Raw genomic sequence first — 288,358 nt, 5'->3', positions numbered from 1 at the left:
ATAAGAAAGAGAAATAAAAATGAAATCTGTTCGGTAAAAACATTTGGCTCAAGAGAGGCCCATTGGAGGCATCGTCGAGCAAACGTTAAACGTCTCAAAGCGGTCTTTCGAATATCTTTATCGAGCGAGTGGCCGAAAAAAAAATGTCACGTTCGGCCTAGTTCTCGCTTGGTCTCCGTGGCGCGCGAGAAAGTCACCTGCGATGCGAGTTCGGGAAGCAACCGCGTGACTCGGTATATATAAATTTGATCGATCTTATATGTACCACGAAACGGCTCACGACAACTTACAGCGTCCTAGAAAATAAAACCGATCCGATCTTGCGGCAGTGTCTCTCCTCTCTCTCGCTTTTCTCCCGCGCACACGTGCGACTATTAAAAAGGCTCGAGCTCGCGGAGCTTTTGCTTATGCAATTATGCGCTTATACATACGCATTCGATCTGTTAGGATTCAGAGGCCAAGTTTGAGTAGTTTATCTCTCTTTTTCTCTCTCTGCAGGCGAATAAAAATTGTTACTCGCGGAATCGCGGCTACTCGCTGTATAACAGTAATGGATGCATTATTTATAGGGTGCGCAAGCCTTGGCCGCACGTCTCGTTAGCCGAGAAATATGTATCTCGCTTGAGCAAATAAATGACTGTAAATACCAATTAATATTTAAATCCCACATAAAACAACAACAAAAAAAAAAAAAAAAAAGAACGAGCGAGACGAAGGAACGGGCCAGATGGATATCGCTTTATAAGCACATGAATCCTAATCGTGGCATTTGTCACGCGTCGCACCTAACATATGTGCGTCTGCGTATTCCCTGAACATTTTTGGCCTGAAACAGGAGATTTCTTTTGCCTCGAGGCGTACCGCGTGGAAATTAATTTCATTGGCCGTCCTGCTTTGACATAATATACGGAAACGCGACGACGCGCTTCTCCTTTTTCGCCGAGGAATCTGTCCAACGACCTTTTATTGGGACCGATCGCATAATTTTTAAGTCGGACTCTTGTCTCCGAAAGCTGATACGTGCGCGTATAAGGTGAATGACACACGTCGCTTTCCCACATGCACGCACGCACGAGACTACTATTGCTGCCTCACAGCTTGAACGACTGTGTTCGTGCGATGACGATATATACACGCTCTATATACAAAGGAGTCGATAGTACCAACTTTTGATCTAGTTCGCCTAATTGGACATCTATTCTCGTAGGTGCGTGTATACGTTATTATTATGCAAGGTGAGCTGTCATACGCCGCACGCCAACAGGCAGTAGCTTTTAATTGATGGAACTTCAGAGAGGTTTTGTAACGCAACGGAACGTCGATAGACTCGCAAGTTTCGAGAGATGGAAACTTATAAATATTCCTGTCGGATGCTACGAAAACTTGCTAACTTGATGTTGAACTTGCCTTAATAGCTTTAAGACAAGACGGTATTATCGAGTATGATGAAACTGGATTTTGACAAAAATCATCAAATATACGTCTCAATCGGATATAACTAAAATACATGAAATAGTACTATGCAATTTTTTTTCAATCTTGCTGTGAATTTCACGTCAAGCTGTCGTTCATGAAATTGAAGTCAATGGACGATCAAAACAATCGATAGCCATTGGCAACAGTCGTCACAAGGCAAACGAAAATTCCATTGGCGGCGGCATCGTGTGAAGATCGACTCTTTGAACTTTCGTTTCTCGACAGCAGCTCTTTTCTGTGCTTGTGCGTTGTCTGTGTGAGCAATCTCATTCGGTCACGACGTCAAGCAGCATAGCAGCTCAGCGATATACTTTTTCCCTTCTGGGCTCCTCTCTCTCTCTCTCTCTCTCTCTCTCTCTCTCTCTCTCTCTCTCTCTCTACTCCTCGGGAACTGGAACACAACAACAACACTTTCACTGCATTTGCAAGTGCGCATGTCGTCGTGTTACGTGGCTATCTCGCAAGATTGGATTTCTAATCGCACGAGGGACGATGACGAGAGTAAAAAGCTCCGCTCGTCTTGAAAAATAATTTCCCTCTCGCCAGCAAATTTGCCAGGGTGAAAGTGTAATGCGCAATCTACATTTTTCACGTTAATTTTCGGACCGTAAAAGAGAGCTAGATTTTTCCGTTATTTTTCATTGGATGAATTATATAAAGAATCAAAGAGAGAAGCCCTTTTCGTACTAGCAGCTTTTATTTTCGTCGCAAATGGAATTTCGAATGACTTTGATTTTATTTTCTCCCCTCCCTCTCTTTCCGCGGTCGCCCAACAGTTTATTTTTTATTTTAGTCGTCACCAGTGAATGTAAACGCTTTTAAAAGCAATCGAATCGCATGCGTAGGTCTATTGTACTCTAAGCGGCTTCCGAACTCGGACGGGAAAATTGAAAAAGAAATTTCCTTTTTCCCTTTTTTCCGTCCGCTGCAGAAGTGACGCGTTGTATCGAAATTATCCGAAGAAGAGTTGGAGATGTCAAGGGGGTCCCCTCTTTATGATCGCGAGGTAGTATTTTTGGTGAGAAAGAGTCAGACAAAATCCTGGGGTAGAGAGCAACTTATAACTGCGAGGCAGATAACTGCAATTGAATTAATACAATGGGCCTTTATGTACTCGCCTCTCTCTCTCTCTCTCTCTCTCTCTCTCACTGCCGATATTCGGTGGACTCGTTCGCTTATACTTCTGGCGTGGAGCTTTTATCTGCTTGTACTTTTCTCTCGGCCAGCAATGCATATATGTATTGAACGAAGAAGAGCGAGGGCCCAACAGCAGAAGCAGCAGCGGCGGCAGCAGCACGCGTGTGTATGAGATGGAGCGTTCTCTCTTGAGTGTTACACACAAAACTCACGGCAGTTTGCGAAATCCTTGCAAAGGACGCGACTCATCGATGAAATATTCATGAGGCCGAAGCATACGCCACCGAGATTCTCCAACCTTGATCCTCCTCCTCCTCGTATATATACTACTGCACACGCGCCCGCGAGACAGACTTTAATTCTTTATCGCGTACCTGCACTTGCCGTCCCTCTCTCTGTTTGCCGTTTCTTTCTCTCTCTCTCTCTCCCTCTCACTCAGTAAATGCACTCGCGCGTAAGGCAAATTAATATGACGAAGAGCACGCGAATTTTCGGGGGTCTCTTTTTCACCGGTCGATTGGGTTTTATTTACCCCTCTGCTGCTGTACTGATTAGCATTCAGCTGCAAAAGTCAAGCGCCTACTTGGTGGCTTGTTAAAGCGAGGTTGATTGACGGACGAACACTTTATGTAATAACTTGGCTTTGCTTTGCTAATGACTTTTTGACTGACTGCCCCTCGTTTCAATGGATTTCAAAATGCTTTCGAAAATGTTTAAATATAGCTACTGTGCGCGTCTATGAGAAAATTCGATCTACGTCCGTTTGGTATTTAATTTAAAAAAAAGACTACGTTTGCTTACAAATGAACTTTGCATCAGTCGAACGAATGTTTGCTCGCTTCTTTTAATTTTGTTCGTTATTCCTAATCCCATACGCTACTATTCATACGAGCAAAGGACAAGTACGTGTCTGCATATGTGTAGCTTTCAAAGCATTTTCGTTAAATTTAGAACTCGCTATTTTCCCTATCACAAAGACTCTTGTTAGAGACCGCCAGAAAACGGGCAAAAAGCGATTGACGAAAAACGAGGAAGCGGAAAATAAGTAAAACAAGTCTTCAGCCAAACACATGCGCATACACCACCCCGACAAGAAAAAAGTAAGCTAAACTTTCGGACGCTTTGCTTCCTTTTTTTCCAATTGGAACGGCAAACCATGTAACGCCTTGACCATACTCGTTTAATGAAAAGGCTCCGAGTAGCGACAAAGCCGCGAATTGGAAAACCGTACGTCCAATGTAAGCAAATAAACGACACTCGGCCGTTGCGCTCTACGGCAAACTGAATTTTATCGCTTTTTTTCCTTTTCGCAAAACTCTATTTGAATGCAGTTGGTCGCTCCATAGAAAAATTTTACAACTTTTCGAAAACGTCGTGAAAGCGTATTTTTGCGGCTGAGCCGGAACGAAGAAAAAACATTCATTACAGTTGAAAGAGGATCGCCCTAGCTAAATCATTTGTCATTCGTGCGATTTGATTTGTCCGAGCAAAGTTATTCCCGTAGCGCGGCACATGTAGCAGCGATAGAGATGGAAAAGCTGGGGCGCGCGTTAATTTGCGAGCGAGCGCGATATTTAAACTTCGACGAGGTGATTTTCCGCCAGCAGCAGCAGGTTAAAACGAAAAATAAAAGGACAAATCGGACCGCTGCCGATATATAAAAGCGTACGCGCGTGCTTTTAAACGCTCCTTTCTCTCTCTCTCTCTCTCTCTCTCTCTCTCTCTCTCTCTCCTCAACGGCGATGCGCCAAAATTACAATTGAGTTTTTCTCCTTTTTTTGCTCTCGCTCGTTTCGTTTTGTATTGTTCGCGTTTTTATTTGCTCTGTTTCTCTTTCTCTCGAATGCGAAAAATCAACGGCGCGTGAAGAAATAACGTTTGCGAACGGGAGAGAGAGAGAGAGAGAGAGCAAGCGAGATTTTTTTGCCTCGTAGATTCGCCGAGTTTAAAATCAAAGGCGAGAGAAGTTTATTAAGAAAAATTATATGTTTGTGATAGATAAGTGCAGAACGTTCAATGTGCACGGCGATATGAAGCAGATAACATTGTATTGGAAAATCTGTCAGATGTCTCACGCCTGTAATACGCTCATGACATGAAGGTTTACTTCATTTCGCGGAAACAATTCCCATGCCGCTAGCTCTCTTTTCTCATTTTCAAGCGCACTCTCGGCAACCGGCCGGGAGATGTTAACAATGAAATCAGGTTGCGTTACTTTCAGTATAATAAAAAATCTTTAAAAACTGCGCTTCACGGTTATACTGTTTATTTTACTTTTTACATCGAGCGATAAAATCGAATCCCAACTTCGCATAACTTTGGCTTCAATCTCGATTACTCAGTGCCAAAAATATTTGGAAAATGTTCAAATTAAAGCTGGCCATCTTCGGAGGGGTTCAGCCTCCGTCACTTGTTTTCAAAAAATAGCTCAGTTTGTGGCTGGCATTAACTTGGACAAAAATGTCTCTACGAACAGGTCCATTCGACTTTGACAAAAAACTTTATTGACCAAGTCTCGCTCGTAAGAAGTAGCACGCGATTTTCTCAAAGTCGCCGTAAAAATTTTCCGGGGCGCGCTTTCTATCTCTTTCTTCAGCTTACGAGTACAGCCCAGCAAGCTACACCAACACCCACACACACACGCGTACGCGCGCGCGCGCGCACACACACAGAGCCATGCACAGTGGAAGAAGTGGCAGCCTCCGAGATTAGTTTTTCGCTCGAACGAGCTCGGTCCAATTTCGAGGTTTTCGCGAAAGAGAGCAAAGATCAACGGTGCACTGCGACCGAGTTAATCTTCATTGCTCTCCTCTCTCGTATAGCTAAAGAAAAAGCCTCCTTTGCTGAGCGATTAAACTCGCTACTCGATCTCGCTTCCTCGCTCGCGTACAGCACACGCGCGCGCGCAAAAAAAATGGCGCCGTTCGCCCGGCGAAACGAGGCCCTTTTTCGCGTGAGACACTCTCGCGTGCGCGCGTACAGATCTCTCTCGCTGCGGATAATCTGCGAATTATTACCTGTAAATAGTCTCGTTTGCAAAACTGAGCTGCGCTTAATGCGTACGTGGGACACGTGCCGATCGGCTGACCGGCTCGCTCTCTTCTTACGAAGCCAACATTACCTTGGATTCTCTTCTTATTTCATGAGTAGCAATCAATACGCCAGCGACGTCGATGCTACGCGGGAATGATCGACGAAACGAGAGACGTAGAACACTGAAACTATAAGTAACAGAACACCTCGACCGACCTCAATTCGCTAAATGCACCCTGATGTCTGGACTTTATGAATTTTCCAACGCGATTTATCGACTTTCTGATCGAGTTATTTTCATTGGTTTGCAGTCCGCGGTACGCGTGACGCGCTAATGCTCTGTTATTCCAATCGTATTCGCGGGCAGATCGTTTTACGAGAAAACTTTCAAGAAGTAAATAAATAAATAAAATCAAATAAGAACCCTCTGCACGAAAATAAAATATAATCGGGAATAGCTCACCGGAAAGCTTTACGCACGGAGTACTCTACTTTTAAAAATAACCATTAAAGCTGAAGGATGCGGGCCTCATTAGTCATGTTCCTCGGGCGCCTGCGAAGCACGTGCAATAACAAACGCGCACGAAAGGGAAGAAGAGAAAGTACAAGGCCAGTGAATCCTTCTCATTTGCTCTCTCTCTCTCTCTCTCTCTCTCTCTCTCTCTCTCTCTCTCTCTCTCTCTCTTTCTCTTCGGGGCTGATACGATGCACTCCTCCGACTTTGTATGTCGTCCGTCCGCGCCCGGTTATTCCCTCCCCCCCTTCTTTTTTACTCGCGCGCACAATTTCTGATGCGCCTCATCAATCTTGGTCGGCTACCGAAAAAACAAGACTTGGCATAATACGGATACGCGTGTCCTTTATTCCGTTCAGCTGTGTAATCACTTGCGGACGATATTCGAAATCTAATTATAAGGAATGAAGCCTCATTGATTCGCCGCCGCGGCGCGAAATGATAATTCGTTCTGACTTTCCATCATTTGCATTCCAAAAGCGCGAAGCTATCTTCCTCTTCTTCAACGTTCGCTGAATGGATCTCTGATGAAAATTAAACAGTCCACGTTTTCTTTGCTGCCGTCGTGAGACTTTTCGCGCGCTCGTGATTAAAAGAGAATGTAATTCGGTACGCCGCGAAGCTTGATTAAGCAGTCCACAGAAAGAAAGGAAAGAGCAGAGCTCTCCCGTGGTAGAGTAAAACGAAGTGTAGGGCACACTTTACTTCCACTCGGACACTTAGATTTTTTCCCTTTTATACCTTCATCGCAACTCGTTAATTACTTTATGCAATTTTCTTGCGTCACTTCTTTAAAAAGAAATGTGACAGTTTAATAAATTCAGTTGCCGCGCGGTCAGCAAACAAATAATCGTAACGCAGCTCGTAATAAGCAACACCGAAGAAAAAAAAAAAAACGATTCGATGAAAATGCTCTGGAAGGCACACCTGCGTAACCTCATCGTTGCTCGAGAATTATTGGCTCCTTGAAAAAATAAGTTATGCACGATGCGGCCGCCCGTTTTATATTATCCCCTTGCATCAGAGAAAAGCTCCGTATATTCCATAAAAAAGGAAGAAGGTGCGATAGTCAAGTCAGTGCCGATCTTTTATTCAAAAATCGCCCGGAGATCAATCTTGCAAATAGAATTGGTTGCCAGCGCGCGCCGGAAGAAGGCAAAAGTAATATCCCCGCTAGAGAGATCCAATTGCACTGCATGAGAGTACATAGTGTGTATCGAGACTTTTTATATGTGCCCGAGGAGTATAGAGTGAATTCGATTGATTCGTCCACGATACGTATGTACTGAAGTATATTCCTGATCGCGTAAGGCACGACGCATTTCTTTTCTGCCTTCATCGGATTAATTTTTTTCCTTTCCCGTCGCGCTATATGGCTTTTTTTCATTCGAATGCTTATGCAGTCGCGAGTCACTTAAATCAACTGCTTCATTTCGTCACCTTGTTCACTTTTCATTCGAATGTTGCAATGAATATCAATTCGCCGAGCTAATTAGGAAAAGGCTTGCGTAATTGAGAGTGTTGCTCTACTTTTCACCCGACGATCGTCGAATGCCTTTCCTCGACGACAAGCAAGAAAACCCAAGAAACAGAGAAAAAATACAATGCATTTTTATGTTAAGTGTTATACCACGCTTGTTACGCAAAATACATGGCATGCCCTGTACGCTTTTCGCGCTGAAATAACATACAAGTTCATTTTCTTCCCCCAGACTTTCCCACATTCCAACATCGTCTTACGCTGGCACCACGAGTTCTCTCACTCTTATCTACAACCGCCAAACCCGTCGATGTAAATGTTCTCTTCGTAAACTGCAATATTATCGAGCTCGCACGCCTAAAAAGAAAAAAAGATAAGAAGGTTACGAACTAGGACGTCACGCGCGAATCATCGCGCGAAATTCCGCGAATGTGTAATTTCCTCTTGCGCGCGCTCGTCGCGAGACGATAAAGATAAGCACCGCGTGTGTTTCTCTCGAATAAACAGCCACGACGGCGGCTTTTTGCGACTGTCCAAACAGTCCAAAGCACGCGCGCGTATTTACAGCCAAAGATAATCTGGATTAACGTGTGCGAGAGAGAGAGAGAGCGAGAGAGAGAGAGAGAGAGAGGTCGTCAACGTCGCCGCTCTCCGTGCGAGGTTTTTCAGGGAAAGAGAAACCAACATGATTTCCGCGCGCAGACTCATTTGGCCACGGAATGTTTGCGTGGATTTTTTTTAATTCGGACATACCTCCGTGCGCAACACTTTCATTTTACGACACGTCCGTATCCGCGTAATTTTCACGCGGGCTTTTCACTCCTCCTCTCCCTCTTGATACTGTTAGGGCGCGGGCGCTATGTTTATTCACGCGAATGAGTTCAGACGCGTGTGTACAGGCTGTCTGTAAGTGACGAGGTAAATAAGTAAGCGTACTCTCGGTTTTCTAGCAATGCCTTCGCACAAGCATCGCGAGCGCTCTGCTTCACTCTCAAATAACATTTTAAAGCTCGAATGCCTAATCAAACACGCAAATGCTCTGAAAAAAAAGCAGAGGCGTCGAAACTATGAAGCGTCATCGAGTTGTTGGCGTGTACGTAGCGAGGACACCGGAAGGATGAGTATTTGCGAACGGGCAGAGTATATCTGGATGTTTGTCCTTGGAATAAGGCTTGGCTTGTTGGTTTGCCACGCTTGCTCCATATATAATTAAAGTCGCAGCGAATGTGGCGGCAAGATCTTCGGTCTGCCGGACGTGGGACAGAGAGAGAGAGAGAGAGAGAGAGAGAGATAGTGCTGCTGCTGCTGTCGCTTAGGTAGGTAATCGCCGATGGCTATGGAATTCCAAACGAGCCCTGGACGTTCGATTAACATCGTCTCCCTCGCTTGCGCTCGCATAGCCCTCGGGCTGCCGATCGTACTTAACGCATGTTTAATACATCCGCGACCGCCAAAGAGAGAGAGAGAGAGAGAGAGAGAGAGAGAGAGAGAGAGAGAGAGAGAGAGAGAGAAAGAGAGAGGGAGAGAGCGTTAATTAATTAGCCCAAGCGCTTCAAAGCCGCGATTGAACCATTCATCGAGTTTTCGCTCGCTCATCTCGTCTTCTTGTTTTCTCAGCTACCTAACTTTGTTATTTTCTCTTCAAATAACGCATACGTATATACTTGGCGTTAGCCAATCGTCGAGAGCATAAAAACTACTCGACACACGCGTGTTAGAACCCACAGGGTGCTACGCAAAACCTCGCCGCTTTCTATGTAATTGTCGATGTTTTATGCAGATAGGCTTTAATAACACAGCCTTGGGGGGACTTTGAAGTAAACCTTCATCACAGATAGCTTCGGGTTTACGAATTGAATGTTAATAATCGTTCGCAGAACTTTGTCGGGGCTAATAAACTAAACGCTCTACGAGCCTCGGGGCTGATTCGTTACTCATACTTATTTGTTTCACGACTTGCTGCTGCTGGCAACGCCGATACCAATAATCTCGCAAAAGTGCTTGTAATCGCGCAAAGTCGAGGGCAATACGTTATTTAATGTCCCACGTCGTCAAATCGTGATTGACAGTAATGTTCGACGGCACACGGTCGCACACTGCCGATGCTTGTGTCGCGCGTTGTGAGTCTCGCGATGGAAATGCAGGTGCGAATATTTCTTTCTTTTCCAGCGTGTGCATGCGTGTATGATTACACAGTTCGCGATGAAAAAGACAAGAAAGACAGGGGAAAAAGCTGTGGAGAAGGTCGGTAGAGGAACTTGAAGCGGCTGCGACGAGTGAGCCGAAAGGCAAGGAAACCAAAACAGCTCGATCGGAAGACACGCAACCCAACGTCCTACGCACAATTCGGAGCAGGAAAGAGAAAGACCCTAATCTGGCTGCAGCGAGCGCGGAGCTTGTCCTCGGTACTGTTCCTCGAAATCCAATACGCACGGCTAGAGCTCTTGCCATCGGGATAAAAGGAGACGAGGCCATGTAGCAAAGCAGGAGAAGAAGCAGCAGCAACAGCAGCAAATGAAAGACACGTAACGACGTGCGCGCGCGCGCGCCAGTGCGCGGTTTCGCGACACACAAAGGGCCGCGCGCGACGCGACATAAGTTATGGGACCGGCCAGTATACTGCTGCCGCCACGCCACGCCACGCCATGCGTTTATATATGCAAAGCCACAGACAAAGAGACACGAGCAGCCACCGCCAGCGCCGCCACGTTTCCTCGACTCAAGCTTAATTAGACAACAACGACGACGACGACGACGACGACTACGACGACGACTACGCGCCACCGATACGTGCTCCAGTTTCGATTAGCGAACGGGCGAAAGGACGAAAAAAATTCCAGGTCGATTGTCTTGAGCGCCGAGCAAGTTTACCGAGAGGGCTCTGCGTGAGCGCATGTGGGAATGAGAACGAGAATTAGTCGGAGCTTGCGCGATTGTTTCGAGCGGCGTGTCAAGTGAAAGGTGCGAGCGTCTCTTTTTTTTGCCTGTATGCTAACGAATCTGCAGCAGCGCCGCTGCAGCGAAATTCTAAAGCGAGGTGCGCACAATTAGCCTACCGTGGCATAAAAGTCAATGATACGACGACGATGATGATGATTTGCGGGCTCTCTCCCGTACCGGTAATACAAGTATATCGCGTCCGCGAAGAAGGAAGCTCGCTGCACGCACGTATAGCGTCATTAATCGCGCGAATGATTTGTGGGATACGACGCGACGAGCTTGATTGGCGGACCGGTTATGCGTGACGCGCAGATTTGCTCGGCGCGCGAAATTTCCACGAGTGTCATCGAATGATTTCCGCGGGGTCTGTGGGACCGATCATGCAAAACGCATCCAACAGTCCAGTTTAGCAGGTGCCTCGACTCTTTCTTCTCTTCGCGAGTGGAAGGGGTAATGATGGATAGGGGCAATTAAGCCGAACCACCTCGCAAATCACCCTTTTCCCTATGCAACGCAGCAAACCAGTCCCTTTAAGGCTCCAACTTCTGCGCGGAGAGAGAGAGAGAGAGAGAGGCGACGGTACAGACTTCACTTTGGTAGGGACTTCGTAATGGGCGGCTGTTACACCTAATGCAGATATACAAACCACCAGTCTGCGTATATAGCCAAATTGCTGTTGCGGATTTGTTTTAATATGTGCCTTAGTGTGTGTATGTGTATGTGTGAATGTGAACGTTCTTACTGCTGAAAAAAATTTTAATAGTTAATTCATTTTTCCTGTGTATTCTATTTATTTTATTTTTAATACTATTGCCGAAACCACGTTATGAATCGCTTTACAGTAAAATAAAATTTACCTTCAACGTTAGATGGAAAATTAAATTTTGGTTTATAAAAACGTGCGAAGCGAATTGTGTTGCCTGTTAGCACCTTCTGCAAAAATTATAAGCCACGTATTGTATTGTCGAATTAGAAAATCGAACTTGAGAATTGGTTTTCGTGCCTTTATTCAAGGAATTTATTCGTAATAACGTTATTCTAGATCCAAATTAATTTGATTCCAGAAAAGTTGATGAAAAGGTAATTTTAATGAAATTTCATCTTTTTTTTTCACTCATCTATAAAAGAGAAATAAGAGATTCGCGTTTCCTTTCGGCTGTATTTCAATCAAAAAATATCTCGGAAACAATGGATCTGGACTCTACGAAAAGGGTGGAAAGGAAGGAAAACAATAGAAATGCTTATTCCAGAAATAAATAAATTTTAATTTCTGATTCACGGGTAGAGCACACAAACGCCTACCCGTCCGTATAAAACAATCAGCAACATCTCCATGTCTTAGTAATGGGAAAGTAGCATCGCGGATACGCAAGGAGTCGCAACTTTTCCGAGCGATTCAAGTCTAATTAAAAAGGGCCCAGCTAATCGGGCAAGTCGCGAAGAATCACCAAGTAGAATCTTTAAGCGAAACGTCGGGGGCCGAAGGTGGGCGTAGTATAGGCGGGAGAGAGATACGTCCGCGAGCGCACGAACATATCCGTTGGCCGGCTAGATTAGATCGTGCTCGCTCGCTCGCGATGCTCCTTCTTCGAGAAAGCAATCTCCTGAAATTCAAGTCTAAACAGTAACACTCGGACACACAACGGGGGAGCATCAATTTGATTAGAGATTTCTTATGTACAGACACGTGGACAATCGTCCACTCCATCACCTTAATTCCCAGGCAATGTGACTTTCTTTTAACAATGTTCCATCAGCTGCTGCTCCTGCTAGCTTGTCTTTCCTTTTCTCCTCTGAAGAGCTCATATACCCTTCTTAATTAGCTACGTTTGTCTTTTATTGTCTCGGTGGAATTGAATCGTTTTCGGAGCCACCACCAAGATGAGGTACATCGTCATTTTTGATTATACGTTTGCGAAGGGATATGAGCAAGAGATTACGTTTGTCGAGGTAGTCATTTTTCTGTCTTATCTGATTTTCGGATGAGAAAAGGCCGGGTTCACCGAATAAATCAGCTTTTGAAAGGATTTTTGAATTATCTAATGCTTCGACACTGCGTAACTACGCACTTGGCGATCCACCGTTGGCTAGTGTGTATTTCGAAATTTTTCCGTTTGATCGCATCACGCTTTGAATTATTGCTCGTTTCAAACATTCAGTTACGTGAATTTATTTTTCTTTTCTTTTAAGGAAAATGTAATTTTTGTCCCCAGAACTAGTGGTTCTTCGAATTCGATACCTACTAAAATCCTACGTGATTTATATTATGAAATAATTCAGTAACTGATAGCCGAGTGCAAGCACAATGAAACAGTTGTTTGAACAAAATGAGTGGAAGAAAAGGAACGATTGCAGGAGTCGTGGTATAGCCAATCCATCAATAAATACGTTAAATAATTTACGGTCTAGCGAGAAGTAAGCGAACGTAGCAAAGCGAGCTCTCTGTCTCGCCCCTCTAAATTATTCAAGTCTTACGCACACGGGTACATATTCCTTTCTCTCTTCTCTGGAAACACGCCGAGCGGCCGGCTCCGGCAATATCCTGTTTACCAATTTTATTACGTATTACTCACCAAAAATCCTAGAAAATCGGCTCTTTGCCCTCCATAAATCGCCAAAAGTCGCACACACTGTAACAGATAAAATGTTAATTTTTGTTAATAGCCGAGCCGAACAATTTATGGCCGCTCACCTCGTAAAGCAATCGAGGACGTAATAGATCACGAGATCTTTTCGTTTCTCATAAATAATTGGCGCGCGGATTCCGCGAAATCGGCGAAAAAGAAGCGCCAGCAGAGAGCTCGTAAATATCCTCTTCTTTCGTCTCGACACGCAGTATTGAAGAGCTGCTTCATGGCATTTCCGGATTTTCTGATTTACGTACTGATAATGCCCATTAAGCTTTGACTCACGAATATGAGGTGGTACGACGGCGGGCTGCGCGACATTAAAACCGAGAATGCCAAGACTTCGACTGCCCGTAAAAATAGCCAGCGCGAGCCGTCATCGCGGCACCGATCTTTTATATGCGACCGCAGATAAGTTTTATGCTCGCGCTCGCTGTCATTGTCTGGCCCGAAGACGACGTTAAACCTGTAGGTATTCGCGTTCGCGCGCCTCACAGTCGCCGACGATTGCTATTGCCCGAATTTTCATTATTTTGTCTTTTGTTTTTTTTTCTGTTCATCACTGTTGTTGGCCCGTTGTATCAGCCAGCCGTAAAAGTTAAATTGGATCCAGACATGCGACGGGGGCGCGACATCACGAGCACTCGCAATACGTATATACTGTTTTAAATAAGGTTAAGCGCCCTTGCTCGAGCGCTCCACTTTTCTTAATTGATCGTTTTATTCAATCGCCATGTAACAGGGGCTAACTTAGCTATGATTTGCGTGCAATTTCATATGTGATCCTCAAACAGGTATGAACAATCAAGACAAACAGGCTACGGTCGCGGTAACGAATGTCGCATGCAAAGTTCCGCATAATACGAGTATGTGTTGTGCGCGGCGCGCGTTTTTCTTCCTCTTTCTCATTTCTCGATTCTCGATGCAAGCTACGGTTGTCCAAACATACGTTTATTTGATCGCGTGCGGGGAGATACTTCTTGAGACTGCCGCACGACAACGAGAAAGAAACAGACGAATGTCACACGCGAGAGTCCCTCCAAAATTATATCAATTGGCGTGTTGTTGATGCGGGCAACGCCTAACGCTGACGCGCATACGTTAAACGATATAAGAGAGTACATCACTTCTATTATTTAGATTGACCTGAGAACACTGCGGGACCATGCTTCCTCGTGACTTTTCATTTCTTTTTGACTTTTTGTAGTTAGGCCTCCTCTGCTCCTCTCTCAAGACGAACTATTAAAAAAAGGGTGGCAGCTGCTCGAACGTTCGACAATAAAATATTAGTGGCAATAAACGCTTGAAAGGTTTTTCAAGCCGCGAGCTCGTACGTTGATGCGAAATCTCAATAAACGATGTCGGAATTTCGGTATTTCGTTATTTCGGCGCGGTATTTTTACTGCTGATGGAGTGATTAATTTGCTCGTTCAACGAATTCCAAATAAGTTGATGGCCAATGGATGTAATTATTCGAATGAGAAACTATAAAGGATATCTTTTAAAAACTTAAAATTTTTATTCAAAGTACACGATTTCAACGCCTCTTCGTTTCTTTCGTGGAAACACTTTGAGTGCGTTAAATGTGAACTCGAAAGAACGTATTATGCTTTCGTATTCTCCATTCTTTACGTCGGATACTCATTCTGATCGTCCGGCTTTTCCCAGGTGCTGCGTTTTTTTCAAAGCCCTTTTTGTTCAACCGATCGCTCTACGCGCGTACTACTCGTAAATCACATTAGGCGCGCTAATCGGCGAAAAATACGCGAGTTTCACCCTCTTATAACTCCACCAGCAGTTGGTAAGGCGCAATAACAACCGGAAAAAGGCGTACGCAAAAGCTCGCTTCTCTGGTTGAGCCATTATGTTGCGGTAGCAGCGAGCGCGCAGCTGCGGTTTCCGCGCGCGATATTCGCACGCGCGATATTCAATAAAACCGAGAGAGAGAAAGACTCATGAGCTGTGCCGATCGCGCTTTTCTACCATTGGCTAGTTCTGTGCTTTAATGGCTTTTCCCAGCGGCAGAGCAGCAATCGTGATCGTGCAATCCCGTGTTTTTTTTTCATCGCTTCGATATTGAAACTTTATTGAAAAGTAACATCGACTTACAACAGAGGAATAGAACATAAAAAAAGAAAAAGTACTGCTCGTTGACTCGGCTATTATCCTATTAGGCGAGCGGATTTAAGATTTCCTCGGTGGATCGAGCGCGAGCGAGCTTCGAATGCACCGAGAGGAGAGAGGGAGAAAAGCCGTTTACCCTTTATTTCTCCTTCTTACGTCTGTCTGTATTGTGGCGCTTAAGGGCTTATATAATTCATCATTTAAGTGTGCGCGAGAGCAGCTGAGCCTCTCAGTTGTATCTCAATAGCAAGTCGCGACGCTGCTGCTGCTCTCAATTCATCTCATTACAAATGAACTGTTAGGTAACAGTGATAAAGCGCTGTACGCTTCTGACATAATGCTATTTATACCATTACAATTCTACCGAGCATTCTATTTTCGCACGACGCGGAATTGAAATACGCTTTCGAGCTTTTGCACGCCCGGCTGCGATGTATGCAATTAGTTACGTTCGTTTGTTCGAATTGAATAATTGCATGCTAAGCTCTGTCGCCGTTCCCCGCGTGCTTTGTCTTCTTGCTAATGTCAATTCAATGTTATCGTGTAATATCCGAGTTCTACGTAAAAATTCATGTTTTTATTAACGAACAGCACGATCGAAAGCGAATTAATCGAAGCAGCCTTGAGAACAGGTCAAAAATACGAGCGAAGTGCAAGGGGGTATAAAAATAAATAAGTAATTCTTTTTCGCTTCTCCCAAGTGCAAATGCAATCTGCATATCAAAGATATACCCACGAAAACAAATACATTCCCTTATTGTCCTGGACCGTTATACCCGCAACCGTAATCAGTAACGCACCGCGAACAATGCACTCGCTCGCTTCGCGCGCACCACCTTCTCGTCGCAGATAAGAGTTAAAAAATAAAAATCTTATGCATGTATGCATGCATGAATATGTAGCCGCTATATAATTGATTCGGTTTAATATCTAAGCGACAAGACTCATGAATCAATAAAGACAATGCTCGCGAGCGAATCGTTTAATAATCTTCCTCTTTCTCTGGAGCGCGCGAAAAACTCACCCATTAAATTTCACGCTTGAGTGTCATGCGGGCAGCGAGGGCTCTCTCTCTCTCTCTCTCTCCTTCTCGATCGCAATCACAATAGGGCCTCTTCCCCATTAAACGCCGATCGGCCGCAGCGAATCTCTTTTATCGCGCTCCGTTGTTTCGCTTTGCGCGCGCGAGGCCCCTTCCATTTTTTTTAGTTCTTCCTTATTTCTTATATATGCCCTACGGGAGAGTTTCGCGTGCGAGATAAGAACTTATACTGCCTTGACATTTACGTTTTCTGCGCTGAGATTGCCACGGCCTGGAATACGAGTCCCAGCGTTCGTTGACGAACAAAATGTTCGATTTATTTCCGTTGGCTGATTATTTTTTAATTTTAAAACTTGTCCTGTGAGCGTTTCCTATACGAGAGGCGCAGTCTTGCACACCTAAGACTTGGTCGCGGAAATAGGGTGGGAGGCTGACGTAGAGAGATTTATTGTGCCCTGGTCATAGCCGTACAAATACGCGTAATTCGCGAGTATTATTCATTGGAATGAAGATACGTATAAAATAATGGGCATAGAGCGACAGCGAGGACTTTGATTAATTGTCGTTTATTGTTTTATCGTCGCGCTCGTGTCGAAGCCAAAATGAAAAAGCGAGATGATTAAGAGCGCGCTCGCGATTCGACGAAAGCGAAATATATATTTTCGACCGAAAATTTCAGAATGTTATTTCGAATGCGGGACGATATTTCGAGAGAAGACAAGCTCGTGCGGACGTCAAAGACAATTACCCTTATATATAAAACAAGTAGCCCCTCGCTACGGATAATCCGCGCTGAAGGAAGTAGGGAGAAATAAAGCTTAAGGCGAACAATGAGCCCGAGGTTTGCAGACAGTAGCCTACGCCAAAGGAAAAAATAAGAGCGAAGAAGAAGCAGCAGCAGCGGCAGAGGCGGTGGAAGGAATTAATATCGGTATATACACGCGCGCGCTCGCACGGCTGAGTGGAGGTGCGCCGGGATTTATTAAGGCCAGTCGCGTGATGGACGCAGCCGCGGCGACTCAAGGACTCGATCGAATTTTTCGCGAACCACCAGCATCACGTCCCTCCCTCTCTCTCTCTCATTGTCCGTCGCCAGGTTGATTCATTCGCAGTGGTCTCCGCAGGTGATTGCTTTATTTGTCCTCGCTCGCACTCATTCGCACCGAATGGAATGACCTAGTTTTTGACTGATGATCTCTCAAACCTCCCTATTCAAGACTTCCGTATAAAGCCAAGATTGCCTATTCTAATAGGATTGTTTGTTATCTGGCAGGAATGTCATTCGCATTTGGGACGTAAATACTAAAATATTGGCGAATATAATTGGTAAACCTATTGTCGAACTTTCCAGTTGACTTGTTTTTCACGGCGCGGCGTAGGCAACCATTAGGTAGCTCTCGAAGGGACCAAGCCCACTCGTTGAAAGAGAATAGTAGGTAGTTTTTGGATTGAATCCGTGCTGCACTGTACATCTCGTTCTACCTTCGTTTTCTTGTTTTTTTTTCGTATTTTTCACGATACAGCCTGATGAGTTTATCGGAAAGGAGTAGTTTGGTAATTGGCAAAGTTTTTGAATTATCGATTTTCAAGGGCTACTCGCATACACGTACATTCTATTCAGCGGGCAAGTATTCGCTTGTTAACTTTTAACGAGGCGCGCGTGCCGATATGTATTTTAAATTGCATTTTGGCAAAATGATCGGAGGAACGCTATACAATAGCGATTTATCTTCGCATCGCGACTTTTCCAATGCATACACTGAATATTTCGCGTGTATGGAAAATCCATTTGAATTCTAGGTACTGAGATACTGCGCAAAATATATTCTGTTTAAACATGTATATAAAATAGAAATGCCTCGGCTCAGTGTACACACTGTCGCGCGGATGTGCGCGTAACGAGCAATTTATAGTATTGGCGAAAGCCCGTAGTATGCGGATAGAAGTTGACCTGTTAAAGTCCTGCTAGAGCATTGGTTCGTGTACATTGGCAAAGAAAACAATCGTGGCATTGAAAGCGGTTTCTCGACAATACCCTAATGACGTCGCGAATTTGTACGTCCATTACCGATGGAAGGAGAGAAAGAGAGAGAGAGAGAGAGCAGAGATTAGTCGTATCGAGCCGTAGGCAGTAGGAGCTAGGTGAAACTGTACAACTATAGCCCCGCGCGGACGCTGCTGAATGGCAGTGAACGAGGCATAGAAAAGGACCACACAGATGCAGCAAGATCAAGGCAAGAGAGAGAGAGAGAGAGAGGAGCGACTTGGGCTGCTGCTATGGAGTGAGCGACTATCGTACGTATCGGCAATCAGTGACAAGTTGGCGTAATGAGGGCTTCCCCTTTTCCTTTCCTCTAGTGGAGGCCAATTATCGGTGCGCCGCCGAGCAACTCTCTCTGTCGTTTGTTCCTTCCTTCATCTAAGAGAGAGACAGCCTGGAAAACTTTATCGCCGTTCGATCGAGCGTTAATTTATATAGGGGCGTATCATGTGGGCTGCTGCTGCCGTTGCCGCTGCTGCTACCACTGTCGAAGCTTCAAATTCTTCGCTCGTTTTGTTATTCCCTTTCTCTCTCTCTCTCTCTCTCTCTCTCTCTCTCCTCTCTCTCTCTCTCTCTCTCTCTCTCTCTTCATTCTAAGATCCCCAAATGAAGCGATCGATCACGAGCGATCGATCGATCAGTCGAGCCGAAAATTCTCCAAGGCGCAGTTCCGGCATCCTTGGAGTTTGTCAGCCACGATGCACGTTTCTTTTTTACATTGTGTCGTACAACAACTGATTGATGCATGAATTTTGTCGTTGGTATAAAAATAACGAAATTAAATTAACACGCGGCATGCGCGCGCTTGATCGCAAAGGCGAACGCGGGCATCAACAAAACGATAAATTAAGGCTTCGACCTTGAGTCAACTGCTCGCGAGCCACGCGTGCACATACATTTCAAGTCATGGGAATAACGAGGGTACAAGAGCATATACGCACATAATAAAACGAACTGCAAGAATAACGAACGTAAAGACACGAAGAAAACTAAGTTGAGATGGCGATTAAGGGAAGAGAGAGAGAGAGAGAGAGAGAGAGAGAGAGAGAGACAAGTACGAGTTTCGAGGCCGAAGGCTTGATCGCCTTCGATGGGGCGAGCTCGCGCTCTCTCTCTCTCTCTCTCTCTCTCTCTCTCTCTCTCTCTCTCTCTTGCAGGGACGCGGAACACCTGTAATTAAGATATGTTAATCGCCATAGAAAACATATACCAGCATACATATGCGACATGGGGGCCATTAACTTTTACTGCAGAGCGACATCTCCCCACTTATACAATTTCTTCATCCCTCCCCCTCCTCCTTTGAACTTCTCTATATATCGTTGTTTCTCGGTACTATTGAAGTACGTACCGCGAGAAACAAAAAAAATTGCTCTTAGTCACCACTACGCCGACGAAATGCTTTCGGCGCGCAAAGCCATCTAAATTTACATCCTGGATTTATAAGAAAAGATTTGCGGAATTCTTTTGTAAAGCTCGCTGAGGCAAGTAAGTGAAGTCCCGCGGATAAAGAATCCCGCGCTGCGTGCACTTTTTTTTTCTTCTTCCTCTCACTTTAACCCCTCAACGGATACGGGGAATCTGCTTTTCGGAATCGACTTTAAAAAGTTCCGAGTGTTTTTAAAGTCGATCGCCCACATAAACACAGGAGACCTTCCCTAACGAAACTCATTTCCGGGCGAAGTCGACGAAAAAAAAAGAAGAGTTGCAGGGCTTTTATCGAGCGTCTCGTCGTCGTCCCTGTTTTTTTCGTTAGACGATGTTTCGCCCTAGGAATTTTCGTAGTTACCGAGAGAGCTGGTAAAATTGATGATTATGCGAGGAGAGACGATTATTGACTTTTGCACTTTCCGTATAAGCCTTTAGATGAGAGAGAAGCGCGTGGAATGCTGCAAGCGATTTTAGCGAAGGAAAAAGGGAGACTCAAGGAGGTCAATCGCGAGGCTGCTGCAGCATTTTGTCACGCGCGCGCACTCCGATTTCTAAGTTGCAGCGCGTGGACCGAAACTTCACAGTCGACGGTATGTTCGTAGCTCAGATCCGATTAATGCAGCGTAAAAGCTCGATGATGCAAGGCGTTGGCATGCGGCAAAGGCGAAAGAAAGCTTGGGAAAAATGGTGGCTCGAGAAATCAGAGGTGACGCAAAAGTCGCAACCTCGAGGCCGAGGATTTGACCTTCTTGTGGTGTCCCAGTGTAGGTTGCGGCCGGTTGGCCGTCTAATTGAAATATACCCCCGCGAGGTTCGTTACCGAAACTCATCTCTCGTCCGCAAGCGATCACTCTCGCTCTCGCCGAGACAAAGGACAATTTGTCAGTGTGTGCGCGAGAGCGAATCTTGAGGCTTTGTCCCTGCCACAGAGGGAGAGCAAGGCCGACTCCGGCCGCTGGATATATATTATACGACGACGGCGGACCTCGCAAATCGATGCACCACCGCGTTACATGCACCGCGTCTTATTATATATGCGGGCCTCCGACAAACAGACGGCCCAGCTCTGCGAACCGGAGATAAGCTCCACGAGCAAAGTGCAAGCTCATCCTACTGCTTCGTTTTTTACTCTCTTTCTCGTGCTGCTTATTGGAGACAATCTGTCGGTTCGAGCTTGCGAGCGATTTCAGATTTCCGCTCGCTCCGCCGGATGTTATACTAAACCAATACCGTAATACTAAATTCAATTGGCATTATATTCCAATCTACTTTCGATATTGCAATAAGTTTATTTTATCAATTTCCATGCCACGTAGTCGCTTCTATCTGAGTTAACTAGACCAGCTTCATTAATAATTTACCGCTTAGAAATAGTAAGACAACGCTGAAAACCATGCTCTGCAAGAATGGATCTCCGGTCTTTCTTCAAAATCAAAGACGATCCTAAGAAGATAGCCGAAGAAGCGACTTATGAAGCTGATATGGCCGCATGTATCATCGTTAATTCACGGATGCTCGTCATAAAACACGAAGCTGGATGTATGTTAGATACATAAGTGCGCGCGCAAAGCGGAGTATAATTGAAAGGCCGCGCGCGAATCGAAAAGCGAAGCAGTGAGCCAGTGATATAAACTAGCATCATCGATAGCGCTTGATGTATGGACTCTAGAGTCTACTCCATTCGGGCGTCGAGTACGTGCAGTGCGCGCGACTTCATGCAAAATTTGCGCGACGTAGGTATGTAATCTCTCTCGGTATAACGTTCGCCTCTCGCGCACAATTATGCCACTTAGCAATTGCGCGCGGCGTTTGTTTTACAAGTGAGTTACTAATTAGCGCCCGAGCGATGAATGTTTAAAGCGATCCTGACGCCCGCAACGACACAGAGAGAAAATTTATATCGGCAAGAGAGAGAGAGAGAGAGAGTGCCACAAGGGCTATAAGACACTTATCGATCTGTTGAAATAATAATGGGCTTCTCGTCGTTTATTTACGAGCATTACTCGCGCCCTCTCTCTCTCTCTCTCTCTCTCTCTCTCTCTCTCTCTCTATGTCCATTGTCTCACACGATCATCGCGGGTATAATTTATCCTCGGCATTTTTCAACACCGATCGTCCGTATATATACATATATTCTTCCGGCAGGTTCGAGACAATCAAAAGAAAGAAGCATGTAAAGATAAAAATCGGTTATATACGATGCTGATCAAAGGTGTATAAGTTGATGTCGTCCTCCTACGGATAGAAAGGAGCGAGAGAGTCTGCGAAAGCGCTTGGCAAAAGCGCGCTTGATGGATTGCCACGCGATCTGCGAGAGCAAAGTGATTGCATATCTGGGCGCTCATCTCGACTCCGATGAAGATCGATCGACGCCCATTAAAGCCACTACAAATCTATATGCGCGCCTCAAGACCAGAGGAGATTTGCATGGGATTCGCCACCGACGCGTAATTAGATCAGTCGATACCTCATTCGCGACCGACAATGGAATTAATACGAACGTCCGTCCGTCCAACCTCCTTCTCCTCCTTACACTGATGCTGCTGCTGCTGCTGCTGTTGCTTCTCTCCCACCGTTTTATCTCTCCTTGCGAACGCGCGCGGCTCCCTTCGTCTCTTACCTTGCGCGCTTCTTATTTTCGAGACGCTCGTGAGATGCACTTGCGGTCGACGACGCTAATGGCCAGACGCTTTACGCAGATTAATTTTTTTTATTTTCATTTTACTCTCTTATTATTCGTTTCGTCGGCGTAGATGATTGTTGTGGTTTTGTAAGTGCTACGGTATATACTGCAACTCGTATGCTACGATCAACGCCCTTTTCCACAGTTGCTGTTAATTAGTTTATGCGGTGCCAACGTGGTTTTTCACTTACTCTCGCTACCTACGCTACTTTTCACTTTCAATAATTCTGCAATTCGTACAATTGAATTGCTATTCTGCAGCACGTTCATCAAATTTGTCAATTTTTATAGTCGCTAGAATAATTGTTCGAGTTCGTACACACTTTTACAAGGTGCACTCTTGTGAAATTTAATTATCAATAGAGTAACTCAATAATCAAACCTATTCTAGATTGTACATTGCGATTCTGTACTCAAAGCTGCTATTTTTCTAAATTCAAAAAATAAAATTAGAAAGAAAGCATCGTTATCGTTATCGCAATCATGAGTATTGATTTTCAACGTAAACATCGCTGGCACGAAATTTTTATCACACGTTCTACACATTGTTGACTATCGTGTCCAATTGGGGCTTACATAAAAACGGTATCAAATTCTGTTGTGCTACATCTCGGCACAATGAAAGATGAATTACTTTCCCGTCAAAGTCTATGTTACATCGATGAAAACTTGACCGCTTTCATAAAGCGAAACAAAAAAAAAATATATATATATATATGTATATATATATATATATATATGTATATATATATATATATATACACGTCAAAAGAAAAAGAAGATTGGTGCAGCCTCACTAAAATCCCACTTCTCACACCACAGTTTCTTCTTGCGGTCGCACTCGGAGCGAGTTTTACTAGCCGAGTCATTAGTCTGGCCGGTACGCAATACACCTTTAGCTGAGCCGTTGGCGGCGCGGGACAGGTTGCTCTGTTGCTACTACCCAGATAACATTCTATTCCAATGAAAAAAACGAGCTTTCTTTTCTTTTTTGCAGCTGAGGTCTCTGCGAAAATGCGTGGTAATAACACACGTGCGCTAACTAGCACGGCAGTGCTTAATTTTGGTAATATTTTAGCGAAGTGAAAATGAGAGCAGGCAACGCGCAAAAAAAAAAAAAAAATAACTAGACGCGTCTCTGAGCAACATTTCAGCCGAACAACCCGATGAGTGGCAGCACGTAGCGAAGTACTATAGAAGGCCGAAATATACCGGTGATCGCGGGATCTTTGTTTGGAAATATCGGATGAATTATTCCACGAGTTATCCTTGGACGACACGTGACAGCACCCTGAGATATTTGTCGAGTGGCGAAATAACTTTTATTTCGAATGTTTTGCTGAATTCGATTGGCTTCAATTGCTTTCCGCGACGCAGGGAATATAAGAAGTGGAAAATCCCGTTGCGAGAGCGGATTATTCAATTTGACGACAAAACTATTTCAATCCGCAGCTGCGTTTTCTCTCGAGAGCGCGGAGCACTTCAATATACAATATTATACGCAAAAAGTCGTTACCCCCTCGACGCACGCGCACGACGGTGCCTTATTGGCTTTTCAGTTGGTTCCTCTCTCCCTCTCTCTCGAGAGAGCCACTGCGCGCGCGCGACGCGACGCGACGCGACGCTCGTTCACTTTTTCCTCGCGAGCGAGGGGGAGAGAGGGAGAGAGAGAGCAGTCGATGGCAAATATTTAAAATCCCACTCACGCCACATATTGGCATCTTTAGAGCTGGAAATCAAATTATCATATTACGACTTAATAAGCGGAATTCCTTTGACGAGCTCTTTCTCAGCCTGTTGAGTGTCCGTCGAAACTCTTTTTCCTTTCTCCAATTTTTTATCTCTTGGCAGAGCGATGCGATACGCACGGGGATAACGCGGACAATCTTACGACCCTCGACACAAGATTAGCACTTTGTTTACTGCGCACCACGCAGAGAAAACTGTTGCACCTTCGGCAATCAGTGTATACTTTGATATTTTATCGGCGCGTCTTACCTCAAATTAACGATATGTTAATAGAATGTTAATGACTCTATATAGCGAATGGATGAATAATGGGAATATGAATTAATGAGCGCGCACACTTTATAACGCATCAATATTCATTTTAAATGAGACAGTGGCGATGAGGAAAGTTTTGACAATTCTAAAGCCACGCCCTGTGCCATAAATTTACGATGTACAAATAGGTATTGGGGTTGCCCTAGAATTAGCATTCGCCGCTTATTATCTACCCGCAGGACCATATGCTACACGAACGCGGGCTGCAAGCGCTCGGCTTTAAGATTCGCGCTATATATTCGTGTATTTTGCCCACCTTAATTTATAATGCTCGGCGTGCTGGCAATTTGTCATATTTCTCACTCTGCTTATCCATTTAAATGAGTATCATTCCAAAATAATGCTCATCTTCTATTGTTGTCCTTCTGAATGGCAAAATAATAGTCTCATAGTCGGTATTCGAGCTGATATCTGAAAGAAAAAAATATCAGGTATTTGTTTGCCCAGCGATAAATGTATCGCACGGTAATCGGCGTACGCTTAACTTGGCGTAAATGTAAAAAAGACAAATTGTAAATAGCGCTGATTATCATATCGCTTGACTCACGTGCCTCCGACAATACGAAAGAGAAAGAGAGGAAAAGGAAAAAAAATTAAGGATCGCTATAGTACTTAATCCGTACGCGCGTACAAGAAGAAAAAGAAGAAAAAAAAGAAAAAAAAAGAGAACCTTCATCCGGCCAATTGCCATTCTATGCAGATATCCGCGCAGATGCAATAGCGTTGGGTTATTCACAGCGTACAAACAAGCATTAGGGAACCAACCGCGAGCCTTTCCTCCGAGATAAAATTAAATTCAGCGCTCATTATCCTAAAACCGGCGCGTACGCAGATATCCTTCGATCGAGAGTGAAAAGACTTCTTAGATCGGCGCTATAATTTCCATGCAGTTACCTTTCTTCTCCGTCACACCCACGGCCAAAAGTGCGTCGTCGAGCTTTTACGACTGGTTGTTCCCTTTCTCGCCCGAACGATCGTTCAAGGATGCACGCGAGCAGCGCCTTTACCGCCGCTACTTTGCATTCTGGTTCCTCGTTTTTGCACAGGCGCAGAATTTCCACTTCTGGTTATTTTCATGCTAATTCGAGAGGCGCTTTTGGATTTTTGCGCGCACCGATCGCGCGAATAGTGCCGCCCCCCCCCCCCCCCCCCCCGCCAAGCCCGTACGCACGCCGCAGCCAGTAAATTGACGTTCTAATGAAAGTTCCGATTTGCTCCGCTCACGGCTTAACTATAATCTCGATTTGATACCTGTCCTTTCAATAAACAGACCACTTCATTATTGCCACTAATCGATTTTCGCAATTTAGCTATCGTGCTCGATATTAAGCAAACTTGTTATAATCACTGGCTTGATTGACTCGAGACGATTGCGCGCGCGCTTGAAACTTGATGGTTTGGCAGAAATCTTGTAGGGAACAGCGATCTCTTTATCTGTTTATGAGCTGGCACGAATGGGCTTGACCTAATAACAACTGCTACGTAACGCGTTTGGTTACTTCGGAAAAAAAGCGATTTCCAGGAACGTCATCGAAACGTCAGGGTGGCAGGTGGCACAACGTAAAAGCCTGTTATTTCTTCGTAGAGAAATGTTATTTTTAATATTCCTGAGAGTACAAACGGATATAATTCCGCGAGCGCGAAACGAGAGAAAGAAAAAAGCCTCGTGTCGAAAGAAATACTTACCGTAATACCGCAAAAATGTTAATCCAGCCGCGTGACAACAGCAAAAGGAAAAAAAAAAAAAAAAAACACAAGCTGCTCATTACGCCAAATATGCAAAACTCTCAGCGTGACGGGGAGGCAAAACATTTCCCTCTCATTCCGGCCACCGCGCTGAATAGAATAAAAGCCGGAGCAATCCCGACAAAGTGTCATCAATTTCAAAAGCCTAACATTATCTGAGAGCGCGCGACACCTGCAGCCCCACCCATCGAATTCCACAATTTTCTCATGAGTTCCGCTCCACTTGTCCAGGGCGTGAATAAGGTGGCGCAACTTTACTCTTGAGCGTATACCGGCGACTCGCTGTTTTTTTCATTCTAGTTTCTGATTATAAACGCGCCAACAGCAACAGCAGCAGGCCCCACTTCCCGTTTTTTTCCCCTTTTTTTCATGAGCGAGACAAGTTTCAGTGTAACGGCAAACGCGTGTAATTATATGCGCGAGCGAGATTAGCAAGCGCGATTGCCACTTTGACTTAGTGGTTCTTTCTTCTTTCTTTTTTTCTCTTTCACGACGATGCTATACGGTTTTTCGGAGACGTGAATACGTAGAGCACTTGTGTTTTTTCATACACGTAGCGACACCGCGAATGAGAAAGCAAGATCGGCGATCGATATAGAACTCGCTGATTATATATGAGCTTGCTTGGGCTATTAATTTCGTGGCTGTTTCTTTCCCGAATGCGAATGTGCGTGCTAGATATTTCCATGGGAGAGTGTCTAGTACATGGCTGCTGTAATGAAAAACGTCGTAAATCTGGCTATTTTTTCCAATGCGATTGGAAAATTTGCTGAGTCATTGGTAAAAATTATTGAATGAGTGGAAACTCGATGTAACGCGAGATCAATTGGTTTTGTAAAACCTGCTTATAATGGAATGAAATTAGCGTAGCGCTTTTTGTTTTTCAGGGCTTCGTGAAAATTACATTATGAAAATTTTCAATGGAAACGCTGATCTCTTCTTTGTGGCCTATTTCGAAAAGGACAAATCTGAAATTAATTCAAACTTTAAGATACCTTGTACATTCTAAGTATTTTATTATAAATCATTACTATTTTGCAACTTCTTTCTCAAAAAATTTTTCTTTATTTAATGGATTGTTCTACGGTACATATTCTTTTCAACGACAATAACATGCTTTGAATGAGATTAAAAATAAGTAAATTCAACTCACAATACTTCGTTCACACGAAGGCATTTTCAGTAAGCAGATGGGAAAAATAAAAACAATTTTTAGAAAAGAAATTTTGTGGTATGCTGTGAATTTTCGCATATTGTGGATAATAGACTCTGCGCATTTGAATACGAGTTTTGTATCATATTCAGGCTGCACAATAACCGGACTGGTAAAGCTCGGAAGTATATACGTACGTGGTTCTCTCTATTTCACTCGTATGTATGTATGTGTGTATGTGTGTGCACACACAGTTTTGCAAATGGTTATGCTGCAGGTTGCAATCGATGCAATTGCATGTTGACATCATTGCACACAAAACTCCCGTTGCTGCTATTTGCCTTTGTATTTTTGCGCGAAAATGAAGCGCTTTTTCATCCAAACAGCCGAGTGTTTATGAAAAAAAAGCCTAGTCACATTAGATTCATTGTTTCTTTTTTCTGATTTAACATAAACATGGTTTTTGGTATTTAGATAGCAATTTTGGATTAATGAACCGTTAGTCAACTACGTAGTAATTTATTTTTACTTTTTCCCTTCTAATTATACCCAGATTGTATAAATAAATAGCTTAGAAGTCATTAAATGTGATTATAACAAGTCGCAGTATCTTAATCAGAAAAGGCCGAGATTAGATGTCATTTTTCAGCACAGGATATTACACTGCAACAAATCTTCATATGAATTACAAGGCATGCATTACCGAGCATGCGGTACAACAAAATTAAATAATTTGATTTTGTCATTCATTACACGAGACCTTAATCTTTTAATAAATGAATTTCATCTGCACAACACATGAGAAAGATCTGCTTGGATTTCAATTAAGGCAACCGAATTCTGTTGGGCGTGGACGAGCTATAAGGTTTTCGTTTCGGCTCCTTTTTCATGCGCCGCGTTTTTTAATGAAAACAAGCAGCAAGCATTTCGTCGATCAGATTCATCATTGAAAAGTATCATTATGAAGAATATCTCACTCTCCATAGTCGTACCCATATAGAATATTTCGCAAAAATAGGCAAAAAAATAGCGATAGTACACGGGCGAAGCGTTAATTTATTGTGTTCGATTTCGTCGATAGCTCTCGTAATGCAACAGTTGAAAATGAAAAACAATGGAGAACGAGCGAATGAATCGCACTTATACTTTTTGCCGGCGATTCATTTAACGCGTCGTAAAAATTTACGTTTTCATTCGAGGCGTCGGCTGCAGCTTCGAAATTAAATACTCGTATTACAGTTCGAAACGCATCGGCTGTGCACACACGCACACTTACATACACGCGTGCGTGGTCAGCACATACACGCGCCGACCACACATGCTATGGAATGAAAAAGAAAGAAGAGTACATCGATTCGCCCCCTTGTACCTTGCGCGCGCATACAAACGCCAATAACTGCAATCTATTATGTAATTTTCTTTTTATTTCCTTTTTCAAACAAAAATTCCTCTTTTCCCAGCGAAATCAGTTATAACCACACTTCCACAACTTTGCCGCGCGCATTGTTTTACTCACGCAGTATTGAATTATTGACTTTACAAAACAACTGTAACTGCCGCTCACATTAACGAAATAACATCAATTATCACTTGTCGAATAATGATTTATTATTGTCTATTTCGTTATCCAGTCTTACGCCGATGATTTATCGTTACTCGTTCGCAATCAATTAAGCACTATCAGCTCGACAAATTCTTGATCTCAAGCACTCGAGCAATATCAATCTCATCGGGGACACGGAGAAGAAGCCCCTCTCTCTCTCTCTCTCTCTCTCGCGCCCATTGTAATTATTTTTCTCGCTTCCTTTATTCGCGCGCGTTATCTCTCTGCGCGCTAATATAATGCACGCGAAAGGCCGATAAGGCCGAAAATTCACGCTGCATTGCGGAGCAGCGTTATCTCTGGGCGCAATGGCTTGCTTGAACGTTACAAGGTAGCGTAGGGTCCGCGAAGGATTGTGTGTAGTATATGCTCGGCAAGCGAGCCTTATAATTTGCTCGAGCTACACGTATACGCACGCGTCCGAGATACATCATTTGCGAGAGAGAGAGAGAGAGAGAGAGAGCGAGAGAGGGAGCGCGCGTGTACGATTAAAATTCGCGGCTTCGAGAGAAGAGAAGGAGAGGAATAAAAGTGAAGAAGGGAGAACGGAAACGTTGCAAGGTGCCGTGCTGCTCGCTGCTCGTTTGCGTATACGAAATATTACGGTGCAAAATAAATTCGGGACGCATCGAAGCCGCGCCGGTCCCGATATAAACGAGAGAGCACGAGGACGGAGGAAGACAAAAACGAGCACGCGAACGTCAAAGCAGATAAGCCTGACGAGAGAGCCGCGAGATCTCCAGGGTAGCCAGAGCAGGGATAACATTATACCGCGAAAGGGAAAGGGCGCAAAAAGAAGCATGGACGGTTCTTTTAATTAGTCGAAGGTGTGAAGAAGTCCGCCGCACTCGTGTGTGTGTGTGTGTGTGTGTGTGTGTGCGTGTGCACGTCGAGCGTGCGTGTGTACGTATGCGAGAGACGAGATAAAACCGGGCGCGCCTTTGCGAACCGGTTTCTTGCCTCTCCGCTCGCGCGCTCTCTATTGAAATTCCGAGGGCGCGCTACCTGGAGAAAAAGAGGCGCCTACACGCGAGAGAGGGAGAGAGCGAGGAGTTCGCGTGTCGATGCGCGAGAGACGCAAAACTTCCTGTGTGGATGTAGGAAATGCCAGTGGGCAATGCTCTGCGCGCGCGTCTGTATGTTTGTGCCTGATACGGCTAATTAGAGGATAAAACGCGCCCGATAAACGCGTAGCTCTCCCGACTAACTGGACTCGACTACGCGAGGCTGAGATATTGCTGTGTCAACTGGCATGCTCCGACGGTGCTAAATTTATATGGATCTACAATCACTTTACCCTAGACGCCAGCTTCTATTTGCTTCGTTCGGCAAACGTCCTCTTACGTATTACCGACTGGATCTTTCCTCTGGGACCTCTATCAATTGTACATTCGATGATCATTGCCCATTGTATCGAAATGTAAGATTTACCAAGGTATTTAGTTATTAATTCGAAGCCTATCAACAAGTACATTCTGCGAAATTCAATAGCAAGCTCCATTAGTCGATAGTCATTGATTAGCTCGAATGCCGAGCAAGGAAAGAATTGAATATCTGGTTTCAATGAATGCGTAGATGTATCGCGAGGAGGAGAGTATTTCATTAAAAAGGAAAAAGTGAAGCGCGAGCTCGCGTCGTACATTCAGCAGATTCATTCGATGGATAAGTCTACGTCCTCTTCTCGGAGAGAAAAAAAATAAGCCCCGAGGAAACGAAATGTTGGAAATATTCGATTCCTCAATGACTCGGCTATTCTAAAGGTCTCTCCCGATTATTAGCTTGCCAGCCTCCCGATCCTCGATAGTGCTCCCCACCCACTATACACTAGCTTTTGTTCGGCTTTCTTTCTAGTGCACACCAGTGAATGCGCGCGAAATGCAGGCTACCGGGCAACGCAGATTTTTCTTTCGTCCTCTACTCATTCGTCGCGGCTCTTTTAAGCACCTACGCCTGCGTGCATCATCGAGCCCGCGCAACTTGCTTTAATGCAAATGGCAAGAGCTTCCTTATAGGTAAAGTATTGTGCGCGCGGACTTTTAGTGCGAATGCCAAAGGACTGCACATATACGATTCAGCGACTGTCAAGAGTGAGCGCTCGGAGAAAGAAGACTTTGCGAACATGTAGGTCGCAAGCTAGCGAGGCATGCAATTTCGTAAACATTTTTCGCTGTCGATGTAGTGCACTTCCACGCGTGCGTGTGTGTGTGCAGTAGTACGACGACGATTTTTCAGAGCGTATGTGGGCTATCGGTTTCCGCTTGAAAATTCAATTCCAGAGTATTATTGAGTGAGTCGCCGATCCAGCGTGCGGGCCTCTTGTGCCTCCCTACCTCTGCATCGCTAACTTCGCACTTTACCAATAAAGCAATGAAAAAGGCATGCTAATTTTATAGTCCCATGGAATCTTGCCCAAAAACTTACCAATTCCTTATATAATTGAAAATTCTTATTCTAAGCATGCAACTATAATTCCACGACTCGTCGGTATTTTTATAGCTAGTTATTTTATCTTTCCGCTCGCAATAAAAAAAAGGATCATTATTCATTCTAGGTGATGCCGCGGGAATACGTTGGCAGGTACAACCGGACGTTGAGTACAGCATAAGCGATGGATGCACCGGTTATTGCCAACAAGGCTATTAGTAACCTTCGTGCATTAAAAATTCAGCCGAAACACAAAAGCAATGCAATATACTGGGTAATACAAATCGAATATCCGTTCTAGATCGCGCTACATTTCGAAAAGTGCGCATTGCAAAATAAGACGAGAGGGGAAAAGCGACGCGCACGATATAGATCTTACAAGTCAAGCGCGAAGGGGACGCGTTTGCATCAGGTCTCAATCAAATAAATCACAGCAATTTTTATCGGATAGCACGCGCACGTATAGATCGCGCGCGCGAACCCCCATTATCACACGGCGGCGCCTCGTGAGAAATGAGCAATGAACAACTAGCCTTGCAGCGATTACCGGAGGAGTTAAGTAACCGGCTGTCCTCGATCGCAATAACAAAAGTGGCGCGCGTGCGTGTGCTGCGCGTAGGTGAGCAAACAATCGATAAATAAAGTGACACTTGCGTAGATCGGTCTGCGCTGTCTCCGCTTAGCCTACGCCTCGCGTACTCCCTGATCTCTCTCTATATCGGCCATCTCGTTCCGCGTTACGCTTATCCCTCACCGGTCAGTTTATTTCTCAACCTGCCTATTTGTAACATCGCTGCTCGATAATAAAAGCCAAAAATTTATCGCGTTCTATGCGACACCTCGTTCATCTCGCTGCTGTATATTCCCATGATTGTGAGCTTTTGTTTTGCTCCTGCACGCGCGCGCAAAACAAAAGCTCGTAAAGCTGCTGTTGCGTTTCCCATCCTCGCGTATATATCTGCAGTGCGCGCTCTCTGCAATTATACGCGAAGGAGGACGAACTCGTCCCTCTAACGAACGCGTAATCGCACAGTTCGCCCGGACGAATATCTGGGCCGTGCCCCCTGAGGATATCCACACGTACACGCGCATACCTGCGCAGCGGCCAGCAGGATAAAGCGCCAGCTTGATTCCTTTGTGCAAATAGTTATTGCCTTTATATCCAATGGCGATGGCGATTTCGATGATAATACGCCACGGCACGCGATTATTTAGTGCACAGGCGCAATGACTGTGTTTTCTCTGAATGAGCACCAAGTCGGCGAGATCGTTTTTCACGCGCTGTCATTCACACGAGCGAGAAAAAGTTATGACCGCCTCGAACAAACGGGTTAATTAGTTTTGCCGGGTAAGAAGCCACGGAATACGGATAGTTTTCAAGGATAAGCGCGAGAAGAAAAAAAGCTGAACAAGTGCCGAGACACTATATCTAATTCGCGATAAAAAGAAGACGAGCACAGCGTATTAATCCATGCGGATATAAACAAAAGTCCCATTGTATCGCGCCGCAAGCGCGCAGAAGAGAAACAGCTGGCAAATAAGTCGACGGAATGAAACAATCCTCGCGCCTCCGCATAATTTTTCTAGCCGCGCGCGCGCCTGAGAGGGGGGGGGGGAGAAAGAAGAAAGACGAGATGATGGGAATATTTTCCACGCTTTAGTTTTGTCCCGTGGTCATTATGCGCGCGATGAAAAGAAAGCGCATCTTCCTTTCTCCGACCTCGCTCTCTGGGCTGTTTTTTTTTTATGAAATTACCCGGGTCGGTGGGGGGGGGGGGGGGGGGGGGGGGCACGGCCGACCTTTCTCCCCGCGGAATAAAATCGTCGGTTTGCCAAATAAATCTGCCGGCCCTTACGTATGCATTGTGCCGCGCAAGCCAAAGTAGACGCGTGTATCTTGCCGACCAAATTGACTGCGCAAACTTTTCTCCGCGCGTTCGCGTGCGGCCAAATCCGCAATGCCGGCCCCGCGCCGCCAAAATGAAATTTCCTTCGGCGAGCGAATTCCGCAACTATTTCAATTTGTCGCGCATGTGCATCGCAAACCTACGCCCGAGTGTGCAGTGAAGAAGGAGCGTAGCACTTGTGAAGTGATTAAGGGGCTTTCGTCGTAATCAATTTAGCCACGTAGAATTTCAAGTCGGAATAGATTTCTGCCTGGGTGTTTGCCGAATGCACGAGTTGCGATGTTGGCGTCTCGCCCTAATCCGGCAGCGCCAGTCCTGAATTTAAATTCAGCATAATAACTACAAGCCTCTCTCGTTCGTTGCAAATGCCAACCTCGTTCTTCACACCGTAGCTTCGCGCTCCATTTTTCCTCGAGTGCCCTTTTAACCCACGAGTACTCTACTTTTCCACCAGTTGCAAGCTCTGCACCGTGCAATTCTTACCTTTTTTATCATTATTGATCCGTGTCTAATAATCTTTACGCACATACATACACACTGCATCAGAGTCAAGAACGATGATTTGTTGGGTAAATATTTGAAGAGAGTACGGTGTTTAATTTGGAAATATTTCTTGTTTGAGCAACTTGTATGCAGCTCATTTTATCTAACCATTGTGAATAAATACAATGAGAGATTGGTTTGATGTATACACTCGATCTGTTCACTATTCGTATTTATCGTTATCTCAACATGCTCTAATGTGAAAATTGCGCTGTGTAAAGGACAAGCTCAACTCTTTCAGACAACGAAGATTATAATATGGAAAATAGCATTCTAGAGTAGAGCGATAAGTAATGGATCGAAAAAAATAACTACAGATAATGCTTTTTCTTCTTCTCTTTCTAGGCTGTTCACAAAGGCAAGCGCCACATTTTCGAGCGACATTCCCGGAAACCAGAAAACACATCAGTTTGAGGCTAAAGCATCTGTTTTTATCAGTCGAAGCAAAGAAAAGCTTCCATCAAAGCGTAGATGTTTTCGACAGGCGTGAGCATCGGCTGCGAGACGAGAGGCGACGAAGAAGGTAAAAAATAGCAGCACCTGGCGCTCACGTCGCTTATCTGCCCATTATCCATCGCGCACAAAAGAAGAATCCTCGTCTTGTCTGAGCGTGAAAAAAGAGAGCCGAAAGCCTGCCAGCAGCGCTCCAAATGAAATATAATCTGGAATTGCCCGACGCCGCCACCTTTATCTCGGCCCCCCTAATCCGTCTACGTCTCCTCGCCAATGCAAATCTTCCGACTCCGTTTGTCAGGATCATTTGCCCGCGTACATAACAAACAAATAAATTTGGCGTCTTATTCCCTTGCTCGAGGACTTTTCGCCCTTTGCAGCTCGGAAAAATAATGAAAGGGTAGATAGAGCAGCGAGGCGCACGAGAGGTGAAAGACCGGCATAATGCGCTGTGCAGCGCGGCGCTGCCGTGAAAATGGCATTAGAATTTCATTGTATATACGTCAGCCGAGAGAGAATGTACTAACTATACGGTTAACATTGAAATTCAACGTTGCTTGGATTTTTACATCTAAAGCGAACGCCAATGAAACGTGCGTTTCCTTGTTATCGATCGACAGCCAGAGATTATAATTTATCGCCAGCACGGCGACATTAACATTTAAAAACCATAGACATTATCGTTCGATCGGCCTGGTTATTTTGATGCGTGTCGTGCGTGACACGTAAATAAGAAACAAACGCATTATCCGTATCCATATAAATCATTGAGTCGGAGCGTAGAAGAGAAAAAGAAGGGTTGGATTGGTTGGGCCAATTGGAGAAGCTGTGATGACACTTTGTCCATTAAAATTCGCGTCATTAAACGACTCAACGACGCTTGATTATACAAAATGACCCAGGGTTGGGTGCTATCAAAGTGATTTTCGGCGAAAGGACAATTCGCCTCTTTATGCCGTCGATGAATATGTATGAGACTGGGGCGATCAATTTTTTCTACTTTTTTTTGCTTTCGTTTCGCGAGTCAATTGGAAATTTCATTGTCGTAAAAGACATTCGACAAAGTCGGTCGTCTTTGTTGTTGACGAGTTCGTTGCTCGTAAAACTCTTTTGCGAGCGACACGCACGGCCGCGTATGGTTATGAATTTTCGACAGCACAGCGACCACAAGCGAAAGGCTCGAATTACTGAAAGTTTTGCCGCGTCGCTTTATAGTATGGCCGCGCGCGCACAAAAGCAGGTCGCCGAAAGCGAGAGCAACTCTTGCAGGTGCCGATGAGAGATTGTAATCGGGACCCAGGGTAACAACGATAAATCGTTTTGGGCCAGCTCATCAGCAACGATCGATCGTTAAAAAATCGACAACGAGAGGCGTGTGTAGTACGATAGCAGTTGCACGTATAAATCTGTCAACGCTCGTCGTCGTCGTCTCTCTCTCTCTCTCTCTCTTTTGCGCCCGAGACGGCTTCACACGTTGATAGTAATAAAAACAATTAAGGGGACAGGTCGGCCTTGGACGACACCTTCGCTTGTCTGCTGGCGCGCCTTTCGTTTTTTTAGCTGCACGGCTCGCGGGCGCGCGCCCAACGTGTACTCGTTATCTCGCGCCCCGTGCACAGAAAGCGAGACAGAGAGGGAGAGACAAGTTTTATCTTCGACAACGGAAACATTCATTAAAGTACGTTTCTGAATGGTAATACGCTGCGCGCGCGCGCGCACACACACACACACACACACATACACACATACATACCGAAGGATATACGTTCCGGAATCGCCGAGATCATCGCCCAGATGCAATTGTAGTTTTCTTCGCGCGCTTTTTTCTCTCTCTCTCTCTCTCTCTCTCTCTCTCATCTCTTTTTTGCTTTATGCTAACGATGCCGAACCAAACGAACTACCGAAGAGATGCGCGCTGCCGCGTTATCTCTCTTTCTCGAGATTTAATGAAGAGATAAAAAAGCTTTTTCGGAGAACGTGTTTTTGCTTAAATTGGCTGCGGATACACACTCAGCCAGATTTTTTTCTCTTTCTTTGATGATCATTTCTCGGATAAACTATACTCGAAAGAGAGAGAGAGAGAGAAAACGTCGCGTCCCAGATTTCCCGACCCCATGATGCCAAATTACACGTTACAGATAACGACCGCGTGTGCACCGCACCGCGCACCAACCGACTTTATTGAGTCGACATCGCGCAGAGATCGGGGTTATTCAATTATACATCCACGCGGGAGAGCTACGAGGTAGTCTCGAATCTTGATGAGGAAGGAAAAGTCACCTTCAGCGCACTGCTATTCAAGTTAATGTGAGAAACAAACACAAATCATACAATCTATAGCGGAGTGCATACGTTGCCCTCGGAATCACAGCAATAACGCAGCCGCAAGCTCCAAGCTTGTTAATAACGAAGATTTAGCGAGGCGAAGCTTATAGGTGCGCACGTGTTGTGCTCGTCAATCGAGCAGTCGTGTGAAAATAGCTCTCTTAGCCGCTATGAGCCTTCAACTAACTTGATATCGAGCGCTGTCACCTTTAACAACTCATAAGCGGGCAAGCACTGCGCAAGTGTCTATATGTGTGGGTACTTCGTGTGCCATCGGTTTTGTAATTTCGAACAGAAGAGAGGCTGCCTTCTTGAACATTTCGGTTTGAAGGGCTCTCTCTTTCACTGGAAGCTACTCTGAAGAAAATTAGTTTTTTTTTATATACATGAAAAATTATGAAACTCAAGTTTCAGTTTCATTTCATACAGAGAAATTGGATAATTTTTTATGTAAAATCTTCAGCGTTAAAAATCAATCATGCAACTAATCGCACAACCGATTTCAAAAAAATAAGCCATAAAAAAATTCCGCAATACACACTGATGTCGGCGCGTGCAAAAATAAGCATAAACCCCGTCGACATTTAACGATGCGTAAGGATAATAAGAGCACGCGGAAGAAGAAAAAAAATGAGCGAGGAATATAGGGCTATTAAATCGACGTTGGGAGTACATAAAAAAAAGGGCACGGACGCCGCACACGTAAGGAAAAGCCCAGCCGTAAAATTTGACGCCGTTTAACAGGCCGTTCGCCATGGCGTTAACATCGTATGTGTGCCGTAGGCGAACTAGATTATCACCTCTCACCCAACGAATTTCACACACTGTATGCATCGGAATCGGTAAGGTTAATGCGCGCGCGCACATGCACACGCGCACACACACAAGCAAGGGGAGCCGATGGATCGAAGTTTTGGAAACTAGATTTTGCGCGAGGTAGATAGCTGAAAAATGCGCCAATCAACACAGAGATACCACGTCGGCACTTTTTAATTGAATAGAACTCACCGGCTATAACGCAGATTCGGCCACAGTATGCATGAGCGTCAATATTACTTCGTTATCTTAGTTTTCACGCCTGTAGGCAATGCCTCTTAATGGAGTGAGTTACGCCTGTTGGTAAGCTTATTTATTAATTTTTTCAAACATTCCATTTCCGTTTCGGATGCCATTGATGTTCTATAATAACGGATCGATGCACGGGTGCTTGGCGTTTAAATCACAACTTGAAAACAATCAACAAAAACGTTTATAAAATTAAAGTTTCTTTTCCAGCCTTTCGTCGATCGAGTATAACCGCAAAATATATTCGCTATACTACTGGAAACTGAACATGAAAGCTCATATCCCAACGCACGAACAAAGTAATGCCGCGCGACACGTGGATAAACTATATCTGTTAAAGCCATTAGGTATCTCTTGGCGAGTGCTCTTGAGGCGCGCGCGCGCACGTCTGAGTAACGAGCGTCGAGAATAAAAAAGAGAGAGAGAGAGAGAGAGAGAGAGAGAGAGAGAGAGAGAGAGAAAAGAGGAAGGGAAACGAGAATCTCTGAAGAGCATCGCGAAGACTTTTTCGCTGCTATGCAGCGTGCAAAAAACTGTAATGCAGAGTTATCGCTCGACTGCTGCCAAGGCTTCTGCCCGTGCAGCTGATAACAGCAAATTTCCAAGCAATAACTCGCTCGCTCTCTCGTAGAAAGAAGAAGAAGCCGAATCAGGGGCGATAATAAAATTAACCTACTCAAGCGGTGTATTTTTTTTCAAAGTCCCAGCTCACGCAGTGGATTAGATTAAGCGATGACACATATGTGAGTGTTATCGTTGGGGACTGACACGTATGCATTTTTTTTTCATGCTTGATCGAAATATATGCTCTCGTAAAGATGGGAGCAACAAGAAGTTTTTTATTTCTTTACGAAACAACCCTTATAGCTCCGAGATACGAAATCAAAGTTGGTGTTTATTAGTGTTCCGATGGATTCATCATATTGCAAGTTGCTATAACTTTTACTGAGTGGGTGATTAATCGACTCCTTTTTTAATCGTCTTGTAATTTTAATTAACAGCGCCACGCATACGCTCGTTACACCAGTTAATAAGAATTCGTTCATGAGAAAATAACTCGCGTGATTTATTGTCAATTACACGAACAGCTAATACATTTCGCACGTATGCAACTTTGGATGTATCTAACCCTGCCTTTGGAAATTTCGGTCGCTTAAATGTGTCTCAACGCCCTTGCTCGGCAAATTTAATCTCGCTAAAATTCTTGATTTACGAAGTCATATTATTAAAAGAGCTTATATAGAATTTAATATGACGCGATATCTGGCACACATGTACGAGCTCCGATCGATATAATCTCTCTCATGGCGCGTTCAACGCACGCGTGCAAAATGTGGCATGTACACTCTAATCTAGAATTTTTTATCGCATCAAAAATAAAAAAAAAAAAATAAAAGAAAGAAAAGCGTAAAAAGAAAGAAATCTGAATCGATTGTGCATAGAGAGAAAGAGAGAGAGACAGAGAACACTTTCGTTTGCGGCGAAACCGCATCTTTCGGGCATCGATGCGAAAACATCACAAGGTGTGTCCCATCTGGCGCGAGGACACAGCATCCTCGCTCTCTCTCTCTCTCTCCCTCATTCTCTCTCTTGCTGGCGATATTTTCACCCTGCCGCATGCAAGCGAACAGGCAAGCAAGCAGATGCCGAGGGCGACATGTGGCGAGGCAAGCGCACGTCAGATGCAACGAAGGATGCCACCAAGTCGCCTGTCACTGTCTCTCTCTCTCTCTCTCTCACTCTCTCTCACTCTGTTTCTACGTTGTCGTCGTAGTCACCGTCGCATGGCTTTATTGCTAAATGGAAGTGTCTGCACCACAACACACGGAATTTCACACTCATATATGTAGGCGCAACGTATATCGATTATCAACTTAATGTGCCTGTTCGCGATTATGCGATTATTATTTGCAATGCGTGTGCACGCTTGGTTAACGGATTGGAATCGACGAATTGTTGTTGTCGTTGGAAGCAGCTGCTCTCTCTCTCTCTCTCTCTCTCTCTCTCTCTCTCCCTTAAAGAAAAGTACATTTCACGAGCGGAAAAGGGTTGAGAGCTCAAAGAAATGCGTACAATGGGAGCATTATGACGGAAAATTATCTCTCATTAAGCGAATGTCAGAGAACGAGTTGATGTAGGAAAAGGCTCCTTTAAAGTCAGTCGGAACTGAATGCCAAACGCTCTTATGCGCTGTATTGCGCCAGCGAGGCCAGCGATGTACGTAACACTTCGGGAATAGCTCTGGCTGTATAACTATGACGGAGCATACACGTGCGACTTGATGCAAGGAAGCAAACTATTTCGCCCCATATCAAAGTATTAAGTTTCCGTTCGCGATATTCACAACCGTTTTCACCTTTACGTTTACATAATGCCCCGGAGCATTCGACGAGCAATGGAATTGCAAATTCGCTTTCTGTCGCGTGTCGAGCTCGTGCTCGCTACTCTTGAAATTGAGAATCTGGAAAAAGAAGAATAAAAGCACAAGACATACACGTTTCGTATAAAGCAGCGACGTATCACCGTTGCGGCCGATATACATCGAAGACTCAATTCTTAGCGCAAGATTTTGCTTGAAAGCTGCTTCTCTCTCTCTCTCTCTCTCTCTCTCTCTCTCTCTCTCTCTCACCCTCTCTATGCTAGCATACAAAGTAGCCTAGGGAACTGGTGCGAGCAAGTTAGCCCAGTTTACGGTGTCTCTCAAGTTTAAAGCCTGAATATGTCGCGCGCATACGGCAGCCGTTATATCAGCGCGCCAAGTGGAGTAGAATTTTACGGCCAGCAAAGTGCAAGCTTGCCGTCAAAGCTGTATTCAGGATCGTTATAGTCGTAGCTTTCTCTGCGGCTGTACGTTGCCTTCCTTCGACTCGCACTTCGCTAGCGGAAATGTTTTGCAGCAATCGTCCTTGAGCTTTATACGCATCTCTCTTTCTCTCTCTCTCTATTTTTCGTCAATGAATTGAGATCATCGAACGAGTGCACTCCATTTTTGGAGTGGAGAGTGACGTAATTTACACAAGAGATTAATATTTTTGTTACACAACCGACGCACATTTCTCTTCCAAGACTGACACTGATAAACGACCCTTCCGTGCTGTCGCACAATTTTTAACACTTTTGCATACGCTGCGCAACTATAGATTTTTCAAATATCAGACGTCTTAACCCTCTCGCACCCTCCCTCCGATGACACTGCAAAATGTTGGCGGCGTTTGATTGAATTTTCATACCTGTCGATATTATAGAAATTTTCCGAGTTAGAAAAATGTCGATGAAACATAAAGGAAGATGTGCGTGATCAGGTAAATTCATATTGTCATGATGCCGAGAATGAAATGAAAATGCTAATGCGCTCACTTATGCATATAAGTAATACCCTCGGTGCGTTATCACTCGTAGAGAGCTGGAAAGCACATAAGGAAATAAAAAGGTCGCACGAGCCAGAAAAGAGGCCGCATCATGCAGGTAATCTCATGGACTATGCAAGATTGTGTTTGCCAAAATATTTTTCAATCTCGCGACTGCCATCAATCTCTCGGCTTTTTCCACGCTGCCTCTCCCTCTTCTTTCTCTCAAGACTTAAAGAGGCTCCTCATCGTGCTAACATATTCTTATGTAGGCGCAAGCTCTTCTTAATTCTCTTCTCTTTGCGCTGTAAGGAAAAAAGAAGAGAGAGAGAGAGAGAGAGAGAGAGATGACGATGACGGGCCGACGTGGTAAACAGCTTGTCACCATCGGCAATACAATATTTCACACAGACTACCGGGGAGCGAGGAGGAGCAGAAGCAGCAAAGGAGGATGCGCGAGCGGTGGCGAAAGTGATGGCAGGCTAATTAAAGCAACGACGTGACTCAGACGAAAATTTCGTTTGCGAACAAAACGGATCGTGCGCCGCTGCCCTGGTGTTGCTGTATGCGTATGCTGCCTTGGTTAATTATCCGCGTGAATTTCACTTGGTGCGTAGCGGCCGATTGAATGTTCTTTAAGCGTGAGATGCTTGCTCGAGACAAAACTGACTTCAAGTTGCCTCCTTCAATTTCGCTTGAGCCGCGCGGAGAGGAGGCCCGAAGCCGCTCTCTACTTGACTCTTTTGCCGCTGCTGTACTCTAATGCGAGCTTGCGCAAGATGAAAGCGAAATAATGCGCGTGCTAGCCCGAGCTCGCGCGCCCGAATATAGCCCTTCGCCTTCTCTCCCCGGCGCATTTGTTTTTCCGCGCGCTGCCGACGGCCAAAGGAGCATCTTTCCTCGGCTCTTGTTTTTCTTTCGTTTTCTTCTTGCAGGGCTATAATAAGCGGACGCGACGCTGCAAATCCTCAAAGCGCCTCTCGGCCTTTGACACTCGACTCTGTCTGTCAGGGGCGCGGCTAATCAATTCTATAGCTCTTTCGATGACGATGTCCAAAAGTAGAGGCAAGGCGAGCTCGGACGATCCGCCATAGTGGTATCAAGTGCGACAGATCGAGTGCCATTGTCGATAAACTTTCTCAGCGGCCGAGAGGGAGAGAGCAGAGCGATTTGTGCTTTTGTGCATGCGATAATTGCTTTTCTCGTCCGGTGCAATATCGCGCACTTCATCTCGGTCTCGTTACGTGCCGCCGCCGCCGCCGCCACGCGGAGATGAATTTCGCCAGATACCTGCAGAAAATATCGCTCATAACGATCCCCTTCACTTTTCGCCGGCGTGTATACACCGCGAGCTAGCGGAAAAAAAGAATTTGGCCGCGAGAGCAAATGCGCACGAGAGCGAGGCAGAACGTGATTCCTCGACGACGACGAGTGACGAAAAGAAAAGTCCCCCGGGAGAACTCGGCTTTTTGCTGGTTGCGCAATGTCGTTATAAATCCGTTGCTGCGCGCTCCCGTCTCTCGTGATTTGGCTGAATGCGCCTATCGGCTCTAATGTTACATGCCCATTAAATAAACATCCAATCCATCAGAGTACCAGTAGTGCAGTAGTAGCGCACGATAAAGTTTTTTTGTTGCCGCGGGTTACGTCTCTCGTTGTGTGTCCGTGCTTGCTTACTTGCTCGCAGTCGGTGAAATTGTTTGGATCGGTAACGAGATTATTTTCAGAACACGAGCTCTCCGAGCATATCTGATGTTTTTACCTAACAGTTAGCCTCTCCACCTCGCCACGGCCACTGCCTTCGTAATTTCATTTCGTTCCCCAAAGAAAAATAACTTTCTAGCAAAGTATGCCGTGGTCCCATCTCCGTTTGACAATCGAATTTATCCACTTTATTTTGCACTCAATGCGAGCATCTCTCCGAAACTCCTCGCAGTTACTTGGCCCAAAAAAACTTTTACTTTCGCGATGCTCCTGCTTGCAAGGGAGAAACCCGTTTCAATTAGTATGCTAATGTCAATGAAACAATTATAGCCGTCGAATGGAAAGAGAATGTCCACATTCACACGGCTAAATAGCGATTCTCAACTGAAGCCACGACACAGCCCCGCGAACTGAAAAATAATTACGGCTCAAAACAAGAATCTTCATTAAGCGCGGCATCGCACCTTGCTCTCGGTCTCCACCTCTCTCTCGTTTGCGCACACCCCAACCGTGAAAAATTCCGTGGCACCACTGCAGCGACACTGGAGCGCGCGTGACGAGTCCTCCAGAACGAGCGAGCGCAGAAATCCCAATTAGACGTCTCGCCGACTCTCGCCTGAGCTTCTGTATGCAGCCAAGGCCTGCGGCGGGATCCAGGTGGTGTTGGCGTGCGCCTATTGCGCGCGCCTGTGTGAGCTACTATTGTCCTACTGCCGATGACAAGATGATCGCTAACGTTTGTTTGGCTATTGCTAGCGACAAATTGACCCACCGGCTATTGTCGATAGCTGCCAATTTCTGTTGCGAATTTATGCTTTTGTACTATATGGAATATGGCTTTTGCGTGAGTAGGTTTGGCATTGTGACGGAAATTGCTTTTTTTCTCGCGAGTCTCGTGGATCGCATTGAGTGTTTCGAGGTAGAACTCAATAGAGAAATTGGTACCGCACGGTTTGAAAGAGTCGGCGCTCGTGAAAGAGACATAATATATAGGATACCCACGACCCTCTTCTTTTTCAATTTTTTTTTTACCTTAATTTACCTATCTGCATTTTCGGTGGATAGCTCGCTTGGCTTTTGTTGCAAAGCAGTTGAAAACAGGCACTTCACCAGCTGTACCACCCGAAACGAAATCTCTTCCTCTTTTTATACGCAACATTGCGAGTGAGCGTGCGATCGAGGGCACATTGCAAAATGCGCCCGGTCGATCGGGTCTATTTGCGCGACGCAAACCGCGAGTGGCATATTAAACAAGGAAACCGGAAATCGCGGAATTCAAGCCGTAAATGAAGATTACAAATTGTCAGCAGCGGTGACAAAAGTTTTTGCGCGCACTCATGCGAACGTTCGCGTCGATCGTTTAAGTCGAAACATCATATATGTTTATACATATAAATTCCATCATCGTACCTGGCAGAGAAATTCGAGTAAAATGGCGTCCGTTTGAAAATTGACGAAAAAAGCCAGAAAAAACAAAGAAAAAAAGAGGCGCGCGACAGCGCGCGTTGGATTGTACGCGGTGGAACAATGAGCGGTGCGGGAATGGGCAGATCCGAGTGAGGCGATAATCGAGAGTAGGCTGTTTGTCTCGGATGATTTTTAACATGGGCGCGTGTGCCCGCTCGCTCGCTCGTGAGAGTCTCTTCGATGATTTCGCAATTAATTAGCGGCTCTTGCTCTCTCTCTCTCTCTCTCTCTCTCTCCCTCACCCTCTCCCTAGCCACATGTATTGTTACAGATCGCAAAGGGATAATTGATACGGCTCTCTGCTGTGTATGTGTGTGTAGTGGTGACGGGGCTGCTATTGTGGAGAGAGTGCGAAAATTGTAAAATTACTCCTGATGAATTAGGTGCGCTGGCGCCGTGTACCGGCTTCGGATTTCACACCGGGTCGAATTGCGTAATTTATCGGCGAGATTTTCCGTGCTGGATGTATTTGCGATTGGCCTCTGTATGCGCATGTGTACACTGCAAACGAATGGATTTAATTAAAATTAATTAGAGGCTGTTACATCGCATACATATACACCAGCTACGGTTGCATCGCTTATCGATTGATATAACTATGCTGCAACACAGGCAGCGCCAGCTATAGTTGCTTGACCTAGACCTATAATAACTCGCTGTCGCTTCGTCTGCTTACCTATCTCGCTATTTTAAACCTGACGAAGGAGGCAGCGATATAATTGCCATTCTTGTTAAAATTTGCACCATGGAATATTTTATCGCAGCTTATTATCAAACGAGTCGACATTTTAATTTACGCATACATTTCTGAGTTATTTTATAATAGCCTTCATACGAAACTACGGATAGAATACAGAAGAGCAACAAAGCATGTTTCAAATTACCTGTATTATGTAAACGATACAGCTTTACTCCATATAATACATAAGCACTCTATCCGGGCTACATGTTTAATATTTCGAGTGGATCTGAATCTGTGATACCATTGCAGAATTGATAGATTGTCATGGGCGATGCATTAACAAATTTACAACAATTGTATAGACAAAAGATAGTTTAACGAGCCAAGAATAAAGGTGAGAACGAGGAAGTCACAGTCGAAAATGAAATTTTCTTTGACCAAAATTGTTAAATGTCAGAAACGGCAGCGAAGCAAGCGTTGAAATACACACAGAACATGGTACAGAGCGCGAAAAAGATCTACAGCAGAGAAAAGAGCGTTGAGCAACAAACCAATCCATACAGTTTGGGTGGCTGTAGGAGCAGTCAGACTGCACTCTCAGACGCATATATATACTTACGCATTTCTCTCTCTCTCTCTCTCTCTCTCTCTCTCTCTCTCGCAAGATACTACGTGCATGCGCGTGAACTTTGGCGAGGCTGTTATAAGTCGCCAGGGAGAGAGAGCCGCAAATACAGAGAGAGACGAAGACAAACACGCCGACATCCCGTTCTAAGGGGGCGTGTGCCTCCCTCTCACTCGCTCCCTTTCACTCGTTCTCTCTCTCTCTCTCTCTCTCTCTCTCTCTCTCTCTCTTCTACGTATGTGTGCTGTGCCCAGGTCGTCGAAGCAGAAGAAGAAGTTGTGCCCTCCGCACGACGGAAGTGCCACCACCGTGCCTGTGGTCAGTTGTCTTCCCTTCAGGAGGTAGTTTGCCAAACCTACGAGGGACTTCCATTCTGTTGACGTCAAAAAGTTCGTAACATAGACGATCGTCCAACAGGATTATACTTTTAATGTTTTATAAAGTGAAAAATTGATGATGAAATACGATATCTGCTGTAATCTGGATATATGTATAATAGAATTTTCAATTATGCCAAATGTTATTATATATGGTATTCGCATTTGCTTTCAAAATTTTTCTTGATAGACAGTTTGCGATATACGTTATTATCCACTTAGAAAAAATGTCCTAACTAAACCAAGCTCTTTGGCTTAGTGACCAACATTCGTGATACTTGCTCAAGACGCTATATTAATTAAAGTTACAACATTTCTCAAAAAGTATCCGGTTGAATGATTTAGCTGTTCTGCAGCTAAAAGTAAAAAAAGTAGTAAAAGAAATTTAATTAAATTAAGCGTGAATAACAGGCATAACAGTTATGTATGTGCTCTGCTTACGTAATATATAATAAAATTTGTTTTTTTTAAACGTAACGGAAGAAAATGCGAAATATTATGAATATTTTTTGTGACATGTGTCGTTTGAGTGCCAATATGAGTGAGTAAATAAGTTACGTAAAACTCGATGTTAATAAACTATTTTTTTTTCTCTCAAATCTATATTTACTGCCTATAAAATCGAAATTAGAACATCAGTTCTTTTCATGTTAAAATATGTAACAAGAAAAATATAAAATGTTATATAATCTCAATGTCACTCACATGTAAACAAAAAAAAATGGATGTATTTTCGCCACTACTGAGAGTAAAGAGCAGAATAATAATAATATCAAAAATAATAAACAAAAAACAATAAAAGTTAAAATTATGTATACACGAACCGTTATTCAGTCCGTATGTATCAGCCGTTGGTGTCGCCGCAGGTGGAGCCCGCCAGAAACGTCATGTGGCGAGAAATAGAACTACATTCCAATTACAAAATAATAGATTTCTCACAATTAAATGTCAGCAGGAGCGTAGCGCTCGACACCCGCGCATGCACGCAGCAGAGCTTTCCGCACAGTTTCCCGTTACACGCGGATCAATTGCCGCCGGCGGAGAGAAGAGATTAGAACGATGGTCTAAAAATAGAGCAGGGAAATGGAATTGGCGACAAAGAAAGAGAGAAGTGAGCGTAAGTCGCGGCGCAAAATATAAGGGGCTTTGAAGTGAGAGAGAGAAAGAGAGAGAGTGCGATGACTCTGCGAGAGAACTAGCAGCAGCAACTTGGGTGCCCCGCCCGGTTATGCACCTTTCTCGCGAGAGTGTACGCGAACGAGAGAGAGAGGAAACCCGCTGCATAAACTCGCGACTTTCTCAGCTTCGCGATGCAAGGGATATATAGAGTCAGGGGGGGCCTCCGGCAGAAAATGACTACCTTTCCTGCTGCTTCGCGAGCACGCTCGCGCGCGCACACGCGGCCCAACGTTATACTATCCTATACCAGTTTGACGTGTCTTTTTGCTCCGATCGCTCGCTCGCTCTAGTTTCTTTTTTTACCTACTGCTTCTGCCTGGCTATCTCTGTTTATGCCCGCGCCGTTTCTCGCTATCCCTCTCTCTCACTCTAGGATCGCCGCGAGAGCTTTTGCGCCCCTTTTACACTAACCATCAGGCCGAAAGATTGGAGAATAAAAAAAGAAAAAAAAAAACAGGAAACTCTTCACATTAGGAAATTCATGTCCAATGAAATAACGACGACTGGAAGAGAGTGCCAGAGAGTCCGTTTCGGTCCGGAAAGAGACACTAAAGTCGCACTAAAGCTCCCGGATGTGGGTATTCCGGCGCAGAACATCGCAATAATGCGACCTCTGAATAACGAGCATTGATTAATTGATTTTTGTTGTTAAAAACGAATTGTCAACTGAACCCGTTAACTTTATTTTTACACATATCTCACGCACTAACCTTCGATCCTTGTATTATAAATTCTACGTTAAAAATTATCGAGCAATCACTTATCAACGTTTCCTTTCGGCCCGCACCTTGTATTTTCTTCGTACCGCTATTATATTTCAAAAAGGAAAGTTAAGAGGTTATTTCCCACTCTTCATTCGTCCTTCAAACGAATGCGGCGTTTGGCAGACTAGCCGTAAAAGCTATGGGATGGCGGTAGTATCAGAGAAGTTGCTGTCCTCAAGATGTCCCTCAGTTGCAGTACAGTACGAACGAGCCGGTATTCGAAGCATCCATTTTTAGTAGTGCTCTTACCCTCAGAACTTTCTTTTTAATGAAATTAACGTTTCTTACAAATTCAATCATAATTAATAAACTTTTTTCATAATTATACGATATAATGTGTTTTGTTTTAAGAAAGTACTGCACGATATTTATTATTGTACGACTTTTTTTATGAATAATAAATATTTCTGTTATAAAATAGTTGATTATTCAAAGCACTTAACTGAGCGAGAAAGATAGAAATAAATGTATTTATTTATTGGTATTTAATACTCAAAATAACAATATTTACCTGACATCTAGTCAAGTTTTTATTCGTTTAAAAATAATGTTGGTGAATTTTATACAACTGAAGAGAGCATAGTTAATAATGAAATAAAAACTACATTTATTCTCTGAATATCCAATTCCCACAAGTAAATAAACATTTGAAATGATTTAAATAGTAAAGTTTGAACATAAAAATCATAAAATAATTAGCAAACAAGAGCAAGTTTAGTATGTATTACGGTTTTCTTTATAAAATCTTCTCATAGACTTGTATCATTATATTTCAAGCAGTTTGCTCCTTTTTACAATTGCGCGCCAAAGGGCGAAAACCACCGGGAACAATCAGCGCGCGCCAAGGTTATTAGGCATTGCGTGGCCGCACCACCGAGAAAGATCAGTAATGAACATTTTGTTGATAGATCCTCTCCTTTTTTAATCTAATTGAATCCCGAATGAGGGCTTTATCTGCTGATGAGCTCGTTCTGATCGGAAATTAGTTGCACGAACCGACAGATGCTAATTTCCTTCGCATTGTTTCGCTTCTAGAAATGCGCGTTACATTTCAGATGGGATCCGATAACGAGTCACTTATAATGCATTGAGATTGATAAAAAAAAACAAACTAAAGTATCTGGATCAATAGCAAAGCTGTCGTTCGAAAGAAAGTTCAGAAAATCGTAACGGCAGACTGACAGAGTGCACGTAGTTGTACGGAAAATTGGACCGATATATTCAGAAAGAGAAAGAGAATTATCCTCACGTGGGATACCGCTTCCACGAGAAAGTCCAAAAAAAAAGTAGAGACGCGATGGGAAAATCAAGGTGACGCAGACTGACACGCGGATAGCGCCCGGGCAGAGAGTGCTACGCGTGCGAAAATGAAATTCGACCGAAAAACCGAGTTTTCCAATTTTCACGAGCAATTAACTTTAATTGACATCACGAAAGCGCCGCGTGCGGGCACAACAAAGTTGAGCGTTAAATTTCGCAAATCTAGTTAGCACGGAAATCCACTGGCTAGTGATAAAAAAAGAAGTCGAATAAGAGGGTCAAAGTGACATAGAAAAATTGACATTTCGCGATAGAAAAAGTAGCATGCAACTGAGAATTGCCTCTTTATGAGAGTTAGTTTTACATCATGGATCTTAATCAATGTGTCTGTTGCGTGTTCCAAATTAAAGTATGAATTGTCATCTTATTTCCTCCCTTGTAATTGACTCCACTCAGTCGTAACTATCAGTTGCGCGCGCGCGCCAAAGCGAGAGAGAGAGGAAGAGAGAATGCCACTCGCTACAATGAGGAGAAAAAAAGGATGAGAAAAGAAGAGAGAAAAGGAAAATAAAAAGAACGACGCAAATGATGAGCGAGCAAGGAAAGGGAGCAGTGCAGTATTATGCTGCCTCGGAGTTCTCGCCAAGAGTATAATGCAGCTACGTACGTACGTTTATTCATGCGTCCATACGTATCTGCCGTGGAGTGCAGTTAAAGAGTCAAGAAGTTGCAGTTCGTGCTCTCGAGAATTGCGCAAAAATGACGCGACAGCAGCGCTCAAGTGACAATCTTGCCGAGGCAATTTTCTGCCGTTTGTGGAACTGCCCTCGCTCCGTCTTATTACCAACGAGAATGACACTGCCGAAGAAATCAATTCACGAAGTTTTTCATTACTCCTCGGTCCCTCAATTGATTGTCAACGTGTGTAATGCTAATGTCAGTGTCGAGGATCCAATTTGAGAGAAAATAAAAATTCCAATTGACACGCAAGTACGACAGCGACTAAGATTATTAAAAATAACGATTCGAGATTGCACTGACGCTCCATTGAAAGTGACCACCGAGTTACCTTTTACTCAAGCCATTTTGGTCAAGCGCCATGCTTATGGAAAACCAGAATAACATTAGAGGAGAGATGCTCGAATGCACATTGGAATAAGTCGTGGGATAATTACGCAGGACGAAAAGGAACGTCATAATTCGCGCATGGAAGTTTCTCGCTTGACGTTGCCAGCCAGAAAAAGATTTCGATATCTCATTATTCAAGCCTGCGATACAGAGGAAGCTCTGCGACGCTCGTAAGAGATAAAATGGAAAAGGAGAGACCGTGCGCAAGGAAGCAGGATCTCCTGAATGTGTCGTCGAGTATAAAATAAGAAAAATCTCGCGCTCGGTCACGCATGAGCGGCCGACTTGCTCTATTCATACAATTTTCTCTCGGTCTCGTGGGCTGAGAACGGGCGAGGGTCAAGAGAAAGAAAAAAAGGGGGGTGGAGAAAAAGAAAATCGCGCGCGTATACGCCTTGAATATTCATTCGAGGATCGGGAGGAGTTGGGAGAGGCTTGTAGTTGCGCGCGCGAGCAATAAATTATGATAATTATGAAATCAAAACCATTGACTCGATTGCTACCGATGTGTGCGTGGTTGCATTCATGAAATAATTAATCGCTTGCACAATAAATTGAAACGCCTGGCCGTACGTGCGAGCGAGGTTCTGAAGGCTTGTTGCGCTGTCACCTACTCGCGCCACGATTACAAGCAACAAAAGGAACAAGACATTAACAGAGATAACAGAGTCTGGCCGTACATTGGCGAGTGCGCACGAGCGTTTAACTTGGGCACGCAGCGATACACGTACACAGCTCTCTCACGTGCGCTGCTCGCAGCGGCACTCAAGAGAAAGGGACAAAATCGATACACATATTTTTCACCGATCGCGCTCTGCGACACTTTCATATTCTGTCCTTTTGTATTCGCTTGATTTTTATGTGATAAATAAAACTTTTGTCTTTCCCTCGCTCTGGCGTGCGCCGCCTCCCGGTTACGACGCGCCAGCGCGAGCGTTTGCAACACTCATTACACACGCTCTGTTTGCCCCATTGAATGCTCGACCGCCGGCGTCGGCTGCGCTTAATATTTATCAGCCACGAATAAAATATTTCTCGCTGCACACAAATGCGAGTAGTGCGTTTTCGGCCGAACGGCCATTGTAACGACAAGCGCCGACTACTAATAGCAATCAGCAATCAGTGCTGTGAAGTGCAACTAAGATTCCCTTCCATTGTTGATATAGAAGCCCGGAAATATCAAGGTCCGCGCCATGAGAATGCACTATTTAAAATTAAATCCATCGCATGTTTAGTGCCAGTAAGGTACGTTTAATGAACGTACTTCGGATGCATTGTGCAACGCGTTGTCCGCATTTTTTCCCGGAAAGCGACAAAAAACTACGCCACGGCTTGTGCACTAAAAACCAGAAGGTTCAATTTGAAGATTGTAGCCGCGGCAGGATCAGCGACGTAGGCTGGACGTTCTCTCTCGCTGTACACCCCCGAAAAAAAAGCCAGGAGCGAGAGAGTTGCTGCTGCTGCTGCTGCTGCTGCTGCTGCAAAGAGAACGGTTCTCTCTCTCTCTCTCTCTCTCTCTCTCTCTCTCTCTCTAGCCCAGGAAATTGCAGCGGCAGACAGTGGCGAAGGAAATTAACGCTGCCGCCGCCGCCCTCCTTTCGCGAGAAGAACGAGCTGCGGCGGCGGCGAGGCCATAGGCGTGTGCTGCTCTCGCGAACAACAGTTATATCCCTAGAACGCGGCCGCCGAGGAAGTGAATATCTCGCCGTTGCAATTCTATGCAAAACGCTGTTTATGTATATATATACGTGTGTGCGCGCCGACCAAAAACAGTCACGGCCGTGCGGTTTTGCATATTTTTTTTGCGCTCGCGAGAACCTTCTTTTTTTACGATTGACGGCTCGATTAGCCCCCGTCGAAAGACAGAGCGAGCCTATCTTCACGCTCGGCTGGCCGATGGAAATTTTCGTTTAGCGCACTTGCACACTCGCTTGTTCGTGCCTTTTTTTTCGTTCAACCGGAGCAGAGAGAGTCTATTGTTAGAAATATCAGGCTGTTCAATGCGTCGCGCGCGACTTTATGCCCGTTGATAGTGTTATTATTAGATGAAAGGATAGTGTTATACGTCGCAATTAATCAATACAAAGCGCGGCGCGTGTACACCTAACTGCACACGCAAAACGTCGGATTCGTGAAAATCAATCGTAGTATGTAGATGCGTGCGATAACAGGACAATAGAATAAACAAGAACCAAGATAAACATATAAATTAGCCTTCGGTGTACGAAGGTAGACTTTTGACCGGCGCTGCAAAAGGCGTGTTATACCGGTTATGCCGAGGCTTACACATAATACAAGAGTAAGAATCCTATGGCCGCGCACACCTACACACCCACAACTAGTGTAACTCGCGCCGCAGCAGCAACACATGCTCATTCAGCTTGGCCCACTTATGGTGAAAATTGCGTAAAAGGCTTGCGGCTGCACGAGTATACATAGGCTTTTTCCACTCTCTCTCTCTCTCTTTCTCTCTCTCTGCCGGTGCGGTGGAGCTGTGCTGCAAAGCGTCGCGCGGAGAAAAAAAAGTAACGGCCATTTTGAGCCGGCTGTCCGTTTTGATTTGTTTCGCTCGTCGCCCTTATACCGCGGAGAACACACGCGCGCACGATAGATGGATGGGCGGATGGCTCTTGCTGTATGTGGTGCGAGCAACGGTTTCGCGCCGATTGCCAAGCTCTCTCCTCTCTTAGAGAACCATTCCCGCGCGCTCGCTCGCTGCAACTCGGAGATAGGCGTTGCGTGCTAAAAGCACGCGTGCGCGCAGACACGAGGCGGCGCAAAGGCCGCTGCCGGCAAAAACCGACAGGCCAGTTGAGAATTCATTACTGGATTGATTTTAATGGGCGATCGATCGATGAATTTTTCGAGGAAGCACATAGGTCGAGCGCCGTCTCTCTAGCGCGCAGTTTACGTGCTCGCCTACGTCGGGCGTCCAGGTGGCTCTTATAAATGAAATAATTACATTTTTCGTGGTACGCTTCAAGCGCCAATTTCCACGGTCACATTGGCTCTTGCACGCGAGATAGATGGTCGGCTGGGAAAATATCAAAACTAATATACACGGCCACAATTCAGGAGAAACGCCAGTAGCAGGCGCGAGACGCTTTCTCATTTTTAATATACTTACCCCATAGAGCGTCAGCAGCTGCCGGGGATGACACACATTAACGGAAATTTATGCACACCTACTTGCTGGCCCCCGAAGATGCAGCGCGCAGAAGAACGGAGAAAACATTCACACAGCCAGCTATCCAGATGCAAGCGAAATGCATGCGGCTTTTTTTGCGTCACTCCGAAGCGAAGAGAAAAGGGCTGGGAGTGAGAGAGAGAGAGAAAGAGAGAGAACGATAAATCCTCGACTTGCGGCTCTCCCACATTAAACTGAAATATCGAGCGGAGCGCGGTTTCGAGCTAAATCAGGTGACGACGATTTTGCAGGACGCTGGAGAGTGAGAGGCCCGCGCACGTGCAAATGAAGCATTATATTTCACACGCACGCCGGCGGCTGCTAAATGGAAATTACACGCGTGTCGGTAAATCGAACGACAACGGCTTGGCATTATGCGTATATTGCAATGTCGCCACGCCGCGAGAACATTTTCTAGGCCACGCGTCTATAGGCCATTGCGCAAAAAGCAGCAGCTAAGCGGACTCGATTTGACGTCCAATTGAACCAGCGAGCGGGCAAGCCAATCAGCCGTGTAAGTGGTCATTTTCGAGGTGCGCTCGTGCAAGCGTTAATGAGTATTTTTTCGCCGATTGTCTTTCGTCCCCCCCCCCCCCCCCCCTATCGTTATCCGCCCAACCGGCGACTATTCGGCCGCGGATCAGAGTTTGCTGATGAAGTGCGAGGTGCAACGACGCATGGATTTCATACGAGCTCGATAAACCGGAACAGTGTTAATAAACTTGGCAATGTCCCTTGAATCGCAACCACTGCTTCGTTGGTTATGCATATTAGCCACGAATATAATGTATAGGCGACCGATAAGGGCGCCATTAAGCAATCAAGCATAGGTACAAGAGAAAAAAAATCTGTCGACATAAATGCCGCGTGAGGGAGAGACAAAGAGCGCTTGCAGTATCGCAAGCGAGCACAATTAATTAAGGCACCGCTACGTCTTTTGCTGCATGTGCGAAAAAAAAACCGTCCGCACGCGCTCTCGGGATTCTCTTGGCGCCTTCTCTTCTCGCATTTCCCACGCTGCAAACCAGTTTCTAAGCTCGAGCGACTTCCTTTCTATATATACTCGTGCGATATGAAATGCTTTCTCTCTGTCCGTCGCCCGGAAAATTGATTTTTCCAGATGTCGATTGTATCCTTTCTGCCTTTTTCCATTCCCCCCTCCTCGCCCCTCTTGTTCTCATCGAGAAATCCGCAGTAGTGTAATGAGAACGGTTTCTTCGCTTGCTCCAGTTTCTGCACGCGCTGACCCCTCCCCCCTCCCAAACAACGTGCACGTAAATATGCTCCCTCCGGAAAATTGTTAGGCAGAATACCCGAAGCACGAGCGCTTTGTATGTAGGTGACGTAATTACACCATCGTATCGCGCGTGCTGGCAAACATACACATACATGTATGAGATGCCGAGGTTGAGAATCTCCATGTTTAGTAGAATTTTATTGAAATGAAAAATGTACAACATGCAGAATTACAAAATCTTGCGCAGGGAAAGAAAATAAGTAAACGAAGCGCCTAGCAGTTTCACTTTTAACGAACATAATCTTTAAGCAACAAGTTTTAATTACTCGCGGTGAACTTTAATTGTATCATGCATAATTAAAACAACTCTTGCATCCTCATCATCTACCTCGGCGGTGTAATTTACAAAGTCCATAGGGAAGTCGATCCAAAAACGTATTTGCATAACTTTATTGGAGAGCAAAAAATGAATATTCACGCGAATATACATTGGAAAAAATCTATATTGGAACGCATCCTTTGACGCGTGTACACGGTCTACGTACACACAGACACAAGGGAATAAAAAAACAGAAAGCGATATATAGAAGAAGATTCCACGAAGGTTTACATATTCAGGCCGAATCTTTTCTCAAGTTACCTGAGGCTCGCTCGCTCGCTCGCTCTTGGAGCAGGAAATCAGACGTTCTCGCGTGTGCGACGTGTTCCGGAAATTTGGTTTTCTGACTTGTTGGCTCGTAAAACGTGACGATTTTCCGAAATCTCCGTAGCAAGGCAGCCGCGTATATATCACGAAGGCATGAACTGTCAGCACCTTTATTCTTGTATTTCAACTGTGCCCCCAGAAATAAAGTTGTTTAGAGAGACCGAGAAAGTCCTGTATGCACAGTTCGTATCGAGCGACACATGTCTTTCCGGGAGCGTCGTAGAAAAACTTGGTCATTTTCAAAAAATTTTAGAATATGCTGGCCTGCACACAACCGATCGAAATGTCTCAAAAGTAGGTCCTCTCTCGAGTAGTTGTTGCAAAGAGAGAGAGAGAGAGAGAGAGAGAGATTGAGGGAGAGACCACACAGAAGGGTTTTTGTGTCGAAGGGTCTGTGTGCACTAACGACTGAATTTAAGCTTGTTGGCCGCGCGCGAGCGAACGTCGTGCATGCAAAGCCGAGAGAGAGAGAGAATTTCCGTTGGCCTGCTAATGCATGTAAGTCGTCGAATTGAATTCTGGCGCTGGAAAACGATAGAAATCCTTTGGCGAGGTAATGTATGCAAGCGGATCGACGGGCGCAGATAGGGACGTCACGAAAGGAGAGCGCGAGCCGAGTCAAGCGAGGAGAGAAGGCCCGAGACAAACCTTGGATTTACTGCAATTGCAACTCGCGGACCACGCCCCGTATATGCGCAGCCTAAGGCAACACATAGACTGACCGTGTGGGCAGTTTAACGGTGCACCGGCCTTTTGTGCGTGAGAGAGAAACAGCATGTATACAGCTTCGTCGCGCTATTAATATAGTATACTTGCAACACGTACATACACAGTCAAGTTCACGAACGGCCAAAACATTTCGCTATGTGTGTATGTGTGCGTGCGTGCACGCCAATGAAAATTTTCAATGCTCTCTTAATGATCTTTTGAATGATCTTGGCAATGGTTAATGTGCTATTCTCAATGTTACAGGCTGCTTAAGTATCTTGCGTGTACTGCTCAATTCAACGAGATACAATTCAAAATGTAGGAGAGAACTGGAGACTAAATACACATGAAGATCGGAATGCTGCAGCAGTGAAAGCCAAAACGTATATTCCACGTGCATGTGGCAATAGAGAAATAAAAAATATGATGAAAGCGCCTATATATGTATCAACTTTCTAATCTTTCCAGTCATAAAGTCGATCACGACAATTTCCTTTTTACTCTGTCAGATAGCACTGCTCGAGCGCCAGTCAGCCAGCCAGGCCGTCAGCCCGAACTTTATCATGAAAACTATTAGTGTCATAATTATGGAAAGCTATGGAGAATTTACATTCGCGAGACTTTGCATGGAGTCGAGAACGCAATTCAACAAGTCGGGTATTTTACGTGACAATGGATCGCACGAAAGGCTCTTACGTAAGAGAAAAACTAATTCTAAGCGGTGTTCGATCGAGGTTTAATGTAAGTTAGCATCGATCTAATCAGTAATTTTTGCAATTACATCACGCGGCAGAGTTGGAGAGATAGAGACCGTTAATGATTCGTGCAATATGTAAGTGGCTGTGCCCACCCCGTGATAATGCATATTCGCATAGAGGCACGTGTAAACACACGACTATAACTCGTTAATCTAGAATGGGAAAGCTAATCTGGAGGATCTCTCGATTCTCGTTTCCTCGTACTCTCGAGCTTATCATTGTGCCTGTCCCTGAGAGACTTGCGTCCTGTGAAATTGCTCATTATCACCGATCTATATATACCTCGCGACAGCTACGGAATTCCGGTTGACAATCCCGCGCGATTCAATTGTGTCTGAATGAACTTGGCGAATGCTTGCATTTAGATTTCCATAAACTGCGAGGCAGAGATGGAAAATCACAGCTGACAATTTGCAGTTTTTTCCTCTCCGCCGTACATGCAGCCAAGCTTCAATTTCGAAACTCTGGGCTGTGCGTTAATCACACGATTCCGAAGGCAGTTTCGTGCACAGCTCAGCAAGATCGTCAAATTGAGTGCGCACAAGCGAACGCGAGCTTCCCTCCTTATACCTCCTTGTCCTTTGCTCTCCCTCTAATCGTATAATTCAGCGGATTAATGCAACTCGCAAGGGCCAAAGGCACAACTTTCCAGACGCTGAGCTCATTATAAAAGGAACGACAAGACTCCACCACTACTACTACATTCCTTTTCCAAGTCAGCACCTTCGCTCACTCGTTAAACTTTCAAACTGGCCATGGGCTTTCTTTGAGAGGTGCCGTCTTTCGCTGCTCAATTTTGTCAGCATCTCTCTACTTTCTTTCTTTTCACCGCTAATTTTTACGCCATCTGTTCCACCAGCAGTCTAGACTCTTATTATGAAAATAAGATCCATTCAACAAACATATGAATGCCACCTTGCCGCATAGGGTTATCCAAGTAATTACGTCGGTCAGTCACATTCAATTTACTTTCGATGAGTCACCTGTTCTCAAATTCAAAAATTTGAAAATTGTCAAAAAATAATAAGAATTAGTTTCTTGATCCGCCTCGATGATTTAGTCTAGATAAAAGTTTCGCTGCAGCGGCGATCAGTAAAAGAAAGGTACGCCAACAGGTCGTATCGGCGCATGAAAAATTAAACCGCCCGATCGACACCTAATGCAAATCGCACCAGAGCTTAAAGCAGCCGAATAATGAAGTAGTACAAGCCTTATCCTAGACACGTGCATACGATAGTCCACTCGAATTTGTTCATTTATTTAGCCGCGTAGCCCCGATACCAAGTGCAAACAGAGAAAACCGAGTGCCCCTCATAAAAATTGGATGCCTCTAATCCTTCACCTGCAGCAGCCTGCGGAATAGGTAATTGACTCGCGACAAAGCAGGGCTGCGTGCGCAAGCCCCCTCGTGGGGCTGAAAAATGTTCGGCCGTTAACTCTGCGAAATCGGCGAGTGCGCGCCTTCTGCTCTGGGATATTCTTTTTCCGGCGCGCGCACCGCGCATACGCTGGCCCCGTCCTCATTACAATTGCAAATCCGAACTTGGCGCTGTTGCTGCAGCTAAGTGACGATTGAAATTGGGTTTATGAGGCGTGCGCTCGGCCGCTTAATGGCTGTGGGCTTTTTGTTTGATAAATACCGCTCGCTAATACGCCCAGCGTTGATCGACCTTCGCAAGCATTTGTTTGCCTTCGTACGAGAGCCGAGGAGACTGCCTAGTCGACTGTTCGTTGTCGGGCGCAATTTGCTCGAACGACGAATTGCGTTATCACTGCGAGCGAACAAAAGAGAGGAACGCGGGCGGACGAGCGACGCTTCGAGGATATTTACTTTATAGCTGCTTTCCGAAGGGATAAAACTGTTTTCTAGTTGTCGTATAGTAGACATAAAATTTCACAACGACGCGAAACCCTTGCATTCCCTTTGCTATCGCTGGGCTTTAAAATTCAATAAACTATTTATCAGAAACAATACGAGCGCGCGGCTCCAAGAGTGAGAGAGAGAGAGAGAGAGAGAGAGCCTCGTTTATGAGACGAATAAAACGCGCGTGCTCCTTCAAGCCGTCCATTGAGCGAGCGCACAGGTCCGCATAAACACGAAGCGCGTAACGTTTTCATTTAATGGAACATTAGAAGCCCATAAATCCATGGCTCGCGACTGCCGATTAGCAGCTCCTTTTCTCACGAGTGCAATGCGTGCGCAGACCAAAAGCCCCGTAAATGACAAAATTCTCGCTTGCGCGCGAAGGAGGGGACGTATACGAGTATTATACCGAAGCAGCGATGAATCTAGCGGGCGTGCGTAATCGACAGGCATTGGAGAAGCGGCTACGAGACTATGAGAACTAGTGCCTTCTCCACTGACAATTGCAGATGGATAACTCTGGGTTGTGCCGCGCATTGCACATTTTCTACCTGATACTCCGCGGTAACTAATTGAATTACGGGTTTTCTGGAAAGGCAGTTGCATATTTCAATTGACAAGGCGCCGATCTAGGTCAAAGCACACTGCTGACAACGAGAAAATGCGACGCAAAGAAATACAAGTGGATATTGGTACACGACACACATGCCAACTACCAAACTGAAGAAGCAGCGCGAGTCGGCGGACCGGATTACGTAAACATGTATTCAAAAGAGACAAATAAAAATGCTAGCAGCACGCATATATACCGAGCACGAGGCTCTCTTCTGCACATGTCGCGCACGCACACACTGACAGGCCCGAATCGAAGCCAATAGCCGCTCGCGCGGAACGTTTGAAGCGCGCGCACCCCGATATCGCACACGTCGCCGCGTGCGCCGACGGCATAAAGATGCTAATAATCCCGCGCGGCGCTCGCGCAAGGCGAAGGGGCCGGCTGCCGCCCAAGAACACCCAAAATGCAGCGCTCGTGCGATTTGTCCAGGGGATTATTTCGCCTTTCTCTCGCTGCTTGTCCTCCTTTTTTTTCTTCATCGTTTTTCATGTATTATCGGCCGCGCAGCCCTTCTTTATTGCGGCCGCACGAGGGTTTTTGATTGATGAAACGGAAAAAAGGGAAATTGGTCAGGATCCGAGCGAGAGCAAAGCCTTTTGCTTGCATGCCTCCCCGAAGGGATCTCGTGCTGAAGCGCTCGGTAAACGTTTGTTTAAGGAGATTATTACGTTCGATTTCAGCAGGTTATGAATTACGCGGTATCTGTGCACCGTTCGTTTCGCTCTGCTTATTAATGTTATTCTTATTAAAGTGATTTTTCTTCGCTCCGCGCGGATTAAGACGCCTCTCGCTCCCCTCTCGTTTGCGCATCGCAAAAAGAGGAACCGAGTCCTCCTTGGATGATACGTATACGCCGCAATAAGTTATTTATTAGACGCATGCACGCTAATAATCCACACAAAATCGCCGGAAAGTTTTCAAATTAATCGAGCACGTTTTCAAGTACGCGAAGGCTCAAAACTTTCGGAAAATTCAGTGCCGAGTTGTGCAAGCAAATCATTAAAAAGTTTTAATTGATGCTCTGAGAAAATTCATGAATTGCAGGGGATGAGAAGAAGAAAAAAAGTATACAGTTCCAGATCAATAGCGGAAATTACGCAAGTGGAAAAAGAGCGAAAAAGGAGAGGCTGGATAATAAATCGAGATAACATCGCGGTGCACGCGAATCAAAGCGATCCTTTCCACAGTACGCTCGCTTGCGCGCGCACACACACACGACCCACGGGGCTCTGGCTTTTCGTCGCGCGAAAGCCAATAATTATCATTTAATAATATTCATAGATGCGCGATGCCGATATGTTAATGCGTGATTTATATTATAGCGGGGCGTACTGCTGGCTTGCGCTCAGGGATGTGATCTAACGTAAAAAAAGCCGACCTCAATAGCGAGAGCAATCGCACGATTGTGCTCGAGAGAAAGAGACAGACGGACGGGCACAGGCGCGCGCACGCACACACAGAGAGAAGGTTTCTAGGTCGCGCGCGCACGATCGCCGTGAATTATTTATAATCGAGAAAGGCAAAGATTAGGTCTTTGAATAATCGAGGCAAATTGCGGGATTTATTAAGCTTCACCTGCTAATGAGTCAATTATTCAGCTGAAAATCGCCCCAGCTATTTTAATACGTAGTCATTACGACGTTCGGTGGCGATCGTTTCGCGACGTTATTTTTATTCTCCTTTTTTGCGATCAGCCATTTCCTGTTTCGCGATCGGCAATGAGAAAAAGAAGCGAAGAAACGGAGGCACGAAGCAGCGCACCGCGGCAAAGTCGTGAGAAGAGCCAAGCAACCAGCAACGATTCACACGTGGGCGTTGCGTGGATGACGATTCCATTGAAGTATATCTCTTAGGCTGCACACTTGCGTACACTCGCTCGGGGCGCTGCGGTTTTAATATCGAGTTCAATGCCGTGTGATATTCCTGCCGCGCCGTGACGACGGCAAAGGCGTTTTCATTAGTTCAACTCTCCCCCCACGGCCGCCGGCGAATTTCGTGCAGATGTGGGTCGAGTATGTGTGCACCCAGCTCGCGACTCTTATAGAAATATCGTGGTTATAGCAACATTTTTATGCTCATCTTCGATGGCAACGATGTTGTAGATCTGTGCAATGTAGCTTTGATTGCCCATCCATACAATTATTGCGTTGAGAGAGATAGAGAGAGAGAAACCCTTGCACGATTTTATCTTCGTAGGCAAAACATGAGCTTAATGAACAATTTCCAATTCAGAGCCCTGTGAATCAGCGCATGTGAGTCACGGTAGCTAGCTTTTTTCCTGCACCCCCTTCTGCGAGCTTCGAGATATACTGGGCGCGTTTACTTTCTGATGAAGCTGTCGGCAAATTTACATTTTTAATGCAGATAATGCTCACGGTGACGCATGGCGCGCACAAAATATACGTCAACGAATTTTACCTTGGAAAAACAATCTAATGGCTACGAAGACGCCGCACAACAATAACGGATATACCCCTCATGCATATTTAGCGTTGGAATGAGGATTTTGGTAGATGAATTCGTGAAAGTTAGCAACATTTGGAAGGTAGTAGAAAGTTAGGACTGTGTACCTTCTGTCGAGCACATGTGGCTGTGCAGGACCGGGCTTATTTCGAGTAATATTTCGGAGACCACAGGCTTCAGAAATCGACAGCCAATTTCAAAAACACAAAAGTTTGTATTGGTAGCCGATCATCGTAACTATATATATGAGACAGTTCTTAAATTCTGAATATATCCATCAAGTTGGAATTATTGGATCGATCAAGTAATAAAATTCGAGTGAGGGAATAAAAGTCTAAGTGTATTATAATCTGCTCTCGAGATATAAACACACACCTTCCACATTAGAGTCTAACAAAATAAATGGCTTATATATATATATATACATTCTCCGTTTGCGCGGTCGAGTGTCGCACAATTAGCAGTGGCAGTAGCAGCAGCAGCAGTAGTGTCCGAACAAGACAAACTGGGACGTTGTGCGCTACGAGGCGTGCGCGTGTGCGCGAGTGTGCATGTGTACATGCACCGGTTCTCGCGTTCGAGCGATTTGCATGAAAAATTGGAATGGAGTCTCTCGTGTGCCAAACATAACGAGCCTCGGCCTCCCAATCAATCAGGCTTCGCGTGAGCGCGCGCGAAAATTAATTCTCACTCGCGTCTCGCAGCAGTGCATGTACATGCTTGGTACAAGTTGAATTCGTTTTCGTAAACGCTCAAAGCACGGCCTTGGCGAGCATGGCCAGCCCTCCCCGAAAATAGAAGCCGAGGAAAAGGCTTCGTTAAGTGAAAGTCGATCGCGCACCCCGTCATTCGGCCGGCGCTTTTGACGCGCGGCTGTAACGCCTCGGAAACCAAAAATCCCCGCAAGCTGTGCCGAGCAAGACCATTTTACGCCTGTTCTAGATCCGCCCGCGTATGCGATTTACTCGATGAAGAACGTGGCTTTTTGAATCGAATTTCAGATTGTTAAAAGAAAGTAGAGGACGGGTATACGTATACTCGCGGCGAAACAACGAGCGCTGCTACTGTCGCTGCCGGTGCTGTTGAAGTTTCGCTCATTATGAAAAAAGAGATTGAATAACTTTTTTTCAGACAGGAGGAAGAATAACCGTCAGAGGGAAAGAGATAAAACAAGGAGGATAGAGAAGAGGAAGCAGCGACGGCGTTCTCTTCATTTTTTTTAAGGTCTGCCATCTTCACCCAGTTTCCGCGAGCTACGCCGCGCACTTATAAAATTCTATCAGACGGTAATCTCGAGAGCTGTACGAACAAAACCTTGCGCGCGCTTTTCAACCGACTCAATAATATAATAATAACAATCTTACGGGCGAAACGCTACGGCGGCGCGCAAGCAAGAAAAGACGACGCGGCCTCTCTTTTCTAAGACGCTTTGCTTTTATCGCTTTATTCCGCGATAAATTCCGCGTGTTCCTTTTTCCACTTCTTCTTTCAACCGTTGAAATATTCAATCGATTATTAGCGAGGCACTTGAGCTGCTTGTGCAAAGGTTACTGTATCCGTTGCTATTTATTCCAGAGTTATTATACAAATAAACCGCCGGTGATACTTTGTAGATCGTGTCAATCGCTTTCCAATATTTTTCCTTAAATAAATTTTTCCTTTAATAACCAATTGAATGAGTATTCAGCATCGCTTGATTTATTTTTAATAATAATAATCGCCGCATATGGCTTCTCAATCGTTTTCGATCGCCAAGGAGAAGTGAGGGGTTCGATCGCGAGCCGCACGCCCGTCATTAGCGTACAACGTTCAAAGCGGAAATCTCGCAACGTCAGCTTGCACCGGCTGACAAAAAAGGAAATTAAAAGTTTTCGAGAAAAAACTTGACTAATCGATCAACTCAACCTGAAAGACTTTGAGCCAGCAGCGCGAGGTAGGGGCAGGGGGTTTGAGCAGCAACGCCGGCAGTAACGGCAGCTCTCTCGACCTACTTCATTGTTGACTTTTAATGGCGTTCGTATACGTAAGTGCGAAGAACAAACGCGGACACGCGCGACTTACACCCTCGCCTCTGCATTATCGATCATAGCGTGTGCGGCGAGATTTTTCATCATCGCGCGCGGAAGCCATTGCCAACCGCAGATGCGAATAGTACGTCATAATGGCGCAGTCGACGATTTCGACGGCATACTACGAGGCGCTACCTACAGCAGCTTTAGCGGGCTACGATGCGCGATTTTTAAATTCAGCTGTCTGTTGAATCTCCCACCTATCATCCGCCATTATCTTTTATACTCTCAATCTCCGACAGTTTTGCGCCAGTTTATATACGTAAGTATATCGTATCCTACAATAGCTTCACTCAAATGCATGCAACATTTTCGGTCAGATTATCAAAATATCTATTCCGAAAGAGTACTTTATTTTCAGCCGTTGTTAAACCAAGTCGCAGCTACGCCAAACATTCCCACAACTCTAGTCTGCCACACTAAAGCCGTGAAAGGGACGCGAATTTTTTTCCTTTTAGAGGGCATCGTTATTTGTGGCTTTAATTCGCCAGTCGAGACGGTTGTTGTTAGCGAGTTTTTCCCAGCAATAAAGAATAATCGGCAGCGCTCGCCGGTGACTTATTGTGATATCGGCAATATAGTAAATCATTTTGTCGATGATATCGCGAGCTTAACAGCACATAAGGCCCCACTCCCTTTTTTTCTACATCGGATCGCGACGTCGAAGCAACTTTGGACGCTTTACCAAAGTGATAGTAAGCGTATAACCGACCCAGCTCTCTCTCTCTATCCATAAAAAGCATTTTATAATAACTGCATTAATACCTGATTCAGTGACAGATTCGGCATTCGATTTTGCTCCTGAGAATAAGTCAAGATTGATCGAATATAACAAAATAAACTTAGCGATAACTATTTTATCGTTCAAGATTCTGATGTTTATTAATTTTTGTCAATCCATTTTGAAGCTGAAAGTTATCACGGAACTGATTTTAATCAACTTACCGTCGGTGACGTCTCATTCTAATAAAAAAATTTTCTCCAATGCAAAATTGATTTCCTATTAAAAAATCAAGGACATTAATCATTCTGTCGCGAATATTCAATTGATAATTCTAGAAAATCTCAAACATTCAGCCGCAGCGAGCGCAAAAAATAGGATATCTGCAATCGTTGTCGCGCATTATCATTACTCGCTCTCTAACTCTGTCTCACTCTTTTTCTCATGCATACACGCGTTATATCTCGCGTAAAATATCAGCCTCATTTCTCGGGGAGCTTGCTCTCGATATGTATCGCGCATATATATATATATATATATATATATATATATATATATATATATATATATATATATATATATATATATATACGCACATAATACGACGGATAGATCGCGCTCGCAGCGCCGGTACCTATACGTGCCACACGGTGAAATATGTCACGAAACGCATATAAGAAATTCCGTGAAGCCGCTAATGCGAGCGAACGTCCGAGGCCGTTTCGTGTGCAGCTGTCGTGTGTGAGTACGCGTGCTGTATGCGGTGCGGACATGTACGAAGTGCACATATGGCCATTGATTTTTCGACGCCCGACTAACGGGAAATTGCGTTAAAATGTTAAAGAGCCCCATTGTCGAACGAGCCGCGTATACTTTTCACTATACGTGTGGATTTTCTCCTTCTCTCTCTCGTTTCTATGCGCGTGTGAGTGATTTTATTACGAGTCGAGAGCATTGTGTAGTCCGTTGCTCGGCCCTCCGAGAGAATCGGGGAATATAATGAAAACGTAATTCTCGCTGCTGCTAAGTTGAGAGAATTTTACGCCACGCGGGGGGTTTGAATGTCACTGACTGCGACCGTTGATTGTCGGGTGGGGATTTCGTATTTCACGTATGTCCTCCGACAGATTGCTTTTGATTGGCAGCTATTTATTACATTATTCACTTTTCACTTCAGCGGAAAATAGTAATTATAAAAAGCGACATGGCTGTATACGCAGATCGAATGGGAGGTGTAATTAAAACGTCCGGCGTCTCAGCGATCTGATTAGTAACCACTCGACTGCGCTGCTTTGTACTTATACATAATTTTAAGTCGCGCAATAATCCGGATACAAGTCATCCAAAGCTCCGCGGTAATCGCCGTGGAAAAAAGCGAAAAATGGAACGACGCCGTAATTAAACGTCTGATTGCAGAAAAGAGAGCGAGAGAAAGAGTAAGGTGACAGGGGAAGAGCAAAAATTGGATGTTCTGGCGCAAGATATACAATAATCATCCCATGACTCGTTTGTCGGAACTGAATAACAAGGCGAAAAACGACCTTTTGCTGCCCTTGTTCGAATCATAAATTACGCACCGACGTTCCGAAGCTTACATTTCCATGGCAAACCGAAATGTGTCCCATTGAGATTCAAATAAACGAGATTTCGAAAGTTGCGTCGCCCTTAATAAATGCCTCATTGTGCGGAATACGTATACGCTCGAAGGGGAGAGATTCCACAGGTCTAAACGACTTGCAAGGGGATCTTCGTTAGATGCTATATACGAAGCCGCAATCGCGTGTACGATTTTTTTTTTGCTTGCACGGCGCACTCTGCTCTCCCCTCTTTGACGCGCGCAAGTCTTTTTCTCGCCTATTAAACCGCCGTAGGTAACGTGCGCGCGCGCACGGCGCAGATGAGTGTTTACGGTGCGTCGTCCTTTCTCTCTCTCTCTCTCTCTCTCTATTGGTTTCAAAGAGGCACTGCGAACGAGCTGTGATTTATCGCGACTTGATTCACGAAATGTTTGTGATGGTGTGCTTGCGCGACTCGCTTTTGGGATAAACCGACACTTTGCTCTTTTGCTTCATGCCAAATAAAATGTAAATCATTCAGAGGCTAGATTAATTCATTGGAATGGAAAAGCGCTCCAATGAAGTACCTAGTTATGAAACAATCACTTTGTCGATTTAAATTGCTCACAACAGGTGATGTCGGAAGGATCGATCGAATGACTGAAATAAACGGCGTCGTTGAAAATTCGTATGATTCTCTTTTAGCTAGATATATAAGCGGATCAGAAATAGCTTTCAGGTGAAAAATTTTCCACATCAAAACATTCTTATATATATATCTAGCCGTGAAATGGCCTTTAAATTGTAAACGCCGTCGATTCAAGATGCAATCCTTCCTTTTTATATAATAAACGACAGCCCTCCCGCATTGATTTATACGCGCTTTATAGGCACTCCTTCGGCTGTAGTCGAAGAAGAAAAAGAAATTTTCTTTCCCGAGGACGCACATTAGGGAGAATCTTAGGGCCAAGGAAAGAATCCTTGGAGCGTGTGGGAAAAAGGTGGCAACGCACTAAATAAGGCTCTGTGCATTGTGCGACGCGCGCGCGACTTTGAGATGTCTCCCATTTCCAGGTATGTATAGTAGTTAGGTATACACATGGGAAACAGATCGGAGGCGCGTCCGTGTGTGTGCGCGTGGATTTTTAACTCCCGCGGGTGACGAGATTCGAGCCTACTTTCTGTGCTCTCTCGGCGGGAAGCGCGCAATCGTTCATTCGCCCGTGAACTTTTTGTGCGTCTCTCGACTCTTTCTTTTTCCTTTCGCTCATTCCGCAGTAGAGTGATCCAGCTCTAGCACGTGAATGAGAGTTGAGGGCTCGATCTCTTCCTCTCTCTCTCTCTCTCGCTCCGTCACACGAGTGCGAGAGAGAAAGAACATGTAGCTGACACCTGCGAGCTCCTATATAAACAGAAAGGTTTTAAGTTTCATATGCTAGAGCCGTCACCTCTCTGTCCCTCACTCGTTCGCAGGCTTTTTAGTTTTTAATTTTTTTTCCTTTTCGACGCTCCCAGTCGTTTTATTTCCAACTTTTTTTGGTGCGACTGCGGAATAGATTTCTTTTATTGTGCCATGCTTGGCAGTCAGAGAACGCTTCTGATCGTTCGCTTGGGCTCGTTCCTCATAGTGCGAATTCTCGAAAAACCGCGAATGAATGAAATGGCTCTGGCGCGCACGTTTGATCGAGCGTTGCACTTGTCCACCGAGAATTCTCAAAAACTTTTCTAAAATTGAAAGTCGTAAATCTGAGAGGTATGCTAGAAGTGACGAAAAATCCGGAAAGGCTACAGTTTGTTTTCATTTCATCCGAAAATAAAATATCACGCAGACTTCCATAAATTTGTTGGCCCCTCCACTGCCGCGATATAAAGATTTTTTTCAAGTCTCGGAGAAGGCGGAATTGGGCTAGAGATTTTCACCGGCGAGGCGACCGTTAAATCGACCGTAAAGAAACTCGTGTATATACATTCGTAATTAAATATCCTCCGGGGAGCCTGGTTATAACTGACCACTCGTTCGGCGTCGTAGGGCTCTCTATATCTAATACAAAAGCCGTCGACAATGTGCCTTTTTGGTATAGCTAGTTTCTTCAGGCCTGTTTCATCGACATTATGCATTCTTCCGAGGCCATGAATAATTTATAAATTTAACGAGACGTCTTCTTGCAATCGCGACCGCGCGCGGCGTATTTAACGATTTTTCCTCTTTCTTCGTTGCTTTCGGGCGGTTCGCGCGCAAACCTTTTATAAATCATGAAAAATACGCGAGAGATCCTTTTGCCGGCGCGCGCGCTCCCATCTCTCAAATTAAATCATCATTCATCGACGGGGAGAATACACCGTGAAGAATTTCATCTCTGACGTGCATTTTTTCGGCTTAAAATCTTGCGAATAAAAACGATGGCGCAGCGCGATTTATGCTTCGGCATCGAGAAAAGCGAGAAAAAAAGGAATCCGAGCAAGTGCTCGAGAGAGAGAGAGAGAGAGCAGGTAGATCGGCGCGATCGCGCGACCGAATCTCGGCTCGATCGGGCTTGCCTTTCGACCCAGAGTGGCGCAGCAGCAGATCCGTGCACGCGCGCGCGCGCGCGCGGCTTTGGGCGAGTTGGGTCATGCGCTTATTAGTGCTCGTTAACGAATTCATTCCTTTGTCGTGAGCCCAGTCGACCGCAGCGGGAGCAGCAGTCTCGACGACGACAATTAAGATCATGCGCGAGTTTAGATGCTTATCGCCGGAATTACGGGTCGACGACACTGCTGTAAGGCCACGGTGATGCGCTCTTTCTCCCAAACATCGATGTCAATTGTTCCATTTATAGTTTCGCTGCCAAGAGCATTGCTAGATGAAATTGTCGTGATTGTCAATGGGAGATAGACACGCTAAGTGGCTCTAGACATTTGCGTTTTATTGGAGAATCAAGAGTAAGAGAGACGCTGGGCGATAAGCGATCTTAATTGATCGATGCTTCGAAGCTACTGTGACTGCCCCCCCCCCCCCCCCTCGATCCTTTCGTATCCTTTGATTAGAATCTAACTAGTTTTACTGCGCCCAAGCTACATTTAGACTGTACAATTTTCAAACGCGTTTCTCCAATTTAAATACTAGTTCTTCTCTTCTCACCGCACGCGAGCATATACAAATTGTTTTTACTAATTAAATCGTGTATATAGCATGTAGCGCTGACAGGTGGCCGAAACTACATCAAACCGATGTCTTTAGAACTTCACTTGCATCCGTAAATGCCGGACGCCTGTGACGTCACCTCGACAAAATTTATAAAGGACACTGTACTTTTGTCCTCTACGGATAATACATCGTTACGGTCACAAACGATTATTATCAGATGGAATCACACAGATAAGCGGGAAAATTCGTTACATTATAGATCGAAAAAGGGTGTGATGCAACCGATTCCAATGGAAAAACACAAAATTGATATTATCTAAATGAAAAAATCGCTGACTCACCTAAAAATAACATTCGGGTTAAAATAATAACAAGCAACTTAGCATAGTATATTTTCGTCCATTGTACTCTTGACTGATTCAAGTCTCTCTCTCTCTCTCTCTCTCTCTCTCTCTCTCTCTACTATCTATCTATCTGTCCGTCAATGATTGCTCTTAAGTGGAGCACCGACATCAAGACAATTAAAAAATACTCGGCCGAAATGCAAGAGATGGATTCCCATCGGTCGTACGAAAACTGATTCGATTGAAATTTATAACGCCAGCAATAAGCAATTGTACGTGTTTGTCTCTGACTGAGTCATAAAAAAAATGTCATCCTATTTTTGACCGCTGAATTTACCGGCTGAGTCATTTTTTTCCCCAAAGTTTCGCTATTATGATGATTATTATGAGTGACGGCCTCTCGCGCGCGTGGCGTGAGAGAAAGAAAGTTGCGCGAGCCGGTAAATATTGTCGTGGAACACTACGTCAAGCAGCTTTTATTACGTATAGAGTCATAAAAGTATCATCAAGTCGATTAAAAGTGCTCTTTTTTCAGAATTGCTGTTGTTTTTCGTACCTATCTAACGCGAATTTTGAATCAATTTGAAAGGGCCACGTTCAAAAAGGACACTTATCCCATAAAACTCGAATTTATAGAGTTAAAGAGCGGGTGTAGTTAACGGGAGAATAAAAAGTACTCTGTACGCGCTTTCAAATGAAAAAATAAACAGGAGCCGTCTCATTTTCCGAGGGGTCATAATTCACCCCCTCAAAAATTTCAAAAGCTCGCGCTCGCGCGCTCTCAGTCATATAAAACTTTATTGCGCCGAGGCATTACAGATTTCCTCGAAAATGCAATAAACCACGCGTGAGGCGTTATCTTTTACTGGTCTGCGGTAGCCTATGAGCGAGAAGAAAAGTGACGTACATGTGTATGTATGCGAAGGAACGAGCAGCTCCTTTTTTCTTTTCAAGAACCTCGGAACCACATGACGGTGATAACGTGACACCCCTCCGAACTGTCATTAGTATCGGCTTTCTTGAGAACAGAAAAACGATTTGTACTCGACAAATTCATTCGGCGACGGCGGCGGCTGACAAAAGTTACGAAGATAGCGCTTTTTTCTGCCTCAAGGGAGAGCGAAAAGATAAAAATAGTTAGCCAGAAGCGATGGGCGGCATTCGCTTTCTTTCTCTCTAACTTGAGCAGACAGTTTTGCCGCTCAAACTATAGGTATACCGCCTTGGCATACGATTGATAAAGAGTTTGTTTTGTCTGAGAGTTTCGTGATTTCTTACTGATATCTTATGATTTCTTGTCGCTCGGCCCCGCCCGACCAGCGCACAGTCAGCAATCGAAACTTTCTCACGCACCTAGCATAAATCTAGAAATCATTCATCCTGCACGATGCGTCTTTGCGGGGCGGAATTCAATTGTTTGTCAAACCATTTTCATCAAGCTCTCGATATTTATTTAAACTATACGCGTCCGGTTGCTGTCTAGCATGAATATTTTGTTTCATTCGACAATTTCTCATCACTAACAGATGCAATATGAACTTTTATTGAATTATTATTTACAAAACGAAAATTCGATCCCCTCAGTAAACGTAATAGCGTATAAAAAAATAGTCACAAAGTGTGTTGACGCCACACGTGGGCGAACAAATAAAGAGAGAAGAGAGAGAGAGAGAGAAAACTAACAAGTCTTTTGTGCAAGAGCGAAAGAGATGATGGGGTTGGGTTGGGAGAGTTTCATCCACTCGTTCGAGGCAGCAACGCAACATACGTTGCGTCTGTCTCTCAGGGGACGAAGCTTCAGCTTTCTTTCTATGTTCACGCAGCGACGATTTTCAATGAGGGCTGTTGACCCACATCGGAAATAACGCCTAGAAAGAAAGAGACCGAGTTGCTTGCCTCCGCTCGCGCGCTTGCGATAGATGGGCTTTACGCGCACATTTGTCAGAATTGGATTTGAGAGAAAGAGAGAGAGAGCCTCCTCTATATCGTGTCTTCGTTCTTCCGAGGGATTTCACGAACATACGAGCAATGATCGATTGACTTTGTTGCGTCATTATTTTCCCCGGCTGAATTCTTGTGACTTGTCGACAACGTGGCACATATATACCAACCAACAAGCAACCAAGCAACGACAACAGACAGTTTGTCAAACTCTAACGATGAATATGTTTTAAAATTAGCGCGCGCTTTAGAAAAATCATGGAAAAGCGCCAGCATTATTTTGATTTTGAGACACGCTTGGCTAGTAGAACAATACAAAATTGGACTTTTTGGAAAGTTATTGTTGCCGCGATTGAAAGTAAATTAAATCCCTGCTCGGTTTTATTTTCCGCCACAGATTATTCATCGTTTTCCGCTCGAAAATCATAAAACTTTTCATTAGGTCTGACTCTTGCTCTGAAGCTGGAATATAAACTCCAAGACTGTTTTAAAATTTAGCATGAGCGCCGGTGCTTTTAAAATAAACTTTTGGAACGGTTCTGCGAGTGGCACTACTCTAGAAAGAGGCAAAGAAAAAGTTAGCAGACGTCGTTGCGCGTCTGAAAATGTCGTCATGACCATGGCGCGACGCAGCTGATAGAGAAGTGCACTCCCACGAAAGTGGAGCCATTTGCCCTTTAATTTCTCGTAATGAAAAGACGAGTTCTATTGTAGAGAGCTCGGCAAAACTTACAGCGTGACCCAAGCTAAAAGTCTCCAATTGAATATCGATGTTTCGATCGATACTCGAAAATTCGCTATACATGACGAACAACAAATCAGATTTTAATTAAGTTATGTCCACACACTTTCTCGCGCCAATTACCTAACGAAAACCCGTATAAAGCCGAGGTATTTTACAGCGAGCATCGCACGCACTCAATTAAATGTTCGTGTCGTAGTGGCCAAAATCACCAATTTTCATTAGTTAACTTTCTGATTCTCTCTCTCTCTCTCGTTCCACGCTCATTAGAGCGCGTCAGAGTGCAAAATATACGTACGCATGCGCGCGTGTGTGTGCGTATGTGCGCTCGAAACATCAACAACAAAGAGAGAAAAGAAAAGACCACCTGCGAAGCACGAAGCAAGAAATCAACGTCCCCTTCAGTTTCATCGGGGCAATTACGACTTATCGATAGAGACGACTCTTCAGCTCAGCTCATTTGACCGCGTCCACAGACGGTTAATTGACCGTGTTACATTGCATTAAGAGGCTGCTGTGCGTATGATGGCTGAATTCAAGCTGCGACGACAAGCAGCAGTCGACTTTTATGTATGGGGATCCAAGGACGAGCTGCGAGCGAACGCGCCTGTGATGATTAAAAAAGCGCGCTGTATACGTTTGAAGAATCAACGTTTTCTCCCGCCACTTGCGATTGCTGGCCGCCTTTTTTGCGCAACGTTCCCACTGTGTTCCTTTTTTTTCCACCAATAAAATGTTTCAGCGAGAACGTGCTTTTCATACTTTGTGCCTGGATGAGCTTCACAACCAATGGACTTGTTATTGAGAAATCGACATTGCGATTGGATGATTTGAACAAGCCAGCAACGTTTTTATTTCACGTTTTCAATCAGAACAGAAAATCGTCAGTTGATGGATTTCTAATTTATCTTTGTAAATAAAATGTTTAAAAATAGTTTTTCAACATGATATGTGAATATCGTATATGTGCTCTGAGTTTTTTCATGTATGAGCGAATGATAAAGAAAAATAATTGGCAATTCTCGTATTTTTCCTACATTTTTTTTTTTTTTTTTTTTTTTTTTTTTTTTTTTTATTTAGGCAAACTCAACCCTATAAAGGGTTATTTTGCAATAGAGAAAAATATACATTAGTTTTTATGGGTGAAGAGTTACAGAGAAGATAACAATAATATGGCTAATGTAGTTTGACATCGAGTGAGGATATTATCGCTGAGTTTTAATATTAAATAATAATTTTACAATCATTGAAGAACGAACATAGATGTCGAGCAATTTTGGCGTTAATATTATTTAGTATCACAATACTGGAGGAAGGAAGGAACATTCTAGAGAGCTTAAGGTTGTCGATTAAAATGTTTCTTTCTTTGTCGTACTTGGGGCATTGCCACAGGATATGGTCAAGATCTTGAACTTCAGAGTTACAATCGCAAGTTGTATCCTGACATAGTCCTATTTTGTAAAGTGACGCTTTTAGATTATAATGCCCTGATCTGCAACGGTTGATAGTAGTTATAGCGCTTCTCGGGAGTTTGAGTTTGTGGAACCAAGGCTTGATTTTGTCGTTGTGAAAGTTTTGAAAGAAATTTTTACCTTTGATCGTTCCTTCCTCGCAAATGATATTAAGTGTATTGAGACGAGCATTATTTTTGAGGTACATTTTGAGGTCAGTAAAAGGAATTTTCAGATCGGAGTCGGAAGCTAGTAAGGTTGCTTCTTTGGCAAGGCGGTCGGCGCTTTCATTGCCCTGAATTCCTGAGTGCGCTGGAATCCAGATGAGTTGAATGAAACTATTATTAGAGCTTTTTTGCTGAAATTTGTGAATATTATGCCGGATTTCAAAGATATAAGGGTTGGTTTTGATATTAATAAAAAGATTGGCAGATTTGAGAGATAACAGCGCACTCAGAGAGTCAGTGAAAATGATTACATTCTGATTAGTATGATTGAGAGCAATTTTAACAGCTTCGTTAATAGCAACGCATTCCGCCGTAAAGACGGATGCTCTGTTGTCGAGTTTTGTAATGATTGAGAGATTAAGTCTGTCACATACAGTTGCAGCGCCAACTGAAGTACATCTTATACGTCTTCGCCATTGCCTTTGTAAATCATCAACTATTCACATTGCGACCGTTCAATTATCGCATTTCTGTGAATAATCACGTAACATTTGCCGAGTGACAATTCCCCATTGTGAAACCTCTGGTCGGCTATCCAATAAAAAAGCAATATAAACGGCAATTTAAAACAATCGACGCCCCATTCATCTCAATCGAGCTCGAAACGAGGAACGAACGAGCGTCGATGGCGCGTCGTCGCAAAGAAAAAAGCCGTAGAGAGAGAGAGAGAGAGAGAGAGAGAGAGAGAGAGAGAGAGAGAGACACCCTCCAATCGAGTTTCTGCCACCGCATCATCGGCTGCACACAAGGGGTCAAAATTAATCGGACGCTGACTGGTGTGCGCGCACTTGAAGAAACGCGCGACGGGGTGCCACAGCGCCGTTCCCCCTTCACGTACTGTATTGCGTGTACGTGTCACGTGCTTGGTAACTCGAGGCAATGGTCGCCATCAAGGTGATACTGAGTAACGAGCGACTTTTTCACGAAGAGGAAAATTCGCCTATTCGTGTAACGGACGCAAACGCGCAGCTCTAGATAAGTTGAACTTACAGCCGACGCCCGTTGCGCTCAAGATTTCATTTTAAAATTGAACTGCTGGTCAACGAGTTGCAGATATTTCGCATTAAAAATTTCTACGAGGACAACTCAATATTTCGCGACGAGAGTTTAAAACAACAAAAAAGAAAGTGATTCGCAGTACCAATTGCGAAATATTCGTTGCAGTGGCAGGAGGGCATTTGCAAGTTCCTGCACAATGTATCGATATCAAACAGTTGAACGGGGAGAGACAGAGAGTAAAAAATTTAACTGTCGAGTGAGCGAAGCGGAATAACAGTAAATTGCCACTTTCGATTAAATCTCCGTGTCTCCATCGAATACCACTTGACCGACGTATAAAGAAAAACATGTCTCTACCCACCGAAAACCCGTCTATTCAGTCAAATAAAAGAATGACTAGCAGCCGAGTATATAATTTTCTCGAGTTGGAATTATTAATTATACACGATGCAAGCTTTATGCTATCAAAACCCAAGGGGACATTCATAAATTTAAAAAAACAGTCACCAGAGAAGTGCGACTAGAAAAATAAGGTGGACTTTTAATTAATAGTCGACTATTTTCAGCCTGAGACATTTATGAATAAGAATCAGGAAGACACACAGATAAAACCAGTCGAAGCTTGAGTATAACTGTACATATAGGTAGGAGGATTTTAATCGACGAACGTTATTGTACGATTTTAATCAAACGTTTCAATTACAGCTGTTTCGTTTGCGTATTAGAAATTCCTATAGCGGGTGATAGGCGAACAAAACAAAAAGATATTCAAATTTCCACCTTGACGAAGAAATTCACGAGCCGTATAAGTATATATAAGAAGCTTTATGAGTTTTAAAGTAAAGATTAATTGAGGCTGTTATAAGGTGCGAAAAAATGCATGCCGGCTGTCTGCGTCAAAGTGAGCTTCGATAAAGACTGAATCGAAAAATTTAAAATACCATATCAAGCCCATTAATCGCAATTTTTATGTTAATTTCATTGGCTCGCACATACATATATAGGTATGCATAGGACTATCCGTATGCACAAAAAGAAAAATGTTGCATTTAAGCTTCAAAGTATCTTTTTTATCGGTACGCAGTAACACTTGATCCACATTTACGCACTGCATGTGTGTATTCGCATGAACGCTCTAGAATAAAAATCCAGTCAGTAAAAAAAACATAAATAAAATAAAACAAATGCCTACATTTATAAATCCGATACCATTAAGACGAATAACTTAAGTAAACAAGGTTATTTTTTCAACATAATATATTGATTATTGAAGCGATAATTTAAATAATCAGAGACTGCAGAAAAAAGAATTTTTGAGTAGGGAAATATTAACAGGCGGAACTCGATAAATCAGTCGATCATTAACATGCCTTGGCAAGATCTAAAAAAGAAGGAGGGCGTGTATGCAGAAAGAGAAAAAAATACATGTATGTGTGTATACAACAGGTGGAGTGCTTAATTGTTATTAGATCAAAAGAAACAAGAATTGCATTGGACAATGATGCTGACTTGGCGACTTTTCGAAAAAGACCGAGCAGAGAAAAAGAGCAACTCTTTTTAATTTCACGCATTGCCCTCCCACCTTTATGGCCACATCAGTAACGGATGCGCTCTCGATCTTCTTATGTACGCGTGAAGCACGCCCTCAAATTCTTTTTTTAGTGCTGAGGATTTCCGAGCCTTGCTCGCGCTAGCGAGATCGTAAAAAACTTACTGAAAGAATTTTTCAATGGTATTTTTTTTATGATGTAACCTTTTTCCTTCCTTCGCCATTATCGGCAATCTGTTTGGTCGTGTTTCCAGTAAATCTGTGAAACACACTTCGGAAATCCTATCGTTTATTCTTACTTTCAAATTTTATTTTTCAAATGTATTTTTATATTTAGTTTTTTCTTTAATTTTTATTCAATCTTTCAACGGCTCTATTTCAATCTTCTTCGTATCGACATTCCATAACGACCTCCATTAAATTATCGTAAATAAGTCGTTCACTTCGTACGCAACACGAAAAATCTCCAGCGAAATCTCCGACAAGTATGAGCGTTAGCTAAAGAAGAAGGAGAAGCAGAAAAAGAAGAAGAAGAAAAAGAAATATAAGAAAACGAAATGTCGGCATTATCTGGAGCCGAGACGAGGAACACGTTTGGGTCAGGCTCGTTCATCAGCCTCCTTTTTTATTCAAGGTAGAATAAAAAAATATAAGAACACGGCATAATTCGCGCAGCCAGCGCTGCGGTCCGAAAATATATCCGTACTTATCGGCGCGACAAGTCCTCGTGCGTAGTTTCGCGCGATAATCCTATCGAAAATTTCTCCCTTTCCATATCGAAGATTGGTCGCCTTGTAAATTGTTACCAACGAGATTTCGTTTCGTCGTCGACTTATTTCATTGGTCGATGATCACGCCGTCGTGCCTGCTATTGTTTACGGCCGTGGGAGGACGCAGTCTTACTTCTTTTGGAAGACCTTATACGTATCTTATATATTCAACGTGAATCCTCGCTTACACGACCGACTTATTCCGATATTTATTTATTACTTAATTAAGTTGTGGAACCCATTGAGTGTGCACAAGAAACAGGTGTAGACTGCTTTTTCAATGACTACGTATTTTGCGAGAATGTAATTTCGTATGCGTATACATTGCAATTGCAAACTTATATATGTATCCGAGCGCTGATTGATGTGTATTTATAAAATAAATCGTTACAATTCTCTCTTGCAGGAGGCAAATTGAAGTCGACAATAAAAAACTTATATGCTGCAATTTGAATGAAATATGGTTTTTTTTGTTTAATTGGCTCTGATGGACTGCGATTCTCTTCGTCTCGTAAAAAAAGAAATGTACAGCGAACGACCGGGAAAATGAATATTTGTAAGGCGACAAAGTATGCATTCGACCGCGCGCATTGTTTGATTGGGCACGGCTGGTTTATTTACTCGGATAAAGCGAGCGTACTATTTTTTTATGTGCAATTTCATATATACGAAGAAAGTTCGTTTTAAGCCGATTCGCTAGCGATTATACGATAAAAATGAAAGCTTATACATACATTCGTGAGTCAGCTCGTCAAGAGCTTTTCTACGTGTATATATAATACGAAGCGTATATTTTGCCTGATAAAATGATCTGTGTATAGGTCAGTAAATGTGTATACGGCAATCAATCGTTTTAAATCTGTACAATTGGCGTATGATATCTCAAAGCGAAACCAAAATATCAGTTCAAATCACTTCATATTGCATTTCTTTATACCAAAGCGATTTTTGAAAAAAAGTAAACCGATAGCACAAACAATCTTAAAAGAAAAAAACAACGTCAAGGACTTCAAACATCCTAGCCGAAATTCTATCCTTTTAAAGCCCTAAAAACTAAAGTACGTTGGTTTTCTTTTAACCTGTTGAGGAGATGATCGAATACACGCTTCGGCGGAACAAGAACAAAGTCGACTCATCGTGGCAGAAGTGCACCTTGCACAAGGACAAATTGTAAGATCAGCGTCCCCTTCTTTTTTCTGACATCGAGCGTAAAATGAAAAAGTTAAACGCGTCGCAAAAGCAATTTGAAGGCTTAACTGCAGGGTGCTCTAGAAACGCACGGGCAGGGGGTCGAAAAAAAGGTCACAGGCGAAAATGAAGCTTGGGAAAAAACCAAAGAGAGAGAGAAGCTTATACAGCGAACGCGAGATGATCGTGGGTCTCTTTTAGTCACTGCGTGGCATTGTTTCTCTGAAAATCCGGCCTAGGCTCATTCTATACTTGGGGACATCTTCCTCCATACATCTCAATCCCGTATTAAGGCGAATTAGGACGGTTAACGTGGCAGAGTATATAGGTATGTATGTGTCGAAATTCCGTGCACTACAATGGGTATATAGGGCTGCCGTTCGCGCGCGAGATAAATGACGAATCGAGCAAGATGAGGAAGTACTTCATTTAAGCAATTACGCGTGCCCTCTCTACTTGCTCACTCGCTCGCGCGCTAAGGTATATACCCTTCCTATACGCGTGCAAGCACCTCGGATGTAGACGTGAATGTGTGCAAGAAAAGCCATTAAAATCAGATGTTCACTGCTCTGCTGCTGCCTCGAGGCCAAAGCTCCAGGGGACACGACCCGACACATTTTCGCTTTCGAATTTTGGGACGTCGAGATGGCCCTACTGCTGCCTGGCGTAGTTCTTTCTTCTTTTTTCGCGCCTGCACACTGGGCTAAAATGCAAGTTTCGCGAGAGCTTAAAATAAAACAATGGAAAAGTCTTTTTTCGTTGCTACAGTACGAGGAGTAAAGTAAGTATTGTGATAATAAACAAAAAATGTTTTCATTTATTGTCGGCATAAATTTGAAAAAGTTTGAGAGTTGTATGTCAAAGATAAAAAAAATATACATAGCCTTCTTGGCTTAAAGTTAAGCTGAGTAGGATACTTTGAAAAGTTTCTTGTTTACCGGTGAATAACACTTTAATAAACTGTAATTTATCTTCATAATCTTGGGGATGTATTCGGTTTAATCCCAGCCAGTCGCAATAAGAGTTGATAATTAAAATTGGACCCTCTGTCATTTATTTTACTTTTATTGATTTATTTTTTTATTACCTCTTCTTTTTCCATCTCCAGCTTAAACTCTGAAACGTCAAGATTAACTGTGCATTTGCATATACGTAGCTTTTGCCAATTATGCTTCAAAGTTACTCATTAGTCTCATGGAGTGCGTACAAACCAACTTTTAACATGTCAAATTTCACTTTTAGTATGTCTGTTATCCTGAACCTTCCAAATTTAGCTACAAATGTCTGGAAAGTGGATAATTCGACAACGTATGTACTAATTTTAAAACTGATATTAAAATTTGTGTGTTTTGGGCAATTAAATAAGTATAAAAATAATAGAATCCACTGTGACACAAGTAGTGTATTATTTTTTAATTCTAATTTACCAACAAGGCTAAAATTAAATTCTATACAAGTGTAAATGCTAATGAAAACAATTTGAAAAATTGTATTTTATCCTGGATTAACGGGAAAATAGCGCATATTTGACTTGTTATTAGTCAGCGTAATTTCAGGCTGTTAAGATTCTAATGACAAGAGATAGAGCAATTTTTTCATCCCGCGCTTTGCTATTTCACGAGAAATCAGCTTTCGAAACATTTCCCGTAAATCTTATAAAATACAACGGACACGGCAAATGGAACAATAACCTTGATGCGTAGAGGAGAAAGAAAGAAGGCATCATAAAGCAAACCGAATCCTGCATTGTCGGACAATTATATAAAGGCTAAAAGTAGCACTCTCTTTCTCTATCTGTCCTAGCAAGAACGATCCGCTCGAGAAAACATCTCCATTCCCCTTTTTTAATCTCGCGGTTATATGCACGCAATTGAGAACGGATAATGACAAGCTGGCGCGCGCGGCAGCCGCACTGCCACGACAAATAGCGTGCAATGAGCGCGGCTGCTGTTGCTGCTGCACGAGTACACAAGAAATGAGCGAGAGAGAGAGAGAGAGAGAGAGAGAGAGAGAGAGAGAGAGGAAAAAACTCTCTCTCTCTCTCTCGGAAGGCGTTTATGTCTTTCCGTGGCGGTAGTCCCTTTCCAGGTAAAATACTGTGGCTCGTCCGCGAAAGTGAACCGCTTGAAATTATACACCGCGCGCATTATGCTTTGTGCCTTGCGATGCGAGACACACGACTGTACGTTTTGTCTTTATATTTTTTCCCTCGTCTTTTTCTTACCGCCGAAAAAAACGACATGAGCGCGCTGCCCGCCTTTGAGTGAGCGCGCGCGAGAGCCCAGTCTTTCTCCAACGAAACTGAGTAGAGCGATGCAAAGCTGTGCAGATTTTAACCTTCGTTTCAGTTGCAAATATAAAATGACATGCGTAGACAGACAGAAAAGAGCGAGCAAAATGCCACGTGCTTCTGGAGTCCGGGAGAAAAATGGATAGAAACTGACAGTGAAATTTCGGACGAATGAGCAGTACACGATGGACTGCACCTCTTTCGCTATCCATACTGCTATGTTCACATGTAGGCTGTAGCATTATATTCAAGAAGAATATTGTAGGTACAGGCATCAATCCAAGAATATACAGAGTAACATACAGAAAAACATTCTCACTTATTAGAAATAATCGTTACATTGTGAATTATATCGAAAAAAAGAGTCTTAAATTGTACTAACAAGAAACTCGGTTTGTCAAAAACTCTTGGGAAAAATAGTTTTAACAGTTTAATTGAAGGGCTTACAAAGTGCGAGATGTACACTCACAGGTATAGAAGAAAGGAATGCGTTGCAGGTGGAGATAACGTACTTTGAAAATGAAAGTAAAAACCGGAGGGAGAGCAGAAAGGTGTACGAAAAATTAGTAAAGAAGCGAATTATACAGTCATGAGGAATTTCAAGTCCACAGCAAAAAAGGAAAGCAAAATATATTAAAATATGCATAATAAAAATTGGCACGCGGGAACGCTTGTTTTCTTTTTAGCGTTGTTTTAAGCCACTAATAATGGCGAGAAAAACTTTTACGAGTAAAATTCAGCATTGCGGAACGTATTCTTTGGATAAGCACGGTAATTAAGGGGAGAAAACTGTCAAAAATGAATGACACATATGTTATCTTCGTACGGTGTTCGATGAGTACGAGCATTTCCGGTGACGGTTAACAACACATCATCCTTTGCCTTCCCTCAAAAAGAACTCTACTTACTATGTTTTTCGGCGTAATCATGTGCATTACAATCAATAACATTGAAAAAACGACGACCCTAATTACACGAGTAATAAATACCAGAGGACGAGAGCATATAAATTATTATTCATAACCGAAGCTTAATAAATATTCAAAAAGGCCGCACGATCAGGTTGTCGAGAGTGCAAATATTCGTGGCTCGATCAATGGTCGCGTTCGTTCGGAGAAGGGCATATATTCTCAATCGCGATTAATACAGATATCCATCTTTTTACGAGCGGGGATCTACGGAAATCGGTTAACTGTATACACATCCTCTCTCGCTCCCGTGCAAGAAGACCGCCACATCAATTTGAACAATTTATTCGTGTAGGTCGCCTCGTCCTCCGTGATATATCTGACGATATAATTATAAATTATCCGCGATTAAATCACCATATCATTGCGCGTCGGAGGGACGACGGACGGGAATGGCATATGTACATTAGAAAAGAAACTTTGGGGGTTGGGAGGCTACGTGACCACCGGATAAATTTACGACACGTCCGAGAAAAGTCCGCGCGCAGTTTCTCCTGGCGTATAAACACATGTTAATCCTCGCGCGCGGGCCGGCCAATCGAGCGAGGATGCGTAGCCAAAGGCAGCGACTGCGCAATATATCAGGTAATTTTCGTACATAAAACACCGCCGCGCGCTCTCGAACAACAAAATGCAGAAAACAAAGCTACCGAGCGAGGAAACGCATTAGAGCATATTTTAACGACTTTGCTCGTAAAGTACGCCAGCGCGCTTCCACGTTTATAAATAAAAATTCACGCGTTGCCGCGCACACGCAGCCTTTACGAGCGCGCGTAGTGTAATGATATCCGCCGCTATAGTTCTCTCGTCGAATCAACCTACCATAATTATTCTCTCTCTTTCTGCTTTCTCATAGTTTTTCGCGCTAAGAAACGCGTTGGTCAGGTGCTGCTCTTGCGCGAGTATACAGTCTATCCAGCCGTGGAAGTTCGATACAGCTATCATTTACAAAGCTGTATACTTGCGACATTATTAAAGACCGGCTTGACGCTATCAATTCACCTTGGTTACTTATTATTTATTATTTTCAATCAAGGAGTTTGAGTGTGACTCGCTGGGCAGGCACACCACCGAATGCGGCCGACGGAAGGAAAAATAATGGAAATCCTAATGTGCCGTAAGACGAGTTTCGTGTTACGAAAACGCGGTGAAGTACAGTTTGATAAGTTGGGCATGCACTCATGACGAATGAGACAGGCAATATTGGCCGACGGCTTATATAGCGACACCTGATAATAAGTATTGAAACAGCATATGATTAATGTTGCTAACCAGTTATCGCTTGGAAAAATTCCCTCTCTAAACTAGTGAACTTTGCATGTTACGGCTTGTTGTTTTTCTTTTTGTTCGTTTGTCGGGGAAATTAGCTGGATTCTACGAGCTTGTAAGTTCTCGAGGTTGGAATTCTCTACTTGGCGACTTTTATTTTCTCCTTGCAGCTGGGATTTTTGTCAGACACCGCAAAATACCGTATGTGTGTCGTGGAATCTCGATAGTCTTGTTAAGCACGCCCCGCGCGTTCATGATCAACTGGCGTTCGTTACGGTTTGTTTAATTGCAAACACAGACAGACTCTTGTGACAATGTCAGACTCACGTCTTGTATACGTGTGACAAATCAATGTAATTTGGTTGCCAACGCATTTCAGTGTCCACGACGTCAATTCCCTATCGCTTTTAAATGGTCTTTTAACGATCGTCGAAACACTTACATTGCGCTTACTTTTCTCAACGGTTCAACAGACGATTCATAAGATCTTTCCCGCGTTGCACGAGAAGAAAAAAATATGTCAGAATTCCAATTAGCACAAAAGCCTATAAAATTTCGCAAAGACGCTCCGCTGAATGACGCAAAAGGTAGAAGAAAAAAACTCGTTACACTGAACTGACCTTAACCCGATTCACCTATATACTGCTTGACTAATAACGTCAAGCGGGCGCACGCGCGAAATTGCATTCCGGTCCAGTAGATTCATGCGCAGCAGCAGGCAGCGCGCGTGCGGCGAAAACTTGTGGGGCATCTCATCGTCATATCGTCCACGCGCGCTTTCGAGAGCTAAACGCGTGTATGCGCGACGACGACAGCTGTCCTCCCAAAAGTTGGCGATGCTATCTTTGCATTGTAGTCAGCGAGCCAGCTGCGTCGTTCGGGTTTTTCGGGGGACCATTGTACGATATAAATTGCACAGAGAGCCAAGTGCACTCTCTTCTTGCACTCTCTTTTCTTCGCTGGTCAAGCCAACACAATTCGACGTCGACATGGACTTGGCTGTTTTTCTGCTCGTTTTGCTGCGGGTTCGGTGGACTTTCTTGGCGCAAGGCTTGCGCCGCGCTGAGCTCTTGCTCGCTCTCTGCGCCGCACTGTGTTCTCGTTTGGGACGATAAGGGATACTTTGCGGTGAATTGCTGGTCAATTGGATACACTCGAGAGAAAGTCATTTCATTATTGATCTTTGAGAGCTACGTCGGACAATCTGTGCTCTCGTATCCAAGCATCTTTTTCCTGTATTTTTCTTATTATAAGAGCACACATTTCGATGATTGAATTTTATTGAAAAAATGTCGCCGTCACGTCAAACTCTATGTATATTGTCGCGAAAGAAAAAAAATTTACGGCTGCTGCATCTACGGATAAAAATTAATTAATACGACCCGAAAATTCTCAGGCATCCGATGTGAAAAGTAGTTAGTGACGTTATTAATCCTGGACCGATAATTACTATCGAAATCTCGTGAAGCCTAATTCACAACATTAACCGCGTAAACGTGCATCTTATCGATAACCAGCTTGGCTCGAGTCATCAATCACTCGTACAGCAGCAGCCGATAGACGAAAAAATCAAAAAAGCGAAATAAGCCACCCCTCCCCCCCCCCTCACCCTATCTATCTTTTTCTCTCCCTTGCAAGCTAATTAAAAACTCGCCAAAGTAATTTATCTCTCTTTCGACGTGACGCTTATAAACACAGCTCGCACGCGTGTCGAACTCTCGTCTCTCTCTCTCTCTCTCTCTCTCTCTCTGGCGCGAAATTCCACGCGCCTTATAATTGCGTTTATGCCCCTCTAGCAACGCCCGGCTGTTCTCGAGTTTTGCCGTGCAGCGTTGCCTTGAGACGCCGCGCGCGCGCGAAAAAAAGAGATAAAAAAAGGAGAGTGTAGGCAAGGTAAAAAGGGGAAAAAAGTGCACGGCAGAGATCCAGCAGCTGGTGGTCGTGTTGCATCTGCGCCACCGCTGATCGTTTCGAATGTCCGAGACGAAGAGCGAAGGAGAGAGGCTGGACGCTGGCAACCCGCGCGCGCGCGCGCCCCGTAGCAGCTCACTCTTTTACGATAGGGACGCAAGGCGAGAAGAAGAGGAGAGGCTCATGGTTACGAGGAGGAAAAAAAGCACGACCGTAATTAGGGGCTTGCTTTTATTTTATTTTATTTTATTTTATTTTTTTTTTTCAAGCGAGACAAAACACCGCGCTTGCCCAATACTGCTCGAGCTTATTTTTCACAACGCTCCGCGCTCAAATTCACAAATTATCTGCAAAATTAAAAGAAATTGACGACTCGTCAATGTTTTTATGTACCTGAATTACTACTAATATTAAGTTAACGCACAAGATTTCACGATTTTTATAGAACAACGGTGTTAAATAAATTTTTTTTTAATGCGTTTTTTTCCAGAATACTTTTCTGTTTTGCAAATTAGAACGGGAATATGGAAGCAGGCTGGTTTTTTAAATCTTTGGAATTTAGCTAACAAGAGTAAAGAAAATTGAAAAGGAGATAAAAAGCCAAGTTGAAAAAAAAAATAAAAAAGGAAGAAGGAAGCAGCGTTCAATTATACGGGACTTGGTCTTGGTTGCGTACGAGGGGAAGCAATGCAGACGCGTTGGAGAGGCGCACATCCTCGGCATTATACGAAGTGTCAAAAGTCCGCGTGCGAGCGCGCACAGCGAAGGAGAGTCGAGGATATCCTCGAGAGCAGCACGTTCAGACCGAGAGAGTTAGAGAGAAAGCGCATGTGCTGGTTGAAGAGGGGAAGGAAGTGCGCGCAAGAAGACGAACAAGACGAACGACGAAGGAGGAGCGTACAGGAGAAGAAGACTGCACCATCGCTCTGCCATCGCACGACTGTTAACTCGCACGCGAGCCACACGGTTGACCTTCATGGGCATTATTCGTAATTGTTCCTCGCGCGCAAGGGCAACAAGATACTAGGCTCTGTTAAGCCCTTGCGCGGAAAAGTCACGAGCGAATATTATGAATACCAAATGCATTTCCAAGCGCGCTCACACGTACAAACGCACGCTCGCTCTATTAGCATTGAATTTACTCGCAAACACGCGTTCACTTACGGGAACCGCTTCGATCGACAAACCTTTCAAATACTATATGGCACTGAGGCTACCTCCCACGGGGAGTACAGAAAGCCATCCCTTATTTATTACAGTCCTTTCGGCAAAATTGTTTATACATCTAGATACTCTCTCTCTCTCTCTCTCTTCTAGACTTATTAACGACGGTTATGTAGGCTCATTAGGTACTTCCGCTTATCTAAATGAGTTATCTGTTATGCCCGCGCGCCTGTGTGGCGAAGGCTTATTAGGCGATACGTTTTTTAAGACTCTCCTGTAAGTATACATACGTAAGTGTGTTTATACGGGGTTAAAAAAAAGCAGCGAAGAACACGCGGAAGACCCGTTAGGTGTACCTATGATTCGATGATATTTTTATATATAAGCGAGCGAACATTATCTTTTGCCAGCTTAACATCGCGTAAATCCAACAGAGAACCCATTAACGCAGAGACGCGCGCACGACATTTGTTTACATGATTGACGCGTACACGCGCAAAGTGCTTGTAGCGCGCGCGCGCGCGCGGAGAGCGAGCGCCCAGCTTGTCTGCTATGCGCGCGCGTTTGTGTGTAACCGACGATGTCGTTACTCGCTCGTTAAAACTGCTGATTGTACAACTTTGAGATTCGCGGTGGTCGCGCCGGTCGCGGCGACGGGAAAAAAAGAAATTATTAACCAATAAAATCCACGCGCTCGCATCGTGTAATCCTCTGCTAATGATAATCCACCAACGCTCGAGCCTCTTGCTTGAGCTCGCATTATGGTGCGCGCGCAGCGTGCAGAGAGAAAGAGATTTTTTGATCGAGTCGGCTGAGGTGATTCGGCCTGCGGTAAGAATTGAAATATCGATTGTAGAGCTTGGATTAACCTGGTTTTCCTCTGCTCGAGGAAAGCTCATTGCCGCTATTTGCTCGAATCGACCGACAGCAGGCAGTGCCAAATAAACCAGCAGCAGAGCAACAGTCGTACGATACTTTGCCTTCGTACGCAGCGAATGATACGATTATTATTAGCTAAGGAACAACTTTGTCCTGCTCTCGACTATCTGACCCCTCCGAACGTCGCGCACGTACATAAAGCATACATCCATCGACAATAAAGCCGTAAATAATAGATTGATGTTGGCTGTCTCGCGAGTGCGCGCGTGCAATCGAACGCACGCAGACTGGCCGCGCCAAAAAGGACGAAAAAAGCGACCGAGTATTATATATACTGGTGCACATAAAACTCGCCCCTTGCGCGCTGTCGTCCTGCTACAGCTGTTTTACAACGACGCGCATCAATAATTTTTGTTTATCACCGCGCGGCATTAAATGGAGAAATCAATTTGGCTCGGCGCTGAAGAGGCGCGCGCAAATAATTCATCGCGCGCTACCAACGCACCGCCGCCACCGCCGCCGACGCTGCTGAGAGAGTAGCGGCAATAAAAGCTTAGGTGTATTAGGACGCACGGCAGGTATATACCAGCCGATTTTACGCTATACACTGATGGCCGTAGATATACAGGTAAGACCTCGAGTTTGCTGGCTGTCTCGTAAATGGTCTCTCTCGGCAGCTAAGTTTTACTTTTAGAGCTTTCTCTCTCTCTCTCTCTCTCTCTCTCTCTCTCTCTCTCTCTCTCTCTCTCTCTCTCTCCGATGCTTCCTAGCTGCTCTCTCTCACTCTCCCCCCTCTCCCTGAACACATAAAAGCGCTTTTTTAAGTTCAGTGCTGCACGTTTTTAGCCGATTGATCTTAACTGTGCGAGTACTACTACGCTACGAGAGATCTTTCAATTACCTATTACGTAATGAGAAAATAACACCTTCGGCCCATTGCATACACCTTATGTAAATTGTCAAGATAATTATACCTGCTGTTTGTAAACAGTCTTAGCTAACAATTATCATTGTGTACTACGTTTCGAAAGAAATACATATGACAAATAACAATATAATTATCAGTGAAAATCAATAATTATGCCTAGTGATTAACTCGTACAAATATGGCAGTTAATACGATCGAGCTGTCTGAAATAATATGCAACTAATAGATTTTGCTATAGTTTGGTTTCTAAAGATAAAAATAAAACTATATACGGTATGGAAACCTTAGCAAATTCCTTAATAGTGACTTTGGAGATGACCCTCGTGACGAGAATTACTTGTGGCTGACATCAAACAAATTTATATACGTAGGAAATTGCGTGAATGCGATTTTCATAATGAGCGTGCCGTTTATGCAGGCTCGTTAGCATTGTAAAACAATACTGAACGAATTGCAAAATTATTAAAAACTGGATGAGCTCGGTTACTTTACACATAAACGGGTTTCCATTGACATTCGCGTATGTCAATGCTTTAATAACGTTGGCGCTTTTCGTAGGACTCAGAAGAAGGCAGCAGCTTACGAACCGGCAATTACACTCTGCTCGCTCTCGTGGGTCGTCAGTACGCGTGGCGATCCTAACATGACGTTTAGTAAGCTACGGCATTAACACATAGGGGGGTGCAAAAGAAGATCTTCGCGCCAAAAGTTTGTGTCTGTGTGTATGCAGGTGACGTTAAAATATATTTCACGGTATATATATATACATCGAAGCGGAGAGATAGGTGTGTATGTACGTATACGCTGCACGCTGCCGTCGCGGAAAAGTATTAAAGTGGATAATAGCGTCGCAAATTTTCGTCTGCACGTCGGCTATTTTTCATCGATGCTAATTTTCTCTCGGCTCGCACACTCGCGCGCAGCGTGCTTTCAAGCTCCACAAACGTTTAAACGTCGATCCTCTTCTTCTTCGCATGCGTGCTACGTACATATATACGTATGCATGACAGCTTTGGCTGCGTGCATTGTACGATGTGTACTTTATGAATTTGTTGTACGTGCTCATTATTGCGTTGCCAAGCTGTGCAATCACCTTATTTCTCAGTCGATAAAATTGTTTCAATTTTCACCGAGCACGTTTCCAACAATAATAATTACTCGAAAATACGTGTTATTATTGGCGTGTGTCGCGCGCTCGCGCAAATCGTAACTCAAATTGCTCCCGCTAAGTATGTCCGAAGAATTTTTCCGGAAAGACGCGCAGCGCCTCTCTTTGACTTGGTCACTTTTGTAATTAGCTTCACTAAGGACAATAATAATGGTAGCAACGTAAAGTAGCGCGCTAATTAAAACGCCAGGAATTTGTCCCGGGTATAAAAATCACGTATATACCTCGTCGATTCGTTTGATGTAAAAGGCATGACATTTAATATACAAGAGGTCCTTGATAAAGAGCATGTTTAGAAAATTTGCGCTGCTGCTCGCCTGTCTCCTGCTCGTGTCTGCTGATTCAAAGGGAAAAGCGAAAAGCAAGGTCGCTATAGCCTCGCTCCTCGGCATGGGGTGGGAGAGGCTCGCCGCTGCAAGCAGAAGAAGAAGAAGAAGAAGAGGCGAGTAGCAGGCTGTTTGAAATTGAAGTAGCGCTCGTGCGCGCGCGAGAGCCTGTGCACAGGGAATAAGTAATCGCGAGCGAGAGAGAACACGAAAAGAGTATACAAGCTGCTACAACTCGAGCGCGCGACGTCAAACTACTTAGCTGTTGCTCGCGAGCGCCGAGGGAAAATATTTGATTTCAATTTAATTATTTCGACTCGGCCGGCTCGGCTCTTGTCTATTTTTCCGCGCGCCGCGACCTGTTTGCTTTGGATGCGGCGTCTAATTAAGCGTCAACGAAATGCGCGGCCGACGTCGAGAATGAGAGGAGAAAAGGGCATTCCCCGAGCGGGCGAACGTGTCACGCGATGAGCAGGAAGGCGCTCGAGGCACTCCAATTTGCATAATTTATAAAATTTATCTAATCCAGTTTCCCGCGAGATTTAATATTGCATACGTAAACAGAATGGCAAGGTGGGGGGAGAGGGCAAGCTCAGGCTCGCGATATCCGCGGTGTTGGTCGCGTGACGGCCATTCGCGCACGCACACCGCTTGAAATATGCATACACACAGCGGCCGGTGTGGGTTGCGTCCGAAGGCACCTCTTTTCGGAAAAAAGAACGCTCGCCGTATTCGTGTCCGCGCGCGCGCTTCTGTTATTTGGTTATTTGGCGAGAGTCGCGATCTTACATAAAGCCGCAACGTTACGCCGATCAAAGGTTCGGCGCGCGAGCTGCAGATTGGTCGGGCCGATAGAGTCCTATTTAGATATCTCGATCCTTCTCTCTATAAAGCAACGACATCGCGAGATTACGTGCATGCATGCATGCTTGCATGGGAAGGAACAAGGAGCGCTCGCTCTGTCCAAGATTTACTCTGTCTCTTTGGCGGGCGCGCTGGAGAAAGTGTTTCCTTGGATTTTTGTTGCTCGCGTGATGGAAAGTACTATTCGACGTCGGCCGTCTGAAAAAAAGCACGAACGCGAGTATGTAGCGGGCGCGCTCGGATTGAATCATTACCGCAGCGCGCGCTCGCCATCGCGGGGAATTTTCAGCCACACGGCGCACACGATGTTCGTCACTGTCATTTGATACCACGCTGCTTAATAATGTTTATGCGCCTAAGCGTCAGGCAGATAGATCTTGTCGGAAAGCTTTTCGAAATTTCGGCATTTCCATATCGTATTCACCTTGCGTAACTCTCTCGGCGTGCGCGTTGCATTCAAAGGCATTCCTAACCAAATTTATCGCATTACTCGTATAACGTAGAAATTTCAGCGTAAAATCAAGTCATTACGCGCAAACACACAAAAGATTCATTCAGTTTTTAAACATTTTTTATTTGGCAATCACGCGTCTATAATAATAATTACGCCATAAGCCATCGCCGGCATATGTAATTTTCTATAAAATCGCTCGCTCGCCACGGACGCTTACTCAACCTACAAATGTCAGTAAATCACCGTCGGAAAAAGGCTCTGACTGGCTATAATAATGATAGATACAAAGCGCGCATTAACTTTCCACGCTCGGAGACAAGTTAGGACGAATGAGCGATTAGCGTGGCCACGCGCGCAGGCTTGCGCTACCCCCGCAGGGGGCCGACGCCGTGCGACGTCGAGTCGACTTTCCACGGCGCCGATGCGCGTGCACCTCCGCAGGGAACTACTGCTGCCTGGGCCGTATAGTTCCCGCGAAAAACCGACTATCTGGCTTTCCAGGGGCAGCCTGTGGCTTTCTTGGGACTTGACAGGCCTCGTTAGTTCCCAGATGCACGTTTCGGACGGATTTTCTTCTTTTTTCTTCGAGGGACAACGCTATTTCCGACAGGAATGAATTGAGACGCCTCGCACCTTTGTTTTTCTTTTCGATTGAGAAATCACATTTTTTTCGAATTTTAAAGCAAGCGCAACATTTCGTGGTAATAAGTAAAAATTGCACGATTACACGGCATATCATGAGAAAGCAGCGAGCGAGCCCGCGAGTAACTAAATTTTCATTACGTAAGAGCATTATCGTGTTGCTGGCCTCTCGCGTGATACAACAACTATGCAATCTAGTTGAAAAGCCAGCGAAGCTCGGCACAATTCTTGGCCCAATCGCATCAAAAGCGAATCGTCGTCCAAGCGGAAAGCGAAGCACACCGACGTCGGATCCCGCACAAACACGAGTCAGATGATGGGCGAGATGGAATTTTCGCGTGAAATTCCGTCAGCGTGAAGTTCGCACATCGACTGCCAGGCAAACGAAGGAAGAGGAGGTGGCTCCTACCGCATGATTACTTATCGCCGTTTTAATGGGCGCCGCGCTTAAACCCGACATTAGAGCTCGATTTCTCGCTGATCGAAAGAAAGTCTGCAGAGCGGCGGCAGCGGCTGCGCGCGCTGGAATTACTACGCGAGATTGGTACGAAACGATATAATGACCGTGGCAGCAACGGCAGCTAGCAGCAGGTATAAGCGCGCGCGCGCTGCAACGAAAGTGCACCGAGATACATACGGAGCCTAGAAACGCGGAGCCCCTTCGGGTGCACAGCAAGAGAGAGCGAGACGCCGCTGCATCGTGGTTACACGGTGGACCCCGAATTTCTGTTTGCATTGCTTTTTTCCATTTGGCTTCTTCGAAGATGCGTTTTCATTTACGTTCGCCGAGAGAAAGAGCAGCAACCTTTTTTCCTTCGTCATATACGTTTGTGTGTACGCGTGCAACGCAATATCTATACCTGCTTGTTATAAATACATTGTGCCTTATCTTTTCGTGAATGACGTTATTCAACCTTTCATATTTCCGCGTATCGCACCTAAAATCTCTTGCTCTCCCCCATATCTGCCGCGCAGTGATGTTTTACCGCACAACCGCCATTAGCAGCTGTATATATGTACACCACCTAAAGCAAATTTAGATACGTCATCTGACGCCAATTACAACTCGATATTACCACTTAATCATTTGTCGTCTAGGCTTGCACATATACGCGCATACAGGCTCTTTGCACTTTCGATTTCGAACGAAATAGCTCGCTCGTATATGACAAGCTCGTACAAGCGCGCGCGCGCGCTGTGCGGCCGGCAGCAGCCCGCGCACAGTGAAAGGTAAACAGAGTCGTGACCGCAAGACAAGAAGACGGAAAATGAGAGGGAGAGAGATCGTGGACGTGATGTTTTGTGTGCCCGCGGTGGCTGTAATACGCTCCACGACAAATTCACAAACGGCAGGATTTAGCATATATAATTGAGAGAGAAAGAGAGACCCCATTAAAGTTTTTCCCATGGAAACAATCGCTGCAGATGAGAGAACAATGTAACCGCGCTCGTCCCCTTGACGTACTCCGATATGACGTTTATGCGTGTGCGCGTGGAGCGCAGCGCACGTACGCTTGGCTGATTAATTTACGAGGCAACCTCAGTCCAATTCAGCGAGGCTGCCGCTGTTATTGTGTACATGGCTGTTAATCGATTCTCTATATATCCTGAGTCGAGTGGCGCACTAGACTCCAAGAGAGAGACAGAGAGAGATGTTCCAAAGTGGCGTATAAGAATACGGATAATTGATTACACCACCGCGAGTTTCTCTCTCTCCCTCCCTCTCTACCCTTGATCAATTGCCGTGTTACTGCCTTGGGCTATCAATGGGCCATGAATAGGCTTTCCGAGAAAATGGAGCTCAAGTTGGGTGACAGTCGCTGAGAACTGCGCTTCAATACACTTTGCACGGCTGCGCTGCGAGAGAGATATCGTTGTTGCCTCTTCAGTCCTGTACACCTGCGAAGAAGCGCAATTTCCCATAACAATGTATTCAGTCCTGCAATTGCCGATGAACGATTTCATCCCGAATGCCAAATGAATTCATTATGTAATGAAATTGCGCAATTTGCTTTGCTCGCATGTGTCTCTATATCAAGTGTAAATGAAAATACAATATTGAAATAAAGCCGTGCGGAATGCGCGCATCAACGGCAATGTTCGAGCTTGCCGCGCAAAATCATCGTCAGTTTTTCGAAAATCGAACAGCGAGGAATTGCGCGCAACCACACGTCCACGAGTGCTCAAGTATAGGCAAACATTCAATCGAAGGGAACATAGCTTCAGCTCGGCGGCAAAACGTGTCCAATTCTCGGGTGTAATCCCCCCAGGAAATTCGCTCGCACGGCATGTATCCCACGCCGACGGAGTCCCGAAAGCTCGGCATTGCAGCAGCGCCGCCGGGACATGCCGAAAATCCGACGGTCTACGTATGTATATGCGTAGGTGGAGCGACAGTCGGTCCATCGCGACGTGTCGTCGTCGTTGCAGGCTTTGCCTTTTTAATGAGACCCTCCTTGCGGGCCCAGATAAAGGGAGCTGCTGCCGATGCCGATGTTGCGCGCCAGTGCCTTATGGAGATCTTGAGAAAATACGCGCTGCTTGCCAAGCGGCGGCTTAAATAGGCTGGAAAACCGCTGTTCCTTGGCGAATGGCCGCCGCAGCCCTCCCCATTGTCTTCGCTTTTTCAATGCCCCGGAGCAAGTAAAAGTGAGCTCTCTCTCTCTCTCTCTGCATTAGGTGATATCGCCGGGATCGTCCTTTTCGATTGCGCATACGCGCTACCTCCGTTACGAACGCTGTCAGCGTGAGAAATTTTCATGATCCCCCTCTCATTTTAATAATCAAAGGCACAACCGCGCGAGGTGGATTTTCGCATGCCATTCGTTGATTGATAACAGACCGAAGAGGTGGATTTCTATTTCGCTGTCGCTCGACTTTCCACACGTGCATCTGTCGCGAATGGGATCGAACGGCATTGGATCACTTGTAAATGGGGCCATTTGCGCCTGATTATCCCGCTCTAGCACGTCTGGCAAAATTACTATTTGTACGATTCATTTGGCGGCAGCGGTTACACGTGTGTATAAGTGAATGCGCCATTTGTAACTGTAAATCAATTTACGCGCGCGCGCCGCAGCGGCCGAACGCTATAAGGCTGCATCCCTTCTGCGCGCTATTCAAATTGCTCTCGATTTTTATCCGTACCGAGCGAACCGGCGGATACCGCTATTTATTCTATAAGCAAAACTAACCTGCGCCACACTCACTGCCAATTTGAATTTCAAGTTGTATACACACTTTGGGCTCGTTTGAGTTTCATGATTTCGCACGAGCAAGAGTGAGAACGAAATAATCGAATATCAATCAACGGCTTTTGAAAATCGTGAAAATGTCGAATCATCTTTTTACGAACTTAACCGTAAATAAGATGTACCCATCGTCGAATATATTCTCGGATGTTTCCCACACGCGCTGCATTTCCTTTTCTGCTGCTCCCTCGCCTATAAATAATCTCGAAGATAATCCTCTCTTTCTTTCTGAGAAAAAGTTCTCTCGACGCAATAGTTGCGGACGCGCGCAGGCGCACAGTACGTACCGCAGCATCTGTTTACAGGGCAACAATTATTTTCAGCGAGACGGCGGTGCGCCGGTGGTTCGAATTAGTTTCATCGTGCTTTTGCCTTTACGCCCGCGCACGGCGTATTCCACCTTAATGAGGCAGGCATCCGCTACCGGCGCAGCAGCCGCATTTATCTGCGCGCATGTGACCAAGAGAGAGAGAGAGAGAGAGAGAGAGAAGCTGGCTCACTGTATACACACCCCCTGTTGCTAACCCGCGTTATCTCTCTCTTTCTTGGGATGCAGCCGCACCGCGCGACGTTCTCTTCCCCGCCCGCCGCTCTGGCTTCGATTCTTGGTTTTCACCTCCTACTACGATGCTACAGCAGTTCCCATTATATTAACGTAATGTATCTATTATAGAACGTTTTTGCTCCCGCCTTCTTTTTTTCGATTCAGCTCTACGAAGAACGCAATCTCTGTATGCATTTTTTCCAAGTACACTCGGCGTGCGTGCAAGGATGCTATGGCGTGCACGTTGCGTGACTTTTCCTTCTTCCTTTATAACGGTACGTTCGCAGCAAAGTTTTACTTTGATATTCTTTGGAGTTGAATAAAGATTTGGATTACAGTGTATTATACAACTTGATAAAATGTAGTTCGGAGAACGGCCGTTTCAAGAATTCGCGAGCGTGACACGTTAATTATCTATATTCTCTTGTCAAACATTTCATGAGATATTGTGAGGAAATCTCCGCGTGTGCACCTGAAAGCTTCACGCTCTCGGCGGTGCGTGAATACAATGTAAGTGTAATGTAAAACGCGAGAGATCCGCGTGCGAAAAGAAAGGTACGCGTACATCGAGCTCCGTTGAATGCGCGAGAGTAGAACCGACAGTGTCTGCAGTCATTTCACACCGGCAGCAGCTCATAACAGCAGAAGCAACGAGAAGGAGGGAAGGATCGGATTCGATAAAAGCGCTGAGCGCACTATCTAATCAGAACAGCCGCGGCTCGTCCATTATTCTCGTTTCGTCCGAGAAACGCGAAGATTCGTGCCCTTTGAAAGCTCGGCCATCGGAATTTAATCATCACGAGCGAGCGAACGAGAGAGAGAGAGAGAGAGAGAGAGAGAGAGAGAGAGAGAGAGAGAGAGAAAGAGAGAGGAGGATTAGAATTCTGCGCTCTCAGTCTGTGCGAACGCGAAAGCTTTTATCAATGGGAAATTGAGCCCCCATAATTACCCTCTATATACCTGTCTCCTGTTGTGCTTTCTTCTTCGTGGAATGCTCGTTGCACTGCAGCTTAATGAATTAATAACGGACGGCTATATATAATGGCAGCTTCGCTTTCTCGTGTTCAACTTCAACTCTTGCTACTGCGCTGCAGCATCCTCCTGACGCTTCTTTCTTTTATTGGCCATCTCCTTATTATAAAGTGCTAATTGACGGCTTACTTTAATTGCACTGCGATTACGCGATCCTCGCGGAGTGCACACGGTGTGTGAGTATTATAATTCTAATATTACGACTTGGCCTTAGCTTTTTGCTCGTAAATTTTTTTTAATGGCCATTTCTCGTGCTTTTTTCTTTGCTCGCAGCCGATCTTTGTTACTTTCTATACGGCTCGGTTTACAAATAGCTGCGCGCAGCTCGAGCTTTAATTAGTCCAGCTGAGCAGCGCGAGCGGCAAAAGCTCGAGTCAAATGAGACTTAACGTGGGAAGTTGTGGAACGGAACTTTACGAGCAAAAAATGCCGAGGTGATCGAATTGTAAAGTTGGATATGTAACATTAGTCGGACAGTTTATAGAGAAGCAGATCAGCATGACAATAGGCAAAGCTGCTTGTAAGGAGTTCTCGAGCTGCTTCTTGAAGCCATGCTTCTCGATTAGCATTTTAATCAGCCTATAACATTAATTCACGCCTGCGTTGGCGCTCGCGCGCCCGTAACGATCCACTCTCTTTTCTCCCGCTCGCAGTCTTGAGGAGCTGCGCACTGCGCATCGTCCAACGAGTTATCCGGACTGCGGCTGGCCACCTAAAATAGCTCATGCGGCTACTAGTCAATTATGCGATGTGCTGTTATTTTTTAATTCTCGTCCGATGGCTGCCTCGGCCTATAATCATTTTTTGCGCCCCATCTTTTGCTCGTGTCACCTCGCGCCTCCGCTCTCTACTCCCTCTAATCCGACGAGTAATCTAATCTCAAGCCGGTATCCTATTTCTCATTTGGCCAAGGGAATGCGAAAAAGAGAAGAGAGAAGAAGAGAGGGCAAGGGAAACAAAAAGAAGCGGGTATAACGAAGTGCAGCAGGTGGAGTCGAATATCCGGCGAGCGGAGCAGGGCCTTTAATTGCAGGTGACTTCTTATCGGGGAACAAGCTCTGCTCGCCGCCAGACGAATGCGAGCCCCAGTCTGCGTCCGTGCGTTGGCCACGCACAAGACAATTTACCAAAGCTTTTGGCCGCTCGTTCGAAAACTACCAGCCTCTCGCTCCATTTTTTCGTCGATAAGACTAATCAAAAGGACACGCTGCTTAGCGGCGCATTCTCAAGATAAACCTTATCCTCGGGACATGGACGAGCTCTCCCTCTCTCTCTCTCTCTCTCTCTCTCGCTCTTGCGAGAGTTATCGCCTAACCGAATCCAAACGCCGTTGATTTTGTCGAATTGATGGTCGCAGATTTATCGAACGTGCATGCGTCAACGGATGACGGAGTGCCTTGCCTTGGCAATTAAAGCGCAAATTATTTGAGAAACATAAAGAATAAATCATCCTCCATTCATTAAATGAGACAACAACTTTTCAGCGAGTTCGCACGCCCTTTCATATCGCGTACTCGCACGTCTGATTGATTAAAATTACTTGGCGGCTCCTCGCGGTGCGCAAAAAAGCGATATTGAATAAAAAAAACTGTGGCGTCATTGCGTGCTTGTAATTTCATTGCTAATTTTTCGATTTACATCCTCTCCCGCTCGCGCGCCCGTTGTAAAACGTCTTCATTGTCCGACGATAATTTATTCATAACTTGCATTTTAATCAATCAGCGCTACCGCTGCACCGCAAGGGGGATTCCATTAGGCGTGTACAATGCCAGTAGTGGAAAAGTTGCCTGCGAAGCGATGCGATGTTGCTGGCCACACCGTCCCGTCCCTCTTCAGAGATAATTGAATTTTTTTTCTTTTGCGTGCGCGACCTCGAGATCTACTTTGTCATCCGAAATTCTCGAACGCGTTCGGAGACTATATTTTTTTTTACTATACGAGTACATCGCGCTCCGGCTTCCCTACAGTTTTCGATGATTGACATGGGTGTGATTTGATGAAAGAGAAGAACAAGAAACTGGATTACGTTGATTGACTGTATAATTTGTCCGATCGATTCTTGGATTGTAGCTTGATTAGGGATACATTTAACATCATTAAAACGGCATATAGTGAATATGAATGGATAGAAGAGGAAAAAATATCGGCCCAATACAAAACTATGCCCCCATCGGACTATTTGTACTGTCGATCAATGAATCGTGTCGTCGGTTAACATAATTATTCGCAGAAAATTATACCGCATGGATACGCGCAAAACACATAGAAACGATAATGAGCTATCTCTCATACAATGTCTTATTACATCATTAACAGCGTAACTCAATAGTCTGTAGACCATTGTACAAATTGATACGGAAAGATGGAATCGTAATCACCAGCATCTCGTACAATTATAGGTACATGTGGAAAAAGCGACTGTTATGCAACACAACCGCTCACATGTCCATGATACACGATATTAATTCTCCGAAAGTATGCCATATCGTTATGAATTGATAGCAACAATGTATCTGTACTCAAGTTCAAAGTGAACGAGGAAAGAAATATAATTTTTTAATTCTATGCGTCCCGTTCATTTATCTCTGGTACGTAGATGGCAAGTACTTCTCAATGTAACCCGATCCCGTGTAATTTTCTGGTTTGATCGCTCAAGGGAAGATTGTCTGGAAAGGTGGAGCGTCGAAAAGTATAAACATTCGAATTCGGTCGTAGATAGAGAAAGAGAGATGAGGCATGGCAGGCTCTGACTTTGTCGAGATAATAGTAATTTCGAAGATGGAGAGCGGGATAACGAATGCATGCTCACAGCGCAGAAAGCAGGACGTGTGAAATCCCGTCGTTAAAGAAGGAAACGAGGGGGAGCGAACGTGGTAGTCGTCGTCGTTGTCGTGCGTGTGTATACGTGGTGAACGGAAGGAGGTCGTTTGTATAGAGCTGTTGCCGATATTCTAGAGCATATACTGCCCTGTTAAATTACAATCGCAAGATAGATCGTCGTAAAGTCCGATTCTTGCCTTATATAAACTTTTTTTATTCTGTCTTTCCATGCATAAGAGAGAAGCTGGATAGATATAAATAAAGTAGCTCTATTTCTCGGTGACTGTATTGGAAAAATGTTAGCCAAGGCGAAATTCGGGCGATTGTCGTTATGAAACTCATTTTTATGATGTGACCGACTATATCTGTGTATGTATTGAGCACGGGGATATACATATAAATTGGTGAATTCATGCACCGGCGCGAATTTCACACTTTTTTTCAACCGTTAAATTTACATTTTCTAAAATTAGTTCGGCAAACTCTATTGGTCTGTATTCCTCTATCTGCTCTTCGTGGCTTATACTATTCTTCAGTTTGCATAGAAATGTGCATTATAAGGAACAGCTTAAGAAGAACTGTAGACAATATCGTTTATGCTTCGAGTTACTGTTTTTGATTTCACAATGTCTTTTTTATTTCCAATTGCAACGTTAAAATTATTTCTGTTAAAATAAAAATAAACTTTTTTCAGCGATAAATAGCGGTAAACGTAGATTTTATTATTTCATAACAAAAAGAAACAAAAAGAAAAGAAAAAGACAAATATTTTACAGATCATCAACATTCAGGAAAACGAGTTTCCGTTCAAGGTAAAAAATACTCGCTACAAAGAAAGTCAATTTTATTGAAAATATAAGAGTATGAATTCAGTAAAACTTTGAAAAAATATATATTAACATTACAATATCAGGGTTGGAAGGAATCTAAAAGCGGTAAAAGCTCTATTCCATATTTTAAAAATATGTTTGACTTCATCACTCTGAAAAATATTGAATGTAACAAAAGCTTGTATGTACAGTGGCTATAGGGTCGCGGTGATAAAGTTGCCTAAGAAAAATAGCACACAAAAAAAGTCTGCTAGCTATCCCATCCAAGCTTTACAAGCTTTAATAACAAACCATTGCCCTCGTTTTTGCTTCGCAGCAAAACATAATCGAGTCGCACTCGTTCAACGTTGCGCAAAACGCGCGTAAAAAGGCGGGTCTATCGGACGCGAGAAAAGGATGCAAAAGGAAAGAAACAGTACGAATGAAGAGTATATCGATGCAGTCAAGTTCCTCTCTCTCTCTCTCTCTATTGGGTGGAGCAAAAATGCCTCTTAAATTTTCAACCCCCGACATTCCCTTGCAGTTGTAGCATATCGAAAGACGTGGTATATGAAAAGAAATAAAGAATACAAGGGACGTCGGTCGGCGTCGTCGCGAATGATTTTCCAGTCGGTTGCTTTAAAGTTTAAGTGATGTTCATTTGCAGACACCTCGGCTGAACGCTTTAGATCCACTTTTTGCCTCGCGTCGTGGGACGCTTGTCCCGTGATACAATGCGGCGCGATCTTTCCTTCCTGGAGAAGTTCACGTATCGAGTGACCGTGCGCCTCTACTCCCCGCGCGCTTCATTGCCAACGTCTTTCGCCGGATCTTATTTCGCAACGATGCGACGTCTATCGAGCATGTTAATGCTTGTCATTAGAAGGGGCAAGATTCTGTTTTACATGTAAAGGATGTGTACGTTCGTTGTGTGGACTGCTCGGCCTTTGTATGTTCGATTTTCGGGCGCGAGGAATGAAAATAAAAAAATAAGGATACCTACCTACTCCTTTTTTTTGTATGCTTCAAGAGAGCTTATGTGTACGTGCATTTTTTTCTACCTTCTTGTCGACGAATGATTAAACGTGTTGATATGGTAATTTTTGCGGCTCTTCGGCTTCTGTTCCGAGTGATACTCCGCCTCCCCTCTCTCCCTTTCTCAGTGGAGCGATGAGAGATACATACATTTGAGGAATTCCGGGATCCAGTTTTCGAAAAAGCGGCGCATTGGTTGACTGACAAGAAAGTGGGGGAGGAGGGGGGCTTTTATACAGTTACGTTTGCGTACAAGCGAATGACGAATTTGTTTTTCCGCGAGCGTAGCCAAGAAAACTCCTCGGCAATATGCAAGTGAGCACATCGACGAATCCAGGCTAATAAAATTCTAAAACGTACATGAAGAAAAGGAAAGAAATATAATGAAAGACCGAGACAATGCAATAGGTCTGGGAGAGGAATACTCGCACGAAGGATAAAACGAGTAACAATTAGACCTATAAATATGCGCTTTGAAGTGGGGCTCGTCGGAGGAGGAGACGATAGAAAATGAAAAAGGCTCATATGCAAGATTGAATCTCTCTAGAGCAACGATGATCAAATCAAGTGTCGCTCGCGCGAAATACTCGGCTGCGGATGTAAACGTCGAACGCTGATTTGGCTTCGCATATTCAACGCGCGCGATAACGCTATTTCGCTGCAGCGAAACTCGTGTATATATACTCTCTGGCTGCGCTGCCACGGTCAAGTTGTAGCGAGCGAGTGCCCGAGCGCGTATATAGCCAAACCCCCCGTCGAAATAATGGATTCTGTTGGATCCTTCAAGCTCCGCGAGTGCAAACGTTAACAAAGCAAACATGCGCGAAGCGAGCTCAAGCGCCTTTATATACACCTACGCTTGCCCAAGAGAGACTCCCCCTTTAATACATGCTGCTGCTGCTACCGCCGCCGTCGCCGCTGCTCTGCGATGGATAGCTTGCGCTGCTGCTGCAGCTTTACTCTATGCGAGTGCGCAAGCTATGTAAATTGATTGAAAATTGGAAAATTAATCGCTTTCTTTGTTACACATACGTACACTGTGCTAAGGCAACATTGTAAAACTGTCGATAGCTGTTCGCAGGTTCCGTTCTCTTCTTTTTCTTTGGCGTATTGACCGCCAGGTCCATCGTGATAATCTTCCAAAATAAATGTTTCAGCTATCATAGGGAACTAAGCGTATTTAATAAATGATCTCGGGTAGCTAATAACAGCTTGCCGTTGTATCTCGTGAATGCAAAACGCAAAACAATCAAAGCTTGAACTCATCTGCAAGAGGCCGTAAACTGAGCTGCGCAGCTCGTATAGGTACACACACGCGCGCGCGCGCGCGCGTCGACCGCACTCTCAGCCGATTTGCTCTCCCTCCCCTCTTTACGAAATCTGGCTCTGGCTGCTGCTTCTGCTGCTGCCGTGGAACTTTATAATGACTCCGCGGCGAGCGAGCACACAATGGCCCCACCGCACGATGAGTTCTAGTTTCGTACGCGACGACCTCTTCTCCCCCATTCTCTCTCTCTCACTCCCCCCCCCTCTCTATAGCGAAGAACAGATCGAACCACTCGCGTACGTTTTCCTCTTTTTCTTTTCCCAACGAGTAGCGAGCTTTGACGTGCAATGCTTGCAGTAGGGGGAAGAGAAGAGTTTGCCTAAGCTTTGAGGCGGCTCTGCGCGATGATTGGGCCTCGTTAACGTCCAATTAGGCGAATATGCGTGCGCGTATATATGTGTGTGCATAACGCGCGTCACCGTTTGCCCGTCCGCCACGCTGCTCGCTCCAATCGGCAGTCAAGTGCGCGTGTTTACGTGCAAATTCAGCATCCGGATGCCCCTGCTTGTGCTGCATTCACGCGCCGCGGTCCTCTGAATTTTTACATGTTCACGCGCTTGTAATTAGAGGATTGCTTGTAATTTTCGAATCGCGTGCCTCTCCGCCGGCTCCTGCTATTGCGCATTCTTGTTGCAATGTTCTTCAATCTGAATTTACTTTTATTCTTTTTAGCAAATTTTCATGAAGAATACATATTGGAAACAATAAATGAAAATCACATCGAGTATAAGATGATCGATTTGTACAATTAATACTAAGCTTTATTCTGCATTAAAGATTTTGAAATACGGTATTGATTATATTAGAATGGTTACTTGATGGAAGATGAATTTTCAAAACGGCACTTTGAAAAATCGTCAAATCAAGAATGGCTTCCTACAATTAAATTTCTAACGGATTGTAATTATTTGGATGAAGTCACCTCGAAGAGATTCCTTTTGTCCAGGTCGCTTCAAGATTCATTGATACACCTTGTCTATTTTTTAATATTGAACGCCTAATAAAGTCAGAATATATTAAGACAAGAATAGTGTGATTTCCTTAGGGGAAACTGCAATATAGCTATTCATGTAGCTCTATACCTATATGTATATCTGGTTACACTTTGGGGATACCGTGTGTGTATATTGGCTATGTTTGCCCCGCATCGCCGCAGTATTGTTACCGATAACTCTTGCGAATACTCAGCTGTGTACCCAGTCTCTGAGAAGAATAATGAATTATCGTATATTCATTGATATTGAATTTATTGCTAAAATATGCAAAATAAACTTCACGCGAACAATCGTCGATAAATTAAACATTGTATGTGCAATTGCAGCTTGTAAGGCTAAAATGAAGTAAAAGAAAGCATCGTCTCATTTTATAACGGGTATGATGTATAAAATAAAAGTAATCGACGTATAATAGGTTTCCGAAACCTAATCCAGAGAGTGTCGATAATGAAATCAATCAAGTAACGTTCATATACCAATTTGAGATGTGCCCAAGTTTTTTCGTCACTCAAGCGCAATTACGACAGACCACATTTTCCCACTTTCGATTGTCAATTTCTCCAGCAGTCTTTCCCTTTGTGCGTGCCGCGCGTACATTATTTTTTCAAGCATTGTTCGACGGAGTGCACGCATTACAATGCGCGAGTACGCGAGAGCTGACGGTTAATCTTGCGAGCGCGCGTATTGGTTTTACGAGCCGCGCCACAATGAGCAAGACAACAATGCGCGCGATATCGATCATCGATAGCCCATCAATCTTTCACGAAGAAAGTGCCGCCGTCGTTGTTGCTGCCGCAACGAACGACAGCATGCGACTAACTTTGCGCCCGCTCATTGAGGTCGGTGTATCGAATTGCGTACGTCGGAAATAATTTTTGGATATTACATGTGCTCGGAACATGCATTTTGTTGTTGTGCATTCGTCAGTGCGACACGTGCCATTCTTATGAAAGATAATACGAGGCTCGCATAATATGGTATTGGCAATAGGTGCGATGTTTGACTATTGCTTGCCAAATTAATTTTATCGATTTTTTAACAATCTCTTCTAAATCTGAATGGTAACCTAATTTATTTATCTTCCTGTACTTCAATAAAGATTCTGAGGATATTATTTTTACTTTTAATATTTCTCGATGCATTTTCGATAACGCCGGGCGGAAGTTCGATAAAAATAGCGCTACGTAACGTTCAATCTTAAACTTTTCACCTAAATTTTACTGACATGAGTATCGAAAAAACAGTTGATGTCAATCAAAACTATTGAGGCAGTTAATAATTTTCGAGATTGAATACGCCTTGTCGAAAGGTTAAAGATGAGAGTTCAATACATTTGACGTCTGATTGATTTGTCATTTGTCTTCAAGTATCGAAAAAAAGATGTCTCATGCAAAATTCTGACATGATAGTTAAAAACATTCTTCCGCGCAGAATGACGCAGTTATTTTTCCCGACGAAAAGGAAATTATATAACAGTTGCCAAATAAACGTAACAAATTACAGTAAGTAAAAAGAAAAAGTGGCTTTACGATCGCGACATATACAGCCATTGTTCGAAACGCTCACCTTTATTGCAAGTCATTTACCAGACAAAAGTCAAAAGCCGAAAACAAGCCAGCAAAGACAGGGGGAAAGAGAGAGGGAGAGAGAGAGAGAGAGAGAGAGAGAGAGGCGCTTGCTAAACCTTTTCCAGGCGAGCGCGCGCTCATGTGCGAGAGAGATGGAGATAGAGTCATGTATCTTACATACGTGTACGATGGGCGCAGGTGGAAGCACGATGTGAGAGAGGAGAGACAAAGGGGCTGCTATAGGCTCCTCGATATTCGGGTGTCTCTAGGCCCGCCCAGGGGGACGGCAAGATCCATTGTATATCTTTGTGTGTGTGTGTGTGTGTGTGTGTATGTGAACGTTATTGTTGAATCGTTAGTCGATCAATCCAACTTGAGCTGCATGAAACTCTTTGGCTCCGAGCCACTATGTATGCGCGTCGCTCTGCACTCGGCGTCAATTAAGCAGATAATTAATTAGCGCAGGCCGCTTCAACGGCGGCAATGGCCTCTCTCTCTCTCTCTTTCTCTCTCTCTCTCTCTGTCGCCGTGCCACACTGTTTATCTCCTACTACGTATCCACAGTTAGCCTTGAAGTTAGCGCGCACGAAGATGCATCTCTACGGGGAGCATACGGTCGGCTATTTATTTATAATCGTTGCATTTTTGTTCGCGTATATATAGAATAACGGCGAAGGCAGTGAGGAACGGCTATAATATACCTTCGTCGAGATTAGCGTTGAAAGGCTCAATTGGCAGGGCATTATTAAGTCATCGCTGCAATGCGAGCGAGAAAACCGATAGCTAGCCGCTCATTCGCTTCCAGCTGCTGCATTAAATCAATGCGGTAACTTGGAATTAGCTTTATAATCCGGCGACGAACGTCTCAACCACGTGTCCTTAAAAATAGAATCCGTCCCTGCTCTCGGGCAGCTGCAATTTCTTCTGCCCTTATCGAAGAAGCAGCTGTGACGCTCACGTGACGAATTCCTATGTATACCCGGGGATACGTGTACAGCCGAAAAAATCGTCGCGCGAAATTCGTCACGGACGCGCGCTCGCGCGTACCGCTGATTCGTCTCGGACGCGTGCGTGGCTTTTCATTCACCGTTGCCTTTCGTTTGGATATTCTACCATGCATTGTGCGCGTGTGCGTGCGTACGTGGAAGCACCTGTCTAATCTCGTTCTCTTTCCTCTCATTTTCGAGTCGCACACGCTGAATTGCTACTTTTTTCTATCGTGCATGAGTAGGCAGATTTTCAATTGGAAAAAAGCCCAGGGAGCCGTTCATCAATTTTTGTCCGAATAATTATCCACAGGCGGGGCCGTATACCGATTTTGCCGGTAAAAAAGCCGACGCCGCTGCCGCCGCCGCTACCGTCGCCGATTCTTGATAGAAAAATATAAGCCTCCGACTCATTACACACGTGGGTGGGAAGACTTTCCAAGGCTGTTTTTATTCGAGTGCTTTTACGGTTTGGTTGGCGGTTCTTTAGGCAAAGAAAAGAGAAGAGATGATAAATCAACGGTGCTTAGACACAATGATTAACAATTTTTCGTGCCACAATTATTTATACGTATACATTTTCACGCTGTATTTCCCTCATTAGCCTTTGATTATTTTTTGCCTCGGGATGTGCGAACCAACTGTTAGTTTGAAATTTATATCGATGAAAAATACACAGTCAGGTTTCTGGAATGAGTGTCGGTATACACGTATAAATATGTCTTAATTTGTGCAAAGTTTCCGCGAAACAAGCCCAATAATTATAAATCGTGAGCGCGCAGTGAGTTTCGCATAAGGGAAAGAGCAAAAAACTATACGAAGTCGCCAATTTATATGGCGAATCTAAAATTAAAACGAGCGTGTCTCTGGCGCATATAATAGAGTTGGCACGCGCGTCACTTCGGTCTGTTTCTCTCATTCGCCGTCGACGGTGAAATGAACAAGGTGGCGATGAAATCAGCGCTCGGCGTCTGTGTGTCACCTTTATCAACTATTATAAAGTCAGCACGGCATTTTATTGCGACCATATAATAATACGTATTCGCCTGCGGAGTAGCCGCTCTCTCGCGCGTCATTAATTCTCGAAAAGGATGTCTCGATTTAACGAGCGCACACCGAGGGACACACACAAAGCCGCGCGGGCGAAGCGCGTTGGTGGAGAAACTGCGAGAGAGAGAGAGAGAGAGAGAGAGAGAGAGAGCGGGAGAGCGAGAAGAGGAAATAAAAAGAAATCCGAAGAAATCGAGAGTCGTAAACGTGCCTGCGGCCCAATCAAAGTCTTTCTCAGTTTTATTGCAAGTTAGAGGTTCAACTGTCGAAGGAACCCCACTGGGCCGAGCGCGCATCGCGTCGCGCGGCCTTTTGCGCCGACTGCTCCGTGGTTCGGATTCACGCTTCTCAATTATTCGCCGACTTCTCTCTCTTTTTCTCTCTATGTTAGTGTGCTGCGTCTTTTAGGAAAATGTGTTTACATGCGCGTATATGCACGCGCATTGAAGCGTTGTTGGTTTTGTTGCGGCTCGCGATTCGATATGGATAGAAGCATAGAGAACCAAGCGTACGGGAGATTGACTAACGATGACCAACCGAAACAAGTTTTGTCCTGCAAAACCTTCTTTTTCGCGCTCTTCTACTGTTATATTTTTTCTTCTTCTCGTCGAGGGAATCTTTAATTTAACGCCTACGCTCTAGAGCCCCGAAATGTCGGGGCTATTAAATACATTAAGTTTGAAAAAAGTCAAGGTGATGGTCACGCAATTTCTTTTTCCTTCGTCTCAATTTAATCGGAAATATTTATCGAGAGCGTAAAAAAACACGGTTCCGTCTCTCGCGAGAGTTCGGATTATTTTTACGACTGGAGTGAAGTTTTCCCAAGTGTTTTTAAAATTTCTCATTCGAAGCTAAATATCTCAATGAGCGCGTATAACCGCATTAAAGTCGTGCGAGAGATAATTAAAAATTTTATTGCAGCTCGTTTGAACTGCGTCGACGATTAATGTTATTAAGCATACAGATTCTTTCTCTTTAAGAGAGGAAGGATGAGAATAAATTCATTTTGTTATATATATATGCGTGTGTATGTGTTTAGCATGATCGCGTATCTTTGCGCGCCCCGGAAACTTTAATAATTATCGGACTCTGCGCCTCTCGGCTTAAATTATAAATATTTGCCATTAGAATTGAAGTCGTCGTCGCTTGAAAAGAGTATTTGATGCGCTTGATGCACTTGGGCGTAGTAGGCACGTCGGTTAATTGCTGTTTACCGAATTTTCTCGCTGTAGAGAGCAAAAAAGCGACTGCCGCCGTCCTGCTACAGCTACTGGAATGTTAAATGGCTCCTTAATTTCAACTGCCTCTTGCTCTACTTGAAAGTGTACATTGAGAAAAGTAAAGAGTTCGCTTAAAAACTGTACTTTTGAATAACTTTCAATGCAGTCGCTTAATTGTTTGCTGAGTTGCGATCGTCTATCGCCACTGAACAAACAAATTGCGCCAGCTCGTGCGTATACGCACGTTTGCCTTTGAAAGCGCACTCTGCTTGTTGTACGAAAAAAAAATGTTCATACAATGGTGCTTTATTTGTTCGTTATTGTCGTCGAGTTTCGTGAAAATGTTGCGCTTTATTCAAGAAAAAATATAAAGGTAGATTTCACAGCTACCCATGAAAAATTATTAATTACATTTTGCTTTTGACATTTTGCCCGGTGAACCTAAAAGTTATGGGATGAAAGCTTTTCTGAGTTCAAATATAACTTCGTAAAAGGAACATCACTCCACGAGCATTTTGTGGGCAAATCAAACTAAATAACTTACCAAATTAATTAGAGAGTGAATCGAGCTGCAGAAGTTCGGTAGTGGATAACGTTATCTCACGGAATTTTACAAAAGGCAATTGGCTCGCGCGCAGCAGGAAGGTGCGTAAATGTTTGAAAACTATATATATCGGATGGTGTAACTAGCGACAGAACTTGGAACAGAGAGGCATCGTCAATCCGTCGCTCAGCCAGCGCGGAGTAAGGTCCTTCGGGCCGGGAAATTAGATCCGACCGCATAACAGTTTGATCAACTTTAGCCTGATTCCAAAATCGGGCGTACGTAGCTACGAGATAGAGACAGAGAGAGAGAGAGAGAGAGAGAGAGAGAGAGAGAGAGAGAGAGAGAGAGAGAGAGAGAGAGAGAGAGAGAGAGAGAGAGTCGACGGATAGAAGTGGGAGGGAGGGGGTGGCGTATATGCATTGGCTAATGGCATTTGCCGGCAGCCAAGCAATTCATTTGCGGCTTGCGTCAAAGGCAAACGTCGGTCAGGGGGTCAGTCAGTGTGTACGGATGCCACGCAGATGCGACGAAGATGTGTTGAGTGTCCTTGGGACAGGATGCGAGAGAGACTCGAGGGGCTTTGGTCGCTGAGAGAACGATAGCCAAGTCGACTTCTCGAGTGGCTTTTAAATGGATGCAATTATTTGACTCCGCTGTCGATTGCCGGGTGCACGTAAAAGTAGCTTCTTAGCGTGGTCTCGGATCGAAATTCATCCTGCATTACAATAAGTCATGATCTCGTTTAATTTGAATTAGCGATGCACGCGTATCAAACGTCTAGCTAATGGTCAATTTATTGTTTACATCTTACGAGGCCCCATTCAAATAGTCTCGCAGGTTAACGCCCAAAAGCTACTGCCTCTTACAAGCCACTAATAAACACAAGTATACTCGAACATCTGCCGCTGCTGCGGCCGCCGCGTTCCAAAGATTTTCCATCTATACAAGAGCTAATTGCTAATTATCCAGGAATAAGGTTTTGGAAGGTCCACTTGGGAAATGAAATCAAGAGAACAGAAAATACAATCGGATAAGAGGGAGAGCTACAGCAGTAACAGCAGGCGATATTCCCCGGAAAAATTGTCATTCTACACCTCCTTGACCGTGGCGCGGCGCGCCTCCTGCCTTATGGCCTTTGCCTCGGTAGGAGGTTCAATAAATTAACCGAGCCATATGTATCTCAAACGGATCTAAACGTTTACGTAATGACGCGTAGTGGTCCAACTTATATATGTGCGTGTGTGTTTCTTCTTCCGAAATGAAGCTTCTCTATGCTGGTAGAGAAGAGAGGAATTCGACACGGTTAGCATGCACAAGCGGCGAGCGGCGCCCCTTATCGAGAGTCAATCGAAACGGCTGTAGATGCCACTCCTTCCGCGAGCTGATTTATCGCGGCAATACGCGACCGACTCTTTTTGTCTCTCTCTCTCTCTCTCTCTCTCTCTCTCTCTCTCTCTCTCTCGCTCGGCCGTTATCGATCTCGCGCACGTTGACCTTTTTCGGACCACAGAGGTACACAAGCACACCACCATCACCAGAGAGACAGAAATGCGTATATACCTATTGCTGCTGCTGCTGCTGCCACGCGAGCTGTGTCGAATCCCATTACTCGCTCAGAGACCTCCTCGTTAACGTTCCTCATCGGACATTTTTCCATATGCATGGCAACGGCACTGCAACGTTTTCAATGCGAAGGGGGAGAAAAAGGCGGCTTTTTAAAACTAATTTTATGCGACGCTGCACTATATTATATATGCTTTTATGCCATAGTTGAGACTAACGTACATCTTCACATAACTTTCTTTTTCTTTGCGTTTATGGATATATAAAATACATTTAGAATGCCTCGCGCGGGTATAAGACGCAAACCGGCGCGAACATATAGACATCTGTTAGGAATAATTAAAACAAGCTTCCGTCGAGTCACTCGTGAGTAAACAATAGGTCATTGATATTGTATAGATAACACGACATCTTGAAGCGACAAGCATTGATTAACGTCAAGAAGCGTAACAAAAATCACGCGCAAGAAAGAACAAAAGTCAAGTGCGTAGGCTATAAATTTTGAAAGAGAGAGAGAGAGAGAGAGAGAGAGAGAGAGAGAGAGAGAGAGAGAAAGAGGACACATATAACTGAGTCAATATTTTCAAAATTCGTGATTCTCGGGCAATCTTAAATATCTCTGTCCTACTTCTCGAATCTCGGTGCTCGCTCGCTTGCGACGACGACGACAACGAAGAGGGACGCTTTATACATAACAAGTTTCATTTTTCCGAACCGAAGAAGTAATTTTGCGCTCTCTCGCTCGCGCCATAATTGATAAAACTAACTTCACTGCCAACTACAAAGTCTCGTTAATTCTTTCTTCAGCGATTATATGAAAAAAAGAAAAACTTAAAATATCAAACAATCCGGTTCAGAGTGTGTACGTACGCAAAAAGTCGGACGATTACTACTGAATAATAAATCCCTACAGTTCTTGGTCGCGCGAGAATAGGTCTATTTATTAACACTTTGCGATTGTGTGGACAATCGATTATTCGCGCGCCTAATAACCTCGAAACTTGCAATAAAGCCACAGCAAGAGAGAAGAGTGCGGCTGACCCCTCCATGCGGTATATATTTGCTCGAGAGCGTCTCCACTCTCATGCCCATCGTTCAAGTGCTCATATAAACGCGCCAGTCCACCTACTCGCGCGCGTGCGTATATATATTGAATGAGCAGACGTCGGGCTTGCGACGATTCGTTAAAAAAAAAAAAAAAAAGAAGAAAAAAGAAAAGAAAAGAAGAAAGAAGCGAGCTTGCAAGTGAGAGCGAGCGAGAAGAGGGCATTAATAATGAAGGTGCGCGGCTGTACGGACGCCGCGGCGCGATCGATGCGAGCACCACCACCACCGCGCCGCACACCGGTGTATACATAAGCAGAGAGGGTAGCCCCTATACCTAACCCTGCTGCCGAGCACCATCGCCACAAGGCCTTAAAGCCCTTATTAAAGCGGTTCCGTTGGCATGCGTGACTCGCGTGCAGACTCGTCGCGGAACCGACTTCAGACCTTCCCGCACATATACACGCCGCTCGTGGGACAATTTCTTTCCTTTTTTTTTCTCTTTCCGGAGACAACTTTGCTTTCTCTCGTTACAATGAGTCTAATAAACATTTGATATGTCGTGTTTTTTTGGTTTTTCTTTTTAATTGCCGATAATTGCTTATAGGTTTGCGTGATTATTTATGCGAAGACAAGTTTACATAAAGAGATATTAATTTTTCATGTATAAGCACGTGGCTGTGAGAATATGCATGCATCCTCGAACAGAAACGACACTTTTCCATAGCCTGAACTGGATCCATATTCAGTACATGTAAATGTTAATGTATTATTAACACGATAAATATTGTACGAGTAGCTTTCAACTGCGTGCGTGGCCCTCGTTCTCTTTTCTTCTGTAATTTTTTCTGCCTCTTTCTCCACGCGTTGCACCGTCGCGAGAAAAACGCGTCATCAATTTGCCGTTTCTTTCCAGAGCGATAAAGATGACTAATATCGCGCAATCAAATTAACAAAGTTCGCCGCGCGTCGCCGTAAAATAATCAAATTAATTCGCTGCTAAAGCCCGAATAATCGTCAGGACGAAGAATAAAAAGAAGGCCAAAGAAAAATAGCAGTCGGCGCTCGGCCAACTAATTTCGCGCGCGGAGCGCTTGAATAATGAAAATGATAATGGAAAAGAGAGAGAGAGAGAGAGAGAGAGAGAGAGAGAGAGAGAGAGAGGAGAGCGATAACTTGGTCGCAGCTCTCTGTTTTTTTACGTCGCAGCATAGAGATGCTAATCGCTCGCATGCATCAACCGCTAATAAGCCTATACGGATTCGCGAATTGTTATGACACGTCGGAAGTCGGAAACGAGAACGTTCGCGGCCTAGGAAACGAATGATTAATGGGCAGCACGCGACTCACTTGCGGATCGGACTCTCTCGTGTCGAAGCGCAATAAGCACCCTCCTCGGTTATAAGTATAGTGGAATTTTTTTTCGCAAGCGTCGACTGCGGTATAAATATTCCTTGTCAAAGTTTATTCCCAACGTTTGCTCGCTGCTCGAGCAGTCGAAAATAGTACGGGACTGATAAGGTACGAGAGAGAGCATTATTTGGATTTGCTTTTATAAGCTCTATTGCCCGAGATTGGCTAGCATATACTGGAGTGTGCCGCTTGATTATACTTTTTCAAGTGGTGCGCGCGCGAGGATTTTATGTCTGGAAATGTTCCGTCGCTGCACGCATGAATTTCTGCATTTTTTTCTTTATCGCCGGATGCGCGATTTTAATTTGATTTCGAAAATTAAATTTCAATGTTTGTGCTTACGATTTTCATTCAGAATTAAATTGATGTGCACACCGAGGAAAATTGTACTTTCGATGTAGACAGCATAAAAATGAAATAAATCAATGCGGAGAGTGCTCGAGTTCGGAAAAAGATATATTTTATAACTTGCTCGAGTGTTTGAGTTAAAGAGATTAACGAGGTGGGTTTGGAAGAAGAGTTGAATTGTAAAATTAGCGTAAAAGTCGCATTTACATTTGTCGCTGCGAAGAATAATAATGATACGGTATTTGCTTTCTCTCTCTTTCCTCCAGCATGATTTATTTGTATATCAGCTTCTCATTGATCGTAAAGCGATAATCGACTAATCGAGCGCGTTTCCGGTAACGAGCGAACGATTTGATTGCACAAATGGCTCGAGTTTTCAATGGCGCCCTTTGTGCAAGTGGATGATCTTACGCAACTCCTATATATCCTTCAGCGGTATTTACTCAGTAAATATTAAATCTTATCATTCGCTCTCTCATACTGCGGCGCGCACGCCGACACTTAAACTTCGGCAATCTGTCGACAGCCAAAGCTGGAACACATGTGCGCGCCGCTGCTGCTGCTGTTATTTTAAGAGCACCACGCGTCTCCCAACTCCTCCAAGTGCTGCTGTTGCTCATGCTTTCTTTTCCTTGAGGCATTGCCTCGTGTAATGTGTTTTATTAATGAAATCATTGGCTTCGTGACTTTTATCGCACCCGTTAAGATAATAAAAACTAAAAGAACGTTTCAAAGTGGGGAGGGGGAGGATATGCTAATATTTTTTTTCCGATTGTTCAATTGCCCATGCAATTGTTATGTAATTGAACAATCTTTGTTTGTTTCTTTTTCTTTATATGGAAGGGAATAAGGATATCTAGGTAAATCATAAGACGATGAGTTGTTTACTTTGAAACAATAACGTAAGTTATAAATTTATTCACATAAATTAAATAAATTGGAGTTTAGCAAATATTATGTACGTATATATATGTATAATATATACACAGTCGCGTGTGTGCACATATATATACACGCAATGCACGTATACGTTGCGTGATCGCGCGCACGGATACGATAAATTTCCATTTGCGTTTTTCGCTCTTTCTCTTATACATTTTTTTTTTGTTCTGGAGAAAAAAAATAAGATTCGAAAGAAAAACCTATATAAGGATCGAGAATATATCTTACACGAGGCGAAGAGATTAATCGCTTTTAAAAGTATACATATTTACATATCGTACAACAGCCTTCTCATTTAGCAGTCAATATAAAATTATAAAAAATTGCCTATCTAAGACTCTTTTTCCAGAAGCAGGCTTTTTATTATTTTTAATCGATTTCATGACTCTTGCATCACATTAAAATACATCATTCACTCAATTTGGCGCGCATCTCTTACTTATTCGTTCTGTTTCTTTCTTTAAATAAGTATAATATGTACAGAGCCGTACAACGTGCCTACGTAGACCGAACGAGGTCTCGTCATTCGGCACATTTCGTCGTTTAAGCATGTGTTTCGTTTTTATTTTTTAAGTAAAATCTCGTTTTCTCCCGCACATTCATTCGCGCACGCTAGTCATTTTGGCGAGGTAGGCCATCGGCAGTTCACAGAGTCGAAATATACAAAGTGTAAACGAGAAATAAAGAAAATCAGTATTAATATGCATTTCTTTTCTTTCTCTTCCCTTATCATTTTTTCTTTTTTTCACGACGTTCGCACGCGCACTTGCAAGTTCATATGTACGTCTCGTGACCTTTCAAATTCAAATCACTGCCATTCGCGACCAAGACTTATAATCTAGAAGGAAAATAAACCTTACTTTACAGACTATACAAAGGACAAGAAAAAAGGAGTCTTTTTTCATACTTGTTGGACCTATAATACAAAAAGCAAACGCAAGGAACGCATCGAAACAGAACAGAACAACAGAGCCATGGCGAACGTCGTGTACATAGAACGAGCGTGAATTTTCCCCCAAGTGTCCGTACAGGCGTAGAACAATCGCGGAATCAGATATCGGCGAGCGAGCAAGCAAGAGAGCTGCTCAGCAGCTAGCACGTACACAAGCAAGAGAGTAAGAGAGCAGGAGAGAGAGAGAGAGAGAACGGGGAGGGGGCGGGGGGGGGGGAGACAGACAGAGAGAGAGATCGTTAAAACCGGCTCTCTTTCTCTCGTGCGCTGCATGTAACGGTTTATCTCGGGCGCGGCGCACTGCGCTCACACTAGACGAGGTAAGCCTGACCGGACTGCGCGTTGTTGCCCGCCTGGTGATGATGATGATGATGCTGTTGTTGGTGTTGCTGCTGCTGCTGCTGCTGCTGCTGCCTCCAGGCATTCCTCTCGAGAGTCGAGTAGTCCGAGTCGATGGACGAGTAGATGTGCTCGGAGAGTGGTCGTCTGGCCGCATCGTTAGGACCGTCCATCGATGGCTCCTGGTAAGCTCGGTTCATCGTCAGCCTCGGACTCGGGCTGGTGGCGCTGGCCGGAGTGTCGCGGCCATGGACAGCCGGTGTCGCTTCGGAGACGATTCTTGCGTTGTGATGGTGGCCCAAGGTTGCGGTGCTCGAGTAGGCAGGTGGCGCCTGCATGAAGTCGGCCGAGTCCTTGAACAGCGGATGGTGGCCAGCGGCGATGTGCTCGGCGACTCGCAGGCTCGAGGTGCCTTTCTCGGGGCGGCCCTCGAGCGTGTAGGTGTTGACGTTCCGCCGGTAGAGCGAGGACGACTTGCGCCTGAGTGCGTCACCGGGCGGCATGGCGTACCTCAGCCGCTCCCAAAAGCTCTTCTCGCCCCAGCGCACGATGACCGCGGTACGCAGGTAGGGCCTGAGCTCGAGGTCGGTCTCGATCTCGGGCCCGAGGGGCCCGGCTTGCACGACGATCAGCTGCCCGGGCCGGCCGCGCAGCGCCTCGTGCAAAGCTGCTCGGAACTCGAACCGCGCCCACTCGGTCTGCAGGAAGTTGCGCGTCAGCACGATGAGCACGCGCTTGGACGCCTCTGCTGCCTCCAGCACCACCGGCGCGGCCACTCTTATGCACGGCAGGTCCCGATGGTGCAGGCACAACCGGACTCCCACCCCGTGCTCCAGCTCGGCGGCGAGAGTGTGCATCACGAAGTCTTCGTCCTTGGGGCTGTAGCAGACGTAGCCGTCGTACAGCCGCTCCTTGTCCTCGGGCACGGCGGCCTTGGCCCAAAATCGCACCCCGTAGCGCGAGTAGGCCCACGTGCGCACTGGCTCGCGGAAGATGAAGGCCAGCACGGCGAGCACCAACAGCAGCAGGATGGCCGACAGGGTGGCGGCGACCATGGGCAAGTAGTCGGACACCATGATGCTCTCGATCACGCCACCCTGGGCGAAGTAGTCCGAGCAGGCGGTCTCGTTGATGTTGAGCTTGCGCCTGTAGGCCGGGCGCGCCTCGTTGTTGTAGCACCACACCTCGCTGGCGTCGACGACCTTGTGCGCGTTGTCCGACACCCAAGAGGTCAGCTCCTGCAGGAACTTGCAGCGGCAAGACCACGGGTTGCCGCCTAGCGACAGTTCGGCGAGGCGACTGTTGAGGCTGACGTGCCACACGGGGAAGGTGACCAGTCGGTTGCCGTGCAGTCGCAGGATCTCGAGCGAGCGTAGCGGCAGCAGCGTGAGATTGCCAATGTAGCTGATGAGGTTGTTCTGCAGATAGAGCTCCCGCAGATGGGCGAGGTGCTCGAACTCAAAGCCCTTCAGCTCGTGGATGCGATTGTCCTCGAGATGGAGGATCTGCAGGTTGTTGAGGCCGTTGAAGGTGCGATTTTGAATGGACTCGATACCACTGCCGTTTACGTAAAGCACACGCATGTTCTTGCGTCCGATGAACACGTGATTCTGCAGCTCGCGCAGGTCGTTGCCGTCGAGGTAGACTTCCGTGGCGTCCATGGGGATGCGCCGGGGGATGTCGCGACTGCCGAGGCCCGAGCAGTCGACCACATTGGTGTTCCAGGTCTGATCGTGGTAGCACTTGCAGTCGGACGGGCAGGTCATCTCGCAGTCGCAGGCGTCGAAGTCACAGCAGTGACAGAGGGCGAAACAGTGGGCCTCGTAGCGGCAGAGGAACTGCTCGGGCCTGGCTACGGAGGCGGGCACGATGGCGGTGCCGCGGGGTCCGGACACGCGGCACATCGCGTTGTCGAGATCCATCACTCGCGGATGCTGGCGCAGCGCGCTCATGTTATTGATCACCGGCAGCCAGTCCATCGAGCAATTGCAGTTGAAGGGATTGCCGCCGATGTAGAACTCGGGCAACATCTTGTTCTCCGGCACGGGCGTGAGCCGCAGCGAGGTCAGCTCCATGGTCTCGATCATGTTGGCGTACATGTCGACGCGAGTCAAGTTGACCTTGCCCGTGAACGTGTTGGGCCGCACGCTGTTGATGTAGTTGTTGTTGATGAACAACAGCTCGACGCTGTCGGGAATGGACAGCGGCGCGAGCTCGGTGATGCGGTTGTGGCTGGCGTCGAGGGTCCGCACCTTCTGATCGCGGATCTTGTAGTAATTGCCGAGTTTCTCGATGAAGTTGCCGTGGATGTCGAGCCACTTGAGGTTGCTCGGTATGAAAGCGTAGTCGAACCACTCGATGTGGTTCTCGGACAGATTGAGCAGCAACAGACTGGTGATACTGGCGAAGATGCCGTTGATGTCGGATAGGAAGTTGCCGTCGAGCCTGATGGCCTCGAGGCGAGTGTTGCGCTCGAAGGTCTCGATCTCGATGTGCTGCACCTTGTTCTTCGCCAGGTTCAGGATCTGCAGGTTGGGCAGGTCCCAGAGCATGCCCTGCGTGAGATTGCCAATCTCGTTGCCGATAAGCCGCAGCCCGGTGAGCTGATGCAGATTGTGAAAGGAGCCGTTGTGGAACTCGCTGATCTTATTCTCGCCGAGATCGAGGGTTTTGAGGAAGGCGAGGTTGCGCAGAGCCTCGGGCACGCTGCTCAGCTCGTTGCCACTGAGATCCAGCTCCTTCAGATCCGAGCAGTTACGGAAGGCCAGGGGATCGATGCTCGACACCATGTTGCCCGACAGAGTCAATCGGTTGAGCACGAACAGGCCGTTGAAGAGCTGCGGCCCGATAGCGTGCAGACGGTTCTCCGACAGCTCGAGCGTGTGCAGATTGTAGAGCGGCCTGAACGCGTTGCTCTCGATGTGGCCGATCGAGTTGTTCCTCAGATCGAGGATCTGCAGGAAGAACAAGTCCTTGAACATGAGCTCGCTGATGTGAGTGAGCGAGTTGAACGACAGGTCCAGCACGATCAGCCGAATGAGCCCGACGAACGTGGTCTCGTTCACGAAGTCGCTGCCCAGACGATTGCCCGCGAGATTCAGCACGAGCAGCTGCTCGAGGCGCGTGAAGGTGCCGCGCGGCAGCTCGCGCAGCTGATTGTACTGCAGGTGGATCTCGCGCAGGTCGCGCGTGCTCGCGAACAGCGAGCTCGGCAGGTTGCTCAAATTGTTGTAGCTGACGTTGAAGACGCGCAGACTGGTGAGGCCGGTGAGCGCCTCGCTGCTGATGTCGTCGACGAAGTTGTGCTGCAGCAGCAGCTCCTGCAGCTGCCTGAGCGAGGCGAGCGAGCTGTCCTCGGGCAGGCTGCGCAGCTCGTTGCGCGACAAGTCCAGCGCTCGGATGTCCGTGTGGCAGTCGTCGCGCGAGGCGCGCTCGTCCTGCACGAAGCCCAGCTCGCTAATGTTGGAGAACTGGTTGCCCGTGAGGTTGAGCACCAGCAGATTGCCGAGGCCGCAGAGGGCATTGGCGGGAAGCGCCTTCAGATTACTGTCCATTATCTCGAGGGCCTGCAGCTCGCGCAGCCCGGCGAAGGCCTCGGGCGCGACCTCGAGCCGCCTGCTCAGTCCCCACTCGACGTTGAACGTCTGCACGGTGAGCCGCTTGAGCTCGAGCAGCGGCTGGAACGCCGCGTCGGGCATCCTGAGCAGCTTGCAGCCCTCGATGCTGAGCTCGTGCAGGCCGCTCATGCGGTGCCAGCTCTCGCCGCTGAGCGTGCTCTCGAAGTGGTGCACGCTGCTGCAGCCCAGGCGCAACTTGAGGGCACCGTCGAGCGACGGTGCGAGCGCGGCCATGGCCGTCGGGTCGAGAGTCCGCAGGCCGCACACTGCCGAGCGTGTCTCGTTGCCCTCGGTGGACCAGTGACACGAGGCTCGCGCCCGCGACGCTGCCGCCAGGCAGCACAACGCTGACAGCAGCAACAAGCATCGAGCCATGATGCCGTGTTGCGGCGCCTCTTCACTCTCGCGATCGTGAGAGAATCTTGAAGTTGTTCCACGCGTCCAGTATCACGTGAACGAAACTCGAGCCATGGCTCTCTCTCTCTCTCGCACTTTGTATCACTGATCGTCGTCGTCGTTACACGCGCAAACTGCAATCGTAGAACTGCACACGGAGGCACACTTGTTATCAACGGTGGGTTGCTTTCAAGCGAAACGCGCGCGCACACGACTAGTTTGTGTCTCTTGGAGAGATTGTCACAAGGCGAGCATGTTTCTGGCTGACTTGTACGGAGCAACCTTCGCTTGCCGCATGCTCGACTCGAACTGAGCGCTCCGCGGTCGGGCTTCGACTAGTGTATCCTCTCTCGCTGAGGCGAATTGCTGGTGGTGGGAGTAGTTCCGCAAGGGGACGCCACTGCACAAGCCGCACGCGCCCCAACTCCAGCGAGGCGCGCGGCAGCTTGCAACCAAGAGAGAGGCCTGGGGTGGGGGAGATGTGCGTGCATGCACCATTCATTTCCTATCTGCCTACGGCACTGAGGGGGACAAAGGCGTGCGCCGCCAGGTAAAAACTTTTTGGGGGCCGAGAGCCGCTCTGCCGCTGCCGTTCTGTACAATGATCCTATACCTTTTCTCTCCCTGACAACCACTTCTCACAGGCACGCATTGACGGCGATCGAAGATTCAAGCCTAGGGAAAAAAGGAAAATATTTTCTCAAGATTTTCTAGCGATAGTTCGATGTAAAATAGAGCGATCTCGGGTTGAAATTCGAGCGAATTCGCACCCCATGTGCGTTGCAATATTTTTAGAGGACACCTTGACAATGCCGCTTTGAAAGATGTTCTTCGCGCGGATTAATTTTTTTCAATGATGCCGGATTATTAAGTTTCAAGTTGTAATAACACACGCGTGTTTTTTTATGTTTCCTCCAGCCTCTACTCTTGTAATTCTGATGGTTCTTTTCCTCCTGCAATCATCATTTTTCTGACGCTGATGTGATTAAATGTTTTCAACTTTTTGTTCGTGGAATGGAAAAATTTTGTGCGATTTCCACGAAAGCACTTTGAATCGCTAGTTCGTCGTTTTCGCTTCTTTTACATTATAAGTGAACTCAATGGTATTTAATACGTTAACGAAAAATAAAGGATTGTAAATTTCGCTATTATTAAGTGTAAATATTAAGTTTAATTAACATAATTATAGATAAATTAATCGAATTTTCCTACAATTATATGTACTTATATACATTGTTTAATACTTTTCTTTCCAGCAAACATCGAATTAGAAAAATTGATGTAAAATTTTCTTCATTTTATTATCTTTATGAATTAAAATAATAGCACTATATTCAATTGGTAAAGTATTTATCATTAGTAAAAAATAATAGTTTACGGGATAATGTATCTTCTATGATAAAAGAAAAAATTGATCACGGTAGTCTGTAACTTTCTGCGTTATCGATTGGTTAAGATCAATCGGTAATTTACCTGCTATCTTTTTTCGCGAATCGTCGTTTATCATCAATTAGTCACTTAACATTATATATACCAACGTGCTGTTGGTTAATGCGTGTTTCATCTTAACGATAGAAAGTAAAATCATTCGGTACTCTTGGTATAGCTGAAGAAATTTGCCGGATCGTATTGTAAGCCATTATATTATTTATTATTTATTTACTATTGATTAGTGTAATATAGTGTTTTGGATGACAACTTCTGATCCTTGTAAGAAATTCGCTTGCAAACTCCAAAAGTGCTTACAAGGTGAGTTTCTTTACATTTGATCTTAAAATTGACATAACCTTAATGCTTGATATTCGCTAATATTTTCCCTTTTTTTATTCCTAAAAGAAAATGTTTATCAACCTTCTCGATGCGAAGGTGTCATTGAAGAGTTGAGGCAGTGTTGTATTAAATATTCCTCAAATTCTGTGGTTTGTGAAGGTATTGATACTTCTAAGCCTTATGAACACAAGACTGTTGATTATGTAAGTTATCTGTAGGAATGTATTCTTGAACTATGAATGTACTTTTTAAAGTTTATTTATATTTTTTCAGCAAAAAGTTTTAAAATAATACTATAATGCAGCAGAAGTTTCAGCACAAACATAACTTCAGTGAAAAAATTAGGATTCGGCGTTATCCTACAGCTTTTGTATATGTTGTTACATTTTTTGGTACCTGCCTTTCTTTGTCGCCTTTAATTTATTCTTTAACTCATTCAGAGGATGATCAGAATTCATTAAAACAAAGTCTGGGTTTTAAAATATCTAAATAAATTCAGATTTCTTGAGGTTATGGATGCTGTGAAAAGGGCTAAGCAAAGAATCAGGCAATATCCAACATTAGTGTTGCAGTGCAAAGAATCAAGTTCACAGTATGCAGTATGTGTAGTAAATAAACAGAATTTAAGAAAGGATGATTGTAAAAAAGAATTTGAACAATTCAAAGCTTGTCTTCTAAAGGCAGCAGCTCAAAATAAAATAAAATTGTAAAACTTATACTATAAAGTCAGTCAAAATGACAAAACAGCTTACTTCTAATATCAAGATTACTGCTAAGACAGCTATGAAGAAGAAGTCAATAGTACTAAATAATGTGGTTCCTATATGGATGCACTGTGTAATTGCTTTTGGAATAAGACTTGTATTTATAACATATGCAAATTATCATGATAAATATTTCAAAGTACCATATACTGATGTAGACTATAAAGTGTATACAGATGCTGCAAGATACATTATCAAAAAGGGATCGCCATATGATCGTCATACTTATCGTTATACTCCATTGTTAGCTCTACTTATGGCTCCTAATGTTCATATACACCCAGACTTTGGTAAAGTGTTTTTTTCCATTGTTGATATATTAGTGGCCAAGTTGATGAAAAAAATTTTGATTTTTCAAAATTTCAAGCAACAAACTGCAAATCTCTGTGCACTACTCTGGCTGTACAACCCATTGGCTATTGTTATATCAACAAGAGGAAATGCAGACTCTTTGGCAGTGTATTTAGTTCTGTGGACTCTGTATTTACTGCAAAATGATCAATACATCATGGCAGGCATAGTTCATGGCTTATCTATACATTTTAGACTTTATCCTTTGGCTTTTAGTTTAGCCATGTATCTTTACTTGCGAGAAGATAACATTTTTATACCAAATGTAAAACAATTGAAACTAGTTATATCATGTATTCTAACACTATTTGATTTGACTGCTTTATTCTATGTATTTTATGGGCATAAATTTTTGAATGAGAGTCTCATTTATCATCTAATTAGGAAAGATGTGAGACATAACTTTTCTGTATTTTTCTACATGTTATATCTTTCAGCTAATGAAGAACCAAGCATAGTGCAAAAAATTTTTACTTTTTTACCACAAGTTGCTATACTTGTAGCTTTGGCATTTCGCTATTCCACAAAAGAAAAATTACCATTTGCCATGTTTACTCAAGCCATAACAATGGTCACTTTCAACCCTGTTATGACATCTCAATATTTCTTTTGGTTCCTTTCTTTACTTCCAATTTGCTTACCTTATTTTAAAATGAGCATTACCAGGACTATTTTACTGTTAGCTGCTTGGATACTTAGCCAAAGCTTGTGGTTGTTTGCAGCATACTTATTAGAATTCAAAGGTCTGGACTCTTTCGACTATATTTGGGGTGCCGGTATTGTCTTCTTTGCCGTTAATATTAAGGTACTTGTAGATTTAATTGATTGTTACAAAGCATGAATTATTATCAAAAATTAGATGTAATGAAAATCAAGTTTTTATTTCTGTAAATTTTGTCTTGTACTTGGTAAAAGCAATAAAGTTTGTAGAAGAGAAATTTGATTGTTTAATAAAGTCTTGTAATGTGACCACTTTAATTATATTGATAATATTATATTAATAAAAACACATGGGGTTTAATGATTTTTTTCGAAATTTTTTATTGAAAAATTCGAAAATTATGTTTATTTACAACAAATGAGCTTGTCACTACAAAGTCAATAAATTGCAAAGACGTTTTGACATATGTTCTTTTTTTTATCAAGTACTTTTTTGTTATTTTCCGCAGGAATATAAAATTTGTATGTACAGATAGTTCCGTAAAGTAATAGTGGTAGATTTATTAAGGGAATGTAGACATCATTAATGACCAATATATAATATTTCAATCTAGAACAATCATGAACTGCCGCGACGGGAAGGATCGCTTTTGTAGTCCTTCGAACTGATGAAAATTTTACATAATAGAAAGAGAGATAGAATGACGTGAAATTCAGAGATCTTGGAATCGCAAAGCGCACTCGCATTAAGAAAACGTGATATCCCTTTTTACACCGAAAAAATGCATATTTAATCCACGCGCAATGGCTTTCGATTATTTACAATATATAACTCTTGTATACGCAGGAAGCTTTTATATTTTTTATTTATAATGGTTTTATATCCCCCTTCAAAAGCGATCCTCGTAGTGCGCCCCTCAAACTCGTCAAAGCCGAGAAAAGCCGAGCGATTTCTTTTATTTGCATGGGTTGAAAATGTTTGAAAACTATTTAGCTCCCTCGTAAAAGGAATTTATATTTTTTCTCTCAGCTCGTAGGCTATGTCATATATTCATTGCGTATATGTATGTATGTATATATGTATATATAAATATATATATATATATATACATACACACACATATTTAAATAACTTCTGTTTTCCATCACACACAGAGACTTGCATTGTAATCAAGCATGCGTGAACCTTCGAACCTTCAGAAAAAAGCGCTTTCATTCGAGTAATGAAGACTCAACATGAGTTAATAGATGAAACATGTTTTATATATATAATTTTTTTTCGCCTAACCACTTTCAGACGCTTTTCGACTCTTACAAATCTCTATATTACAGGATTCTTTTAGATCAATTTTTTATAGAATTTGTCTTTTGTTCGTTAGTTTTATTATACAACTAGACACATGCATATTTGAACATTCAATTAAGCCGTTATAGCGATTTCTTTTCGATAGAAAAATCACACATGAAAATTGAGGATGAGTGTGAAATGAGTGTGAATTGTTGATGACTGTGTACAGACTGAAAAAATAAAGAAAAAAATGAACTTACCAGAAATAAATACACGTACAGAATAACTTGCAAAGAAAAAAATGATGGAGTGAAAAATGAAATAAATAAAATTATAATTCAAATATAATTATGATATGGCAGGATTTAATGAAATAATAACAGCTGCGGTACATAATCCTTCTAAAAAGTGTATAAAATAATTGATACAGCTCAATCGAAGTAATATAATATAATATATATCGTTGCGTGATGCATTATAAATATAAATGTATGTCGTGGCGTTTAGGCCAATGAAAAATATACAAAAGGCACGTAATCATAATGTAATACGTAGTTATAGTAAATAGACATGAGTATTATACGATAACGGAATATTACGTGCTTAAGTAAACTGACAAAACGAAATAAAAATATGTAATAATTGATAATGATAAACTTACAACGTATACGCATCATGTTTCCAAAGGAAGTCGCAAGAGTAATATAACAAATTGCAGCATGAATCGAAGCACTTTATTTGGCGCGACAAGTCATCAATGCTTATTGCTGCGTGACGTTAAACTCAAAAAATGTACAAAACATTAAGATATCATAATAAAAAAAGAGAGAGAAAATCGTCTTTGGCAACAAAAAGTAATTATTCCAGCTTTCTGCCAAGAAATTTGCGCGTGCGAAATCTTATGAAAAAAACAGAAAACTTATAATGTACTATATGCATGAGAGAGTGGAACAGTCGTTTCGCGTTTACCTTGTAGTTATGCGCAAAGCTTTCGTCCTTGGCAGAAAGCACGAAGTAAAGCAAACACAACGCACAATTAGATGATTTAATCGAGAATCATATGATGGATAATTTTTCGACGAGATTCATCGTTAGGCGACAAGTATCGACAAATATAGAATTCATTCGTTATTGTTTCATTGGCACAGTGTCACATAAACAGAACTAAGGATATAATATATAATAATAATATATATATAAATTTTGATCGTCTTTTTTTGCTCCTTGTAATCGATCAATGGAAGATCTTATGTCTCATCGTCATTTTTTTTGTTAGTCGTGAACACGAGAAGTGGTGCGAGAGCTAGTAACGTAAGCACCTACTTTGACCTTTATGCATATACAATATATCTCGAAGTTGTTATCTTTTTTCATTCTACAGATACGTACAAAAAGTCTTTTCGATGTATGAGTTACGCAAAGAATAAAGCGACCGCTCATATTGGTTTTCATCTTATATTAAACAGCCACCGGAAGTTAAGCGACGGACGTGATCTATGGTAGAGTGCCCACTCATACATTTACGCACAAGTTGCTTTTGTAGCGTTAATTACAGTCTATCTGATATTTCACTCGGCTGTTTATTTGTTAACGACATACCGATGCGTACAAAGTGAAATTGCATCGTTGATTGTAGAAAACAATAGGCCAAGTCGTTATTTCAACGATCATTAAAAGTTTTTTCTAAAACAAGCTATTATTTATCATTTTAAATTGGATATGAATTGACCCTTATGAAAAAAATGGGTTTGTTATTTGTTCCAATACTTTGATTTGAGTAGTTAATTTCATTGTCGTTGAATACGTAACAGGCTCTTCGAGTGTCAATAGGAGCTCAATTTATTGACGTGCTTATTATTCTGATATTTTTTTAGTTCGTTTACAAAGTAAAGAGCATAGAAAAACCTAGTAATAATTGAACGTTACAAAAAATTATTTCTTTTTAGGTTTGTTCATGCTATGCGCAGAGGTTCAATGGAACTTGTTAATTGAGATCAGCCAAGTGTAGAAATTGGTTCAATTGATTTCATTTCCACGGTCAAGTTTTCTTTGTATTTATCATTATTCATTTTTAGAGTAGTCGCGTACCCCATAACAAATACCGATGTTAAATAAAAACTGCTATAAAAAGAGCTCTTTTCCACAGAGAGAACGTCACGCCTTTCTTTTCGATTCTAAACAATTTTGAAAAGTACTCTGTAAACTCGGTCATAACTTCATACACAATATAAATAAATAACATATAATAAAATACAGAGTGGAAGCTGACAGTTTTATTATGCTTCGGATCGAAATACAATATATCGGTTGATTGTACTATGTTGAAAAGTTGGTTTTTCCTTTGTTTATAAAAAAAATTCGATTCCAAAAAAATCACACAACTCATTTTTTGTATATCTAATAAACACTCCGATTCTCTTCGTATATGATAGAGGCTAAATCTGGCACGAGTGCACTGCACGAGAACAATAGGTCGCTTGTTTTCCTTATGCATATGTACATACATTCGATATATACGATTGCGCATCGGTCAATGAAAATTCGATTTGTATGCGAACTTTTTTTTCTTGATTGCAGTTCTGCACGTGTTCGAGGAATACAGTTTGATGTGACTGATTTTTTAAAATTGCTATGCGAACATTCGGGTTGGTAGTTTAGTTTTCTTTCAAACGTACGCATCTATTTCGATGAAATGAGTTAAGTGAAGAAATGTCCATAGGCCGTATTTCAAAGATAGTTACCAAGTATCGAAGAGCGTTCTTAACGATTATAATAAGAAATCCATTTTAAACTATCTATTCGTAAAATCTTTTGACAAATGACGAGTTTCGTTGACGAGCGTCCTTCCGAATCAGTATCACTTTTTTACTATTAAATTTGATCAAACACTAAAAAACTTTAACGAATTTGCTAATATTCTTGACATTTTATATAATAATTTTAAGCAATATAATAACGTCATGTCAATCATTTTAAACATTTTGAATAAATTATTTATTATAATAGTTAACTACTTTCCTATATATTATCACAGATATCATACACTGCTATTTATTACACGCAGCATATTAGAATAGTGCGAAAGTTATTTTTACCTCTGTAAATTGTATTAAATTATGAAAACTCGAACAGTGATTGGAAAACGAAATGAAATAGTAGTATTAACAGTCTTTTTTCTATGTTCGTTTTGAAATGCTTATTACTTTAAGTTATGCTCTTATTATCATTATGGATTGACAATGCTATTGTAAATTTAATTTAAAATAAAAAAGAGAGAGATAAAATAGCTCAAAAAATGCCTGGTGTATCAAATGCTATAGGGCAGTGCGAGATATTAAATTGAAATTTACTACTCTTGAGATTGACGTCATCGTTATTGCTTACTTCAGAAAAAATTGCTTCCGAGTTACTTTTGTATTCCATCAAATTAAACAAACTAAAAGAGCGGATTGTATTTTCAAAAGACCTAATTTTTTTCAATAGGAGCTATTCGGAAATATCATTCGTCAACGTCACAACGCTCGATCGGGAAACGTCAGAGCAGTGCTTTCAGCTCTACCTGATTTTTCACTAATATGCAAAGAAATTCATAATTGATAAGCAATCGTTTCCCACATGTACAGTGGTTCTAAGATGCCGAAAGTTTCATAATATTCGTAACTTCGTTTTTCATAAATTTACAGTAACAATCGATATTTTTAAACATCGTAAAATTTCTAGCTAAAACAGTGTCAATCACTCTTTGAAATGCTATCTTCGGTAGATGTTGCTGAAAAAAACTGAATAAAAACATCAATGACTGCTGGCATTATTCTAGGCTCATGAAATCGTCACGACAAGCTTTTTTATACAACGGCTGTTTATTGTTTTCGCCGCGAACTTTTGAAGCTCGCGGTTTTCTACGCAATGTGGCGAGCAAAATCTGTGCGTAATTGCATACGTATTCTCAATATATTTATTTTTATACACATTTAAACTCTTCAGATTTGTCTCAATATATCTATAATAGATTTTCTTTAAATCTGCGTCTCACTCACGTCCACACTTCGAATAAAAAAAGTACGTCGAAGTCTTAAGTAGATAACAGTATAAAATCTTCTGCATCGTTACAATCAATTCTTAGATAGAGATATGAATCAATCGCGGCTTTACCGTCGACGTCGTTCACGAATTGACACCCTCTCTCGCAGTACGCGCGAGAGAAAAAAAAAGAAAAAAAATCAGACAGACCTTCATCCGATTTATTTTAACCGGTTTAAAATAAAGCAATAAAGGTGTGCTAGTTGCAGTGCATTCGCTATGCCGACGTTCGGGAGCAGAAAAGGGGAGAGGGTGGCAAAGGATCAATGAACGTAAACGGCCGACGACGAAGCCCGGAGAATATGCGCGCATGCGAATAGTGATTCATAGTCGTTAAAAAAATATCTAACTAAACTTACACACACACACACACACACCTTACGAGCAACAGAGGGAGAGAGATGGGCATAACCGTGAGCCAATATAACTCATTATTTCTCTTATTTCGCGCTTTTTCTTCCTTCTCTATATATTTACACGAATGCTATTTTACAACGAGTTCCACCTCCTTTATATATTTATTTATATATTTATAGTTCTGTGCTTTGCTCTACAGTAATTACAATGCTAGTTGCCTTGGCATCAAAATCTTTTATTTACAAGATGAACTTTCGAATCGCCGTTTGATAGATCAGCCTGCCATGCACGTTGAATTGTCTATACTTACGCGTCACTGTCAATATTCACGTCGATTCTATAGCCGTTATCAATATTAATATCGTCGCGAAAAACCCTCTTTCTCCTCTTTCCCCCCTTTGCGTTAAATAATTGATAGTCTACCCTGTTTCGTTATCAATATCAATTATTTTCGCCAAATTCTTCTGGAGAAAATATCGCTTCTGCTCTGTACTGCACGCTAACGCGCTTCTGCTCTCTTTTATATTCTCTCTCGTTCGACCCGCAGGGCAGGAATCAATAGACCGTTGTATCGAAAAGTTCTGTTTTTAATTTTCCCTCTACCGTATCCGGGGCGATCGTATAATGTTCATAATCACCTCTAACCGTTTTCCTTTTTATTTTTAATTTCGACTATCAAAAAATCTAACAAAAGCACTTTTTCTCACGCTATTGTAAGAACAAATAAGTAAAAAACAATACACCTTATCTCGACAGCGCAAGCTAAACCTTGACGACTGAAACAAGCTTCAAAGATTAGACTCGAAGAAAGAGTTGCGAAAAATACGTTACAAACGACGATACACACAGCGCAAAACTTTGTACAACGCGATGCGATAAATCTCCGTACCTCAAAAAAGTAAAAAATGAAAACGCGGCTTGTATTCCGCTACACTCTCTATATACCATGCGCTGTTCGCGCACATTTTAACTTGTATATTTACAGAAAAAAAAAATGCGAAGACACTCGACATTCGATCAATAGATCATTAGGTGAAAATGTATACGTTCTACGTTTCGTATTGATCAAAGTGTAGTTTGTACATTCGAAGAGAATGAACAACAAAAATTAATTCTTTCTCTTTATTCATTGTTGAACTATAAAGTTAACACGTAGCTGGATCTCGAGTTACTTTTCTTTTTCTCCTGTTCTCTTTCTCTTTTTATCTTTGTGCGTGATTGTAGATAAATCGCGTCCCGCATTGTGATTTTGGTGCAATTCAATGAACAAAACGATTGAAAGGCATCCTTTTTTGTGGCCTACATTTTACTCGACATGAATTGCAGAGTGAAGCTCATCGACCGTATAAATTGGAAAAAAATATACAATAAATTCTCCCATGACTGAACAAGAGGAAGCTCTATGGTATAATGACTTACGAGATCCATCCATGCCTCTGATCCTTTGTTTACTGCTTCTTACTTTCTGTATGCAGTAAAAAGTTTTACCTTTTTTGTGATATCTTCTTTTATTATTTACTTTTTTGAGTACTCGTTTACTCAATTTAAGTAACAAATTTGAGTATGTTTTCGTGGCAACTTAAATCGAGTAAATTTTTTTTCCGTATGCATATATATATAATCGCTGCTACCCTTTTATCTCCTGGAATAATACTTTGCAGGCCAAGTGGAAACTTGCTCCGACGGTGGAGTCGCTAAACTTTTCTTTTCTTCCCCCTTCTGATAAATTTTTTTATCTTTACAAGGCAAGTGAGCAATTAGAATAACAATCATTAAAATAACAGCCGAACGGGGTATTTTTAAGCTTTGTCATCTGTTATTGGCGCATACCTCTCGCTAATCGTATTCCCCGCGGACTTGGTGCTCTGATGTTTTTCAGTGACCCGTAGCTCGCTGCTCTAAATTCAATTGTTTGCATTGAAACGTACGTTCGCCGATTAAAAGCGCAACGCCAGTGGAAATTCTATAAATACAGTCACTTTTGGGAGAAAGAAGAAGAAGAACGAAAAATGAGAATCACTAAACTGACGCTTCGAAATTGAAGCAACTTGATGCGGCTAGCCAAACTGGATTATTTCTACTTATTTTCTCATTAGCAAGTAAAAATATCTTTTCTTCCACTCGTTGAACGTATCATAAAAAGTCGTATACGCTTGGTCGCAGACGTAACTGCAGTGGAGTTGAAAGAAGAAAGAAAAGAAACGAGTTAAGGAGGGGGGGGGGATGGGCCACTGAATAATGCGTTAATTACCAAAGCGAGCAGGTGGAGAAAAACCGGATGAGAGGAAAACGCCGGATAACGCTCGTGCTTTAATGCCTTAACGAGAGGATCCCCTCCCGTAGAATAAAAAGAGTTTTTCTTTTAAGTCGATGAAAAGATTGTCGATATATCGCGGCTCCAAATGATCTCTCTCCTTCTGTCTTTCTCGCTTGCGTCGCAATGCACACAGTGCCACACGAAAAAATTCTCTCGCAACGACTTATTGATACTATTTATAACTTTTTCGCATGAATAAAGCACACACGCACACACGCAAATGGACGGCACTCGACGCTTGCGTTTAAAAATGTACATCGGCGAAATTTATACAGTGGAAAAGCGTCGAGCCGCCTTCGTAATTGGAAGTTATTGACTGCGCGGCGCCCACCCGACTTAAGAGATATACAAAGAAGAAAACAGAAAGGAAAAAGAGAGAATAAAAGATAGGTGTAACGTTGGACAATGTGCGCCGCCTTTTTTTGCCTCCCTCGTCCACCCATAGACGAGACGATGATGTGTATATCAGACGTCGTCGCAGTATCGATGTAGCAGTCTGAGCTCATTGAGCTCGAGCAACTGATCGTCCTCTTGACTGACGGCGCATGCAAGGTTCGACACCGACGACAATATCGACATGGTCGACGAGGCCCAATTGTGCTGGGCGGTCATTCGACGCCTGAGACGCACCTCCATCTCGTCGTTCCTCTGCTCGATGAGGCGTCGATGATCGCGCGAGGCGCGTCTCAATTGGCGCAGCACTCGCTCGACTTGCGCCACCGCGTAGCCGTTGCCGTGCTTGCGGTGATAGTGTCGATGCTGCTGCTGCTGCTGCTGCTCCTCGTCTTTAGCAAGCTTGAGCAGTTGCTCGAATTCGGCGGCACGACGGGCGAGCGCGTAGGCTCGCTCGCACAGGTCGCGCTCTTCCTCGAGCTCCTCTAGCTGTTGTAACTCGTCGTCGTAGTTTTGATCGGCTTGGGGGATGTGGGAGTAACGGTAGGTCTAGTTGGGCTCGATCGACGTCGGCCGGCCTCATACGTGCGTTGCCAGCGTGCTCACCGCCGAGGTGCGCTTCACCGTGGCAACTCCACCGTTTGGGCCGCCAGTTATGTAGTGCGCCGATAGCGGTGCCTGTACAATCAAAGACTAGACGTTAAACATTAATTAATTGTTCGACACTCTCCTCTATTCCCGTGTTCGTCGACGTGAGCTTTCAAACATGGTTTAACAACGATGTCTCTACTGTTACTGTTGCTGCTTTCATCTCTCTCTCTCTCTCTCTCTCTCTCTCTCTCTCTCTGTCTCTCTATGCACGTGGTGCGTGAGCGAATCGCTTGATCCACGATGGACTTTGTCGGCAGTAGCAGCGCCGACGATTGCGTGCTGTCGAGCATGCTCTCTCGTGCTTCAGCGCGATAATGACGTCCCATCCTTGATTGGATTTCATCGGTAATGATTTGAACTCGTCAATTCAATTACAGATTTGTCGAAGAAAGTCGAACAATATCTTGATCCGATGCACCTCAATGGCAGAATGCTTATTTAATTTTAATAGGTTTCAGTCACGAGGCGAGCTCATCCCGACAGTTATTGATCGCTGATCTCGATTGGTTTTTCATACGAAAATATATAACTAACGAAATAGTCCATTGTGCATCACCGCTGAATTGCAATATACACGAGCAAAAAAACCAATAGAATCGCGATGAGAGAAACGTCATTTGACCTGATTTCGCAACGACGACAAAGAAAAAGCCTGCTCATTCATCGCACGCACGCAAAAGAGCTGCCCAATTAAAAGAATATTCATCAGGCGCTCGTAAAGCAGCAGCGGTGACAGCAGCAGCGAAGCTAGTATGGGTGAGCGTATACATGTATGTTTATATGAAGAGGGAGAGAGAGAGAGAGAGAGAGAGAGAGAGAGAGAGAGAGAGAGCTTGGCAGCACGATAATAATTGATGGCTGAAAATTACCTGTGGGCCGGCGCCGTTGAGGGCATTCAGGTTATTCATCCGCATGGCCTGGGTGTAGGGCGGGGGAGCCGGCGTCACCCCCGGTATTGCCGTGTGGGGCGCGTGTCGCAGCTGCTCGGCCGCCGACATTCTGCAACCAACCAGCACACAAGACGCATTCAAACCTCACGGCTATTTGCTTGATGACGCAACCGAGTGCGGCCGCCCTGATTAACAAGCCAATCCCGCTCACACCCGCGCCTCGCTTCTCTCTTTGCACTCCTTTGTCACTCGTCGTTACGACCGTTGGACGGCATTCGATCTTGAAGAAATTGATTAGAATATAAATACTGACCTGAGATAAGGATTGCCGTAGGTAGCCGAGAACCTGGGATCTATAATCGGCGTTGTAGTTTGTGGCGGGGTAGCATTTCCTCCCAAGTTAGCATTGCTTAGTCCCAGCTTCTTGGATGCAAGTATACCGCTGGATGCTATCCTGCTGAGTGACTCGCGAGACGCGCCCATCGCCGCCTGCGTCGAGGGTGGCATGTAGTCGCGCGAGTAATCCACGTACGGCACGTAGCCGTTGTTGTTACTGCCATCCTGTATGCCGAGGGAGAGACAGAGAGGGATACGTGTTTATTGCAACCAGCGGCGTTTACGGCTGATTGGAGTTTCAAGCGACATTTCTCGCGCGCGCGCGCATGCTCCTGTGACGACAATGTCGTTGCGGAATCCCGAGTATTGAGCTAATTATTGACGATGATTAATTTTGAATTGCGCTAATTGCAGAGTACGTACATTGTTCTGGTGCTTGTTGTTGGCATTTTAATTGCAATCATCAGCTGCGCGTAGGTGTATATTTCACATACTTCAGTGCTACTCGCGCGAATTTCGAGTATTTTAACGGGTGGATATTTCGAACGATTACCTGCATTTTATTTGTGCCCTCGATGCGATAAACTTCATGCTACTAATGAATTTCAATCAGAGCTTCCAATTTATACATCAAGCTAATTATATAAAAAGTTTATTCAAATACAAATTCACCCTATGCACGCCCAGTTAATTTTCAAGACAAATTTTTAAATAAAATTGTATTTCAAATGCCACGTGTCATGTTCATTTAAACGCCAATATATGTCTGAGAAAAAAGATAATTGAATGAAATTTTTGAAAACCAAAAGTGCAACTTATTGAAAATAGAAAATAGAGCCCAAAGAATATCCGTTGAATGAGAAATAAATTCGATTTTCAATGAAATTTCAAACTCTTCAAAAATCTAAAATTTCATAGAGTAAGAACCAGTAAACAAATAGTCGTAGAACTCATTGGATATTGATCGGTGATGAATATGAAATCCGTGGGGCAGTTTGCGGTTCGACGAAGATAAAGAAATTCCAATCAGAAGAATGGGGAAAAAGAAGCAAAGTAGGGCAGAAAAAAATGATAAGGAACGAAGGACTCACCATGATACTTACGTTGCTCTTGGGCGGGAAAGAAGGCTCAGTATAGTCAGCGCTGTACCTGAAGCCAGCAATAGGATTAGGCACTGGTCCGGCAAGTGCGAGAGCGTTCACTCCTCGGGTGCTACCCTCGCCTTCACTGTCAAGCGCAGTCACGCTCTCAGCGTTACTGACGCTCGAACCCGCCCGTATGTCGGCTTTCACGTCCGACAGGTTGCTACTGCGGTCGCTCTCCCTATACCGGTCCGCATTCGAATCTGTCTCCTCTGCAATTCGTCAGAAACACATGTGGTTACGAACGCTCTTTTAGTCAGTTTTCGTTCCTATCAGCCCACAGATACATCAAGCTTTTAAATCAATCATTTCGCAACGGCGATTCAAATCCTTTTCAGATATATATTAGAAAAATGAACATTGAAAAATAAAAATAGCCCGTTTGCCCCAAAAAGCACGAATGAACAAGAATGGCTTTAATTATTTTCGAGATCTATAGTGAGCGGACGAGCAGGGAATTCTTGTTACCCGATGCATCGGAGCATAAACATTCAGCGAATTGGGAAATAGAAATAGAGAAAATAATCAGGCGGAATGTTGATGGCCACCTGTTGGACACGTATAAAACGCATTCCGGAAAACCCATTAAACTTAAGCTCGCTCGTGTGGGAGAGAAAAGATGGCTATTCGAATAAACCGAGAATTCGCCAGAGACAGTATTAAGATACTCACGCATGTCGTTGTCGTGTCCCTGCGGCACAGTCTTGGCTGGCTGCGGTTGCTTGTTGCGATCGCGGCAATGCAGTATTAGTATGACGATGATACCAACGAGGACCACGCAGATAACCAGACCCGCGACTATGAGGATGAGCTGCCAATCAACTGGAATCAACGCTGAGCGTCAAGCGCCGAGTTTAATAAAACAAGGTTGACTCGTGAACGAAGATGAGGTGCGCGCGACGTCTATATACCTCGCGTGGTGCTCGACCCAGCGATAAAGCTATGTGCGCAAACTCGCAATATTATTGTTGACGCTGAAAAAAGGTGGGCAACGACAACCAGCGGGCTACTCGTTATTTTTCCCCAACCGTTTATATGTATGGGTTAATAATGGATCGCCACGCAGCGGGCAATAACTATGTATCAAATTAAATTATCTCGTTAAATGCTCGTAAGCTATGCATAAAACCTCATGAACACTGACATTTTTATCTGATAATCCGTACAGAGATATTCACGAAATTTATCGATGATATTTTATTACTAAATTGATGAAAAAAACTCTCGCGCTGCAAGAAAAATATTTACTCTTAATTTAATTCTTGAAATTACTCGTTTGCACCGTGGTGAAAAGAGAATCTCTGATGCAACATTTGCATTTTTAAATAGCTTATCGATATCGCGAGAGTGAGAGTTCAATCCGAAGAGTGGTTTTATTTCTTTTTTCTTTTTTTTTTTTTTTTTTTGCTTGTAACCTGTCGAAAGTAATTTCGAAGATACAGCCCCCCCAAGTAAACATTATTGTCGAGAAATTAAAAGCCAACAAATTGCAGTCCGTCGAGTTTGAGAAATGCCGAGGGAGAAAAAACGAAGCTGGGCCACCGATAGCCTTCTCACAATAACGTTCTTTCGCCGCGAGTTTTCCTTTAATTGAATTCCATTCACCGTGCGACGACGACGACGACGACGACGACGACGACGACATCTTGAAACTTTTTCCTCTCTCTTTCGATTCTGCTCGAGTTAGTCAACGAAAAAGCGAGACGATGCCGATAGCGGGCAATTTCAAAAACAATGAAAAATAATTAAATGCTGGCTGACTGCGTTGTCAAAAATGTTACCTTTTAGACGACGTAAAACGATCGTGAAAATGACATTGCCTCGAATGGTACTTTCACAGTGAAGACGACATTTGTACGTTATATTTCTGTAATACATGTGCCCGACCAATAATAATTCAACGTGCTATGAATAATTTGATTTGGCAGCCATAACGACGATGTTGAAGTAGCACATATACGGCTTTTATGCAAGCGCGCATTACAATGTTAGTACGAGCAGTTCCGTACAAGCTGTCGACGTGAATTTAATACTTAATGGCAATGGGATGAAGCATGTATATAGATAGAGTTTGATAGTAATAAAAAATGTAGCATTTGTCTTATGGCTGAGGTTGTAATAATTTAAAAAAATTTACCATGCGTGGTGAGCTTGATGATGGCAGAGTCGGTGCCGTAGGCATTGGTGACAGTGCAATTGTAGTCGCCAAAGTAGGCCGAGACAGGATCGAGCAGGGTGAGCGTGCTGACAACCCTTTCGGGTTCGAAGTCCTCGTGCTTATAGAACGGCGTGTTGTTGGACGTGAAGTTGAGCTCACGTCCAGCGAAGCTCCATAATACCGATTCAGCCTTTGGCACCGTGATCGCTATACACTGTACCTGAAGATATGTGCATTACTGTCACAATCTTTATGTTGCTTACAATTTATCGTTGGATTGTAGCCACATGGAGTACTACAATTGATTAGTATTTAAACGTGCCTTACGTAGGCTAAACGTGTAATTCGATTCTGGGGCTAGTTCGGGAGAATTGTATTAGATTTTGTTGGAAAGCTACCACGATCGCGGCAATAATAGCAGCACCAATAGCAGTACAACTAGGCTATAAAATAGATTTTCTGCGAAATGTTATAGGGGAATGCTATTCCCGAACGGTTTAAACTTTTATCTGATCGTTCAGTTGCATGCCGACTTTGTACGTATATTTAGTGCCATTCGCAGGATCGGATTTCAGAGCCCTGTGTGTATGCACAACGCCACATCGTAGCGAACCAACTGTCGTTAAAGAAAAATGATGCTTCACAATATTACTATCGAACCAGCTCCTACTTTTTCTACCGTTGTACTGTTATGCGTCTGCAATTGAATTATAAAATTTTGATAGAACGTCTCGCCAATAACTATTCCTTTGCAAAGACCAATGTTTACCGAGGTTGGAAAGAGCTTATCATTCGTGAGACAACAAGGTTCTCAGAATTAATCTGATTCTCAAAGATCGTTTGTAACGTAATAACGTTCATTGCAATCAGATTATAAACAGTTAAGTCAATTAAGTTCGCACCTGAACAATTATTAATCAATCATTTCTCGATTATTCATTTTCAACAGAACGGGTTGAATCGAGAATTCTTTATCTGAAGCATGTGCGGTTAATTGAATAAAGAGCACTCCGAGTGAGAAACAGTTTACCAGCAAATCAAAGTTTCAATAGACGCGGGATGCGGCGGCCGTTAGAGTGTGTGCGTGTGTGCGCGGGTCTTGCATGACAGAAGGAGAGCAAGAACGAGAGTATTGCTGGCACGTACCTTGACGAGGCCCTCGTCGGGCACGTACTGGGTCCGCTGGGAGATGATGGTGGGCGGCGCCCTGATGTAGATGTTGGCCGAGCCAGTTAACTCGGGGAAGCCTGGCACGCGCGCATGGCAGTAGTAACGTCCCGCGTCGTTCTCCGCTCTCACCGACACGCTGATGTTTGAAGTCGTCGCGATAATACGATCCGAGTCCTCGTACGTCCAGTAGATCTCTGGCTGGGGATTGCCGTCTACGTCGCACTGCAGGATCTCTTGGCCACCGTAACGAGACTGCACCGAGCTTGGTGGATGCCTAAATTGCGGACCATCTGTGAACAAATAAATTATTTTGTTCATTGCTGTTGCTTTTTTCTCTAGCTTTTTTTTTACCCATATATATTTTTTGTACCGTCAGACGTGTCAACACGATTGATAAAAAAAATGTATGTTTTAATTTCTGCAAGTACAAGTGAGCCAACAAAGGTCCCAACAAAGATAGAAGTATAAAATAGGATTTTTCTCTACTCCCAGTTTTTTTAGATTTTTCTCAGAAGCAAACCCATTTTCCGGAATAAAAGATCAAACAATTGTGAATCGATTTATTTTATCGAAGAATGATCGTGTACATGAAAGTCACAGTCATTCCTTATGCAAAGAAAGAGATTAATTAAAAGTAATCCTTTCTCTTATATTTTCCATCAAATACTTTGATCTTTCCATTGCAAATAATTAAATTCAAGCTAAATATATAAATGAATTAGCGCAAATAACAAACTATGGGGATTTATATTGAAAAAATCTTTAATGATTATTATTTTTTCTTGTAATTAGTATCCACTTTTACTGAAAAAAATTATATGTACATTACAAAAAAAATAATTTTTCCAGGGTAAAGTAAACAAATTCATAAAACAAAGTATGTTAATATAAAATGCGATTCAAAAGTGAAAAGAGTAATGTTTTCTGTGAGCGAAAAATCGGATATTTTTCGCGAAATAACAAAATATAACGTGCGCTTTCATTAATCACACCGTATTTACTAAAAAGAATAAACTTTTACGATGAATCATTATTTATTTCGAAATACTTCAATTCAGTCATTATCGCTTTTGATAACTGGAACAGCCAGACGCGAGAAAGAGTGAGAGAGAGAGAGAAACAGAGAGAACGTCTGATATTTGGAATAATTAGAGTGAATACACTGGATTTTCCAACAAACACGAGCTCGACAGTAGCTGCCATTGATAATCGTACGTGGCTCCTCTCTTCACTGACAGCTCGACTGAATATGAAACGAGGCATACGCACATCCAGAGATATACACGGCACGGAATTGTTTTGAAAATATGCATTCTGATTTTCGAAATACGCTTATCACTTCAGCCTGAAGTTCGCATGGTAAAAGCTTTTTTTCTCGTTTAAAAAGTATACTTAAAAAATAGTAAACGGAATATGCGCAAAACTTGTGATACGTCTATGCGAATATTTGTTTGATGTATGTAGACATATTTTTTTATATAGCTGATATATCTGTACACATATCAGACAGATATTGGCAGAGACACATCATAAATTTTTCACATATTCCGTTGGTTTTGTTAAAAAAATAATTACATTATTTAATGATTGACGTAACAATATATGTATATTTTTAATAAACGATGTGTAAGTCATGAAATGAATGTATCGTCGGAATATTGGAATGATAAAGGCATGGAAGAGATCCAATTAAAAATATTGGATTTTATCTTATTCCGATTGAGCATGGAGAGGAAAGAAGTTGGCGAGTGTTAGTGGACTTTTTTGCAATTGCGAAAATCAATCGACCATCGTAAAAATGAATTTAATTTCTAGTTTCAAATGCCGATTTCGCGGAATCGAGAATTAATAAATTTTCAACTAAATGAATACAGATAAAATGGGCCACGAGATCAGCAATTCGAATTATTATTTTGTAGAATTGAATTGAAACGTCTACATTAAAGTAATTCAATAAAATGTGTCACGCAGCTTCACAGCGCGAATAATCGACTAACCAGCGGTTCATAATAAACTTGGACCAGCAGAATTAACGAAGCATCAAGTGAAGCGACTTGGAGAATAATTAAAGAGCTCTGATAGTTCTCCGTCTCTGTCTTTCTCTCTGCAGCGGTTATTGGGATTCATCGCTGATTAACTTTCTGGCTTATTGCCGCATCGCATGCGCCATGGCACTTAACGCTCTTGGCGCTCATATATCTTTTTTCCTCTCTGCAGCTCAGTAGGTATATATACTCACACGTAACGTCCAGAGTCTTGGTCTCTTCACTCTTGCCAACCTCGTTGTACACCTCGCACTTGACGATCGCGTCGTGATAGTCGCGTGTCACGTTGTGGATCACCATCTCCGTCGTGTAGTCGCCTACCGCTTTCCTGTCGTTGATGTACCATCTGTCAAACCAATACTGCGATTACCATCATATTCTCGTTTGAAAAGTTACAGGTCAGAGGTGTAAGAAAGGTTACGATCGCGTTAGCAGATTTGATACATGCTATGCGCACATATACAGCAATATGAGTGATTTTCACGAAACAGTGAAATTCTTACGTGTACGATATTTCATGGCTTTAAGAGCTCTTAAATCCCTCCCTAGCGAGCTCGAATATACCAGTAATATTGCTTTCCAATACACGCGCATAAAAGCCTCCGATAAATTTATTACATCGCGCATGTATAGGCTGTAGCGAGCAGAGCAGCAGCGCCACACCAACGTAACGCCCTTGAATTTGATAATGAAAGCTCCTCGTTTTCTTTGTTTCTTTTACGAGCGAAAGCACCCATATCAGGCATTGCCGGGCGAGAAATACGCGGAAACGAGTTGCGAGAGTTATTACTCCGTGCTCTGCTCGTGTATACGCGCACGTAAGGGAGGTTAAAATAAAAAGAAGAAAAAAACAAGAAAGTTTTCCCCGACAGCTAACTTTGACACATGATAACTTTCATGGCTTCAGATGTAAGCCTTGCAGCTACGCCGCCAACTATTCGCACAAGTCAAAAGCAACTGCGTATACTGCGCGCGTACAAACTCGCTTCTGACCCGCGCTAAAGCCCACCTTTAGCTAGCAAGTTTGCGTTAAAAAATGTTCGACCTCTCAGCAAGCTTAGCCGCTTCAATCGTGAGCATCAACGATCATTTATTATTTTTTTTTTCACCTTAACTGCTCGAAAGCAGCGTTGATTTTTCGTAATTTCAGCTTCGTATAATACGTTGGAAAGGCTGGCTTTTCGATCGAGAAAAAAGAACGCTCACGCGTTTTAATTTTATTTGCAGGTACTTGCCTATAATAATCGCGATTAAATCTAAAGTTCATGCACGAATTACTGTGGCGTGCGCGTCTGATAAGGTAGGTAAATATTGAGGTGTTTGCGCAGCATAAATAAATTGGACGTTTTGTATTATTCGCTTGACTTTATGGTCGCGGCCAATGAAGAACAAATAGTAACCACGAGCGAGTCTTTCTGTAAATATTTAAAAGCAGCCTGTTTTTTATCCTGCTCTTTCTGCGCTTGTAGGCATTTATTATGTTTTATCCCCCTCTACCTTCCCAAGCGCCAGTAACAAGTTGGAGTAATAGGTATGCGTTCAGTTGCGCGGCAAACGCTACAGATTAGTAATCTTGAGCGCGGAACGTGCGCGCGGGAAAAGAGCTGGGTCAGATATGACATTACTCTCTCCGATATCGATCTGTTGGTAATGCGCGGGACCCGTCTCTTCTTTTCTCTCTCAGCCTGTTTTGTTTTATCTCTCTGCTCCAGCTAAGTTTACAATTGAGTTTATCGATGTGCATGAAATTACAAATTTGGTAGTCGCTTTTGCAGTAGAAAGAAAAAAAACTGCCGTGCATCTATTGTGCATATCGAACAAAAAGAAGGGAATAAACGAGTAGAGCGAGTGACAGAAGAGCTGCATCAGATACAAACGGGAATCGGCCGTGTATGACAAGTCAATTTCTTATGTCAGCTTTAATTCTAGTAGCAAGGCAGACACACGTACAAGCTAATGGTTGATCAGTATCAGTCGACAGCGAACCAATCGATCGTCGCACTGGCGCGAGGGGACGAAAGAAGAATCCATTGCAATTGGAATGAAATGCAGGCGAGCACATACGTATAGACGCACACGCGAGCGCAGAGCGGGAAAGGCCAGAAGCCAGCAGTAGCGGCACGTAGAGCGAGAGAGACCGCCAGTAATCAGCCGTACACGCAATCAATCGAAGCAAAGAGTAGCGCCGGTGGTTTCTCTCACTCGCGTGTACGTTTGTGTTGCGCAAACAGCCGTGACATAGAGACGCGGGCGTATACTCACTTGTATTCCATGATGGGTGGATTGGCCTCGGCGCGACACTTGAAGCGCAGCTCGGAACCCTCGCGTATCCGCTCGTTCTGCGAGAAGCCAGGGTGGATCTTGAGAGAAACCTTCGGCGCGTAACGGACCTGCACAGGAATACAAAATAGTTTAAAAACTGCAGCGGAGCCAACTGCGGAAAACTCTCTCTCTCCTCGCTTCGTGTTCGTTAGCGCGAAAATTCCGAGCTGCTTGGCAGGCCGCGGGCGTCCTCCCTCGTTTTGCTCTTTTTCGAGCCAAACGAACCGACGGCCAAGAGAGCGGCCAAAGCTCCACGGGTCATTCCGCATCAGCTGATCGGGCTTTCAAATAAATTCCAGCAGCAGACTACCGCTGTGTGGCCTCTGTGTGTGCAGGTGAACCGACGCTCGCATCCATACGCGCCGAGAATAGCAGTACTGCGCGCAGCACTACTATTTTCAGCCGGTTGACAGTCTTTCGATACGTCCTCAGAGCTGTGCATGTAATTTTCTTACTTTGACAACTGGATTGAGCGGAGCTCTAGTCAATTTTTCATGGACTTGTTATTCGCGGCACAGGCACAGCCCTTTGCTCGAGCGTCAGTCATTAAATTAATAGAAGCTCACGATATTAAATCAGGTTTGTAGCTTGAAAGAGCGCCACGGCAAATTCAAGTGGTGTGAGCTTTAATTAATCGAATAAACCGTCGGAAAGCTGATTGGAGATGTGATAAAGTTGCGCGCTTCCTAACTTGTTCCGGCGTCGAGCGACACAATAATTGCATTATTTCAACTTGGCCCAGCGGCACGATTAAATAAAGCTTGCAATAAGCAGTGAGGATGAAAAGTCGATAAACTCGCGAGCGTTAAAAATCTTTGCCCAAGTTTCGCCTCGAGAACGGTGGTGAAGAGATATCGCGAGCGGCCGCTCTTCGAATGGTCTCGATGACTTGCGCTCGAGCGAGGAAGAGAGTTTTCGCGGTCATTAGTCGCTGGCAATGCACGTGCGCGCGAGAGGAAAGTTTGACGGTGGGGTATCGCCGGCGCCTGGCGTGCGAGCACGCAAAGAACATTTTACCTCGACGCGAAGCTTGGCGTTCTGCGGCGTGCGATCCGCCGCATTTTGACTTTGACAAGTAAATGTGGTGTTATCGTGCTCCTTGCGTGGCGTCACCGTCAGGATCGATTTGACCGTGTACAGCGGCCCGTCCTCGTATTGTATGTGCTGCGTCTCGATTCCACTGTGCAGCACCGTGCCCAGCCCGTCGATCCACGTTATCTGCAACAGACGCAAACCAGAAAGTTTTTAGTGCACTCGCTGCAACTTTTTTCGACGAGTGCTCGCCAGCTCTCGCGCGATCCCTTCCCCAGCGGACAGCCCCACGAGTAGCGTGCCAACGCCACTCACCTGCAATTATTGTTCTGGCTGAATTTGCGGTCTTAATGGAGATGAGTTCGGTCTTACCCTTTCGCTTATAACTCAAATTCTCGTTCGAAAATCAAAGGCTTCTATCGCAGCAAAAGCTGCGCCTTTTTCTCACCAGTGGCAATTATTCGTGCTTACCCCACAACAATATTTTCTCGCTCGACCCATTTTATATCGTTATGCAGCAACAGCAATTCCTACAAAATTCATTTTCTCATTCGGTATCGTCCGTACAGTAACGAAAACAGACGAGAATAAGCAATAATAAAAGCTCTCCGCAGTCTGACCCTACACGGACTCTTCTACTTGACTATCGACTTGACTTGATTGCACATTGTAGAGTGATTATCGTTTCTCAATCTATGCCATCATTGCTTTTCGTAATTACGCAAGCTAGCGCAATTCGTGACAACTAATTGCGAGCACAATGTGTTGCTTTTGTTCAAACTCATAATCCAGTCTCAAAGCTGAGAGCGCAAAACCAGCGAGCGAGAATAAAAAATGATTCCTGTAGAGAAACAAGTAGAAATTGTTTGGAGTGGCGTATGTATATACATGTATGCTCGGAGTGGGCGCGCGAGCGATTAAAGATCTTCAGCCTCGCTGTACACGCCCCCTTTGCACACCCACATAAACCTATATGCGCGCGCACATAGGACTCTCTTGAAATCGCTTTCGAGATTATTAGTTTGGTCGGCTTGCGACTTCGACTATTCCGGCACTTAATGACGCTCTCGGAACCACGATAACACCGCCATCGGAAGCTTTAATTAATGATCGTGCAGAGACCTGCGCTATTAATAAAAGTCGGCATTGCGAAACATGAACAACATAGGAAATGGAGGAAAAGAGAAAGAGAACGAAGGAGAGAAAAAAAAAATAGCGGAGCGAGCAGAGAAGAGGAAGAAGAAAAGTCGGTGGCAGCTTCATGAAATTCAAAAAGTCGTAAACTCGGAATTCGACGCCATTCTTTGCCGTCTATTCGGGCAATCTGTGATTCATGTAGCTGGGGCAACGACAGTTTTCGCGTCGAATCGATTTCCCGGCGCCACATACTCGGCCGCATTTTTCATCGCTACGCTGGCGCGCACACATACACAGCAGAGCTGCGCGCGCGAGCAAGCAGGCGCACACGTATACACATACAGATCGCAACGCTTTGATCCGGGCAGAGCAGCGCTCGGGGAATTCCACGAATTTCTTTATCTCGGGCCAAATGCATTGTGCACACGGCATATAGGTATAGAGCGACGATGCGAAGGCAGCTTCTTGCAAAGTGCATTACGGGCCAACGCTACTTGACCGGAATAACGTCGCAATATGCGCGCGCTCGCCCGTCGCGACCGACGATACCTGGCGCATTCGTTTCTTTTGATATGAAAGCGATATGTTACACCGCCATCTGTTTGAGGCCTCGCGTGGCCGTGTGATGCACGCGAGGAAGAGAGAGGGAGAGATGCTTTGCGTGCACGCAATTGCGAATTCGCTAAATGGCGCTCGCGAGTTAATGGGATTCAGCGCGTGCCTGCGTGGATTGAAACTTTCGGTTGCGCACCCGCGACAGCCTCCCGCCGCGTTCACCCGCACTCCACTCGCGTATCGCAATTTTCCTAATTCGCTTCGCTAATTTAATGCACTTTATGCGGTCTGTGTGTATATTTGGCCGTGCTTCGCCGTGCGAAATAATGTCCAGTTCTGAGCGAGTAATTTCATTAATGCCCCGCGACATTATTTCCGCGATTAAATAGCTGATTTGTATCAATTTCCGAGCCTCTCTACGCTCATAATGCTCATTAATTTAATCGTTGATTTATTTGTCACGGCCTTTAACGATTTATATTCCATTGTAAATCAGCCTTTCTCCTTCTTTCACTGCCTAATTGGCATTTCCAAGAGTTACGACCGGCTCACTATTTATGGCGAATTCATTGAACTTTACGGAAAAATTACTTTTCGAACAGACAGATACGACAAGATGCTACTAGGTCGCGAAGCGCATCGCAATGAGTAACTATCGTTGAAATTCGCTTGGTTGTTTGCTCGACCATACATTTCTATGGTATTTTAGCTTTCAAGTTTTGCTTTCGCAGTTTAAGCTGCATGTCATGCATTACAGGCTGAGTGGCTGTTCCCTTCTGTATAGTACGCCGGTGAAAAAAAAATCCTCATTGAAAGCTTTACCGACATTTCCAAACTGCAATTGTGCGCGTCGAAACATAGACGCAAAATTTAATGCTCCATTTCGCACGCTCGCACTCTGCAAATCCGGTGTATTCCGCTGGATCGTAAATGTACGGGAGACACGAACGTAATTCCACAACGAATCTCCTCGAATTTACAAGTGATGCGGCTATGATTAAAAGCGTCGCTGGATGACATTTGCCGCGATAACCGAAGTTTTCAGCGCACTCGCACTCTTCTATTTGAGCTAGTTTTCAATTTTATTTCGGTTCTCCATATGTAGCGAAACGTTCTTTTTTTCGATTGGATGATTTTTCCTAGAACGTACTGGCCTTTTTTTTTTTTTTTTTTATTAGTTCTCGGTCCAAACTTGTGGACACGTGTAATTTAGGACGGGAGAAAAATAAAATATTTTTTTGTTTGTTCAAAGTTTTCGTCTATTCGGGAGGTCAGCATGTTCAAAAATTGACAAATATCGCGCTCGTTCCGTTTGCTGTTTTTTTTCATTTTTTATTGACTGCCGTACGTTATTCCATTCAATCACACCCTTTTTCAATGAAAATTGCAGTATTGCAATACTACGAAAAAATATTTGTTGTCATTATTTATTAAAGCTGGACAATTTTTGTATAAAATGCAGCCGATTGACAGACGTGTACGCCATCGCAGTGACGTTCAACTTAATTTAACCGTTGGCAGTTTTTTCCTTCCGTTGGTCGAGCGCTCGTAAAAGTAGCGCATATTGGAGAATGCGTTTGATATATCACAAAGAGAATAAAACACGTATATTGTGTGTTATGCCCATTTCATACGTGTATGTCACGAATTAAGTGATTTTTATGATTCGTGCACGTATGTCACACAGAGATAATTCTTTTATATTATACGAATTAATGTTTAAATGTTTCTCAAAAAAGTAAGTAACAAAGGAAATCGCTATTCCGATGGTGCCAAGTTTTCCAGTTTTCATTATGATAAACTGAACTTTTGAATAACGTAGCATATGTTACGATTGGAAGGCTACGATGAAGATACGTGGTAACCGTAAAAAACTTTCAAGTAAAGTACATTTGATAGGAAAACATGATCGCATACCCGCTCAAACGATAACCAATCAAATTGAAAGCCACTAGAATACCTTTGCATAGTTTAATAATGAACGATACAATCGAATGAAAGAATGAATTTTGCGCATCTTCTAGAAGAAAATGAAATCACGCTGTCAAGACAAAAGCTCTTCCAGTGAAGATTCTACGAAATGCCATTGTTAAAACAGGAATTAAAGCAGACGAAATCCAAGGTAACGAAAGCTTTCTGTCTGCCTCATCATCATTAATTAACGAGTCGCCCAGCACTAGCAGCAGTAGCATTAAGCTATGCGCAAACGCGCAGCCTTATTTGCCAATGCACAAAAGCAATCCAAATCAAGCTCGCGCGAGCACAAGAGAGCGCAAGAGGGAGAGCAGAAGTTAGCTTTTATCTCGAATGTGAACGGCTTAAATTCGAGTGGGGAAGGGTATTGGAGGGGAGCTTTTTAATCGATGAGCCTCATTAAAGGCTTGGTCGGCACGAAGGCGCGCACAGCCCAGGGCGACTGCTATAAGGAATTGATAATCAAAGGCGTCGGAAAGCGAACTTTGGGTTATAATTGTAAACCAATTTACAGAAAATGAAGATATTGCAGTCCTGCGCTATATCCTTGTTTCTCGACCGCGGTACTTGTAAGAATTCAGATCTCAGGTGCTTGTAATTGCATTATATGTTAATTTATTCAATTATTAAAAAAATTTATCAATACAAAGATTTTCTTGCTATTATGAAAATTACTGGAAAATACAACTAATTCTAATCAAGGTATTTTAATATGAAATGGCTCGGTCAATACGAGTTTCAATGGCAGTTCCTTTCTACTTTACCCCTAAACGCTAAGTATTAAGCTACTCGTCGAGTACCGAGAAATGTTTTTGAAGTATAATTCCCTTAAACGGAATTGTTGTCTTTATAATAATTCAACTGGCTCCAAAAAGCTCTAATTATAGTATATCTCGTTCGAAAACGTAATTCAGGAAGTTCTATAAAATATCCAAGCATAGAAATTGGACAGGAAAAATAAACGAACATCGCTGAAAAACTAATTACAGATTATGACGTGAACTATCCCATGAAAATTGTAGCAAATGTGATTTGCGCCAATAATAAAAAGGCCGCATACTAAGCTCCGAAGCCGATGATCTCTCATTTAGTCTTGGCAAAATTACAAGCACGTCGCGTCGCGCGCTTTTGATGCATATTCCTCACCCGAAAACTAAGATATCGCGGCAAGTGTGGGATTGGGGGTGGAGGGGTGGTACTATTATGTCACTAGTTTATGCATACGTATACGTTTATATAACTCTACTTAGGCAAATCATTAGTTTATACGAATCAGCAAGGAGCGCTCAACAATCTATACAACAGTACCAGTGACAGGGACGTTTGAACGGATAATTTATACGGTGTCTCTCTCTCTCTCTCTCTCTCTCTCGCTCTTTCTCGTAACTGTAGTGGTGCGAGAATTCGCAGAGAAATCGTCGAGGAGAATTATTGGATCGGATGCTCGTAATCGGATTAGCGCGTCGAGCGAGACACAGAGGGCCAAGCCCATATTAACTAGTCTTACCGTGTAATCGAGCGACGTCTCTCTCTCTCTCTACCTCTCGACTTTAATGCGCCAAATGATTTATGCAAGGAGCATGCTATTCTGATAACGACGCGCAGACAACGTACTCGAGCTTTTTGCTATCAGTTAATTTGGAATGAATATTAGATATATCGTGCAAATTCTTTTGAAATGTCAATTTAGTGGAAGAACCATAAACTCATGAAGGTAGACATTTCTTTTTTAAGAATCACATATCACGAGAATTTACTTCTGTGTTTCAGTTCTGAGTGGGTATGCCATGTTTGGTTCATTATTTGATATCGAATTACCAAGTTTTCATTTTATTCTTAATATATAAAAATGAGTACTATTGCAAATCGAAATTTTTACCAACAGTTACAAATGAAAGACATTTTGTCAACAGAGAGAGAGAGAGAGAGAGAGAGAGAGAGAGAGAGAGAGAGAGAGAGAGAGAGAGAGAGAGAGAGAGAGGGAATATCTCGCGTGTATATGCACACACATTACATGATTACTACATCATAAACAAAGTAAAAGTACGTTCAAAATTCAAAAGGCTGCTTTAGCTGCCAGCACACGTAAATACAGTAGTATCCAGCAATCCAAAAGTTTTTCTCCTCGCTTCCTATCGCAGAGGGACATTTACAACCCCTCTTATAGCAAGCACCCAAAACGGCAAAAGGCGCATAACAATATAGTTCCCTCATCGTCGATGCTAATATAGGCCCCTGAGGCCCACTAGCTCAATGTAAGTTGGCGTCTACTAGCCATTTATAATAACGCTGGCTCAATCGAAATCTCCGACGCTGCTACACACACACACACACACACATACCCACACACTTGTACGTACACATTGGGAGTATGGACGGGAGGTAGGGACGGGGGCGTCATTAGTTCGGCCATCCTATCGCCCGGTATATCATATTAACGAGAGCCGTTACCGCCTCGTGGATAACGAAACTTGTACGTGCGCCGCCAGGCCCCCCATATATTACGGGCTATTTATTTAAGGGCCAAGATAAGAACTGCGCCGTGCATTAGAGCTGCTCTCTCTTGTGTGATTACCGCGCGCCGCCCTAATTTATTTTCGTGCGCGCGCCCATGGATTTTCTGCTGCAAGCCTGATCTCGCGTCTATCAACCAGCTTCCATGCCTTATTCGCCACACTTTTTTTTTCTTGCTCGTCCGACCTCCTCCCTCCCATCTCTTCTTGTTCTCTAACTTAACTGTACGGCCATGGTCTCGAGGCGTAATAATTTTTTTGTCGTCGTTTCGAACGGAAGAGACTGCTGACGCAGACGAGTGCGAAGGGAAATCAGAGGAAAATTGAGACATTTTACTTTTTGCCCCGCTTTGCTCGGTTTTATTACTTTCAGCAAATTTTATCAAAACTGTCGACAGAGATTTTCAGTTAAAAATCTTAGTTGCTTTTCAACTCACGAGACTATCGTTAAGTAATAAGGTTACGGAATAAAATTCACTTGTCCGTCGACATTTTGGTTTCACATTGATGGTGAACATGTAAAAAACTGCAGACGAAAACTGAACGATTCGCTGATTGGGAGACAAAGCGTAACTCATGTGACAACAGTATCGGTATAGTAAATGGTCTGAAAATGAAATCAAGTCCGTCTGGCCAAAAATTCAATTTCCTCGCGCCTCCGACCACTAAATCAAGCGCTGTTTATACCCAAATCAAAGCGTGCACGACGCTCCCCTCGAGCATTCATCACTCGGTGTTCTGTAGCTTGGACGATAAGTCACTCACGTTAATCCAGGAACGATATCAAAGAGCGCCATCAATATAGCTCTCGCCAACCTTTTTTTTGGTTGTCTGGCAGACAAAATAGAATATAAAACAAATCGGAAAAAAGAATTACAATAGAGGAAACCTCAGGCATCCTCGTTGTCGCTAGTGTGCGCGATCAATGTCGAAACTAATAAGGAACTTTCCGCGCACTCGCCCATTACATTTGGAAAGTTTGTTCCAAGCGTGCGGAGAGCTACGCTAACAAGCGCACAACAAAGCACTGGCGATCAGTGCAAATGGGAGTCGGAAGGTAAACGGCTTTTCTCCAACTTTATATTGACTCGCACTTCGTGTATGTTTCACTTGCCTCTGGAATCCTCATTTTTTTCTTTCTCTCTGAGTCGTTTTCGTTTCTCTACCCTAAGAAAAAAAAAACAGTAATCTGCACCTTTATTGTCTCGATGAAAATCAGCTTGTGCGTGGGCAGTTTGATAAGTAGATTGTTGAGCTTGATTATTTGTTATTTTTTCTTCTTTAAAAAAGAAAAAATAACAAAAAAAAAAGGGATTAGGCTATTTGAATTATCAAAGAATTTTATCAAATGAAAATGAGATTGTGGTAACAATTACTTGAAATCTTCCGATAAGATTAATTGATCGGTCAAAGTTTTTGCGCTCGAATATTTTTTTTATCAATGTAAGGTCACCAAATCATTTCAATTCACGACTAGAGTGTGTGTGTAAGAGAGAGGGAGAGAGAGAAAAAGAGAGAGAGAGAGAGAGAGAAAGAGGTGGGTAGTTTTTCAACGATAAAATTTCTGATCTCATTTAAAGATGTCCCTTTCCGGTGATCATTATCGAGCAGCTCAAAGCCAACTCACTTTCCGCGAAAAGTTTTCTCGGATTGGTTTATCGCGCTGGGGAATTCTCACTAAAGAGCCCCTCTCTTTCCCTCTCTTGCTCTTGCTCTAGCGCGGTCTGGAAACAGGTTCAAAGAATCAGCGTTAACTTTCCTTAAGTGCTTTGCGCTGCAACGACTTTTCTCTCGGTCTCGACCATAATTTCCAATCGGGTTTCCATTTCCAATGGCGAGCGAAAGAAAAGGAAGAATGAAAAAAATAAGCTCGCGTGTAAGCGACATTCTCGATATTCCTCATGATGAATTTCAAGAACTAGCTCACATAATAATCAATGGCTTGGTATTTTTCGGAATGGAAGATGGCAAAAGTTCGGGTGATTCGCCAACCAGCTAGAGCCGCGGAGTCGTCGATATTGGAAATTGTACTCTCTCGTTTTGGCGAAGGAGGAATGGGAATTACAAAAGTTGAATTTTCAGTCGAGTGAGCTTCGCTGGACGTATAATTTGATTGATCAAGCACATCCGAATAATTGAAAACGAAATTATCAGCAATTCCAATCAGACCAAAAGTTCCATTACATTTACCAACCTAGCTAGCTGGCTGAAGTAGCCTTTGTACCCAGTTGTCGATAAGAAGCGAGAAATTCGTATAAGGAAATTGGCTTAATTGGGCCGCTGCAAAATTCACTAGCTAACGCGAAGCAATTGCGCTTAATTGGCTGGTAATTAGGTGCGAAGGATAGTCGGCTGTTCGTCGAGCTCGTCGCTGCCGATTTTTCTTTCTGCTTTCGAGCTTCTCTTTTTTCTTTTGCCAATATATATACATATACCCGCTTGCCAAGTCTCAGCTGCGCGCTCGAACCTGTTGAGAGCGCTGCGTGCGACTTATAAGTCCGCGCATCGATCATGTGGCAGCTGCTTGAGCTCTTGCTCGCCAACCGAGCGACAGGACTGCCTTCTTGTACATGGATTTTTCTTTGCCCTCGTTCCAAGCGCTTCTTTCATCCAAATAGCCTTTTGCCGATCTACGAAATCTGTACGTGAACGACTGACTTACGAACGGTTCTTATAAGCGACTCGTTTTCAATAGCAACGCATAATCGTTATATCACTTTTTCTACTGCACGATATTGTTTAAATTATTGGATTAAAAGCTTCGGTCACGCTCCGACAATTCAATTTTCAGAGCAGCAGTTGGAGAGAGAAAATAACGTGCCGCAAATCGGAACAATGTAAGGCACTGTAGCTCAGAACTGCGTGCGTAAATTGAAAAGTTTTTAATAAGGTTAAATAATACGCCAAGCGTCCATTGTAGTTTAACTTTCGAGGATATAATGTCGCAAGCGCAACGCACAACAAGAGGAGCAGCCTGTTCACTGCAATCAAGTTAAACGAGAGTGGCGAGCGCTCGGCAATCAGAGAAAAAGAATCCAGAGTGAGAGGAACGGGCATAACAGTAACGAGTACATGGCGAGCGCCGAGACTAGACGAAATAATTAGCGTGCTATGAATAATGAAGCGTCGACGACGAGAGAAAAGAAAAAAAAACTGCATCGGGATGGCTCCTCGGCAAATACGTGCCTAATTACCCGCTCTCACCAAGGTGAGCGACAGTTATATAGCCACTCTGTAATCAGGCTCTAATTGTATTTAACTTACATGCGAGAGCAGCAGCAGCAGCAGCGAGAGGGAGAGAGAGCCAAGATTTAAATGATGTAGTCGCGTCTGCCGATGTACAAAGCAAGTGCGCGAGCAAGGGGAGAGCTGCACAAGAGCCCACTACAAAGAATACATGTATATGAGAGAGACGCAGAAGCCTCCGGCGATCTTTGATGCGCCGCATGCTATACCGCGCTACAACCCCTTCGCCAACTTTGATGAATCGATATGTACATTTACGACGAACGGTTGCGCGCTGTTTACGTTGGACTGTTTATTTGAAAACTGTTGTCGGTGATCGCCCCGTCGGGGAGAGAACTTGAAAGTTGAAAAGTTTACTCTTCGCAAGCACGAACTTTGTGAATTTCGTTCGTTCAATAACGAAGATAAACAATTTTCCGATACTTTACGCGAGACCGGAGCGTTCGCCGGAGTATGTGGCTTGTTTCTTTTTTACAGCTCGACGATTAACGCTTACTATTTTACAGCGAAAAAGGGTAGATGATATTGAATGAGAGTTAAGAGGGAATAAAAGTTAATGAAAAACCGTTAACCACCTTATCGAGAAATAATTATTCCCGCTAAGATAGCTGAAAGAGAGTCCGACTCGTTGCTGTATACGATTTCAAAGTGCAGCTCCATTTTTTATCTCGTTTCCAACTTCTTGCGGCTAGATCGCAATCTATTTTGCCCCCACCCCCTCTATCTACCTCTCTCTTTTTTCCAAACAGCTAAGACCACCGAATTGAGTTGGCCTTCTTTTTCAAGCTATAAATATATATATACAGGAGGCAGTGAGAGGCAGTGAGAGGCAGTGCATCGGTTAATGGAACACTCGCTAGCGCTTCTTTCAGTCTGCCGAGTTAAGCTCGATTTAATTACAACTCAATCTACAAGTCATACTTATAACCGTGAGCGCGCGAGCGCGGCAGAGAGAGGGAGAGAGAGAGGGAAGCTCGCTTGCGCTTGCGATCCGGGTGTTGATTACTAGCGGGGATTAACCTCAATCCCAAATTACTTCCATCACGTGTATACACAGCCCGAACGGAGCCAAAGCGAAAAGCTTCGGACGCTTTTTCACGTTGCGGCTTATAAATTCGTTATGGCGCGTATACACACGCGCGCGCGTGCACGCGCACTCGTATTCGCGCCTGAGAGCGCAACGATAAACGGCAGTTTGCCTACACCTATCTCGCTTTCGATACGGATGAATTAGTACGGTAATGCATTGCGTTTATGATGGCTATGCGTAAAAGTGCATTGTTCGACGGATCGGAGAGAGGGAGAGAGAAAACTTATTATTTAAAATTATCGCTTAGTTCTTTTGCCGCCGAACGTAATCAAGCTGCAAGTATTATATGAACTTTGGTTAACGCTATTTTCTCCCCTCCCCTTCTGCCGCATATTTTCTGCTCGTGCATAAGCTTAATTATGCTTTAACGAGCTTATATTTTATTGGTTGTTAAAAATAATGTCATTGCATATCCCATTTTCATGTGAGAACCCATAAAACTCGCCATGGTCGAAAGTATTGATTGTGTTATAGATTGAGAGCCAGGGCAATAATAAATATGAAGAGTGGATTTGTAATACGAACCTCCGCTGGTGGCTTGCCAGCTTCACTGATGCACTCGAGAACGAGCTGTCGGTCCTCGGTGGTGATGAGGAAGTCACCTTGGCTGATTTTCGGCTTCTGGGGTGGCACGAGCACGCTCAGGCGAGCGAACCGCGAACGAAGCCCTGGTTGGCCGTCGTTCGTCGGTGACGCCTGGCACTGGTAGACTCCATCGTCCTCCAGCTCCACTGGATTTATCAGTAGTGAGAAGTCACCTGAAACGTCAGAAATCGTCACAATTAGCGCTTCGCTTTTTGCTCGACGAACTAGTAGTATCGGTCAATGACTGCGCAGACCTGTCGCAGCGATCGTTCGCGCGATGAACGGTTTTACTGTCGAGTAAGGCAATAGGCTTTCATCGATCATTCATTTAGATTGATTTGTTTACGACGTACCTCGTCGCCAGCTTTTATTGGCGATCATACAAAAAAAATTGTAATGTCTGTCAGATGCGAAACTGAAGCCTCCATTGAAATTCACATATCGAGCGAGAATATCATACGTTCTACGGTTGACAGCTGCATCGTCTGACAGCAGTTGTATATATGAAATCCCTCGAAAGAATTATCGAGCGAAATTAATATTGCCGATCAGCACGCGTACTTCAGAGAACTTACATAACGCCAACTCAGCGCGCGCTGAGAATTTTAACGACATGACCGGGCTGTTAATCGCATAACACTCGAGATTCAACTGTATATATATGTACATAGTTAGGCTGTTAAAAATTGTACATGTATGTGCATATTTCATGTGAATTCGCGGAAACTTCTTTTTACGATCGCGTTTGATTGCTCTTATCCGAGATAAACGTGTCAAGAGGTGAAAGCTTCGACATAGCCGAATCGATGCAAATTCTATGTTATTATATATATATTTTTTTGCCTCGACGAGAGAGAGGAGATCGTGCGAGTTATGCTGCACTTTGGGTGCTGCTTTTTTTTACGACTTCAATATTTCTTACTGGTTTTCGCAGAGTACTGAGCAATGAAATATGCTCCGTGTCAGCGAGCTCGCACGTAAAACGTTCATTTTTTCGCCGCTACCACGCACACACGCGCACACTGTTTGGATATTGCGCAAGCGCGTTTTTCGAAATCAGCTCCGATACAATTGAAAACAGAAATTTTAGTTATTTTTTCATTAAAAAAATACGCATGAAATATATTAGAAAAATGGTTTTTGAAGAGAAAATTGAATCTTCCAGCTGACATATAAAAATTTTTATGCCAAATTCTCGTTTATGGAAACGAGTTTCAGTACGTTACCCATATGGTAGTAACCGAAAACTGAAAGTACATCGTGGACAGTATAGGATATATACTTTGCATAACGTAATAGTCGTTTTTAAATTATTTTGTTCGCGAAAGGACATTGCGATTCGTCGTCGATGTAGTAGAAAAGATTAATATGGTAATGGCATTCGAGAATGCAAACGCAAAATTAACTTTGAGCTGGAAAAACAAAAGGGAAAGGAGACCTTGAAGATAAAGTGGAGATACGCGGCCATCTTTGCAAATTCCACCACAATCGTCGGTTTTAATCCGCGCGCAAAGTCTCTTTGAGAGAGACAGAACGGGAGGAGGGGTGGGGGAGGAGATCGCCCGCCAGCGAAGCGCGAGAATCGGTGTGGGTGGCAAGGAAGTCCAGCAGTAGCAGCTGGGCTTGAAATAAATCCGCCGATGAGGAAGGAAGGAAGGAAAGGGGAGAGGGAGAGAGAACCGTGACTCGAGTTTCTCTCGAAGAGAAAGCTCTCAGTGGGGTTAACCGGAGGTGCGACCAAACAATGCCTGAGGCTATGTGGACTCGAGGGAACGCGCACCCGTTGCCGATTACGATGTTTACCTCGTGAGCATCTAAGGTAAGAACGACAATTGTCGAGCGAAAGCGAGAGAGAGAGAGCTCGTGGCTACTGCTGCTGCTGCTGTTGCTGCTGCTGCTGTTGTTGCTGCTACTGGTGACGGTATCGAATTTCTCGAGTGGCCGAACTACGCTTTGTTGCTCTCGCGGTGTCCGATGAATCGCCGCCGGTTGCTTTTCCAAATTGCTTGTTAAGAGGCTCTAGTTCCCACTGGCTAGCGTTTCTAAATTGCACCTCTATAAGCGCATCACCTACCGATTCTCTATTTTTTGCTCAAGATCTATTTCAATGGCTGGGGCGTATTCAATCACTTAAAATGTAGAAGTTTTGAAATTGAATGTTTCTCGATAGTTCGTTTGAAAATTTGGAGAAAATTTAGAATACAACTTCAGAATATGTATTCAAAGAAAACAAGTAATATCCTGCTGCATGAAAGTTTCATATATATAAAAACTTTAATACGTCGAAAGTTTCGATTCTAATATGTAATTAGTAAGTTTTTCGAAGATCCATCAAATTTATTTAATGAGGCAAAATATTGTTTGTTTTCAAAATGATATTACGAGTAATCTGCTTTCTAAAAAAAAGGCTGAAACTCAATAAAGTGTGAATTTAAATGGATATCGAATTTGATAAAAATTTCATCGATATCTTATTCGACTCACTACAGACTATATTATAAAGTTATGAACTTGACTCTACAACCAAGTTAGAAATCACATTATTCAGTTTAGCTACCTTGATACTTTTTTAAGTCGCGTATAAATGCTTTAGCGCAGGATGTGCGTGCATTTTTAAGAATCGGTCGTCGCGACGAACGCCTCTTAAAATTTCAGCTGAGCTTCTACTCGCAAATTCTTATCTATAAGTATAGTCGATACGAATTCTCGCTATGCTTTTCTATATATATGCCTCCTTCTTCGTAGAGCGAGTCGCGGGCATAGTCAATTCGAATTAATCGACTTGAATCGCAGGCAAAGTTTCGTGCGCAAACAAATTTTCCAGTACGCGTGATATTCAGAGACACATTGTTATTAGCTTTGATTTTTCACAGTACATCCGCGACGTATATAACACGCGCACGTGTTTCACTAAAGGAATGTTCATATCTGACTGGATAAAATTCAGTGATCCGTAATGAAGGTGCAAATGTTTAACCGCAGGCAACTGGTACGCGACCAACGCGTGTCAAATTCGAATCTTTATTCTCTCTCTCTCTCTCTCTCACTTGATTCACAAACGAGCGAGTGAGCAAGCAGTTAATTAAACATCACTCACAAGTAGCCGAGGAGCTCTGAATGGAGGCGTCGCTTTTGTTCGCAACGACGCGTCGCCGCTTCCGGGCATAAAAAAAAGACGCCACTCACTCTCTGCTCGCTCTTTCTCGTATCCCTCAAAATATATATCCTGTACTACATGTCTCGCGTCATCGCCTCGAGGCTAATGCGCGCGTAAATGAAGCCCATTGTCGACTGGCGCGCATCCACCGTCGCCGCTGCTTATCGAACGAGAATGATATCTGGGTAATTAGGTCGACTGTGAAAATGATTAGTGCTTTCATTAAGTGCTTGTTCGGCAAGCTTTCCGCACGTACATTGCATAGAGACGCTGAGGAATTGAACGCTGCTAGGAAAAGGCCATCGGCGATCGGTTTTTCGCATCGAACGGATAACCTTTTAGCGGGTCTCGAAAAAGTTTGGAAGCGCGGTACCCGATTAATTTAAAAAATAAACGGCCTTTGATCGTGCTCGTGCGCGGAGCCTATTCATAATGTTTGAGTTACGAAAGCAAAGCTTATTTCACTATAATAATTTTCCTCGCCCGGGCCTAGATGTTAATCAAGCCTGCCAAACGAGCCTGCGCATAGAATAAAAAGTCTTTTGCCTTAATTAATTTTCCTTTATCGTGGTCGACGTCCCGATCGCCTTTGATAGAAATTCGCCTGCGCTTAAGGCGTGTTAACGTCGACCTAACTGCTCCACGAAAATCAGCTGTTAATTAAACGTGCATAAACGCGAGGGAAAAAAAAATTGTCTTTTTTGAGGAGTAAGATAAAAATAGATCGAGCGCAGCGCACAGAGGTTGTGAAGCTTTTGCGTGCATGAAAAGACGCGGCTCTATACTAAAGCCTATCAGGCCTTGGTACTTGATTCTCGACTTTGACCGCGTCTTGGGCGTGTAAGAACCGAAGCGCACTTAACCCTCACTTACGGCCACCCAACGTCCTCACTACAAGTATTATCGTCAGGCTCAAGTGAGCCCCTTGATACTTATCTTTAACCTTGAAATGCACTCTTTTCTAAGAAGATAAAGAAAAAAACATCAAAGTGCCTCTGATCGATTCGGCTGTAAGTTTCTTTCAAGTAAACATTTTCTCTTCTTAGATGACGGAATAAAAAGCTTTTCTTCCAATTCTAATCAGAGGCGAGTGCAATACAATTCATTTGTCATTCGTCGCGACTATATTTTAGTTTAAACTTATCCACGCTACTATCTATTATCGATACGACAACTACAATTTTTATTACTCAACATGATACTGTAGCCCATTGCAAGCTTTATGTAGCAGTGCAGATGTGAAAGGCATTTTCGAGATACGTCCATCTAATTTTTTCCAACAAAGTTGGTATGATTACTCAAAAAGAAGACTCCGTAAAGAAGTAATTATAAGCTTGTTGAAGGTTTGCTAATTAAAAATCATAGTATAAGCATAGCCAAATGAGTAGGTAACGAGCTGCTTGCTCCAACATACTGGAATTACAATGCTCGCGCGAGCTTGCAGCAGCAGCGAGTCTTAAAGCTCTGGAGGTGTAGTGCCTGCGAGGCAAGTTTGGCATAAGAGAAACGTCGCTGTAATTAACGTCTCGTTTATTGCCATACTAAATCAGAAGCCGTCGATAACGTAGCCGGAGGGGACGGGGGTCAAGGAAGAGGGCAAGCGCCAGGGAATTACGCGTAACCGTGTAATAGCAGCTATAACTCGCCGTTGAAATTAGTATCGGTTAGGCTCTGTGCACACTGTAGCGAACCGAGAGAGTATCGGTTTAAGTTGCTCACGCGCATGCCCGCGACACTAATGAACTCACTGAATTCACGAAATAATTAACGAGCCGGTCTTATGTGCACGCAAAATCTCACCCTCTTATCTCGCTTTTATAAAAACAGCAGCACTCGCGTCGGTATTATCATTATTATTATCATCATTTTGTGCTCTTGCTTTTCTGCAATACAGGCAATGTGTCGAGAAATTTTGCAGTTCGTTTTGCGCGGCGCGTCGAGAGAGAGAGAGAGAGAGAGACAGAGAGACCGCGCGAATATTTCCGATAATTGCTTTCGCGTGATACAACCAAAGCGCTGAGAATTTAGCGCTCTCTCGCGCCACGGTAATTACCCATGCGGTTTCGCTCTGTGTGCCCCGCGCGCTGCTATTATTTATTCCGCCGTCAAAGTCGGAATAGTATAGGGGCTACGCCAACTTACAATTGCGCACGTAAACGTCTATCGTATATCGAAACGGATGGAAAGATACAGTCATCATAGAAAATTGTAAGACTTATGTAAATATACGTGCGATATACGTGCGTCCTCAAATAAATTGTAACTATGGCACGCCATCGCTGCAAGTCCATGCAATGCGAAATGATATGCGTATGCCACATAAGAATAAAAAAAAATTTGTTAACACAAGGTCAAAAGCAAAATTAATTAAATTTGATTCAACCATAAAATACACAAAGACAATTCATATTATAAAATTTGCCATAATTGATCGTAAAATTACTACAAAACATAGTAATCGTGATATATACTCTGTAGTAAAAATTGCCGTGTAACGTTGTCAAAATTAAAATAATGAAAATTTCTCTATGTAGCTATAGATTCTAATAAATTTTACTAGAACCCATATTGATTGCTACGTGAAGAGAATACAGGGGGTTAGTTCGGTAAATTTTATTATGCACATAATCTACATAATGCACATAAGTCACCTTAATCTTGAAATTATTTTTTTTTTTGGAGTAGGGCGTATACGATTGATTGATACATTATCGTTATTAGCTATACACATGTATATTGCGTATCACACTTGTGACCGCACGCATTTTTACAATTTATTGATTATGATTCAGACCGATATTTTGTTATATAGTATAAAGATTGAGTGAACAATCATATAAACGTGGCCCCTGCAAATTATCAAATTGAAGTCTCGAAGCACGTGTTTAGACTTCAATCCGGCCGTTGTAATTTTTGCTACGTTCATCGTAAAATGTCTTCAAGGCACAATAATATTTGCTAGGTATTCTAACATACATTATTACATCTGTTTATAACTATTGTGGCATAATTATTCTTATTATTTGTTATAATGAACTTTTTCAATATTTTCATATAAAAATTATTATGGCTATAGTAGAAATTGATAAAAGTTTAATAAATTTTATGACTTGAGTATATCCTACGATTACTATGTTTTGTAGTAAATTTTACTGCAACTATAGCACATTTTATTATAGCAATTCTCTCAGTGTAATAGCCCGCTATGGTAGTCAAGTCTAGCCTCGTAAAGGTCACACACACGCACACATGTTCGTCCCCTCCAGAGACGTAAGCGCGAGCAATACGTTCTTAACGGATGTACGCTGCTGCCTCGGCCGTCGACGTACTCGGGCAGAAGAAGAGAGCGAGGGCTGCAAAAGACGTATTATAGAGGGAGCCAACGGGAAGGAAGAGCCATTGCCGTAACAAGCTTGTCGCGCCCAAGAAAAAAAGCAAGAAAGTAAAAAACTAATTGCCGGATTAGGAAGCACCGTGCAAGCTCGAAAATCGTATCTTTCTCGCGCGATTTATCAACGCTTGTGGTGGTGTCGGTACCATTGTTACATTATCACGAAAATAACTTCATCATACGATTTTCCGGATTCTCCTGCAAGTTAATTTACCAACAAAAGAAGCCACCGCAAAACTAAGTCGATGCAAGGATTCATCTTATGTAGCAAAGAGAGAGAGAGAGAGAATTTATAGCGGAAAGTCATATAAATTTTCGTATAGCAGAGTGGTTATCGTATCGTGGTGAAACTTTGTCAAGGTTCATTTTGCCCATAGCTCTTCGCGTTTAGTACAAGTTACCCCTTCTTCCTTAGCCCCAAGGATAAAAGCCATTATTGTGCAAGAGAATACAAACTCTGCTCTACGTCCACTCGCTCGTGCGAGTGTTAGAGGAAACCTGCGCCGGAAGAGCCATTTTAATTTATAGTTTAAAGTTAATACTTCGTGAGTTATGTCTAAATCATAACCCGAAATCTTGCCTCTCCTCTGGGCTTTTTCGTCATTCCTCGACATAATTTATCGCGCGTCTATCTTTTACGATTTGCCCACCTGACGGCCGATTTATCAATAGTTATGAGAAGCCTCTGATTCCCGAAAATAGAACGAAAATCTATATCTTCAAAAACATTCTTAAGTAAAAACTCTGGCAGAGATCAATGTCGCGGTGCCGCAAGGAAACTATAGTTTTCATGTCTACTTACAGACTCATTAAGCAGACTTGTTATAACCAATATTGTCATGTCTCTTTGACCTAAAACTTTATCAAGAAACTAGTTGCAAAAAAAGAAAAAAATTCTGGTCATACAAATCGGCATTGCGATTGCTCTTGTTGAGCCTGTCGCAACGAGCTAACTTCATTTGATTAGCTAATCATGAACATACCAAATGTTGTAGCGCGATGAAAAATACTCCAAGGAATTTTTTACTGATTGATCAAATTTTACGAGTTTTCGTATTCTGTCCCTGTCAGTAGTGCTTATCGACACGCAGAAAGCTTGCTTTTCATCATCATAAATTTTCCCCGACATTTCATAGCAGACGAGCTTATTCTCTCTACTTGCTTTGCCATACATAAATAAGTCGTATTTACTATTAATCTACTTGGACTGATTGATTGCCAGTGATGTATTGATGTTACTTATGTGTATGATTAATAAGTAAGCAATTCTATTTATCAATTGTAAGTGGATAAATTCGACTAATTTTAGGTGTACGATAGAACGAATTCTATTAATATTTCAGTTATTCGATTCAAGAAATCGTAATTATTCTCTCAAGTTGGCTATTAATTACGGCTGTTGATATGTGGCCTAGATATATAATGGAGAAAACGAAGTACAGTGGCGCAGAATAGAAAAGTAGAGCCGCAACTCTAAAAAAAAGGAAACTCGACTAACTTTCCAAGAAATTTCACTGCTCATCAAGCTGATCTTGGTCAGCTAAGAAGGTGCTCTTGCTGCGGGTGCAGAATACTCAGCAGTTCGATTCTCGCCGAGTAGGCCGAACAAAGTTGTGGAAGGAGCTGCGCGCGCGGGGCTCGTTAATCAAAAGTGCGCGTCTTGCGGACACCTGCGTGCATATCGATCGGCTATGTGCGGCTCTGCGCTAGTGCAGTGGCTGCGGCGCGACGCGACCACACTATACTATACCTGGCGTGCGCGCCGCATTTCAAAACTAATTTAAACTTGCGCCGCGCCGCCAACCAGATTTCGAATTATATGAGAGAGAAAGCGCTTTCTTCTTTTCGGCAAGGGAGCACCGGACTTATTTAACCCGATTCCGTTTGTTAAACTCAGCGGTATATATATATATATATACACGCAGATATGTATGTATATATGTGTAGATTGATCTCTATTCTGACCGAGCCTGTAGCCGAGCGAAACAAAATATTTGCGATAAATATTTTCAAACGCGCTAGCGTAGATTTTTATAACAGGCTATTGCGTTTCGCGCATGTTGGACGTGCAGAGAAAAAAAGAAACGAGAGAGAGGGAATACCAGAGTGGTGCTTTGAAAGCGGAGCCACGAATGTTTTTACTGCGTAGTTATTCAAATAGACGGTCACGCGAGCCGCCGCTGGCGCGTCGATGGAAATGTTACGACGAAAGGTCCCGTCTCGACAAATTCGCGTCATTTTTTCCTCAATTAAACTTTGACTATTAACTGAACAGAAAGGTTGTACTCTTTACCGACTCCTCCCTTCCTCGGCAAGAATAAAAAAAAATACCGCACTTTTTTTATTATACGTAGGTTGAGCGTGCAACGAGCGCGCGATCAGTTTAATTGCCGAGCGAGAAATCCATTAGAACAAAACAGTCGGACTGTCGCGGGACTGAGATTTTACAGCATAGTCGAGGTAGAGAAAGTCGGAGGTATTATAAAGTACAGCCGTATAATCAAGCAACCGCGAGACCAAACTACAATACCGTCGTAAATGTGAGCTCGCTGCGATTAAAGTATTCATAAGAAGGATGAAAGAAAGAGAAAAAGAACGTAAAATAATGGAAATGACACGGCTCAGTGGTGTGCGCGTAACACGTTTAAAAACTGGTCTTACTCGATGAACGAAATGCATCGACGCGTTATCAGAAAGACATTTGGCTCCTGTTTCTTCGGTCGCCTTACTTGTCTTCGCCATTTTTGCCTATCGATTCAGCTACTATTTTACTATGCAAGGCCACGTTGTCTCGCGTCATACTGAATTTTCAAAATTCAATTCACGTACTATACATATAACGTTACTGGGTAAAATTTGTTAATAATAGGAGCGCATTTGTTTTTCATCATTAGTTGCCTTAATGATCGGAGAGCAAACGAAAATGACATTGATCAATAGCTCGTCACGGATGAATTGTTGAATCTTTCAAGAGGCGTCTATATTAGCTACATTAGCTATTGAACTAATCGAAACAAACTAACAAGTGTTTGACTGCGACAAATTAGACAAAAAAAGCATAATACGAAACTCGAAACTCACCTTCCTCGTCACTGCCGATCATGGCGTAGCGATCGAAACCCGTGAGATTCCTGACTGCGCCCAAGCCAAAATCGTCCTTCGTCCACTGGATAGGGCCTTTCTGGTTGAGTACCCTGCAGGGTAGCGTGACTTTGCTCCCAATGACGGCCGTTTGATCCGATGGCTCGATGGCGAACCTCTGGTAGACCATTTCCGTGGTGGTTGGTGTCTTGTAGGTGGTGAAGTCCGGAAAAGTGGCTCGGCCCGCTCTCGTCGTCGCTATCGGCAGTAGCAGTAGCAGAAGCAGCAGGTCGACGCCCTTGAGCCACCGACGTATACGCCGTCTGCAACACAGAGGATCCCATCAGAGGACTTGAATTAGTATACTGTACAGGGCAGCAAGAGTCAAAGAGCGTGGGACGAGCGTAATTGGGCTTTTGTGCGAGCCAAGTCCAACGACGACGGCGAATGTGGGAGAATTGACTGACGCTATGGCTCTGACACCGTGACAGCTTCGATTGGCTCTGTGCGCGCGCCCGCAGGCTATCATAGCTTCCGAGAGAATTTTCCGTCTCTTTTATTATTAAATACCTTAATCCAGCTTGTATCGAGCTCTCACTGGACTTTTCTTATTCTCGACTGATTTCCACGTTGTTAATTGTTTTAGCCTACTAGCGAGTATCCTAATAATCTTTACGGTAGATAGAATAATCAACGTTTCATTCGCCGCCTACCTCCTAGGATCATTCATTAACTCATTCGATATTTCAATAAATATATGAAGCATTTTGGGACTATACGGCAATTTGGGTAGATTAATAGCCTGTCTCGCGTGATAATAGTATCAAGCAATATTAATGAATATAAATATGACAAAACCTTTTTTCTTATTAATCTCCTATCAAAAAAGAAAATAAACGAAATAAAAGAAATACATTTCGTTTCAGTTGTCAGTCGTTGGAAGCTCATTCCCCTTCCCTCCGAGAGCTAAACGACAAATCACGTCAAAGAAAACGGAAAGGAATATCCTGCGAGGAAAGGCTCAGTAAGAGAAAAACAAGCTCCCAATCTGAAAATAGAGCGAACAAGAAGAGTCAGTCTATATAAGTGCCACGCGATATAAATGGAGATCGAGAGAGGGATCAACAGCTGCTACTGCGTCGTATGAATATCAGTGTGTGGAGGAGTGCACTCGCACAAAGCTGCCTCAGCAGCCACTTCTTATCTGCGTACACTGGAACACGACAGGATGTATATGTCTCCCTCCTCACGGGCCACTTCTTATATATATATATATATATATATATATATATACGAGCTCAATAGGATAACGACGTCGCTCACGGCGGCCCCGCAGCCGGCTCTTTTGAATGAACAGCGGGAATAATAACGATAATTGCATCGGCTTCTTTCGCTCCTCTCCCGGCTCTTACCTCTCTCCTAGCTACTTATATCAATTATTCGATCGCGAATGCCTAATTAACTTGAATGCGCGCGACTTGCTTTACGAGGGTATCCCACTGCGGCAGAGACTTTTCCCATTTTTAATTCGACTTATTATAGCATTTAATCTGCTATTATCAACCTCTTGGATTGGCTGTTTGGTATATTCGTCAAGATTCCATTCTATCTTGACCGCAGTTCCAGCTTCAAGAGCTTCGATTTCACGCTGTCATCTACAATATTCAATGTTGCTGTTGTGTTTCTAGTTATATTTATAACATAAATATAAAACGAATAAAACGAAAAGGATCAAATATATGACTTGCCGATTTGAACATATTTGAAAAAAAATTTACGTCCCCGTTCAGCGAGACTATTTGAAGGATATTGACAATTATTTAAAAGCTTATATTTTCATATGTAAAAGCGTTTACAGATTGACATTTTGAATTTGAAAGCCTCTTGATGAAAAACATCATTTAATGTTTTCAAACGTATGCAATTTTATTTCAGTTCATTTATCTAACCAATTTTATAAATACAGTCGACTTCGCTTATCGCTTCATAGAAACAAAAACAAAAGAGAAAACAAATATTTGTATGAATTCGTTTTACGAGGTAAAGTTTCTTTTCGTCAGACTGATTCTCATCAAAGTGGGTAATTAGATAAGCTTTTCATGAATAATTCAATGAAATCCAATGTAAATAAGTCGAAAAAGGCAAAAGTGCTATTAGGGCATCGTTTACTCGAAGTCAAGCTTTACGTCAACGAAAAGTTGTATTGTATCATCGGGGTCGAATATAACATAAACAGCAATGGAAAAAGAAAGGCAAAACAAAAAAGAAAAGTTTAGTCACGAACGAATCGAGGAATATGCTTATCGCACGTGAAGAATCTCTCAAGGAAAGGAGAGCGATAAAGAGAATAACAAAAAGAACTTTTTTCACTGGTCGACTGTTTACATAGAAAACGTCTTTAGTGGGGAGGATTTATTTAGATGATTTTCAAATGCTAATAGGGTGCTTCATTGTGCACATAGTTGCGCATTGACTGTGCGAATCGTTTTAATCAAATTGGCCGTAACTACAGTACTCGATTATTCCATAAATCTGATTTAGTCGAGCCAATGATTATGCGTTCAAAAGTCAATTGTTTGCTCAATGGAAGATGTATATCGTTTGGTTTGGATATATATCGATTACCTACATTTCCTGATAATTATGGTATTGTTCCCCAGTAGAGTGATTAAACATATCGAGGCTGATCTGTTACTCTATATACCAATAGGACAATGCATATCACATGAATAGAGAGAAAGAGAGAAAGAATGAGTGCTTCGGATAATCAAGAGCGGGCAAGCAGCCCACGCATCCAGGCAGACTCTCGAAGACAAGCGTGACTGCAGTCCAGAGTTGGCCTATTGAACAACGCAACAACAACGTCAATGGGAGGACGAGTAATTAAGCGACGCGTGTAGTGCAGCATGTTCGCGCGCGCTTGTATCAATAAGGCAACGAGATCAGCACGAGACAGCAGCGGCGACGTCAGCAAGGTGTAGAAAGTCATGTAGCAAAGGGGAATCGCCAATCAGTATGTACACCAAGGTGAGTGCAAGGCACAAACAGAGAGAGAGAGAGAGAGAGAGAGAGAGAGAGAGAGAGACCCTCTTGCACGCAGAAACGCACATAAACAGAGACTGCGTTAACCGCGTGCCAACCGCACAAAGGGTCAAAACTAGCGGATAATTAATGCACGCGAGAATCGGATTCAAGTTGCTTTATGCTGACTTTGATGCTTTGATCGCGCGAGGCATCATGTAAAGTAGGCTAATCGGTTTTGACGATGAAGTGGAATAGCTGATTTAATGTTTAGTTAGTTCGGCCGCTGCGCTGATCGGTGCCTCGCTTGATCACAACTACGGCGACGCTGACGAGTTACTTGCCTGTGGACGCGACGAGGCAACGACACCTTAAGCCGCCAATATGGATCGCCGGGAAGCCACATACGACAAGTACGCTAACGCAGACACACACGCGTAAACTGCTGACTGGCGTCGATCCGTATCTTGTTAGGTATATCTTGCGCGCCGCTCAAATTGATACGCTACTCTCTTCATTAATTTACGCTCCCGATGAATTCATCTCGTCCGGTTTATTTGGGAGCCAAACATTTTTTATCGTTGTGTGCATAAAATATGTACGTTCGGGAGAGTTGCATGCAATGGAATATAACGGCATGAGACAAATGTCTTGTCGATATTGAAGTAGAAGAGCGAGACTTTCCTAAAAGTCTATATCTAGAAAGATTAATTGATTAAAAGTTAGCGAAGGATGGAGATCGTATTTCCTACGTTCCAAATACTGCCATGTTGCGTCCTTTTGCATCAATACATTTGATGAAAATGGAGCTGTGTAGCTAAACTTTAAAATACACGCGAGATACTGCTAAGAGAATGGCCAATGCAGATGCGATGTAGCTGGAGTGAAGCACAAACGAAAATAGAAGCTAACAGGCTCTCGCTGCGTAGAGTAGAGTACAAGGCGCTTGCTCGCTGCGGCAAGGAGGGTGGTTTGGGTATGAATATGTGCGGCTGCGTAATCGTCTCGGCAAATATACACAAACGTGTTTAATTACGTGTGTAGCCAGGTTACCTCAGACAAGGAGACGACGTCGGTTCCCCATTGGCCAGCAGCAGCAACAGCGGCAGCAATCAACGCCCCACAATTGACGTTACCGTATAAGACACACACGGCAATGCCTCGCATTTGTACGAGTTGAACGAGAGATACAGAGCTTACGGAAGCTTTTGCGGGCGCACGGGCTCTGTGTGCATTCCATTGCGCAAAGGCAGATCCGAAACAACGGCGGTTATACATAATGACTTTCTTGGATCTCTCGTAATTGAGTGTGCCGAGTTCGCTTGTAACTTGCGCCTCCCTCTCTTGTTTCCGTGTGTATTCGGGCTACACTCCCTCAAAGCTTGCTTTTCGATGATTAATTTGCGCTGATGGTTCTCGTCACGCTTTTCTATTTGCTTTTATACAAGTCGTTAGTGTTATTTTCGTAGAGGGTGTGATTATGACTTATTTCCGTGGAGATGACCACCAGACAGCGGAGTAGAGACGAGGAAATTTAATCGAAAAAAAGAAGAACAAGAAGATAACTTATATTTTTTTCGAGGAGAGTTGATAGAGAAGTTTTCGAGTACTTATATTTCGAAGGAATCCGCGAAAGTGCCAAGTTGAAGTACGCTAGTTACTTTCATTTGTATATATCTCGACTGACCTGCTTTTTAGTTGCCCTGCGAACGATAAGCGCACATTCCAGCGTTTTTGTGGAAACGAGCTTTGATTCAGTTATTCTTTTATCGGAAACATTGTTGCAAAATCTGAAAGTCAATCGTTTAGATCGATGTTTATGTGGACCGGAGGCTACTAATGCGAAATTTGTGGAAAATGGGATCGATTAAATTTGGATTAGATCTAACGATGTGTTTATTTTATAGAACGTGTCGGAATGCCATCAGATATGTAGTTCGAATGAGGTCACGTGTAAATTATATGAAATTTTCATTATCGCGGTCGCGAAGTTTATCATTAAAAACTGAACGAGGTTCCGACGATTAAGGCAAATACGAACATGAAAAAGTGTAACGGAAAAAGAAAAAGAAAAAAGAAAGTTTAGTCCAGTGCGAGCCGCGCATCGCAGAACGATGCAAATTAAACGAAAGCTTAAAGCTCGGTAACCCACATTCGGCATAGCCAAGTAGCTCGAGTATCGTTGAACAGCGCGAGCGCGAGGTAGCAGAAAGACATTTGCATTTCGCCGAATGTTCTCGTTTTGCCTAGACGACCTAGATATTAGCGGCTTGCCAAGTGAAATTTTCATCTCGGCGTAAACAGACAGCTATCTACGAGGGAGTGGAATCGAAGCTAAGTGGTGCGCTCCCTTTTTTCCCGTTCCCTCTCTCTCTCTCTCTCTCTCTCTCTCGTACTCTCGAAAACTGCCGAAGTTTCGCGTGAGAAAGCAGCGGTTTATCATCTCCTCTGTTGGCTCGCGAGAGCGCGAACGTGAGCTCACGCAACTTGCTCTCGGAATTATTTTCTCCCCTCGGCCTCATTATTATTATTACCGACGCTCCCGAGCTAATCCAGGGGAACCACCGGCGCCGCCGCTGCTGCTGCTGCTGCTGCTGCCGCTGTTGCTGCTGCTGCCAAAACCCAAAATCTCGGGGCTTTTGTTGCTGTAATAACGGCTTCTGCAGCCACAGCATCGTAAACTTCGACAGTATACACGCGCGCTGATTTTTTCGCGTGTATGAATTACACCATTTCTCTATCTCTCTTTCTGTCTCCCTCTTCTACCGAGCTTATGAAACTTTCGTGAGTGCATGTGAAAATTAACGGCAGCCTCCAATTCTTGTATATTTATGTATAAATGTGTGTGTCTGTGTGAGTGTGCGCGCGCGTGTGTGTGTACGTGCTTATATAAACTCGCGTGTAGTTTTCATTTTCTTTTCTTTTTTCCGTCCGAACTTAGTGCGCAGGATTTTTTTTCGAGCCAGGAGCCAGGAGAATATTCAACGAATGAAAAGCTCGACTCGTTGGGAATTCGTGAAATTAGATGTTCGCCAAGATAATGAATTCAAAATATACATCTTCAATTCGTGAGTTTAACGTTATTTTGCTGATTTTCGTAGGAAGACAGAGGGTGAGAGAAAGAAACATTAAGTCGCTCAATAAGCTATAGAATGTAAATCATTGAATAAAATAACATGTAGCGCTATTTGAATTACAAAATGTGGCAAAACTAAAAATATTGAAAAAAGCAATTGAGACATAAACGTCAATAATGTAGGTGATAACAGTAATGAAACGATTATATCGCAGCCTATATCGTAATCAATACTCACTAGTGCGAAAATTATAGAGAGACTAGGCTAAAGCTTAGAGGTAAAGCGCGAACAATAAACAGCATCGAAGGTTGCAGGGAAGTTATAACTTAACTAACGACCTAGAACCTCAGGATATTAATAGTATAGGTAGAGGCAGAAACATCGCGTGGCCTATAGATCACAGATGATTTTGGTAACGCAGAGATGTTAGACATGCTCTCAGTGGCTACCTGAAAGAGAAAAAGAAAGAGAGAGAGAACAGGAGGGTAAGTCTGATCGATCCCTTTTTTATTGGTACAGTCACGAGTGAAAAATCAAACTACAGAGTTAATTTAACGGACGCGAAGCTTACTTCTTTCTAAGACTGTTGCAAATTCAGTATGAATTATTAAATTGACGGCTAATGGAGGAGAAAACTTGTTCCCACGTTGTCGCAGTGACAAAGTGCAAGAGGAGTGTAACGAGAGAGAAATTACAAGAATCCATCAAATTAGACACTCGCGCGCGCGAAAGCTGCGAGAGCTAGGGCAAAGTCTCTGTAATTTTCACTTGGTGCCGATTGACCATTGGAAATATCGCGGTCAACCGGTCAATTATTGCGGCACGAGTAGATCCGCTTTCGATAAAGATCGCGGAGGTGCTTCGAAGAGCTCCGAGAGGGAAAAGAAAGCCGCGCACTGGCGATAACCACATATTTTCCGGGGATTGGACTAAACTGCGCCGAGTAATTTTGCTTGAAAGGAGCGTTCACTCACGCCATAGTTCATGTTCCTTTCCAACCATTGAACCATTGAAAAGGACTCGCGGTTTCATTCGCTTTTTCTGCTGATAAAATCCGTCGAGTTACGCCCTCGTTCTCTTCCTGGTTCCGCTTTAGTGCAGTATGTGCGTGTATATGTATGTGTGTGTGTGTGTATTTCGAGAATAAGGCTTGCTTTGACGTAACGCATGGTGTATCAAAAACAAACCTCCGCTGTGGGATATAAAGGATTTCATCGATGTAGCCCACCTACGTCGAATGTTTTCATTTGATCGACGTCAATTTGTTTTCTCTGCGCGTGTTTCTGCAAAAAATTCGCTTGTTTTCATTGGAACGTGGCGCATCGGTAACATTTATGTTTTCCTACTCGAAGAAACAATAACGTCGTTATAAAGCGGTTTGCAAACACTAGCGCTCTTGAACGAGCTAATTGAAGTATGAATAATCGTATTCGCGTTGGTTTCGACTGGTCCGCCCTTTGTTGTCAGAGCTTATCGCAAATGGATACACTTTGAGTAATAGAATAGGCTGAGAGAGAGAGAGAGAGAGAGAGAGAGAGAGAAATCGATAGTGTTCCATTCAAAAAACCTCAAATGTTATACCCTGTTATTGCTGGGCATTTTTATTCAATGTCTATGAAAATTCCGAGCAAACAATGCAACGATTTAGTGGTTTACTCGCCTTGAAACAACGGATTAGCCGTAAAAAACAGAGAGAAGGGACCGAAAATAAATTGAGCGACGAGTAAGATAAAGACGTACGACTAGATAAATAGCTGTCGTTAGGCTCCGCCCCTGGAATTTCGGTGGCGCGTACGACTAACGAGCGAATTATACCATGTGTGAAATCGCACGTTTTCTCTCTTCTCTCTCTCTCTCTCTCTCTCTCTCTCTCTCTCTCTCTCTCTCTCCTTTCTCTCTCTTTGCTTCAAATTTGATTTTCAACGATGACGGTAGACAAATGCTCTCTGCGATTGTTAGCCAGTTTCTTTCTACCTACATTTACTGTGTCAATGTTTTAACGGTCCACTGTAAGCTTGATGATTGTTAGCTCGTTGATTGTCATATAGCACACGCCGGTGGCATTATTACTGCCGTCGTTCATAATGATCATGATTGTTTAGTCAAGCAAAATTCAGGCATTATTTTATTAATAAAGTTGTAATAAGTTGTCTTATATATATATTTTTAAACTCCTCTCTAACTTGAAAAAGTTGACATACATGCTTTATTACGAAGAGATGATATGACCTGAAGCTTCGTATTAATTTAGCTCCTGGTTCATGAAAACTTGGAAATATTAAAAGAAGATTCGCGCGCAGAAAAAGAAAATCTCAATCTTCTAGTCACCTGCACTGAAACTTACTCTTCAGAGTCAGGGAGCGGTAGTCTAACAAACCGAGGGATGGAAGCGCGTCAAAAGCCGCGAACGTGTTTCTGATTACCTAGTCTGTGAAAAGGCAAGTTATAATGGCTCGAAAATTTTATATCCGGTCCGCGCTGAACTTTGCTAAACGTGTGTGCGATAAAACGCGCGCGCTCTTGTTGAAGATAAGATTTCCATAAGATAGCAGTTCTCGAATTAAGCAAGGGCAGATAAGAAAAAATTGAAAAACCGAAAGGCGTTTTTCTTTATGGGCATAGCTACGCTTTTCACGAATTTAGTGTTTTATATTATTTGACATGCCCCAGGAGAAGAACTGAACTCGAAAGCGTGCAATTGCTCACGGCATATCAGACATTCTCGACCCTAGCCAGTTCGCTAAAGCTGTCTTTTTGGTGAGCTCGTGTACGAGCAAGTTATTGGAATATCAACAGAGGAGAAAATGCGGCGTTTAGCGAGTGATTCTGTGTATTCTTCTTTTTTTCTTCTGCATTTTGCATATTCATCCATTATTTATCATCTGTCTGGTTGGCAATTTTATTTGCCAGGCTCTTTAGTTTTATCTGCTAGTCTCTCCTTCTCCTATTTCTCTTTTATTTTATAGCCGTGCGCTCTCGATCCTCGGCACCCCCCGCGCAGTCGCACGGACGTGACCAGCATTAACACGGCTCTCTTTCGCTCTTTCTCGTTCTTGTGCCGTGTGCAAAGTCGTGCGCCAGCGCACTCCTCCTCTCCCCCCCCCCCCTCTCGTTTTCTCAGCAACACCTTCCTCCTCTAGCCAAAACACACGAAAATGCAGTAGGCAGACTCGATCCAATATACGCGCCGGCGCCTCGTTATTTTCAACGGACTTTTGTTAAGAGCTGCTAGTTGGGAATTCCGCCTAGCTGTAAATTCCAAAAGTTCCCGCGAGCGAGCGAACGCGAGCAGAACTTTCCTCGTTTTGGCCGCCCGAAGGGATGACCGAGAAAAGGAAGGAGGCGCAAGCAAGCAAGCAAGCAAGCAAGCAAACAAGCGAGTGAGCGAGCGAACGAGCAGTAGGTAGCAGCAGTTCGTTCGCGCCGCGCCCACGAGACAAAGGGATCGCGAAAAGACGCGCCGACAAAACGCTGACTTATGTACACTACGCGAAAAATGAAAGAGCGAGAAAGAGAGCCAAGTTTTACGAGTCTCGCTGCCTGGCCTAACCTACTTTCCCTGCACTCCTAACGGACGACGATTCAACTTTGCTCACTTTTCTATTTTGTTTAAATTAAACCTTTCTTAGTGGAATAAAATTATAATATTTGCCGTAGACGGGAGAGTTAATTATGAGATATTTGCAGATAAAAACGCGAAAAAGTGAAACGAACCAACCTTGTAAGGCTTTGCACATGTTGATAGTCGGCTGAAAAAGGGAGAGAGTGTAAATACATACGCGCAGCTGATACCTTCTTGGCGCTTTACCCACTTCTAGATTATACGCACACAGCAGCGGCACGAGAATTGAAGCTTGCAAATAGGATCTGTATACGGCAGTTGGCTACGCGCGCGTGCAGAGCGAGAGTAGAGAACTCATACTCGTCGAGAGCAGAATCCTAATTTGAAAATGCGCCCCCTCCCTGCGCCTTAGCCGCGTGTCACGCGAGCGAGCGAACGCGCGCTTCTCTGAGTCATAATAAACGCGCAGACTTGTTATTATTTGCCAACTCCAGCTGTAATAAAGACGAAGTGCGCTACTTTAGCTAGGAATAATAAACGAAACTCGCTTGGGGAATGGCTGACTCTTCGGATGAATTAAGAGCAGGCAGAGTAAGATAAAGAAGGAGGGGGAGCATTTGCCTCTTCAGATATTAAGAAGGGATTAAAAGATCGAGATTAAAACGCAACGAGCTGCGTCTTGGCTGACTTGTTTCTCCGTTGCTTTTTCAAGCAAGCGCTATCTCCAATTGTGAGACTATACCGAGAGACTAATTGTTCTGGAGTGTTTATCCGAAAGTCGTGCTGCAGTCGATGCGATGAAAGACTTGCGCGCACGGTAGCTGCGCCAACACGGCAAGCGATTCGCGAACGCGTTTTAACGTTGTCACGGAGACACCTAGGGAACCGAAAAAAGAAAAAGGCAAAAAGAAAAAAAAATGAAAACGAACTTTCTTCTTCTTTTTCTTTTCTTCTGGTCTTCCAACGTGTCAGCTTCGAATGCTCGTTTTTCACTGCGCTTTTCCTTTACAACCAGATAACAATCGCCGCCAGTGGCCGTACTTAACACATCACTATTTTCTTTCTCTCTCGCACTCCTTCGCTCAAGTTCGCGACCGAGGCTTTTTAAAACTCGCACCGTAACTTTAGATTTTATGCGGCTCGTTTCCCTTTTTTGCTTGGCCTCCCCCTATCTTTTATCGGGTATTAAAGTGAATCTTTTACTTTGTGCTTCTATCGGAGCTATACCTTTTTGTTTGCAACTCGAGAATCAATGATTCATTGCGCGATCATAAATAATCCGAGCGATCATCAACTATGAAATTGAAGCGCGACCACTGCCGCTATGATGCCATTGTCATGATTTATTCAGACTGATTAACGAGCGGTTTAAAATAAACTAGAACGAACCTGCACGTTGGATTACCAATTTATATCACTGCATCAAAGACGGTTAATGAAAACTTGACAGTTTAAGCTGAAATGAATTCGCATAATAGTTATTGTATTACCAGCGTCGCAAATATTCATTCGAAAGTGGCTAAGATGTCTATTGTGAGAACGCCAAGGCTAAAAAAAAATAGCACCAGAACGGTGTGGTATCGTATCGATCGGCATGCATTTGAAGTGACTGGCTGGAAATTAATTGCGCGATTGAACAAAAAAAAATGAGCACGAGCGCTGTGCCGCGTTGAAACGGTTTTGTGTGTGGTCGTGTATTTTTTGTACACGAGCTTTTTTTTCAGTTTATAATAATTGACTGTTCAGTTTATAATAATTGACTGTTCAACAAAGGAAACGCGCGTTCGTTGAGTATGCTTGTACTCGTGTTGCCTTTATTCGTAAAAAAAGCATAAAAAATATAATTTATTTTCCACCTGTACCTTTCGATTGAATTGTAATTTACGAAATCGTTATTCCGTTATTTCGTTATCGTCTCAGCTCAATTATTCTACACGAACTTTTTTCATTTATTTCTCTTTCATCGACCGTCAATGGAATATATTGTACGTGGAACTTTATATTGAGGAACATCAATAAAATAGCATGTAAATAAATGTAACTGTTGGAAACGCAGAAAAAAAAATCTTTAATTCATTTCGTTTTGAGTTGATAGGAAAAGAAAATAGCGGAGCTCGAGTCGTAATTGCTGGAAAAACGAGAGTGCATTGAGCCGGATAATAAAAATATTTGTATGGATTTGAGCCATCGACAAGTAGTGTTGCGTCGAGGGGAGCCGTTAACTGAAGTTTCGGGAAAATGAGCTGTGACACATGCGTGCCTCAGAAGTTCAATCCGGCATCGTTATAGTCACGTGTTTATGTCCTCGGAACCTTTTCTAAGACTGTCAGTAAAAAAAAAAGAGTTAAATAAAATTCGTTGTAGGCACGTTCGGGTAATAAGAGAACCCGCTCTCGAAATTATCATCCGTTGCTTGAATGATTTTAAGACTTAGAAAATAAGTTTGATGATATGCAATTTAGAAATAAGATTTTTGAGACTAGATAAGATCTGCGTGCTATATATTTGTATTAATATAAGGAGAGGACGGATGCACGTGCGATTAGCTTCGATTGAGATTATGAAATAGCGGCGGTTCATAGAGTCGCGCCGTTGAGGTTAGCTCGATTACACCGCTTGTCTCTCGCCTCCCCTTTTACCCGATCCATTGACGTGCACGAACGCATTACGTGATGTCGTGTCCGTATCACCAAGAATCAGCTCTGAGTTATCTCGGAGGCTATTTCACCCCTTGGAAAGCACATGGCTTCCGGGTTTTGTGGGTCACTTCACGGATAGAGTTGGTGCAGAGGCTAAAGCCGGTGAGTTGGCAGGTGGAAGGTGAGCGGCAGAGTTTTCGAGATATCAACGCGAGGCTATCGAAATGCGAGAGCCCGGAGTTATCGCGCGAGGGTTCGAAAGGGATGCGTGTGCCGAAGGCCCAACGTTACGGCAGTGATGACAAGACCTTAGGAGGGGGAAAATTCGGCGTAATGAAGGAGGAATGTGGCTTCAAGGTCTGTCAAGAAAACAGCTTAAAATTGTCAGCTCGCACGCTTTTAATTATCTTAGAGTAGTTGCCTTTCATTGTAACGTTGTTAATTCGTGAGATTTTTTGCACAATAGCAGCATTTTCCCTCACTGTTTGAGGTTTTTTATTTTGTCTCGGTTTACCAGTTTGGATTTTTAAAAGTTAATTTTCCTTTCCGCTCATTTCAATAAAACTCGCCGAGACTTCAAAATAAGAAAATTATTTCCACCTATCCTCACCCCTTTATCAGTAACGATTCGTGAAAGCAATGAAATACAAGAAGGAAACTCTCAAAATCGAATGAAAACTTAATAGAAAGGTTTCTCTGAATGCCAAGAGGTGAACATCAACGCTCACTCGAAACAGACTCATCTGACGGCAAACACAATCAAGAGAGCTTCGCTAACGACAAGGAAGAAGACTCGAGAAAGAAGGCACGCGTAAACAGAAAGAAAGAGAGAGAGAGAGAGAGAGTGGATCGAGTGGCAATAAGCGAAGCGCGTTTACTCAGGGCGTACATGCAGAGGCTCATCCTCGTGAAGCGTGGGCCACACGCTTCCCAAGCGGATTTCATGGCGAGCACGATTCTAATCAGTGTCGTACACGCCGTTTTACGCCGTCGACTTTCGTGTGTTTGTGGCTTGCACACGCGTTCATCTGTGTATGTTCACCTCGCGTCGATGCTGGATTTAGCTCAAGCTGATGGATTTCGCCGCCGCCAATCTGAATGATTTCATGCTGTGCTTGCGAGAAATTGAGAGAGAGAGAGGGAAGTGGAGGAAGGAGATGGTTTATTTTCGTGTTTAAAGTTTCTTAGGGGTTCTATAGTGATGAAGCAGGGCTGGGGTCTTATCATGTATAAGTGGAGACATTGAGTTTTCCGTTAGTTTTCATACGCAAAATGAAGCAGTAGTTTGAAAACATATTCTTCCTTCAATATACTATTCGTAATTGAAAAATAATAAAATTGGCGAAAGTTAGCATATTTCGATTTTTAAATATTCGTTATTACATTAAATCTGACCAATTTTTTTTAAACTGGAAATGTAAAAAGAATGCGATTTCTATAAAAATCTATTACTTTCGAAATAAATCTAACTCTTTATTCATTATTAATTGTCTAACCAGCCATTTTAAATTCAAATTTTCAATTCATTGTATCGTTATGTCATTACACAAGACTGAATTTTTTTCGTCGTTAACGCTAAAATTACGCATCGTGTGCTCCAAATAATGTTCTGCGTTCAACTTTTATATTAGTTTTCCAATTCAATTTCATGAGTGGCATAGCAGAATAAAAATGTTTGCCGTGTTTCATTAGAATACGACCATGAGTGACTTTACGCTATGTACAAAAAATTTAGCGACAATATAACTGCAGAGAAAATAACAATTGCAAAAATACGAAAATAATATTTCACTTCTTACAGCGTTGCTGTTACGTGTAACAGGCACGTACTCACCGACAGAAAAAAAAAACAAGAAAGAAAAAGAGAAGTCGAGAGAAAGGAAAGAAGGAAGGCGGGTAACGAGGTATCGTAATTTACGCGTGGTCGGAAACGAGTTTTCATTGGTGCACGACTTGTCAAAAGATGCGTGTCGAGCATCAGTAGTGACCGCCCTCTCGAGGCTACCTGCAATCTCTTTTTCTTTCTCAAGGTTGATTTCATTTTTACTACGCTTCTTTCTTGTGGTTACGCCAGCATGTAAGGTTGCATGTGGTCTCCATTTTGTCTGGACTGTCCTCGAAATAAACTTGTTTTTTAGTTTAACGGACAAGAATATTTCACTGTAATATATTTTAATAGCTAATTATCGTTGGCTTTTTACTCGTAGAAATTCGATACTTTATATCGTTACAGAATTTCTCATCCCACGAGTCAGTATAAATTTACTCGTTGATGATAATTGGAACATGTACTCGTATTACGTTTTCATGACTTTTGAGCATGTAAATCGATTGATTGATTATGTACTTTTGGCTTTGGTATTACCATCGAGCTATATATTACATAGGTAATTGTTCACTCTCAGGAGATCCGCTTACAAGCGTTACTCCTAAACAAACCATCTCATTTTTATTGATGCATAATTTTACGATTGAGCAAAGAGCCTTTTTGTTTTTATGAAGATCCGATCAATCAACAAGCTCATTTAATGGCTTCTGCCAGACAATTTTTTTGTCGACGCCCTATGCGTACGTAACGAGCCACCTGTAGTTTATTCCCGTGAGCTTTAGTTATAAAGATACGCGCTGATATGATGCTCGCTGTCGCATTGTGACTAATTTTGACGGATGGCATCATCGATATTGCCCCTGCTTGCCGAAATATAATGCTTACCAAGAGTAATTTTCTGTGAGACACGTAGTATTATCTCGACCGTCTCATCAATAAATAGAATGAATCAATAACGTGTCTGAATATCACAGCTGGGAGTAATTAATTCTCTTGAAGAAAATCTGAAAGAAGAATAAACGATGGCGCGGCTGAAATTCTCCCTTGAAACGTGAAAAAAATGCGCTTAGCAGCTATCCCCCCTCTTTCCGACAAACCGTTCAATCAGGATGCAGAGCGCGAAGTATCGTTGGAAAAATCACGACCCCGTTTCCCCTTCGAATTCCTCGACCCCATTCCTGAACAGCATCAGCAGCAAGCTAAAGCCTCGGTCTCCCGTGCACATAGCAGCACGCACAGCATCGATCACATGGGGGCGCACTCTTAATTCGTTTGCCTATGCGTTGGCTGCTCTGAATTTTTCATGCGACGATGCCATCCGATCGGCCGTGTCAACGCCTTTCACTACTTTCTCTCTCTCTCTCTCTCTCTCTCTCTCTCTCTCTGCCACTTGCGTATTTTTACGTTGCGCTCTCGCGCAACCTCATGAATCCTGTAGAGATCTAGCGACTCCTCTCTCTCTTTCTCTCTCTCTCTCTCTCTCTCTCTCTATTTCTTTCCAGCTCGGGTAAATATTTGATGTCGATGCACTCTCCCGCGATGAGCCTCGTACTTTTTCGACTGAAACACCTATGCATGTACGGAGAGCGAGAGAGAGAGAGAGAGAGAGAGAAAGAGAAAGGGTAAAAAAACGCCGTTTGCTTCTATTTTTTCGACCGTCTCTGATTTTGACGCGCTTGCAACTTTTGCTTTAGCCCGCTGCTATGGCAGATTTACGCATGTGCATGTGTGCGCAACCCCGAGTCGTACGTGCGCCCGAGTGAATTCGTGCCGAATTCTCGGTATATTTGTAGTGGCTGTACGCTTTGCTCATGTCGTACTTCCGAGGATGTTGAAATATTTGCTTGTTGTGCCGAGGCTCCTTTCTATCTCTCTTCTGCTTCTCCGTTCTTTCTCTGTTTTTTTATTCAACGCCTCGAATGTAGTTTTCCGGGAGAAGAGGATGAAATTTCACTGATTTGCACGCAGCAGCAGGATACCAGTAAATCTTCTCTTATAAAAAATGCAGAGAGATACAGTGTATCGGTTAGCTGGGCACTCGATATTGTTAATCTCTTTAAATATTCATTCGTACTAAAGATCCAGTGCTCATTCTATAACGATACATATTCTTTGTGTCAAGTGTATTGGATGAGTCGTATAGCCTAGATTCTTAGCTCGGATTAATCAACTAACCTTGTTGGGCGTTTTATCGCTTGGCTCTTAATAGAAGCTCAAGCATCGACATTTCATATCGGGAAGTCGTCCTCAAGTTACGCTCGCGCGCCTGCTACGTGTCCCTTCAATCTTTACTACCGGCCACTTTTGTTTTATCGGCAAAGAGTGAGAGCGCGAGAGCTCCCACAGCTGCCCCCTCCCCCCTCCTCACAGCCATTTTACGATCCTTCAAGCTCGTACGCACAACTAGATAATCACCGACGTGTGCAACATTACTCTCCTTGCGAGCTCTGGAAAAAAAATATCGTAGAAGAAAACTGTCGTTCTCTCTTATTTTTTTCTCTCTTCTTTGCACGAGCGACATGAAAAATTCGAGCTCGTAGAGCGGCGTCGTCACGTACGAGCGTACATATGAAATTCCGAGTTTTACCGAGTTACGCCATATCTTCTACGCTCCGGCGTATTTTATCAAGGGGGTTGGAGAGCTGAGTTCTTTTTACGGAAATGTTATCGTGATGTTGCTCGATTCACGGAACAATAACAAAAAATATTGCGATAATATAAAACGAAGACATGGGCGTTTAATGAATTACACATTCGGGCCTTTCCAAATAAAATGAAGTGATCATGTACGCAGGAGCAGAAACGTCGCAATTTGATCGCTCGCGACTGGCTACGACGTACCAACCTTTATAAATCAAATTACGAACATGTCCAATTACGCGTGAAATATCTTGCGAAATATCCAGCGTTGGATCAGGCACGTGAAAGGCTGTTGCTCACGTCGCCAGGACTGGGGGCGCCTTTTAATAAGTTGCCGCCAGCTTTTCTCCACCACGTGACGTCGCCAGCGCTTGATTTTTGCTCCCGACGTTGCTGCCCACTTTAGCCGCGCGCACGAGCTCGTTGTTTATTGGTCAACTTTCACTTGAACCAGCGGCATAGAAGGGAGAGAGGAGAGTGGAGAGCGAGAGAGAGAGAGAGAGAGAGAGAGACTGTACGTGCGGCGGCGCAACAAGGACCGTAAATTCAACATGCCCTCTTGACCGTTATCGGAAATCTCGTAAAATTAAGCTCTTCCCGTTCTATGCCCCTTGTGCGCGCGCCTGTGTGTTTTATTTTCGTCAGCGTGCACGCACGTCCGCGTAAAACCACGCGGCGACTTTCATTGTTGGAAGTGGCTTTTGTGCATGACAAAGGAGCTAATTTGCTTCGCTTACCTAATGACAGAGTATATACTGGCTATTCGATGTAATGATTTTTCCATAATTTAATACCATTTCCATGGGAATGCGCATGTATTATTACATCCACGTGTGCCGGTACAATTCCTACATATGTGACTATTAATTATATATATTCATTGGCTTTCCATTAAGCCAGAATTTCGATCCAAATAAGTATATTTTAATATTCCAAAATAAATGCATTTTGCAAATGGTCAAGTAAACATTGGCTTTTTAGCGTAGTATGATAAATTAAAAACAATCTATACAAGTAATAAGCTCTCCCGCCCGCGGGTAGAAATGCGCTACGCGTAATCAGTATGGCCGAATTCCTTTTGCCTTTTCGCCAGAGCACAGTCACTCGGAATAAGCGTTAGTATAAACAAGCCATACGGATCTTCAATTCGTGCGAATTGGTTTCAACATGCATTATTCGCGTCACGACCAAATTTCCATCTGCCCGGAAGGGAGAGCATAACAGTGCCTCGTGTGTGCGCATTGTACTTTCTCTTCGCGCGGAATATTCCTACATCATTTTGCCATCTGCCCCTGCATTTTGTTGTTTATCTTAGAGCAGTTATACGAGCAAACGAAATAGCTTTGGGAGCGCGAATTTGAACCTTTTCCTCTTTTTATTGCGTATCCTTTTTTTTCTCAAGTGGAATATTCAAAACAGTTTTAAAGCGGAAAACGTAAAATGTGACTGCGAATGGAATTGAGAAGGTGAAGCAAGTAAGAGATTATCGTGCTTCGTTCGCTTACACATTCGTGAAATGACTAATTAGAGTGATTTTCTCGCAAGAACGCACCTACAGAGTGCGTATGTGCGTATAAATTAACGATCGACAAATTGAGCCATTGGAGCGATAACGCATGCACAATAGGTAGTCCGCTTCCAGCAGGATCTCTCTCGCTCTCTCTCTCTCTCTCTCTCTCCCTCCCTGGCGACAGGCTGTTTGCCTTCGGCGATTACAATTGGCCAAAGTTTTATCGACATACATGCAGCGGCGAAAGCATAGGATAGGTATATATACGGCCGAGCGGACATTGCAGACAGAACTTAATGGCCTCTCAATCCCCCTCAGGCTGACTGTCGCTTCTGTGTGTATACTGCCGCCTCTGCTGCACTGTCGTGTGCGTCTGGCATGCGGCATCGAAACGTCGAGAGAACGCGAATGAGGCGGCTGTTTTGAAATTCCACGTGCGTGCTTTCGACACCGACGAAATTAGAGACTCCCTCGATCTCGATATCCCCATGTGCAGCTACTGCTTAGGTCACTGGACCAAACAAATATTTCCAGGCTTTCAGATCATTGCTTGCGGCTATTCGTTCTTTGCTGCAACAAATGATTCGCGTTTCAGTAGTTACGCTCGATCAATAGTCAGGCGTGCAAGTTTTAATTTTGAGCGGCAAACTTGTTTCGCATCGTTTCCTACGCCAGATTAATTAGAAAACCAATTCTTGTCATAGTTTACTTAATCGTTGGACGAGAAACATTAGCGAAATGCAATCCCGTTGATCTACTGTCGGGATAGTTAATGAGTTACATAATCACGAAATTTTCCAGCAAAGTTGCACGAACTTTAAGCATGAAATTTTCAGAACATCATAGTTGAGCTTACCCCACTCCACTCCCATTTTCTGTAGCCGTAGCCGTTTCATTAACTGGACTTGGCAAACGCATAATTAAACACCAGCGGTTTGTACCTTAGTGCCAAAATTATTCAATCATGGAACCGAAACTTTAGTCAAAGTTGGTATTCAGTTTTTAGAATGATAAAAAAAAATTAAAGCTCTCTTCGACCAAGTAATCAGTGACAAAATCTTATTATCAAGTTGTAACTCACTTTCTTCTCATCGTAACTGTCACGGCCAAGGAATAATTAATGTGACCAAACAATGCCAATACAAACCTGAAACAGAAAAAATTTCATCATTAATATCTCAGCGATTCGTCTCGATGAATAAACCAGTAGAGACAAACAATAATCCTAACAACTGATAAGCCATTAATCAGGCTTCTTGTGAATTTTGAATAAATCATGGAACCTTCATTAAAAATCCAGTGGTAGACAACTAACCAACGGGTAATTCACGGCTCCCTAGTGATTGAAAATACTCGTACACGAAAGAACAGAAACCACGCAGTAGACTTGCACGATCGCTATCTCGCGCACACGAGTAATAACCCGAATTAACAACGCGTACCGATTCCATCGTGGACACTTTCACTGTTGTTGAGATTCACCGAGTGTTTGTTTTTTGCTCGTTCAAAGCTCGCGTGGCCGCGGCGCTTGACGCGAAAATTACAGCACGCGCTCAGCAGCGCCATCCGATAAGATAAATCCTTCCCCTCAGATCTTATCGATCCGCATTGAATTCAATATCTTCATACTGTAGCGGTGAGCTCAACAAAGCCTCTTGATTGCATTCTCATACAATGTAGATTGAGTTCACTAGCGATAAAACCATCTATCTTGATTTGATAAAATAATATTTCATGAGCTTATTTTTAAGACTGCTGCTTTATAGTATTAACGTTGAATCAGAGGACATTCCATCCTCTCATTCATAATACTGTGCAGATAGTACTTGACGGAGCCATTCGAGATCGAAACGGACAGTAAAGTCTTATTTATACGTCTTTGAAACTTTATTTACTGAATATTTCAAGGATTATACGAGCTATTTGAATATCATTAGCATGCCTCTTATGGTTGTCATCACTATAAGATTTTTACAGTGCAACGTGGAGGTGCCAACGAGATTTAATAAGTCTCATCGTGAGTACACAAAACGAATTCCATTACAGCTGCTCGAGCAAATAGGGAGCGCGCGCTCGTAAATAAATAAGGCAAGTTAAAGGGACACATTTTCTCGTAGTCCCCTCTCATACCAACACCTCGTTTTCACGAGCATTTTTACCGTGTGAGTGAGTGGCTTTCCCATAAACAAAGCGAGGGCATCGTTAAAAATTTGTATGGCGTGAGTGTATACGAGACCAAGTCACGCGACGACGCTATGACAACGTTACGAATCATTTGTCTCTCTCGTGAGTCCATTAACGTTGTTGCGACGTCCGCGGAAATGTTTTTACAGGCTGCGTTTGTAATTGTTAAATAATCTAGGCTTCGTGCGTCCTCTGCTTTTGCATTACTGAACTGCAATTACGAGCTCATGGTTCTAGAAAGAGGAAAAAAAGAGCTTATGTTATTTGTCGCCCTGCACGACCTGCCATTAAGGTAGCATTCTCGATGCTCATCGATTTCTTGTTGGAAAAGTGCGTTGCGTCGAGGAAAATGGAGAGCGAATGGCCACTTTTCGTTGTTGTTTAGTTTTACCTGTATGGAAATTTGTCGTTTATAAGCCATCAATCTTCTGTTTATTTTCTTTACCGCCGCTTCGTTCAATTATAAAGACATTAGATTGTCCCTACTGTCTTTTTTTAGATATCTTATGCTACTCTTAGTTATTTAATTTATTGACGAATCCGTGTATAAATGAAACCATATGAGTTAAATGAACGTAAAATGATCATTGTGCATTAGTATTTGGGTTATCATCGTTAATAACTTATCGTAGACTATGCTTCATGGCATTTTTATTTTTTAAGCCGTTGCGACTGATTTGTTTTTCGAGCGAGCGTCAATTTTCACTGGAGGGGTTGCAAAAGAGAGAGAAAGAGAGAGCTCCGGGAAGAAGAATCGCTGGGATTGTTCGATGCGCACCTCGAAAAAAAGACATGAAAAAAGGAGCTGCTACAAAAAATATAGTCGTTGCTATCTTGCTCTCACGTTTTCCCGTAGCTATCTCTCTCAGGTGCTTCCATTTTCTATGTTTTGTACGATAAATGATCTAGCAGACTCATTCCTCCCTCGTCATAGCTTTCATGTTACTGTTATTATTATTGTGGAACGCGATGACCGCTTGTATCGCTTGTTCCGTTCTCGTACCGCGCGTTAATAATCATTCAGAAAGCTTGTTTGCTTTCCTTGTCACTTTGTTATTTTTATGCTCACTGCCAATTTTTACACAATTGATAAGTCTCTTGACGCCGGTTGCTGGAAATGATTCAATTGTCATTGATATATTGATATTTTTTATCGATAAGTAAGATATCAATTTATGATAAGGAAAATTGCAGCAATATTATTTCATGATTGTTTTTTTTTCAACAATTGAATATCAACTCCATATGACTGTAAACAACATTAATCCACAATAACACAGATCCTTTTCTGTTATTTCTAAAAGCTGAGTAGCCAAATTTGTAAGCTATACGCTAAACATAATGATTTGCGCAATACGTAATTCGATATGGAGTATCCCATAAGTAATTTTCGCAGACCATTATGAGGGTATGACATGCCAGGGATAATGACGTCACTTGCGGTTTTCTATCAGATTTCATCGTTTTGAACATGCATAATTTAACAAACATTTACAATAAAAAATATAACGTAGTCTAGCGTGATTTCGCGCGACGCATAAGAAGTCATTACATTACTCGCGAGTGCCTAAACTTTCGACGAGACGCCGATAGAGAGAGGGCGAGAGAACAAAAAAGCGCGCCAGTCTTTTCTTAGCGTTGAAATGCTTTAATATCACGCCATTCTTTCATAAATCATATCCAACTTGATTCCAGACATTTGAATTTCAACAGTAATCAGAGTTCTCCGTTCATTTAAATTAAAAAAAAATAGAAGAAAAAATGTTCTGAAATCAAAACAGAGGTGGCCGATGATACCCACGATAGAAGTAGGTTTACAATAACAACAACGTAGACAGTCTGTTTAGCACGATGATCGATGGTCGAGACGCAATTATTCGCGCTCGAGCAGCAAGTCGACTACACGTGGCGCTGAAAATTGATTAGGCCAACGGGTAGATAAGCCCTAGAAATAGAGGTTTTTTTTCTCTCCTTTGGCAAAGTATACACACACAAACACATACACACGTGCGACGCGGCCACTCGTGAATCATATAGTACAGCGGCGCGAAAAGCGGACGAGCTCTCTCTCTCTCTCACGCGCTCGCGCGTGAAAAATAAAGGGAAACCACCGCCCGCGGATCAAACTTTTAAGAGAATTGATGTCACCTTTGTCCCTCCCGCACACAACCTCTTGTGGATGCGCGCGCGTGTGCGCGCGTGAGTGCACTGTTGCTCTGACTGAAAAGATTATTTTCATGATGATTAACTGAACCGCACTTGCTAAAAAGAGGATCGAAATTTAAAGATTCATAGCGCTAAAATTTATCCTACTCCCTATCTTAGTAACAACGATCCATCAAAAAAAAAACAACAGATCCTTCCAGTCATTTTTACTTTTTCTTCTTTTTCTTTACCACTCTTGAAAATTACATATTCATGTATCGAAGCTCCAGCAAGTCAATTTCACACGACGTTAATGCTTGCGCAATCAGTGAACTGAGTCTAAGCGAGAATAATTATTATTTTTCTCAGCGTCGAGACGAGCACTTTTTTTTAAGAGTCCATAACACTCGGTGAAAGCTCGCTTCAAATCTTCAAGTTTACATCTACCTCGATCGTAAATTCCAACTTACTACGTATTTCGAGTTGAAGTATTTTCGGCGTAATATTTGGATTGAATGTAAAATGAAAACGTTGACGTTGGTAAATTGGAAGCAAAAGAGCTACATTTATTCAATTTTCCGTAGGCGTACGCTGCGCTAAATAATTCTGTTTAACGAGTGACGCCGCACAAACTGCATGTCGAACAACGTGAAATTACATAAGCACGCATTTTCGTAATATCATTCGTTGCCTCGTATTTGCACTTTCACCCGCGGTCACAACGACCACACGCATTAAAAGGACGCTTATTATACGAGCAAAAAGAAGAAAACAAATATTGCGTTTAATCAACGCATTCATGCCGTGGAAAAATACGTTGATAAGCGAATACTTTTCTGAATGGCGATATCGTGGCGAGCTTGTCACTGCTTCGTGGAAGGAGGCCGTAAAACTGTCATAGCTCTATTTTCTCAGCTGCCTGTATAAATAAATTTCGTCTCGATACGCATGGCCATTATTTATCGGCGCGTATACCTCCCGAGGCGTATCCTTCGCGAAATTCATTCGGCGCGCGCGGAGATCCTCGCGAGCTTTTATGTTCGGCCGGAAGTGGGAAAGAGAGAGCAAGAGATTCATCGTTCTTTCACGACGAGCGAAAGAGAGAGAGAGAGAGAGAGAGAGAGAGAGAGAGGACGCTTTTTTTGTTCCCGCAACCGCCCGGTGGACAATGGAGGATGTGCTCTCCCGCCGAGACAGCTTCGGGCCTCATTAATAAGCGGGCCGACGCTCCTATTCATTTAGCCCACGATTTCGATGCTTTCTTTTTTTCCTCGCCCTCTCGTTCCTGCTTGTTTATTTATTGTGCACACTACTGCTTCCGACTCCGGCTAGGTTTTTATTTTTCTTTCTTTTTTGAGCAGGGAAAGTTTTAAATTATTAACGCGCTCAGAGATTTGTTATTACATTTTTAATCAGCGAAACGTACAATTGGCTTTGCTCCTTAGTTATAGACAGCGACCTCTTCTTTCAGCTACTCAATTGTTTTACAGTGTTGTCTAGCAATGCATCCTTGTCTAAATAAAATAATTCGGTTAATAAGCTTAGATATATTAGGAATGAAACATCTAGGCCGCCTCTCGCAATGAAGAGAGTCAAAAGTTTGAAGCACTGCTTGTTAACATCGAAATTTTTATCGTCACAATGCACTATGATTTCGCTGCTCTTTCACCGAAAAATACTTTAACGCAAGTCTAACAAACTTTACCGCTCTCTATAAGTTTGTTTTCAAATTAAAGTTGCTCTATTTCTCTCTCGCATTCTACCCCCCTCCCCCGCTCAGAAAAGATATCAGACCAATTTTAATCAACTCCGAAGTTCACTTTCCATTACAACCAGTTCTCCTCAAACTATAGTATAAAAGTCGCGCAAGAAAAGAAATTAAACAAAAACGAGAAACATTCATAGCAATTTCACGTAATCGCTTGGAATTACAACTTGACGGAAAGTAAAAGCAAGTGCAAATTAAAAGATGTCGCGGGGGCGAGATAACCTCTTGTACCGACAGGCTGGAATAAGAAAATAAAAAGGATTTTCCGAGGTTCCTCTCTCGTTACGAGCACGACGAGTTACCCAGATTATTAAAATTGCTGCGGTCGCGCTGGTGACGAGTAAAGAATTTCGCAGTAGGACAAGAAATTAAAACCAGTTTCTGCTTCTTTGAGCACCTGTTTTCTCTTTGCGACGTAAACTGGCACGCTATTACAATCAACATGCTATCCAGAGTGAAAAATGCGAGACAACAACTTTCTTTTGCATAAATTGACAATATAAAGTTTTTTCAATGCAGTTAGCTGGTTATTTTTTCCCGAGCACAATTTTCTTTATTTATTTATTTGTTTTTTGTTTCATCTGTATATCGCGACTGTGTATACAGCCTAAATTCACTGTACTTGTCGGATGACTATGCACTCGCGCGTGCTTCTCTCTCTCTCTCTCTCTCTCTCTCTCTCTCTCTCGAGCGTGTTAAGGATATATATTGCGCGATGAGTCGACGCTTTTATGACTGCATTGCCTTTTTCCGAGCTTGCAAGCTCTTAGTCACGGAATAATTCCTGCCTGGGGAAATTTATTTTATTTTAATTGCTCGAGCGAGCCGTGGAAGAGAGGGAAGGGCAGAGAGAAAAATTGAAAATATTACAGTCCGAAGATTAATCGTAGCTACGAAAAAGCAATTAGCCGACTTTCGTTCCGAGAATTTGCATACTAACTAACTTGGCCGTGGATGAAACTCGGCGTAATTGAATCGAGAAATTGCGTCGTGGATATTTAACTTTTCCAAAAAGAAATCATTGACAATAGGCCAAACAGAAACGGAAAAGCATCCCGGAATACGATAAGTCAGAGCATGTGGTAATTTATGAAGCAAAAATCCGTGATAATATTCAAACGCACGCGGCTGCACCAGATGTCAACGAGTTTATCGGCATCACACGCGCGCAAGCACACACAGACACACACGCACGCGCGCATGCTCGTCGGATAACGTTGTTTTGGTTGGCTCACTTTTTTTCCGCCGTGAGATTAACCACGAGTCGCATTTCGCACCTGCGAACCCTCATGAATCTCCGCACGCCGGACTCTCTAGTAATCGTCTTACCTCTTTACTTCGTCGCTTTAGCTAATGCGACTGGCTTGTATCTACTTTCCCTTGACGACTCTTTTTCCTTACTCAGCGGGAATAAATTGCTTTGTCGAGATGAAGGACACGCGAAATGGAATTTCTTTTCTGTTGGAAAACCAATTGTCACCTGCTCACGTCTCACTATTCAACAGGAAATTGTCGTGCGAGTATCATGAAGTGACAGCGTTTAGGCTCGAGTAAAAGTTAAACAAAGTTAGCGGTTAAAGCTTTTTTCCGGGTGCAGAAGCTTGTTGCCAAAGTAAAATTAACCGCGTTTCGCGCTGCTTTCCGCTAGAAACTTCGACGGTGGCTGCACTTAAATCCGAACGGCTGAATTAATTATGCCCTCCCAGCAATAATTAATGACCTAATACACTCGGAACAAATGTTCAAGGCAGTGTTCTGAATAGTTTACATGCGCGCATGAATAAACATTAATTTTACGAGACACCGCGGGCTTAAAAACATCGATTTCTGTAATGCACAAAATGGACGCGATCGTCAGTTCGAGTAAGCGCGCCTTTTCGTATGCGAGCTATTGTTTTTTTTGTGAGCGAGGAAAATTTCCGTTCGAACATGGTGGGGAGTTTACCTACATAAAGCGTTTGATTTGGAATTCTTATATGCCACTATGGGCTTATTGATCGGTTCATTCTTATTCAGCGCGGGTATACCTAACAAGGCAAACTCCTAAACAAAATGTTACGAAGGCCGATCTTCCCGCACGTATAGAATGGGGTGGAAGTTTCGTCGAAGCAGCGCGTGAAAGAAAACCTAAACGACGTTAATAATGTTTGAGAAACTAAACTAAAAAGGGGAACAGAGAGAGGGAGAGAGAACCCAAATAAACTAATTTTACGAGGCTGTTAACTCCTCGAGCACTGAGGTTAATTAAGTCGCCGTGTACCGTCGCTCACCGGATCCTTGTCCCCGGATTTTCCGTCGCTCAACGGGCCGCTTAGCATTTTGTAATCTCTTATACCCTCTGCAGTCGTCGAGAGACTTGCGCTTTTTATCTTTCTCTTTCTCCCTACTTCCCTTCACTTCCTTTTCCTTTCCTGTTCTTTGAAATTGGCCTCCTAGCTGGATTTGGATCTGCTGCAGAGGACGTCTCTTTGAGCACTCTGCTTGGAATTCTTTTTCGATGCTAAACCTCTCTTTAATGGTTAAACCGACACTCTTTGCTTCCTTAAATTTTCATTGGGATTGTTTGGCAGCTATTTATTTGGCGAATTCCATTAGCATTGGCATTTGGCTGAGTGTTTTTCAATGTACAAGAGTCCCTTGCTGTTCGAATTACTTTTTCAAAATTCCTCTTCAGCATGAACGGGCTATTTAAGATGAGTGTGCATATCAATTGGATAAAATCAAGGCAACGTTCTCGGGATGTTAAGCAAATAACCATCGGTAAAATCAAGCTGAGAACCCACTCGAGCTCTCTGGCCACTCGAAGCTGGATGTAGCGCTGGCGTGAAACGACTGAGCAGGAGAGAGAAAAAAAGCACACTGGGACAAGAGACGGAGAAGAATGTACGTGATAATTACAAAGCGAGCACGAGATCTACGGTAGCGTAATGGACTTTTATACCGCGGCGATTGTCTGCGTCTCGAGTGTCATAGAAATCGACGAGTACCAGCGAGTCGCTCCTCTCTACCTGTCTGTCTTTTCCTCTCTCCCTTTTTGCCGCCACTTGACGACAGCTCTCTAATTAAAAATTTCATTTGACAATGGTTAATCGAGAACTTTTCTTTTTTTTTCTCGCGCAATGCCATTTTGTTTTGCATGAGATATAGCACGAAAAGCAAAAAGGAATTCCCGAAAACTTCTTCGAAGAAAACTTAGAGTTTCCGCGATTCAAGGACTATGCTAAAAAATAATTGAATAAGTAATGAAGAAAGTAAAAAACCGAAGACTCTAATTGGAATTTAATCATGGGATAGTTTGCAAACTTTTAAGTTTGAATGTGCTTTGTTCAAGAATCATCAATGAACGTTACAATGAAGAAGTATAAAAAGATTATACATTCCGATTAATAAGAAGAAAAATTATTGGCTTGAATACTTGTTCGAAATCTCGAATCGTGCAAGGCCCCTCGTAAAACAGTAGAAGTAAGAGAAGAAGTCAGGTGAATATTGCTTACAGCTGGGTAAACACGGCTAATCCAACTAGGAAAATTCTTCGAAAGTCTCGCTCAAAGCGATTCGATTTTTTTTCCTCGACATTTAGCAACCGTTTTCTTTTCTTTCTCTTTATTCTTTATCTTGAAATCCAACTTATTCTTTTACTGAAATCGATACGACGTTCCTCCGGCGAGCGCGCGCGACACGCACTCAACATCGTGAAAGCGATGCTAAAACACACTACATGGAAAAGATGAACGAAGATGATGGAGCACGCGCGACGTCGCGCCAGCCTCATATTTACACGTACGCCCGAGAAGAAGTTGGATTTGCATTGCGCGTCAAAAGTGCATTAAGCTTATGGCGCGTGCATTTAGCCGGGAGAGAGGAAGGGAGAGGTGCCATTTGAAAAATTGCCTTGGATGCAACACGTCAACGGCAGCGCCTCTTTTATTCTGATGGCTACCTATTTTTCTGAGGATTAGTGTCTTGAAATTCACGTAGTGACGCACGCTCGACGTGGAGATGTTTCGCCTGAGGGAAAACTACTTGATATCAAGTAGTGTAAAGTAAATACGCTCCGACATAATCGGCATTTTTAACAGATCTTGTATATCGAATGTCTCATTTTCATAGATCATTAAAAGTCTCATTTACATCGTGTTCAAGGTATAACTATGCAAGTATAAATAATTTTATCGAGATCCCATTAATAACCGTAATTAAACCCTTGAGATAAAATTGATCAATTAATTTTTTGAAACGATTTATATTTCATACCTGTCGATGACGGAAGGTAAAAAAATTACCAATCAAGCTATGATCGCAAAAGAAAAAAGAAATATGACGCCAACGTGAAATTGGAAAACTCTAAGTCACCGCGCAGCAAATCTCATCCAATTGCCACCAATATCGCCAAAAATTCCACTCAGCAAAAACGCGCGGAAATTTCCATTTGAAAATTTTTGGAGAGCCTGTCGCGCGGCAAACAAAGTTTCGTTTTTTTTCGAACGTGGCTGCTCTCTCCTGCTTTTTTTATTCACCGTACAAACCCACTCGCATACACGTACGTTCGCGGTGAGTGAGCAAAGCTCTCGACTCGCCACTTTTACGAATGAAGTGTCGGTTTCGCGCTGCACATCCAGTGGAATTTACATTTTAATTGTGGAATGCATTCCTCACTCGGCAGATAGAACAAAGCAAGGATCAGGATGATCGTTTGCTTACTGTTTTTTATTTTTTTCTAGACCGAGATAATGCCACGCGAGCAGATAAGCTAATTTGCAAATACTGTTATTGTTTATGCGCTTCTGCAGATTAATTATACAGGATGAAAGAAGGAAAGGCATTGATATTGGATTTGGGATTCCGCTTTTAATCAAGGCTTTAATTAAAGCTGTCAAAGCCACCTATTGGAATTTCAGCTTTCACTTGCGTTATGGCAAAGAAAACTCGTGCTGCGCTCTATATATTATAAAAATTAAGTACGTCCCTACAATGGTAATTTCAATAATAATATCATTAGTCATTTATTGTTCAGAAATTAAACTTTGTACGAGAAAAGGTTTATCCAAAGTATAAACTCATTATCATACAAAAGTTTATCGTTATAGGTCTTTTCGCAATAGTCGCAATATGGTCAATACTCAAAGTTAAAAATCCTCAGAAACTCAAGTTTAAGGATTAAGAATCTGTGACAACAATACGATTGTATTCCTCGATTATGCATGTAGACAACCTATTTCAATATACTACTGAGATTAAAGGTAATAGTCAGTAAGGGTAGCAAAACTAAAAGTAACTGGATACTAGTGATACAGTCGAGATAACTGATAGTCGTTTAAACAAGTCAAACAATAAACTAAAAGTAAAGTTTTGATAGTAGTATTGTATTAAACGAGCACCGTGTATATTAAATGCTCAGTTTACTTCACGCGAAAACTCAAAGCGAAGATCAATCTTTTTCCTCAATCCAAGTCTATCCAAGCCGATAAATATTAAAGCAGAGCAAAGCCAAGAAAGCACTGTTCGGGCGCGAAGCACTCGTCGAAAACGAAGCCCACAGGCGCCACGCCGCTACCCCCTCTACCCTCTTTTCTCAACATTTATTTTTCATCGAGCGAGGTCCTATCTCGATATGCGCGAATAAAAAGATTCTCGGCAAACTCGTAAAGCAAAGGTAACCTGAGCTATTTCATCTTCCAGAAGCGAAGCCGATTTCATTCCGCGAGAAGTTCCCTACTCGCGCGAGCCCATTTCCTTATATCGCGCGGCCGTGCGACGGAGGGCGAAGCCATTTAAAGCCGCGCAAAAATTGAGTCGTTCGGAGGATCGACTTTTCCGCGCGAGAGCTCTCGCTCCGTTTTTTAGAGCGAGAGAGGAAGAGACAAGCGAAGGAATCGGAGGATTAGCCATAGGCAACTTGGCATGCGTATATATAGTGGCGTTATGCTAATTTTACGCATGTGCAGCGTGGAAAATTGAGACGCAGACTGTGAGGGACAGAGGAAAATGAGAAAGAAGAGAGGGCAAAATACTGTTAATTAAGCCGTATCAAAGTCAAAGGATTTCCTGCAAGTTAACCGGGATATGAAGATAAATGGGCGCATTTTGATGGATCAAAGTCATGCGGGAATCATGCGGTTGGTGAAATGATTTTACCTACTGTGAAATTTTTATTCCCAAGTGAAAGCCAAGCTCAAGTACAGACGCAAATGCGAATTACTATAAAAAAACAATAGTGTTATTCCGCTCAGTGAGCTCGAAAGCATTCGGATACGTCGGATCTCTCGTGCTCAAGAACCAATCTCTCTCTATTGAAAGCCTCGTCGGAAAGAATTCTCTGAAAAGCAGACAAATATTTGCTCTAATGATAGCCACCAATAATTGCAGCTTTGTCTCGCAGAAAAAGGAACAATCTCATCCCTGAGTTGAGCTCGTTACCGAGTTCAAATTTATTAGCCTTGCTGGCTGGCTGGCTGGCTGGCTGGCTGGCTGGCTGGCTGGCTGGCTGGCGTACAGCTCGAAAAGACAAACGGAACGAATCTGTGTAAGTGCAGCAGTGGACCACTTGAGGAATGCTTTGGCCCCATGGCGCTCTCTCGCTCGCATAAATGCATAAGTTGCAGCTGCGCACATCGCACACACGAGAGCATCCATACACGTACACATACAAAAGAGCGGAGTGGGGGGCAGGGGCACGTTGCAGGTCGAACGAGAGTCTGCCTTTGGTAGGTCGGCAAATGCACAGGTAGTGTGCGCTGTGCCGCAGTGCTATCGAGCGGCGGCGCTGCTAGACTCGCTTTCTCTCTCTCTCTCTCTCTCTGCTCTGTCCCCCCCACCATTGCTACCAACCTACCTCGGCTTCTTCATCCCTCCATGCAGCTTACGCGACTATATCCCACCACCCTGAGCACCAGCTCTCGTTTTATGGAGACTTGCGCTATCGCAAGCTCTTGCTCTCTCCTGTTCTCTTCGGCCGCGCGCGTTTGCCTGTTTTATCTCGCTGTCCCAACTACAGTCCGAGATCCCCAGAAGCCCGGAATAAAAAGAAAAGGATGAAAGCAGAGAATATGTATGAAGATTCAGCCACGTGTATTTCTCTGGCTTTCAGGTAACGCTATCACAATCTTGTACGTGCGCGCGCACCATTCATTTGCAAAACTAATGCTATGATTCATTCGTGGCTGTGCGAGCTTACGCGAATGCGTATCATAAAGCACCCAGGAGTGACATATTAACCGCGAACCAAATGATATGTTGGCCTGCAAATATAGACGTGAAACTGCGTTTGCACATTTAAATGCAACGCTCCCGCCTCGTCCCAGCCAGCCCTAGACCTTCATCGATTTATTGCTGTTTCTATAAACGTATACACCGGCTGAATAATTGCTTGCGCATTATGATGTGTAGTTATTACGCAGCAATGATCTATTTGAATAGTAATACCGACCAAAAATTAGTGAATTAACCGCGATATCAAAGGGATATTATTCTGGCTTGATGACCAGATTCACTGAACGACCTCGTCTACGAAAATTATTACGGAAGGCCGAAAGCAGAGTTTCATAACGACAAGTGACGCTGGGATCAGAACATTTATAAAGCGTTACATGCGTATATTCCGCGCCCAAAAGCTTTTAGCAGGATCGCAATTGCGAAATAATTTTGCGAAACGTCGACCAAAGAACAATGTAAAGTTTCAATTTGGCTGTTGAATAGGGCCAGCAGCGGTGACGGCGGCGGCGTGGAGGGGGCTGCGTGCAGCATCGAGCAGCTAAATTATCTGCATCAGTGGTAACGCGCGCAGTCAGTTGCGCGCGCATACCGTTCCTCCTGTCAGTGCTATATAGATGTGTACTATAACTGACTCACTCGTGCGCAACGACACGCATCCTCCGACAGAATTCGAGAGAGCGACGGAGAGAGAGACAGAGAGAGAGAGAGAGAGAGATTATGGCTTTTTTTGCTGTTGCACGCTCGCACCTACACACTATAGGCTAATCGTCCAAGCTTTTATACGGACATTGATTCCATTAGAGCCTCGTTCATGTGCTCATTGAATCGTCCAGTCGATCAGGATATTGCTCTCTATCTTCCACATCGAATTGTTGAATTGTTAGCGAACGGACTTAATTTCTTTGTATTGCGGTACTTACAGAACTATTTGTACCAATGATGATTTTCGGAACATTTTTGTAACTTCAGATGTTTTAATTTCGGTATTATAAGATTGCGTCATTCTTCCTTGTACCTCCGCCGTGTTTTTTACGAGCTGCATAATGTTCCAATACACACTAGATTTTCTTGGATGAAATTGAATTAGATATTTTTTCCGTATCATGACTTGATATAAATACCTGTTACTACAAAATATTGAATAAAAGTGAATCCATTTATCATCTGTCGGAAAACTTTTTCGTGTATTATAAAAACTTTTCGCCAGTGTAGATTCTGAACAATAACCAAGATATTTCTAAAAAAAAATAGTGGAGTCGAATGTAAGTTGCAAGTTAAGAAACATCATGCTTCACGGAATATTTACATGTAATGGTAAATGATTAATATCTCATTTTATCTTGAATAAATAATTTTATATTAATAACTTTCCAGCAACATAAAGCAAGCCGTCCCTTTGAAATGCAAGCACTGAAGTTTGGCCGAACGAGCATGGAAAACTGACAACTGGCGTAACGAACCTATTTGCCGGGAGCTGCAGGACGGCAAAGGTTCGCCAGCTATCCGAAACGATTGCTCGACACGACTCGCCGAATCCGTCCTCGCGATCAACTCCAATTCCCGAGTTCGTTGGCTACTGCTATTTTTTTTCTTTCCGATCGATTGTTATCTGTGGTGTTTTGAGGGAACAAGATACGGGGTACTTTTCAAAAAATCGCTGCGTTGCAAAATTTCACATTCGGAGCGTTTTCGCTCCTTACACTCACAAAGAGAATGCCACAGCTATGGGTCGCTGATTTGTCCGTAACTTTGGAATATCTTTTCATACATAGAAATAAATCAGAAGTCGCGATCATTCATCTTCGTGCTCGACATTTCTATAGTTTTTCTTTTTGTCAAATCTTAGCATTATAGAATTATCGTGATAACATCAAATGAGAACTGAGATTGAACTTTTTAGAGCAGCAATAGAATTGTTGAAAAAGATCAAACTATGTCAAAGTTAAGATATTTTTTAATTTGTCAAATTTAATTATCACACAACTTTAGAACAGTTCGACCTTTCTAATGTAAAAAAACAAACTATTTTGTCATGAGATACACATATTTTAATACAGACATATAATAAAAATAAATTATAACTATAGAAATATCGAGCGTTAAAGTGAACAGGCGTGAATCTTTACTAATTTTTTCGTATGAAAAGACGTTCCAAAGTTACAGGCTAATAGCTAACGTGAATATATCACTTTTGTTATAATGTTAACTCAAGTAGAATGGCTAAAAATAAATAAATGATACGAACGTGATCGCTTGATGAAATTCAATTCGAGATCAACGAAACTGCAATCGCACTATATCTTCATCAGCGTAGACCAGAGTCAGTACGTATATGCATAGTCACGTTAGCAAGTTCGTCGTCGCGTTGCGAAATTCAAATGTAGAGTATACAGAAGCCTGCGTAGTTGTCGTCGTCGTCATCGTCGAGCAGTCGCGCTCTATAATTCGATCGCGCCAACGAAACACTGGAGCATTGCATTCGAGTTCCAAATCAACTGAGAGCTGCGCGCGATACAGCCACGCGATATTCTCATGTAAATACAGGCTTAATTGCTGTCCTCAACTACTTTCTTTTTCCTCATCTTTTTTTCTATGCTTAACGATGGCTAGTCCAAGTGTAAACGAGAACGTATACATAGTCATCGTTAGCTTGTTGGCGACCGTGTTATTGTTCGTGGAGAACGAAAGCACCTCGATTAATTTGTCTTCCAACTTGTGGACATTGATAGAATCTAGTTTATGGTTTCGATGTGTGATTTGATCTAAGTTTGTACTGTCGTAACGTCACCTTTTATTTGCGAAATAAAAAAAAACGAACGTTTACTAGAATATTAATGGTGGACTTGGCTGATTTAAGGAGAAAAAGAAGAGCACCCGTTGGCGTTATAATTTATGCACGGAATTAATGATCAATATTACATTCAAATTTTATGAAAATTCCTCTGGGTGTAAGCAGTGTATATGCGAGCGAGAGAAGCACGGAGAGCGACCGAAAGAACAAGAAAAAAGTAATGAGCGGCTAAGGAAAAAGGGGTCAAGAGAAAAACAAAGATAACGCGCGGCCGTAGCATTATATTTTGTAAGAACTTTGTGTTCGCTTTACGCTTGGATACAGGTGTAGAGGTCCGTAAACAATCAGTGTTTGAGTTCTAACGAGGAATACAAAGGCGGACAACAACGGCAACAGAACGATGGTGGATAATTACAAAAAAAGAGAGCTATCAGTGCGTTGTTGTTTGTTTCCACGACAATTTGCGGGAGTGGGCTGTGCTTTCCTCTGCCTCGGACTTATTATAAAGGAAGTAAAAAGAACAGGTCCGAGAGGGACTATAGAGTATACGTACGCACGAGCTAACAGAAGCAGAGGCAGTCGTATCAGCAGCGGTGGCTCGAGGAAATCTCTTTCGGCGAGTCCACTCGAGGCGCTTTATTGCAAGAACTGTTTGCTATTTGCCATGCAAGCCCACAGCTCGATATATATACACGCGAAATCGTATTTGCCGTCTTGAGGAGGGGTGGAGAGAGATAGAGATAGAGGGATGATGCCCTTTTTGCAAGCTTCGTCGGTGCAGCCAAGCGGCGTTTGCCAACGGACGGCTGGACTCGATGAAATTCCGTCAAGAAAGAGAGAGGATATGCGCTACATATACCTTCTTCGATTTTACTGCTATTTTCAAAGTCAACAAGCTGTACGGTTGCCTCGATTGTTTCGCTCTTTTTCTCTCTCTCTCTCTCTCTCTCTCTCTCTTTCACTGCCAATCGAATTACGCCAATTTTTCGTCAATCGCTCCTCTTTACCATTTTCGTGATCGACAGAGATATGCTCTCTCTCTCAAATGCAACCAGCTCTCTTTCGCACATTCGATTATAACGGAATGCTAATTCAAGTGCTAATTATTTCTTTAATAACCCGTCAAAGCCATCTACTGTCGAGTGAATTTCCACGGAAAATTAAGTAACGGTGTAAGTATAGTGGCGCGAGCGCAAACGCACAAGTGTCACGATTTATACACGTGGGGGTTATATATCAACGGCGTTCGCGTTGCGAAGCCTATAAAGCCACGACGCACTTACGTCACGTACGTGGAATGGATTTTGGAGATGCTTACGTGTTTAGCAGCTACGTCAAGGGCTCTGACTCGGCGGCCGCGCAGATTCCTTCTCGCGCTCTTGCAATTTTGCGCGCCAAGTTCGAAGAGCTTCGCGCGGCTCTTAATTGGAATTGCGAGCGTGACGCGTGCGTGCCGGCACAATTCGAGATTTCATATTTTTTTCGACGGGATGATCGACAAAGCACTATGAAAATTTGAGTGAACGTTTGGACGAATACTTTTCGAAGTTTGAAGAGTACGGCAGTGTATGGGTATGACGAAAGAGGTCTCGTTTTTAAAGTAACAGTTCGCACGCATCTCCGTTACTACTGTTTGGCCGATACATTGTACTCAATGGATAAAGTTTAGTATAAAGCAGCTTACAAATGCAAAATTGCAAGAGAGAAAGCGCGAGTGCTTGTTTTAATTTAAAACTTGCGCAGTTTCGCGAAACATTTCGCAACTCGAGGTACTCACGGTTTACGACTCATGAAAACAAAGATTGACGGAAGGGATCCGTAATGTTAGCTCTAAGCATCTTGTCGCACTAACCTGCAACAAACAAAGTTCACTTGTTAATATTCATCTGCCTGCCTGCTAAAAGCAAGCGCATAATAATCTCGCCTAAAAACAATCATCATAGCGGGTCTGACTAATTCACGCAGCGAAAAGCAAGACGAGGAGGGGAAAGAGAACCGGAGAAAGAGAAAATGCTTATCTCGCCACGGGGCCATTTCGCGAAATAACAATAATATTGCTATTATCGAGGATGAGCCTCTAGGGAGCAAAATAGCGCTAGTTTTACGCGGCCAGCATGCGAAGCGCAAATAAGAAAACGGGAGGCTAATGCGCGCGAGCGAATTAAGCTCACACAGTCAGATAACGTCGCGCGCTTTCTGTGGCAAAAGGGTGGTTTGTACAAGTTTTAACGCGACGACGTCTGCTGTGTACGAATAAAACTGGCCGTGAGAGCGAAACAAAAGCCATTTTCCAACCTACAAATTTCTTCAAAGCTAATGGAATCTCTCCCCTTCTCTCTATATAAGTACACGCGCTTGCAACTATTCGCCGGTTAATAGAATTTCTTTGGATAACTACTTCCCCTGGCCTACACACTGTACTTTTTTAACGAGCCATTCCAGAAGCTGCGCATTGTAAACAGTAATAGTTTTTATGGATAGCACGCGTATTCCCTGGATCACAATTGTATTGATTACGTTCGAGTTGCGTAGCAAAGTATTGATTGAAAAAAAGCTTGCGTTTCCAGAAACAGAATAATCATCTTATACATTCAATTATACATAGCAAAAACAAATGTTCTTCTTCGTATCGATAGACATTCGTAATTCATGACTCAGCGCAAGACCATCTGCGCGAAACAGAATAAGCTTTTCGTTCCGCAAACAAAAAGAAAAGTTCTACCAAAAATTTGTCAGGAACAATTTGCATTATCATGTCCTCGCTCGTACTTGTTGAACGGCGCAAGCCGCGATGTTTCGCGATCAATGAGCATCTCGTGGGCGTACTCAATTATTCAACTTCGATAAATCAGCCCTTCGTCCCTCGTTATCAGAAATAGATGATGGTACGGCGTACAACGCTGCGCACAACAGAAATATTCGATCGGTCAAGTAAGACAAGAAGAAGCTATTGGTCGTGAACTGGGAGTGGTAGTAGCGCCAAACTAGACGTGTAATCGCACGCTTATCGCAATCGTGGACGAATAGAGGGAAATTCCGCGGATGCGTCGCGTCCGGAATGGCAATGCTCCAGGCCTAATTCGCTGCTGGCCTCGTTCTCTTCAAACGCCGAAAGACAGCTCCCATTCTTTTTCTCTCTGTTTCTTTTTTTCGAGAATCGAATTAGTTGCAGCGCGAGTTTTGAGAGACTTGCCGGGCTTCGCTGGCTGGCGCCCGTTATTCAGGGGAATCCGAGGAGAGAATAAGCTATTGTTCCCCGAGTAACCGCGACTGCATTGCAGCCCCTCCAAGAATCTCAAATGCTCTGGGCATGCTGTAGTGTCGGCGCCCTACGTAATAGCCTTATTGGAAAATCGATTCGCGATAAACGCGCGCTAGGGCTCCCATATACTCTCGTATTCTCCGTCCAAAGAAGAAATTGCGTTTCTTCGATGCGTGTATAACTTACGTCTCGACTGGATTGGACTAACTTCCAGCCAATTTCAGTGCTGCAGCGAGGACAACATTTAGGATGTCGTCCTCGATAGCATGTCTATCAAAGTGTTGCGGCTGTCGGTCAATGGTCTTTTCATTTTGACGTACGAGAAGTAAACTGGCATTCATACAGAGACTGAATTTCCGGCTGATTGAATTGACTGTCGCGCTGCGCGATCGATTCGGGTTGATATGGACGTGCGCAACGGGACAATTTTTTGGCTCCAAGTCTGAAACGTCCATTTGTCTCGTAATGGCTGCACAAATCGCCCCGATAGGTCTTATTACGAGAGATCAAGCGCTGGAAGACAGTAATCAGATGTTCGGTTAGAGCGTTAGGTTAGGTTCCGATAATTGACAAATATTTCTCAACGGATCAGTAGGAGAAAAGTTTTATTTGGAAGAAAAGAGCGCCAGATAAAGTTAAGAAGAAGCGGAAAAAAGAGCGACAGAGAGATAGGTTGGAAGATCAATAGTGTGCGCAACCTGCTTGGACTTTGCTACTTGGTAACGATGCCTTTGTCGTACGACCGATATCGGTTCAAACATTAAGGGACCGCTCGAGACGCTGTCGGCTATCTTTTTATAGCTTGCGTGCAGCCAGAGGACAGACTCTGGAACGAGGTCATTCAGACATTTTTAATTGAACTTGTTCTCCGACTGTTTAACGTTATCTTGTCTCCTTGGCGAAATTGTTTAACATTTCCCCCGTTTCTTCACTAATTTTCGCGCGGGTAAGTATACACGTGTTTTACCCATCGGACATCCATTACAAGATGCTTGGTTTTTGTTCTGGGTTATTTATTTTCAAGTAAAGTTAACAAACTTGTTCTCCGGCCGCGGCTCAAATATTAATTCAACGTAACATTTAGAGTAACATCTCCTTTATTCAGCGAGAGAAAGGCAGGCAGTAGCGTAGCCTAGAATATCAACTTTGGTCAAATCCCCAGTGCAGAAATGTTCAACAAGCTTTTACGCCTGCAAGCGAAGCCGGATCTATTGTTAGTCGGCCAGTCTGAAGCGAAGGTACGAGAGAAAGAGCGTCACGGCTGAATACGAGGAGACGGACAAGTCACTTTACGCGCGTCAAAATTAGCTCTAGCCGCCTGCGTCAATTTCAATAAAAAAAAGATAAGCGAAAACGAGAAGAAACCCTCGTTGCGAGTAGTCCCTCGTTAAAACCGACCGCTAGAATTTTGAATTTCAAAATATTTCTGCTCGCTCTACGATATCGACCTGCGCGCACACGCACAGAGAGAGAGAGAGAGAGAGAGAGAGAGAGAGAGAGAGAGATAATATCTCTTAAGATTCGTCGTTTCTTTTTCCTCCCTACCCTCCTTTATTCCCTCTGCGCAAATTTTCCGCTCGAGTCGGCAGAGTCTTCAGTTTTATTCGCGGCAAAACTTTTCAGTTTTTTTCATTATCGAGTGAAGGTCGCACTCTCCTTCTCCGGCACTAGCGAAAATGCCGCTAGAGCTATTTCACTTATCTTTATTAATTGCTGTACAGCATACCTGGGATGACTGTTGTAAAAAGTGCGAGTTTAAAAGTCACAGCAAAACTTATCTAACTTTTCTCATTTGAGATAAAAAATTTTTCCAACTTCTTCGGAGATGTTGGCGTCCTTGCCGTCGGCCTCGTTTTTTCGCTCTCGAGTAAATTAAAATAAAGATAAAAATTACATGCCCCGACGCCCAAACAACCAAGTCACCGAGTGTTATCGAAACAAATAATAAGCGCGCGACCGCGCTCAGCGAAACTTTGGCTCTCACAATGTTTATCAAAGGGAAGAGTGTGCGCACTCGGCTGGCAAGCAAGTTTGCCTTTGCTTATTAAAATTTCACCCCAGAGTTGCCTCTACCTCGCGAGAAGAAGCTATTTATGCTTTAAAATTTTCGTCAAGAAAATCAATTCGACTTGAAGAAGATTTTTTTTCGAAATTAAAATTATCTGCCAGAGCGATACGAGCGTCAGGCAAATAATAAAATAATTATCGAGGTCAAAAATGATTAATTGAGCTTGATCAGCGCTGCTTCTGGATTGTTTTATTCAGTAGAGGCACGCGATGCTTGAACCGAAAAAACTTTATCCAAAAAAAGGAGGAGACGAGAAAAAAGAAGAAATTGGCGCCATAGATCAACGCTTAGTTGCCGGAGCCATCGTAACCACGCGAGCAACGTCCTGAATAAATCAGCTGAATCCTCTTCTCTCTCTCTCTCTCTCTCTCTCTCTCTCTCTCTCTCTCACTCACTCACTCGCGCTCGGGCGCCAAAGGGCAAATGATGAATCGATTGTTTACGCCCACATGGGTTAGCACTGGGTAGGCCAACTAACACGCGATGCATTATACGTCGGCGGGCATTAGATTCGGGCGAAGCTATGCCTCATACAGCAGTTGCTGCTCGCGCGAGGATCATGCATATGAGGATTGAGGAAAAGGGGGAAGACCAGCGGATCACAAAGTGTAAATATGAGGAAGCATACGCCACGAGTCGTGACTCGCTGCATGTTTCCTCGGCTATTCGGAATTTCGCCTTATTCGCCTGCTAAGGCGCTTAGCACGTGGTAACTTAGCATTAATTTACAATCCAACATCGCAATGCCACTTGGATTTTCGAAGTTTCGCGATTTCATGCTTTGCGCTCACTTGTTTTGTGATTTTATTTTGCAGATTCTTTGCAAATATTCGCTAATTTGCTTTGGCCAGTAATGCATCGGAATTCCTGGAATTCTGTTTTAGGAAGTTGAGCAAAAAAAGAAAACTATAGTTGCATTCTCTTCATTATCGGTCTTTATTTTAAAGCGCATTTTTTCTTAAAAAAAAAAAAGATTAAAAGAGCGCGGAAGCGTCTCTATTTATACGAGAGCAAACGAAAACAACCAGCCTGAAGCAAATTGTAGCCTTTTACACAGAGAATGCCGTCAATACAGTTGTACAAACGAGTTCTTTTTCGCTAAAATATCGACTCGTCCAAAAGTTTCGTTTGTCAATCGTTCGTTTCTATTTTTTATATACAGCAAACGGCTAATTTTCAAAGCTGACAATTAAGAATCCCATTCCACTAAACTATACTCATCTCGTTGAAATTTGTAATAACATACTCTCACGGTAGTTGTGCACGCGAAAGCAGAATTTTAGTAGGTTGCCGAATCATCAAGTATCAGCTTATCCCTGACAGTTATCATCGTCATCATCATACAGTCGAAAAGTGTAGTGTCATCCATATATAGCTAGTGTAGATGCCAAAATTCTAGGAACAAAAGGAGCCGAAACTTTGGCCTCGATTCATCGTTTGCGCGCCGAGAGCTGAAGAAAGTTAGCGCGAGGCAAGTTTGCCGAGTTTGCCGTGGTTGAGACTAAAATGGGAGTTAAATGCGTGCGGTTATTCAATCGCGCGCGCGGTGCTCCTACTGCACTGTCAAATCAAGCTCAGCAAAAGCTTCGCATGCGTGCGTCCACGGGCTATGCATCTGCAATTCCAACTTGCAAGCTAAAAACAACAGTTGTTTCGCTTTTATTTCTGTGACGATGGTGAAATTTAATTTCGCAAATTACGGTTGCGTCGTATGATTTTTTTTATGTAACAGCGATTCTTTGCAATAAGTTAAAAAAAATCGCGTTTATTTTAACGAATTTCCTTGAACTCGTGCATTACAGCTCTAATCATTTTCTTGTTCTTCAAAATGTCGATCGTTTGGAAGAAAATCAAAACTGGTAAAACAACATTTTTATCAAGAACTCTCGGAACTCCCAGCTACCACATAATGACCTATCGCGATAAAAGAAAAGAATAAAACACATCGGTCCCTCCTGAAACATATTCCGCTACAACAACTATAGCCCCAGCGCGCGCGACTCAATAAGCTATAGGATGGGCGAGCTTAGCGCGCCGTCGCGCCGGTTTACACGCTCGGTCGGTTAAGGAGAGAAGACAGAGAGAGAGAGAGAGAGAGAGACCATGTATATGTATGCAAGTATCTATATAGAAGTTACCTACAGTTCTCCCTCTCTCTTTCCCCTACCACCTATCGCCGAGGGATTTGGATTATTAATGCTGAAGATTCGCGAGGGCATATCGACTATATCCGCGACGGTGAGTCTACTGTCTGAGCACGTTGTGCATCCCCTTGCCAATCGATACACATGTGACCTCAGCCAGTTTGTCGTTTTTTCTCTTTTACCTCGCTAGTATCGTTCGATCATTCAAATAACTGGATTCATTTATTTAGCGTTTCACGTTGGTAGTTTCCTTTTTTTAATATTTTCTATTTTCTATTTTCATACTTTTATGTGGAAGGAATATTAACTCATTTTCTTGAGCTTGAAATATGAGAATTCATTCGAGAGAGTGAAGAAGTGAATTCGACGAGATCTAGTTGGTTTAACTATACGCAAGCTCTTCTACTTAAAATATCAGACAATCGACATTTTCAGCAAAGAAGATCAAATTCCTCGCCTAAATTCGTATTCTTTTATGTTCTTAGCAAGCGTATAATTCATCCAGTAGATATCCTATAGTAGTGAGAAATCCAATATCTGTCAGTAATGTTTCTCAAACTTTTCATATTCTATCAGGTGAGATTTCCTCTCGACTCCGGGTAAAATAAAAAAGATAAGCTAGTCGATTTAAGAAGCGAAAATAATATCATCTTTTTCTCTTACTCACTCTCTCGAAGCGAAAGTCTAATCTACATTTTTCTACGGTGTAGCCATGTGTACTTTTTGATAAGACGTCAACGCTTACAAAGACACCAAACTTGCATTCTGTAAAAGCGACAACGAGAACCTAGAAATCTGCAGAGACGTAAGAGATTGAAAAAACCTTTCTTACCAGTCTACGTGAACAAAGCATTGAAATAAAAATAAACAGAAGCTCGAGGCTGCTTCAAGAAAAGCCATAAGATGCAAAGCAACGCATCCAAATATTTATCTTCTAGAAGAGAAAATTTGCCAGCGAGCTGCTGTTATTATCATTTTTCTAGCTTGATTTTTATGATTTCACGGCTAGTTGACGAGACCATTGGCTTAGATTTCAGAAGAAAATCTCAAAAAAAAGGAAGCTCGCATGGGCGTTTTAAAAACACACAGCCGAGCAAAGGCCACAAGGGACGTTACTTTTGTTTGCAGGGAACAAAGCTGCACTGGCGCGGCGGTGCGGTGTCGGCGGCGGCCCGGGAAAACCCCGGGATAAAGGTGAAAATCTTGGCGAATTTCAAAGGTTTCGTTACACTGCTTTATTTCCCAGTACGGCGTTGTATTTTCACGTGTAACTCCCGTTCCACGAAGTTCTTTTTTTTCAGGTTAATTTTTCGTCTCGCGTAATCACCGGGGAGATCAGGCGGAAATGGCCAAACGATCTACAATGCTCGCACGCGCAACGACTGTCTGATTGTCTTTTGCTGTGTGCTTACTTTTTTCTCAAACCAACTAACGAGTATAGAATTTCAGATGAGGCTTCTTTCCAAAGCTTCCGGTAATCAACCAACGTTTGATGCAAGTCACTTTTTCAAATGAGCATTCGACATTACCACTTTTTTACTTATTTTCGCTCTTTGAAGCTCAAGCCATCAGTTCAGATAGAAAAGCACGCGAATCTTCGTTTAACGTTTATCATCAAATGAAGGTTCGTGCGTCTTTGTTTGTTTTCTATTGAAAATCAAGCCACAAATCCACCAGAATTTCCATATTATCAAGGCTATTGTTCTCTATTTCTTTTACAAGAAAGGTGGCATAAAACTTGTGCCGAAACCTAACGTACTTGTTTCCTCTCCTCAGCAAGGTAGTCGGCACTTGTCGGTAGGCCTTTAATTAGCCTGCATCTTTTAGCTTTGAGCTTGGGTCGAGTGTGAGCAGTCACACGGATCGAATCGAGCGTGCGCTCGCGCGTCGACGACAATCCATCACGCTTTACGTGCGTCTCGAGTTAAGAAGCCGTGCTTGCCACGCCACCACCACCACCACCAACAGGCTTATCTTGACGGGAGGATTATTAAGGGGTTCCGATATCGCCGTAAGCGTGCACGATCCTTTGAGGTCTTGCTTTGCTGACCGATATTTCGGGCTACAGCCTATGTTTCGATTTCATTGTTTTGTTTTACTTTCTACGCTCTACCTTTGCCCTGATGATCAATTGCTTTGTTTTTCAAAGTCATCCAAATTTTATTGGCCATTTCACGCACACTTTGACCAGCTTTACGTTTCTCAGTTGATTTGCTTGTTAAGCTCTTACGTATTATGCACACGTCGCCCGCTGAAGATGCATTATTTTTATCGCCTTCAATTTTGGTTTTCAATTAAAATATATTTTGCCTTGTTGATCTTTTCTCTTATGTCAGCAAAACCATAAGTATTCGGTCGAGCTGAAAAATGTAGATAGTGTTTTTCGAAATAAAAGATTTTATGTTCAACTGAAATATTTCTGAAATTCTGAAAGGAATATCTCATTTTCGCGCGACTATCCAACTACATAAACTAAATACTTGCTTCATCAATTATATAATTCTTTTCGACCTGTCGTCGTTTTTATGAAATTACTTGAATCCACACGGAATGACGTTAAGTGCAGATACCGGAATGACAAACGTAAACTAATTAAATGGTCCAAAAGCTTGCAACAATGGTAGGTGAAAAACACAATAAAAATTTTCTTCCTACTCTCCCTCTTATTCGGCTTTGCAAGTGAGTGCTCTGGTCGAGGCTCTGGTGCGAAACCTTTTCCGAGGTTTTCACGTCATAACGGCGAATGAGGCGTATAGTGTGTGTGTACGTGTGTGTCTGTGCATGTGTGTGCGAGTGAACGCGGTTGGCGCTGAAGCTTTGTCGTCGCGGCGGCGCAGCTATTTATTTACATAAAAGCACATCACCGACTCACATCCGCGTCTTTGCCAGAAAAGCATGAGCGTGTCGCTCGCGCATATATGTGCACTCACGACACAGTTTTGCCACTTGAGCTTCGGAATCCCAGAGATTTGGAATGTAGAACGAGACCATTTCATTTCACGAAATTTCATTAAGTAAAAAACATGATTTCTATACGCCAAATATAGACAACGAATAAAAAAAAGAAATCGCTATCGGAGCTAGTTCGACCGTGCGTATGTGCAATCAATAAGTGCGCTCGAGCCAATATTGTGTAACGCGAGGTTGCGTAATACGCGTATGCGAGAGAAAAAAAAGTTTTTCAGGGATCGTATTTATTCCTCTTTCTCTCGCTTTCTTTGTTTTTTTTCAGCCGCAGTGCAAGCCATAATTGAATTTCATTCGGGATCCCGAAAGTTTCATCCGAACGTTATTGGCTTTCGTGCACACAGGCGAGCGCAATGACTGTATGTCATGTATTGGGCTTTGACTCTGCAGCAATTTTTTTTCGCTAGTAGGTTTTCTTTTTTTTCTGCTCTCGCTTGCTCGCTCAAAGTATGGATGGGGCTCACGCAGTGCTTTTCACCTTCGCTTCGATGCATTTTCCCGCTGTTACCTTTCGCTTTTTCAAATCCGTCTGTGCATGATTTTGAGCTTCGATTTTGAAGCTTTTCCACCTCGTTACAATTATACACAATAGTACTTCGATAGAATGGATACTAAGCAAGTGTTACAAACGCAATTCAATAACGCTATAATTATTGTTGTTACATATTACAAATATTTCAAACTGACATATCTAAAATGTATTAAAATGTATAGCAATTGTAATAAAGTAGAATTGGCTATAATCCACAATACTACGAAAGTCTGGCCAATGCAAGAGGCAGTACTCGCGATATCTCCGGCTTTCTTGGTCTTTTGTCGTGTCCCAGTCGTCTTCAAGACGACGACGGGTGACGGTGCTGATCAGAGCGTGGCAAACTCGATCCCTGGATTAACGAGCTCTAGCTGCGAGCTCGCAAGACCAAAGCAACCTCCGCCCCCTCTCTCTTTCTTCCTCTATCTCTCTCTCTGGATACAGACGTGCAAAGCGCCTTGCCGCTAATGGATTCTTGGCGTCGATTTTAGGTGCCGTTATACATGTGCACATCTTTTATGAGTTGAACCAAATTTTCTCTGGTCCTTGCGGTTTTTCAGCATGCTTTAGCTGTATAAACTGGCGCGCAAATTATGCTCAAGTTATATAGGTGAGTTTAGCTGGTATTAGAAATTCTTTTTGAGATACCTTTAATCCCAAGGGATTTTGATCGGGTGCTCGTTTCTCAGCATGATGTTTGTGGTTTTAATTAAGTCGCGCATGCGGCTGCGCGTATGTGTTAGTACTGAGTACACGTTAAAAATTCAATGACAAAAGCTCGGTTCGCGCACGTACGGAACAGCGGCAAAGCTGTTTAGTTTAATATTTAGCGAGTTTCGCGCGAGTTTCCTTGGGAAATTATGCTTTAGAAATTCTACGCCCACGTAGCCACTAATTTACAAGGATAACATTTAAGACAAAAGAGAACTGGTACATGTTGAGATCGAGCGAATCGATTCGAGATACACGTTACTTCAGTGCTGCTGACAATTGTTATTCTCGTTCGCGACTTTTTCCAATAAAAGAAGCGTCGATACTTATGCCGTCAAGTGTCAATCATAGAAAAATTTTTCGTCACTTCGATTTCCAATAATACTTGCAGGTAAAAGCACATACATGCCCGTATAGATGGCAAGCGAACAGTTTTATTTACATATTTTGTTCGTCGATTGTCAATCCACATCATGCTCGCGGAACGCATTGCGCTTATTTTTATGATTCGGCAAATTATCTGTGTTCCAAATAACCTTTTGTTATTTATAGCTCACATATTGCGTTTACGGTTCTCCGTATGATTAAAATCCCTCCATACTGATTGACAGTGATGCATACATACCGAGCCACACAAGCTCAATTACCAATAAGCTCGTGCGACTGCAATTGCCGATTTTACTTGTGCGCGCGCGACTGAAATCAATAACGCGCGCAAGACTATCCTTTCAATTAATTTAAACGTCGGCGCTCCATAGAGAGGACACTGACACGTAAGATCGAATCATGGAAGCAACGCGGCAACGACGACGTCGTGTGCGTCGCTTCTCTCTTTCTTCCTGAAAATATATCGGAGAAACAATTCGCCGAGCGGCGCTAACGTTGAAATGTTGATCGATTGTTTTGTAGTCGCGCGGGTAACGAGTACACAATGGCTAGTTGCTTCTGCCGTGAGCGCGTGCGGGAAATCGAATTTTTCGTCGCGCGCGCCTCTTTTGTTTTCGCCCCGCAGGCGTTGACTGCTTTATGACTGACAATTTAATGGGTGCTTGCCAAGTTGCTGCATTCGAATATCGACGGTTACTCATTTGTGCACCCCGAATATTTCTCTTGTCCAACTATTCAAGCTAATTTTCTGTCAGAGTCGATATGTCTATCGACAATATATATATAGCTACGTTGAAGAAGCTACTTCCAAATAAAATTTCGTAGGAATTTTGCATGTGACTCATGCCGAAAACTCGCTGCTATCTAAAAGCCACGAGTAAAGTAATAATCGAGAAAAGTTGCGATTCTCACGTACAATCTTGTCTCGCTGCGTCGACGTCGGAAGCCTACACAAGCGACAAGCCGTCAATGCAATTTGCGCCCGATTCAGACGACTTCCTGGCGTCTCCTCGTCGCAGCGCGCGCCTTCGCCCCCATAATTTTTCGTCCCCTTAGTCTCGCTCGACGACGCGCACGCACGCACGCACGCACATAAGGAGCACCAGGCGAGCTACTACGAAGGGAGGCTTTACATCTTGCGTACGTGAACACGAAAGAATAAAGGAAAAAAAAGTAAAAAGGGCTGTCGTCGTTGTCGAGAGTGAAATACCGCATTGTCATGTGCTTTGGTGAAATTGGCTAACGCTTACTCTGGTTCTCTCGCTCTCCGCTACTACGGACAATTCCCTGGAGTGGCTTCTGCTGCAAGTCGATATACGTCGGCTGTAATTATCGTATGTACCGCAAAAGGCGGCCAGCTCTTGATCTCGCGGGACTTTTGCGTTATTGAAGGAGTACTCTCTCCCTCTCTCTCTCTCTCTCTCTCTTCGTACTCAAGCATTAATGCTCGAAACCCCGGGCTTTCAATGGGACGCGATGTCCTTTTTAACGTCCGGATTCTCGTAATCTCGTTAACATTTAACAAGGATTTTCCCTACCTTGCCGCCCTCTTCCTTTCTCTCTGGCCTACTTTAGATTTTCGTTCTCAGAGCTTTCAAAGCTAAATACGATGCACGTACCTTTTTAATTATAAAGGAACTGCTGAGGAAAAAAAGAATTTTTTTCACGGATGGGTCTATCTACATCCACTAGCAAGTTTTCCTGGTACGCTCAGGCTTTTCAGCACGTTTTTTCCTCTTCGCTTGTAATGAAATACTTTTCTTTTTGGTCGTAAAACACGCATTCAGTTGCAAGATTTCGATAACATAATAGTGGCAAAAATAGCGTATATATAGCAAACGGAACTTTGGAGTACCATTGACTTCCGTAAACTCGAATGATTTTTTCTGTCAAAAAAAAATTCGCTAGGTGGGGAGCGAGTTCAATACCCCAGCGACCAGTCTCGCGTGTGTTCGCATAAATAAACTTTGGCGCGCATTCGCGCCAAACAGCCTTAATGAGTGTACGCGTGAGCTTTTAATCACGCGGTCGCTTGATTTTGAACGCTGTATTCACGGTTCCGCGAAGGTCCATCGCCAAAATTAAGCCAACGACGGCGTTTTAATTGCTGCGGACCTCCCGGTTTCACGCCAAGTGTTTTGATGACTTTTTATGAGTCTGGGAAAGCACGAAAAGTGTAAAAGCAGGCGCAGCCTGAGACGTTTCAATTAGTCATGGCGTCACAGCTAACTCGGCACGCGCATTTTGATTAATTTCTAGCCCAGATCCATACTGCTCGACGATGACATACATTGTTTCAACGAGCCCGAATTCGATGCAATTTATTTCATTGATTTTTTACACGTCGCTGCACTACAAATTATTGAATGTGACAGAGCGACTCATCTGCACTGCTAATTTATAATGCATATTAACATGTTTCACTGGGCATTCACCTAAATTGCATTTATGCAATTACTTTACTAATTGAACAAGGGCGATTTTCTTTCTCGAGCAAAGCTCAAAATTTAATCCATCATCGGCAACAAAGTTGCGAGTTTGCGCAAAGAAAAGCTTGCAACAAAGTCCATTCAATTATCTTACGGCACATCGTGCAGAATTGAAAAGCTGTCGGAGAGAGTGGTAATGTAAATGAAAAAATACAATGTCTTGCGGTAACGAAGTTTAGCAGAGTAGCAGAGAGAAAGAGATACAGAGCACTACAACGTCGAATCACGCGAATGGAAATTTGTAATGCTGCAAGCGTTAAAAGCTTTTTGCATATGTAGGCGGCAGACAGATAGAGCTTTTAATGAAAGAATAACCATGGCATTTCTTTTTCAAATCTGACAATTTGACTCTACTTTTAGCGCATGTAAATGGAATGATTGAATGCACTCTAAATAAGAAGGACATTTCCATCTAGATAAGATTTCTATTTCACATCGATTTTGTATCAAATAAATGGCGTATAATCGGCACAGACGCGCACCTGCTATGTCGATATAAATTAGACACTGTGCACGGACGCTAAGCCAAGCTATACAAAAGTCCTTTTCCATGTTCGCATTTCAAATCGATTGGATTGGATTCCAGTTGCTCGTGCTTCAGTCACATTAGCGCTAAGAATGAGAGATTGAAAGAACAGCCAGACGACGAAATCCATGGCGTTGAAGCAGCTGCAGGACGCAATCTGTCTGGGAGTATCATTATAAAATAGGCTTGAGTCTGAAAGTGGTACCTGCGCGTCCCATTGCCGAATTACGCTCAGTTACCAAATGAATTTCGTGCGCGGGGAGGCGGGCTGAGGGAGCAAGGCTATAAAGAATTGCCAGCAATTTAACTAGAACGCGAGCGAACAGACGAAACGAACGACAGAGAGAGAGAGAGAGAGAGAGAGAGAGAGAGAGAGAGAGAGAGAGAGAGAGTAGAAAGAAATTCTTTAATTACTCGAGAGAACAAAAGCCCCGGCCATTTGCAGTCGAGTAGAATAACAGTGTAACGTTACCACAGCATAAATAATCGACCCCTCTACGCCCCTGTCCGTGTGTGTAACGACTCGCTCTCTCTCTCTCTCTCTCTCTTTTTCCCACTCACTCACTTCGTTTTTCGGACGATGGACACTGAGAAAATATCCGATGTTGTTCTTATATATAGGCAACGAGTAGTGAAGCGCACTCCCTCTTCATGCCCGCACGCATAAGATAATATTTAGACAGGATAAATTGAGCGCATTAAGCCACGGTCAAGCCCGCCTTTAGCTCATCTTTCTGCTCCGCTGCTCTCGCTCTCTCTCTCTCTCTCTCTCTCTCTCTCTCTCTCTCTCTCTCTCTCTTTCTCTGAAAAAAGCTGTACTGCGCGAGTACCCGAGCGCTTATTTTTATATTGTACGATTACGTGCTGCCTAGTATTATTCTTTTCAGAGAGCAACAACAAATTCGATAGAATACTACTGCGTGCTTTTCGACAATTTTCCGATTGTTTCGCTATCTTAGATCCAATTAAAATTGTATTTATCAGCAGAGTAAAACTGCATGATTGAGGTTGGAGAAACATAAGATAATTACGTGTACTTTATATTTTGTGGCAGTGAAAATTGAGACAATTTGCTTTGCAATTTTGATCCGGAAGAGATTAAAAAAGCAGATAAGTTAACATTTTTTTATTATATTTTTAGCGGGCATTTTCTCACTTACGCGTGGAGCGTGACAAAGAAAAGGAGAGATGGAAAAATGTGAGGGCTATGGCCAGAGCAGTTTGCTGCGCGAAATATGCAATTTTCAAGCAGGCAGAGAGAGAGAGAGAGAGAGAGAGAGAGAGAGAGAGAGAGAGAAAGAGAGAGAGTGAGAGTGAGAGGAAAATGAAAAATAAAATACGAATCGACGCGTTGGCAACGCTGAAAAACTGTTTTATTTCCCATCCACAATTGCTCCTTTTGTGCGCTTGTGAATCTGCATTCAGCTACGGCTAAATAAGTTACAAGCGAATTGTACACTCAGTGCAGCTTTATACGAGGTAAATAAAATCTACAACTCGTCTGTATTTAAACTAGCTCGGCATTTCTCTCGATATAATTACGCGCTGTTCTGACTTATTAAAACTAGTCTATATATTCTTTCATTGTCACTGATTTCTTTCTTTTTTTGCAACCAACTTCGTTTAACGAAAAAAAATAACACTCTCGATTTCAATATTTGAATTTGGCAATAAAATGTAACCATTCGGAAAAAAAAAACTTTCTAGCAATAACTAAAACGCTAGATACAAACGGCACGTTCACTGGAATAAAGGAAGAATGCATTGGCCATACATAAAATAGAATATGCGTGCGTTTGTGAGAGCGAGAGAAAGAGAATCGATCGCAATTGAAACTGCCGACGTGGAGTGCTAGCGAGTTTAGCGAAAAAATATTTTTCAAAGAACTAATAATCACAGGGTGGCTGAGACGAGCAGAGAGAAAGAGAGGAAAAAACGAAATTTTACCGGGAGGTTATTGATGTTTCGCTGCAACAGTAGCAGCAGCAGTAGCAGAGACAGACGAGTAACAGGGAAAACAAGTGATGCTATGGCATCAGAGCTCCAATAAAGTAGAGAGCAAGAGAGTAGCCGTGCTGACGCTCTCGCTATAAACTTAGTGTTCGAAGCGTCAAAATATAAGAACAAAATAGAAGAAAACTTAGTAATACTACGGTGGGTAAATTGCGATGGTGAGTGCGTATGTGCGATGTTTTTTATTTTACGAATATTAAGAAAATCATGTCAGATTATTCAAATGATAGACCGAGTTGTTTAACCACAAGCGATGATGTATCAAAGAAATAACGCATCTAACTGGCCAGCCAATATCCAGCGCAAGCACTTGGATTTAACGAGGCACGAAATGCGAGAGAGTAAACCGAGCGTCGACGTACCCTTTTCACTTGCATTTCCCCTCGCTCTCTCGAAATGTTCCCGCGAATTCGAAGCCCATCAGCTTGCATTAGCAGTGACCGCGCACAAGTAATGATCGCGCGGCGCAAAAATGTTCACGCGTTCGCGGCGTTCAACCGCATCATTTGCTTTCGTCGAAGATACGCGCTTGCGTAGCCAGCGGTTCTGTCGCTGCCGGTAATTAGCTTTCGGTTCAGCTCTTATGAACTTTTTCACTTGTCAAACTATACGATTTCACGGCACGACAATTATCGTTTTTCCCTCGTATATAAAACGTCTCACATAGACAGTGTAAAAATAACCTTGTTCGATGTATAAGTTATATCGTGACGCATAAATTGTACACCTAGAAAAAGGGATTTTACCGAAAAAAGGCCTAAGTCAGCTCAAGCTATTATTACATGTTACCCTTCAATTATTGTATGCTATTGAAAGGCTTTCCATTCGATCTACGTGTTACTTTTTTATTTTTATTGGGGATTTGATGGGGGTTGCATATCCAGTATCGACCGAGGTCTGATTGATCGGATTATCGCCTTTTTGTTGCTGTCCTCAACAGAATTCACATTTTTAAATCCTATCGTAGTACACCGTTACAGAAAATTCAGAAGTTTTCAAGTTTTTGTACGAGTTATTTTTTATTTGCCCGTCGTTAAAAGAAAAAAGAAAAAGAAAGAGAAAAAACAGTAGAAGAAACACATTTTGGTCAGCCGGAATAATAATTTTTGTTTGTACTAAATTTATTGATATTACACGATTCTCTATATCCATTATTCTCGATCTATTCAGATTATAGCTAGCCATAGATATACGGCAATCAAGTAGCTGAATGAACGAAGGTAGATTTGCCGAAAGCCTATCTGAAATGAGGGCATTCCATTATCTTATAGCACTCCACACTTCACACTGTTACTTATCACTGCTGCTGACAATATTTAAGTTCATAAGATCGCTTCGATTACGTCAGAGTGTATGTGTAAATAGCATGCTACGATATTTTTAGCCGTAACATGACGATAAAATGATAATGAAATACCCCACCGCGCATCAATGCATAATTCGATTCTAAGACAACAACAAGAAAAAAAACCAATTATGCAAAACAGCAATGTACGCATAACAGTGCATCTTCATCAGACCGTATAGGGGTCAAGCATAATGTCCCTATGTCGGTCGACATTCGACCTCGTCGGCTTATTAAGCCTCGTTCGTATTATCAGCGGTTGATGGACTGGAATAGCCGTAGGTATGCGTATACGCTCTGCCCTTAAGACATCGTTGAACCGAGGCATGCAACATATTGGCCATAGCGGCGATAAGCTACATGGAAGGAAAAGAAAGTGAAAGATTTTTCATCTACGTGTCTCTATACGCGTGTGCGTATGTGTGTAGACCCTCGAGACCATCTTGATAAATGGCCGCTTTGCTTACTTAGGAGGGGGCACACGTACACAGGTACGCGCGCGAGTTAACGCGTTTGCTTATCAAACGACATTATCGGAGTCAATTATTCGAGAGAGCGATGACCAAGCGACAGTGTACCTTCTTTCTGCCATGAGGCTGTGACTTTGTACATGTTCTCTTTTAACGTGTGCCAACGAATTCTCTGAAAGGGCCTTTGTCCAGCTAAAGTAAATAAGTTGTTCCGCAGTAATAATCGCTCTAAGCTAGTTTATAGCATTACTTAATTTAAGTCAACTTCTTTCCGAGAACGGATTCCGAGCGAACTAAAAGGGAAAACAAGTACTACGAAAGGGCTTTTGAATTTTGAGGGTTTCACGGAGATTCAGCGGATTATGGCAAGAGTAGAATTGTTCCGTAATATCGTCGTTTTTTTTGTTATTTCAACAGCTTGAATTTCGTGATACAACACAAATTTATTGGATAAGTAAAAGAAAAGCGAAATTTTCTACGGACATATAAGCAAATTAAAGCAGCTGAAAGTTTTTAATGATAATGGCTATTTTTTCGAGTATCTACGTATGAACATTTCTACGAAGTGAACCGACGTACATTTATTAATGTAAGCTAATCTGATACACTTATTTCAAGTTGAATGAGAAAAGATATTACAGAATGAGAATCCACTTTGTACATCGGTTCAATATAGATGCACGGACAAGTTCATTCAAAATAAATCGTGCAATATAGTAGACAATAGGCTCTGTTATAAGAGCAATCTATTATAAGCGTAAAAAGGTCGAAACGGACGTCGCTTTTTCCGGTCTCACGGGATCTCGCAATTTTCCATCCGAGTGACAATCTAATGATCGGTCAAGCGATTGCCATGCCCAATGCCTCATGCATGATCACTTTGAAAGTAAAATAGCGCTGGCTCACCTTTTTTCCATTCGTCGATATATACCCACTTATGCGACATATACGTATTGACGTAAGCTTTTCTTTTTTCTTTCTTTATACTCGCGCGTGAGTTTGGAAAACTGCATGGATTATACTTTAGCAATGATTATGCTAAATATTATTTACACGGCTCGAGCGTAAAGCTAAATAAAATAAGCTAAAAAGTGTCAGATGTACTGCACGTAGAAACAGATATTTTTCAAGTGCTCGTTTGAATTAAATCAAGAAATATGTAGATCTTTGACAATTCAATTTTTTTTTGCTTTTGAGAAGAATGGCTGCAACGATAGCTACCTAGTATATGATTCATCTATAGAAAAATATTTTGTATGCAGCAGACGAATGTTTTTCAGTTGTTTGCAGTATTGAAAAATGTTTGAACAAATACGGGATAAAAATACGTGTTTTCATAAATCCTCTTGCGGAATGTCAAAACAAACGGCAATATTTTTGCTTCCCGCGATAAAATCAAATGGACGCCGCCAATATATATCAATCAACGTAGGACTTTACACTTTGCACAAGCTTTCTTTATCGAAGCATACATATAAACCCATCATCAAAGTTGATTCCTACTTTTGCTGTCTTTACGTTTTCTGTCGACAAAGCACGCGAATTTCTTACGCCAAGTATGGCATACGCGCCCACAGACGTCGACGAAGACTGCTTTACATGTAGAGTTTTCCAGTTCGTTACGTATTCAAATTAGCGGAATACGAAATGAGAAAATATAGCTGCGCAAATATCAAGGGGCAAGAGCAGATCTCAGTGAGTCGTGCAAATGACGAAATATTTCGAATTTGTGTATAACGCGAGTAACACTCGTAAAACTTTTAAAACTGTTAAAATTTAGTATTTTTTTGTGATGCTTTTCATCATTTATCAAACTACAAATGGCGCTCATTGAAAATACTGCATAAATATAACCATGCTGTATACTCTGGAACATTTATTCACTTATTTAATAGCAACATTCAAAGCTGTTTTGATTGCGAGCTTGCGTGTATTGCATGCGCTTATATTTTCTGGAAAACGTACCAATTTCGGGAATCCTGTCAAACAAGTTCAAGTGTACGAACTGTTTAAAGGCCAAATCGCAAGCAATTTATTATTAATGCGCGATTCCCCGCAGTCGTATTTAATTAAGCGCCGAGCACATGCAATATGAAAAAGAAATTTCCGCGCTCGATTGCACGGGCAAGTCCTCGAAGGCGATGACAATGGAGTTAAATGGATCAGTGCCGTGCAAACGCGCGAATTGACGGGGTTCTGTGGAATTACAGGACGCTGAATGGAGCGAACGGATGCCCGTCGAATTCGATGTAGACAGGACTTTGCCGACAACTCCATACGGGATTTTAGCTGGGATACACTCTTTGAATAGCGAATTGTTGAGCATAGCTCGCATTGCTCGCTTACCTTTCTTGAACCTCCCTTTTCTCAAATATTCTGCGATCCAGTATGCAATAAGTAAGGTATCTCAAAAATCACATCCGCAGGTTCTATGCGAAGCAAAAAATAAAATTTAAATATGTTGCGATCAGCATAGATGCCATTTTAACAATGAGAAATGAGTATATTTTGAATATTACAATTATTATATTATCAAGAGTAGACGCTGGTTAACATCCACGACAATAATCAACGAGATTTTTTCGTTCGAGCTGACTTTGTAGGGCGCGACTAATTGAATAGACACCACAATACTCATGGTAAGCTGAGAGAAAGAGAGAGATAATTTAGAAAATAAAAGAGTAAAATTTGAAAGCGAAATTTATACTCTCGAGACTGCACTGTTGACATCCACACTACTATAATCATGCGTAAATGAGATCGACAAGACTTTTTCGTGCGAGATGATTCCGCGAGACGCGACTAATTGAATTGGCAACCGCAATTCTCGCGCCAATCCGAGAGGGGTTTGACGAGTTTTATTTACCCTCCACGCCGTCGGTAGCGGATCGATTTGTCGAGGGTGCTTCGCGAGTTAGCTACGTTCACGTCGTCGCAGTTGCGAATCGGAGGGGAGGAAATGATTAACTTTCACAAGCGCGTCGACGTATGCGTGGACATGCGACTGCTTGACGATTCAGCGCGAAAGGTACGCTTCAATCAGCACGATGAAGAGAGGATAAATGTACTTTTGATTTTGAATAAACACATCCTCCATCTACCAATTGTGCGATAAAACTGACGTTTCATTTCCAAACGTAATGCCCATTAAAAGCGACTTTTTTTCTTATTATTATTAAGGACAAAATCGAGCTTGTATTTTCTATGCAAAAGCACATGCAAAAGTTGAATATTGATACGAATTTTTTAAATTTATCACTGCTCTCAATGCAAACGATCAATTTCTTACTCTCGCCTTAAGACACACACAGATATACACGTATACAAGTCGTATTATCAAGTGCGCGATAAGTGATTGCATTAAAGGAATGCGAATCAAAAATGAAATGATTATATCCGTGACAAAGGGAGTTTCGTTAACTCAAACAACAAGACACAGAAGCTGAGCAGAGAGAGCACGAAGCCGTTTGAAACAAAAGAAAGTAAACCAGAGAGAGAGAAAGGGAGCAAAAGGAGGCGCTTCTCTAAGATAAACTCGAATAATTATAATCGTGGGAGGTGCTCAATGTTTACGGGTTTTCCCCTCCCTTCTATTCAGAGCGTGAGGCAAGCGAAACTTTGACCAAAACGTAAAGATTAAAGAGTTTATAAGGAGTTGGCGGCGTCGGCGAGTTTAACGCAACGCTGCTCTTTTCTTGCTTCCGCATAATGCGCTCTGTTGCCTTCGAAGTTTGAATTGGAAAAATTTCTTCCCTCCCCCTCCCTGCTCTTCACCGCCAGCCGTAGCGCACTACTCGCTACCTAGCGAAATACTTAAAAGAACCATGGAATTTCCTAACTTCTAATTAGCGCTTTGAAATACTGTTATTATCAGCATTAAGGTCGTATGCTGCGACGCCGCGCCGCGATAATTCGCGTTAGGAGCAAAAATGCTTCTCGTTAGCAAAAAGCAAAGGTGATGGTTAACTAAGTGGATTATTTATTATCTTATTTTCCGCCTGATTTCTCCACTAATACCTTGCAATACATCATTCGTCAACTCATTGTGCTTCAAAACACGTTCGCAATACGTCAACTCGAAACAGCCATACTCTGCTGGACGTTATAATTTCAATCGAATTATTAATTGATTGAAACTGTCTGAACCACGAAACAATTTAATTTAATTTAATTATCAGAGCGGTCGACCGATTGCATCGACCACGAAAAGTTACATTTACGCAATCGCGCCACAAAGGGCTACATTAAATATATCACGGATTCAGGAATGAAGACGTTGGCAATAAAAAGGAGGTAACTTCTGCGCTGCTTATTTATTCAAAGCTAAATGGCGATTGTTCTTTCTCCTGACCTCCCTCCTATGTAGAAAGAAATAGAAAAGAAAACGCGCATGCATATACGTATGTATATATATAGCGGAAGCATGATTGAAGCGGGAGAGAAAAAAACTTTTTATGCTCCTCCTCTCCGCGTCTCTGTTTTTTTCTTCTTCCTTTTTTCCCTTCCGTTTCACTGCTGCCGCTGCTCTGTTCGCAGAGCGACGCGCCACACGCTAGTAGCGCGACCTTTGCGCGTAGAACGCAACCCCAGATCGATATCTTAATGAAGCGTGCTTATGAATTTAAGCTTGAATTCGCACGACCATGCAGCTTTGACATTCTTTTTTCTTCTCATTCTCTCGGTTTCTCGTGCGCTCTCTCTTTCTATCTGCCGTTCCACGGTGCGCGCGACGTTTACCAATTTGCCTTTGCGATATTCACCAGCGATCAATTCGTACAACGCCTTGCAACGCGTCTGGCTTTCTTGCTTTGTTTTTCTTTTGATAAATTTCACGAGTGATAACGCACAGCACAAGAAATTTATTGGCGGCTGTCACATCTGTTAGCCTGATATTCCAATCCGGCACTTCAAACTCGCCCACTATGCGGCTACATGTGCGCGTCGCGCGAGATCAATGGTGTTTCCGTGCAGAAGTGTCGTTCTTTGGATCGATTCGCGTTTGATGCTATCTCATCGTGTACGAGAGATGGAAATAAGAGAGTTGTCGAAAATAGAAAAATCAAGCCGGTAATTATTTTTGCGTGTAAATCTCGCGAGATAATTATAGCAAGGATTTTAGGATATCTGCCAAGGGTCCATTAGATAGATAGATACTTAGATAAAATAGATAAAAGGTGGGGAGATCGCCGAACAAAGACAATGTTGAGAGTAAATTCAGCGACTCGGGTACAGGAAGAGAGCGCACACAGCCGCACACACCGACATCACGCACGGGAGCGAGAGCGAGAGAAAACGCATATAGCGAGCGGGACTGAATATTTCAGTGCGCTTGTCCCGCAGGTATATACCGTACGGAGCGGCAGCAGCGGCAGCGCACAAAAAAACACAGACACACACACATACACAGCGCCGAAGAAGAGCGAAGCTCTCTCTGCTAACCTGCTGGAAGCGAAGTTCGTTTCCATGATGGGAGCTGGTTATTTAATGCACAAATCTCCAGCCAGAAACTCGCGTGTTCGAGAGTATAAAGAAGAACTATCGGCGGTCACTACGAGGGCCACTTCCACTGGTGCATCATCCGGCTGTGTACGCACATGGATCAGTGCGCGGCTGCACACAGAAACACTGTGGGGATCGCGAGGCGAACGGGGGAAAAGCGAGCTCGCTGCCAACACTGACACGCACTGCGATGCACTTTAGCGGCTTGTTTTGTTTTGCATACACTCGTGTTATCGCCGCTCGCCGTGTCGTTTTATCAGCACTGTCAGGAGCTGCGAGGTACGAGCCCTAGATCGGGCGGCACATTGGCCGCGGCACAGCGACACTGCATGGGATACGTCACGGACTAAACGTCGCCGTGCGTGCGCTATACGACGTGTGCAAGCTGCGGAGAGCCTTTCACTTGCTGCTCGGCACGCAGTCGCTCGCGGCTCACTGTCCCGGGAGCTGAACGCGGCAGCGACAGCGACGATGGACGACGAAACGGTCCTCACGGGAGCACTGCTCTTTCGGAACTGGCGACGCCGCTACTCTCTCCCCTCCTAACTGCTCTCGCGCGCTCTCTCTCTCTCTCTCTCTCTCTGCGCCCTCAGTCGCGCGCTCTCTCTCTCTCTCTCTCTCTCTTTCTCTCTGGCTTTACCCCCACTCTGCACGCAGCGGCTGACCTGGCGCGTGCTTCTAGCCTGGAGTGGGAGTTGTGGGTCGCGTGGCTCGCGTACACCCTTAGTGGGGAGAGAGAAAGCCGAGGACGCGCACGCGTAGCTCCCGGGACGAGCAGCGCGAATCCCGACTAATGTCGCGGATTCGAGAGAACCTCCTGCGACTGCTTCTGCGGATGCTGCTTCCGCTGCCGCTGCACCTAATCTAATGGTCCGAGCTTACCGTTTACGAGGCCAACGTGCTATTACTGCGCGTATGCCGCCAGGCCGAAGATTCGATGCCGAAAAAGGAAATTGCGGCGAACCTCGTGCACACGCGTGCGCGACAGAGCTATTTCAATCGGAATGGCCTCGGGGGTTTGCGTATTTTCGCGTTTTCTCTTTGAGCTCCCTTCCCCGCCGTTATCTACATATCTCTCCTTCAATGTCTTGCTATCGCAGCGATAGTGGCAAACGGCAGCGGCCGGGCTAAAGACTCGTTGCTTTTATTTTTTAGTGGTCGTTTTTGCTTTGTGATCGTAGCTCGTCGCTGCGATTGGATGGGATGGATATGCGCAGCAGGTAGGCAACGAATGTAGAGGGAAAATGTATATAATGTCTATCATATTTTATCGACGGCGCGGCAGCGATTTACCAGCGAGTGACGATGCCGATGTAACTGCGCCTATACGTGTTCGTATATATCTTTAGCTTATTTCTATTACGAGCGAAGCGAAGTACGATCGATTCAGTATTTATTTAATCGCACGGAGTATAGTGTGAACCTTGTTCGAAAAAATGAACAAATTTATCGTCGATTCATGCACGGCTAGCTGAAAAACTACGACAGTCGAGTGAAAGATTAAAAGAAAAAAGAAACTTGCTTTCTTTCACACTCGGCTCACCGTGAATGTCTCTTCGGGGCTATAAGGTCATCATTTAGTGACGCTATAATGATGAAAGGCACACGAGAGCGAACTGACGATTACTCGAGCGCGTAGTTGGCGGGAACGTAGATAGGGAAAAAAGGGGGGAAAGAGAGCGCTCGCCAAAGGCAAAGCTCACGAATGCAATGGCAAACTGCCAGCTGCCAAGATGAACGCACGGCCAAGTCGCGCGCAATAGCAACGTAAACTGAATTGAGCATCGGTCTGCAAATAAATCTGGGAGATGTTTATTGGGGTCATACGAGGAGCGCCGGCTGGACTCCCATATGTATTTCGATCAGGTAGAAGCATTTCTCGATGTGCCACCAGCTCAATGCCAGACACTGCTAGGCTCGCTATTCCGTTTCATTTGATCGGCGGCGCGCTCTACCATGGAAATAATGCCAAATATTGTTTGAATGCACTGAAAGCACATACATAGAGAGAAAAAGAGTCGAAGATAAGACTGCTGACGTGACTTGAGCGCGCATAATAACGTGTAAAGGGAGCTCAAATCAGAATGTCTGATATTTCTTGCGCGACAGGAAGGAGAAAAAAATTATGATGTGAATTTAATGCAAAGGCAAGGTCTTTGAAATTTCGTAAAGTAGAAGAAAATCCGAGAATCTTCTGTCGCTCTTGTAATACAATGGAATTCTCCAAGGAATCTGGTTTCTAATTGATTATCAGCTGCTCAAAAGAGAATGAAAAGAAGGAGAGAGAGAGAGAGAGAGAGCAAAGTTCAACTCTTTGCTACATACCTGCTCGTCTATAAATTTTTCCTAATCTTATGCTCGGCTCTGTGCATGTAAGTGTGTGTACGCTTGCGCAAGCTCGCCACTGGCTCTATTTCTCTTTCTCGACTCCTCTCTCGTTCTCTCTCTCTCTCTCTCTCTCTCTCTCTCTCTCTCTATCTCTCGCTTGTTCGCTTGTTTCGTATCTTGGCGAAAAAGAAGAACGTGACCACGGTTGCGCAGCGTGCAACGATTCACTTATTTACGTTCAAGTGGCGCACGTGACTTTGGCCGATATCAATGCGAATAAAAAGGCAGCCAAGGAGCGACCACGCGAGACAGAGAGTAAGAGGACGACGCGACGGAATATTGTGTGCAGCGCTGTTGCTGTTCCTGCTCTATTGAATAAAGCATATTTTTCCTTCCGCTTTCTCTCTCTTCCCCCCCCCCTCTCTTTCTCTCACTGCACCTTTTCTATAATTTACGAGTTTCTTTTTAAACAGAATATAATGCTCGCCCACGACAGGCTATACAGGCTTTTGTCGCGGCGACGACAACGACGATACGCCAACACATTATTTACATCTTTTGAATAGCGTCTGTTAAATGCTGCACCGCCGCATATCAGAATCTATCCCTGTAAAGCCTCTCCCGCAATTGCAAATTCATATTTCAGCAATTATCGGCTAAACTTGCAGAGCCGCAACCAATTACTAATTCAAGTAGTAAATGGGCGATATGGTCAGACATGCAAATAAATCATTTTTTTCTTTAAATAATTGATTTTGACAATAGAATCGCATCGAAATAGTGTTTCGCACGCCTGTATCCAATATCCGCTTTTCCTACTAAGTTTCAAATTTTGTCAAATTTAGAAAAAGGAATTAGATTTTGAAAGTCAGTCGAATTATAAAGAAAAGAAAATTTGTAAAGAGCACGAATTTGAAGTATAAGACTTCAGCAACAATCGTTCGTTCCCTTCGATTTACTCAGTCGACTTGACGATACGTAAGTAGCGCGACAATCGAAGTGAAAGATCCGTGAAAAATCGTGGAGCCAGCGTTATGCAGCGGAGCAATGCGGCAAACGTTTGGAATCTTGGTCCGAGTAAACATTGCACTTGACAGCGCGCGTGTATATATCCCAAGACTCATCCTGTCTTCCAGCATGAAAAGCGACAGGCGCATCAGACTGGAGAAGAAGGAGAAGAAGAAGAAGGGAGGGAAAGGCAAGGCGAGGCGAGGCGAGGCGAGGCGAGGCGAGCGATGGTTAGATACATAAAGAAGGAAGCTTGCGTCACCCACACTCGAACACTTTTTAAGAAGTCTAAAGAGATAGCCGCGGGGATCGATGGCGAACTGTAAGTATTCCCCGAGGTAACACGACTATACGCGGGCTGCTTTAAACCTTTTCCCTTTGATCCTGTCGCCTCCCTTACCATCCCTTCCGTTTCCTTTATTTTCGTCGACGACTTTCACTAGGTGGTTGTGTGCTTCCCTGCTACGAGGCCTTCAATGAAAAGTTAAGGCAATAACTTTCGCCCACGCGAGATTTTCTTCCTTTGGTCGCGGCAAGAGCAAAAGACTTCCGAGGAGAGTCTGGTTTGGATTACCAGCTAGCAGCCGCAGAAACCAATTGCTCGCGAGCTATTGCTCTTTGTAACATTCGCTATAGACGCGCACGCGGATAGGATTCCTTCGCTACCACGAATTTGATAAATGCCGCGCGTCACATAGCCTCGGCAATTATCCCTCCTCCTACTGGCAGCGCTTCTTTTCCTTTTACTGCTCTCTGCAGCCGTTACACCAGTCGGGACTTTTGTTATCCGATCTTATTAGCGATTGTCACTCCGCCCCCCCCCCCCCTCTCACCATTCGAGCGCCAGAGTTTATTCAGGGAAACGGAGCTGCTAGAGAAGTATCTTATTCTTCCGAGTTTGCAGATACGTCCGAAATGACGTTTACTTATCGATTCAACTGCGCTTCAAGAAGAAAAGCTACTCGATAGACGAGAGACTCGTAGTAGCAGCAACAGCAGCGGCAGGCCAAAGAGACAAGTCACGTAAACGACTGCATTTGGAATTGGCTTCGCGGCTCTAAGTGATTTCATTGTGTCGCTCTTATTGCATTCTGCTCTAGGCCATTATGTGCTTTTGAATGTATACATAACTACCTCCGAGAATTCTTCGTGGATCTTTTTCAATTGATTTTCCATTCAACGCCTTCCATCCATTATTTCAATCACTCTCATTTAGTGTCATTGCCAAGTCACAAGTCATACTATAATACGTACCAAATCGCCGAAAGTAATGGTTCATTCCTGCATCGTCGAGCTATAAACCAGCTTGAAATTTGCGATTCACAATCACGAGACCTCTCTACCCCGTAAGCTTTATGCCAGCACAGCACTCGTCGAAAAAAAAGAGCTGAAAAGCAAGCCATTAGTCCCCATCAGCTCTCGACAGTTTCGCCCACATCCTGAAATAATCGTCGCCTTCTTCGACTTTGCGATTATACATGACCATAGCCAGTATATATAACGCAATCAGATTACTCCGTGCGCCTATATTTTCTTTCGCGCGATCCCCTCTTCATTCTAGCAATTAAACCTTGCCAAGCTCAATTAGGATTATCGATTGACTGTGCTGATATCAATTATATCTTTTTCTGAGCCCACCGCTCTCCCTTCTTTTAACATTTTGACAAGTAGGGGAAAGTCTGCTTGAGTGAGGTTTTTGCGGAACAGAATGATTCTCATTAGCCCTTGCTATGGTCATGGTCTCGCCCTGCCTCAACGTCGCCTACCCTTTCATTTTGGACTTGACGGGAGTCGTTTATTGCTCTTCGACGGCTCGTGTAAGCTCGCAAGTGTGTGCGTGCGTACGCGCATGTGTGTGTATGATGTCGTATGTCGTCAATGGCAAAAGGAGTAGTTTACGACATGCGCTCGCGCGATCGTGTCGTTTGAGACTCAAGTGAATTCGATGGTGAAACTGTAGCTTTATCGTCAAATTGAAATGATGTTCTTTAAAACATACAGTGAATTTGAAGTCATCGTCCATTACCGTTAAATTGTAAATGATGGTTTCAATGCAATGTTTTTAAAAAGGTCAATATATTTTCTTTGTGGCAATTACATGCAACTCAAATAGCTGCTTCTGAGTATGGTATGCTATTTTAGATATCAATGATATTTTTTCCGTTTAAACCGTCAAATCAACAAAATCCAAATAAACTACGCGAACCGTGTCAATATGTTTCCTTCTCTAAATGTTGACTTTATCAGTTTATAAAAAGCTAACATCAAAGAATCGGGAGGGGAATAGACATGAAAGAACAGAAGAAATGAAAAAACAAAACGTAAGCGAAACGAAACACATATGCGAGAAGCCCTTGACTCAAATTCTCGCGCGAAATTGAGCTGCATCGAGTTGTATTTATCTAATCTAATTTTACGCTAATGGCATAGCTATATACGTAAACGCTCCTCTTTGCTCACTTGACGAGAACGCAGCGCTATTCTTTCTTTTCACTCGTCTAGAAATTCTCACACGCTAAGACTCGTGCCCGGAAATTTATACCTAGGGACATTTCAGCTAAATCCGAGGCTCACGGCATTATCAAGATCCTCGCTTCTCCCTTCTCTTGACGATTTCATTCCTCGCAGCCCAGCTAATGAATTCAAAAGGAAAGGAATTAATTTTCGTTCGAGGTCAATTGTTCGCGTCGTCGTCAGTGCGACGAAGCGCGCGCGCAAGGGTGCAAACAGACGTTTCGATTATTTAGGTGCGCTCGGCGCCCTTCTTAATTGAGAATACCATATGAAACCTTAATTGTGTTGAGTTGAACGACAATGATTAAATGATTGGCGAGTACGCGCGTAACTGTCCTTATTTTCCAGACTATAAATACCCAGCGACGCAATTGATTGAGTTTTTATGTTCGGAGGCTAAATGGATTTTTCTGGCTAAGGTCAACGTATTACTATAATTTTACCTGTGGTAAATTTTTCTCAAGTATAAATATAATTTGCGACTGTCAGACTTTAAATTATTCAATTTTCTTTACATTACTGATGCTATACTGTATTTCATGGTAAGTGATAAAATTTTTATTCTCGTGTCAATATTATTCTATGAGTACAATGAAAATTATATTATATCCAAATTTGACGGAAGAATGTCACGTCATTACAGCATCAATTGATGATCTCGAAAGCACGTTGCAACAACACACAGCAAGAAAAAGTTCAACATATTTACTCGATGCGTCGTATCAGTTTAATACGCTTTTACGAGCTGTCGACACGCATTCTCGGCAATCTTTCCGTCGCCATAAAACATCACTCGGTAATAATTCTCAGTAGGCTGGAACATTATAACCGAAATATGAAATCACGATTCGTTTACCTTATTGATTTTGAAACACTCCTACGTAGAATATCGTATTAGTATATTTTTATTTTAACGAAGCATGAAAACAATTTGTCGCATTTTATATGGCCAAACTCATACTCACGGAGAAAACTTTTCAAAGATCAACTCCGAACCAACCTCCTCCCCCTTGTTCATCTCCCTTAACGCACACACACCCATACAAAGTGCGCACACTGTATATCTTTTTTTCTATTTTTTTTTTTTTGGAAACATTAGAGCAATTGAGTCATCACCCTCGCGCACTTCCGTTTGACTCGAGCGCTGGCTGGCAGGCGAGGCGCTGCAAAGGACCGAAAGTAAGGTTTTATGTGCGTACGCTGAACCTTTTTCCTCGGGTCGCTCCATAAATACGCAGGCTCCCTAAAGAGCGACCAAGGGGAAAGACAGCGAAAGAGAGAAAAGGACAGACAGAATGCGAACGTGTGGAGGAGGATAATTGTCCCCCTAGCATTGAAGAGATTACATACACGCCCCGCGGCCTGATTATTTTGGTTTTCATGCGTCCCCGAGAAAATTGTAACGAGGGAGAGAGGTCGTACGTTGTAAAGATGGAACAATAGGCGACAAGGCTATTAGCTGCGTAGTGCCGGATGGCCGTTATTTTATTTTTGCCAGCCAGCTTAATGCCAGCCATTTTCTTCCTGCACTGGCTACTCTAATTTCTCTGATAACATTATTACTGATTTGCCTAGCGCGCAGATAGCGAGCTATTTTCAGCAAATTTGAATAAAAGATCTACGCGCTTGCAACCGAATACGGCGCACGCGAAGAGGGTAAATAGTCCCTAGTGAAGAAATAAAAAGATATAAATCGCCGATATCACTGAGAATTCATCTGTAATCGCCGTCTCTATACGTTAAATGATTTTTTTCACCCTCCACACTCGTCTAACATTAAATCCACCGTCTGCGGTTTGTCTGCCTATACGAGATCACATCTTTCGGTTAGGAAAAAAATCAATGCTTGTAGAGTCGGTACACTTGAGTGTGTGAGAGTGGGGTCAGGTGCGTTACACGAAAATTTGGTAAAGTCTACGAATTATATGGCTTCTCGCGCTGTGAACTGGAAGGATTTTACCAGAAATTACGGTATGTGACGGGAATATTGAGCTTCCATGTTGAACTTTTTCTCGAGTTTTTGGAAGTTTGATTTAGTAGTGAAGTATATAATAATGATTGAGTTTCATGATTTTCATGAATTTGATCAATAGAAATTTATGACTGATCATTATCTTTAGAATTAAATTATCGTAGATCAAGCCTTTTGCGTGAAATAAGTAAAATCCGCTTTAGTCTTGACTATATTCACTTACAACGCGTTGGAATATGACACGGTGGTTTAGCGTCCAACAAAAAAAGTGCCGGTTTATTTCCGACTGGCAGTCTCATCGTTTTTTCGATAGTCTTTTATCTCTCTCTTTCCCTCCCTCTTTCTTTTGTCTTGATGCACTACGTGTGGCTGCTGCGGCTGCTTGCATTCCCGTTCAAGATGTCCTCATCAAAAAACCATGAAACATGATTTATTTAGGCGTCTGGAACATTTTTTTTTTTCATATGAATAATACAAAACGCGAGTAAACGCTTTTGGGAGAAGAAGAGAGAGATATCTGTTTAGGGTCAGCGTTTTTATTCCCATGTGCAGCGATGATGAATATGTTAGAAGTATATAGAGAAAACGAGAGATCTAAAAATTATAATAATAAAAAACAAAGAAAGAAAGAAATGCAAAATCCGAACTCGCAGCTTTTCGTGTGTTTCACGCAAGTGTAAAAATACACCGTGTGTTGTGCTATATAAAAGCGCAGTCGCGAAAGTCAAAGAATCTTCGGTATGAGTGTCTTTCGAGACAGTTTTAAATAAGACTTTCGATTTTGTTTATGAAATTTATACGTGTACGAGCATGATGAATAGTTCCTTTTATCCGGTACGTAAATAAATGCGTTGATAATGACACGACTTCGAAAAAAAATACGAAAGCGTATTTACTTTGTTGGAACGGATTAACAAAAGCTGCACCAACAAATGAATGCCACATGCAGTCTTCGATGTTTAATAGCCACGCTCACCTCTATCAGAAGCTGCGTAGTCAATCGATAACCTCACTGCCACCAGATGAAAAGAAGCAGATAAAAAGCACACGGGAAAGCACAGATAGATTCCTTAATTGTGAAAGATTATTATTTCTGTCAAAGTTTTCTCTCCGATTTTTCGCAGGAGAAGGCAGGAAGTCGAAAAATAAAACATTCGTAAGAGAAAGGAAGAAGTTCTGTTTTCCCTCGGCACCTTTCCGACTCGTCGCTCAGAACAATAAGAGTAAATTATTAAATGCTAAATGTTTTTACCGCGACATTGATGTCGTATTCATCAGATAAAGGTAAAATAATGAGTTTAGATATTCATTGTCATGCTACATGTATTTCATTGCCAAGAACTAGTCAATCAAATCAATAGATTGTTAAAGTATCTATTTTGTTTTCATTTGTTCAGTTAGCGCATTCATCATCCCTCAAGCACAATGCACTTGCAATAATTTATTTAGATTAGAATCAAGCACAACTTGTACGGAATCGTACAACTTTACGGTGCGTATATGTGCACGAGCTTGTTAAAGGTTTGCGATTAAATGGAGCCCATCCGAATTAATTCGTAATGAGCCAAATACTCGATAGAAGCTGCATTGTTGCAAGTCTCACTCATTGCATAAACACTGTCATTCACGAGAACTCGTTACAATCCTAACGAGAAGGAAAATTAGTGTACCAGAAAAACTTTCGTAGTGCCCGAAGCTCTCACTTGAACTTTGCTTTGGAAAAGTCGACTGCATTGTACTCGTAAAGTAATGGTTATTTTTACTCGAGGGATCGCGTAAACAGTAATATAGAGTCGTAGCAATTAAAGTTACCGCAACACGAGTGTCACGGACAAAGTCTTGGAAGAAAGTAATATATATATATATATATATGCACAGACTTATTAGTTCTCTAAGAATACTTTGCGAGCACTTGAGATGCTGGAGATGCGTTGCACACAGCTGCGAGTCTGATAAAATTTAAAAGCTCCAGGACAGACGGGGAAAATAATGCTACGACCGAGCGTCGCGTCGAGGTGCAGAAGAACGAAGACGCGATGTACTTGCACGAAGTTTTGGCTTCGACCAAAAGAAACATTCGCCAAGTTTTCCGCGTGAGGTCTCCGTTTGATAAGCAGCCTATCTGTTTTTCGCTCTCTCTTTCTCTCTCCCCCTCACACACTCTTTCGTTCTTTCCATGTCTTTCTCCTCTTAGACAGGGGTAACTAATTTGCAAATTGAATAAATTTGCCGTGTAAATTTGACAAACGTCATCCTGTATTTGACGAGGTATATCTAAAATGAAGTTTTTTTTCTCAGCCTGCAATGTGCAATCATAACTCGGTAAATTGTCATGTTTTAATGATTATACTAAATAAATTACTGGATTATTATTCACTTCATTGATTGCGCAGTAAATGGTAAATAATATATGTATATTTTTAAAATTGCAAAACTCAATTTAATATATGCATACCGTCAAAGGGAGTTTTAATTAAAAGGTTCATATTCTGTACTGTACTTCGCACAAACCATTTTTATCCATGTAATATATACTGTATTATGTATTTCAATAAATACGGATATATGTCACACATGCATGCACACACACACACAAGTAATAATTGATAAAGCCAAATGACAAATTAAAATTATATACCATTTGAATTTACTACAGATTCCAAGCTTACAAATTCACAAATATTTTCGAATATTACCAAAGTCGAATAAATTAATCCAAATGCGTGCTGGTATATACTTACCACTTATTTAAATGGAAAATAGTTGGTATCTGTACGCTTGTAGCAGTAGCTGCAAAAAATCAACGGTTTGATCACTGCACGGAGTTTAATTAAAAGAATTTATTTAAATACTCATTCCGAAATACAAATAGAGTCCGGACATTTAATCAAGCTGTATATTTGTCGTTTTTTTTCCATTGTGTAATCCTTTTGAATTCAAAGTATATAAATTAGTCAAGTCAAAGCAAACAAAATTAGCTTGAATGAAATTACCAAGTATTTTCAAATTTATCAAACAAATTTTGCAGCTGATAAATGTTTAATAGTTTGAAGAACATAACGTACCAACAATTTTAAACGTTACCATGCAGAATTTTGAAAAGTTTGAAACCTTGTTCATTATTTATTTACTGTTGACAAAACGTTTTATACACACTGGATACTTAAAAATTTTTTTTACATGTTCGCCAATCATAGTACGCCTAAACAAACACCGGTCCAGCATACGTTTCAAATTCAAGTCTGTGATTCCAGAAAGGAGAAGTGAACAAAAAAATTTAACCACCAAGCCACGCAGCAAATAGCACGCAATTTTGTCGCGAACTTTCACTAGTTTAACAAAGCCACTTAAAAAGAAGCTCACGTGTGCGTCAGTCTCGTTGAAAACCATTTGTTTGCATCGCGACTGTAGGATAAAAAATTCCCTCGCACGATACTCATCGAGCGTTAAGGGTTTGCACAGGAAAAAAAGAGAGTAGCCAAAAAAAGCAGTCGGCTCGGATTCGGTTTACACGCGTCAGACGAGATATCGCGCGTCGTCTGCATACCGATCGCTCGGTGAAAAAAAAACCGAGAGAGAGAGACGAAAAAATGTCGACGCGTCCGCGGAAAAAACATGGACAGGAAGGCATTTTCTACAAGCGACACAAATACACACTGTGCGAGAACAAAAAGAGTGTATAGAGGCCTGTCGAATGGTACGCTTTCTCTCTCAACTGGCAGGTCTCCCAAGAGTCACAACAAACGTGAAAACCGCTATAGTCAGGTGTGTATAAACGTGTGTGTGTATCTGGAGCGTCGCTGGATAACTCAATGGGTTATTTGAGAAGGAACACGAGCGTCGAGGATTGTATACGCGCCTCAAACTGTCGATCCATCGGGTATCGCTGCTGGAGAAATCGAGCGACTGCTGTCTCTCCACGTCGATGTCTCTCTTTGTGTGCAGTCGAGCTACATGCACGAGAAAGAAAGAAAAAATGCTACCCGCGTCCTTCCTTTTATTGCGAAAATTCGCGCTCGATCGTTTCTTTTGCCAAGCTCTCTTGTTGCCATCCGCCATCGGATCACCTGAAAGCCTGTCAATGGACTGGAACTCGACAGTGTAACGATACAGGATTTATTAAAAGAGACTGTGATAGATACTCGGATATTACGTGGATAAGCTTTTTATAAGGATTAGCCGTAATTGTTTCAGTGCCGCTTGTCCAATTTCATCAGTTTTGCAACACTCCCTGATCAATTTGATTTTTAGCAATATTTGCGGAACCTGCTCATTCTATAATTTTATAAATTTACTAAAATTTCGACGTTAACGGGCGATATAATTTGCTTGGTATGCTACTTCCTCCATTGTCAGTTGCAACAGAATACAAAAGTGAAAGTATATGTGGTCAAAAAAAATTCAATTGATCTTAACAGTACTGCACTCGACTGATAGACTCGCAATTGTAAATCTAAACGTTTCGAAATGGATACGAAGAAAAAGAAAATCTGTAGGCATCGAACGGCATAATGTTTGTAATCATTTGCCATCGTAGAATGGTTCCCGCTGCGCGGGAGGCTAATGAATATTCTATAACCAGAGATTTAAAAGCAATCTGAGAGTAAACAATGTAGCAGGACGCATAAGAAAGCATTATTCGCCGATCGCAGAATGGCAAATAAAAGAGATTAAGAGAAGCGATAGACAATCGCTCCCTCGCGCGCGCATCAGCTCTTCCCATCGACTCGTCCACGCGGAAGCTTCGTTTACATGCACTCAAGCCAATTACTCGAACAGCAGCAGCAGCAGCGGCAGCAGTCGATTTCTTCGAGCGATTCTCAAAGCTTGCAATGTATATATGCACCTTCCACCCATATCCCATCTCTCTCTCTCTTCCCCTCTCTCACTCTGTCTTTCTCTCTCGACTCGCAATGAAGCAAAAGGTAGTAGTTTGCCAAATCACACGTTGCGCGTGCTCCCTCCGGATTGCGTAGGTGCGTGGCCCTTTGCCATCTACAACGTTTTGCTCTTCAGCGGAAAGCCAGAAATTGACTTATGAGAATCCAATTAGAGAATGGATTCTTTATAAATTGCCGGATATACGCTGAAGTGTGTTTTTCTGTCAATCTGTGCGATCATCGCCTGGTCGATGGCTCTATTGTTCCGCGGCGACCTACGTTTGCGCGATAATTGTAGACGGTTTGTAATGATTCTCGCTTAAGCCGTGAGCAGTTATTTTTAATTTTTTTCTTTATAATAGGCCGTAAAATTGTAATGGAGGAATAGCGAACGATCAGCTGTTATATCCCCCGAAAAAAGTATTGGCTGCTCGTTTAACACGCGATAAGTCACTTAGCGCGTGTGGCATAATAAAACAGTCCAATTACATTTACTCACAGTCCATAGTAATAATTCTCTCGGCAAAAACGGCAAAAAAGCGGTGAAAAATCCGTTCGCTTTTTTTTCACTGAGCGAAGGCGTGAATTCGGTTAAAACGCGTGCGCAATCGTCGAAGAAGAAAAGCGCACATCTCGGCGAGAGTGTACATTAAGCTGCTGCCAAGTACAAGGGGAAAGCGAAAAAAGCAGCAAGCCAAGCTACTACTTCGACATGGTCAAGGAGAAGAGTCGCCGACGACGAGACGAGAGGAGGATACGTCATGAATAACTGACGCAAAAGGGGAGGCTGAGGAAAATCTTTGGCCGTGAGTCGTGCGTGCCTCTCTTTCCTCTCTCGCTCTCTCGACACGCTCCCCCTTTCTGTACGTCTGGCGCTCGAGGCGCCCGTTTAAACTTTTCGCTTACGCGCACCGAGTCATTGACTGCGCGCTCGCGAGATAACGTGCGACGTCTGCTCTGCCCTCTCTCTCTCTCTCTCTCTCTCTCTCTCTCTCTCTCCCTCTCTCTCTCTCTCTCTTATTTCATTTCTTACGGAGACTCGACGTCTAATTGCGTCGTCTTTTGGGGAGTGTGCGACGATGCCGCTACGAGATTCGGATGACTATTCGTGGATTCAACGAGAGACGACATTAATTTAGTGGACATTTAAAGACGACGATTTTATTTGACCAAGCTGCAATAACCTTGTTCGATTTCACGTCTTCCATCATTTATTTTTGTAGCACTTTCAACTTTATTGATTCAGTTAGCTTTTCATTACACGTGTAATGTATGCATAAATGTGCGTGTGTGTCAAAACCTTTCGAAAAAGTTTGTGGAAAATTACTACCGTCTTAAAAATTTGATAAAAACATACTATTTATTATAAGATTTAGGAAAAGTTAATTGAAATCCGTAGCTTGAAAAGAGGATGTTTCGATCAAGTCACATTGGACACGTTGCTATTTAATTGAACTATTAAACGCGAATGGAAAGTACGATATTTAAGCTAATTACTAAATGTATTACTGTATGTTTTCATAAAAAATATTCTAGTACAAAATAATATATCACAGTAAAATGGTATTTTAACGCTCGGCCGAAACAAACATGTATATAACAAGTTTGTTTCCAGTTAGGAGGTCAGTACACATCGACAGGCCAATGGACCTCGTTAGTAATGTTCTCTTGGTTTGAACTTTGCTCTCTTGCTATATATACAGTCTCTATATCCACCCTTCAGGCTTGTCTTTCTTCAGATGCTGCGAGCCCTCGCGTGCGCTCGCGTGAAGCCTTGTCTTTTCCTATACTCGACGTCGTCCTTTTTCCCGCAGCCTTCTGCGCCGCCGCGCACTCCACTCGAAATAGCTCGGCTACGCGTCTGCCTCTTTCTTTCTCCCCTTCTGTGCCTCCATCTGCTGCCGGCGGGTAATTAACTTCCAGGAGAATTACACTTGGGGAAACTGCGTTATTGTTTCTCCTTTTGGCCGAGCGTTAAACTGTCTATGCCCTTAAGATTTTTCGCCTCGGTCACTTCCGACTTTTCCTCGAGACTCTTACGCTCATACCATTGCCCATGACGCAAAACGGATCGTTGCTTATTAATGTGTTCCATTAATTAGAAATTTAATTAGTTAAAGCGAACATGTGATCGGGCAGAGGATAGGTGCTGATAAATTGAAGATAAGTGAAATTCCGACAAGCCAAGTCCCCGATTGTCGGAACAAATGCAGCGCTTTCAGCAAACTGGTATATATTTAAAACTTGCGTTGAATAATCTGTGAAATTCGCAGCTTAGCGCAGATGTGATCACATTGGCAATGGGTATAATATCGTTCATGGTCAGCCGCACATTCTCGAAAGCCTTGATCGCATAACTGTAGCGCGCGAGAGATGACTATCGGAAAGAAGAAGTGGCATTAAGATCAAGAATCAAAGTAATTTCCTCGGCAAAATAACGAGCAAGTACTGTAGACAACATCCTCGAGCGAGATGTAGTCAAATCAAATAATCAGGCGGCGCGCGCGCGCGCGCGGCAACAGAAAAAAAGAAGCGGCAAGAAACGTGCCCGTTATGCGCGCGCCGTAAACTGCCTCGCGGATCGCAAGGCGCAGCCATCGTGGCAGGCGCCAAAGCAGCGCGGCATCCGCACGATGATGATCGTCTCGGTAAATTTCAGCATCATCGCGCGAGTGTTTGCCTAGGCAAAAATATTCAAATGCAGAGATATCCCGCTGCCTTCGATAGCGCGCACGCGCCCGAGATAAGCGCTTTCCAGTCAAGAGAGTGAGAGAGCAAAAAATGTGCGCCGAGGCAGATATGATCCGACATTATACACGCCTACTCTCGTTCTCGCGCCATCAGCACCAGCAGCATCATCAGCAGGAAGACGAAGAAGGATCGCTGCCCGGAAAATAGCAACGTCGTCGCGCATACGTATGCAGAGTGCGCGCGTGTGAGGGAGAGAGGCACGAGTGAGTGTGCGCGCGGCCCCGATATCTTTCTAATCCGCCGCAGGAGTAGCAGGCCTTGGTACCGTTTTCTTCGCCGCCAGAGCCGCGCCTTGTTCCGCGAGAAAGAGAGAGAGAGAGAGAGAGAGAGAGAGAGAGAGAGAGAGAGAGAGAGAGAGAGCGCGATACGGAAAATCGCCATTGATTTTTAAAGCAGTCGTTCTCCGTTTGTGCGCTCTCGTATACGTAGCCTCGAGAGCGCTGAGCACCGGCGACGCACGTTCGCCTTATAGTCGAGATGAGAAATGAGGAAATGAGGCTGACGTAAACGTAGCATCCGCGCGTATATAAGTAGGCGAAATGTTGATGAAGACATCGATGCGAAAATGCTAAAATCCTTAATATATGCACTACTTTCATAGAGCACACGATGCACACGGATATCCTCTCTAACAGCACCCAGCGCCACGTAAGACGCCACGTTTCTTATATATCGGCTTCATTTGTCTTGATGGTATCGTTTTATCCTTTAGTAAAAATAAAATATAACACTGTTTCACGGCCTGACCAACAATATGTCTTTTTATACACGTGTATAATCACTCCAGTGCTCCTCCTTTTTTCAATAGAGACCAAGCAAATCGTATATCTGGGGAATAATACAAATTTACAAATGATAATATCTGATTTATATACGGAAGTTGTTGATGTAATATCAAATTCAATGCAATAAAATATTTTATCAAACTACTTGTTTGATAGATTTATTATCTAGGTATTTTAAAAGTTAGAAGGTATTAGCATCTAAGCTATAGGTAATTGGACAATTGAGGAGTCTTCAATTACGATCCTCAACTGCAGTTTTCAATAGCACCAAACTTTACTCATGACGTTGCCAGTTATGAAACAAGGTATACCGCGCCAGAACGCATTCATAATACTAAAATCGCAGCGCGTGCCATAAAGTGCGCAATAACTCGCAATCCACGAGCGAGGGAGGGCTGTACACATCCCGCGGAGTGGATAAAAATTCCCCTGGAAAACGGAGTCATTGTGAAAAAAGCGAGGAGAGGTAGCAGCTCTATCCTCGCGCGCACTGTCTGAAAGCCAACCGAGCGAGAGCCGCGCTTAATGCAATGCGTAGTGCACATCATACTTGGCGTCGTATACTTATGGTATATACGCTTGGCTGTCTCTCTGTCTCGCACGTAGTAAAAGGATCGGTAAAATCTGAGCTTCGATGGTCTCGTTATCGCGCCCCAGGGGCGATTGCGCTCGCAGCGCCAACTTTAAGGGCTGCATCGATGCTTCGGCACCCCTCACCCGTAAATAACGGTCTTAGCAAGCGGCAAGAGCGCCAGAGAAAGCCGCATAATGGCCCGATTAATGCGATCGTATCGCTCTCTCTCTCTCTTTTCCTCTCTCTTTCTCGCTTACTGGCAACACTGCGAGAATTGAAATTTTCTCTTTTGTTCTTATCGCGACGCGGCCGAACGAATGCACGCGAGAATGGCGCAGAGATCCGACAAAAACACTTCCTTCGCGCATGTTAATTAATTTCTCTTTGCGGTGTCTCTTGTTTCGCGTGATTTGGCCCTTTCAGGAAGTCCATTATCAGCGATACCTCAACAGCGTGCGGGTAATGAGTCCTCCCAGGTCATAAAGTGACCTAATTCGCTGGCTGCCGCGCGATTGATATTAAAATCTTTATAGAACTTTCAGCGTTCTTTCCTTTTCAGATAAGTGGGTGTCGAATGAAATCTTAACGAATTGCCCAAAGTGATTGAGTGCGGAAATAAAGCTCGGATATTGCCCTCTGCCGGACTTATCGCCTTGAGTTATGAGCCTCTGTATACTGAAGTATAGGCGGTAGCGGCCGCGCGACAATTCCATCTAACCTTCACATCAAACCATTTACCTTTATTGTTTTCTTACTATCGCCGCTATAATAATTAAATTTTTGCGCGCGCGTGTGTGTGTACACGCAATGTTACGTAGGTCTACGACAACCGGCATTTTATTAACCCTACTATAATGAGATTTGATGAGCAATTAAGAACGCGAGTCACGAATATCAATGCACCGCGCATCGGTGTTTGGCTTATTTACGAGACGATCGCGACACGGAAGCCGTGCACGATGAACGAGTTTCATTGCGCGTTGCGACAATCACGCGCATTGAAAAGTAAGTTGCGCGCAAGCATTTATAGAGAATCGCCGCTGCAAGAAGAAAGGCACCACGGTAAAAGTAGCAGTCAAAGTACTAGCCCATAGATATGTTAAGCTGATGATACGCGCATACGATGTAACTCGAGAGAGATAACAATAACATTGCTGCAGCGTCGTTCCTCTAATGGTCATCCGGATTCATTCGACCAAACTCCGCACCGCTCGGAACACATAGCCGGAAAACTGCGACTGCCGTTGAGATTTCCACTGTGGTCGTCTTTCGTGGCTGCGGTTCGTTTAGCGCGCCAATAATAACAAAAGAACGACGTTTTTCTCCATCTCGATTTTTGTTTAGCTTGCGACAAAGGTCCGAGGCGAAGAAATACAAAAAAGGTATGGAAAGAAATAAGACTAAAGCGCCTCTCGAGTTTGCAGCAGTTTGAAATCTGCTGACGCCGAGTCTATATACGGAGTTTATCGCTTTCTCTCTCGCTCCCTCACCAGCATCAGTGTACAGCCATCGAGCGTTTGGCCTTTCAGCTGTCAAAGATATTCCAAGACGCTGCTTGCTCTTTCTTGTCCTGCGGAACGCGTCGACGTTTCCTCCCGGCAATAAATATGATGTGAGTCTATCCGCTGCTTTTATTCGACTTTCTGACAACGATATTGTGTGCGCCATATATTTTTCTTGCATCGTCTTGACAGCCGTGGTTCGCACGGGAGCCGATTAACTCGTATGCGTCGCTAAACGAGATTCTGTTACCCCCCCAAGCACTAAACGAGCTTAATTGCCTTGATAAAACGTGTCCGACGGTATTGCTACAGAGACTTGTTTTATTTTTTCGCTTGCTTTAGTCGGCGTCGCAATTTACGGCGACGCCCACCCGCGGTCAGCCGTATTTATGTATCATCGTAGCGCAGCAGCCTCGCAATTTTTTCTACGCCAATACTCGCGCTGTCGCTGCTGCTGCTGCTGCTGCTGCCGCCATCGCCGCTCGCGCCGACGCCTGTAGCTTTTTTTCGCGCTTCGCCCCACGGGAAGTATCCTCTACGCGGGGCAAAGTCTTTTCGCACCTTCCAAGTGATGTTCGGACTGATATTATTTTTACTGCCCCGCTGATATCTAATTCCAATAAAAATAAGCCCATTTCAGCTACGTTCATTATAATTGTCTATTTTCGCGTTGGCGTTGAATGTATTGACATATTTTAGCTGTCTTTTGCAAACTAAAGAAGTTCAATAGAAATAAATATATATTCAGTAACGTGTGGAACACGGGATACTTTTTTCATCAGCATTTTTTGTAAACTAAAGCTAAAAATATGGCAAAAGTCTCACGCGCTTTTTTCATGGAATATGATAAACACTTTTCCTCGAATTGTTCATTCAAATAAATACTCGAAAAGAATTTTCAAAGAAAAAATTATTATTTTTGTAAGGATATGCTATTCTGTAGCATTCTGTTGATACAGTAAACGTAGCGTTATAGAAGCGATAAAATAGTCGACCCTCTGTTTCAAACATCTGCCATCCAACAGATAATCTAAAAATCTGGAAAGCACGTTTTAATCTCATTCCCGTAAATTTGGAAGTAAAAAAACGTTTTATCTACACTAGTATCATCATCGCATAAATCACGCAGCATCTAGTTGTACTTGAAAAATCTGTAGTACATGTAAGAAAAAGAAACGCGGCACATACACGCAGAGGTGCAGCAGCAGCAGCAAACCTCGTTGACTCGATGACGCAGAAAAGGCGAAGCGTGGAGTGGCAGCTGTTCACCGCAGAGTGAGAACAAGAGCCGCTCTTCTCCAAAAGTCTGCTCTCTCTCTCGACAATTCACTTTCATCTTCCGCTTGGTTTCTTAACTTGTGTGCCTTGCTCGCTCTAGCTCTCTTATTAGCCGCGCTCTTTTCCCTATCTCTCGCCATTTCAAATGTCTCTCTCTCTTGTTAAAGGTGCACCTCGTTTGCTTCGGAAATTTTCACTGCTCTAGTGAGCTCTATCCACGAAATGGTTATTTGAATTTGCGCTTATTATACGTGAATTGATCATGATTAGAAAGAGCTCGTTCAATTTGACAATATCGTTAAACAATTTTATGCTGTTTTAGAATCTTGAAAATGCCTACTATTTCTTCGCTGTTAGAGTGATTTACAATGTTGATTTTGAAGCTGTTAAATGATATATCGCATCATAACAATTTGTTCATAAATTAACTTTCCCAAAATCGACTCCTCGCACATCTAGTCAATAAATCAGTAAGATTGGTTATACGCGAATCCAAATTGATAGTCTAATGAAAAAGCTACATTGAGTTAATTTTCCGTCGCCAAAGCAATAAATCCTTAACCAAAGCTCGATAAGGCAAAAGCTAATGAGTATTTTAGTCTGGGATCTGCGGGATGGTGAACGAAACCAACGAATCTGCGGTCTTGTCGGGGGTCACCGCTTTGCGCGAAATATACTATGTCATCCTAACACAGCGGCCGCATACGAAGATACGCGCGAGTCGAGTCGAGACACGTTAGGACTAAATTTAGCATCCCTAATGCTTGTATGTACACCCGAGGAGAAGAAATCGCGAGGAAAAAGAAAGCTGCCGCGTATCCGGCACAGCCGCCAGCTCTATTCTCGGATGAGACTTCGGTGATGTTTTTGCACTGTTAAATCGACGCCATGTTATGCCACTTTCCGCCTCTTCTTCTTTTTCTCGCAGCCGAATAAATGTGAAAAAATTTAGTCTACATCCTGTGCAGACTTGCTTCACGCGATATATTCAAACGATTTGCTAATATTTTTTTTGACGAAGAACCGCATGTGCTTGTATGTGTGCATACGTGTATGTATGAGTGTGTGTGCACAACATGCGTGGGTGTTGCCCGATATCAGTCATTACCAATTATACGCCCAGGCCTGCGCAACGATTGATATGACCAACGAGAAGTTCGTTGATATCGAGGCGATGTCAACGACCGAATGATTTATTTACTCGTTTTTTTATTGATCATCAAGTACTAACTGGGTCGATGACAGAGTTCCTCACTAAAATTAGAGCGATCGATTGGACTGCGAACGAAGTCTATGCGGTGATATTTTTTCATTTCTGGGTTGTATTTTCGTGTCAAACATTTAAGTAGAGTAATTTGATTCAACATTTGAACATTATTCAAATAGTTACTTGCTGCAGCGAAACCTTTTCGTGCTTCTCCATACAGAGTTGCAGAAAATTGAATATAATGTAACTTTGTAATCCATCATCCAGATTAAACCTGGAATCTAGCTGAAGGTAAAATTTTCCACGCGGAAACTGCGAAAATGTCCAAAAAGTATGGTCATATAACATCTCGCCCTAATCCGATTATTACAAATCTCACGTATTTGTCTAGCAAATATCAGCTACATGGATAAATCCCACGAATTCCGCGTACGCGTGAGAAAAGATTTAAAACCTCGACTAACAAAGTACGCGCAAAAGAGCGTTCAGCCGTTAAAGCGTGAAAGGAAAGGACTAACGACAGCAAAAATTTTCACTTTGCGTCGAAAACGGAAAAAGAAATAATAAACGAATGCGCTCATGCAGCTCGGGCGGCGGAAAATGAAAGAGGAGTTATTTGTTCTGGCCGCGGAGAATTTCGGGCATATTCGACGTGTACAGCCGGATTACCGGTATGGTGCTATTATATCCCGCACGCTCTCTATAGGCCACCCCGTTCTCCTGTGCCCGAAACTTGTAATGTAATGCCCAGACGTAAAACGTCGGACTGACCTTTAATCTAGTGCACGATATAGTCATGGCTATTTCGGACGCTTTATACTGATTCGACACTGCACGCTGCATTCGCGATAAATGCTTCATTTTTATCACCCGTGGTCGAATTTCAACTCGCAAAGTTCATTTTCCGTTTTTTTTTTATTTTATGAATTACAGCCATTTCCGAGAGCAAAGTGGATATTTTGTTAATAAATTTATAAGGTCATTGGATACGCTATGTATTTTTCTGCGAGCGCGGGCAAAGTTACAATCTGCTCGTCGTGAAAGTGCTTACTGTTAAAATTATTAATTTATATACTTTGTCGTAAAGTTCGTAAAATATAGCCAGCGGGAAAGGGGTACGAATACGGTTCTATGCGTATGCGCGTTAATGATTAAAAATAAACTCGTTGGTAAAAGTCGATTATGCGATTATGAGGCTATATATTGTTACGATCGATTTAAAATTTCATAGCGCGATGTTTTTTTTTTTACAAAAATTGGTCTTTTCGGTATACTTCAGATTTTTATTGAGGATATTAATATATGTAACGAATAGAAATGTACTTGATATTTAATTTTAATAAGACATTCGTTTCTGATCGAACGTTCACGTTCAAATATAGCGTATAATAATTATAGAAATTGCACACACTCGCATGAAATACTATTCTTGATCGGAAAATTTAATGTGTTGCAGATAATATTTTCCAGGATTTATAAAACTAGAAGTTTCTTAAACGCGGCGACAAACATTATTCCATGTCAGTCACATGCTGCAGCGCGACGGTCTATTTATTGTCTTTCAACTAGTCAAATTTATTTTTACTCAAGCAGCATAAAATCCATCAAGAAGCTAGGCCCATAATCAAGTGATTAATTCGGTGCTAACCCTGACCTTCCCCCTCCGTGAAAAGCCGCAGCGACAGTAGCAGACGCGACGTGTAGCCGTATATATATATGTACATCTTAAATTAAAGCGAGCTTGGGCGCACGCGTGCGGGCAAGAAAAACAAGGGAAAAAAGGGTAAAGTGAAGGCGCGCATGGTAGTATATAGGCTCGCGTAATGCGCTCGCTAGACAGTTGGCTGAGCATGTGAAACGAGACAGAAGGTGAGCGTCGGGACGTTTGGAATCCCCAGGAATGCCGACGACGACTGGGAGCAGCGAGTACACATATACGTATTCCGAAAAGCCCAGAAATAGAACGTCGTAGTCTCGCTCTCTTGGTCTTTCTCTCTGTCTCCAAAAGTGTATAATTCGACTGGGCGTTTTCTCTCCCTCACTCCGTCAAAGATATGCATCTTGGCCGGGCCGATGCAATTTCTACACTTCAAAGACGTTGGCCCCTTTCTCTCTCTCTCTCTCTCTCTCTCTCGCTCGCTTTCTTTCTGGAAGCCAGACGACCGATTGAATTCTTTGACTGGTGGTCCCTGCCTAATTCTTTTTTTTCCTTGTTTTTCTAAAACGCTACAAAAGCCAAAAAGCGCTCGTTGCTTTGTTATTGTAATGAGCTCGCGCAGCAACATATTTTACAAGTATTGTAAATCTGATTTGGGAGTTTTCAAATAATAAAAAGAGATCCAATTTACCGCCAGTGACGTATAAATTTGATGAAGATAAGAGTTTTCACACGTGGAATCTCATTAACTATGCTGGCTGAATCACCGATAAAAATGTGAAATATGTCGGGAGCGAGGCACGAAGCGAACCAACAAAAAGCCGCGAAAAGAGGAATAAGCAGAAATAGAAAGAAGAAAAAAGTGAATAAATCCTTGATTATGAATATTGCATTCTTTATCGCACTAACAACTGGCATTGAAATTTCGGGAATAATTCGGTCGAATAGCCGTGCGCATGGCGCGCATATTAAACATTATGTATATCTCGATCATGTGCGGGTTTATTTCGTCGAGCGTTATATGCGTGTGCACTTGGATCTATTATACGCCTATTTGGTAATACTGATTGGCTTATGCGCCCGCGTTCCGTTTATTTACAGTCCTCCAATTTAATCACGTTCGGACTGTCAACTCGCACCATACGGGTTTTCAACAGGCTGGCTAAAAATAGAAAAAAAATATGTAATGTATCAGGAGAAAACTACATTCCCTCGAATTGAGGAAGAGTGAGAGAGAGAGAGAGAGAGAGAGAGAGAGAGAGAGATAGAAGGCGCAATGTAGTTGACGCTGACCAGGGATAATGGCACAATCGCCTTAAATTTCGATCAACAGTAAAGTTGGTCGGGAACAGGTGGTGGTGGTCCGTTAGTGCACTGCTACTATACGAAGCAAGCAGGAGATGGACTTTTTCAGCAATCCTCTTTTCTACAGTTTCAAAGTAGATTAGGCGCGAGTCTGGGCTATCCACAGACCGAGGTTTCTTCTTCGCACTCGGCTCGACACCGCCGTACTCGTAGTTTGCTGTACTGATGGATCGGGAGCTTGACTGCAGCGCACGACGCTTAAATCCGTTTGATTGAGGAGTTTAATGATTATTCTTTGGGGGCTTAGCTCAATCGCTCGCACACATCGACACACATCGATAATGAATAATTGTACGTAATTAACTTTGTCAAAGCAGACGAGATTTGTTCTCTAATGAAATCCCACCTTGAGAGTGTCAAGCTAGCCATTGCAAAAATGCTGAACGGAGGTGCCGGGGCACGTCGCGTCATAATCTCACGGCGCCGAAACTCAAATCTCTCTCGCGAGCAAAAGAAAGCAGGGCTAAAGCGTAACGTAAGCCACTCGACAGTGACAAACGATCTAAGCAAACGCGTGTGCTCGACGAAAAAACAACAGTAGTTCTTCATAAGCTTGAACGCCGTATAATAACGCCGTATGAAGTGCGGAGCTTTAGCGCTGAAGATTTTCATAACCCGAGATGGATTTGCCTTGGCAGTTGGTCTCTCTCACTGTGTACTCTTGATTTTCCATCAGGCGCGGGCGCTTGCAGCCAAACGCTCTAGTTGTTTGCCCTGCGTGTTCTCGGGTACTCGCCAGGGCTTTCCTCTTACGCTCCTTGCTCATGGACAATTGCAAGCGAAAATCAGCCGTGCGTCACCTTACTATCCCATGCATCACGTCGTCTAGTCGTGACTCACATCACGGATCCCTGTGTATGTTGCGGCTAACATGTATCGATTCAGCCACATATGAACGCGCAAAGGGGGAGGTCGGGCCGCGGTGCATTCGGAGTTGCTTATAATTATGTCGTGCGTGTAGCGAAACACGCGTCGTGTCTGAGTCACGTGGCAAAGCCGGCGCCAATCGATATATTTGTACACGTATACACAACCGCCGTCAGGACGTTTGTCGAGATACACCCGGATATGCGCATCGCACTAAGCAATCTCCGCCGATTGACCCTTTCCTCTCCGCCCTAAAGGCGTTTGCGGACAGAACGGAGATTGGACGTGTGGCCGTGTATCTGTTTTTGATTTTTTTCCGTAGCGCCCCTCGCCCCCTCGCCGAGTGATTTTTTTGTCCAGCACTTGGGAAAGGTGGATCGTCGTGGGATTAGGGGACTCGATTCTATCGATTCCGCTTATTTTTTTTTTTCTTTTTCTCTTTTCTTTTTTATTCAGTGCCTTTCCTAGGTACTACTCCTTTATGTACGCAAATTTACTTTAACTAGTGAATATTAGCCAAGCACAAAAAATATGATGTATTTAGTTCGAATAAGCAGCTGGTGACCGTATTAAAAAGCATTGAATCCATTATTATGAATCGATAAACAATTTTGCCAGTCTGGCATCCAAGTTTTCAACAACATCGTTCTATTTTTTTCCTTCCGGTCTGTTAAAAGTAGAGAGTGAAATGAAGTGGAATAGGTAAACAGTTTCCTTGATAAAAGCCGATAATAAAGTTATCTTCTAATTAATTTAGCAGGAGCGCGCGTAGCATTATAGCCCCCATCCCTCTCTCTCTCTCTCTCTTTCCCTGCCTTATTCTCTTAGTCGCGGGAGGTGGGAATGCGTGCGAGCACGTCTGATTAATTTTTTCTCTCTCTCTCTTTATCTGTTTCTTTTCCAACCAAGATGAAAATCTCTCATCTTTTACGTATTACAATACTTCATTCATTAACTTCGTTATGTCTACCGTTTTATGCATACAACGTTTATTATCTCTTCTCGTAATCTTTTTACTGTGTTGCTACTCACTTGACGTCGTTAAATATATATAAGTATTATAACGTTGGCGAGCAATATAGGACTCATCTCGCGCCAGATTATCTCGGTCGTGAGTTATTGTATAACATCGCTTTTGTCATCGTATAGGTATATATATTCTTTCCAGGAATTATGTTCATTCAAATGCAAATTCATTGCTGCTGCAACTCGATTTTATCCTTTACTTTTTTGAGCTTGATAAAGAAATTCATGAACGAAGTAGCGAGATTCAATTACTTAAAGTTTACAGCTCCCTCCAAAAATGTATCACTCTACTTTGCAATATTTTGGAATGCAATTTTTTGTCTTTCTAGTTTTTCTTTTTGTTCTTTTTTTCCTTTCATTGGCCAAAGGACTTTTTCTTTTCCCTCCGTTTTTCTCGCGAAGGAGATCTCTTGATGCGTAAAAGGCTTTGTACAAATTATACAGATTCTTGATTCGCGCTGGCGCACGACTTTACCGTTGCGCAAGTTTGTAAATAATAGTCAGATCTAATTAAAGTAAGTTTTGGCCTGGTTTCATCTCTATATCGCATTTCTCATCTCTGACGCTCCTTCTCTCTGGCGCGGGCGGCGCTGAAAGCACAATGATTCGCATTATTGCTCAGCGTGGCGCCCGCGTTCGCGTTTGTAATTTTACATTGTGCTTAAGATAATTAAGTTGCATTCAAGTTCTGTTTGCCTATATAACGAACGAGATCTGATGTCGATAACCGGCATGCGATACTATTAAAATAGTACGGCATTTGTTTCCGCAGCTGAACGACTGGCAGTCGAGTTTTGCCCTATGCATTTATCGAGTGCTAATTCACTCGCTCATTCTCAGGGCTTTGAGCAAAATTAGCATTCCACGCGGATATCACTCCGATTCCATGTCGACTTTCGGCAGTGAGAACGACAAAATTCAGAAAATAAACGCCTATCGCAAGATAATTGGCGAGTGAAAATGAAGCCTGAAAAACAAATAAAGACCAACAAAGGTATCCGAAGTTAATCACGGTAGCGCGCTGCACGACACCTGCAAAGTGACGCAGATCTCGAGGCTGTGCGGCATATACGCGTGCGCCAGCAGCACTCCCCGTGGCGGCGGCGTCGGCAGTCTTCTTTCTCAGCGGTGCAAGCGGCTTTCGGCAAGCCACTAAATCATTAGGATAATCGGGCCCGACAAGCCGAAAGCTCTCGCTTTTATAATGGGCGCAGCAGAGACGTTCTCCGACTTGCGAATTTATCACCGTGCGATATGCTTGTCTTGGGGGGGGGGGGGGGGCGAAGGGGGCAGAGAAAGGGACGATAGGCTGACAAGTACATTTGAACGTACTTTGGTCGCGCGTCAAGAGAAAATTTCTATCCACGTGCCGGAGGCAATGCGCCACGCTCTCCGCTCGTTTAGCCCGCTTGATGTACGGCCTAAGCGCGTAAAGCGCTCGCACGAGAATTAGTTTTATCTGCACCCGCTCTCTCCCTCCCTCTGCCTTTTTACACGCTTCTGGCTGGTGATTGACTATACGTTCTAGAACAACGCCCCGTGAGAACTTTTTCTTCGCCCCTGATTGCTTTTAATAAGAATTTCTGATTTACCATGGAAATGGTAATTTTATATCTTATTCCTTTTTTTGTCCGAGAATATTAAGCTTTGAAGCTGCCTAAGTTTGTCTCATTATGGTAATTGCTGAACTTCCAGTAATTAATGTTTGTAACAACGCAATTTTGACGACCTCGCTTGTCCCTCGCGTCTGTTTTGCAATAATTAAAGCGAAACACTTCAACTATTAATAACCGAGGTTGTTGAAAAACACTTTTAAGAGGATGAGTTATTGTTAAACATGAAAAATTAATTCTTAGTTATTACTGTGTAGATATCGACTTAATAAAGATAACGTCCTGACATTTTTTCATTTTAAAGAACTCGGTGTAAACTTTCATTTTCTTTGTTGGAAGACCTAACATTTTCATTATACGGCTTAAAAAGTCTTCTTAACAGTAGCACCTTTTTTATTACAAAGAAAATTAGCTCGCTACACTATTCTAAATGCCAGAGTAAATGACAGTAATTTTTCAAGGGCTCATTTTCTTTGTTGTAATCTGTATGCAAACTTGATTGGAACTCTTTTTCGAAAAAAAATAATAATAATAATTTTTTATATCGCTTTCAGTTTCTTGAATGATTAAGATGGTACGATAACTGAGACTTTCTGAGCCACACAATGGAAATTATGAATCTTCCAATAAAGAAAATCAAAGCTTACCCCTAATTCTTTGAAATGAAAAAAGCTCGTGACGATATCTTAATTAGGAAGATTTCTACACGGCAATAAAGAAGACTTTTAATTTCCCATGTTCAACACTGGTTAGTCCTCTTAATTGCTTGCATAAACTTCAAATTTATCTTTAAGTGACACTCTCATTTACATTTAACTAAAAAAGAGGACTAAAATAAAAGGATACCACGACCTATTTTCAATTAACATCGTGAACAACTAAAACAAACGTTGAGGTTTACAAAGAAAAATGTAGATTTTTTTTTTAACGGCAAATATCTAAATTGTAGTTCTTTGTGACTGCACATTTTCGCGATACTTGACTGCGTGTTTTTCAACATCGTACATCTCAGTTTTCGTGGTGAGTGCTGCTGGTACTGGTAGATGTCCTTTAAAAATACATGCAGTGCAAAAATCTCTGGCTCTCTTGTGCTACGCTCGCTCCCTAATCTCCGAGCGGCTGCTGCGTTGGCGTGCATTATCCTCGCAGCCTTAGCACTCGGCACGTTGAAATGGGCGCGCGAATATAAAAATAATAAAAAGAAGCGAAAACGTAGCAGAAGAGAAGAAGCCACATCGGGAAAGCACCGTGATAAAGTAGGCCGTGGTAATACCAGCCGTAAAAGGGCCACGCGGCTGCAACGTATATATACAGAGAGAAAAACTGCAGTGCGAGACGAGGACGCGACCATTATCTCCATTTTCTTTTATTATCTCTCTCTCTCTCTCTCTCCCTCTCTTTTTCTCTTGCAAGCTCCCTCGAGCAAACAAAAGTGGCCTACCGTAACCACCGCCTTTTACCCTCCTATCCTTTCGTTGTGTGTGACTGAACGTCGCACAGATGCGTATGACCCCGGCAAACTTTTTCTTTTCTTTTTTACACGACCTCGAGACCTGCGATTATATTACGTATTCGTATAGAACTGACCGCAGGACTTGCTCGGTAATAAAATTCAATACACACCGAAAGCGATTGCTTATATGTAACGTTTTACGTTAACAAATGCTGCTATTCAAAATAAAAAATACATGAAGAACGACAAGTAACAACGTGAAATTTCGACGTGTTTTCGCCCGCCATAAAAAACACCGAATAAATTGACCTAATTATTTTTAGCTTTCGACAGGAAAAATAAACAAAGTAAAATAGTAGGTTGAAAAGCAATCAGCATTTAACCGCAATACTCGACAAATTTCCTCACAAGGGGTAGGTCGGTAGTATAGCAGTTCCGCCACGTGACCCCTCGTCGTTTAGCGCGCAAGAGCTGTGAGACGTGTCACCTGTTTGACTGCGAGATACACTAAATTACACAAGGTGTATCTCTGCTAGTACGCTACCGCTATATACCTATGTCGAGTAAGTGAGAGAGAGAGAGAGAGAGAGAGAGAGAGAGAGAGAGAGAGAGAGAGAGAGAGAGAGAGAGAGAGAGACAGAGACAGAGAGCTCAATCGATCCACACACAAGCTGGCTGACTGAACCTACGAGTGGTGAAAGTTCACGGCGGCAATTCCGTCAAAACTCCATCCTCCCGTTCGTCTTCTCGTTAGAGCGCCAACAGCAGCTCGCGGTAGCAGCAATTTTTATTGCACCGCTTTTGTCGAGGTGACTCTTCTCCTTCTTCCTCTTTTTTTTGTTCCTTTTACTGCCGCCGCCGACACGCTGGGAAAAATAAAATTGCACCGGGCTATTTCGTTAGGACGACTCATACGTGGATGCGCTTTCCACGCCGCGCGACCGGCGACGGTAATTTCGATTTGTTCAGCTTTGATTGTGCTGTGGATTTTTTTCTCAGTGAGTGTCGCACCGGCTTTGTGCATCGTTTTATATTTTTCTAATTTCTGAAATTGAGAATGGGTTGCATATTTTTTTTTGTCAGGGTGATATTGAAGTAGCGATTTTTCGTAGTCTAATAAGTTTTTAATAACTTTTCATCTTTTGAATGTAAATCGAAAATACGCCTTTAATTAGTGTAATTTCGATAATGATTCGGCTGCGGCGAGGGAACTCGAAATTTTGCTCTTCATATTACATGAGAGGTTGCACGCACGAAGCACTCGTATGAGGAAAACAGCAATTCAAATTCGAATAACAAATGACACTCGAGCAAACAGAGGCTCGTCAAACAAAAGTAACATTTTAACACTTTAGTGTCATTAAAAGCTCTCTCACGTACAATAACGATAATTGCTATGACCGAAATTCCAGGGGACAAGTTGTCAGGGAGTGGATGAGCGCGTCCGTGCGCGGCAACATGTACATGTACAGACGGACAAAATCTCGACTCGCACGCAGGTTATCCGTTTTAGCGTGCGGCACACGATTTTTCTTGCACACAGCCTCACTTTTCGAGCTTTCGCTTTAATTCGAAACGCTCGCGCCAGCTGCAGATTCTCTCACTTCCTGTCTATGCAAAGCATATACGTATATACGAAAGTGGGAAGATTGAGTACACGGTTGGCTGCTTATATTTTATATGTGCCCTTGCTGCGCTCTTTCTTGCTCCCGCAGCTCTGATATAATTGGAGAAGCGTAGGTGATTTCGTGAGATTTATTGCTGGGCAATAAACGTGCGCAATGCAAAGCGAAACTTTAACATTTTTTTTTTTTGAAACTGATAGCAAAGGAAATTCAGGGGAAAAAATCCCACAGTCGTCGGGAAAATGAGGAACTTCAAAGCGAAATGGGAGTCAGAGTCAAACTGTGATGCTCTCGCATAAAATTACAGGTTTCAGATCGTAAATTTGAAGCCTCGCTCTCAGACACTACCACGCGCCGCGCTGCACCTGTGCGAGAGCTCGCATCCGTAACGAAAGGCAAGGCAAACTCAGCTCGGAAAATCACCTCTAGTTTTATTCCTCTCGTTTCCAGGCTTCTTTTTTCAGCAAAACGTTTTCCTCCCCTTTCCTTTTTTTCTTTTTCTTACACGAATTACAATAACAGTGATTTCAAGTATCTTTATTTAAATAAGTAAGGCATATAATTTCATGCCATTTTTCCTAGAATCTTCAAATTAAAATACTTTGTATACTTTGGCAGCTGAAGTTTCTACTTTTTCAAAGGAATTAAGAGTTAAAAATACGAGTTCTTCATTAATGAGATAAATTTTATTTATAATTTACCATTTGACAAAGATGATCCAATTGCACATACAATTAAATTAATTTTAAAATGAAGTTCCCATCACCTTAAGAAATAATCGGTCGAATCTATGTATTTATGCATAATAAGATAATAGCGTGAAGAGACATATTAAATCACAGTAACAAAATAATCAAGAACGACACTCATAATCGCATTATTTATCAAGTAAATCCTAGGATAGCAGCGAACGCGTGAGAAGATCGTGCGATGAAGTAAGTATATAGAAGACGAAGAAACTGTGTGCGTCCGTCGTCGAAAAAAACGAGGGAATTTTTGTGTTGGCGGAGGAAAGAAAGGGGCTGCGGCGGCGAGGTCTGCGAGGAAGAAAAGGAGGCCACGCGAGAGAAAAAAGATTGAGCTGATGCACAGATGGGCGTGAGGGAGATAAGTCGCCGACACAGAAGGCGCGGGAACGATGAGGCGTGGGTAACCTTAAAGTCGTTACGTTCTCCTTTTCTCTCTTTTCCTCTTACCATCCAAGCTTACGAAGTGAGAGAGAGAGAAAGAGAGAGAGAGAGAGAGAGAGGGACAGGAAAAGTCTCATGTAAGGAATGGCCTTTTCCTTTTAACAAATGGCTCCTTTCGTTTTGGTGATTTTCCGGAGACGAGGATAACTTCTTTGCTTCGTTTTTTTTTCCTTTGATTGCTGTGTCGTTATTTTTTTGTCGATTCTTCTGTGATCTGTTGTTTATGAATATGAACGATCTCGAAGATTATATTATCATTTGTATTTCATCAGTCGCGTATGATATACAAGATTCAGTCGAAGGATATTTTGGAAAGTATAGATTGTTTCTATTACGGTTGAAATTTTTTCGTCATTAGGCGACAATACGTGTTTAAACCCGATTGTATGGTCCATTGAGCGAACGATTTATAGTAACACGATCGTCAATCACGGTATCATATCCTGTAATACATTTTACAGTACTGCGCTATAATTAATAAGTTTTATGATCGATTCGAATTTCTGATTTGAATTAAATACAGCAAGCGACAAATAATTGTTTTAAAATAGGATCCGGAATAAAGTCATGTTATTATGTGACATATTAAAAGCAGTATATTCTGTTAATTTTTACCGTATTTCTGTCTTTTGAAATTCACAACCGTTGACATTTATCTTGCCAGCTGTAAATATTATGACAACGGGCGTTTGCAAGCTCGTCAGGGCATCAAGACAAAAGGCTACTTTGTCCAATTAACGAGAGTCAATGAAGAAATTAATTCGACGATTGGTCGTGCGTGTACATTCACGTATATACAGAGAGACGTGTTTGTCGAAATAGTCCTGCCGGTTGTTCTGCAAATCAGCGAGGCGAGAGCGGAAACCGAAACGCGCGCTTTGCGTATCCCTTTGTCAATTGGTCGTTAAATATTCATTTAACCGTGGTACTCGGTCCTCTCCATTTTATTTTTATTACTCGTGTGATTTTCACTGTTTCTAGCTACCATCTCTCTCTCTCTTTAAAGGAATAAAGAAGAATGATTACAATATTTCATCTCGTATTTATCTTCGTTCTCGCGCGATATTTGTTTGGCAGGCAAAAAAATGTTGCGTGTGTACATTTTTTCATTATTTTTTTTTGTTTTTTCCCCGCCATATGACATAAATAACGATTTTGTCTCGAATACATGAATATTAAAATTGGCCCTTCTAAATATTCCATCGTGACGCATGCGCAACTACGAATATGTACGTGCGATGCAACCAACGTTTCAGAGGACGTTTTCGTGCAATACGCTAATTTGTTGTAATATATATTATTTTTAGCATGAAGAAAAGGAATAATGTTCTAGAAAAGAAAAAAAAAACTGTCAGTATAGCAATTTCGCGGTAGATTAGAAAAAAAATTTATTTAGAAAAATGTCGATTGCAAGCTCATAACGCAAAGATAACTTCGCGGAGGTAGTAGTAAAGGCTAATAAAGGGTCTTGGCTAACTCGGCAAATTGAATGCATATACGCGGCGCATTGTAGAACTAATAGGGGATCGCTATCAACTCTTATCGCGTGGAAGGAAGAGAGAGAAAGAGAGAGAGAGAGAAAAAGCTTGAAGAGCCTCCTCGTTTGGAGCGTTTAACGCTTGCCGTACACGCGGAGTTAGTTTCACGAATATTACAAACTACGGCATAAACGGACGCCAAGCCCGAGTGCGCCACGCTGCCCGGTAGCACGTGGCTTTATATAATACTTAAATGTCCGCGCCGTGGGAATCTCGAGCTCTCGGAGTTATTACTCAAACGAAATTACTTGAGACATTATTACTAGTTAGCATTTAGATAAGAGCGTTATGGGCCTCTCTCTACCCCTACTACTTCTCTTTCCTTTCCCTACTCGGTCTTATTCTTTGATTTACAAACTAATTCTGCATGTTACATTTGATATCCTGTCCGGTGTTCTATTTTTGTCACGCATCATGAAAAATGCCCAAGGCAGTATCGCGTAATGTAACATACGATAATCAGACGTTTATGAAAATATCTGACTAATTCGAGCAAATGTTATATGAATGTTCTGCGGAACTGTATTTCAGACGCAAAAGCTCAATCAATAACATTTATAACATTTCATTGAATTCTTTTATTTTTCGTGTTTAAATGTTAAGAACAAATCAGCGCAGAAATTTTGATACGCTTTTAAGCTAAGATGGCGGGGTTTCTTGGGAATTGCCGCAGGGTCAAATGGTGTAGGTCGCGCAAATGTCAGTATCCCGCTTCCAGATGACACATAGCAGAGACAGGATAAAAGGCATATTGCGCGTGGTTCCCAAGATTCCTAGTAAGCCGACACCGTCACAGCTGTGTCCTGTACCATAGCAGCGACGCTATTCCAACTCTCTCTCTCTCTCTCGCTCTCTCGCTCGTAACTTCCGCCCGCTACACTCCACTGACTTGGCAAATAAACTGCTCGAACGCCAACCAAATCAGTGTATAAATTCAACTGCCACATCTGGGATAAGCTTCTCTTCGGACTGTATCAACTAATTGAGTCATATTATTCGTTCAATTGAAAGAGGGCTTTTTATTATAATGTTAGATAAAAGTATGAGCCGGGCTAGGATGAATATAACGGAAATTATAACTACATATTTGAGATATCATTTATTAAGAACAGAAGTAGGTTACTTACAACTAATTAAGGTAAAATCAAAAATAATTAACAAAAAATGTACAGTTCCGGGTGTAAAATTCATAAACGGATAGTTGAAAAAAGGTTACCGTTATTACATTTGAGGTCTCCTTCGTCGGTTATTTAAATATTTCTAGATACAAAGTGGAACGTAAAGTTATTTGACGATTGCATCAGCTAATTCGTTAACATCGTCATTCTCCAGCAAGAGAACGAGTCACAAAAACAAACAAGCAGCTTCTCGCGCCGGCGGCGGCAAAATGTGAGAGAGAGAGAGAGAGAGAGAGAGAGATGGAGAAGCAGCTCTCAGTCTTTTACGCTCGACCGGGCATCCTTATTTATGTAAAGAAGAACTACAGTAAAAAAAGAGAGGGAGAGAAAGAAAAAGGTTCGCTTCGTGGGCGGAAACACGCTCGGAGGCCCGATAAATCGAGAGACACCTGTCCTGAAATCTTCAAGGGCTTGGCCACAGCCGTCGAGGATGGATTTCGCCACCGGAGAAGTGATTGTTTTTGCGCGTGGCTAATTATGTTTGTAAAGCCGCTGCAACGCCGCTGTACCACCGCATGGGATTGAATTGTCAAGCCTGGACCCATCTGCTGTTATATACTTAACGAAGGAGACTTTCACACACGTGCGTAGCAGTTAGAAGAAAATAGCGGTATCTTAATAGCTGCTTCCTTTCTCCTCGAGGAAGACTTAGAAGGGGAGGGGGCAGCTGTGACTAATGAAGATCTCAACCCTTTGTACATACTGTGCTCAATCGACTAAACACTCGTCGCCTTTGGCCTCCACATCGACAGCAAATTAGCAGTACATTCTCGTAGTGACAGAGGATGTTTGGCGGGGCTCCGTCATTTCCATTCAATCGAGATCCCATTTCCGATCGCTTTAGTCTATAGCTCTGCCTCTGTGTCTCTTGATTCTTGAGTCTTGCTTGCGCTCGCGTGCGAGAATGGTGTGCTCTCCCACATTCTTCGGCGTTCTGGCATCCGAAATGCATGTCCTATCCCCCGGGTTACGGATACGCGTTCGTCGTGATAGGCCGACGAAGCTCCTGCTACTGCTGCTGCCTCTATATACTGTACACATGCCACGTTTACAAGCCCGGCGATGTGGCTATTTGTATGTACGTAGTACGTAGAAGGTACAGTCAGGCGCCAAAGACATAGTTTCCGTTTAACTCTCTCACTCTGTCGTCGGCTTGTAATTTGAGCATACTAAAAAAATGCAGAGTAATGTCTGAAAGCCCTTACTTTTTCTCTTATTTTACTTTTTTAATGATAGTGGACTCTTCAAGTTTTTGTATTTGTATGCTCATCTGAGCGATTGATATATCCGTGTCCTTCTCGGAAAATCAACCGAGATAAACTACAGTAGATGAAAAAAAATGCCTGATTTAAAAAAATACATTTAATATTGACGACAGTTTCAACGTTTTGAGAAGATGACAAGATTAGCTATCAAAGTACGTAATGAGTTGTCTTAACATAGACACTATTTTTTCCTATTGCTCGTGATGTGTTTTCAAATATTTCATTTCAACTATTTTCCTTTCACACGAACTTTCTACGTGTTAAAAATTTAAAGTTGATGATTATTATTATATAGTATCATCCATTAACTTGAAAATTTTAACAGCAAATCAAAAGCTTACGAACAATAAGTTATATTAAAATTACACATGTTACAGTTAATGAATCTGTAGTAAAAATATATAATTTCTAAACACGGCTCTTGAATTTTTTATTCATCTTTATATTTGATTTAATTTTGCGCATGTTAGTCAAAAGTTAATCTGCATTCTAAGGATTTCTTGAAATTTATGGTCACTTGAAAGTATTTTTATAGACTTTTCTTTCATATTATTAATTTTACTTAATACAATCGAGATAACTATATAAAAACTCTCTAAGTTTCAGACCAACAAAATTATATATTATTGAAGTATCCTAAAATATAATTATGTAATGAAGATACAATTAATTAGAACAGCAGCGAGTGAAATTCGAAGTAAAATACTGCGAGTCCTGTAGTGCTCTCGTATATGTAATTATAGTTAAAATTTGTACACGATGTCACGGTACGAAATAGACATGCAGTCGTCTGATGCATGTTAAATGCACATCGGTGTCGACTGACGAATTTTACGGTATATTAATAAGAAGTAACGAATTAAATGGAAAAGGAAAACTAGTTCATAGTACTAAAGCTATTTCGAAATATAATGGAAAAGACAAAAAATGCTATTAAGTTACTTTCGTTTGCAGAAGTTTAAACTACATTGACATACGGACTCCAGCAATAAGCTTGCAGATATCCTGTTTTTCGATTAGCATATAACTTTATTGCGATGCGGAGGTAGAAAAGTAGAAAGAGAAAATACAAATCCACAAAAATTAGGTATCCTCTCCAATTCCACACTCAATGAGCTTATACATACGCGTCTACAGCGTACAAGTGAATGTGGAGGTAGAAAGAGAGGAAAAGAGAGAGAAAAAGAGAGATGTGAGTCAGCCTCCACCTGTAGTATCGATCCACAGATACTCCATTCCAGGACCATTCACGGCAGCTCGCAACGAATGTCAATTTTTTAACAGTTTTCGAGAAAAAAACTTTCGTGTTTAATTAAAAATTTTTAAATATATATGATTTTGTATTGAATTTATTAAAATCATGTATGAACTCCATTATTTAACAGTCCTGATTCATTTAACGAAATTTTATAAAAAATGTATTTTTTTATATTCTGACTAAGAAGAGACTTATAAAAATATTACTTCAATAAAACACCACATATAATTGAATTCCTGTTGTTAGAACATTAAAAAAGTTCCATGAACCTCTATATTTTTTAAAACTTAACTTAACACAATATACGTTACAGTATAATTAACGCAAGTTTCAACAAAAAGAAAAATTGTTTTTTTCATAAAAATCTCGTATTCCTTTAGAACTCCGGAAACTTTTCAAGTATCTAGCGTAAAATTTCCTCAACAGTGTGCAATGAAATTTTTCCCTGATCTTGATACTCCGTTAATTCAGTTTTTAACATAAAATCGCTAAATCATTCTTTCAGAGAAATGCACAAAAAAGAATACTGGGCCAAATCTCAAGTTTTTGATATTAGAAGGGTAAAAGAGACGAGTAGGTAGAATATATAAATATATATCCCCGATGAATACGCTGCGAGCAAAAACAAAGTGCCTCGAAGCAGACAAGCTGAAATAAATATGAGAGCATGTGAGAGATCTTATCAACGAGGCAAATATGGGCAAGATGGGAAAGCCACTCGCTTGCATGGCAAAGTGATGAGATAACTGGGTCGACGTGTACGTGTTTCGGAAAATTTTCCCTGGGCAGATATGTCTACGTGCAGTATATACGTATTTCTCCTTCAATGGTAGACGATGCAATTAGAGGGCGATGCTAATGGGCTGCATATCGAGTAAACATCAACGAGGATTATGAGGAAGATTCTACGATGCTGTTGATACCTGTGCGTATAAGCTCGCTTGGCCCACAGCTACTTGCCTCGTGTTACCTAATTCGCGTAGAATATTGTTGACATTGAGACTTTGCGGACGTCAATCCGATTCATTGATGCATCAGTTTTGTCAGCTTTTACGCTTAATTGATGTCTCGTGTGGGATATATTCTTATCAAAATTTCAATACAAAATCCGTGTTTTCTTCATCGTAGGAGCTCATTTGACAAGAAAGAGACGTAAAACCATAATAATAAATGTATATAATAGTGATAAGATTCTCTTTTGCTAGAAAGCACAGAAAATTGATGTTGAAGATCTTATCGAATATATAAAGCTAATTTAACGGTCTCCTTAGGTATTCTTATTTTCCTCTTGAGGGGTTTCCGAGTTAAGCACCGTAAAGCTTTTTATCGAAAGACTTTTAAGAGTATCAAAAGCTTCTTTTTCCCCTCATTTCAACTTGTTCTTGAAAGTATTGCAGTCAGATTTATTGCATTTGCATTTTGTATTTATAATTTGGACTGATGGCATCGAAAGTTTTTGAAGAAATATTAAAGCTTACGAAAGTGAGATGACTTAAGGTAACGAGATTACTATTTACACTTTTAGAAATTGTTTGCTATGCTGAAGCTACAGAGTGTAGCAGTTCCAACAAAGTTTTAGATAGAATCATTTATCGTTTGTTTTTCATTAATAATTACTAGATTATTAAAGGAACTACTCACTATCTATTTAAATGGGGCCTATCGCTGTTTGGTGAAAATGATGATTGATTAAAAGTATCATTATGTGAGCTAGTTATTCGTTATCATAGATTAAGCATCATTATAAAAAATTGATCTTAACTTATACGACAAAGAAAAAAGACACCAAAAAATTGGTGAAACAACGAAGCCTCGCCATGAAAGATATCGTGGGGTAGCAAGCTAACGACGACGGCTTCATTTCGGTGCTTGCGGTGCGCATGCGCCAATTAGACATTTTTAATGGTGATTCTGGGCGGGATAATTTGAGTACATCTCATTTCGGTGCACGAAGCAAGTGGAGCTCAAGTAATTTGTCCGCAAATCTACAATCAAGCCGCGTTGACTCTAATGAAGCTGATCGTCAACTTCTCCCCCCCCCCCTCTCTTTTCGCGCGTAAACAGTCGAATTAGAAAAGACAAGCTCATTTTTTCTCTCTTATGCAAAGTAAAGAAGAAGAAATCGTTGCACAAGAGGGAGAAAAAGAACGAACTTTCACGTGTGTATATAAATCAGGTCGATCAAAATTGATTTCCTCTTTGCTCACGACAAAGTACGTGCTCGACGATTTCTTCGTCAGCGCGATTTTCCCGAGAATTTATCGGGAGATGAGCGATGCCACTGACACGTTTGCTCTCTCCCTCTTTCTCTCTCCTTCTCTCTCTTGCTCGGAGAGTTGTCTACTAGAACGGATGAAAGGGAAAGAGAGAAAGAGTGCGATAGTCAGGGATATCGATTGCCCGCAGCGCCGCAGCCCCAACAAGGTACATCTACACCTACAAACATTGGCACACGTACGCGTACTGCGGCGGTGGTGGCAGCTGCGAAGAAGTAGGTGGCACCTGAGAAATCCATTTAGATTGACGTGCGTCGCGTTAACCTACGGGCTTGATTGCCGATCTTTTTTCGCTCTCGCTCTCCAGCACTAGTATTTCCCTTTTCTTTCCTCATCGCTCATTCGATCTCGCCAACGTCGAGTTCAACGTTGTTGATAAGGCGATGCTGTTAAATTTACTATTTCTTTCACTCAAATGTTAGGTACTCGCAGCTGATTTATACAATATTCGCATTCACACGTTTGCTGAGATTATTTTCATTGCGTTAGATTCAATGTTAAATTAAACAGAGAAGAGAGCTTTTGTCGTTGAATATATCTCAATTTCACCTCGACAAATATATGTCACATATTTAACGCTGATACGCATATAGCGTATAGGTAATCTTCATAAAGAAATTTAGCCGAGGCAGATTTACAGGGGTTCAATTTTCATTAAAATCGACGTCGAACGTACGTGTCCCTATCAAAAATTCAAATATCCGTTACATTGGCTAATGTAAGCAGGCTTATGTAACAGCTTGGCCTGAACGTGAAGGAATAAAACTGCGGCTATTTCATAGACGTCGCAAACAAAGTAAAGTAATATTTAAACCATATTGACGTGCTGTCTTTCTCATTCCACCCTCGACCGAACTAACCGATAATATGCTGATGCACCGAGTTGCTCCATTTCATTTTTTGATCGTTCTTTTTTGCTGACTTGGCACGGGGAGGGCGAGAGGACGTCGATTATTCAATAAACACCCAGTGTATTGTGCAGGCGTTTGCAGAAGTTGAAATTATTTACGCACGTGACACCATTCTCTCGGGCGAGTTAGAATTTCTTGATAAGCGAGACTCTCATTAGCGTTCGATCGAAAGTGCGACGTGACGACTACGAAAAGGTCTGCACCGAAGATTGTCTCTTGTGATAAGATGATTCTCTTATTAGCATTCTCTCTCTCTCTCTCTCTACTTTAATGAAAGACTCGTTACCAACTACCTTCATTTCAAACTCTCGCGCGTTCGACTTTGGCTGCTTTCTCTCTCTCTCTCTCTCTCTCACTCTCTCGCTGGCTGAGTATAGCGCGGCGAAATATTATGTTGAAAACTTAATTAACATTATTCAGTTTGAAAGAGTAAGCTCGTGCACTTTTTCGGTCGCTTAATTGGATGGGATATATTCTGGCGGAGAAGTTACGAAACGCTGTTGCACGTGGATAAACCCTTCTTTACTTTTTCAACCAGGACTTCCGTCGCGTGCGAGCACCGCGAGGCTTGTTTACGGAAGTGGAAACTTCCGAGATGAAGTTTCCGAGTCGTCGAGATTTCGAAAAACTTGCATATGTAACAAGCGTCAACTGTCTCGAGTCTGACGGCTAAGTAACTGCAGTATGTGTGTCAATTTTTCTTAAGATCGAATAAAATTATAATTCATTCTGGACCTGAAATCAACTGATTTCAGTATAATTAAGACTTTTGACTTTGGCTTTCGGAATAAATAATCCAAACTAATGAACATTGAAATAAAGATCGACATGGAAAAATAAATAATTTACCAAGCAGCCTTGATATGACAGTGAACTATTTATCGTCGATGCAACAGCAAGTTTACAAATGCAGAACTGCTTTTCAAGTACAGTTAAATATATTTTCAATAGTCTACCAGAACAGCGAGAATTGAAATCCGCCGCGAAAATTCAATGAACTTATAATTACTTAGGTAATCCGAATCCGATAAGTACGATAAATTTAGAATTTTCAAGAGCTTATTTCGCTTCCCATGTTTTTTCAGTGACTGCATCAACTTTAGCAGCGTGGGAAGACGAATAAATGTCTCTCTTAATTCTGTCAGCAGCCCATCCTATGCACCGACCTTGACTCACTCTCTTACAATTAGGGCGCGCACGTTGCTTGTGCGCTTTTATTTTCTACTCCGGAAACGCGCAGTAAGGAAACAATTCGTTTCATTCCTTTTATAAATATTAAACTATCTACGGTCTTCTTCTCCGACCTCCTGTAGAATATATATTACGTACCGCGGATGCTGAACTATTCCCATTATCCTTCCTTCGCTTTTATAGCTGTTCATTATTTGTTTTATCGAGATGCCTTTAACGTTACTTCTAACATCTGTAATTACGGAGTTGTATTTTTAATTTATCTTATTGTAATGCTTTAGTCGATTCACTTCATTCGTGAGATGATTTATTGAAAGAATAGTTGCTTATGCATTTACAGTTTTACTGGGAGTTCCGCTGATCTTTATAAAGGAGTCAACTTTTACGATCAGTTTCAATAATATATTCATTAAATCGTATCATAGAATAATCTGAGCAAACCAATACTGAACGAATGAATATTAAAAAAATCAATTTTGCAAACGCTTTACTTGGAATTACTTTTACTCTACACTTTTACTCTACAGGCAATGCGGTAACACTATTTTTATACATTTTGCTCTGGCTTCCTTCTCTATAATTGATTAAAGGAAATCCACAGCTACCGTATTGCATGGTAAATATGTAGTTATAAGAAAAAAGAGAGAATAAGAGAAAACAAGTTTTTTTTAAACTTTAGTGAAAGCATCAATCATAAAATTAGACGTAAAAGCTTTGGGCGAATTCACGAATTGAACAGCTTGAGCGCACCAGACACAAAGGGCGGCAGCAACAGTGGCAACGGGACGCATAAATCTCGCGGGCTTTCATAACTTTTAATTTAGCTTTATTTACGATCACGATCGTGGCAATTTCAGGAGCTGCTTTTTACCTTGCCTGCTCAGTGCAGATCAAGGATAAAAAGTAGGGAGAATAAGAGAAATAGATAAGCAGTCGTTATGACTCCTCGTCGCGAAAACAAGAAGAAAGCTACATTTACGGAATAGTCCGCGGAACGAGGGAGTACGACGAGGCAATAGTTTACGGCCGTGCAGATTGCATTGTTTAACGGCACACTCAAGCCTCTCCATCGATGGGGCTTGTTAATTGCCTAAGATGTTCTTTTGGATGGACACTCAAGACTTAAGTGTGCGACACTTGCAATTGGAATTGTTAACGGAGGCGCTCGCACAGACAAGCCGTTAGAAACCCTTCAAGTGGCCGCAGCCATTCATCGATTTGCTCGCCTTTGCTGCCGAGTATATTATATGTACGATTTACGAGCCTCTAACTACGCAATAAACACGATTACAACGACCGTCTGTCGATTCTGCGCTACACGAGCCTTCTCCTTTGGCCCGACGATTATAGAAAACTTCTTGATCTTTTGTTTTCGGGAGCAGCGTTGCGAACATGCAACTTGTGCAGAGTTATGGATGTACGTGATACACATAGAAGACGGAGAAGCCTTCCGCGGTGAGAGGTGGCTTGATTCCATTACCGAGGTTCCGCTCTCGCTTGCTCGGCTGTGCGCGTAAATGCTTCGGCTTCCACAGTCAACTAGCGATGCTGGCAAGCCCTTTTCCGATGAAGATGAAAGCTCTATCTCTCGCTGCAAACTCCAAGCGAGTATGTGACGTACTGGTATTTGATGTTTCTCTCTCTCTCTCTCTCTCTCTCTCTCTCTCTCTCTCTCTCTCTCTTACTTCACATCTATAGGTATACTCGGTATACTTACTGTGTGGTATTGTGAGAACACATGCAAAAAAGCATAGCACTCTTTTTTCATACTTGTTTTCATAGAATAGCGTGCGCACTTGGATTTTTCGTTTGCTATATGTTGAAAATGCTTCGCACAGTCAGTTGAACTTGAGAATTCCGCAAAATTACAGTTATGAAAGAAACGTAACTATGCTCCAGTTCGCAGTGCGAAAATGACGTTATTTCATTTTCCTGGATTATGCAACTTACAGATTGAGAAAAGTTGAAAAGGACGTTTGAATTTCACTGAGGTTATTCGTGTTTCAAACTAAAGTCGATTTGGAATTTTTTTCCTATCGCGCGGATAATCTTATTCGCATTGCAGAGATAAAATTTACGCCGACAATTATATTTCGATGGTATTGAATTTATTTTCAATACTCGTGAGTCTAGCTTAAAGAAAAAAAACGTTGTAAAAAGTATTTTCCTTTTTTTTTCTAATTTCAGATACACAAAATGAGATGCATATGAATCAAGAAGAAAAAAGTTTTGTTTACGGAACATTCAATAATTGATCAAACTTATTCCATTTTCGAGCTTTTAAATAAATGTACTCTTCTTATTGACAATATTTAACAACATCGCGTTAAAGAAGCCGCGTTAGCAATATCTTTCTTGATAGTGAGCTTATCAACGATCGCGTCAAAGTGCTTGCGACAGAGAAAGAGAGAGAGAGAGAGCGGCAGCGACGAGACACGCGCGCGCTCGTCTGCGTGAACGAAGGAAAAAGGCTTCCCTCGTGAAGACTCAATCGAGGCGTGCACCTCTCTCATCATCGTCATCGTCATCATCTTGATATAAGGCGCGTGCACAAAACACACATATAGGTGCTTGCATTGCATAGTTAACTTGGCGTTCCCGGCCACAAAGCCTCTTCCTCGCGCGTCTGTGTTTGCACAGCATCACCTATTCACGCGCAGCCGGAGCGGAGGGCCGACGACGTCGTCGTCGCCGTCCTCACGTGAAAAGAAACGGAGTCATAAGTTTTTTATCGCGCTAGATGTCGGTTAATTATCCACGCGCGTAAAAATCGATTTTTGCTGGATAAACGATGGCCGAGCGAGAAACACGATGCGAGAGAGGGAGAGAGAGCGAGATGAGAGGTATTCTTGATCGCTCGCGTTTTAATGAACCTGTTTTGCATCCTCATCCATCGCCACCGCTGGTTTGCGCACTTGAACGGAACAAGTTTCCAATGCTATCGGTTTGCCTGCTTCTCTCTGTCTCTCCCTCTCTTCGGTAGCTTCATCGTACGATAGGCCTTTTACAGGTTGAACGCCCAGAGTAGTTTTTCTCTTGCTCGTGTTTTGCTTTTTTTGCCTACCACGACTCGTTACCATTGAATTTTCATGTACTCAAGCGCATCACATGCTCTTGTGCGCGCATTGCATTTATTAATTTTACGAGCTTTTCCAACGTTTGGTGTCTATGGCAGCTTACAATTTATGGCTGGCGGCTTAAGTGAACATGAGAAAAATAGTGTATTGAACACTATTCAACAGTAAAATTTAGTGTAAACTATTGAACCTAAAAAAATATTCAAAAATAATTTTTCATTAGCGATATATAAAACAAATGGATAAGCACACAGAGTAAATGTTAATTGATGCAATTAATGAACTTTAGATTACCTGCGTATGTAGCGGAGTATCATATACGAGGTTGAATTGAAATGAATTTTAAATTACCATCTTGACAACAACATTCACTGAATTTTTATACAAATTTTCGTAACATACCTGTATTTATTCAGAAAAGTGAACCTGATGCTAAAATATATGCTTTGAAAATAATGAAAGAAACACGTATTGAAAAGTGGAAAAATAACAAATATCAGTCTGTTGAATAGACAAGTCAACACGAGAAAGAATAATCTCGTGTCGACGAAATAAAGTCAGCGTTTGCGCGTTACAGCTGCCAATCTCGCGTGTTGCAAAAGTCGCTTATGTGAATATACACCTTGCATTTAAATCACACGTGGTGACACACGTATACATTAATAATTGAGAAAACGAACGCGCAGCGTAAGAGAAACGAGAATGCGTCCGCATATTCAAGATTGATTTTGAAATCCACTTCGCATGCTTTTATTTTTTTCTTTACCGCTGGAAATCGATCGGAAAAAATTACGCTGCATAACTTGAGAGAGTATATTTTTTCGGCTTGATACGCTTGTAACGCGATCGAATGGAATGTTTTGGTTTTGTACTAGAGCGTCGCTGCCTGAATTTATAATTTTCAAACTTATTTATATATATTTTTAATTTCTGCCGTTTCAACGAACAAATTGTACTTCCTATAAACCTGAATATCAATGGAATGATTACCATGCTCCATGGAGGTGCACCAACGTATCGTCCAAATTTGAAAAACAAATTTAGTTGAAAAAGGTACAAGAGATACTAGAGAGACACATTTTATATTTATGAACCAAATTTACGGAACTAAGAGAAGCTGAGTATATTCTTCGATGAAATTTAATGTAAGCTTTGCAACAAAGCTTTAGAAAAAACAGAAATACATTTAGTGCTGAAAATTTGACAGGCACGTATAACAGTTCTCTGAAAATTCATCTCTCAAACAGCAAAAAGCTTGACTTTAGCTTTGACATTCCTCCAGGAGAAAAAAGCCAAACATGAACATGCAAACACAACAAAAGTACTACGTCTGTTTAGTAAAAACCAGCTCTTTCTCTCTCTCGTATCAAGATAAAAGTAAAAATCTTAAGCGTTTTAACGTTCGAATTTCCCGGACGAGAGATGCCGAGAGCGAAGCTGTGTGCTGCTGCTGCGGCTGGGGCGGTGTTGAAAAACAGCATGCGCGCGACGCACGTCATCCCCCTTTTCCCTCGTACGCCTATATATAGTTGCTTCCTTCCTGCCTTCCTTGCTTCGCCGTAGTAGCGTTGACTCCAAGAAAAATGTCGTGGCAAACGATATATACTCAACGCACAGCGAAGACGCTGATGTGCCCACAGTCACTTTGCTGAACTTTACAAACGCACCTCGCGTAATTTATGCTCCGGACTAATTATACTTAAGCTCTCGGAAAGGGATAAAAGCAAACGAAATTTCTTCGTCTGTTTAGTCCGAGATACGAATCTCAAAGCAATAAAAACAAAGGCTCATTAGGCGCATTACGCAATCCGCTTTAACAGTACAGGCATTCCGCGGTAACAAGCTATTCTTCGCGCCGTCCGACGTACATACGCGCTCGAAAACGCAGACGCACACAGAAGGCAGGGCGAACCGAGATTGTTTCGCTGTGCACTTGTCAGAAATGACACGGGCGTGCCGGGCCAACCTTGGCTTAGATGAAACAATCCGCGGACGAGAGAAAGCGATGCCGACGAGCGCTCGGCAATAAATCATTTTTCAACGCTCGCTTCTCTGGCTTATTCGCTTCGGAGCTTGAATTTTATAAATGCCCTACGCCCGCACGCTCGCTGCTCCCTTTTTTCTTCAATCGTTGCCTCCGAGGGAGTGTCTTTTACGCAACGGATGCTTATTCGGGTTCTTTTGATGTGGATGGATTGATAAAGTTTTGAGCTTCGCGTATCTCGTGCTTCAGCGCTTTTGATTAAAGAAGCGTTGTGGCTCGAGCGCCGTAAGCACATTATTTTTCTCTTCAAATCTCAACAGATCTTTCTTTTATATTTTCCGGATGCCTAAGTTTACTTTTGATTTTATGCTTGTAACAAGGTTTTCTTCTATTCATTCTTTTTATTTATTCTTTGCAGGAATTAAGTTTTACGTCAAATTTACAGAAGTCTAGTTACCATACTGTTCTGATCACTGTGAGTTTTCTTGCTCTAAATCTAATGTCAAATCTTATTGCTCAATCTTTCAGAACTTCTAGATACACCGTTAAATTTTCCAAGACATCAACCCGTGATTAAATAGATTCTAGAACAATTTTAGACGCTGCGTGAAATAATGGGTTCTACGACTAGGTTGTTTTTTATTGAACTGAAAGCGATGCATGGTTAACATATCTAGAATCTGAAATTTTTTATTCAACAATATTTCTTTATAAAAAACAGACAAATTCAAAATTATTTCTTATAATTATTCTCAAAGTTACGCTTCAGTCAAGTCAATAACGAAACGGTACAATATTCATAAGCATATCCTTTCAAATGAGCGCACCCGCATTGAGATCGATTAACCATTCCAGAGATATGTACGAACATACGTAAAAAATTCAAGTAGAATGTAGAACTTCCTTTAAATATAACTTTGTGGAACATTTAAAAACTATGCACCACTAATAACAGATAGGTATTGTATTTGTAATAAATCCGATATCTCCATATTTCTGATATCTTTATATAGTATCTTTCATTTCTATCCATTGTTTTCAGTCAGGAATAACAAATCCATTTGACTTTACACAAAAGATTGTCGTATACTTACTCGTCGTTATTCGTGTAAGCCGGCAACTCGACATGATAGGTAAAATAGAAAAGCGAAAAGACTGGCTTACTCGTTTAATGGTACAGCTCGGCAATAATTAAGCCGCGCGTTGGTTCTCGTTCTATGCTATGCGTACTATTGGTCCAGATAAAGGCCGAACAATAGGGGTTAATTACGATGCAAGTGAGGCCCGTGCGCACGTTTCTCTCTCTCTCTCTCTCTCTCTTTCTCTCTTTCTCGTTCTCTCTTTCTCTCTCCTTCTCTCTCTCCCATAAGCCTCGGTAAGAAAGTAGCCGATTCGCTCTTTTATACAGCCTTAAACATTTATCGTCTCCACTTTTCGCGATATCCGTTTAATGTCAATGTCGCGAGCTGCCATTGTTGCTCTCACGCTCCTTTTTTTTTCTTTCATTTTATTCTCGCGACAAAAAACGAGTGCCACTTCGGCCCGCCCTTTTAATCGGGTCGTCATGCAAATGGAACCTGGCAGCTTGAAGGACAGGTGTCACTGTTTTAATACCGGCGTGGCGCTGTATTGACGTTGTTTTAGAACGTTATGCTCTGCAACGGTTGTTAACTTTATGCACAGAACAAATTTGACTTCAATGAATTCACTCAAATAATCAAAAGCTTATTTGACGAATTAATAAACGCACCTTCTATCAAACATACGAGCTATTTTGCTTGCTCCCTTCTCGAGCCGTTTATCGCTCAGCTTTTCTGTGCTACAATAAACTGCTCAATCTACAAAGATTACAGATAAAACACAATTTATTGACTGAAGGGATATACGACAAATAGTTTACTTTTGAACGAAGAAAAAGCGTTGGATTTTCCTAAACGTTAAATTACCACTTAACCCAGCTCATCTTTACTCCACCCCAACAAATACCAAAATTTTCCATCTAGCCAGTTCATTTTCTCGCTGGCAAAAAATTACCATAGCTGCGAGCTCAAGTCGGAAGTGGCATCTCGCTCTCTCACTCTCTCTCTCTCTCTCTTACTAGGTAGAGATCATCTCCGGAGAAGGCCATCAGCACTAAGCGGACCGACGAAAGCGAAAGAACTTCCCTATAGACGCGAGTATTCTCTCTCTCACTCTTCCCGCCTTTCTTTTCGTTGAAAAGAAGGACACTCTTCTTTTTTTGTGTTCTTTTTGCCCAGAGAGGGAGAGAGAAACGTTTTACCTAATCGCCCAGTCCCGTGTTTATACGCTCGCTCATCCATTTATGCTGCGAAGAGAAAAGAAGCAAGTAGCAGCAGCCGCAGCTTGGACTGATGAATAAAGAACTTTGGCTGAAATCAATTCCTGCTAGTCGATTTCTTTCTCTACTCGGCTGCTGCTGAAAGCGCTTTTCGGCTTCTCGAGGGCCAGTCTCCAGACGTATAGTGCTTCTCTCCTGGTGTCTGCGTGTACACACACGTACATATGTAGTATGTACTCAGTTTCACGCGCGTACGCGTGTGTGTATGGGTCTGTGTTTGATTTCAAAGCATGATTTTTATGACTGTATCACTTTCTCTCCTCTCGAGATAAGCTCTTCGTATTTACTTTTATAGAATCGCTTTATTTGCTTTTCCTATCGGGATTCTCTTCAATTCGTGCAATGACTGATACATTGCTATTTCAAGCAGATTTTCATTCTAATCGTCGTTAGACAATGAGCAAACTGAACTCTTCCAGCGAACGTTATCTAATTCGTTTGCCAAGTCACGTGCCCGCGCGTGTGTGTGTAAAGGGCCGGATTCCACCTTAGGATATTTCCGAGCTTATGCACTCTCTCTCTCTCTGTGCGCTCTCGCACTATTGAAAATTTCCCAGGTGAGAAACTTTTCCTCTATTACGTACATGGCATTCTTGACTTACGTGAAAGAGTCATGCATGCCGCGACGGCAACCAGAAGGAAAAAACGAAGAGAAGAAAAAGATAGAATCACTTTAACCCCCTCGGCGCCAAAGAAACAGCCGTAACCGTTTTTATGGGCGACGCTGTAAAGTTGAAAGTATTGACGCTGAAACAGAGCATCGATGCCCCATTATTCTAATCATTAGAAATTCAATTGGATTTTCAAGTGAAAAAGGCGGGCGACCGATGGGGCTTGCGCGCGAGCAAGTTCCCGGAGATACCTAAAGAAAATTTATCACGTTGTAAATTAAGTTTAGTCTGCAGTAAAACGAGCACTTTACTTGAAAAAGAGAAAAAAGAGGGAAGAAAAAAAAACGAAAATAGCAAGCAGTGCAGCAAGTCGTATACAGCAAGGCATTGTCAATGCAGGATGCAGTAAAAGTTGTGTAGCACGTCCCAAAAATCGCCCGTAAAAGCGAGTATAGCGAGACAAAGACATACTTTTTAATAAAATAAAGCTCTTACATATGGATAGCTCGCACTGGATACAAATACACACAAAAGGAGATAGAGATGAATTTCAGGCGAAACCTTGGCAAAATTATAGTTGCAGGAGGTGTATGTTAATAAAGCGAACCAGGAGAGAGAGAGAGAGAGAGAGAGAGAGAGAGAGAGAGGCAGGGTGGGACGGGCTAAAAGAGTGAGTGTAGGGACAGAGAATCGCGAAAAGTTGAAAAGTCGTAATTTTCTTCAGGCCGTAATAATTTGATTAAGAGATGAAGAGATGGAGAAGGGAAAGGGGATCTCTGGTCTGTCTGTGTCTGGCTTGAGCAAAGTGAAAACTTAATGGTCGCTAGAGGGAAACCGTGTTACGTGGGCACTGCTTCCACTATCCCGTCGTATATTTAAGGCGTTTAAAGCATTTCGAACCGTGAAAATAGCCTGATTTGCATACATACAGCTTTGAAATTCATGAAAAATTCATGGAGTAAGTGGTGCTATACCGAGAATTATACCCACCCAACGCCACCTCCTTTTTCTCCCACCTCGCGAATGCCCGCCCGCGCGCGCACGCCAGCTTCTCTTCTCTCTCTTTCTCTCTTTTTTACTATCAATTCCTTATTACTGCCCTACTGCACTATCGAAGCTGCCTTTACGACTCGCATTCACAATGCATCCTGCAGCTCGTAAAAATATTCATTTCCAAATGGTGCGTCGCTGGCACTTTTCAAGAACTACGTTCTGTGGTATGAGGGCGTTATTGTCGAAAAAATGCGCGATCAAGCCTGAATTCGCGCTCTGTGTCAAGCTATATAGCGCTACAGACACTGGCGCTCGAAGGTCTCCTGGGTACAGGCGGCAGCAAGAGCTTCGTCCTTCTCGTCCTTCCGAGGCAAGCTTATATAAAGCGATTAATTTGAATGAATTAACCGAGACAAAAAGGGCTCGCGCAAGGTAAAGGCTCCTCTTACTAAACGTATTAACATGTCTTTGTCTATACTTTACGACGCTCGTTAGCTTGTTACCACTTTATTCTTCAGTTTTTTTTTGTCATCCTCGTCAAAGAGCTTATTTCACTCCATGATATTCGAATGTTTCGCTGATGATTCGCCGCCACAAACTGGCCGAGTATGCGTGTATACAAGAGCTTTCGCCTCCGACAAATTTTTCTTCATTTACGCACGGGTCGTCGAAGTATATACTCTCAAACTGATATCAGTCTCTTCTCGGCGCGTAGTGGCAAATTTTCGTAATTCCAACGCAAGCTCCTTATCTGCCATCAAGCCTGTGAAAGCTTATTAGAACATCAAGTAAAATTAGCTTCACGAGCGAATTTCTATCCCTTTCCCGAATCTAGCAGCAGCAACACGAGCTTTCACGAGTTTGCAAAACATATTATTTAACCAATATACAGCGTGCTTGGCTTTGCTGAAACAAACGAGCATTTCACTGAATCTTAATGAGTGTTAACTACGTAGAGGATTATTAGTGTATTTTGCTTTTAGCTGCAAACAGAATACTGTATAAACAGAATAAAAATCAATATTGGCATTTTCAGCTTTATAAAATTAAGACGGTTCAATGGTGAACAATGTGTGTTTGAAATGATCATTCCACTTTTATTTTTCCGTCAATCTACTTTGCTCGCAATGGCGTAACTCTTCTTCTTATACTTTAGACCGCAGTGCTAATGTCATTGGAACAAAAGTCGTAGAATTCAAATTGATGGACGGCTGTTTCATGCTAGGCATACGGTGTATTTTTGACGACCGACATCAAAATGGCGTCGGCCGAATGAATTGAATTCTAGAAGTCATAAAAGGCCGTTGTGAAAATTCCAATCGATAGTTTTATGACGTGCGAATGCTTTTTCTATATATATATATATATATATACATATTTGGAGATGGCCAGCGCCAATTGACATTTACAATTTCAACATCAACATTCAAATACTTATTATGGAAAATAATCTTACATCGGTATGCTATTACAATTTGGCAATGTTATAATTTGGGTCGAACTTGTTATAATTTAAATTACTTTTTTCAAGAATAACGAAACGTAGCATCGAAATTTAATTAAGGATTCAATCAAGAGTTTCCTATACGACATACGTTCTATAGAATTACATCGCAACATATAGAAATGTTCCAGTCATGCCTTTAACATTGACAGCTTAATAATACTAACGTTTTATTCAATGCCATTCCATCAAACTTTACTCTGCTAGCGTGACATCTGATTAAATTTTGATTAAAAACAATTTCAACTCGACATATTCACTAAGTACGCTTACGTTGCATCATTACCAGAAATCTCTACTAAACTAAAAAGTTGTCAATATAACACATCAAAGAACTAGAATGGAATACAGATTGAAATGTTTATTTTCAATTTAAACTTAAGATTCCTCAGACTATTTTGATTTACCTCGATACATTTTAATTTACGTAGGCATATCAGTGTAATAATAGTTTTAAAGTGTTGACACAAGTACGTTGTGATATTTAATAACACGTGACATAAGAGTACGCCAAGAAAAAAACGTGTCATTGCAAGTCGGCATATAAGTACGTACAGCTGCGTGTCGGTTGGAAAATTCGTGGAGCGAGGATCGAATAGGCGTTACAAGCAAGCAGTTATCCGCACATCCGTAGACTGAAAATTGAATAGCTCGAGTAGGTATGTGCGATAACAGATGCCGGAAGAGTGACGCAACTGCCGCATGGTTTTCGGGTGCATGTATGTGTATATACGAGCGAAGAGAGGCGCAGTCTGCTGCTGCACGTGACCGGTGTAAATCAATGAGGCAGCCGACAAAGGCTTCGTCCGTCGACTAGAGAACAATATGCGAGCTTGCGCCGAGTCGTGCTTCCTCTCGAGGAGACGACACGATCCTGGGCATACGAATTATTAGTGTCGAGGAATCCGACGAATGCACGTGATTTCGAAGCTGACAAGCCTTGGGGAATTCACTATACTGCCGCTATTGCTGCTGTTGCTGCTGCTGCTGCTGCTGCTTCTCCTCCTGCTAATTGGCTTATCGAGCTTTAGACTCTCATACCGCGCCTGCTGCTGTTTGTTACGACGAGAAACATTTTTTTTCCACGTACTCATGGAATTCAGATTCTGCAAGATTTAATCATATGGGTTACATTTTGAATCTAGCCCATTAATTTTATCGTATTCGAGTGTCCGTAAAATATTCATGAAAATTTCTTCAAATATTCAAGCACTTTTCCTTGAACTCCAATTATTGGCATTATATAATAATTATCAAACATAAGTTATTGTATTGTACAAGTACCGAGAACCGATTATTTTTATCAGATTTCCACTATATTCTAAAAACTATAATTATTAACTCTAATAACATTTTTCCTTACACCGTAGCCTAACAAAACAATAAAAATAAAACCTTTGGATATTCAGAAAAAGAAAATGTACCAATAAGGAAGGTCAACCCTCAAATAAATCAACAATCCATTTTTTTATTCTCTGGATATTCACTAAAAAGCATACATGCGACGTCAAGCTGGATTGGCGAAAATAGAGAAAAAAAAAACTCGAGATAACAACGCTCATAAACTGCACACGTCCTGGTCGATATCGAGCTCGTACTAATGATATGTCTCTTCAAAACAGTTTCTCTCTATAGGCATTCAACAAGCTGTTAAAAGGACTGAATTAGAAACCCGTAACACTGAAAAGACAATCACCTTGTAACAAGAGAATTCCCATTGCCCCAAAAGGACTTTCATCTCAAAATAGTTTCATACGGAATCCCTCTCGTAACTTGTCTTATTAAAAACGAAATATTCTTATTATAATCGTAATCTCCTTGTTGCGAGATAAATTTACTCTTGTCACAAAAAAATTCCTTTTTATAAAAATGATTTACTTCAAGCTCAATGTGCTTTGTACAAAAAGATCATTGGGTTTGGTACTAGATAAGGATATTTTCCACGTATCACTATTAGAAAACTTGTTATTTAATAAAAAAATCGAAAAAATCTCCTTTGCTAAAGAGTTCCAATTCGTACGTCAACTATCCATTAGAATAAAATTGATAAATTGTCAAAATAAATACGCTTGCAAGCTTGATATTAATTCGATGAAGGAATCAGCGGTTGCAAATTGCATCCTCAGATACTAAGTGGACTCGTTGTCGCTTAAAACCTCTTTCTCGAGACTACACACTCTCTCTGTCTCTGTCTCTGTCTCTGTCTCTTTCTCTCTCTCTCTCTCTCTCTCTCTCTCTCTCTCTCTCTCTCTCTCTATATATATATATATATATATATATATATATACACACACACATATGTATATATATATACATAAATGACAAGCGTGGGCGGCTTAAGCTCCTGGAGCTTAAAAGCCTGACCTCAAACGAGTTCCCTCTCCCTCCCTCTCTTGCACCGCTTTTTCCTCGTGCGATTTTAACAAGCCCGATGACTCTGCGCTTCCTTCCTTCCTTCCTTCCTTCCTTCTCTTTCGTTCGCTCTTCTCCTGCAATACTGCAGTTTTTGGGAGTCGCCAGTAGTGCCCTCTATGCTAATCGGCTAAAAGCGCTTGGCTTCTAGTGCTTTTTGGAAATGGGGTTACACTTACGGTCTTTTCATACTCAGCTAAGCCTCTTGCTTCTTCTATTACTCTTCTTTTTGACATCACAATTATGGATTAAGCTATTTTGCAATGATTTCTGGAGCTGCAAATGAAAATGGAAGCACCCTGCTGAAAAATTCCCATTTGAAACCATTATAATTATAATGGTTTCCAATGAACGTCAATCCTTGACCCGAACACTCGAAATGACTGTTAAAATTCATTGATAGTCTGACTAAATTGTCGTGTACTTAAAATCTATTGAATTATAATTGTTTTCAATTTGCGATTTCCTATTCAATCAATTACATATAATAGATTATTAATCATATTCAAAGGTTTAGAACATATACGAACTATTAATAAATTTCAATAATATTCACGAACACGTTAATTAATGAACATTCCTTTTAATAAAAACAAATGGCTCAATAAAATTTGTCTCTTGTTCATTTCCAACCCTTTTTCCTTGACATTTTTCTACTTAAAATTTCACCATTTAATCATAGATCTTACTAAATACTTAAAATTTTTTACGATTTATTTGTACAACTCGGGATTTCAACTCACTACCCTGAAATTATAAGCCAAAAGTTTATCCATTGAGCGATGAGCACCATTTCAAATCAAAGTTAGAATTTTATATATTTTGGAGAAAGTTGAAATAGTAAAAAATGACTTTTTTTTTGTATTTTAATCATTTTTGTAAAAAAAATATAAAAGTGCGTTTTCATGTTAGCTTAAAGTTTTTTTTGTGTATCTCAATTATTTAAAAGATTATAAATATCCACCGTCGCTTTATTTAATATATTTCGATTAAACAAATTAAACGACAGCAGCCGACCTCCCCCTTCCTTTAGCTCTGCCTCTCGCGAAAAAGCAGGACTCTCCCAACTGCGCTGACAGGGAGCAAAAAGCAGTACGCTTGTTTTTTCCATCTCTTTGGCTACCCTTTGCCGAAACTCACCCTCGTGAATCAAGAACCCCCGCGGAATAATATTCAGAACTATACGCAGAAGCCCTTTTAGAAAAAAAAAGAAAAGAGCGTGCACGTTCCCTAATGAACGTGTCATTGTTGACGTCTCACAAGATATAAGCGTAATCCACGTCGTATAAGCCCTAAGGCCATACAATATAGTTGGTAGCGGTTCTGTTGGTTGCCTCGACGTCTCTGCAATAGCGCGTGAGCGAACGCACGGCCCCGAGGATCTAATGTCTTTATTTTACGAGGCCCTGCAAACCCAAGCGGAGCTTCCTCCTCCGGTAAATAGCGCCAAACCGGATGATGCATCTGCCAACGACTTCGTTCGCTCACTTGCAGCGAATGACGAACCTCGGCGACACGAGCTTCTGTTCGTCTTCTCTCGCTCGTTCACTCTGATAAGACTATATTAAGTTGTTTACTGATAACAGAATGAATGCGTGGGAACTCAGAAGTTCGAATTTATCACACTGACAGTGGCATTGAAAAACTTTGCGAAACGTCGAATCACGTGAGATTACGCTTTGAAATGCATTAATCGAGCGCGTCAAGTGTGCATTTCAAACGTAAAATACACGTTCACATGTGAGAATACGAAAGAAAAAAAAAATAAGAGAGGTAGGTCGGTATGTTTACTCGCGCGAAATCCTCCTCCGGCCTCGCTGTCATTATTTCCTCGACGATTGCGCGCGCATGGTCTACCTCAAAAGCGAGTTCCTCCGTCACAAGTTTTCTTTTTTATTTTTCAGAAATGCGATCGCGCTCGATTGTCCCGCGACATGTCATTAGCGTAGTGAAAACAAATTTTCTTCCTCTCTTCCCTTTTAGTTCCGTTCCTCTTTCTATATCTGTTTTTTTTTATACCGGTCCTTTTTTTGTCTCTGGCAAGAGCGCGAAGCGTGTCGCTGTAAAACCTCGTTGCAATACTTTGTGTCTCGGGGTATGTTGAAGCATTATTGGGCGGAGCTGTTTTGTTGCCACGGTCTTTACTTTTTTTGCAGTGTATTTTAATGCCTTGGAAAATGGCGGGACGTCACGTGGCAATTTAAAAAAAATAGAGAGCATACGTAGTTGTTTCTTTCTCGAGTGTCTGGTATGAGTTGACGGGTCGATGTGATATTACAAACGGCACTAGCTAAAAAGTATACTTATAAGATAGACTAAATGAAAGCTTGATATTAATGTTACATATTTACTCTGTTCATAATTAAATCATTACTTTTGTTATTTTTAAGCTCCGGCGCACATCTGTCTAGTGGTTTACTGCGCGAAAATGAAAATGGAACGTTTTACCCACTGAATATTTTTACACACATAATGAAACTAATATACACGCGAATATACGATTTCGCATATTTGCACTAAAGTCAAAAAGTTGTAAATTTTAAGTATTAAAAATTGTAAGAGATAGGTGTGACAAGATATTGTAACAGGCCGTGTTTTAGCAAATTAGTATAATTAAAAAGCTTACGGAGTATGCAAAAGTGCTCGGCTGTATGAGAAACCTGTAAAGCAGGACTGATCAACTCGGCTTTTCTACTTGAAGTAATTTCTTTTCATTTGAAAACCCGTTCAGCAGAAATTGAAAAAGCGAAAAATGTCAACTCTTTTTATCCTCGCCGTACTTTTTCTATTTAAATGCTATTTCATTAAATCTCTCGCGCGCTTAAATTAACATCTCGCTCTACTTTAAAAAGTAAAGGAAAATTTCGTTGTATGTGAACTCCGAAGCGAGCGTAGATCACATGCAGTAGTTGGAAACTCAGCCAAAACTGAGGAACAGCACGTGTGACCAGCTGAGATTGGTGAACTGGGCAACGTGAATCGTATACAGGCTGTGGCGCTATTTTACAATAAACCTCAATGCAGCACGCTCCATCCCGTCGTCGTCGTCTCTCTCTCTCTCTCTCTCTCTCTCGTCTTAGGTGAGCGACGGCCGCGGGCCATACGCAGTTGCTTTGAGAGAGTCAGCCGCGTGGCTACAAAGCTTCAAGCCGTGTACATACGACAGTTAGTTTACCATAATTAGTTTCGCTTGGGCCATGATAGTTTTGCCGAAAGTTCTGGCCTTGGCTTGCTTGTTTTGCAGTTCCACCTCAACCTCCCCCTTTTCTATGTGTATGTATCCGTGCGCGGTTTGGTCGCCACTGTGGATCTTACACACACACTCTCTCTCTCTCCCTGTATGTACCACCACCATACATTATACATTTTGTGCAATTTTGCACGTTTGACGCAGGACCTCGACTCTACACTTTGTCTAGTAAATAATTTTGATACCAGGAGTTCGTGTTCGACTTTCTTTTTTTCCCCGCGAGTTTGCCGTACATTCATCACGATGGCAAATTTTGCCGATAGAATTTCTTATTGCTACTTAACCTTTCATCATTTTGATTGAAATACGAGCTGCACATATACTAGTTAGAGATGTGATGAAATCGTCAATGCAAGAAAAATGTCATAACTAAATAAACTAATATTTATTGATTTGAGACAAGTAATTGAGAAGCGATGAAGTTCAAGAGTATTTATAAAAATTATTTCTGTAATTAATATGACATATCTCTACGTGAAAAGTTCTTGAAATGTCGCAACCAGCGTTGAACTCGATAAATAGCTTGAAGCCGTCGATTTAGATCCCAAGAGATTTTCAGCTGACGCGAGGCCATCGAAATCAATTATACCACGCGGGACTCGTGTCGGACATTTTCGCAATAAGCCAATGATTAATTTCAATCGTTCGCTCGCGCGTTCCTTCTAGAATATTAACGAACGGACCCTCGCACTACCGACGAGTCATCGCCCTCAATCGTTCTCACACGTGTGGTTGGCGCTCGGGAATTCGAAAATCTGGCAATACTTACGAGGTCACGTACTGCCTGTGCACTAATACAAATCGCCAAGCTATGTTCAAAGTACTTCATTTTCCTTCGGTTATTTGTCATTTGGCAAAAGAAAAAGGAAGCTTTGGGTGAGAGTATTTTCAAGCCACGGCAATCGTAGCCCCGGAGGAAAAAATCAATTTTTCCCAGTTGGGAACTTTTTAGCGGTCGTGTAAAACTAATAAATCATACAATCGACTGCCGAATAAAGCGTCGAGTAATCTCTTTAATACGCCACTCAAAATACTTATATATAACAGCGAGGGGAGATTGCTTTATAATGATGCTCCAAATGCATCTTGAATTTGAACGTTGAATAATGGAGCTCAGATAGGCGCCAAATGAAACAACTATGTACGCTGGAATTTCAGAAATAAGCCTCGATTATACATTCACAAGACTATGCTTAATAGCGCTTCAACAATAACCTTTCGTTTTAGCTGGCACACTGCTTTTCTTTCACTCTTTCTCTGGCTGAAGCTTCCTCGGCTCAGGTTGGCTTCAGTGCTTTATTGACGACGGACAGCGGTAGGAAAGCCGCAGACGTACTAATGGAAAGGGGTTAGTCCACAACAACCACTTGAATGATCTCCGTCGAGCTGCTCATTTTTCAGAACCCTCGGCGCCTCTTCTCTTTAGGTCGACCAATATATCCGTCAAAGTTGTTGCTTATAAGGCAAAAGCGATTTCTCGCACGGATGACGCTGAAAAGGTACAAAAAATGAAAGAAGAAAGCGATTGTATTCTGTTTTTGCGTACTTCACTTATTATTTTCCAAGCTATCTGCTGAGTATTACACTAAACGCATTGTTTAAACTCAGAGGATATTTGCCAGGGGATTAAGTCTGTTGCTAGAATATGTGTACACGCGAGAGAGAGAGAAAGCTCACGCTTATTAATCGTACAGGCATGCTCGAGAGGCCTGTTATGCTTTGTGTAAGAGAGCGTATACTATGCGCTGCCATTTGCATTGAGGGTTAATTTAACTCTTTCCGTGGAATGAGTATGACGTTTGTTTTGAATTAGCTAACACGAATTTACCGGAATTCGTCGTACATAAAGCTTTCCTACTTTGACAAACAATTCCAATATATAAGGTTTCCACTTACTCATTATACTTTCATTTTTTTTTATCATTAAGCATTTATATGAGGACTCTGCTTATTATATCTGGCATGAATTATTTATTAAAAATGATAAAAATCGACTTTCGGAAGATTAGCATATTTCTGGGTACAGCAGAATTATTTAACGTCTGTTCAATATTTTCCTGGATATATCAATGTAAGCTTTCAATGCTTCAATGCGTTATTCTTTCGCTTGCAATAACGAATGCTGATTGCGTGCAACATTGTAAACATTTTCAAAAGATGAATCTGTGCGCGCTAAAATTTTTTTATCTTAGTTTTCTTTATTAACATAAATATAAGAGCCTTTCATGCATTTGCTACGCATTTGTCGAAAATAACGAATGTAAAGAGCAGTGCGAAAAATCGACATTGTTACTGCTAGATCGACAACGTCAAAAATATCAAAGTATAATCGCATTTTTTAAAAAAAATTTAGATGAATTTGTTGAGTGCGAAGTGTCGATAAGTATCGGTAATGAGGCACGGCAAATTGTAGACCAATTCGTCAATGAGCAAGAGAATAGCGAAAATAAAATGAGAAAAAGATTACAAGGAAAATAACGGGCGTCAGTATGAATATCATAATCTGCGAGGCGGCGTGCAGAAAAAAAAGAGAGGAGAAAGCATGTAGAGCAGAGCGTCTAAAGCGATGCCATCAGCGGCGAACTATGCGAATTTTTGCGTATGCTCGCTCTCTCGTCTACATACGCGACGGGGCTAGAAGCGCAAAGCGAAAAGCAACGCGCGGCACGGGGTGCTAGCTCATGAAAAAAAAGCAGCTAGAGAGAGAGAGAGAGAGAGAGAGAGAGAGAGAGCGAGAGCGCGCGCGCGCACAGCGGAGCGACGAGAGGCCGAGGGCGCGAACAAAAAGCGCGAACGCCGCGCGCTAGAAGTACACACACGCAGAAGGCCCTGCGCATTTACATGGACACACAAAAGCCTCGTAAGTAACACGCGCTAATACATGCATAATGAAAGCTACGTATACATTCATAATTACCGGTACGTGGGATGCATATTCATGACGCACGGCTATGCGGGAGGAAAGGCTAGCTGAAAAAGTAAACAGCGCTTTAGAGAGCTGCTGGCGGCGGCGGTGGCGCCGTCGTAGACGCGACTCTGTGTATGCGCGCGCGCGCGAGAGAGAGAGAGAGAGAGAGAGAGAGAGAGAGAGAGAGAGAGAGAGAGAAAGAGTGCATGTGACGCTACTTTGAAGTGGTCCTGCAGCCGCCTTCAAATTGATATAGGCGACGCCCGCACACGCACAAAGCCAATTGACCAAGGAGCGGACTTGGCTGTCTCAAAGGCAACGCGATATTGCCCGCTTGGCAAGCTCTGTTTTTCTCCGTTTTTTCCTAGGCGCTCTTTTAGACTTGGCTGCCGACGGTTCAGAGAGAAGAATTAATTAGTTTTCGTTCTACACGCGCTGCGGCTCCGCGCGCAAGCTTCATTTGACCTTTCGATACACTTTGGCGTGCAACGCATTCACTGCTTATTACCATGCCACCTTTTTTCATTGTCGTTTTGGAAGCTGCTAGAAATTCCTTCCATAGAATTTTTCAGCCCGGTATTTTATTTTGAGAAAGATGTTGCAGTGATTATAATTGGAGCGTTTAGCCTGCATGGTGTTTATTCAAAGAAAAAATGGATGCATTCAATTTTCAATTTTTCACTCAAAAGTTTCAAGTTATTATTAAGAACACTTTCAACTCAGAAATAACTTTGACAATCCTATTCTACCTTTTTAGACTAATTAATTATTTTAATTTTTATAGAAAATTATATCATTACTTTTTTACGGAATCCAACGTCATTCGCAACCAAGGAAAGGTGTTAAAGTTGTTTTTATACATTCTCGCGCTACCCGCAAGATAAAAAAACGCATTCAAGACAAATGTTTTCAGTACGAGGAATTTTCAAAGGCAAATTTTCAGTTTGCAGGTGCGTACGTGTAGGTGTGCAGCCCGTGCCTTCACAAAGAACATGTATGAAAACTTCAAAGTGCCAGCACATTTTTTTTCCACTGCTGGCCAAGGGAAAGGGAGGAAAGGGAGGATGAAGGCGTGGAGCATGGGTGCAAAAAATTTAATTGCTCGAACTGCACTCGGCGCACACATTAAATAAAAATAATGGCAGGCCCAGAGAGCAGCGTCCAGTTTTCTTGGCCGTTATAAATATGACGTCCCGGCGTTTCACGAGTGAAAAACCGTGTAATTTTTATTTTTTATCTTCGCGCCCTCTTAACAAATAAACAGAGCAAACTTTAAAATGAGCGCTCGGCGCGAGCTCGCTCGGCCTTTCCTTTCTTCTTTCCAGAGGATAAACGTTTTCTTTTTAGCACTGCGCGAAAAAAGGGAGGGTTTCAAAACCTTTTGGTAGGCCATGAAATTGGACATAATCCCATTTAAAATTCAAGAAAATGCTTAATAATTTCTTCCTTGTGATACACAAATGATACACAAGTAAGAAATTATGTAACGTAACGCGCAAAAAAAATTAATCTCATACACACATTCACTTGAGAAATGCCTCATTAAAATGAGATTAAAATATTTTCTCTGTTTTAACTCTTCCAGACACTATTTTTCCTCTGTATTTTTTTTTGTTACTACATAAAACAAAGAACGCATTTCTTTGTGTAATTATATACGATTATTTTTAATGTGATAGGTCGATACTTTCTGAATTTTTTTCAATTAAGTCATTATTAAATTTAAGTCACTATTAAATTCATACATTTTTCAAAAGCTAAAAAAGCAAAAAGTTCTCACTCACAGTCTGTAAAATGCATTTGAAAAATATGAAATGTAGAAAAATAGAATTCACCCAACCATGCAAGAATTGGAAAAAGTTAAAATAAAATAGATGTAAGGGAAAAGAAACACGACTGGAAGAGAAGAAATTACCATCGTCGAATTTTCGGGGCGCGAAGACGAGAGTTAGCGAGAAGACGCAGCCAAGGAGATACCCACACTAGACAGGATCAGTATACGGGTACGTCAGGTCGGATCAAGCAGCCGTGGCACATATAATACGCTTGCGGCGGCGACGTGGCAGGAGAGTAGGGATTGGAATCTCGCGGATGAAGCTGACGTGAAAGAGAGACTGCAAGCTCTAATACCTTGACGCAGCGAACGGCTGCGGAGGACAAGACGACGGCTGCCGCAGTGTGCGGAGTTATGCGCTCACTCTCTCTCTCTCTCTCTCTCTCTCTCTCTCTCTCTCTCTCTCTCTCTCTCTCTCTATCTCTCTCTCGCTCCTTGTTTGTCCTTTATTTATGTTGAAAGTTTCAAGCAGTTCTGGTGCTTGATCGATTTTTCAAGCGGTCGGGAGGGCATAGAGCAAGTTTGTAACTCAAGAAGACGATTATTAGTGCAAGAGAGAAGGGAGCAGGTGAAAGGATTATAGATCGAAAAACAAGAAACTTTGATGTGTGGACCAGCAAGCGAAAAGCTCGTTTGTTAGTGTCAGCCAAGCTTTCCCCGCGTATAGCTTCTAATGCAGTGTATGTGTACGAGCGGAAGACAAACGCGGGCGCTCTGCTCTCTCTCTCTCTCTCTCTCTCTCTCTCTCTCTCTCTCTCTCTCTCTCTCTCTCCCTGCCTCTTATCGGTTAGGTCCCTTCTAAGCCGACCAAACGATTACCTCATCCGAAAGCCTTTTTCTCACCTAGAGAAAACTTTAATTCGACGCTGATCGCCCAAACCTAGAAACTCACTTCTTGAGAGTCAGACTTGTAGATACATACATACACACACACGCACTCACACACACACACACACACACACATCTAACAGTACATATCCACAGCTAGGTTTTCCTGCGAGGGTTGCCTTGCTAATCTTTAACAGTTAAGCTTTTAATTGTAAACTGGCATTTCTTGCTTTTCAGGCTCTAAGCGCTGATCCTTAACTGAGACGTCGTTTTAATTTCACTTTGTTAAAAGCGAATTTTCGGCGTTTTTTATCATGGCTACTTTTGCGATAAAAGTTTTGATAGCGTATGCTTTACAAAAGGATTATCCGCTCCTTCATAGTACTCGACGAACTTTCATTCTTCTTATAATAAAAAATGAATGTTCTGCATGCTGAAGGGGTATTATTGGGCGGAAAATACTTTTACGCAACAAGACTTAACGTTTGTTTTTTAACTCCTTTTTATTTTGTTTTTATGTCGAGTAAGTGCGAAGCGCGATACACACTGAATAATCGCTTGAGATTATGCTGCTCGCTAGGCACAAAACCTTAGCTCGCGAGGAAAAACCGTCGTTTTACAAAAGATAGATCTTACCTCTACGTTACAAGCGCACGCGAAGAAAGTCGGGAAGAGCAACTTGCTTAAACTAGCGGAGAACTCTGAGTGCCGACCGCAATTTTTTTTTGGCACACAAGCAATAATCTGCTGCAGGTAGATGACCCCATTGGGCCTTAGAAGCGCGCTCTTGTCCATACCCAAAGTTCCCCTGTCCTAGGACTAACCTCTGTGCTAGTCCTATCCGTTTTTCGGTGATCCGCTACACCCGGAAGCCATGCGTTTCCCGTGGAGTCTGATGGCCTTCGGGAGTTTATATACTCCACGATGCCGTTCGATGGCGTTACGGCCGCGACGAGGCTCATTGCGCTCGCACACGTTCACGGGCGAAGCTGGAGGTACGCGAATCCCGCGAAGATGTCCTCTTTCCGGATAACGCTGAAACCTGGAGTTTGACAAGAGAAAAAGAAACGCAAAGCACACATTTCCCCCTTACGATCTTTCACGATATTTTAATAAATTTTTCCTTATTTCTAATTTCCTCGTTGTACGCAATACAAATAACGCCTCGCATATAAATTGATCTTAAACTTGTAGCGGCGTCGAAAAGACAGGCAGCTTATTTTTTTCTCTATTTAAAATCACGCAGTATCCGCTCTCGATCGTGTCGAACGCGTCGAATGAACGGCCTAAGTCCCTTAAACTAGAAGGAGAATTCCGTGAACAGCAAGCAAAGGCGGCGATCGACGCGGCCCTGGTCATATATTGAGGCTCGAGCATCTGCCGCACACGTGGGACCGCGCTGGATTTTTTCCGAATTCGTCGGGCGGTTTTTCCGTGCGCTACCGTTCATCTTGCATGGGGCCTGAGGGGCGCTACTAATCTTTTTTTTTCTATACCGCGTGTCCGAGTCTCTTTCTAATTCTGTTCGTTTTCTTTCTCGGAAGTTTTTTATACTGAAATAAAACTCTAAAGTGAAACATAGAACGAAGTGGAAAATTTTAACCAATTAAAATTAAAGATAATGCCTAATGAATTTACAGTGTTTTCCCTTGAGCGAAACTTAAGCAGTTTCGCCGAAGCATCTGAGTGAAATAGAGAAACTCTGCACGATTATTCGTAGTCATCAGCGACGGCAGAATCTATATATTCTCTTTCTCCCATATCCGTCGATTACTTCAGCTTCGGCGATATATGTACATAGCCGGATGTACGTCGGCGTGACGGAGAGCCTTGCACTAATGTGAAACTGCAACACGTGTATATTGCATGTCACGCGAAGCTCCAAAGTTTTGATTACAATTAGTGACGCGCACGACTTCGGGTATACGTTGACACATGTTTCATTCGTTCGTAATTCGTATGCTCAAATTATTTTCTTTACAATACAAACTGCATCTTATTTTTCTTCGATCGTGATGTACAAACAATTAGTCGCATTCTAATTAATCAATTCAATCCAATTATTTGACTTTGTAATTTGCCTTTAAACAAGTTATTGATTTTGATATCATATTTTTCGTACAGATGGAAAATAAAAATGAGTATTTTTGAATGATTTAAGGTAGTGAGTTCTGTATAATAGAATTAATAAATGTATGCGCAAAGGAATATTAAATTCACTCTGTAGTTCTTACATCAGTTATTTCTTATAGCGCTGATTCTGGACTTTTGCTTTTCCGAACGATTATTACACTTTTTTTAAATAATAAGCTGCAGCTCATACTTTCAAATTAAAGGTAGCGATTGTTTTCTCAGAAATATGCTGCATCGTTAAAAATTGCTCGTATCTTTAAATTATAAAATATAAAATTGACAATCTTGGTAGGTGGTCCCTGTGCTGAAATTAGGTTTCCGTAGAAGTAAACCTCGCAACAGCTACGCCTTCACACCTCAGCAACGGTACGTGGGGGTCAATTATGGTGGAGTGTGGAAGTAAACTGAGTTATGAATCTCAGGAAGTCACATCTTCATTATTTCGAAGGGCAAACAAACTGCGTTATGGTAATTGATTGCGTGTTAGATATATCATAGTTAATTGCATCGAATTAGAACTCTTAATTTATTTGTTCGTAATCTGAATTAATTGTCATTAAATTTTATTCCTTAACAGAGTATTAGTTTTGCCTTTTTGTAACTCTATGAATAAATCTCTATTAATCTATTTTGAAAAGCGAATTATAGTAAAAATTCTGGAAAATGGATTCCCATATCAAAGTGCAAGCTTGTCAAAATTTCGTTTATGTTCATTAGATATTTATTTCACAATTTGCAAACGTAATATAAATTTTCATTCCGATATTGATTTATTGATAA

The 288,358-nt window shown here is 42.8% G+C and overlaps 3 protein-coding genes across 8 annotated transcripts; 1 reads left to right on the top strand and 2 right to left on the bottom strand.

Moving 5' to 3' along the window:
• Positions 1-113,917: 113,917 nt before the first annotated feature.
• Positions 113,918-119,536, bottom strand: LOC131668194 (toll-like receptor 7). The gene has a single exon (XM_058942138.1). The coding sequence runs from the start codon at positions 119,205-119,207 to the stop codon at positions 115,188-115,190; it is 4,020 nt and encodes a 1,339-aa protein (XP_058798121.1). The 5' UTR covers positions 119,208-119,536; the 3' UTR covers positions 113,918-115,187.
• A 2,048-nt stretch (positions 119,537-121,584) lies between these two features.
• On the top strand, positions 121,585-123,092 carry LOC131668198 (GPI mannosyltransferase 1). Its single transcript, XM_058942147.1, has one exon. It carries the CDS (start codon positions 121,734-121,736, stop codon positions 122,952-122,954), a length of 1,221 nt encoding a protein of 406 aa, XP_058798130.1. The 5' UTR covers positions 121,585-121,733; the 3' UTR covers positions 122,955-123,092.
• Positions 123,093-123,947: 855 nt separating this feature from the next.
• On the bottom strand, positions 123,948-222,961 carry LOC131668197 (irregular chiasm C-roughest protein-like). 6 transcript variants are annotated; one of them, XM_058942141.1, is made up of 13 exons: positions 222,414-222,961; positions 163,684-164,006; positions 153,995-154,227; positions 142,940-143,140; positions 141,863-141,990; positions 139,795-139,946; positions 137,532-137,845; positions 136,365-136,605; positions 134,900-135,061; positions 134,177-134,439; positions 133,063-133,310; positions 132,729-132,858; positions 123,948-131,901 (listed from the first exon to the last, which is right to left on the bottom strand). In XM_058942141.1, the coding sequence occupies exons 1-13, from the start codon at positions 222,437-222,439 to the stop codon at positions 131,788-131,790; spliced, it is 2,535 nt and encodes an 844-aa protein (XP_058798124.1). In that variant the 5' UTR covers positions 222,440-222,961; the 3' UTR covers positions 123,948-131,787. The 6 variants fall into 6 exon arrangements, with proteins under 6 accessions (XP_058798124.1, XP_058798127.1, XP_058798125.1 ...); XM_058942144.1 differs by having other exon boundaries at positions 123,948-131,886; XM_058942142.1 differs by having other exon boundaries at positions 134,189-134,439.
• Positions 222,962-288,358: the final 65,397 nt, after the last annotated feature.

Source organism: Phymastichus coffea, unplaced genomic scaffold (assembly GCF_024137745.1).
Source record: "Phymastichus coffea isolate CEN01 unplaced genomic scaffold, Cenicafe_Pcof_1.1 PCOF00075, whole genome shotgun sequence".
NCBI classification, from domain to species: domain Eukaryota; kingdom Metazoa; phylum Arthropoda; class Insecta; order Hymenoptera; family Eulophidae; genus Phymastichus; species Phymastichus coffea.
The sequence above is the reverse complement of the archived record's forward strand: the minus strand, read 5'-3'. Positions and strand labels throughout refer to the sequence as shown.

Bases quoted from the DNA above. Each gene is read 5' to 3' on its own strand.
- LOC131668194 (XM_058942138.1), bottom strand. From the start codon at position 119,207: ATGGCTCGATGCTTGTTGCTGCTGTCAGCGTTGTGCTGCCTGGCGGCA.
- LOC131668198 (XM_058942147.1), top strand. From the start codon at position 121,734: ATGACAAAACAGCTTACTTCTAATATCAAGATTACTGCTAAGACAGCT.
- LOC131668197 (XM_058942141.1), bottom strand. From the start codon at position 222,439: ATGGAAACGAACTTCGCTTCCAGCAG. The intron at 139,947-141,862 runs GTGAGTATACGC...TTGGTTTGACAG, and splicing joins CCACCCATCATGGAATACAA to ATGGTACATCAACGACAGGA. The intron at 133,311-134,176 runs GTGAGTCCTTCG...CTCGGCATACAG, and splicing joins AGAGCAACGTAAGTATCATG to GATGGCAGTAACAACAACGG.